General features: G+C 42.7%; 2 protein-coding genes across 6 annotated transcripts; one reads left to right on the top strand and one right to left on the bottom strand.

Annotated features, from left to right (window-relative positions):
- Positions 1-47,681: 47,681 nt before the first annotated feature.
- Positions 47,682-237,014, top strand: PPP3CA (protein phosphatase 3 catalytic subunit alpha). Of its 5 annotated transcripts, none has more exons than XM_081925074.1 (15): positions 47,682-48,059; positions 131,917-132,117; positions 168,001-168,125; positions 186,469-186,580; positions 188,488-188,633; positions 192,676-192,815; positions 201,563-201,640; positions 206,932-207,026; positions 212,716-212,841; positions 215,314-215,388; positions 220,738-220,761; positions 224,969-225,053; positions 227,117-227,214; positions 231,026-231,055; positions 235,281-237,014. In XM_081925074.1, the coding sequence occupies exons 1-15, from the start codon at positions 48,002-48,004 to the stop codon at positions 235,475-235,477; spliced, it is 1,590 nt and encodes a 529-aa protein (XP_081781200.1). In that variant the 5' UTR covers positions 47,682-48,001; the 3' UTR covers positions 235,478-237,014. The 5 variants fall into 5 exon arrangements, with proteins under 5 accessions (XP_081781200.1, XP_081781199.1, XP_081781201.1 ...); XM_081925073.1 differs by having other exon boundaries at positions 220,735-220,761; XM_081925075.1 differs by lacking the exon at positions 220,738-220,761.
- Positions 237,015-252,644: 15,630 nt separating this feature from the next.
- LOC309377256 (olfactory receptor 1L8-like) lies at positions 252,645-253,418 on the bottom strand (the record flags this gene model as incomplete). Its single annotated transcript, XM_081924245.1, has 1 exon — positions 252,645-253,418. The coding sequence occupies one exon, from the start codon at positions 253,416-253,418 to the stop codon at positions 252,645-252,647; it is 774 nt and encodes a 257-aa protein (XP_081780371.1).
- Between the last annotated feature and the right edge of the window lie 34,940 nt (positions 253,419-288,358).

The following is a 288,358-nucleotide window of genomic DNA, read 5'->3' as shown; positions in this document are numbered from 1 at the left end:
TGCATAAGAGGGTGAGTTGGGGGGGGGGGGAGGGAGGAGTCCAGAGTTCAAATTTCACTGCAGCCACAAACTCAGTTGGCACTTTTTATGGAAGTAATTCTTTTTCATCGTCTCAGAACCACACACTCTTATCTGAAGCGTTTTGAACACTAGGGCTGTGTGTACACCTTTCATTTAAAGGACATTTCCCCTCAAAAACAAACCCTGGAAGCTAGTTTCTAAAGAGATCTGGGGATTGTAGCTCCTGTGAGGGATAAACTATAGTTCACAGGATTCTTTGGGAGGTGCCTTTTAATTGTATGGTGTTTACACAGCCTCGGAACACACCCCTATTTTCCAGGGGCAGTCCCATATTTACAGAAGCCATCCCAATTTCTGATTTGAACCCAGAATATCGCACTTTTCCTTAGAATGTCCCTATTTTCATCGGATAAATGTTGGAGGGTATGGAGTTATCCAACCCCTGAACCAAGGAGATAGTAGCTATACAACCTTTAGAAGACATCTGAAGGCAGCCCAGTAGAGGGAAGTGTTTTCTTTAATGTTTGATGCTGAATTATGTTTTTATATACAGTGGTACCTCGAGTTAAGTACTTAATTCGTTCCGGAGGTCCATTCTTAACCTAAAACTGTTCTTAACCTGAAGCACCACTTTAGCTAATGGGGCTTCCCTCTGCCGCCGTAACCGCCAGAGCCTGATTTCTGTTCTCATCCTGAAGCAAAGTTCTTAACCTGTTGCACTATTTCTGGGTTAGCAGAGTCTGTAACCTGAAGCAACTCAGTCAGATGGGTGCGGTGTAAATAATAAAATTATTATGAAATAGGATATCCCTCTTTTCACTGAAGAAATGCTGGAGGATATGTAGGTATTTATTGCATATGTACTATTAAGTTCTCTGCCTTGCTTGGATTTAACTTGCGCGATTTCAATCAGATTGCCTTCAGTCACACACAAATTCTATGTGCGTAAAAAGTGGTCTAATGTATGGTGTGGATTTTAGTGAGCACAGCATAAGAAATGGAAAGTCTGCTTGCATAGCATGGACACTAAGGCAACAAACTGTTGATTCTGCAAACCGCCCTGAGATCTTACCGCGAGGAGTGGTATATACGGTAAATCTAAGAAATAAATAATAAGCTTAACTTACAAGTTCCATGTTTTTGCTACATGCATGAATTTGCAAGTACCAACTCATAACTTAAACTGAAAGGTGCTTTTTTCCACCCTATAATTATTTAAACCAGCTATTTTAATGACCTTGATTGAAACCACCCCCACCCCCACCCTACAATTCATTCAAGGATTTTCCCCCTTCTCTAACTCTCAAAAGCAAAAAAGGAACATTTAGCTTCCAGTTCTCTGTGCTTCTTGCACCGAGGTGGCTTTAAAGCTGAATCTTGAGCCTCGTCTTTAATATGCCCGTGTTTCCTCATTTGGTCCTGCTATCCTTATCTTCCTTTCTCTGGGCCTCCTCTCGGGCTTTTAAAGTCCCAGAGTGCACAGGATACTGCGAAGCACTGTATTTTGACATGTGAAGCAAGCAGCGTTCATTTAACTTTCACAGTCCCACTTCCATCTCCCATTTTGACCCCACTTGGGGACAACGGCAGCTGGCACACAAGGCCCGTTACAGTAACCTACCAGCATTTGTGCTGCACGGCACGTCCTCTTTGCTATGCACAAGTCACAGTTGTCCTGATTTTGTTACGGCTGGATGCTGCAGAAGCTGTTATTTAAATCTATAGGCAGTCTGGGCCTTATAGCTTGCTACTGTAACGTGGCCATTTATAGTAGGCAGATGCCCTCTGCTTGAGGGCATCCTCTGTCGGAAGGGCTGCCCGGATCAAGTCTGGTTCAAAGATAAAGAACCTTAGGAAGGGAGAGCAGGAACCTTGAAGATGTCAAGCCACAGGTAGCATCTATTCAGCAGAGCGAGCAGACGCATGGGCTTCCCACACTATGAGGAGGTGCATTGTATTGCCAACTATAGTAATTCTGTCTACATTTTCAGATCATGAATTAGCAAATGCAAATTTTATGCCAGTCTGTATTCTTCTGGGGTCAGGAATTAGTATTTTCATTTTTTCCATAACATTTTATTAGTTTTCCAACAATAACAAAAATAAAACAGTAATAACAAAAACAAAACAAATTGACTTCCCCCTATTCCCTTCCTTGGTTCCCTTGTATATCCATGTGCTAAATGTCCATTATAAAGTTTTAACCATTTAAATTACTTATTGTCCATTCATAATAAAATTAGAAGGAGTCTTAAAAACCCTGCCAGTGTATTAACCTGTGTACATTGCTTCTGTATATATACAATAAAGTCCTTCCATTCTTCCTTAATTCTTCGTTTTCATCTATTCCTCAATTTCATTGTCAATTTTGCCATTTCAGCATATTCCGTTAGTTTTACTTGCCGATCCTGAATTAGTACTTTCACCTTAGTGTGCTTTACCAAGGGATTTTAGTGCTCTTTATTTTGCCGCTGCTCTCTTCTAACATTGCTGCTGTTTTTACTGGTCTTTTGATGTTGGTGGAACATAATGTAGAAAAGCAACTGGTAACTAAAAGGATATGGGAAACCACCCTACTAGAAAACTTACCCAACAAACTTAAACTAGCACAGGGACAAGCAAAGGAGGATGGCTTCACCCCAGTGTGGTTCCCCTTTGTCACATACACAGCATAACTGGACAATGACTTATCCCTCATAACAGCATACAAATCAATATGGCCAGTGCTTTTTTTCCCTGAAAAAAAAATGTTTAGGGATACTCTAATTTTCCTACTCATATTGAAATACTGCCCCTCAATGAGGCCAAACTTAGATTCACAAAATGTTTAGGGGTATGCGTACCCCTACGTCCCTCTCCCCCAAAAAGCACTGAATATGGCTAACCAGATCCAACAGCCTACCCCAACATACACATACAAACAAGCCACACTGCAACCAACTAAGCTCTGGACTCCCTAACCTCTCACAATGTCAATAGGAAAAAACACCACACACCCCATCTCTCTCCTCTCTTTACCCCCAATTGTACTTTTCCCGCTTACTTGTCTGTTTTGCAGCAACAAAATCCCTAATAAAAACTATTTTTTCATTTTAAAAAATGTACAAAAGCAACTAGTTATGGTAATAAACAAATACAAATAAATGAAGCATGTCTGGAGCAAGCTAATGTTTCCAAAACTAGAATTGCAATAGGTCTAGCCTCACACTTTTCCTGGAAGGAGGATGGATACAGAGCAAATAAATCAGCTCATATAACTCAGCCAGAAGGCCAAAACAAGCAGCAAAGGAACAATAAGAACAAAGTAAGAGACTGAGAAGTTAGCTTACTAATTTGACCCAGGGTTGTGGACTTCCCAATTTCCCTGGGTACTCCTGCACGCCAAAATATACACAGTGGCAAGCTATGGGCCACCAGTGTGGTGTAGTGGTTAAGAGCAGTGGACTTGTAATCTGGTGAACCAGGTTCGCTTCCCCGCTCCTCCATGTGCAGCTGCAGGGTGACCTTGGGCTAGTCACACTTCTTTGAAGTCTCTCAGGCTCACTCACCTCACAGAGTGTTTGTTGTGGGGGAGGAAGGGAAAGGAGAATGTTAGCCGCTTTGAGACTCCTTCAGGTAGTGAGAAAGCAGGATATCAAATCCAAACTCTTCTTCTTCAACAAACCTTGTCTTCAAATTCAGCATTATTCCCCTTTTCAGCACTGTCTATGAGCACTGTGAAGGTAAGCTTAGCACCCAACATACTCAGGCATCTGCCAGGGTTCATGTGCCCTAGCAGCTACCACCATGACTGATATCTTTCTCCCCGCTGCCCACCATCCCCTAAGCATTGCCAGAGTCTTCAGTCACCACCTGTTCTGAACCCCTGGCCTACCTGGCAGCGAGTCAGTAGGTCAAGTTCAAAGCCACACAAGCAAAGTCCAGGAAATTCAGTCCAGGGCCAATCCAAATAGCCAAGTCTGAAGCCTAGCAGTCAGGATACAATCCAGAGTCAAACCTAAACCACAGTCCCATAAAGATCCAGGAGCATCCATGCCAAGGTCCACCAACATGGCCAGTTAAGCAGACACAGCACCTCTGGTTCCTTTTTGTATTTTGCATGCTGATTGCAGCCTCTGGGTTTCATGAGGCATGTGACCCTCACCTGCTCCAAGCCTACTCCAGCTGAGGAATCACACACCTAGCTAGCGAGCCCCACCTGGTCAGCGAAGGAGCTGGATACATCAGCACTAATGAATTGTTGGTGAATTTTCAAAAGGTGGAGAACAGAATATAACGAGAAACTGAAACAGAGATATTTAGCCATCGCTAGTCAGAACTGAAAGAGTCCAGGAAAATATTTAATTGATATTTTCTGTGAGTGAGATTTGCTTTAATGCTACTCAATATGCAATAGGAACATATTCACCCAGTGCTTTACCAGCTGCACTGGCTCCCAGTGGAGTACAGGATCAGGTTTAAGATTCTGGTTTTCATCTTTAAAGCCCTATGCGGCCTAGGACCCTCGTGCTTACGGGACCGCCTCTCCTGGTATGTCCTGCAGAGAACCCTAAGGTCCATGAATAATAATAGTTTAAAAGTCCCGGGCCCTAAGAAAGACAGACTATCCTCCACCAGGGCCAGGGCTTTTTCAGTGACGGCTCCGACCTGGTGGAATGCTCTGTCCCACAAGACATGGGCCCTGCAGGACTTGATCTCCTTCTGCAAGGCCTGTAAGACAGAGCTATTCCGCCTGGCCTTCAATTTGCATTAGCCTGATCCTCTATTCCCTTTTCCCTTTCCTCTTCTATGAAGAAACCCTTTGTGAGACCCTACATTTAAATTCTTCCTTGGTCTGCTTGCTGGCCCTAGTAGGACCAACTTGGCCAGTTAACCCTGGTGATCATTCAATGTCTACTGACTGGGTTTTTTGTTTTTCCAAAAATGACCCCTGAATTTTTTAATTTTATTGATATTGATGCTGCATTTTATGTATTCTATGCTGTTTTGAAGTCACATTTTAATCATTGTTTTATATTTGCTGTTAGCCACCCTGAGCCCGGTTTTTAAACCGGGAAGGGTGGGGTATAAATAAAAAAAATATTATTAATTTTTATTATTATTTTTTTAAAAGGAGGGTTTACACACACACATCGCTTGCCAATGAAAGGAATACGGCTGAGGAATGAGAAATTATTGGATTTGTTTTCTGAAGCAAACAAAATAATTCTGTCAATGCCGAAATATCTTAAAGGGATGAAGCCAAACATTGAGAAATCTTTAAAGTGGTGGGAGGACCATCCGATTTCATGGTGGGGAAAATCCCAAATCCCCTCTCCCCACTGGATCGTAGCTGTCAACTTTTCCCTTTTTTAAAGGGAAATTCCCTTATTCCGAATAGGATTCCTCGCAAGAAAAGGGAAAAGTTAACAGCTATGCTCTGGATAAGGGAGACAATGAGAGTCAGAAAGAAGCTATATGCATTTCCTATAGCCCACATCCAGACTCCTTTTCATCAAGGAAACTTCTGTATATATGAATAAGATTAGAGAGGATGAGTCATAAGATAACATTAAACCTCATTCCCTTTAACTAGATAATCCCTATCTAAAACGCTTGAGGCAAAAAAGAAGGAAATACACTGCACACTTTCACAATATGCCGTAAAAATCTGGAAAGTGATTTCTCAGATGAAGGACACCTCAAGGGGAAATGAACAACTTTTACAGGTTTCAAAGGCTCTGGTGGAAAATTGTGCATCAATTCTCAATAGATTTCTGCTGTTTGGTACTCTCCAAGAAGAAAAAGGATGCTGCAGAAATTGTGGTTTTCTAGCTTACAGACAACATTTTCCATAAGCTTGCACGAAAATAGACTCACATAGCCACAACCCAGAACTCAGGGGGCAAAGTTACAATCTCTGGTACTTTTGGATTACAGAATTTCAGTAAAAGCAGACTTGAAATATAGTCTTTCTATATATTGGCAGAGGAGCAGTGTCCCCAAATTTCAGCCATTTAACGCTTCCATTTTTCTGTCAGTACACAAAAAGTATTTTTTTAAAAAATCCCAAGAAAGTCAACTGAACATTTTTTGTTCCAGACAATGTAACCTGTTGGGGTAAGTTTTCTTTCTTTCTAACAAAACTGATATAATATTGCAGGCAAACATTTCTTTTTAAAAACCAAAAAGAGCATGGGACCCAAAAAAACAAACTCCAAATACAGTGGTACCTCGGGTTAAGAACTTAATTCGTTCTGGAGGTCCGTTCTTAACCTGAAACTGTTCTTAACCTGAGGTACCACTTTAGCTAATGGGGCCTCCTGCTGCCGCCACGCCACCGCCACATGATTTCTGTTCTCATCCTGAAGTAAAGTTCTTAACCCGAGTTACTATTACTGGGTTAGCGGAGTCTGTAACCTGAAGCGTCTGTAACCCAAGGTACCACTGTAATCCAAATTTGTTTTACAACTGTTGTTCCACCCAAAGTTAATGTATTGGGATGAAAAATGTCACATAGCCTTTTCTCAAACAACAACTGATCCAGAAACTTAAGCATCAGAGCTTTCTTTTGATACATGACTATGTTTGTGGTCATTTTACTACCCTAGGATATACTGACATTTAGTGTGGAGTGGAAAAAAGTTCACCCAACAGAATTTGTCTTATGTTTTTCAAGGCTCTGAGTTACTATTAGAGGAGTATTGAAGTGGGAAGGGCCTGTGGTTTAGTGGCAGAGCACTTCTCTTGCATGCAAAAGGTTCCTGGTTTAATCCCTGGCATCTCTAGGTACGGCTAAAGAAAGCTGGTCTGAAATCCTGGAGAGTCACTACCAACTAGTTCAGCCCTGGGGTTCACAACACACTCAATTGGTCCTGCTCCAATTCTCTTAATTAGTCCAAATGCCACAATTCCGATCTTAAGCCTTTGTTTTAGCAGCCACTGGTGTGATGACTTTTGTTCGTATTTAATAAATCTATATTCATTAACTTGCAGAGGGAATTCATATCCTGTGTTTATCTTTGTGAAATATTTGTTTACCTTCTTCTTTTCCTTCATGTTGTAATCAATCAATTCTCTTCAACATTGCCTCTCCTCCAAGAACTCATTACTTGGCACGCCACAACTTCTCTGTTTTGCCTCTCCAAAACCAAAAGCACTCCATCGTCTGGCCGTGACTCCTGGCTTACTTCCAGCATTTGTCTCCTTTGATCCTTTCCAGCCTTCTAACGAGCTGATGTCTCACCAAAACCACAGTAAATCAGAATTAGAGCCCTCTTTAGTAGGCAATGTTAGAGGTCCTCACAGTATTTCACACAGTCTATTCTTTCAAGTACTCCGTAAAGAAAGTTATACGTTCATGTTGAATCCCTCTTGCATTCCATATATAGTTGTAGATCCATCGCATCCTGGTCACTGTCTCTTCGAGCTCCTGCCGTCGGGACGGAGATACAGCACGATGAAGACAAGAACGAGCCGTCTTAAGAACAGCTTCTTCTCCAGAACGATCTCGGCCCTGAATGGGAAGCCTGGACTTTGAAAGTCATCTAATCTTCCTTGCTGTATTATACTGTATTGTTTTAATTAGTGTTTTTATAGTTGTTTTGATTTTGTGAGAAGTGCCCTACCTGGGTGGATGGAGCAGCCAAGTAATTTCGTTGTCCCTGAGAGGGGGCAATGACAATAAAGATATTATTATTATTATTATTAATCCATTCAATGAAGGCTTGCCTAATCATAGCACAGCAAATATAATGTAAAAAGAGAACAAAGGCTCCCCTTCACTTACGTAGCATTCCAATTATGACGAGAGTCCTCTCCAGATCAAAACCTTGGCACTCAGTGGCTGATACATTTAGTAGGTTATCTTTCTCCTTCATCAGGACACGTCTGTTTCTTAAGTCCAAATTCAGATCCATCTTAAAAGAAACAGAAGTACCTCTGCTCATGGCGACCACATTGGTGAGTTTCCAATATGTGCAGTGCTATACCCTTTGTGTCCCTGCCCCCACATTTCATCAAAGCGAGAGGCAGTTATTGGACGATCCGCGAGTGAAAGCTCTCCCCCCCAACCTGGGGGGGGGCTTGCAAGGATAATTACTCCCAGATTAACCTTAATTAGCTGCACAGCTGGCACCCGCTATTGTGGGATCCGCTGTTCGCCATGGCGGCAGTGCCGGAAGCAATCAATCAAATCTTTATTACGGTCATAGACCAACATAAGTAGCATGGGGTACAATCATTTAAAATCTGTAAAATTTAGAATCTGTAAAATCTGTATCCTCAAATTTTGTGTGTGTTTTATTTGGTTTTGGGAGGGATATACTGTATGTGTTTTTCCTCCTTGGTGGGGGGTTCTGAGTATCACCAGTAGAATCGTCTATGTAGAATCCAGAAATTTAGAATGTCGACATGTGTTTTAATTGTTTTTTTGTTCATCGTTATTTTTTAAATGTCTTAAAGACAACCATTTAACTAGGATGAGGTTACTGATCATGTTATATTTTTCTTCCTTTTGCAAACCACTTTGAGGTTTTGTATGCCACCCGTCTCCTGGCATGCCTGTTTTCCAAGCTGTTTGCCTTCGCAGACTTAAGTCCAGGCCTCTTATGCCTCCCTGTGGAGGAAGGGGGCTAGGTAAGTCAAAGATTCAGGGATCCCCCTTATGGTCCTGCCCCATGGGGTTTAGGGAAGGGAGGCTACCATTGTCACCTGTGTATTCACTGGGGCCTGCTTAAAAGGCAAGGTGCCACTTACGAACCATAGCACACTGGCTGCTTATAACAATGTCATGTTTGTACATGAAGAACATTAAATGTACATTGGCAAGCTGAAGGTATTTCCACATCAGCTTGAGTGTATCATGAGGAAGTGGACGAGACCTCTTTGTTTGATGTGATGACATCACAGCGTACCCATAACACTGCACCTTCAGCCAAAACGAACAGAATTTAATATCCTAAATCAGCAGGTAATAAGCAATGAAGGTTGATTCAATTTCACCACATAAGTTTAAAATTAACTGTGAAGAGAAGCAAATCATGGAGGTTAATTAAGGTGGTTTTTCATTTTATTGCATAATTTAGAAAGAGTGGTGGGCTCCCTTCCCCCCAAATTAAAGAGAGGGAGAAGAATGAGATGCAAACCACCTTGTTAAGATCATTAACGGAAGAGGAGGTTTTAAATCAAAACTACATATGCAACCACCATCAAAAAGAACGGGTTAGAGATGATGGGAGGACAATGTGGTGATACTGGAAAGCAAAGATGAGTTTTATCTTGGTCTCAGCATCTTCAAGTCTCAATTAAACCAAGTGTGCACAGCTCCATGAGGCTTTGCCTCCACACTGGGCTAGTCACATCTCACCTGGATTACTATGTATTCTGATAACTGCTGTCAGTGAACTGTTTTGAAGGCTATCTGCAGGTGTGATTTGAATTCAAACAGGCTTCAGAGGGCCTTAATGGTGGAGCCAATCTGCTCAATGACAGTTACTTTGACAGTTGCATCACCATCTGATCACCCTACTCTGGATGTGCTCTAGTTAATGCTCTGCTTAAAAATGTGGAACCCAGAACTGGAATTAAGCAGCATATAAATTAAACAATAACAGCAACACCCTACCCTGATGGTCTCACCTAGGTACCTTCAGCAGCAGCCTTTGTAGCTGGAGTCAATCATAGCCTTGTCTTCCCAGGCCATGTGAAATGAGCCAGATAGACAGCAAGGATCAGGTCTTGTAGGATTCAAGTGCCTCCCCAGCTCAATCCTGCCCCCACCCCATCCCTGGACCACCCATTTTTCAGGGTTTACACCAGCATAAAATCCTCTGGGCTCAGCTGAGTCTGCTGAGCTGGGATGAGGAGTTATGCCAGTGTGTCTCCCACTGAGCTGGGGTTGGGGACATACAGCTGCAGAGCCCACCTAAGCCAGAAATTCACTAGATCCTAACTTGCTCCTCCTGGCTGATCTAGGGTTAGAATTGCACCCTTAGAATTCTTTCTGATCTGCTGTTTCTCTTCCAGTTATGTCACTCAATATGTCTGCACACAAAATACCCAATTTACTAATGTGTACTGATTCCGCTCCCCCCCCCCCCACAACCCTAAACAAAAGAGACACAAGTTATTGTTTAGCATCCTTGGTTTACAGGCATTAATTATGCATTACATCATCTTAAATTTAACCAACTCCACTGGCTACCAATTAGTTTCTGGGCTCTGGTTTTGACCTATAAAGCCTTAAATGGCTCAGGACCCAAATACCACAAGGACTGCCTCTTTCCATATGGACCTACCTGAGATCATCTTCTGAGGCTCTTCTTCGTGTGCCTCCTCTTTGAGAGGTCTGGAGGGCAGCAGCACGAGAACGGGCCTTCTCTGCAGTGGCTCCCTGTCTGTGGAATGCTCTCCCCAGGGAAGTTCGCCTGGCACCTTCATTATACACCTTTAAGTACCAGGCAGAAATGTTCCTTTTTAACCAGGCTTTTGGTTTATTTGATTAACATACTGCGCCCTTTTAAAATTTGGTGTGTGTGTTTTGTGGTTTTATATTTTGATTTTATTCTGTAAACCGCCTTGAGACTTGCGGGTATAGGGCGGTATATAAATTCAATAAAACAACAACAACAGCCACCTTGTGCTTCTGATAGCAAGAAGGAAGGTGGCTCATTTATTTTATTGTATTTTTTGAAATGAGACACTCTCAATATCATTTTGGATTAATGCCAAAATAATCTGCTGGATAAAGTGGGCCAGATTTGGCCCCATAGGCTGAAGCTTGCCCATTCACGCCCTACTTCCTCTTTCTCAGTTGCTGTTACACATTGCTGAACTGATGCTATTAGCTGCAGACATGAAGTACTCTAGTAAAAAGTAAAGGTAAAAGGACCCCTGACCATTAGTTCCACTCGTGGCTGACTCTAGGGTTGCAGCGCTCATCACGCTTTGTTGGCCGAGGGAGCTGGCGTACAGCTTCCGGGTCATGTGGCCAGCATGACTAAGCCGTTTCTGGTGAACCAGAAACACCGTTTACCTTCCCGCCGGAGTGGTACCTATTTATCTACTTGCACTTTGTCGTGCTTTCGAACTGCTAGGTTGGCAGGAGCTGGGACCGAGGAACAGGAGCTCACCCCATCACAGGGATTCGAACCGTTGACCTTCTGATCGGCAAGTCCTAGGCTCTGTGGTTTAACCCACAGTGCCACCCGTGTCCCTTGAAATACTCTAGTACTGGTGCTTAAATCACAAGATGGGAAACAGAGAAGCCCTGACACCTTAACCTTTTGTGATAGCCCTAATAGCTGCTGTTTTTAGAAGCCTGGTGTGGGTGTGGGTGTGGGTGTGGGTGGGTGTGGGAGAGAGAGAGAGAGAGAGAGAGAGAGAGAGAGAGAGAGAGAGAGAGAGAGAGAGAGAGAGAGAGAGAGAGATCTGGCTAGAGTTGAGCATAGAGAAGTGTTCCAGGAGGACAATACTAATTTCTTCATATAGGCACATCACCATACCCTTTCATATTTGCTGTTGGTGACCACCACAATGTACAGCAGAGATGAATTGCCATAAATTAGTGCTCTGTGCCCCCTTGCTGGTTTGACAACATAAAAAATCATTGTCTCTGTGGGCTGGCTTCCTTAGCAGTCTGAGCAGGAAAAGCAGGAGGGGGTGGAATCCTTTTCTTGTTCAGGGTACCTTGTTGACAAGACAACAGGGCAGCCTTTATTGACGGAGACAACTCTGCTCTGAGGATAAACAGGGATTTTGTTTATACCCAAACATCTGTCCAACATCAAGAATTAAATGTATAACCGGCGGAAAATATACTCTCCCAAACAAACACCAAAAACTAGTTCCAAGGATACAGAAGGTGTTAGACTGAAAGTTCTATTTTAAAAACCACATTAGTACTCTCGGCACCAATGTGTGAAATATTCTAGTTCAATATTCTTATGTAACATCCCTGTGTGTGTTTTTAAGAGTACTTGAGAACCTTTCAGTTTTGAAGATCCAACTCTTTTCCCTTTATTAAAGCCAGGCCCATTTTTATTTTTGGAGCTCCCATTCCCATGTCTTATCTTATGCTGGGCAGCATAACAGTATTTATTTATGTAGTTATTTAATAGCACACTGGCAGAGCAACCTGTGTATGCATGGACCATTTGCAGCACATTTATAGCCTCTCCCAGAGCCATGGTTCTCAGGACCTTTATAGCACACTTTATAGCACACTCAGGACCTTTATAGCACACTGGACAGCCAGTGTGGTGTAGTGGTTAAGAGCGATAGACTTGTAATCTGGTGAACTGGGTTCGCTTCCCCGCTCCTCCACATGCAGCTGCTGGGTGACCTTGGGCTAGTCACACTTCTCTGAAGTCTCTCAGCCCCACTCACCTCACAGAGTGTTTGTTGTGGGGGAGGAAGGGAAAGGAGAATGTTAGCCGCTTTGAGACTCCTTCGGGTAGTGATAAAGCGGGATATCAAATCCAAACTCTTCTTCTTCTTTAACAAACTACAGTTGCCAGGATTCTTTTTTTCTTGGTGGAGGGAGTGATATTAATGTTCTTTAAGTGTATGGTGTGTATGTAGCCCAATAAGGATTTAGGGTGCTTAGCAACAACGGAATGCCGATTGGCTGTTGGAGAGGGGAAGAGGAATGGAAGGCAATATCCTGGAAGATATAGATGGATGGCAGGCTGGAACAGTGAGCAGAAGCATTACACACAGCAATGCTTCATTGTGGGTCTGGATTGTGTTTACTATCTCAACAGGCAATTAGAAACCCTTGTGGAAAATGTAAAAGGTATCTTGGTGGGACTATTGCTGGCAAATAAGGGCAACTGAAGAGTATAAAACCCTCACTTCTTTACTCTTTCCCATTAAGTCGGTGTCCATGGACTTGAGCAGCAAAAAGAGGTAAGAAATCTCTTGACTGCCTTCTCTGGAACACAGGAGATTTGCCCAACCACACACCTCCCCAGAAAGTGCAGGCAGCAGCTCACTTTCCAAAACATTTTTGCATTGCTGGGTCAAGTTCTCCTGGAATTTTGGCACCTTAGTTTAGTTGCCTAGTTTGCCACCATGGTGTTATGCAGGCAATTCTGACATGTAGGCAAATTCAGACATGCCTTGAATACCATGTGTTCATGCCTGTGGTTTTCCACCACAAGCATAAAATGGAATAAAACAGGTCTTGAACTCTTACCCCCCTCAAAAATCATATGCTTTTTTCTGTTTTTCACAAAATTTCCTTTACCATAGCCATATGGATTTTTTTCTTTCACCAAAAAACACACATACGCACACCCTCTCTTTCGGTCTGTGTATTTGCCATTTGTAGGGCATAGATTGTTGTTATTTTCAAGTGGGATTCAATCCATGTCTGTCTGCCTCAGTACATTGTGTACTCGATACATATTGCAGTTCATACCCTCAATCTGCTTTCTGCAACACAACAGGATGGATTGGCAGTGATCTACTGAACGGTGGGTGCCTTTTATCCCATTGTCATGAGCAGATCACTTCCCGGTGAACTTTGGAGTGCTGGTGATTAGAATGACCATTTTACAGAAACGTGTGGAATACGATGGATTTCTGAATGTTCATAGCATCTCAACTATGGAATAGCAAGATGCAGAGAGCTACTGGCAGATTTCTTCTAAGTGCCCTCTCAGGTATTGTGGAACCTAGAAAGCTCCATGATTCCATGTGGAGTTCCAAACTGGACAGGGGGTGGGACACAGATTATTATTAACATACAATCTATTCAGTTTAAATTCTTCTCTTCCCTCCAAATGAGTCCAGGGCAAAAAACACACATCAATAACAGTATCATTAAAAAGACCCACTCCAACAACAACACCTTTGATGCAAGTCTAGTACAGTCAACTATTAGAGGCATCTAAAACTATTCATCATGACCACTTTTCAAAATGTCCCTCTCTTTCCAGCCTCTCCTGCTCCATCCTTACTTTGTAAACCTTTCCAGCTGGCCATGTCACCTCTTAAAAAGCAAAACACCAATTTTCTCTATGCACCTAATGCTGTACCAGGGGAATGAAATGTTTTTGTTGGGTGCAAAGCCTTAGCCAAAACGAAACCTGTGACTTATTACCACAATTCGTGCTCTTTTACCCCACTTGTGCATCTGTGTGACTGGTGATCTTTTTAATGCTTTTAGAGCTGGATAGACACACTGTTATATTCTTCTATTCCTATATTCCCTTACCTAATGGAATAACGAGGTGATCTAATGTTATGCAAGCTGGATTTATTTCAGAGTTGAATAGAGTATCCTTTTTTCCCATTTACAGAGCTGGGCAAGCAAGGCCGGTAAATTAGACTGCAATCCTAACCCCATTTACCAGGGAGTAAACCCAGTTGAATTACTAGGACTTACTTCTGAGTAATCCTATTGTGCTGCACTTTGGGTTTTCTATTCCTCTGTTGTTGTTTTATTTGTACCACACCCATCTTACTGGGTTTCCCCAGCCACTCTGTGCAGCTTCCAGTATATACAGAAACATAGTAAAACATTAAGCATTAAAAACTTCCCTATACAGGGCTGCCTGTGTATAGCTATATGAAACTTTGATAAGATCTTCAAGAAAAACAGTGAGAAATATAGTCCCATGCAGGCAACAGTGTTCTGCTAAACTGAGCATGCCCAAAACACAAATAAAACATGTGTGGAGTGAAAGGGACATGGATAGAAGGAGGGTGAACTCTCTCACTATTTACCTCATTGTGACCTCATTGCTCCCTAGGTGCTTTTCTTCTTTCAAGGCTGACTCCTCATAATGGAAGCAGGAATGCATGTCCTGGCCCTGCCTCTGACAGAGGGTGCCCTGCTGCTCCCTCGGCACTTTAATCTTCAGTATGTCCATCTGCAAAGGCAAAGCCTACAGCTGAATGTGGGTGGGTGTCTTCACAATGAGGAACTTTGATTGCTGGTAGCTGGGAATCACAAGTGCTGAAGGCACCTTTGCACTCAGGTGCTGCTTGCAGGTTTGCCATAGGCATCTACTGTGACAAAAGGATGCTAGGCTAGATGGGCCTTTGGCCTGATTCACTAGAGCTCTTCCGATGTTCTCAACCCTGCATGATGGAGATGGCCAACTACATGGAAGCCCAATCACAGTCAGTTAGATGCTTCCCTTTGTAGATTTGGTGCTCGGTATGTAGTCTTCCAGAGACTGTGGGCATGGAATTGGGGGTTGGGCAACACAGTTCCACTCACCATGTAGCCATACGTGTTGTGGAAATACCTGATCTTCTATAGCTAGTATTTTAACAACGAAATAATCCAGCTAGACACATTGAATGGGACCACACCTTTCACATCCTGTGTAGTTTGGCCTGTGCTGCTTTGGAAGCACTTGTGCAAATAGCAGGCAGTCAACAAGTTGTGTGCCATTTAGTTTCAGCGGTGGTGACAGGCGAGTCTTTTGAGAATCCAGATGCTGCTTTGCTTAGAAAGTGATCACACCATCTACCTAACCTGCAAAGGAGCGCCAGAAGGAATCATATAAATAAAGGAAGAAGATCCAGATGAAGGGAATGAGCGGCTTTCAAATCCTGTAGGGAGTGTTGCCTCGCCGCTGCAAGGAAGCTGCTGTTGCTAAACAAGCTATTTTTCACAGAGCTCACCAAGGAAGGTTTAATCATCCAGTGCATGGTTGGAAGAGGGGTGGGAACTGGCAAAAATAAGAAAAACAAGGAGCTGCTCCTGGGGAACGTTGAGTTTGAAAATTAGATCTCCCTCCAAGACACCATAACCTATGCAAACAAAAAGCCACAGAGCTTCTGATTATGTATGTTGTGCCTTCTTGCTATGATGGATTTATTTTGATGAGTTTGCCCTGATGCCCACAAGGTGTCTGCTTGCAGCAGTTATAGGGATATTTCTGCGCAATATTAGCTATCGTTGTCCATCCTTTTCCTATGCATGTGTAATTGACAGCAAGTCCTCCTGACTCCACTGGGATTTATTTCTAAGTGAGTGTGTGCAGGATGTCAGCCTTAATTGTAGTAGCAGCTCGTGTGATACGGTGGTGCCAGGGAACCACTCTCCCATCACCTGTGATGCTGGGGCAGCTGAGGAGTAGCAGGGTGGTGGTGCAATCAAGCCTCATACTGAAACAGATCTCATGAAATCATAGACAATACAGCAATAGACACAGCAGCTGGAATTGTGACCATAACAGTGCCATCTGAATCCCTGCAGAGTCAAGTGACAAAATGATATGCCAGATGGTCACAGCAGGCCTTCGTTGCCTCCAGAAACCCATCCCCACCAGCAGGTGAGACCAGATTCCAAACAACTCAGAAAAGCTCATCTGGACAATTACTTGAGACCATGAAGGAGGACCTTCTTCACTATCCTCCTTGCCACATTGTAGGTGTAATTATGCATTCTAACCAATGTTCAGTACATCTTGGAGTGAGTTCTGTGCTCCAGTACTCTAGCCATCATCCGCCCACCCAGTGAAAGACCTGGTGTAGCACTGTCATTAAGAGGATGGGGTATGAACTGGAAAACCGCATTTTAAGTCGCATTAGCTCTGAACTTGATGGGTTCCTTTAGACTGACCATTGATAAAAATGCTGCCATGAGAGTTGCCATAATCATACTGTACTGTTTTGGAACAGTTTTACTTGTATTATAATTAAAATGGTTTTATCTTCTTTTATAATAGCATATTCCTTATGCTAAAGGAATAAAGAATCTTACAAACAAACAAATATTTCAGTCTTCCATTCAGGCAATTGGATTTTTGCATGACTGAACTGGACCGTAACGGAACAAAGCTGTCATACTGTCACTGAATGGTGAGTATCTGGAACCAAGGTTTCCATTCCCAGTTGAAATCCTTCTACAATACAGCTCCTCCTCACCCCTCCCTTTAAAAAACTGTCATGTGTCTTACTTATAAAAACCTTAAAATATCCCAATGCACTGGGGAGTTAATAACCAACACAAGAAAGCAGTAAAAACAAGATAAATAAAAACAGGGGATAAAGATGGTGGCATAATCTTGCAATATCTTTTGGAATATCACAATGTGTAAGAGACCAAATGCTGAAAGGTTGAGTCTGCATCTCCAGTGTGCTTAAAGCATGAGTGGTTTGATCACTGGCAACATACAGCACATAAGTAACAGCTTCAATGAACAAAGATCTGCATTTTTCTTGCCTGGTGAAAGGCACTAGGTCCAATGTGGAATAAATTGCTTTATCGTTTTATAAAAGGCCATGCAAGGTCAAGATTTACAAATAATGATCCCCCTCTATTATAGGTTGGAAAGGTATCTGGTTACCACAAAACAGGATGCTGGAATAGATGAGCCACTGGCCTGATCCAACAGGCCTCGGTCCAGTATACCTGAAGGAGCGTCTCCACCCCCATCATTCTGCCCGGACGCTGAGGTCCAGCGCCAAGGGCCTTCTGGCGGTTCCCTCATTGCGAGAAACAAAGCTATAGGGAACCAGGCAGAGGGCCTTCTCGGTAGTGGCGCCCACCCTGTGGAACGCCCTTCCAGCAGATGTCAAAGCAATAAACAACTACCTGACATTCAGAAGACATCTTAAGGCAGCCCTGTTCAGGGAAGTTTTTAACGTGTGGTATTTTACTGTATTTTTGGTTTTTATGGAAGCCGCCCAGAGTGGCTGGGGAGGCCCAGCCAGATGGGCGGGGTATAAATAATAAATTATTACTATTATTATTATTATTATTCTCAAGGGCATCCTCTCATCCTTATGTAAACTCAGCATTCACAAATGAAAATCCTGTTCTCCAGCTTCATTGATGCATAAGCATTTGTCCTCATGTATTGCAGAGACACTTATGGTCCTCTTTTTGCAGTGATATGAGCCAGTGATAAAAACTCACTGAGATGAACTCTACTCGTCCATTATTAAATAATACTGTAAATTAATTATAGTTTTGTTTTTTAAAAGTATGTAAAATATTTTGGTTTGTAAGTAATGCCGTGTGCAGAATTCCTTCCATGGAGCAGGATTTCTCCTTCATCTCATCTCCTTGCACTCACCCATTTAAAAAATCTGCTTCAGAGGGTCTCCCATACCTCTTGAGCAGAGGTATGCTCCACCTTTTTCTCCGATAGTGAATAACCCAAAGGGCTGAATTTAAGCTCACTAAAGCAAAATCTCCCTTCTGATTGGCCATGCATCTGATAAGATTCAGAGGGTCAGATAGGATTTTCACAAGGCACAGTCACAGAAGAACAGGAAAATTATTTGGGGAATTAATGGGTGCACAGTACAATCAAAATATGAACCAAGAGAAAGTGTGGGTGTCACTCACTAATTGATTGTTGCTAGATGCTTCAAAAGTAGAGACATCACCCTGCCAAAAAAGGTCCATATAGTAAAAGCTATGGTTTTCCCAGTAGTGATGTATGGAAGTGAGAGCTGGACCATAAAGAAGGCTGATCGCCAAAGAATTGATGCTTTTGAATTATGGTGCTGGAGGAGACTCTTGAGAGTCCCATGGACTGCAAGAAGATCAAACCTATCCATTCTGAAGGAAATCAGCCCTGAGTGCTCACTGGAAAGACAGATTGTGAAGCTGAGGCTCCAATACTTTGGCCACCTCATGAGAAGAGAAGACTCCCTGGAAAAGACCCTACTGCTGGGAAAGATGGAGGGCACAAGGAGAAGGGGACGACAGAGGACGAGATGGTTGGACAGTGTTCTCGAAGCTACCAGCATGAGTTTGACCAAACTGCGGGAAGCAGTGGAGGACAGAGGTGCCTGGCGTTCTCTGGTCCATGGGGTCATGAAGAGTCGGACATGACTAAACAACTAAACAACAACAACAAAGATGCTTCAAAAGTCCTGCCAAAGGTTGGGAAGGCCTGTTCCAAAGCTCTGATAAATAGTTTCTGATTCTAGCAGGCATATAAGTTACATAAAGGCTCGCCTACTCTCTCTTTTACCCACATTTGAGAGAGACAAGAGAATGGGCCTTTTCAGTGGCTGTGCCTAGAATTGTCCCCTCATGAAATTTGGTTGGCCCCAGGAGCTGCTCACTAGTGGGTAGAAGTCCCAGTTATAGCCTTCTGGTAGCAGCATCACTTATTGGAGGGAGAGCAGAGGAGAGGTGATGAAGTCAGCGCTGTGTGAGTGCATGGGCAGGAGGGCTGGATTGGCTCCGCTGGGGTGGCCATACATCTCTGACCTCACAGCTGCTCCCCTGCTCCCCCTGCTGGTAAGTGACAATGATGCCACTGCTGGGAGGCTATTGCTGTGGCTTCGCCCAAGCTGCCTTTCATTATTTATTATCAGGTGTTTGTTGCATGTTGCACAGAAAGGTTTTATGTTTTGGTTTTTTACTGCTGTTCCAGTTTTATATTGTTGTATTTATGGGATTGCAGTGAGCTGCCCTAAGTAGTGCTTCCGCACCAGAAGGTTGGAATATAAATGGTTTGACAAAATAAATAAATAAGCAGATTTGCATAGCTACGTACATAGCACTTATATTCAAAACAAATGCAGGAAACTTTTTTAAAAATTAAGAGGGGAAAATAAAACCACTCACCTTAGCATTCATTAAGGACATTTGGTTTCCCCCTTTGGAAAACACCAGAGGTGTTGAACAGAATGGCCTATTTGCTAACAGAGTGAGGCAGGTGAGTTGTTCTGTGCTGGATTTGTTCATCCCAGCATGAGAGTTACCTCAGTGGATGCCTTCAGGGTTATCACCCTGATATGCAAGCAGACATCAAGACGTGCACATGGACATGTGCAATTAAAGCTGGTGCTCATGAAAGTGTTTAAATTTAGAAACCTTGACATGCAAACAGATAACAATCAGTGTGTGATCCTTCATCTTTTTCTTCCTTTACACTGCTGCATGTCTATGCACACTTTCCTGGGAGCAAACCAAGTTTGGCAGGATTTACACAGGATTGGCCCCAAATATTTTGTTAGCTGAAGCAAAGGAAAATACCTACCACCACCTCTCCTCTGCCGCTCTTTCACATACAAAAAGCAGTCAGGTTAGTAGTGGAATGTTGGTGATGTAACATCACACCAGAGGGCAGCAGGCTAGATTTCGGGCATACCATCTCCAACATCCTGCTGTTCCCAGTCCCACAACTACCAGCCAAGGTGGACACAGCACTTTGCCCAATGGTAGGGCTGTTCTGGTATCTCTGAGGAAACTTCCACTGAATTGCACTGCATATCTTGTAGCTACAGCAGCTCTAACGAAACAGGGAATTGTGCCACGGTTTGGCAAAATAGTAAGCCGGGCTCCCGAGCGCTGTGCAGAGCTGCCTGCATTCAGGCTTCGCGCAGCTCTCCGCAAGCCTGGGGAGACCGGCGCGACTTCCGCCGGGCTCCCTAGGCTTGCGGATAGCAGGCTGTTCTCGGGGCTGGGGGCAGGGAAAGCTAGGGCTTCCCCCGCGTCAGCCCCGCACCTGGGGGGGGGTAATTTTTTCCCTTTATTTCCCCCCCCCAAAAAAAAAACTAGGTGCGTCCTATGGGGCGGTGCACCCTATGGGGCAAAAAATACGGTATATCCTTAATTATCCAAATTTCTGGTAATTGCGTTTAGTCGAAACCTGCTAATGTTTCAGCTTGTTTACAATATTTTTGCGCATATACAATAAATGTTTCCCACTCTTTTTTAAACTTCTCATTATCATGGTCTCTGAGCTTTGCTGTCAGTTTTGCCATCTCTGCATAGTCTATAAGTTTGATTTGCCATTCTTCTTTTGTTGATATCGTTTCTTCCTTCCATCTTTGAGCTAACAGGATCCAGGCGGCTGTTGTGGCGTACATGAATATCCTCTTCTGTTCTTTGGATATTTCGACTCCTATTAATCCTATTAAGAAAGCATCTGGTTTTTTAATAAAAGTCATTTTGAACATGTTTTTTCAATTCATTATAAATCATTTCCCAGACTATATCCAGTCTTTATTTAGCATTTGTTTTGATCTGTTTGTGGATTATATAAGGATGTACTGTAGGAGGAAGGGCCCTCATCCTGAATTCATTCTGTTTCACCTGTAGGATGTATACACATCTTCCCATTAATCATTTGTTCATCACGCGCTTTTCAGTGTCTCTCCCAGGCACTTTCCTAACCCTAAAAAGTCTTGTTTTTAAGTGGATATTTTTCCTGCCAAGGTGACAGAGCACTTTAATTCACTTCCATTGCACCAACCAAAAATCCATGTTATATGCTTGCCTTCCTCCTGTAAAATACTGATAGCCCGAAGGCAACCTAATATTTCCCACATCACTTACAACAGCTGATTCACAACAAATTCGTCTAAATATCCTTCACTGTGAGCAGAATCCTGTTTTCATTTTTTAAAAATAAAACTGCCTTACCTTCCTAGTGGTCTTTGCGAAGCACTCAGCTGCTGATACCACTGGACACTCTCAGTATCTCAACAATCGATAGCAGGTGCATTTTGCCAAATGCAAGAAGGCCATTGCAAGGATGCACTTGGCAAATATGTCCCCACCTTCAAAAAGAAAAAGGAAAACATTAGAAAGCCGTCTCCCAGCTGTGCTCCATGTCTTATAACCAGCTCAAAATAAGGAGTTGGCAGATTCAAGGCTTAGTCTGATGTCATAGTAAGTCAGAGCAACACACAAGAAAGAGCGTCTAGGAGCCTAGGAAGATCAGTGGTCCAGCTAGCTTAGTATTACCCATTCTGACAGGTGGTGGCTGTCCATGGTTTCATAGAAAAGATTTCTCCACCCTTACCTTGCAGACACAGAGCCTGGAGACCATCAGTAAGGTCATGTATCCACCGGAGGAATGACCACTGTGAGGAGTGTAGAAAGAAGAAATGCCATGTTAACCTGTATCAGCACAACTGAACACCTTCATCTCCCCCACCTGCACCAGAACACGTCTCTCCCATATCAGTCTCTACAGCCACAGAAGATGCTATAACTCCAACAGTTTGGCTTCAACTCTAATGGCACACTCCTCCATTATCTCCCAAGACAGATGAATGCCAACCAGTGATACATTGAAACAACTATGATTGAACCTGTGACTTTTGGTGTGTAAAGCAGCTGCTCTACTACTGAGATGGATAGTTACTTCCCCCGCTCCCCTCAACACACACACATGTCTTCCAAAAAACCCACCTCAGAGACTTTGGCTCCTTGCACATAATCTAAGCACCATTTTATCTATTCAGTCATTTAGAAAAAAATATTTATATACTGCTATTCATAAAGAATATCACTAAAGTTTACAAAAATTGTACATTAAAGCATGCAATAAAATCCATATTGAAATGTTAAAATTAGAAATCAGCTATTATGGAAAGATGTAGTCTTGATTGCCTGCATATGCCTGATGGAACAGAAACATTTTCAGCAGGCATTTACAAGTTGAAACAGAAGGCAATGCTGAATCTGTATTGGCAGCATATTCCATAGTACTGGGCCAATGACACTAAAGACTCAAGTTTCTCTATGTTGTCAAATGAGCTTTGGCAGCTCAGAGAATGACCAACACAGCTTCTGCAGATGATCTCAGTGATAGAGCTGGGATAGAGTGGCCCATGAGGTACTCCAAGTTGTTTGTGGCTTTGTAAATAAGGGCTTTTTGCAATATGGCATGTCTTAAAATCAGGCCCAGATACCTCTGACTTGAGCTAATGTAGGCAAGAATTCTATCACACATGATGGTTTGGATACAAAGCATTCATGTCGAGATGTGGTAGACAATTGGTGCCCTGCAAATGTTGGACTATAGTTCTCATCAGATTCAGATAGTATGGTCGATGGTCTGATATGATGGGAGCTGTAGTCTGACAGCATTTTCAGGGCACCACATTGACTATTCCTGATACTATTATTATTCATTCATTCATCTACCCTTCACCATAAGGTTCCAGGCTGGAGTACAACAATATAAAATACAACATTTAAATGAAGTTAAAACAAACTATACTAAGAAGAACAGAATGGATCTAAAATGTGTCTCAGTTGTCAGAGGCTAGGGTAAAAAGGTGAGTCTTCAGCATAGAATAGATTTTATATGTTGACTTTCAGCCTGAATACAATGCAAATCCAGTCTAGCTGGTGGAGTAACAATGTAAGGAATTAATGTTGTCAAGCCCATAAGTCAAAACGGTAAGCCTTACTGTTTAAACATAATAAATGTATAACTCAGTAAACCAGAATATCATGATGCAGCACAGAAACAATCAATTACATGTTCTGCTTGAAATTCTTGAGGTGCCCTGGCTGCTCTGTGAACAAACGAAGCAGTTTTCTTTGTGATGTTTTATATTTCCATTAGCATCCATGATCTTGCTCTTTGGCTAGGCTGACCAATGATCCTTTCATAAAAGAAAACTGTCTGTAAATTTAGAATTTATTTTGCAGTCTGGGGATTTTAGTTTTAGGTGATTCTTGTTGCAGCCCATCTTTGGGGGTGTTCAAGAGCGTGGAAATTGACAGTGAAGCCCAGTAGAACTATTCAGCACTCTATTGTGAACTAGGTATCTATTTGGGGCTAGGAGGGTGTGCCCTGCACATGGGGGGGGGGGAGAGAAAAGAGAGGAAAATTCTGTTACACAAGTGCAAATCCTTGCCCTAATGGAACAAGTGTATTCAACCAATAAATATTGAAAAATATAGGCCGAGTTTCCTGGGGGGTTGCCGCTGTGGCTTTTGCTGTCAATGTTAACCATGAGCTCTGGGGTACTGTACCAGCAAGATTTTCTGGACTAGCAAAGAAGGTTTAAAGATGCTTTTGAGGCAAATCTTTAAAAATAATTGGGAAACACTGGCCTGCAAGCACTCCAGCTGGAGAATAGCCTCTACCAAAGGTGTTGTAGTAGTGTGAAGCCAGGATAAAAGGGAGAAACGTGCTAAGAGGAAGGCACACTTGGCAAATCCACACCATGATCAACTCCCGCCCAGAAATCTATGTCCCCACTGTGGAAGGACATGTGGATCCAGAATTGGCCTCCACAGTTACTTACAGACACACCGTTAAGACCATATTCATGGAAGACAATCTTACTCAGCTACGAGTGATCACCAAAGAGAAAAGAGAAGAGCTTCCATTTCTTTTCCAGGGACATTATATGTAAAAGGTAACACCTGGGTCATTTTCTTTCCCATGGCCAGGTACTGAGGTTTCAGTTTGTATTGCACCTGCATGCCAGCAACAGCTCAGCTGCTCACCTGTCTTTAGGAAAATGAAAGATGAAAAAGAAAGAGTATTCACCCACCAGCTATCTCATCTCATTGTAAAACTCCACTCAAAAAGAATCATGATGCACATTCTATTTATTTTGAATTTATCTTGATCAGGGTAGGGGGCTTGTAGGGATAATTGAATTTGCATGGAGATAATTAATTGAAGGAAAATTGATTTTGAAGCAGGATCAGGATGATCTAGGTAAAAATAGTTAGCTGGAGTAAATTAATTGAAGAAGGACTGATTTGGTGATCTGGGGTTGAGTGAAAATTAATCTAATAATTTGGGGGGAGTGTTTTTGATTGAAAATAAATTGACTTGCCTTTTGTGAAATTTAAATTATAATCGTTGGGGTTTTTTTGTTTGCATGTATACACATATAAATTAGTGGATGCAAACTGATGCCCTCCTAAGATTCTATAAATTAAAAGATAGTGCCTTGAATTGTATCATGAAGGCAATGTTAATATAATATTTCAGGAATCCTTATTTATTGTATTTATAAATAGCTTTTCCACTTGATTTTTTTTTCTGGGATGATCTAGACTCTAGAGCAGAGATTTCCAACCTTTTTGAGTCCATGGCTCCATTGACCAACCACATTCTTTCTGCAGCTCCCCTGTAGCATAAAGGGGAATCCCCACTTATGCGGGAGTTCCATGTAAGTGGGGATTCCCCTGTTCCACTCCTGCCATTTTCAGCATATATGTAAGCGGGAGCATGCAGGCCAATTGTGTACAAGTGAGGATTCCCCTGTACCTGGTAGAAATTTGTGTTGTTTTTTTCATTTAGCAGTTTTGCCTATCATTATATTCTAAAAGATTAAAATTTCAGCTGCTCAGCTATGGAAAGACTTTTTAAAAATTGTGAGCCATTTATTGCCCTCCTCAATGTTGTTTTTGTAAGGTGGCACCCAATAAAATAAAATTGAGACAGGTTTCCTAAACAGTGACTCAGTGACTCAGGCTTGCCCTCAGCAGCCAGGATCATAGAGATGGACTAGAGAGGTGCACATTAGGGCAACACACTTTCAAAGGCAACCAGCATTGCATAGCACAGAGATACATGAAAACGTAGAGAAACACATCTCGTTTGTCTGTTTGAGCAGGGAGTTTCTGACTTTGCTTGGAAGCGGAGGTTTTTTTTTCCTTCATCAGAGAAGGGAAGGAAGGAAGGAGGGATGGGGGCCAGTGCTGCTCACGGCACCCCTAGCCATCATTCAAGTCACCCCAGGGTGCCATGGCGCACTGGTTGAAAACCACTGATCTAGAGGGAGAAGGGTGAGTGCTACTTCTTCCAGTGTTCCTCAGATCTCAAAAACATTTCTAGTTGCAATTTTTATAATTGCCAAAAAACGAAGGTGCTACAGACAAACCAAAAGAAAATAAAATCAAAGAAACGAGGAACACATATATTCCGTCATGAATAGAAAAATCTTTGTGTCTGAAGAACGTGCCAAATAAATTCACAGGATTAGTGTTTATTTTTCTCCAGATTAGTGCAACTATTTCACAGCATTCTTGTACTGCCATCACAGAAACACAAGAAGAAGAAGAAGAAGAAGAAGAAGAAGAAGAAGAAGAAGAAGAAGAAGAAGAAGAAGAAGAAAACAATTTTAAATGACAGACTTGTTGCTGGTATATCTGGTATATTCAAAAGCCAAGAAACCGTGAAGGCTGTTACAAAGCTTTTTGACTGACATTCACTCGGGGACATCCTACATAAATTACTTGTCAGTTTATGCCTATATGATGAACTGAGTTGTCCAAAACACTTGATAAGGCTGGCATACAACACAGGCCTATTCTTATCAGTATCCTAGTGTGATTACCACCTACACAGTACAGGAAACATCTTCCACATGGTCTGTCACTGTGACAGCCACATAACAGCAGACAGGCAGAAGGGCTGGCCCAGCCTCACAAGCAACCATGGATGATGGGAATTGTAGTCCAGCAACATTGGTGGGTGGCAGGGGGGTTCCCCCACACCTGATCTGGGGCAAAAATATTTCCAGGGTGCCAGTAGGAACTGATAAATCTGTCTGTTTTGTTTTCTCTCCATTTCTAATTTCTCCAGCTCAACGCATTTCCTCATCAGTTTGCAATTTTTAAAATTTTTAAAATGGTGTCTTCCACAAGACTCACTGAACATATGGCACTGAGTGGAGAAAAATATAAATAAATAAAAGGCAACCAGTTCCCTCCAGCACATAAATTTGCCAAGGAAATCTAACCTTGAAGGTTGTAGAAGGATATTTAATTCTCCATCTACCTGGATCCCACTGTAATTGGGAGCTCTCAGTCATGAAATGCTGTTGTTTTTTAACCAACACCACCAGCCCTTAAAATCAATTCCGTGTCTCTGTCTCATCTATTCTATATGATGCCACTGGCAAAAGTTGCTGTCTATTAAATTTCTGCCTTAAAAAAACATACTGTGAGATCATTGGTGACTGCTAGAACATGTTGCTTGCTTTCCCAAACTTTGTTTATTTCCCTTAAGATCTCTCCATCTGTTATGCTCAGCTGCTCAACAAAATTTTCCATGTTTTACAGTTTTAACTCTGGCAAACATTATATTTTCCCTTGGTCTTTCCAGTCTTAACGTCGTGGCTATAGTTCAGTCAGCATTTAGTACAAATAGAAGAGTCAGATCCTTTGGGGGCGTATCCATTTTTCTCTTCTGACGGAAGGCTCTTTGAGCCAGTCAAGCCGTTCCTCCTTCCCCATGCCACCCCACACCGCCTGCCATGCTGTTGGGGAATGCCTGGAGCTCAGTGGAAGTGCAGAAGGTCCCAGGTTCAGTCCCTAACATCTCATGGCACATCTGTGAGAAGAACCAGTCTGAAACCACGCCCAGTCAGTGTAGACATTGCCAAGCAAGGTAGACCAATGGTTTGACTCTGTATACAATGAGCCTCTGGTGTTTCCAACCATCCAGAGCAGATTTTGGGGGGAATGCAGGAGCCACAGGGAGAAGGGGTTGTCATGGAAGATCTCCTGGAGCCATTTGCAAACCAAGGATCACAGATTGCTTACTGAAACTTTGTCTTTCTTGAACTACACTAGTGGACTGTACTGCTGGAACTAAGGCTGCAATCCTAGTCCCATTTACCTGTAAAGGAGTTTCACTGAATTCAGTAGGATTTACTTGGGAGTAATTAGGAATGTGCTGCTGGTCAGTTTAGGTTCACTGCTTATGGTATTAATGGGACTTGTAAGTGCTGGGTTATCATTGTGCTCTTAGCCTGCCTCCATTTCTGGTTGGGTCTCCATGGACCAAACAATGAAATTAAAAACATACAATTAATTTTATAGCACAAATGAAGTTTATTATGCAAAATACTAGGATCATTTATTTAAGGCCCATTTGTTTTTCCTCCTTTTACCTTCTCTGTGCAAGTATAGCTTCATTCTCTAAATATACTACAAAAATTATGATCCATTTAAAGTTATGTTCTTTTTGTTATTATCCTCGAATGGGTGGTTTGAGGCTTGCCATTTTGGTTTTAATTTCATAACGGATGCTGTCAACAACTGAAACAACCATGCTGTTCACTGTATCACATTTGTTTAGGGTTACTGTATTCTATTTTAAGAGGTTGAAAAGGAGAATTATTGGGAGTGGTTGGCGTTTTGAAGAAGAAAAATGTTGAGATTGGAGTGGGTTTTTTTTTTTTTTTAAGCCAACAGGATATGCCTGCAGGATTAGCCTGCCTACGTAGCTGGTTTGGGCTGCTTCTCCACCCTGCAAAACTGCAAGATCATCTGGAGGGTGTTCTTGGGTGGTTTTGCTTAGTTACCCCATCGGAAAGTGGGTGACTCATCAAATTACAACCGCAGCTTGGCTGTGTGAAACTGCTTTGTTCCCTTTGACTTGGAAATGTGTATAAAACACACATTTTGTACAAGTGCTGCTTGAAATATACAAAGATGAACTGCTTGAAATGTGTAATCAAAATGTTATAAAAATAAACAGTATATGAAGTGCTATGAGACTTTCAAGGATGTATTCATCTATAACCCACAGCGTGCAGCCTCAAAGCTCCATATAAACAGGGCTTTTTTGTTGCGTTCTCTCACTCACTCACTCACTCACTCACTCACCTCATAACTAGGGATGGGGGTGAAATTCAATTTGCATTTAAAGATGAACCTTCCTCATTTCCCATCAGGGGAATTGAGATCTGACCACAACAGAGTGCCCACCTTTTCTGTGCTTCAGAAACCCGCTGCCACCAGTTAAAATAGGCCCTATCAGAATCTTCAAACAAAGGTTCTAGTCACTGTGGTGCAAATATAGGGCTTCTAAGAGTGTGTGCTATGTGATACTTAGTAAAATCTCAAAGCTGGGAACCACACAGGGCTTCTTAACATGGAAGGCATGTGTTTCTCCCTGCTATTACCAATACCTAACATGAGCAGAATAAATTTCAGAATAAAGTTAGCTGATGCATGCAAAGATCCTTAATTTTCAGGTTCTATTCTTTTGTTGCTGCAGAATTATGTGGGGAATTTTTCCCCCTAGCTCATACAGAGTTCCGATTAAGCACCTCTTAATTAGTGCTGTGCCCCAAAATTATCCCACATTCATTTTCAACCATTGTCCACCAATTAATGGGAAAAGAAATTGCACTTGGAAATTGTCAAAGGGGTGGGAGGAATTCAGTGAAATTCTCATGGGGGAGGTATGTAGGGGTTTTGTTGTGCTCATCTTACTTTTGAGGTGGCTGAGGGGTGTTTGTGACGATCTTTTCTTTTGTTCTACAAATCACTCGGCAGCCTTCCCAGCGTCAATGCTTCTGCTAAAGTCCAAGGGAAGACATTGTGCAGTAACTCCTCCTATGGGGCTTTTTCAGATCAGGAAATATGGACAAGTCAGGGAGGCTACAGAGTGCCATAGAAAAGTATACTAGAAAGAAAAATAAACACATCACTCCGAGCCACAGCACAGTGCTAAGGTAAGTTCAAAACCCCACATCTACAGGTACTACCCCACAATATTATTAAATATTGAAATATTTTATTTTGCAAACTACATCAGAAGAGAAAAGAGGTGAAAGATTAAAACATCACCATATGACATTAGCAATAAGAATATTCCATCAATCCTAACTTAAACATATAGATTAATATGTCCAAATATGAATCTAAACAAGATTGATGATTATTAGTCATGCATTCCAATGCCAAAAGGGTGCCATGAGATACTCAGTGAGGAGTGAATAAATTTCTAAAGAAATTTTAAGGTGCCCTGAGAAAAATGGAAGCCTCTTTTGCAGGTGAAGAAAACTGTTCAGAAACTGGAAGGCAGATTTCGACACAGCACTAGTCATGTCAGCGCAAGGTTTTCTGTTTGTGCAGTGGAACTTTCTGCCCCCTCCTCCTCCCTTGTGTGACCCGCAGTTTCCTCAAATCTGCTCCAAAGCTTTGAGGGAACCCAAATAACAGATTTAGGGGGCACACAGAGGAGGAAAGTGGGGACAGTTCCATTGTGCAAGTGGAAATCCTTGAGTTGTTGGGGATGCGGTAGTTGGAGACCACTCATCTTGCAAATCCATAAACTGAAAATAGGCATTCAAAAGATGGATGAAGGGACAAACCTTCTGCCCACTTCCACTCCCAACCTTCACATGATGAAAATGAAGGTCTGAAGATTTTACAGTCGTGCTTTGAATCCTCCTTGCCACTGAGATCCTTTTCCCTGTCCTCACATGCCCTCACCTGTTCTTCTGCACACCCAAACAGAACTAATGAATTCACCTTTGCTACCCGATCCAAATGTACTTCCTTTGCCTCATTAATCCAGAGAACTGGATCTGGACTTTGTTCCTCAGCTGAGAATTTGGTGCTGCAGTTGTGCTGCTCACTAGTTGCCAGCCTTCTACTGGAGGTCTGGCAACCTTTGACATTGTCAGCTTTGGGTAGTCTTAAGCGCTCTGTTAAAAGATGGGATCCTCATGCGCCATGTCAGTTTTGCTTGCTTAACATGATCTGTCTCTTTGTCCAACAAAGCACATGATTTCCTCCCCGCTGTTGCGTTAAACTTTTCTGAAATGTCTTCGTATCACATTATGTAGTGCAACCGAGTGTAAAACAACCCCTTGACACTTGCTTTCGTTTTGTCAAGTTCTGTTTGCAAATTCAAAAGGACCTGACATAAATAGCTGTCATCGCTTACTTATTACGGTGACACACTCCACCACTAGCATTTGGGTACATGCAGACACGGCTTATCTCCAAAGCTATTGCGGTTCCACACCACCAACACCAACACCCTCTCATTGAGCTCCAATTAGCTTCCAAGGGAAATCTAATCATGTCACTCAAGACACAATTGCTTGGTTGCCAGAACAAGACTGCTGAGAAATGATACCACCTGTCCACTTTATGACTCTGACCTCACAGAGTTGAAATACGTTATGGAATTGTTAGGGCCATTCCTGACTCCTTTTTAATGCAGTTCTGGTGTTTGGTGCTCTCCCAGAAAGTGTTGTTGTTTTTGTTGTTGAATACTAATGGGATTTTATGGTTATTGCTCCTAATGATGGTGGGTGGGTGATATAATGCTTTTAAATCAAGGCACATGATCCCCCGCCCTGGCAAAATAATTCTGGGTATTGTAGTTGAAGGATGTGGGGAATTGTAGCGCTCTCAGGTCCTAGAATTCATTGGCAGAATCCACATGCTGTAAATGTGCTTTAAATACAGTATATGCTGTGTACAAAGGCACAGATAGCTGATTCTAAGTTTGTTCCTAATACTTGTCCTAAAGAAACATTTCATAAATTGAAAAAAATATATATGTAAAACTGGGTGAGGGGGTGTATAATGGATGAGTTCAGTCTTATTTGTTTTCTACTTCCTTGTCATATTTTTGTACTATAAAAATAAATAAATAAATACAAAAGAGACATTTTATTAGGGTATACCACATGAAAGATTGAACATTTTCAGTATTATTATTAAATATGTAATGCTGTACTGTTTTTAACACTGATTGGGAGCCGCCCAGAGTGGCTGGGGAAACTCAGCCAGATGGGCGGGGTATAAATAATAAATTATTATTATTATTATTATTATTATTATTATTATTATTATTATTATTATTATTATAAATACAGAAGAAAAACAAAGATGTATAATTTAATCCAGTACCTTCCAAAATATCTGAAAGTTAACACCACCAGCCTGTTCTTTCCAGTGATTTTTAAAACTTCATTATCACAATCTGCATACTTAATTTTGATTGCTTGAGTACAAAACTCTGAAGGGCATAACAGATCAACAATAGTGCATATACTTACAGTTCCATGTGGTTATGTAACTATGTAGATATTAAGGCAAAACAAACTCGTAAAATTATTTAGTGGAACACAAGATGAATATTTTATCTATACATCTTTCCATTCTCTAATAACTTACATATGAAAAAACCCATATCCTTCAGAAGGCTATCCATGCCCTATTCCATGTGATACAGGCACATTGCATTCCCTTCTCTGTTAAATATTTATGCCTCAACTCCAGTTCACTGAACTAGCCTGACTTAATCTTTCATGCATAGCCCTTGTAATGTGAAAAAGAAAACGGTTATGTAATAATTCCATAGAAGTCGAAGGAGCAAATTGTGACTGTGAAGCGTCTCCAAGTGATCGCAGCTCACAGAACAATGAAAGCATAATTATTAATCATTCCTTGTGCAAGATACAATGTGAAGTTTGTGCTTCTCTTGGGACACATCACATTGTCCCAGAGCTCTGAATGCTTTTTTTTTTTTACCAGAAAAAAGTGAGATTCTGTCCCACACAAACAATATACAAAGGTTCCTTGGGTTACAGATGCTTCAGGTTACAGACGCTTCAGGTTACAGACTCCGCTAACCCAGAAATAGTACCTCGGGTTAAGAACCTTGGGTTCTGTTCAGGATGAGAACAGAAATTGAGTGGCGGCAGCGGGAGGCCCCATTAGCTAAAGTGGTACCTCAGGTTAAGAACAGTTTCAGGTTAATAACGGACCTCCGGAACGAATTAAGTTCTTAACCCGAGGTACCACTGTATTAAAACTGCTACATGCACTTTGTAATGTGCTTGAATATCACGATCCCAAACTGTGCTTTGGTTCTAGATTCAAAATCAGTCAAGTCTTGGCCATCAAAAGGGGAGGTGCTAGCCAGATCAGGAAGGCAAGGTGCAGCGATGCTGTAGCCAGGCCTGTCAGTCAAGAGCCTCAAGTCAGAGACCCCCAAAAGAGGATCCTTGGGGAGACCTCAAGTCAGAGACCCCAAAAAGAGGATCCCTGGGGATAGCATCCCTTGAAACAGATTCCACTGGAGAACCAGCTGCCTCCACAATAAGGGTTTTGTGCTCCCAAGTGCTGGTCACCAGTGCAGGTAATGAACTGGGTGAAGGAGCCTGTCAGATTCAGGAGGGATATAAGGGCTCAGCCGGGCTCCAGGTTGTCAGCTTGGAGCTGTCCAATGTCCTGGGCCTCCAGCTTAGCCCTACATTCTGTGCCGGCTGACTCAAGGTACTCATCCTTTTGATGCCATGTATCACAGGAGAGTTTACAGCATAAAAACACAAAAACACATAACAAAAAAAGCAACAAAGCCATAACGGCCCCCGCCCAAGTTTAAAAGACCATAGATTGTTTAATTAGCCAAAGGCTTGGGAGACAAGGAATGTTTTTGTTTGGCACTTAAGGATAAGTAATGAAGGTGCCAGGAGAGCTTCCCTGGGGAGAGCATTCCACAAGCGGGGAGCCACCACAGAGAAGGCCCATTCTTGTGTTTCTGCCTTCCAGACAGAGTTAGCTACTCTCCTCCAAATCTTATTTTTTGCTGGATCCTCCTTTTGCATTATGGGCAAGACATGGCAACCTTGTGAAGGGTTTTATTAGCCTTTAATTGTTTATTTTATTTATATGCTTTATTGGGGGGGGGGGGTATGCTTTAAAAAAAAGTGTCAGGGAAGTAGCTGTGCATTCCCTCCCAGGTATTTTACTTTACATTATTCGTTGCATCTATATCCCATCTTTTCTCCATGGAGATCAAGGATATGGTTTTCCACATCCTCATTTAATCCTCACAACAACCCTGTTAGGTAGGTTAGGCTGAAAGACAGTGACTGGCCCAAGGTCACCCAAGGAGCTTCATGACTGAGTGGGAACTTGAGCTCTGGTCTCCCAGGCCCTAGTCCAACACTCTGACCACTACACCACACCGACAGTGGAGATCACATCCATTAATAGAAAAGCCAGGAAAGTTGCATTTGGCACCAGGGTCTGAGTTATTGTACCTTTTTTCATTTTTAAGAATTAAAAACTTTTATACCACTTTTTAGAACTATCGCCTTACAAAGTAATGTACAATCCATAGCAGTGCATCAGAATGGTTAATACAGTAATAATGCAATAAAGGCTCATTACATTTACAACAAAGTTGACTAAAATCAGCCTCATTGTCCATTATCTCAATTTTAAACCCGAAGGCTTTAAAAAGATGGGGAACCCAGCCAGATGGGTGGGGTATAAATAATAATAATAATAATTTTTATTATTATTAAAGGCTTGTTTAAAGGAGATCAAAGAGGGTACCTGCCTCAATTTCTGAAGCCCTTTGAGAACAATGGATTGAGCATTGTTCAATCACATTGTAAATGTAAGAAAAGTTGGGGCAGGTAACTGAATGAAAAAGAACAGCAACCTTCAAAGAACTGAGGTAAGATTATATGAGTTTATTCAAAGATGGGGTTGGGAGAGAAGGAGGGTCTGGGCTATCAGTTGTTAGAAAGGGCAACTAAGGTGAGAGCCAGATTATCTTGCATTGTGAAGGAAAGCAGTCAGATAATTTATGTCCCATGAAATGGCAATGCAATGCTAATAGAATGAAGAAGGAAACCTGAAAGGACTTCAACATGGATGACAACAACTAAACTACTTGTTCAAGCTTTAGGCTGCAATCATAACCCCACTTGTTTGGGAGAAAGGGGAATTGAATTCAGTAGGACTTACTTCTGAGTAGACATGGTTAGGATTGTGCTGTTACGGTTGTTGCCACTTAAGTCCTACATCAACTTCGTTGGACTGGTCATGTTGTGCAGATGCCTGATGATCGTCTTCCAAAGCAACTACTCTATTCTGAACTTAAAAATGGAAAGTGTAATGCTGGTGGTCAACATAAGAGGTTTAAAGAGTGTCTCAAGGCAAATCTAAAAAAAAATGTAGTATAAGCACCGACAACTGGGAAACACTGGCCTGTGAGTGCTCCAGTTGGATAACAGCATTCACCAAAGGTGTCATGGACTTTGAAGACACTAGAACTTAGAACACAAGGGAGAAACGTGCTGAGAGGAAGGCACGCTTGGCAAATCCACACTGCGATCAACTCCCGCCCGGGAACCAAAGTCTCCACTGTGGAAGGACATGTGGGTCCAGAATTGGCCTCCACAGTCACTTACAGACTCATTGTTAAAACCGTGTTTATGGAAGACAATCTTACTCGGCTACGAGTGATCACCAAAGAAGGAGAAGACCCAAAGTAAACCCACTGAAATTAATGGGCTTCAATTAGTCATAGCCATTTCTGTGCATGTATGTATCTAATTGTGTGGAATGGATAGAATTCCTGATATCTGCAGAATGTCCTCTCCTGCAGAACACAGTGACTGGCAGAGTACACAGGAGAGGTGGTCACTGCACAAGCAGACCTCATTCCATTCATGCAACAACTTAGTTGAATCCTACCCTGAACTTTAAATTATGAGTTGTTATCTTACCAGCTCTTAACTATCCATAATTATTTATTTGTTTTTTCTTTAATTGTGTTGCATCTTGCTCTGGGATCATCACACAATGAAGGGTGAGTTCAAAAACACTTATTGAATAATATAATACACAATATATTTCCGTCATCCTTACCCAACCCCTTTCCCCCATGTCACTGCAGATCCTCTTCACCCTTATTATTGTAAGCAATTTCTAGAGTGATATTACTTTGCTTGCCTCTGATATCTCTGGGCACTGGGCAGATGGAAGCTGACTGCTTGTGGATTGCTGTTGGCAAGAGCTGCACACATGGAAATGCCTTCACAATTTGACATGAGGGGGGGGGTAAGATAGGTGATTACCATAGCTAAAAGTTCTATATTTGAAAACCATGTTAGAGACAGAGGAACCTAGGAAGCTATATTATACCTAGCAACACCATTGGTCTAACCAGCTTAGTATCATTAATGCTCCCTGGCTGTGGCTCTCTAGATTTCAGGCAAGTGCCTTTTTGCAACCCTACCCAGAGACACTAAGGACTGAACCTTTTGCATGAAAAAGCATTTGCCCTACCACTGAGCTAATGGCCCTATGCCTCATGTTGCCAAATCTCCTTGCATATTTATTTGGCTGGGCACTTTGCCATGCACCATGCCAGACTGAAGACAATTCAATTCAAACAAATTCTACTTGAGGTACAATGAAGTAATACAGTGGTACCTCGGGTTAAGAACTTAATTCTTTCTGGAGGTCCATTCTCAACCTGAAACTGTTCTTAACCTGAGGTACCACTTTAGCAAATGGGGCCTCCTGCTACCGCCGTGCCGCCGCCGCACAATTTCTGTTCTCATTCTGAAGCAAAGTTCTTAACCTGAGGTACTATTTAAAGCCCTTCACGGCCTAGGACCCTCGTACCTACGGGACCGCCTCTCCCGGTATGCCCCATGGAAAGCCTCAAGGTCAATAAATAGCAACACCCTAGTGGTCCCTAAGGAAGTTAGATTAGCTTCAACCAGAGCCAGGGCCTTTTCAACACTTGCTCCGGCCTGGAGGAACACTCTGCCTCATGAGACCAGGGCCCTGCAGGATCTGATTTCTTTCTGCAGGGCCTGTAAGACAGAGTTGTTCTGCCTGGCCTTTGGCTTGGAGCCAATTTGATTCCCTTCCCCTCTTTCTTTTTTCTTTTTCCTTTCTCCTCCTGTGATGAGGCTGCATTTTAATATTTTAATGTTTCAATATTTTAATTGTATTTTAATCTTGTTTTTAAACTGTATTCATTCAATTTGTTTTTATTATTGCTTGTTAGCCACCCTGAGCCTGGCCTTGGCTGGGGAGGGCGGGGGTATAAATAAAATTTTTTATTATTAATATTATTTCAGGACTAGTGAAGTCTGTAACCAGAAGCATCTGTAACATGAAGCATCTGTAACCCGAGGTACCACTGTATAAGATTAAGAGACTGCGGATTATTTTGGAAGTATTTCTGGACAGAAGCAGCTTGCTAGTTAGGAACGATTTTAATATAGCAAAAACCTTGCAGGGGAGACAAGTTTTTAGAAAAAACAAGTATGGATAATCCAGATGAATGTTTATTGATGGGTGAATGCTCCTCAGGCATGCAAGGTTCCCCCCGCCCCTGAATCCACATAAAGTTGTCATAAAAATGCTGCCACATCCTCCCTTTTAATCTGGATTTACCTTTCTGATAATAAATCCAACAAGTCTAAAACACAACCCATACCTGTTGCCCAACAACCTGTTTGTGCAACCTCAGTGGTCCATTGGCAATACCATATTAATCCCCTTTGGAAGCACCCTATAGTTTCTCATGCCAAGGCTACATTAGAAGATTTCCACGTTCTAAATGTGTTTGATAGTTTATATTTTTAGTTCCTTACTTAGACCTGCTGCGTGACTAAGATTAACTGGAAATCTCACATCATAAATTACACAGAGAATGCTGTAGAGGTAGTAGCCCTCCATTTATCAGAGGTGAGTGTTGAGAGAAGGTAAAAGAACAGCAATTTTCTGCAATACTCGCTACTTGGCCATGTTTACTGGAAATCAGACATAAATCAGCACATCATCTCCCAAAGAGAGGCCTTCAATGGCTTCCATCTTTACTTTGCCAAATCCTGAAGGAACAGGAATTCTGACTTTGAAGCATATTTGTTTAACAGGGGGGAGGCATGCTTGGGTGGAGCAAATTCATCCCAGTTGTTTAAACCATTCCATACTAATGGGACCTGGAGCAAAATGTGCCACTGTATTCTCTCTACTAAAAGGAGTTTTCCTATTCAAGGGTGCAGCCAACCAGTTCCTCTAAACAGTAGATTCCACTCCTCTCCCCACCCCCAGGTTCTGTTTCCTTTTCCAATTGTTAATTTAATCTACAATTGTTAGTGTTTACTAAGCATGCTCATTCCTGTGTGTGTGTGTGTGTGTTTAATTAAATTCATGCTTTTATAAATCTCAGGGTTTTCATAAGTAAGCTGGTATCTGATTCTTTGTCTCAGATGCCCCGTTTTGCTGAAAATTCTATCAGCACCCATCACAAGAGTTCATTATTAGAAGGAGTGATAGACGTTGCCACTTCAGCCCCAGCCTTCTCTTCCTTAACCACCACCCAAATTGTTTGTTTGTTTGTTTGTATTCCAAGCTTTATATACCCCTTGACTGTAATAAAACTTAAAAGTTGTTTCCAGAAAGAAGAAAACAACAAAGCTACTGGTAAAAAAAAACCCAAATACTTTAAACATTCAAAAAATAATTTGCATTGTTAGATTAAAATAATTTAAATTTAATCCCCATTATCGCTGCTGCTGCTGCTGCTGGCTTCAAAATGTTATTGTTCTCTTACATATTATGCATTGCCTGAAGACTGTGAATTAGAAAAAACAACAAATGAGCACCTGATTTTGTGCCATGTTTATTTTCTGCTATTTGGGGTTTTTTAAAAAAACGCTTTTGCTATCTTAGTATGTTTTTGCTAATTAGTATGCAATGCCAAATATTATTTTTAATCACATTTCTGCTGGGAACACGATTCTGTTGAAGGTGTGGAATATAAATAGTATGTATAGACAAACAAACGAAAGCACCCTGGAATCAAATTTGAATAATGGGGCTACACACGTTTAAAATAAATAAACCTTCCCAAATAAGGGAAAACTTGTGTGTTTGTGTTTGTGTGTGTGTGTGTGTGTGTGTGTGTGTGTGTGTTGTTTGTTTCACGTTGCTGGAGTCTGCATTGTTGTGGATGAAAATGATTATATTGGTAAGGCATCTGGGGAGGTGAGTTTTGCTTTTTTAGTATCAGTGATCTTAAAATAACATCAAATCCTAGTTAGGCTGTGTGTGTATGTTTTAAAAGTGCCCCTGACAAAAATGTTTTGGGCCTAATGTAAATATTTTGGTACACCTAAAGATCTCCTGCATTGCATGCAGAGCCCTTACTACCATTAGGCATAGTGAGGCACTCACCTCAGGTGCATGGTCTGTCTTGAACCCCACCCCCCCATTAACCTTCTGTATCTGATGCAGTGGAGCAGGCATAGGCAAACTCGGCCCTCCAGATGTTTTCAGACTACAATTCCCATTATCCCTGACCACTGGTCCTGTTAGCTAGGGATCATGGGAGTTGTAGTCCCAAAACATCTGAAGGGTCGAGTTTGCCTATGCCTGCAGTGGAGGATGCTATCCAGTAGCTAGCAATGAAGTAAAAATGGACTGCCAGCTTCTGTATGTGAAATGTCGTTTGCCTCAGACACATATCTGCCTACATATTTCACCCCAGAACCTATGGCTGCGGTAAGCAGTGTGGTGCCATCCAGATGTTGCTGGATGTTGAGAGATGGAGTCGCAACAAAACCTGGAATGCACCACGTTGCCTACTCTTGCACTACAGGTACAAACAATGGGAAATGTTTGCACCTAGCAATCCGAATGTGAGTTATGACGTTTGCTCCAGTGAACTTGTCCTGGCATTCCAAATCACAGCGCACCAAGTTGCACGTAGGGTTGAACAGGGGTGGGAAATTCCTATGCCTTTTTTGGGCTTGGATTTCAGGGAAGGGATACTTCCAATAGCAGCCAGAAGCTTCTTTTACTAGTATAAATATACACACAAGATGGTTTGAGCATTGTAATAGGCACGTTTCAAAGCAATTACGTTCATTTAAACCTTTTAGGCTTGACAATAACCTTCAAGGTTCAGTGTGCCGCTTTGTAAATATTTGACTTTTTATAGGGGCAGATTGAGAGCTAGCTGCTCCAGCATTTATTTTTCCATTACAAGGTAGTATGAAATGGCTGCCTGGGTTTGGGGATGGGGGCAGGGAGCCATTTACCAGAATGTGTACAACACTTTATATTCTAATGACCTGAATAATGCATCACAAAGTTTTTATTTTTGGATATCATGGCAGCTGAATTAACACTTTGGTGCATATTTCATATAAACTGAGACCCTTGTTGCTGTTCCTGCTATTAAGTGTGCATGTTTTAATATTTAGTGGGACACGTTACCTAATGAGAAGAAGTCACTGCAGAGGTGGGGGACCTCTGGTCCTCCAGATCTTACTGGGCTACTTTATCCCTGACCACTGACCATACTGACTGGTGCTGATGGGAGCTGGAGTTCAAACCCATCTAGAGCACTACCAGTTCTCTATCACTGGGCTGCTGTCCAACCTGCGCCAGCAAATCAGTTATCATCTTAGCAAAACCACAGGACTCGCTGCCCATGACAGCAACTGTAAGCATAATTTTGTTTCATTATCTAAGCTCGACACTGTTGGCTGAATGTTTTTGCCTCTCCCCTTGCCATATCCTTCCCACTGCTATGGGATTACGAAATTGGATCAAAACTGAACAAAATGTAACCTCCTGCTTCTCAGATAAATGAAAGATAACCTTCGTTGAGACAGGCACACGCCGACGCAGCCAGGCACTGATACGCCTATTTCCGTAGGCTAAACAAGTTCATCTGGCAGATAAAACTGATTCTCAAGGGCATTCCTATTACTGTTAATCGCGTTCCAAACAAATGGTGGCACCATCCAAACAAGTGTTTATATTTCAAGCCAAAACAGGGGTAGGGGGGAAGTCATAACAGTTTAGTGGTAGAGCACATGCTTTGTCTGAAGGTTCAATCGCCAGCATTTGCAGTTAGGGCTGGGAGAGGCCTCTTCAGAGAACCACTGACAGTCCGTGTTGTCAATATTGACCTAAAAAGACAGTACAGTCATACCTCGGGTTACAGACGCTTCAGGTTGCGGTTTTTTTGGGTTACAGACCAACCGAAACCTGGAAGTACCGGAATGGGTTACTTCCGGGTTTTCATGGTCGAGCATGCACAAAAGTGCTAAATCGCGCTTTGCACATGCACAGAAGCGCCAAATTGCAACCCACGTATGTGCAGACGCGCCGCTGCGGGTTGCGAACGTGCATCCCACATTGATCACGTTTACAACCCAAGCATCCACTGTATAAGGCATCTTCCAACACAGGCGGATTTAGAGTAGTGTGATCAGTTCTGCAGAACTGGGCGCCGAGCCTAGGGGGTGCCGCAGGGCATCACAACTAAGACATAGTGAATTAAGCAGAATGAAAGGCAAGACGTAGGAGGGTGCCAGATTTTGGCCTGGCTCAGGGTGCCCTTGAAATTTGAAAGAGCAAAGCCTGCCCCTGCTTCTAATGTTCTTAAAGACACTCATGTAAGGGAATGGCTACTTGTTTTCCCCAGAACCTAGAACCAGCCAGGAATCATGCAAATGGACATTTCTCTAATGCTTGTTAATGTCTCCGGTGCTGCTCCTTTCCCTCAGCCAACATGTAGGGGGGGGGCAATTCCTCCCAACAATTGCCCCAGGGGCAAAAAGATGCTTCACCTTTTCTTCCTCTCCAAAGTGAAAATGGAGGAAGAGCACCAACAACCACTCCCCCACCCACCCCCTTTTTTTTTTTGCGGATAGAATTTGTACACAGTAGATGCACCGGTGCATGCATCAACAGTGCAAGACTGAAAGTATAAAACTGTACTAAAAACTTTTTCTAATGCCTTGGAATTGGCTATATTTATTCAGTTTCAGAAGAAAGAAGTACAGTACAATCCAAACATTGTAAGACCTGAGCATGGAAATCAAACCTTAGAAATGAAGCCATAATGCAATTCTCGAGGTCCTCGCCCAGATGCTTCCTTTGAGAAGGAGAAATAAGCAAGTCAGCTTTATCGTGCTTAGATCTGACTTTATAGAATTGCTCAGGGAACAAAGGCAGGGCAGTGAAAAGGCTTCAGGGCACAATGGAAGCCTGAATTCTGAAAACCTCCATCCCAAGATTCAAAAGGTATAGGAGTATTGGGTGGAATACAGCATCAAGCTAATGCAATTGTTCTGCCGGTGCAAGCATTTCCGCTTGCCAGGTGGAAAAATCTCTGCTCTGCTCCCCTGCCCCATGATGCTCTGGAGGTTCTCCTGACCCTCCCAAGCAGATCTGGGGAAGAGGAAAGCCCCATACAGTGGTACCTCGGGTTACATACGCTTCAGGTCACAGACTCCGCTAACCCAGAAATAGTACCTCGGGTTAAGAACTTTGCTTCAGGATGAGAACAGAAATCATGCTCTGGCAGTGCGGCGGCAGCAGGAGACCCCATTAGCTAAAGTGCTTCTTCAGGGGAAATGCCCCATTGAACTCAATGTATAGGTTAAGAACGGACCTCTGGAACAAATTAAGTACTTAACCCGAGGTACCACTGTACTAGCAGAACTTGTTGCATTGGCTTTCACTAGTACAACGTAGCTGAATCCGGCCCCATAGACCAAGGTTTAGAATCCAGGCCTTGACAACAGTAGCACATTAAGATCAACAAATCTACTATAGCATAAAGTTTCAAAGTCTGGCGTTCTCTTCATGAGATGCATGAGATGTTATTCTCAGTTGGCATACAGACACAGTGACCTATAGAGGAAAAATGCAAACAGGGGTTCAAGTAGCAATGAAGCACAAAAGCAGAGTCTGCAAAAAAAATCAACTGAAGCTTAAACATATCCAAACAAGCATAGCAACTATTCACAACAGCAATAATTCATAACAAGCACCCTGTAATTGCCGTGGGGATTGCTGTGATTTTGCTTGTCCAAGATCTTTCACACTTCTCTAATGGTGTTTTTGCACTAGGCAACTTTTCAGCTGAACGCCCCATAGAAGTGCCCTTCCTATTGCAAGATTTGCATTTATTTTGTGTTAAGTTTTATTATTCAACTTGCAAAATTATTCTCGTCGCGATGCCTCACCCGTTAGTATGCATTTTTTCCTCTATTCATGGCTGCACTTCCAGGTCACAGCTGCATGGGTTGCTAAGGCACCATCGCTGCAGGTTGAGAGACGAGCACAGCTTGTCTGGAACTTGTACACACTGCACTTTCCTTGTAGTGGCAGCTTGATGACATGCTCTCCTCCCCTATCAATTTTCTTTGCACAGAGATGAATTGCCCAGACACCCCCCACTATGTCAACTTTTAAAAAAGAAATGGGTGTATAGCCTGCGGGAGAGTTGAGGGCCTGCGAGATAGGCATGGAGAACTGAACCTGGCTCCTGGGCGGCATACACCCCTGCTATATACAACGTCACAAACTGTTTTCCACATATATACTCCAGTTTAGCAATTGGTGTAAGAGCCAGCTGTTTTGTTCAGATAGTCAGGTGTAGGAATGACTTTGTCTGAAAATATTGCTGCTAAGCTTATCCACATTTCTTTTAGTAGAGTACAGGGTCAGATTTAAGGTGCTGCTTTTGACCCTTAAAGCCCTTCACGGCCTAGGACCCTCGTACCTATGGGACCGCCTCTCCTGGTATGCCCCATGGAGAGCCTCAAGGTCCATAAATAGAAAGACCTTAGTGGTCCCGGGCCCTAAGGAAGTTAGATTGGCTTCAACCAGAGCCAGTGCCTTTTCAACTCTGGCTCCGGCCTGGTGGAACGCTCTGCCTCATGAGACCAGGGCCCTGCAGGATCTGATTTCTTTCCGCAGGGCTTGTAAGACAAATTGTTCTGCCTGGCCTTTGGCTTGGAGCCAATTTGATTCCCTCCCTCTCTTTCTTTTTTCCTTTCCTTCTCCTCCTGTGATGAGGCTACATTTTAATATTTTAATGTTGTACAGTATTTTAATTTTGTTTTTAAGTTGTAATCATTCAACTTGTTTTTATTATTGCTCTGAGCCTGGCCTTGGAGGAGGGCAGGGTATAAATAATAATAATAATAATAATAATAATAATAATAATAATAATTGTACCTAAATCTCATGTTGTTCCTTGATCTTGGCAAGAAGTGACTTCTTCTCTCTCTTTTTGTGTGTGTGCTAAAAATACAATCAATTATCACACATTATATTGATTATTATATACACCTACACATACATATTTCAGGTTTCCTAAGTGACCAGTGTATAGATAGATATGTACAACAGTGCATAAAAATACAGTAAAATATCAAGCACTAATAATCCACAGTCCACTATGTTGGAGAAGCTGTGGAGAGTCAGGTGCCTATTTTCATATCAATTCAGGTCATGCTGGAATTCGGGGGCAGAGGAGGGGAGGGGGGAAGATTAAGAATAAGTCCAACTTCTTATCTGAATGGCACTAGCGAACTTGAACAACAATTGCATCAATGGAAAAACTGACATAAAAGCTGGAAGATGGGAAGAATGTTAAAAAAGCAACATAGTATCTCTTTATTGTATACGTAGCACAAAAGGAAAATACCAGACAACCACTGGCAGCAAACAAAAATGGAGAATTCCAGTTATGAGAACAAATGTTTAATTGTACAACAGAGATTGAATCACTGCTTTTAACTACATGGTATTTATATATCTATGAAATCATATGTTGTTTTGCTTTTACCAGAAAAGCAAATCAAAATTGTTTTGTCAAAAAACTGTAACAATACTTATATAGTAACACTTCAAAAATTATGTTGCAGGAATACTGCAAAGGACACAATTATTTATACATACAGTATATATTTGTGTATCATTTTATATACAAATAGTCCAGCTTTTTTTGAAGAAAACCACCACCAATGCATGAGCAGTTTGGATATAAGCAGGTGAGGCAAAGTCATCTGAGCAAAGCTGAATTGGATTGAGAACTTGCCACTTGAGAACTAACCTCTGACCCCTAGTCAGAGGTTAAAAATGGGTTCTTCCTGCCAAACATTTATATTTATATTTAAGCAGACGTACACCTGAGCTTTCTTACATTACATTGACATGTGCTTATTGGTGCAAGTCTATCAAATATGTGTGAGAGACTCTTTGTTAACCAAGATAGCTTTGAATTTGGGGTGGCTTTCGTCATGTCCGTTTAACTCTATTACACTTAATTCTGACTAAGCCAGCCTTAATCCAGCGCTTACATCACAGAAAAGATCTACCTAATGGATTAACCCAGATTAAATGGTTCAAAATAACTAACACTGCTTTAAATTATTTTGGAAAATGTGTGGGAAGCCAAGACATTAAATAAAAGCAGAACCAGAAGCTAGAACTTTTGTTTTTCCCCCAATACAAAACAACCCTTACTATACATTTTCTGGTGTATTTATAGACATATATTATGGGAGAGCTAAAGAAAATAGCAGTAAAACTGCAATCGTTTACCCACTTAGCTGGGGAAATGCCCCAGTGAACTCAATGTATAGGATTATACTCTGAAAAAATCAACTGCTATGACAGTTCAAACCAGAGATGGAGAACCTAACACCCAAGGGCCAAATGGTTATCCAAGCCTCTCTATGTTGCTCTTCAGATTCTCCCAAGGCCACACACCCCTTACATGCTGGAGGTGTTTTATCCTGGCTAAAACAGATCTGTGAACTGTGATAATGCTTCTTGCTTACATGTATGGAGGACAGAGAGAGGCGTGTATTGATTAAAGATGAAATTTATTTATTTGCTCTACCCACTTTTGCCCATGGAAGTTTCCTCGGAGCGGAACGTAGGGCAGAGTCTGAGTTGTTTCAGACTTTAAATGCTAAAAGCAAAAGCTTGAATGGTGTGTGGGAGAATAATGGAGCCATTGAAGCTCCTTCAGCAGAGGTTTATATAATTTTGACAAGGTGCCTCAGCTGCATTTGCACCAGCTGCAGTTTATGGGTTAAGCCCAAAGGAAGCCCCATATAGTGTGTGTTGCGGTAATCCAGTTTTGCGGTTACCCAAACCAAGATCACAGTGGGCTAGCTATCTCAGTCCAGGAATGGCCATAGCTGACTTACCAATTGAAGCTGGTAAAAGGAACTTCTCCATCACCAAGCCTACCAGCACCTTAAATGACAAAGATGGATCCACATACATGTTCCTTCAGAGGGAGTGTTACCCCACCCAACGCTAACTCCCAAATGTAAGAACCACTCACCCATAGGCCTCTGCCTTGCCAGGGTTGAAATGTAAGTTTATTGGTCCTCATCCAGCCCTCAGCTGAGGCTAGATACTGGTCCAGAGCATGCATGGCCACAAATTAAGATGTTTTTGGAGAAACAGAACTTTATGTCCCCAATGCTATGTAACAACTGTATGGAGCTGTTGAGAGCAGTCATTAGGAGGTTTGGAGCAAAGTGTCCTCAAATAGTGCCCTGCAGCACCACATAACATAAATGCCAAAGGGCTGATGAGAAGTCCCTCAGTTGATTCTGGAACAAATGGCGCAGGTAGGCTTGCTGCAGCTAGTAAAGCAGTGTCCCTGGCCCCAATCTCACAGAGCCCAGGAGAATACCTGGGGCCACATGCTGGAACAAGACAAGACTGGAGGCAAAAGTGGGCAGAGCAGCAATGTGACACTGAAACTAGGATGGCTACATTCCAGCCACATCAAGCCCGTCAAGCAATAAGCACTATCAAGAGCACAACAGTCAAGTGAGAGGTGGCGTGACTTGGGGAGTCATGGATGACCTCAGAAGAGCTTGAGTACCAGAAAGGGGAGTCGGAGGGGCTGCATTCAGGCCCCAGGGACCTAAAGGATCCCCATTTCCAGGCTTATTACTTCAAAATGCTCTGGTGCGTTTGGAGACTCTCCTGAGTGGACTTCTGCTCCAAACACCTGTCCTACCGCACCACCGATTGCATTGGGGACGTTTGGATTTATTTTTAAGTCCTAAGATGCATCATTCTTATGTTAAAGTTATGAGCGCCTCCGTTTCGATTTCAAAGCTGCCTCGTCTTATTTCCTCCGCAGAGTCCTCAAGCGCCACATTTCCAGACTGGCGTTTCCTCGCGAGCGCACGTGGCGCTCGGCGCTTTCAAAATGGTAGCTTTCCCGACAGAACACCCGTCGAGCACTCTTCGCGATTCAAGCAGCAAGGCAGAGAAAAGCCCTTTCCCTCCTCGAGCTAGGCAGTTCCTCCTCCTCCTCCTCCGCGGAAAAGCAAAGCCCGGGCTGGAGGCGGGCGAGAGGGAGGCCGAGCTCCTCTGCTCAGAGGCGCCTGGCGCGAAGAGGGAACCAACCTTCGGGACTCCAAGGCGGCCTGGCAGCTCCCCCCCCTCCTCCCCCCAGGTTGGCCGCAGCACCGCATGGAGAGACGTGCCTGGAACGGCTACAAGGGACACGCAGGCGCGATCCTCGCCCGGGAGCTTCCCCTCTCTCCGCCCCCTCCCCCGCTTCCTCCCCGTTCGCTCTGTTTGTAGCAAAGCGCGGATACAGTGACTGGCAAGCCGAGGCCGCCCCCGCTTGCTAATGATACACCCAGGCGCCCTCCTCGCGGCGGCCTCGGAGATGCTATGGGGGCCGGTGAGAAGCAGCCGCGGGCCTTGTCCCCTCAGAAAAGCGCCCGTCCAGGCAGCCGCAGCGGAGTCTCCTTCTTCCCCAGCCCTTCCTCCGCCTGAGGCGAATGAGCGCTCTCCTCGCCTTTCGCTCCTCCTGCTCAACCAAACCCTCGCAGGGCTCCAGTTCCCCGCCCCCCTCCTTTCGCTATTGCCGCAGTTCTAGTGTGTTTTCCCCCCCCACCCACCTCCTCCTTCTGGCAGGACACCCCCCCCTTGCCCTCCTCACCACCCCCTCCCGCTCATTCCCACGTCCTCGCGCCGTCAAAGCGGCGCGCGCTATTGCGCACGGTGAAAGCGGCGGCGGCGGCGAACACCTGAGAGAGGGGGGGTAGGGTGGGGGGGGAGAGAGGCGTTTCAAGAGGGGAGGAGGAGAGGAGGAGAGCCAAGCTACCTTGACAGTGATTGGCAGCCCGGCCCCAGCCAATGGGTGCTGAGCTAGCGTTTTGGCAACGGGGGAGGGAGAGGCGAGTGGGAGCCTTTAGGCGGCGAGGGTAGGTTGCGCCTCGGACTGAGCGGAGCTCTAGTGGCTGCGGCTGCGTGAGTGAAAGGAGAGACCCTGCGAAAGGGGTGGCGGCGCTGCGAGAAGGAGACGACGACGACGAGGAAGGCGACGCGGCGGTGGAGGCGGAGGGGAAGGCACGGCGCGGATCCCGTGCAGCAGCGGCAGCAGGAGGAGTCGGAGCAGCAGCGGCAGCAGCACTTCGTCTTCTCCGGCGGCGCCGTGTGGAGGGCTGCGTGGCTTTCTGCGTGTGTTTTCCTCCAGCCGCGCGCTTAATCTTCCGGCTTCGCTGCCCCCACCCCGCGCCTTTTAATTCCTCGCCGCCTTCGACTGCGTTTTCTCTCCTCGGCACCCACCCCCACCCTTCGGCTTCTTCCCTTCAGAGAGGCGTGATTGACATAAAGAGGGGGCAAGGAGAAAAACCCGGAGGAGGGAGGAGGAGCGGTGGAAGCAGCAGCAGCCCCGGGAAAAAGAGAAGGAGCGAGCGAGCCAGCGAGAGCAGCAGGCGGAGCGAGGCGTGAAGTTGAACCGCAGCTGAGGCGACCGCCAGCCGGAGGGACGTCGTTTGCGCGGCCGCCTTTGGTGCTGCTGCAGCCGCTGTCGCCGCCGCCGCCGCCGCCTTCAGCTTTGTGTCTGGTGAGGGAGAAGCGAGTCGAGCCTCGGCTGCCTTCCTCCTCCTCCTCCTCCTCCTCCAGGCGACGCTGGAAATGTCTGAACACAAGGCGCTGGATCCGAAGTTGTCGACGACGGAGAGGGTGGTGAAAGGTAAGCGGAGAGCCCGTGGCTTTTGGGCAGCCCCTCTGAAGGGGGAGAGGGGGTCGCGGGCGGGAGATTCTCCTATTGACACACACACACACACGTCTCTGCGCTTTCGTGAGGGGAAAGGGAAAGGGAGGCTGGCTTGGCGCGGGCTGCCTGTCTCTTTAGCGGGGCTGCGGGTGCCAAACGGGCAAGGCGGGGCGGGGGAGGAAGGAGTGCGCGCGCGGAGAGGGGGGCGGCGGCGGCGGCGGGAGAAATAGGAAGCGAGTGCCCGGCGATGGGGATGGTGGAAGGGGCTGCCTATGCGGCTCGGCACTATGGACTCGGAACGTAGGCGATTGCAGCGGGGGCGCAGCTTTTCTTTGCATTAATCCCCCCCCCCCCCACACACACACTGTAGATCTCGAGGTCTCAATTCTAATGGCACTCCTGCTCCTCCTCTCTCTCTTGCTATATTGCAGCAATTTCCCTCCCTCCTTTGGAGTGCTTGCACGGGGCTCGCGAGAGGCAAATCGTGGGGTGGGGGGTGGAGAGACGGTTGGGGTGTGGAAGGAAAACCCTCGGCTTCCTCCTCCTCCTCCTTTGCAGCTGGAAGAGCCGGAGAGGAGTGTGGGGATACACACACACACAGCAGGTCTCCCCTCACTTGCTCTCCGTCGCCCCCACCTCTATTCCTTGGGGGCATTTCCACCTTCCCTCCTCCCACCTTGGTGTGGGTGGCCCTCTTGGAAGCCTCTTCTGCTGGCTCCCAGCGAGATCCCTCCCTGAAACGTATTTCAGCTCCCCCGCCTGTAGAAATATGCCTCTCCCTCTCTCTGTGTGTATCTTCAGGTTTTGACAGCTGGGTTTGTCTTCTCTCTCTCTCTCCTCCCCCCCCCCAATCTCCCGCACCCACCCCCTTGACACAGCTGTTTTCCTTTCCTTCCATTAACATACTGCTTGATGCAGATAACCTAGAGATAGCAGTTGATTGGTTGGGGTAGGGGGAGAAGGAAGGAAGGAAGGAAATGGTGGTGGTGGGTTCTTCCCTTTCTATTGGCTGTCCCTTTTGGCCCTCTGCTCTGTCCTTCCCTTGCAAGCAGAGAATTCCACCTGTATGTGTACAGCCATTTCCTCCTCCCCTTTGTCTTTTTCTAAGCCAATGCTGGTATGGTAACAGGCAAGCTTACTGCAGCAGGAATCTTTGAGCGATGCTATCCTCGCACTCCTTTCATGGATGAGGATTGCAGATTGATTTGTCCAGAATCTTAACTATTGGGATTTAAGAAATGAGTGCAGATGAGCTGCCAGGGCAATCCCTCTAGCAAAGCATTACATTGTTTCCACCACCATTTTTGTTTCCCTTCCTGCACTCTACACAAACCCTGGTAAATTGGCTTGGCTAGATGTGAAGTTATCTTGCAGACGTATTTGGCTACTGTGTCCATATTTCTCTAGGAATGTATGCGTAACTTTATAGGTTTCAAAAACCTATGCATTTAATTTTTGAAATGCTATGTTCAAGATGCATGATTTTTTAAAACATATATGTCTTTTAAAAACGAGCCATTGAAGAGTGTGTGTGTGTTTTCTCTCTTGCACACATGCATTCACATGCACACGGTGGAAAAGGCTAAATATGGTTGTGCAAAAGATGCTAGTGTGTGTAATTTACCAATATTAGCCATGTTTATCCAGAAATCCACACTGATTTAGTTGCATTGACGGCCAATAAAATATGCATAGGATTCCTGCCTTACATTCTGAACCTAAACTTGGAATATCATGTCCTAGTAATTTCACTGGGCTTCTTTTGTTACAAGTTAAATTGTACAGGATTGTCACCAAGGGTCCAGTCCACTTCCCTCTAAGATCAATAGCAGCATCCCTGTTGGCATTAATGAGGCAGAATTACATCCTTGAAGGCTGCAGTTCCTAAACACACCCATTGAAACTGGTGGCACTCATCCAAGGAAACATACATGGTACTGGGTTGTAAGAGTATGTTTAAGTGTGTAAGCATGTTTTTATAGGACAATGGCTTAAAATACTCTATTAAAATGCAAACCCTTCAAGCCTTTTTTAAGGAAAGCAGGATCTATTTATTGCTGATTTTGGTGTAAAATCCAAGAGGCCTGGAAATAACATTGGTGAAATGATCCCTATTTCAACATGTACGTGTTTACTTGCGAATCAGTGGAAATATTACCTAAAAACATTGATGTACAGTTGTTTTGTATTTTCATACTAATACTGAACTAAGTTCGCCAAGGGCCTATCCTTACATATTGGTAGGCACCATACACACCCAAGGCAGAGGTTTCAGTAGGCTTGAGGGATCCCAAAGGTTTGTGGAAGTATTTTTTTCCCCTTAAGAAAAGTGACTGTGAGGGGAAACCCCAGTGGAGCTGTGGGCACAGAATGCTATCTGGTTGTGTGGGTGGGATGTGGAATGAAGTGTTCAGGGTGCCTAGAAGAGGTCTTGGCTGGCTGGCTGGAAACCTGAGTAGGAGCAGTTCACACTGCAATATTTTGTTACAGTTCCCACTTGTAATCTTCTATACATTATTATATTACAATTCGAGTGAAGGAGAACATTTTGTACTATGCCACCTTAGGCTGTAATCCTGTATGCATTTATGTGGGAGTTAACTTGGTTAAACTTTGGGGTACATACTTCTGAGCAAACATTCTTTGCCTTGTACCATGAGACTGTAGCCAGTGTGCATACTTGCCTGAGAGCAATCCCGTTGAACTTGATGGAACGTTTTGTGGTATCACAATAAGTAAATTTAACACCCTGTGCCTGTAACATGGTTGCAGCATTGCATATTAGTGCAGCAGATGCTGTATAAACCTTGGGAGTTGGAGGTGGAAACAGAGACTTCTGAAGGGTTGTGGAGGGTTCCCTGCAGCTCTAGAAGGAAATTTGAGTAGGAGTTATTGGTCAAAAAATTTGATTGAATTGATTTGTTATCTCTGAATATGGGCTGCACTCAGATTTGGCTTTCAGTCAATTTAAGTGCAAATGATAAAATACTAAGGGCTGCAGTTATAATACACACTTATCTGAAGCAATCTCTTCTTAATTAGGAAGGGCTTGCTTCTGAGTAAGTATATACAGGATTGGCCTACAATTGTAAATAAAGTAATATGGCAAGGCCTCTTGCATTTATTTTCCAGATTAGGAAAAGTGAACTCTGAACAAAAGAAGGGGGACATTTTACATAAAGGTTCTGGTTTCATTGACCTCCTTACATTCATGCCACATCAACAAACACAAGGCTTGCAATTCTGCCAATAATTTTTCCCTACAACAGAAATGCATTAAGTTTGCCATAATTCTTTAACCAGGCGAAGCTTACTATCTATTTGGGCCGTGTAGATCCTATATTCCTGTAAAAATAATTCATGAAAACTTAGCCTGCATACTTCCTTGAGAGTAACACCCACTGAATTTGATGGGATTTACTGCTGAGTAAATGTTAGGATTTGGCTGAGTAGCACGGGATATGACTTGGCATAGATTAAGTTGTATTTCACATACTGTATTTGTTCAGCTGCTCTGATGGAGGTCATGATGACACATGTCAACATTTTACCAATAAGATATGGAATGATTTAACCAATGTTTATTTTATTAAGTGTTTGAAAATAATTTAAGTTTTTTAATATGGAACCTGGAGGAAATGGATACTAAGGCTCAAAATGAATATGAAGCAGAACAGACCTCATTTTGTTAAATGGCGTTTTTCCTGCACTGATGCAAAAATGAAGATGCATTGTAGAAAGAATTTTTTTGCCCAGTTGTAATATATTAGTAGTTCAATGACCTCCAGATCTTGTTGGGCTGAAACTCCTCTAGGCTCCAGATGGCCAGCAGTCAGGGAAGATGGAAATGGTAGTCCAACAACAACTGGAGGGCACCACGTTGCTTACCTATGTAATATAGTAGCAATATATGTAACTGTTCAGTTAGAATCCTGAATTCTCTACTTGGAAAATATTTTGTACAGCTTAATCCCATGCACATTGACTTAAAAGTAAGTCCCATTTTGTTCAGTGGTACTTGCAGCAAGTTAGTGAACATTTGACCAATGCCTTTTCCCTCTCTTTGGAAATGTTGTGCATCTGGCTCTGAATACTTTAAAATATTTTAAAATTGCACAACTTCTTGGTTATTTTGGTTACCCTCAGGCAAGTTTCTTCTTGTTTGGTTTTGTGTTTCTTAGCTAAGAAATCTGGGCAAAAACCATATCTGGATTGAATATAAAATGGGCCAATGAAAAATTTTCGCAACACCTGGTTTTATATTAAGGACATTTATTTGGGAATAAAATTCAGTTGTGAGCAATACATATCTTAGCTTTGATTCATTCTCTATTAGCTATCTTAGGGGGGAAAAATCTGGCTAGGAATTTGCCTGACAGCAAAGAAAGAGAAGCAGGGAAGAGGTAACGTGTTAAGATATTGCTAATTTTGATAGGTCACAGTTACCTAGAAGAAGACTGGAGGCGTTTTGTTATAAGAAGAATGTAGTTTTCAATATAACTCATAGGTAGATGCTGTTATATAATTACATGTTGGGTTTGCAGTTCACTTCAGTGCCATGCAACATAGACAGTAGGCAGGCATGGTGAGCAGCTTGTATGGGGTTGACAGAGGCCCATCATCCCTGACCACTGGTCCTGTTAGCAAGGGTTGATGGGAGTTGTAGTCCCAAAACATCTGAGGGCCAAGTTTGCCTATGCCTGGGCTGGACCATATTGATGGGCAACAGCTCTCCAGTCTTTCCTGGCCTTCCCTAGAGATACCAGGAAATACACCTGGGTCCTTGTGCATGCAACACAAGTTACTGAGTGATATCTTAAACCTGGGGTGGGGAAACATGTGGTCTTCCAGCTGTTGCTGATCTTCCTTGGGTATATTCTGTGCTGCCTTGAACTGATGGGAGTTGGAGAGGGCCAAGGGTACTTAATTTCTTGAATGCAGTATATACGTTTTTCTTAGTTACATCCTGGGTTTGGGAATGGGGTTGCGGCAGGGAAAAGGATGGAACAAATGTTCTATTGGCTTTCAGAGCATTGTTGTTAAGCTTTGAGAAGCTCTGAACAGACAAGCTGATAGATGTTCATGATCTGAAAGGGTAGGGCCGTAGCTCTACTTTGCCTGCATGTCCGGGTAGGACTGGGATTGCCCCCTGCCTGAAACCCCAAAGAGCAGCTGCCACAAATGTAAACAGTACTGAACTAGATGAACCAGTGGTCTGATTCTGTATGAGGCAGCTTCCTATGCTCAGCAATCCCAAGTGAAATGGTGTCTCAGAAATGGCCGTTCTAGAATACACGCATTAAGCAGGAAGCCAAAGAAGGCTGGTCAAGGGACATGTTATTTCTTGTAAGGACATTTACATTACAACCAACACTTTATACAAGAACAAAGGTGGCTGAAGTAATTTTTGAGGGGGAAACAATATTTTTAAAAATGAAGAAGGCACCTTCAGAATCAGATTTGATGGAATGATTATTTTTCCGCTGCTTTTGAAATAATTCACCTTTCATTATGTGAGAGCCTTAAAACACACACACACACACACAGTCATAGCTGCAGTCACTCTTTCCCATAGAATTGGAAGGGGTGCCAAAGGTCATCTAGCCCAACCCCCTGCAATGGAGGAATCTCAACTAAAGCATCCCTGGCAGATGGCCTATCCAACCTCACCACTTCAAACAGCTCTTATTGTCAGAAAGTTCTTCCTGATGTTTAGTCTGAATCTCCTTTCTTGTAACTTGAAGCCATTGATTTACCCTCCAGAGATGGAGAAAACAAGTTTGTTCCATCCTCCATGTGAAAACCCATAAGATATTTGCATGCTTCTGTTCTTTACACTTCACACTCAAACTGCTCACAGTGCATTGCTCTGGTCACATTAATCTCCTTGGGATCTATCAGCAATTGGGATGAGGCAATAGAGGGCATTACAATAGAGAGCCAGTGTGGTGTAGTGGTTAAGAGTGATAGACTCGTAATCTGGGGAAGCGGGTTCGCGTCTCCGCTCCTCCACATGCAGCTGCCGGGTGACCTTGGGCTAGTCACACTTCTCTGAAGTCTCTCAGCCCCACTCACCTCACAGAGTGTTTGTTGTGGGGGAGGAAGGGAAAGGAGAATGTTAGCCGCTTTGAGACTCCTCTGGGTAGTGATAAAGCGGGATATCAAATCCAAACTCCTCCTCTTCTTCTTCTTCTTCTTCTTCTTCTTCTTCCTCCTCCTCCTCCTCCTCCTCCTCCTCCTCCTCCTCCTCAGTACTGCTCTGCTGTGAGCTTAGAATTGGTGTTGGGGTGGGGAAGCAAAGGTAAGACTCCTTAAAACCCTTGGGCACCCAATAGCTAGCAATTTAAGGGAGCTCAGTGGCATAGAGCACATGCTTTGTGGGGAAAAGGTCACATATTCAATCCCTGGTGTCTCCATGTAGAGCTGGGACAGACTCCCTGTCTGAAACTTAGTGAATCCTCTGTTGGTTGGTGTAGGCAATACAGAGGTGGATGGACATATTGTGTGACTTGGTAAAGAAAAACAACCTTCCTATGTTTTCAATCCTCCTCCAGAGCTTTCTGTGTATTTTGCCTTGGTCAGCCTTTCAAAACACTAATAGCTGTTCATAGGTTTGTGTGCCTGCATGAATTCGGATACTCTGGAAGCTGAAGGTTTTTGAGCTAATACGACTTTCCCCAAGGGTGTCTGTATTTGCATGTCATGGTAAGCCGCGATTTACCATGGAAATCATGCCTCATTGGCTCCTCCCAACTGGCACATGGAGGAATGCCCAGGCTTGGCATTGTGCCCAATTCAGGGATTATGGCTTGTTTCACTTCAAGCAAATCATGAAGGTAAGCCAAGAAAAACGTCTTACCTTATGGAGTGAAACAAACCTCAGCCCCTGGTTTGGATGTAATGGTGAGCCAAGGGAGTGTGGTTTGTTTCCCTTGCATGCTAGCAGATGATGAGCAAAGTGGATGCGATTTGATTGTATGCGGTTATCTGTGGTGAAGGTGATAAAGGTGATATTGTGGAAGTAGTCGTGCATGCCTAGGTGTAGTTGGTGGCAGTGGAGCTTTCCCATAAAGACCGATGGCTTCATAAAGCACACTGGAAGAATGAGAGGATGAAATAAAGAACTTCAGAGAACTGAGCTGTCCCTCCTGGGTTTCTGAGCACCACCATTCAAACTGCAAAGGTCTGTTGGGGTGCGTGACTCATATAGCTATCCAGATTGCACTAATGGAATGGGCCTGGGAAGCATGTCACTATTTCATACAACTTTGTTCCAACTCCTATGTAATGAGTAGTTGGCAGATTAATATGTGTCACCGGGTGACTCATTATTAGGAGCCAACGTATTATAGCAGTTGAAGCCCTTTATGAAGGAGATACCTGGCTTTCTGGGTGGTAGATCAAGAAGACCAGCTTATTCTGTACACTGCAAAGAGAGCTGCCTGGCCCCTCACCATCATAGTAAGATGCAAAGTTTATTTTAAGAAACTTTGTGCAGAACTGTATTCTTCTGCTACAATGTTTTGCATTCCCAAAGACGTAGAAATGATTGTTCAAAGAGCACAGAAGAGTCATTTTGGGGACAAGTTTTAAATAACTGCTGGGTGTTGGATTCTCACCCTCCAACCACATGCATGTTCACTTGGAACTTAATCCCAAAGATTTCAATGGGACTTCCTAATAAGTGTGCCTGTATTAATTGTCCGCTGCTGTTGGAATCCTGCGCAAGGAATTGTCAGGGTTAAAATGTTGCTCATTGTCTCAACAAAAGTGCAAGGAAGGACCAGTCAACAGAATGCATGGAACAGGGAGTTGAGGATTTAAATGTGTTCCTCCTTCGTCCTGAGAGACCTTTACAGTCACTGGTTCATCCGTGTGTGCAGTATCTTCTATAACTCCCACACTTATTTCTATTGGTATAATAACACACAAAGTTTTGACTAAATTGAAGTTACTGGGAAAACCAGGCTCCAGTGTATCCGAGTTCATTCCCCCCGCCCCATAATTAGCAGGTGAACTGCCTTTCTGTACTGAAAGTAGCATCTGTTCTAGAACCAAATATGCTCAATCCTTTCTTTCACCATATTTCTTAAATAAAACTGATGCGAGTAATTTGCAGTCAAAGGAAAATCTCAGATGGAATGCTTAGTTATAGGGGAGAAGAGGAGGAGGAGGAGGAGTTTGGACTTGCTATCCTGCCTTTCACTCCCCTTAAGGAGTCTCAAAGCGGTTAACAATCTCCCTTCCCTTTCTCCCCCACAACAAACACTCTGTGAGGTGAGTGGGGCTGAGAGACTTCAGAGAAGTGTGACTAGCCCAAGGTCACCCAGCAGCCTCATGTGGAGGAGCGGGGAAGTGAACCCGGTTCACCAGATAACGAGTCCACCTCTCTTAACCACTACGCCACGCTGGCAATGCATGTGCCCTAGAGCAAAGGTGGCTAACCAGTAATTTTTGTCTGTCATCACAAGACCCCACTGATTTTGGCAGTGGCGGCAGAAATAAATAAATTTGATAGAGTACTGAGTGAATTAAACTTCTCCAACACCGTGAAAAGGATAGAATCCCCTACCCCACCCCCACCCCGGTGAAAGGGGAGATAGTACAGATCAGCTGAGGAGGGGGTGCTGCATTTGTTGGTGGCATTAAAGTGTGTGGCCAGCCATGCCCACTGCTGCTATGTAGCCTCTGCAGGATTGTCCAAGGATGAATGTAGCCCTTGGGACAGTTTTTAACGTGTGATATTTTACTGTATTTTTTGTTTTTATGGAAGCCGCCCAGAGTGGCTGGGGAGGCCCAGCCAGATGGGCGGGGTATAAATAATAAATTATTATTATTATGACAAAAAAAAGTTAGCCACTCCTGCCCTAGGGCAGTGTTTCCTAAACTTGGGTCTCCAGCTGCTTTTGGATTACAACTCCCATCATCCCTAGCTAGCAAAACCCAGTGGTCAGGGATGATGGGAACTGTAGTCCAGAAAAGCAGCTGGAGAACCAAGTTTGGGAAACACCGTCCTAGATAATGCAAATAGAGTATTGCAGAGTTACTTTAAAAAAAACACACCACATAGTGAAACAGATGACCCCCTAAAAATGATGATAGTTGCTGTTATGAGCACTCACTAGGGCTGTGGCTTTCAGACCTTAAGCCCTCGGGGAGCCCTTTTTGTATTGAGGTCTGCTGAGGAATTGCTATGTGCTATAGCGTGCATGTCCTTGTGTGTCTTATCAGTGTGCACAAAGCACAGGCCAGTTGGGCGTCATTGTTGCCCTCTGAGACCTGATGTGGCAACCTAGCATTCACTTGTGGCTACAGGGGACTATTGCTAGTGTTGAGTAAGTTGTCTTCAAGGGAAGCTGGTATGTCGTTACTGGTTTTCTTATTGGGGAACTTCTGATAGACTTCCGAGGAACCCTCTTCCACTGTGCCTTCGTTGAGCAAGGGGTTAAGAGTGCAAATACTTCCTCTCAGGCTGTCTGTTGTAGTGAGCTATATGGTCTTCCTTCTATTAACCACTGGGCAGCAGTTATAATAAATGAGTGTAATTCAGCAGCAAGTTAAGCATGTTGAAATCCTTTAAACTTTGGCATCAAAGTTGAGTACTTGTTTTAATACCCACGTATAACCACATTTTAATACCCACAGTGGGAGCTTAACTGGCTTTTTTTTTTGCAGTTGTTAGTTGCTTTTTAATAAATATATATATATATATGTCTCAGCGTGACTTAACAAACAAAAATGCAAGTAGATAAATATTGGTTAAAAGCCAATTTATTTATTTTTTTAAAAAAACCATAGAACACAAAACTCTTAAAATGTTCATTCTGCAATAGAGACTAACTTAACCATAAAAATGCCTTAGCCTTAACTCTGCGTGGTTTTGCGGTTCATTTATCTTTAGCTGTTTGTATAGCACTTTTCAATGCATGCAGTGATTTACAACTCCCTCCATTGTTTTTGCCGCAGTCCTTGATGGTAGCAGGACTTGACTTGAGAGACCATGTCTGGCTATGTGTACCGGTACTTATGACAGAATAGGGATCTATACTTGGGATTCTCACAGTAGCAATAGGCGAGCAGTCACCTATGCCACTAATGGCCCTAGCGCTTGTTTCTGCTTTTTGCTAGAGCCTTTTGCAGAAAGTTGGTGCCCTGCATGCTCCCTTGTACTTAGCTGAAGTACAAGCAGATATAGCTTATTTATATTTGGAAACCATCCCATAACATGATTTTCTGGGAAAGGGCAAATGCTGTTTCTTCCAGTTGTACCAGGGAAGCCCAAATAGTTACTTACTTGCCTTTAAAGGCTAATCTAGCATTTCAGTATCCTCATGAGTGATGGCTTCATGCCCAGGGTGTAATGTCTAGCGTGGATTCCCCTTGTGTACATGGAGTGTTTGATACCAGTGAGAAATATTAGAGGCTTGTTTTTTTAAAAAAATTATCTGTTGTCCACAGGACTACAGCTGGTTCACCCCTTGACCATACAATTGCCAAGGCCAAGATGATGTCCAGAAAAAAGAGAGAAAAAGAATAATGCACTCAAAAAGGAAGGGTTTCTGCACTGTCACTGTCCTCCGTGTTAGCCAAATTACACAACTTATATTATCAAAGCAAAGGCCGCTACTCTGCATGGAGTTCAGTGGGCTGCCGTGAAGTTACGAAGCTTCGATGGGTTCCTGATAATACTGAAGCCACTGCAAATTTCAGTTCAGTTCAGTGCCATTTTTTTACAGTTCATTTTTGAAAACTGCAGTGCTTAATAGCAGCTTTGCTTAACTTTTTTTTTTAAAAAAAGAATGTTTATGCCATTTTGCACAAATGAACAATGGTAAGGGGGCACCATATTGGCTTAATGCCTGTTTTTGTGAGATGTTGGATTGAGGGAAGCTGAGTTTAGATCAACAAGCATCTGTGTGTTTGCCTCCTTTTAAAAAAGGCGTTTTTTTGTTTTGTTTTGTTCTTTTGCTTATTGCCAGTGAAGAAGTACAGACGTGCTGTGCATAATAGTCTAATGCTGGATGGTTCTCTTGCCACTGCCAAGAGTCACAAGACAGCTTCTTATCTGATGATAAATAATATGCTTGCTAGAGTAGTGCACGATGATTTGGAGCAAAGACTGGATGCTGTGAGGTAAGCTACAGTAACAAGGCTCTTAAACTCCTGTGTGAGTTGCTTAAGTGGTTTGTGCCCCTGTTTTAGTGACCATTAAACTGTAAAATTGAAGGTATTTCACTGTTCCTTTAAAGCAGGAAAGTAGGACTCTTGGCGAACAGTGTTTGTTGAACCAAAGTTGAGTGCAAAATTCACATTTTATCTGAACTGGTTCTGGGGATGGGAGTGGGGATTTTTGAAAAAATGTTAGTTGGCATCAGAAAGTGGCCCTTGTTGGTGATCATTTCAAAGGGAAGATTGATGCTCTTCCTATTGAGGAAAAATAGCCCACTTTCTGAATAGTCTTGACTTTTTGTGAATGATATCGTCCTTTAGCCAAACCTATGTTTGTATGTTGTATGGATGCTGTTTATTATCTGCCTTCTGGTGAAAGGCAGTATACAGATTTCTTAATAGAATAAATAAATTTGGCAATATGGTGTTGTGACAGTTGCTACATGGTTTCACACTGGCTAGGATCCTTCTAGAAAGGAGTTGGATGTCCTGGCTCTGTGGGGCAAGAGTGACTTGGAAGTATTTTTAAAAGATGTTTTAAAACTTTATTTAAAATTTAAGAAATGTTTTTTACTAACAGTTTTAAAAGTACCAGAAAAACCCCTCAGTATGTAACATATAAAGGTGAGAAATGGGATTTGCTTAGGCAGCCAGCCTTTTGATGATGATGATGATGATAATAATAAATTACATCTTTGTTTTTTTCCAAAAACTTAATTTTTCTTCCTGCTTTATGGTTTAGTGTAAAGTTTAGTTCTTCTTTGTTACTCAATTGTTCACTTGATATTACAAAATCTCAGTAGAAACATATATATTTTTATCCCCTCCTCATCTTGTAGAGGAGACAAGGGAAATCTGAGGTAAAATCAAAACAAACAAACAAACAAACCAAAAACACTAATCTGTTTGTACAACCCATCAGGGTGTGCCTGAGTTCAAGCCCATTATGTTCATAGCAGCCAGAAAGTTTTGCAAAATATCTGAAGGTATTTTAACTTTGGAACATGCTCTCTTTTTCTAATATGAAACATAGTCCACAAGTGCTCTGTTACATTTACCTGTTTTTCTCCCCCATCTGTCTCTTTTCTCCATCCCCTAAAATGCTGGATAGGCAGTTGGCCCATAGGTAGTCAGACATACCTGGAATGTGGACTCAGTGCCAGCTAACATATGAAGAGTCTGCTGGACTCATCCACTCAAAGAAAGGCTCACTCCAACATCCTGTTCTTGCATTGGCGAGCCACGTGCGTATGGGAGGCCCATAAGCAGAACTTGAGCACAACAGCACTATTCCAATTTCCAGCAACTGTTATTCAGAGACAAACCACTTCCGATAGTTGAGCAGATTTATTCTATAGCAAGGTTCTGCTGTGTTCCTAGCAAGGAAGTTTTGCAAATAATTCTTGAGGAAAACTTTGCCCAAATACTTAATGTGCAATTATCTCTATGACAGTTACCCTTGATTCATGGTGTTCTCTCCCCCCACTTTTTCTTTTTTACACCCTTTAATTAACACAGTGCTGGGACTGTAGGAAAGGCCAGTCACACAGCTCATGCCAAGCATTACAAATTTGAACAGCAATGAGCTTCCTAGCTTGTTCCTGGTGCAGAATGCTTTGTAAGGCAGTCGTGCTCTGTCTCTGCTTGCTTGCTTGCTTCCTGTCTGAAGGGTATTTCTACACGCCAACAACATGAACACAGCTTTTCCCACTTCCTTATTGCACGACACACACACGCGAAAACAGTGTTCAACTTGTACATCCAAACATGACATCTGGAAGTTTCATTGAAGACAGTTTATTTATAAAGTACACAGCATCAGAGCTGTTGGTAATTACAGCTTAAGGATCAATTGAGCTGGTGTCAGATAAAGCAGTGGATTAGACCTTGCACTGAACTGGTTGTTTCTGAATTCCTCAAACTACTCATCCTGAGCCAATCATATGTATACTTTGCTTGGAAGTTAAATCTCACTGTATTTAAGGGGGCTTGCTTCCTAGCAAGTCTGTTTAACTGCACTTAAAATGTGCAATCTTGATCAGGATTGGGATGATAAAACATTTCAGGTTCTTGACTTCCTCCCCCCAACACTCCCTCAGCTGCAGTACTTATAAGCGTGTTAGTAATGTTTCAATTCCTCTCTAGCAGTTTAATATTAGATTGTAAATTTGCTCTTAATAGTATTTTTATGTGAGTTCTAGACAGAGTTGCTCAAACATGGCAAAGTAAGCTTTGCAGCTGAAGGCGATGTTACTTATAAATCATGTTGAAGGGTATATTTATTGCTCTTTTGTATCCTTCAAGAAGCCTCATAAAGACAAATGAATGAAGCCACAGCTTGCAAAAGTGGTTGCCACTTCAAGGCAAAACTTAGCAGGCATGCTATTTTATGTGGTTGCATGAGTTCAGATTTCAAGAAGCGGCTTTGTTTTTTGTTTTTGTTTTACTTATGTCAGATGGCTCCTGCTTCTGAGACTGCCATTTGCTTCTTCTCCATAACGCAACCTGGGCTTTAGAAGCTGATAAAGGATCTCATACTTGGACTGTAAATGCGAGCAGGGGGTGGACCTGTGTGCAGTTGGAACCATTGGAACTGTGTGTTTAAAACCTACAAAGTAGGGGTTTAGAACCAGAGGCTCCCAACCACTACTTTAGAGGTCTAAAACACACTGTGGAAGAACTCGGTTTTATTCACCTTTCTGCCCAACATGTCTCCTTGACTCTGTGGAAGAAAGGGAGCTTGCAAACTCCATGGAGACTTCTGCTCATGGAAAGAAGTACTTATGCCTGGATAAAAGGTGAAATGTGTGGCATACCAACAATATTCTCGGGCTTCAGGTCCTTCATGATGACTACTTTCTTCTTGGAAAAAGTAGGCAAACCAGCCTTGTATAGCTTGTATTCTATAGTGGTTGCCCATGCTGGCTATATCCACAGAGGTTGGATTAGATGATCTCCGGGATCCCTTCCAACTCTACAGTTCTATGATTTTGGATTGTGCCTATGGCCTGGTGAAAGATGACACCATTAAGTATCAGTTAAGGGTTATTCTGGCTGGTTGCATTTTTTTGGTGGTGGTGGGGGGTTGCAGTGTTGTCTACAAAGAGCTAGTTGGGTGGTAACTGGTAATGATTTGTTTTGAAGCTATTTTGTTAATACTATCTCTCCTCCCCCCTTCCCCCCACAGTTTCGTTTTATCTAAAATTATTATAGTCTTTTGATCTATTGAAGCTGATTGCAAAATTTCATGGGAGCAAAGCCACCTCTTTTGAAGAATGATGCTCTTTAATTGCTTTTTTTATCACTTCTCTGAGCCATTTTGTTTACATTTGGGGCATGGCTGACTTTATCCCAGGGTAGGTCTGAAAATAGCCAGCTGGTATGACCTGAATTGAATAGCTAGCTAGGATCCGAGTGCACTGAGTTCACATGGTAAACTCGTTGTCTCCATGCGTTTTGTTTCTTGTAGGCTTCTCTTAATGATCTGCAGAGGTGTAACACGACAGCAAAAATAAACGCTATGACTGTGAATCTTGCTACTTCATATTGACACTTACGCTGCCACTTTTCACAGTCCTTGTTTACCCCAAAAGTTAATATTGCTGAAATAATAGCTTTAGTCAAACTCCTTCCACTTGCTATTTCGCATGTATTTTGAAACTGGCAGTGGAGCTTTGTAAACACCGAAGGCGTTGTTTCCTTGAACACTTCTCCACAAATTGGGAAACATTTAAATTGGGGATGGGACACCTGTGGCTCTCCAGATATACATGGACCCCCATCAATCCGAGCCAATGAGGTCAGGGACAGTGGTGCAAAAACATTTGGAGGGCGACAGGCCAGCTTAAGTGACCCAACCCTGTTTGTGCTGGATGCTGTGAGTCTTTGATGTGGAATTGATGATTTATGACTTATCCCTCAATCAGGAGGATGGCAGCTCCATTGGGAAAAAAACCCTTGTGCTAGGTTCATTTAAACTGGTGCTTCTCAAGCTATCTGATGTGGTGATCCGACAGTTCAATTCCCCCCCCCCCCAACTGTGTCAGGGACCAGAACCATTTTTGGTCTCAACCTGGGCTGAGGTGGCATCCCCTGGGGATGGGCAGCCAATGGCTTGTAGACTGGCATTGGTCCACAGACCACCACTTTAGGTAGCAATGATGGACAACTGAGCTCCCATGTATAGCCAGGGTAACATTCAAATATGTTCTAGCTTCTTTTTCAGGCAAGGCATGTTGCTGTTGGCATAGCAACACTGCTGTTTGGAAGTCAACATGGCTATCTTATTATTTTGTTAAAGATTTTACAAGACTGCCAACATCAAGTCCCAGCTAACTTGTTTATACAAAGACCTGGGGTTAAGATGCCAAAAGCCAGGCACACAAATTATTGTTCTGATTTATAGCCTGGTTTATGTGACTTAGGAGACTGAGATGCCAATGCCCACTTTCAGTGATCCCATATGTTATGTTGGGGCATAAAAACCACTGAGACCTCTGAAAAATAATAGGCAAACAGCCTCACTTTTAAAAAAAGAAGGTGATAAGTCCCAAAACATTGAACTCATTCTGCAAATATCTGTCTTGTATAATGAAGGTTAGGAATATCCCCTCTAATTCTTTTAACTTAATATTTGTTTTAATGCCACCCCCTTTCATCTCTGCTCTCTTCTTCTGTGGACTTGCAAGCATCTCCTCTAGAACCCAGCCAGATAAACACTTCTCTCCTCACTTGCATTTGCAGAATTAGTGGCCTAGAACAGAGAGCACCTGGGCTTTGGATGTTGCATGTTTCTGTCCAAATGTTACGTTATTTGAGCACTGTAAGGCTCAAATAGTGTGTTCCATGAGACTGAATCTGTGTCCCTTAGTGGCTGGATTTTGTTGTTGTTGTTGTTGTTTAGTCATTTAGTCGTGTCCAACTCTTTGTGACCCCATGGACCAGAGCACGCCAGGCACTCCTGTCTTCCACTGCCTCCCACAGCTTGGTCAAACTCATGTTCATAGCTTTGAGAATACTGTCCAACCATCTCGTCCTCTGTCGTCCCCTTCTCCTTGTGCCCTCCATCTTTCCCAACATCAGGGTCTTTTCCAGAGAGTCTTCTCTTCTCATGAGGTGGCCTTAGCTTCACAATCTGTCGTTCCAGTGAGCACTCAGGGCTGATTTCCTTAAGAGTGGAGAGGTTTGATCTTCTTGCAGTCCATGGGACTCTCAAAAGTCTTCTCCAGCACCATAATTGAAAAGCATCAATTCTTCGGCGATCAGCCTTCTTTATGGTCCAGCTCTACATCTACATCACTACTGGGAAAACCATGGCTGCATTAGTGAGGGTGCTTTTCGTTGAATTGATTTGTGTTCCAGACATTGGACAAATAAGTGAGCACCAGCAATTTTCCTTCCCAGTTTTGGTGGAATTCTCTGATAGCCTTAGTTAAAAGTTTTTGTATGCAAACACCATGGGGCCAGGGTGGATCTGCCTGGTTTTTGCATTTTCCAGCTGATTATTTAATGGTAAAGGGTTGTTGGAAGGCTGTGGTTTAGGGATAAGCTGCTTAAGGTAGCACAGTCTGCCAGGGTAAACAGTTTTTGAAAGACATATACAGGATAATGCACCATGCTTTTTGATCACTAGTGGTGCAGTATGACCTAGGGAAGATGAAGGCCTTGTAGGTGTGCGCCTCTGTCCCTCCCTCAAGTTTGTCTGTGTTTTTGTTTGCAAAATGCAGCCTTTGGGTGTTGGTTCTGATTTCTGTTGTACAACTGTTGTATTGGGATGAAAAAGGATTCTTGAATTGCTAACTGCACGTTTTGATAAGGTCATCTCTTGCAAGGTTATCAATATATGGTGTTTGTAAGATGGGAAGTCTGAAATGCACCAACTCAAAGATGGCAGGAATGATTCGATATCTTTCTTTCTTTTTCAGTTCATATGTATGGAAAGCTGGTTATACATCTGGATCTGGTGTTAATAACAAAAAATAGTTCTATGCTGTGCTGTCCGTGTTTGTTTATATGCAAATGGTATCCAAAAAAATGGGCATATAAAAGAAAAGTACTGAAGAAGCAAATAACCTTTTTCTGCCTCTGGTTAAAGTTGTCATCTTGCAAAGCTTACTTTTCTCTCTCCCCCACTCCCACCATGCTGTGCAGCATTTTAATATGACAGGGCAAAGGTATGCGGAAGAATTTGCAGGCTAAAATGCATCATTCTGTCCACACTGGCACAATTTTAATCTATAATGACTCTTACTAGCTTTAGCTTTCATCTTGTTTCCTTTGGTCTCCGCCACCTAAGGTTTTACTTAGTAATCCTGTGAGAATGTCTCTAAAGCTTGAGAATGACCTTTGAATTTGTTCCAATTACAGATAATTCTGAATCAAATATGGCTTGGCTGGATTAGCACATTGGCTACAAATACTGCAGCATGATGCTCAAGCCGGATGTAGGCTCTCACTATGATAAATGTAAACAATTTGTGAAAGCATTTCCACAATCATGAGTGTGCCCACCTTACTGCTAGGTTTAGAGGATTTAACTTTTCTGCAGATCACTCATATTTTTCTTCATTGGTAGATCCTTATTACTATTATCTTTGTTGCTCCTGTAGGGTGCTGCAGTGGGTCAGTTCATGCAACACTTATTATCAGTGCCTTTTCTAAAAAAATGTTTAGGGGTACTCTAATTTTCCTACTCATATTGAAATACTGCCCCTCAATGAGGCCAAACTTAGATTCACAAAATGTTTAGGGGTGTGTGTACCCCTGCGTCCCCCAGAAAAAAGAACTGCTTATTATCATTTGTCATTGACTATCTATTTGACCACAAGCAAATATCCCCCAAATGTCACTGTATATGGCAGCTTGCATTAATTTTTATTTTTGTGGCCTTTGTTCACAAAGGCAGCAATGTGGGCAATATTTAGCACTTCAGCAGTGGAGGGCAAAACTAGCAGCATAGCAAAGCTTCTCTTACTAGTCATTTGGTGTGATTGCAGGCATTAGCGGTCATCACATGGCAAAGGCCATTGACTAGTGAATAGAACAACCTTCTTCAACATGAGATGCTCCAGAAGCTTTTGACTACAGCTCCCATCAGCCCCAGTGGATAGGGATGATGGGTGATGTAGTCCAAAATATTTGCATTGCAGCAAGCTGAGAAAGAGTATCAGATTAGGACCAAGGAAGCTGGGTTCATAAAAACATAAGAAGAACCTGCTGCATCAGGTGAATGACCCATCTAAGTCAAACTTCCTGCTCTCAAAGTGCTTGACCAGCTGTCTACAGGGAAACAAGCAAGCAGGACTTGAGGACAATCCTTCTCAGTTATGAGAAGCTCATTAGATGATGTTAGGTCGTCCTTGCACTCTTGGCCCACCCAAGAGGAGTTTAAGTAAAGTGCATAAACTACACTGAGGTCCTGGGGGCCAGGGAAGGGGGGAATAAAAAAGTAAGAAGATAATTTATTGCACCTGTGTGTGTGAAGTTAATATTCCCTCTCAATAACAGCTAATTTGTTTTTTGAAGGTAGCTTAAGCATCAAGCCTGTTGATCATTTTTTCTCATAAAATCAATGATTTAGACACATTTGAACATTATTTCATATTCTTTGACCAATCACAACCCTACACTTCTTTTATTGTTGTATTTGAATTTTATTTGGTGTTTTTAATTATTGTAAACCAGCCTTCCCGCAACATGGTGCTCGCCAAATGTTTTGGACTACAACTCCCATCAGCCCCAGTCAGTGTGGCAAGCAGCTAGGGTTGATGGGAGTTGTAGTCCAGAGCATCTGAATGGTACTGGGTTGGGGAAGGCTGTTGTAAACCATCCTGGGATCAATAAGATGAAGGGTGGTACAAAACTACACTCTGCAGCTCTACTCCTGACCATTGGAGGACAAGTTGGCTGGGGATGATGGGAACTGAATAATATCTCAAGGGCCACATATTTCCCACCTCTTCCTTGGGGAGTTGCAAATGGTCCAGGATGGGGCTACAGTTGGTCCATAGCCTTACCCGGCTTGCAATAGGGAAGCACATCCTATAGTCCATGCACTGTTCTTCTGCATCTGCGCACTATGCAGGCAAACTGACAGTGCTGTCTTTCAGGGAAGCTTGTCTGCCATTATTAATAATAACTCTGTGTATGGCTATGCATAGGAAACATAAAATGATTAAGATACACTGATTAAATGCCAACCTTTTCTCTTCAGTATTTATAAGCTTCCAATAGTAAAGGTACTCAGGGTTATTTGGATCTCTGTCTTTAAAGGGTTGGGTTTGCATTGTCAATTTGTAATAATAAAGACATATTTTTTTGTAGTTCTTGTGGAATGGTGTGTTAAAAGCCTTACTCTTTCAGAGAGGCCAGTTTGGGTCTCGGCAATCCCCTGGATGCTTGTTTTAGGACTATTACGTGAGGTTTGAAATTGTGGATCATGTAAAAAAGAGGTGTCCCACATGACAAATCCTCTGACTCCTTAATGACCATGAACCACCATGAACCATAATTGCTGTAGTAGCCACATAAGCAGCTTTCTTAATTAATTGTCGTCATTTTCTTTTCTTTATCACTCTCTTTGGTTGGAGTTGCAAAGCAGGTATGTTGTTTTCATTTTGAAATGCAAAGGGACAAGCAAAGTTAATCTATCCCTGAAGAAAATTTGTACATTGGGGAATCCCTGAATCTAGCATTGTTATTTCCCTAAGGCTGTGAACCACAGGTGTAGCTGTCTCACTAGTAAACAGTATTTGCTGTTGATTGTATAGGGATTAGAAATAACATTTTCATTAGAGAGAACACAAGTTGCTCTGGCGTTAATTTCAGATTGGTTATATTATAGTACTTCATTGCTTTGACTGATCTCAGAAAAATGAATCACTTCAAATGAAGCAAACCAGTGTCAAAGCCTACGCAGTTTGTCAAATAGTTCCCATGGTTTGCTAGAAACTCTGGACCAATATCCAGTGTTGTTTTAGTGTTCATAGAAACTTTCACCAGCAATGTACATTCCTTCTCCAATTCTGTAAGATACTTCTAAGATATCCTTCTGCTATACTAATAATCACAACAAAAAGGAAAAGTTGGTAATTAAATACTGAGAAAATACTGAGACAGAAAGGTAACAATGTTGGTCTTTTGCACCAAAAGCAATAGAGTCTTGTGGTAACATAAAGATCAACAATTTTTTATTATGGTGTTAGCTTTCTTGGTCTAGAGTTGCATCTAATGATGTAGATGCTTGCCCACAACAACAAATTTGTTAGTCTTTTAAGTTGCAACAAGGTTCTTTGTTTTGTAGCATCTAGCGATGGCTTGGTATGAATCTTCTCTTTTTACCATAACATACCTGAATCACTCTTACATGCTGTACCTATGCCAACATTTTGGTAAGATCTTAAGGGTGAAAGGTGGCTGCTGTTTGCTCTTAAAACTAATCATTGATGAGTCTCAAAGGAAAATTAAACTGGTTGCTCTGGGAGAGACTTCAGAAGGGGTTGTAAATGAGTACTTTCGAGTGATGTTGGATAAGATGGAACATTATATTTGTGCAATCCAAGCAAGAGACAGAAACTAGAACACTTCCAGTTCCCCCCAACAATTGGCAAGTAGGTTTTATTTTGTTCAAATCCATAGCAAAAGCTACAGCCATCTTTGTGATTTATGCCACAGGATTGGTTTGTATCATCAGTTCGTGGTTTGTCTCAGCTTTCTCTCCACATCTGTTTGTGTTGCTTCAGTCATTATTCATACCAGACTACACTGCATGTGTGCAAAACCTGTCTCTGGATTCAGATAGTAAATGAAGTAAATCAAGAATGGGGGGACTTGCAGCCCTCCATAAATTGTGGGATTCCAACTCCCATTGGCAATTGGCTGTGCTGGCTGGGATTGATGCAAGTTGGAAGTCCAACATCATCAGGGGTGGGCTCCTCATCTTTAAAGTAAGCAATGCTTTGTCAACTCTGGTCGATGAATATAAATGGAACAAATGACCTTGTAAGAGCCTTATGCTTCGAAAGAGTAATCTCACATATGGAGCTGCTTTTACAGAATTGTGATTGCCACTCTCAAACTTTAGTGATTCAAAAGTTGGTCTTGCTCTACTATAGCTGAGATCAGGTATCTGGTACAGGTGGCTCATGTTACAAATTGTTTGGCTTTTTGCTTTGTAATTGTATTTCAGCTGCAGAATGTTTAATCTTACCCTAAGGCTGGTGGATAGAGTATGCATGTCTTGTGACAATTAGAGCAACATATAAACCTTATTGCACCAGCCTCATTCTTGTAATAGAGAGTTGGCAGCATCCATCTGGCACGAGGTAGTTGAGTTGAGCTACTTTAGGTGGCATTTCATTCTGAACAAAAAATTAAAAAAAATAGATCAGTTTTTGTTGCTTAATCAATGCCTTCTTTTTTTGATGCAGAGACTTAAACCCTCTGGAAATAAGTAATTTTCTGTGTAAAGGATGTATTGCTTCACCTAACTTATGGACTGCTCACTTGGCCAGCACCTGCAATGATAATCATGCCTCTTTGATACACATTAGTCTAATATGTACAAACACACACACACACACACAGGGAGAGCGAGAGTGCAAATTGAGTTAACCAAGAGCTTTCTTGTTCCCAACTAACTAGAGTACTCTCAGTTGCCTCTCTTCTGTTTGAATATGCGATCATGTAAACACCAGGCAGATTTTATGAGCATGCCATAAAAATGTAATGTGTAACGCAGCTTTGAAATACAGACTTAACTGAAGTTCACCATTTGCTCCAAGCGCAAAGAATGACATGGAAACTGAACAAAAGGATATGACTAATACTTGGGCTGTTTTAGGATTCCTTACTTGTGTGAACATGACAACTTGAATCAGGGTGATTTTCCTATAGAAATCTGCTGAATTCAGTTTATAATCATCTCATGGCTACTTAGCACCAGCTAGAAGACTTTATGTACAATCCTTTTCTACATTAACCATAATGTGGGAGGGGGGGACCCAGAAAGCCCAGCATTTGATATCACCCCTCCAGTAAACGTCAAGCCAGGACCTTGGAATACAGGAGATAACAGTGTATCATTGGAGATGTTTTCTTTACCCAGTGCATCCTGGGTGTGAGAAAATAGCTTTCCCACCCTCTTACTGGGTTCTCCATTTTCCCTTGTGTGGTTTTTTCAGTTTTTAAAAAGGCAGTTAGACAAATTACAGTTTGGGTTCTAACATTTTTGAGAATTTGTGTACAGCTTGCAACATTGAAATCCATGCAGTGCAGAGATGATTGTATATGGTTGAAACGTGTTCCTTTGCACAGAACTTACTGCTAGTGCCATCATGAATTAACCCTTTAAGATAAAGTTACCTTAGAGTTTCTCCTGAGCAACACGCTGCTAATTTTGGGTCATCTCTTGTGCCTTCCTTCCCATAGATAGCCTGCTTACAGTGGCCACTTTCAATCCTTTTTCAAACGTACATAATTTTGACAACCCGCGGTAGCTGAAAGCATGAACCATGCTGGGAATGCTTGGCCATGGTGCTGGTGCTGCCTCTGCACAGGCTGTTGCACTCTCACAAAAGCAGACTTGGTGGTAGTTCAAGTGTGATATTGTCAATCTGTCCTGCTTTTTTCCAATGTGATTGGTGTTCCTGCTTGCAAAGGGCGTGATAGGTCAGCCGTAAAATTATTCCCTCTGACTTGCTAGCTGCCTCTTATGCTTCCCAGAAATGGCACTGATCTACTTCCATCACTTAAATAGCCTTCTGTTGCCTTCTAGAATCGCATAGTTCTATGCTTTCCTTTGGTGAAGGCTTTTTTACATTCTCAAATGTTTCCCCCTGGCATTTCAGCAATCATATGTATTAGAACTAGATGCAAAGGTTGTTGTTGTTTTTTTAAAGTTACAGCAATACTGCATGGAGCTGAAAATTGTTTCTAACCTGGGATTTTTGCCATTACCACCACCTTCCTTACCCCCTATAACCAGTGCTATTTTTCTAGAAAGATAGATGCTAGAACTCACCATGCACAGCTCCCTTGTTCTCTTCTAATGGCAATGGCACCCACCTTAGAGGTGCTGGAACTGAGTTCCGGCTGGAAAAAAAAGCCCTGCTTATAACCAATGTTTGAATGCTCTGCACTGCTTTTCTGTATCTTGGCATTGCCTATCTGCTCATCTACCATTTTTTTTGCAACAGGGTTTGGCAAGTGGTTTTGGAAGGTCTGGGAGCTAATCTTCACCCCTTTCTGGTTCACCTCCCTATCATTCTTGTTGTTGTTCAGTGGTGATGTGGCATACAGTACTTGTCAAGAGACTTGACTGATGTTACTCTAAAGGTAAAGAACCCCTGGATAGTTAACTGCAGTCGAATTTGACTATGGGGTGCAGCGTTCATCTCCGCTTTCAGGCCAAGGGAACCAGCATTTGACTGCAGACAGCTTTTCTGGGTCATGTGGCCAGCATGCCTAAACCACTTCTGGTGCGTGGAACACTGTGACAATTGCCAGAACATACAGAAATGTCATTTAAGAGTAGCATTTGCCTTCACTTTCTGATTGTGTCTTTAGTTTACTGAGCTGGGTGCAGCTCAATTCAGGAGGGATGGGAAGAAATGCAACCTTGCATTTTTTTCCTATTGCAAGGCCCACAGTCCCTCCTGCTGCCGCCCAGTTGTTCTTCAACACTTCTTCAGCTTCTTGTGCTGGTTATGGCACCTGAACCACAGACTGGCTGCTTGAGGTTGATAGCTGGCTCCAAAGGTAATGCTATCTTTAAAAAAACACACAAGAAACTTTGGAATTGGGATTTCTTACTTTGAACTGAAGGGCTTGCCTTCTGCTTAGTCTTCAAAGGGATTTGTTATCTACACAATGTTTCTTCATTTATGTAAAGCTTTTTGGTAAGAAGCCAGGGACTTGACTCTACTAATACAATGCATCTACACATTTTGTCTTGGCTTAGTAGCCAGTCGTTTATTTGTTGTTCTGCTCACCGCTTCCACTGATTCCACTTCTCTTTCTTCTTCTGGCTCACTTGGAGTGCTTTGAAATGGGATGGATATTTACTTTTTTTGCCTTTTGCACTGCTGTAACAGGGCCTCTCCGCTCACCCTCAATCATAACCCCCAGAATCTTCTCCCTCATGTTTATCAAAAGTTGTCAGAGGGAAGAGTGTTGGCTTCTCATGGACTATGCAATAAAATTTAGCATTACATCTAACCTCATGAACAAAGAAAAAGGAAATTTTGGTTCAAAAGCCTCCACCTTCCTCTGCTCTAAAAAGCTTGATACTGCTATTTCCTAGGCCAGTGCGGATATTTGAAATATGGCAAATCTAAAAGTGGTAGGGTGCACCAGAAGTGAGTTGGATTTTGTGGATGTCTCTAATGGTGAAAATAGCATCCTACCACAAATAACAGCTCCAAGTGTAATAACTAAATGCCTTCTTGCAGCGTTTGGATGTTTTGAGGTTCATCTGTGAATGAAAACTGGGGCATCTTAAAAAGCACCAAATACCATAGGGAATGACCTGAAATCTGCCCAAGGACAAATGTACACTTTCACTCATTTGAGACACAGGACACTGCTTTCTTTTTCTTTTGCACTTCTTGAATCACAGAGGAATTGAACCTCTGATCATTACAGGGCTAGCTTTTTGCAACACTGCTTCTCAAATTTGTGTGCTTTAATTAGCCTTCTTGCCTGCTTCTGAACAGTATTTCATGCACAGAAAACAGAAACTATAGTCCCATCTACATTATACATTTAAAGCAGTATCTAAACAGTCATCTTGGGAAGTGCAGTTTGCTAAAGGTGCTGAGAGTTGTTGGGAGACCCCTATTCCCCTTTCAGAGCTACAGTTCCCAGAGTGGCTTAACATTTAGGCTCTTCTGAGAAAGCTTTAGGAATTGTAGCTCTGTGAGGGGAATAGGGTCTCCTAGCACAGGCTTCCTCAAACCTGGCCCTCCAGATGTTTTTGGCCTACAACTCCCATGATCCCTAGCTAGCAGGACCAGTGGTCAGGGATGATGGGAATTGTAGTCTCAAAACATCTCAAGGGCCGAGTTTGAGGAAGCCTGTCATAGCAACTCTCAGGGACTACAGCTCCCATCAACCGCAGTACCCTATGTACTTCCTATGATTCTTTGGGGGAAGCCATGGTTGTTTAAAGTGCTGTGATACTGCTGTGCATTTATAGTGCAGATGGGACCTAAGAAAGAGAGCGGCTTGTCTTTGATGACCCAAGAATCCATAGATGAACAGTGCCTCATTCACCTTACATGATAGGGCCCTTGATTTTTAAAAAAACCCAGAGCTTTTCATTCCAAACAAAACAAAGTGCCCTTTGTACTTTAAAAATAACTATAAGATGATACCCTAATTGTTCAATCAGCCTGAAGATCCATCTATTCCTGCATCCTACTTACCACTGTGGCCAACCAGATGCCTTCTGGAAGTCCCCAAGTAGAATATGAGGACAACAGACCTGTTGGATTTTGCTGTTCCTCAGGCAAAGTGTTTTCAGTACCACCCTGCCTCTGAATATGGTGGTTCCATACAGCTATCATGAATAATAGGTATTCCTTTATTTTCTTCCTCCATAATTTATACAGTACCCTTCTTGAAACCATCTGACACCACATTTTGTAGCAGTGGATTCCTTAAGTCCCATCTAGTCCAGCAATCTGTTCTTCAGTGGACAATCAGATCCTTGTGGGAAAGCCTGCCAGCAGGACATTGAGCCCAATGGCACTCTTCCCCCACCCTCCACTTGGACAACACATACACAGAGGCATAACCTCTCCAGTAACAGAGGTTGAACATGTCCATCCTGGCTGATAGCGTTGATAGCTTCATCCACAATGGATTTTTCTTATCCTCTTTTGAAGCTGTGGAGGTCATGGTTGTCACTGCAATTTGAGGTAGTGAAGAAGTACTTCCTTCTGTCTGTCCCAAATCTTCCAGTGCTCAGCTTCCTTGGATGATCCTGTGTTCCTGTATTATGACAGAGGAAGAGAAGCTTCCCAGGCTCAGGTTTTATGAGAGAGTGAGTGTAAAGTGCTTTCTTTCATATGGTTGGTGGCACTGAACTCTAGTATAATGAGAGTGGGAGAAATCAAACATTTTGTGACTATAATGATAGCTTCTTTAAACTGACTCTGTGAGCTTCTGTCAAACACAATGGTCTGGTTCGTATTTAATCGCAAACTATCGCTTAGCATTATGTGTAGAAGCCTCGGGGCATATGTGGCTGCTGCCCTCTCCTCCTCTGGTGCTACTGCAAGACAGAGATTGGAAGTTTCCGCTTCCATTTTCAGCTAACCATGGTTTGCCTGAATCCAAACAAACTGTGGTTAAGTGTTGATTATGCTTTTCCCTAAGCAATCTGACTTCAAACCACAGTTTATCTTCTTTTCCCTAAACCATGATGAGGAAATCTTGGCCCTCCAATTGTTGCTGAATTCCAACCTCCCATCAACCACCATGGCCAGTAATGTGGGATGGTGGGAACTGTAGTCAGAAACACCTGGAGGCCACAACTTTCCCACCTTCCCCTTAACCATTCCTAACAGTAGTCAGATTTCTCAGTTGGGATGAGATTAATGGTAGTAAAGGGGAGGAAGCAGGCTGACTTTCATAGCACAAAACTATGGTTTACTGTTCCGTGGGAATGTGGACAATGAGTAAGTTTTTGTTTTCTCTAGAAAGGAATGAACCAGGGTCCAAAAATATGTGAGCTGAGCTCTAAAAACATAAATGGGACATAATACTAAACAAACCACATTCTTGTTTTCAATATGTTGATTATAATATACAGATTCTGATTCTGTACATTGCCTGCCTGTGTAATAGAGTGCTGTAGGCATTTGAATGAAATATGAACTATCATCTTATAATGGAAATGCAGCTTTATCTTCACTCAGAATGACCTTCTCAGTGTCCTATTTTGTATGGGTTGTAGAGGATGAGCTAGGACTCCTGCGATTTCCTCCTGATTCGCTTTCCTCTGCTGCCAGCACTCCATTCCACTTGTGCCAAATCTGACACATTTTTTTTTCCTGGTCATGCTCATTGCTGCATATTAGAAAAAGCCTCAGTTCAGGTTTTAGGCTTGGCTAGTGCAGTTTATAAGCAAGGGAAATGAGGATGCAGTTAATAATGCATGCTGTGTTCCACAGCGGATCTTGTTCTTGATGGGAAAGTGGCATAATGCATCCCTGTGTGTTGGATAATTTATTGTGCTTTTTTGAGGTGGGGGTGGGGAAGGGATGTGATTGAGTAGAGAAAATCCTCTTACTGACCTAGAAAAGTCATTTGGAGTGTTCATTTTCAAAATAAATTGTTTACGTGATTCTCGGATTGTGATCTGCTAGGATGAAGTTGCTGCTTAATATGGGAATTATTTTTGAACGTCTGCCTGTCTGGTTTTGCTTTTGAACACTTCCCATTTGCTATTCTGATGGCAACCACGGCTGTTTCAAAAGCTGATTGAGGGAAGAATGTAAGAGTTATTTTAAAATTAGAAGTATATGGAGCATTTTGAACGAGACTTCTAGAGCCAAAGTATTATAGTCATTAGGGCAGAGTGAGGAGACTCAGCGCTGTAGAACTCCCAGCTCATTTCAGCCCCAACCAGCATGGCCAGTGATCAGGGATGAGAGGATTTGTAGTGTTGCAACAACTGGAGGAGTACGGGAGCCCATCACTTAGCTAGAGTGTGGAACTACAATTTGGGGGATTGAGGTTTGAATCCTCACATACCCATGAAGCTCACTGGGTGGCCTTGGTGTAAGGTTCAAGTGTCCAAGGTTCAAATCCCCACTTGGCCATGAAGCTCTCTGGGTGAGCATGGGCCAGTCACTTACTCTCAGCCTAAACTATCTCACAGGGTTGTCGTAAGGATAAAATGAGGGAGAAACCATGCACACTGACATAATCTCCTTTGAAGAAAGGTGAGATTTTTTATTCCATTTATGTTTGAAATGCGGAAGGTAGGACATGGAGACATAGGAGCTGCATTGTACAGAGTCGGACCATTGATCCATCTAGCTCTACACTATGTAGCAGGGTTTCAGACAGGAGCTTTCCCTAGCTCTCTCTGGGAATGCCTGGAGCTGCACCTTGGATTTTCTACATGCAAAGCAGCTCTCCTGCCACTTAGATATGGTCCTTCCTCAGTTTACAAATCCTTGTTGTTTGGTTTTTTAATTTTTAGTTTAAATTCACTTCCCAAAATGCCACTGGAAACTTAAGTCAGGAACAGTCATGGTGGAGCTTTCAGACTGTTGATGCAATGCAAAGGTCCCCTTCCTTTTCTGTTCTTTTCAGGCTCCTGCATTTTGTTATTTACAATATCCAAGCTTGGCTGGCTGTATCCCAAATTTCTTAGGCAGCAGGAAATGAACCTGAAAGGCACCTCGGGGCAAAAGTTGCCCATTCTCAACAGGAGAGAGGATCTGTTGTACATCCTGATAACATTTCCAAACAGGGTGTGTTATTATAAGGGGATGTCCTCGGGTCTCCTCAGCTTTATCTCTTTATTGATACACATTGCACATATTGCAGGGAGAACAAGAGTCACTGGGAACATTCTGTTATACTGAAGCCTAATTACAAAATGGAGCTGACTTCTAAGAAATTGGAAATCATATTCATGTCAGAACAGTCTCTCCGCAGGGTTCACAGTTCCTTAGGTCACTCTAATCTACAACTCTTACTCCTCAACTCTTTGTTTCCCTCCCCAAACCTCTAATATGCACTGAAATATAAATGGTGGCCCTGTCAGGGAGACCGCTCAATAATCTTTTTTAAAATTATTATTGAGTAATTGTGATTATCCATCAGGTACTGGTGTAATAAAGTACAAGAACATGCAGACCCATATGCACAATTAGGAACACAATGGGTGGATTAAAATGTATGTTCCAGTTGGATGTATGCAGAGATACATCTCATTTCTTTTTTTACTCTTTTATTTCTACTCATTGTTCTTGCTGTTGGTGATGGTTTTTTCTTCTCTTTTGATATAATCAACAAAATATATTAATGTATTTTATGGTATGTTAATACGCTTTGTTTTTCTTATTCGGTTAAATATATTGTCAATATAGTTCAATGCTTTATTTACTACTAGGGTGGCACTGTGGGTTAAACCACAGAGCCTAGGACTTGCCGATCAGAAGGTCGGCGGTTTGAATCCCTGTGACGGGGTGAGCTCCCGTTTCTCGGTCCCTGCTCCTGCCAACCGAGCAGTTCGAAAGCACGTCAAAGTGCAAGTAGATAAATAGGTACCGCTCCGGCGGAAAGGTAAATGGCATTTCTGTGCACTGCTCTGGTTCGCCAGAAGTGGCTTAGTCATGCTGGCCACATGACTCGGAAGCTGTACACCGGCTCCCTCGGCCAATAAAGCAAGATGAGCGCCGCAGCCCCAGAGTCAGTCATGACTGGACCTAATGGTCAGGGGTCCCTTTACCTTTACCTTTATATTTACTACTAGTACAAAGTAGTAGTAGACCTCTGTGCATGGAAGGGCTTCTGATCCAGACATCCACTGATGGGGTGGCCATTTTATGATTATTCATCCTATTCTGGAAAGTTCCTCAACTTTCTGGATCTGATTTTTGGGGTTGCAGGGTGTTTGAACTCCAGGACAGAGAAGGAATCAGCAAAATTTTTGCCTCCCTTCATCCTGTTAGAAGAGGCCTCTGCTAGGCCATGTTGGCTATGAGTCCTTGTTTGAACTGTGGAAAGGCAGCATACAAATAAAATTATCCATTTATGTAGATCAACACCTTTTCAACAACTGCAAGAGCACAGATTGGATTCTGCCCATAATATTGGAGCCCTATATATAGAATGTGCCTATGACTTCTTCCACGCTTTTCAATGTGTGATCTCACCTGAGCTTCTTGTGATCAGTTTTTGCACAAAATGATCCTTGGAAAGTGCAGAGCAGCTTCTTCTAAAGGTACACCTTAAAAAAAAAAAAAGCCACAAATGTTGGTACTTTCTCTTGGAAAGGTTTCAACATTTTTTTATTTTTATTTTTGCCCTTTCCTCGAACAATTTCCTCCAGAGCTTCTTAGTTTTGCTTGTAAGATGGGGTTGGAAGGATGGTTTTGTATTTGACGTCTTCCTGGTTGCCTCCAGCTCTGTTCTGCTAACTTCCTTTTGTTGTAGTCATGCAGATGCTGAACTTACCATGAAATGCAAACTTTGGTTAAAAAAGGGTACAGCCAGATGGCTGGGAGGTGTGATTGCTAAGGAGTTCCCAGTTTGCATCCTGGCTGAACTCAAGTCACCTTAGGCAAATTATTATTCTGTCAGACAGTAATATAGGAAGCTTAATACTTGCCTGCCTTTTATAGGGCTGTTGGGAAGAGAACTGAGAGTGCATGTGGAGCGATCTGAACACTCTTGAGTAAATGCTAAGTGGTATTATTAGAGCAGAGTAATATATATTATGTGGCACTGGACACATGAAGCTGCTTTCTTTCTTTTAATGTTCATATTTGGTCAGCTGTAAATGTAAGACTCAAAACAGATAATGTGGTCTGCATTTCTATGCCAACCATTTGTAATCTACAGCTTCGATCAGACTTCAGAGGGCATATGATTATTATTATTTTCTTGAAGTCTCATTGTATTTGACTCACTTTTAACAGTCTATAGTTGTGCCCTGTTAAAATTGGGAGTGATGGTTCAGACCCATGGGTACAAAAATTAACTACCCAGCTGCTTGCTTAAAGTCACTTTTAATTGGGCTGGGAGGGCATTGGGTATTGCTAGGGAGGAGTCTATTTAGTCCCTTATTTTCAGGAAGTCTCCTTTTCTTGACTGGTAGAGATGGTCCATTCTCCTCAAGAACCCTGTTGGAGCCACAGCTATGATGCATAATGGGAAACTGCTGGTTAGCACCAATACTTGGGGTTGCACCATTGGTACTGGTTGGGAATAGATCAATATATTTTCAGACTGTTTTGATTTTGCATATGTCCATTCAGTCCTGTTTCCACATTACTCTTTTTTTAAAATAATATTCTGAACCAGGAATCATCTAAGTATGCATTCTTACCACAAAATGCATATTTAAACATTATATTATCTTAGTCCTAAATGGTTTTTATCCTAAAATACACATTTTAAAAGACATTTGTGGGTTTAAAAATAAAGTAACTTAGTAAATTTCAGAGAAGTATGAAATCCCTGTTACATTCAAGTTTGCACATTTGTGCAAATGATGTACTTTTCACATAAAATTCAGAGAAATTGAATAATAATAATAATAATAATAATAATAATAATAATAATAATAATAATTTTATTATATTATTTCTATTAAGGGGCATGCGTCCAGCACAGACAAATGTTTTGGAAACTCTTGCCATTGTTCATGCCAATTTAGCTTTGTAAGTGGCAGTTCTTAGTGGTGGTCATTTAAAAAAAAATGAAAAATAGGAGTCTCAAATTTTAATGAACACTACGATTCTCATGTTTGTAGATATTTTAAAAAAAACTTTATGGAGGCACATATAGGCTGCAAATGGCTCAGTTCTCTTTATGGGCTATAGAGAAGTACAGAAGATCAGGCACACAAACACGCTCTGTCAAGGAAGGAAGATGATCGGCATGTGTTTCCTATGTTATAACAAGTTTGTTCCTTAGCTCAACTTGACAGATCAAAACTTTTTTAAAAAAGCAGATTTCCTACTTACTTGACTGTGCTTGAAGATTTTGCATTGTGAAATAATCTGCGTGATTACAGTTTGTGCCTGTAGTCCTAGCATATTTTCCACTGGGTTGAAAATGGTGTGGATAGGCAGCAGCACATGGAACAAAACCATAAATAATACAACAAATCACAGCAAACAGTTAACAAAAATTACAGCATAAAAACAAAATAGACCTTGACAGCCTGGGCAAATAAATAAGCAAAAGGCTTATTTATTACAAGGTTGGGCTTGTATGGACTCAGAGCAGGGTCACTTAGACTAGTATCAATGCCAGATTAGTTCATGTTGATATTGTGGTCCCTGTTAGGAATTTATACATTAGAAAAACCCCACACAACCCAGCACTTTGAATTTTGCTCAGAAACAAACTATTGTAGCTGTCCCAGATACTTATTTGCCCCATTCCTTTTTTGTCCTTCTATCCTAGCACAGGACTGACACAAAGGGTGTGCACATCTCTTATTTTGGGCATGCTAAGTTCTATAATAGACCGTATACCAAGATAATTATGTTTATTCCTTTTCACTTCTCCCCATAGTTACTGTGAAATGCTGATGTGCCTGTGTTGCTCGGCGTTGCACATTATTTGGCGCCATCCTTCTTTTGAAATGAATTGATCTGGGCAAAAATGTAGACTTTCAAGTCACTATTGAGCCCCTTCCTTCCTCCTTTCTGGTTTTGTATGCTACTTACCTTGAAATCTTAAAAGAAGATGCAAACTTCTATCATTGCTCAGATGATCCAAGGAGATACTCTTGCAGTCTGAATTGTTTAACGAAACTTTGTTTCCTCATGTTTCAAAAACCAAAAAACAAACAAACCCCAAACCCCTCTACTGTATGTATATGTATGCTTGCTTTCCTTTTGCTGGAAATTGCATCTAATACCTAAATAGGACTCTGGGGTCTCTGAGTGTGTTGATTTGTTTCAGGAGTGCTAACTTCAAATTCCGCGCATTGTGTTTCTCTGCACCAGGGGTAGCTAACCTTTGGCCTTCCAGGTGTTGGGCTACAGTTCCCATTAGCTCCAGCCATCATGGCCAATGGCCAGAGATGAGAGCTGTAGCCTAACAGCATGTGGAGAGCTATCTCTGTTCTACACATAGGTCCTTGACAATATTTTCCTGGGTCAACGCAATCATTTTCATACATTGCCAAGGTTTGAAATGACGTCGCCATTGACTGTGTTAATAGATAATGCTAAGTCACAATATTTGTCTTGTTTAACTATCTGAGCTATGTACTGGTGCATCACGGAGTGGTTATCTTAGTATTTTGTCTGAACCATCACTCTTTGTTCGTCTCTCCAAACAAACCACAATCTCAAGCCAAGCCTTGATCTTATAATCATAGACCTTTTGCCCAATGTGGGACTTGAACCCACAACCCTTAGATTAAGAGCCTCATCCTCTACCAACTGAGCTGTGCTTTTCTGATCACAGTTGGTTTGGAGGGAATGTACCCCAAGTGCTGGTTCAGACAGAATGCTAAGCCAACCAATTCATGGTTTGTTTCCCCTCTCAAGGGAGGAGCACAGCTGGAACACTTTGAACTGCATGCACCAGTACTTGGCCCCCAAGCACAGTATTGTTAAACAAACCATACTTTGTGGCTTAGCATTGCATCTGACCACAACCATTGTCAGAAATAGATGTTCAATATGGGAAGATGAATTGTGGGCCTCTCTATAAATCGTATTGGATAGTTGCCTGATTACATTTGCTTTTAAGCAAGGGAAAGGCAGTGAAACTGGCGAGTCACAGAGAGCATGCAGGGACATGAAGTGAAGGAGGGAAGAAAAGGCACCTCAGCTAAGCAGGTTGTTCCAAGTACAAGATTATACTACTAGTTCACTTACATGTATAATATTATATTGTAGCATGTAGTCAAAGCTATTATACCAGCTGTTGGAGGAAGAAAAAAATGGCCCTTTTCTTGTGCAACTTAGTACTTAACAGTCTTTTAGTTCTTTCTTGGATTGATCAAAGCTATCAGAAGGAAAGCAGCAAATGAGAAAAATGTTTCAAGTACAGCTATTGCAGACCAACCAGAGAAGGAGTTTTGGTGTGCTGTGTAGGTTTTGGAATATGCACCACATATTTTGAAGAGGAGCAGGTGGTAGTGACTGAATTGTTCTTGAGTGGAAAATGATGATTGTTGGATCTCAGAAATTAAACCACTCAGTATGAAATGAAATGTGTTACCTGGTCTTCTAAACAACGGCAGTTGATCTAAAGCAGGTATCCCCAACCTTTGGCCCTCCAGATGTTTTAGCCTACAACTCCCATGACCCCTTGCTAACAGGACTAGTTGTCAGGTATGATGGGAATTGTAGTCCAAAACATCTGGAGGGCCAAAGGTTAGGGATGCCTGATCTAAAGTACTGTTCCCTTACAAAGAGATTCACTGTTGTGGTCCAGAGAATATTGCTGGATTTGAGGGGCCTAGAGCAGGGTTGACGATGCTGATGCTGGACTCTGGCTTCCATTGGTTTGAGGCACCATCAGGGATGATGGAAGTGGCTGCAACAACATCTGGAAGACCCAAGCAGTAGCCAGCCCTATCCTAGAAAAGCCTTTGTCAAACAGGCACCAGTACAGTGGTGCCTCGGGTTAAGTACTTAATTCGTTCTGGCAGTCTGTTCTTAACCTGAAGCATCACTTTAGCTAATGGAGCCTCCTGTTCCTGCTGCACCACAGGAGCATGATTTCTGTTCTCATCCTGAAGCAAAGTTCTTAACCCGAGGTAATATTTCTGGGTTAGCATTGCATCTGACCACATACCTGAAGCATATGTAACCTGAAGCATATGTAACCGGAGGTACCACTGTACTTAGAAATATTTTCACATCTCCCTGAGTTAAAGGAAAAACCTATAATCCTTGAAGAAAATGGCCTTACTGTAGCCTGGTTTCAATTTTTTACATTTACAAGGAGATTGTTAGATGAGGGCACATTCAAACACCGTATACGTGCTGCTCTTCCCTCCCACTGTACACATACATTCTGCTGCAGTCTCATTTCAAAAGGCTGAACTATATGCCCTTGCCAGTGATGGCTGGTGGCATGGAAGGAAGGGGAAGCAACAGCAGGAGAAGCCAGAGCTAATGGAAAGTGCAGGAAGCTAATTCTAGTTTTGCCTCCCACCATTCTCCTCCCTGCTGAGTTTTGCAAGGGCAACACAAAGCCTAAAAAGGAAGAAATATGAGCTGGTTGTAAGCTGGCAAAAAGATGGGGAACTGACTTGAGTACAAATTGAGGTTGGTGGGGCAATGCCCCAGTCATTTCAGTAGACCAACATCCACTGTTAATGGGCTTTTGACAAGTCACTTATGCAAATAGTTCTGTTACTTGGATATTAAAATGATGCCACACTACGGAATTGATGAGATTATAAAGTACTTCTGTATGAAAATACTCTGTCTATGTTAGCATACACATTTAGATATCTCGATAGATATAACATATAACTTTTCTATATATTTTCTGTAGCTTAAATAGTTTGAGTCTTCTTAACAGTGAAAACAAAGCCATATAAACTTTGTCAGCCAGGAAAGTTTGGGCCTATTCAAAAGATGGCAATGGTCTCAAAATGGGGGGTGCTATGAGTTCCAGACATCTTTATTCTCTGTTAATCCAGGTCGTTGGGGAGAGAACTGCTGGCTTTCTGTCTGCTGTGCTGCATTCCACTACAGATGGAGAATGGTATTGTAGCTAGCAATGCAGCAGGCACCAGGTGTCACAGAAAGGACCAATACGGTGCCACCTGGTATGTTTTTTAAATAAAAATGAAGCTGTTGCATCTGGCCTGGTAAACTCATTACTCAGGTTACAGATTGAGCTGCTTTTGGACCGTCTACTCTGCTTGATTGCCCGCCTGCCTGCCTCCAACCCATTGTGACTGATTGACATAGTAAACAGTTATGCCAAGAATGCATAGTGTACATGCCTGCAATTTCAGGATTGAGAAACAACCACGAAGCATGAAATTTGAGCTTGCAGATACTGCAAAATGTACTGCAAGCCCTTAATTAGAATATGGGCAAATGAAAGGTGGTTTCATCTCCATTCAGTTTTGTAAGAATTCCAGAAGTTTCCAAAATGTTAAAGGATGGCTGAGTTTCCTCTCTAGTCCTTCTTAAATTGTGATAGGAAATAGTTAACAAGCAGGACTTGGGGGAAAAGTTGGCGTATAAAGTGCTCCTGTTCAGGATTCTCCATTCCCTTTGCCCCTTCCATTTCTCTCTCCCTCCCCCCTTAACTTTCCATGTCCACAGTGCATGCTTGGGCCTCATTGGACCATTTTGGTTCTCTTCCTCTCCCCTCTCCTCAGCATTTCCCCCCATAGGTTTCTTGGATTTGTACAAACCTTGGAGTTCTTCCAAGCCTGCTGATATCTTTCTCTTGTGCTTGGATGGCTACATAAGCAATGGCATTCAAAGCCTGAACATTAGAAACAGAGGATGTGGTGATAATGCATGTAGACAAAAACAAGAGCTTATTGCCTCTTATAAAGGAGAGGGTCATGACTTGGTGCAAGAGCCCGTTTGAGGTCATCAGCAAGCCTGTAAATAAAGACAATGGTGTGAATATAATCAACTTAAATGAAAGTCTTTCTTGGCAGTTCCTTATAAAAACTCTTATTACAGTGAAGCAAAAAAATAGAAAGCACTTCAATGGATTTGTAAGAAAAATATACCGTAATATCAAATTAATAGTGTGCTCTTGGACTGAAAAGAGGTTAAATGCCATGTTTTCATCCAAGACCTGCTGCTTGCACATGTACTGCCCAACAATAAAATGTTGAGAAGAAAAGCAGAGATCAACTTTCAGTGACATTTAGCAGATGATACACAATTATCCAAGATCGTTTCATCCAGAGCAGGCTGTGAAGAGTTGCAGGAGGATCCCATAAAAGCTGGAATACATAAAAGTCTGTGCCAAATGTGAAATGGTGCAGTGCAATGCACACTGAAGTAATCTGTTTTATATCTGCAAATGCTTGGGTTCTTCATTACCACAACTCTGCTTCACTTTTCTACAGGGGCACCTACTGATTTCAGCCTTGTAAAGCTGGCAATCTTCAGGCAGATGAAATCCCTAACCATGGATCTTAATTATCTGGGTTTGTTGCTAGCAGTTATGAATGTGATCCAAATAATTACTTTTGACGTGAGCAAACCTAGTGACCTGCCTGATTCCCACCCTCCACCCCTTTAAACAATACAACTCATTGTCCTCTCACAGATTGTTTTGCCATAGGAGATGAGTACTGCTTGAGCAACATAAGCTGCAGACATCCTTGAACATCTGAATTAGTTTAAGAGGTGCTTTGGATTCTCCTGGCCAATATCTAAGGTCTGCTGCCACAGACCATTGTGATGAGTGGTAAACAATGGCCTGCTTTGGACATTTAATTCCCAGTTTGCTAAACTATAGGAGGCAGGAACTAGCAACAGAAACATGCACTCACTTCTCATGCTTCCTCTCTTCCTTAGTGCCAACATCCCAGATAAATTAACCCATAGTTAGCTGTTACATTAAAACCAGGAACTCTAGCTTAATAGCATTTTGCTAACTAGGATATTAAACCTACTTCAATAAGTTTATCAAGCTGGGGTGTGAACATCTGAACTGGGTCACTAAGGCAAGGAACTATGGCTTAAACTGATTCTGTTTGGTGCCTCAGGTGCTGTGAGCAGAGAGATTTAGGAACAACCAAAATAGTTTGATTATGGACATGCTTAAAACTATTCATCACAAGACCATTGCTGTGTGATAGTATATTGAGAAGGAGTGGTGCTCAAGAAATGGATAAACCACTATTTCCTCACTCAGCCTTCCTCTGATCTTCCTTTTCCATGCCTGCTAAGGAAAAACAGCTGAGTGTTCCAGCATGGTCTTCTGTCCCTGTGGAAGTAGGTTGTGATTCCTTAAAACCATCTGCATTTGTTTTCTTCCCTCTCTTCTGAAATGGAATACACAATTACCAGCCAGAATGTTGCAGGCTTTTAGTAGTTTAATGTCCAGAAGATTAAAAAGATACTTTTAAAAGCATTGATTCATAATTCCCTTGGTATACAAACTCATTCCTTGCTCTCTTTGTCAGGGCGATTGTCCAATAATTTCATTGATGCAAAATTAAATAAAAAAGAATTTGCTGGGATAAATTGTGAGAAGCTCAGCTAATTATGGCACTACTAAGAGTGTCTCTCCTGATGATTGAAGTGACTGGGCAGGGGGAAATACAAGGCAAGATGTTCCCGAATGGATATAATGCTAGTAGAGCCACAGTGGTCTCATTGGCTGACCAGGCACTGCAGTATACATCTTAGCCATTATTAGGGTGGTGCTGTAGAGCAGCAAGCACCAGGCCAACAATTTCTTCTACCTGCAAGCTGTGGCAAAGAGGTGAGGTACATGAACCCTGCTGGTATACATCCATTTGAGCAGGACCTGAGCACAACAGCACATTCTCGACTATTTGTCAGTCTAGCAATTCGCTGTTTTGCAGTACCAGCTTTAAGCTTCTTTCTCATCGTACCTGTTATGTACTGAAGTTCTCACCCTGGGCCAGCAGGGGGATACTGTAGATAGTTATGCAAATGAAGGATCGAAAGTGACGTTCAGTGATTGGATAGTTTTAGAAAGTTGTTACAGTAACATTGTACTGGAGCTCTGTATAAGCAGGCTGACTGAGCCCTTCACTTCAGTTTTGTTCTGGCCTCTGAATAAACAAGAGCTGTTGGAAGAATCGCTGTGTCGTCTGCTATGTTCACCCACAACTTAACAGTACCTATCCTTATATGGCAAGGTTGATGTCATAATAAAAGTAATGTTTTTAAAATGTTTGTCTTTCCTCTTGGTTAAGGGCTGGGAAGATACTGGAATAAACCCCAACTCATGAATAAAATAAAATAATATCCAATGCAAAATCCTTCTTGGAAAAATGTTGGCTACTTTGAGACCAGTTTCCATGTTTGAAAAGATACAGTAGCATAGATGTCTTCAGGATTATACCTTAGCTATAACTGAATAGCACAGCCATTTGTTCAGGACCCAATGCAAATTTTGGGGCAAACCCATGAAACCTAATGAAAGCCCTTGTTTGACTTTTCACCTTATTGGATCCCCTGCTGTAAATGAGTACTTGGAAGAATTTGCATGAAATTCTGTGAAGCGAAGACATTGTTTTGCATGGTGCAGGTTTGAATGCCCAGCATTAAAGCTAAGCCTTAAAAAACAAACAAATTTTACAACCTTGTGTTGCTTTGAAAAGGTATTTGGGTAGATAATCACAATTTTGAATTTGGTATCTTGGGAGTCTAAAAAGTGCTAACTGGCCAAAGCAAATGCAGTTCAGTTAGGGACGCAGGTGGCACTGTGGATTAAACCACAGAGCCTAGGAGCCCCCATTGCTTGGTCTCAGCTCCTGCCAACCTAGCAGTTCGAAAGCATATCAAAGTGGAAGTAGATAAATAGGTACCGCTCCAGCGGGAAGGTAAACGGCATTTCCGTGCACTGCTCTGGTTTGCCAGAAGCGGCTTAGTCATGCTGGCCACATGACCCGGAAGCTGTACGCTGGCTCCCTCAGCCAATAAAGCGAGATGAGCGTCGCAGCCCCAGAGTCGGTCACGACTGGACCTAATGGTCAGGGGTCCCTTTACCTTTACTTACTTTCCTCACAGGGGCTATTAAGACAGAGATAAATACTCCAGACAGAATAAGATTTGTTTTGCATTCATACCTAATTTAGATCTTTTTTTGAAGAGGGCTTGTCCAAATGCTGCTGCTTATGCCTTCCCTCGTTCATTGCTCCACATAATGCAAACTGGCTCTTCGGATGCAGAGAACAACAGTTGTGGCCTTCAGACTGTTCTAGCCAATTCACAATGAGTTGCTTTTAAAGACCCATTTCTTACTAATGGACTTGAGACAAACCAAGACATGCATCTTTTAATCCCATTAGTTAAGTATCTATCAGATATATGCCCCTTCAGATGATAGCATCCAATGTTGCGTGCATGTTTCATCTGCTGCATTTGTGTGCATATTTCACCGGGGCAAAATGGTACAGCTAAATTGAATTCAGTTTGGATTCCTGCTTCACTTCATCCCAAGTTCCTTAACTTGTTCCTGAAGTGCCTATTTTTAGCTCAAGCCACTACTCAAGTGAAGTTGCTTTGCTGGCAGCGCTTGGGGGATTCCTGAAGGTGACATCATCTAATCAACAACAAACCTGTCTCCAGCTGTCATTACAGTGTTGAGTTGAGGGTTCAGAAAAGGGGAAAGCCACCTCCATCTCACACAGAAGCCTGTTTATTCATCAACAAAGACTAATTTGAAAATGTAGCTATCTTACCTTTCTGCTCAATTAATAATGTAGTCAGCACTTTAGCTATACATAAATTTGGGCAACAGATTTTTTTTTAAAAAAATACTTAGTTTCTTGGCTGATTTATACTGTTCCTTCTCCTTGTTCCCAAATCTGAGGAACCGTCTGCAAAATGGACTGCTGCTCTTAGAGAGCTGCAAAAAGCTGCTAGAATGCTTATTGATAGCCTAGTGAGACAATTGTATTTCATATACATCATTTAATTATTTTGGTTGGGTGCGTAAACGAAGGCATTTTGGGGCTCAGATTATCATCTTAATTGAAATTAAAGGGGAACAGGACTCAGTCCAGCTATGAGTAAATTCAGGATTCTCTTTTGACTGCGAAAGCACTAGGTACATTTTACTTTGGCAAATTGAGAAGGCAGCCAATTAAAAATCCAAATGACAGTCAATTTGTGTTTTGTTTTGTTAGTTTTTCTAAAGCCATGTTGTGAGATCAAGCATTTCTGCTGTCTGTCCTCACCTACACCCAGAAAAAGGTCTGAAGCCCTTAGCTGAAAAATATACCAGGAGATTCTGAAGGCGCAAAAGATTCCAAACTCAGCTGCTGAAAAACGATACTGGGATACCACAGATAATATGTTCCTCCAGTGAGTAGTTTGAACCCTGTCACAGGTGACAGCTGACCTACTTACTAAAACCTTGTTAAAAGGATCTAGGCAGCCCTGGTGCCTTAAAGTAATATGGACACGCATGGCTGCAGTTGTTCTGTTCCAGAGTCTGCTCCTGCTTGCTCCCAGAACAATGGCTTGCTGTACAGTCGTCTGTATCTTTTGTATAATTGGCACTGCAGCCGTGTCAAAACAGCATCTTGGCAGTGTTTCAGTGGCGTTTAATAAGGGGAAGAGCAAAGTTCATAAGGACACACATACCCCTCCCTTTTTACTGTCTTCAGGTCTGTAATGAGAGAAGGGTTCACTGGTAGCTTAGCGAGAAGGCAGCAGCATCTAATACCCAGAATGGAATTTTATTTATGTGACTATTACCATTTAAAAGACGCTTAATGGATGGCAACTAACGCTGACGACATTTTAGAACTGTCGGCTCACAAATGACACACATTACTCTTATGCCACCAGTTCTGTTTTAAAGATTTGTTTTAAAAGCAAGGGTGAGACACTTCGCCTTGAGCATTTTTAAAAAAAGTTTCAGACCCATGTCCTGATCTTTCCGAAGCGACTTTTATTAATGGCCTGAATTCATGTTTTTAATTGCTTTTAAAAGAAGTTGCAGTCTCCTTACTGAATGGATAGGGGCTGCAGCTGAAAGAAAAGTTTCCTCCGGGCTTTTAGTGTTTTGTGCTTGATCGTCCTTTGATCAGCTGCATCTAGAAGAGACAGTTCTCCTTTATTTCTTCCAGAAGGAAACACATTATGCGTCCTCATTAGTTAAGCAATATGACAAATGCCATTTTGTGTGGCATCAAAACAGAGGCATTGTGTAGAGAAGTCATGGCACATAATAGGATTGCTTTATTTACTTATGGAGTATGCTTTATGCACACATTTCAAAGGGGGAATTAGGAGGCCAGCAAACTCAAGAAGAGATGGAGGTAGCATGGGCTAAGGATAGCACTGTAGAGAACACATTGCATCATAGTTGTGCGACTGACAAAAGGAGAAAGCCCTGGGGAATTAGTTTATGCTTCATTTTCTATCAAATACTTGATGTGGGATTCACAGAAGAACCTTTTACATTCCTTTTTAATTTTTGAATCCAAAGTAGATTTAATTAAAAAGAAAGCCTCCATAGATTATGGCTTTGCTAATGAATTTTAACTGAAATTCTCCATTCAATAGGAGTGTGCATGGGCTTGGTAGTTCCAAGTGATATTAAGAACAACTGTGCCACTCTGTTGTGGATCATCTTGGTGAAACTTTAGAGAGGATCTATATCATTTAATTCCGAATGAATTTCAGGATTAGTTTCTGACAGCTGCCTAAAATTAAGGAAAGGACCATTAAAGGAACACTAATACAATTCTCTGTAATATCTATTATGAACAAAATAATTTTACTGATCAAGGACAAGCATAAAGAGGCCAGCAAACTTTATTCTTTCTGCTTCTAAGACTGCAATCCTGTATTCAGGGATGTATCTGTGAGTAAGCCCCATTGAATTCAGTGGGATTTACTTCTGAATAGACATGCATAGGATAGTGTTGTTAGTGCATATAAATCCTTCAAGAGCCATATAACACTGATATCTGTTGGGGATCTGGTGAAAGCGATGATGGCTCTTAATTTGCACAAAGCTTTTTTTTTTTAAAAAAAGAAACAACCTAACTGCCACTGCAGTTTTTATAATCACTTAATGTTAACATAATTTGCCTAATCAACTAATATGTTGTTTAAAGTTTGCCTTTCAGTGATTTAATCTAACCAGTTAATTGAGTTAAACATTACAGCCTAAATTATTAAGTGTTTTGCAGATTACAGTAATAATAGTTAAGCAGTCAGTTAGACACTTCACCCTTCACACACTCCCTGACAACAACAAAAAATCAACAAAAGGCTTTTGGATATAGAATAATCCCTGGGGTGATGCTTGGGAATGAATAAGGTAGGTGGGCCACAAGCCCATATCTGTCCTCCTCCTTTTGTCCCTGACCCACCCTTCCCTTTCCTGCATCTGTTTGTAACTATGCAACATTCCTCTATTGGCACATGCCCTTTGCTGCTGTGAAAGCAGAGGATTCCTCTTTGTCTGCAGTGAGAGGGTTGTCTGCTAATATCTTTAGCTGGGCAGAGGGGATTGGACTCTCCTCAGACAATTTGCTCATTGTGTTTTTCTGAGTAGGTAGCATAATGACACTGCTGGAAAGGAGCTCTGAGACCCTGTTGATCTTGGCCAGAGCAGTACCTGCCTCCCAGGCTGAATTAAGTTATCTCTCAAGGATAAATTCAGAGATGCTCACTGATGCAAACTGAGCTCACAGGTAAGGTGCAGGAGGAGGACTGATGGGCCAGATTCCATCTCATGGCTTCCTTCCCCACTGTCAGTCTTCTTAAAGGTAAAGGGTCCCTGACCATTAGGTCCAGTCGTGGCCGACTCTGGGGTTGCAGCGCTCATCTTGCTTTATTGGGCTTAAAGCGAGGGAGCCGGCATACAGCTTCTGGGTCATGTGGCCAGCATGACTAAGCTGCTTCTGGTGAACCAGAGCAGCACACGGAAACGCCGTTTACCTTCCCACCAGAGCGGTACCTATTTATCTACTTGCACTTTGATGTGCTTTTGAACTGCTAGGTTGGCAAGAGCAGGGACTGAGCAACCAGAGCTCACCCTGTCGCGGGGATTCGAACTGCCGACCTTCAGATCAGCAAGTCCTAGGCTCTGTGGTAGTCACTTAGGAATGTGGAGCAGGAGACTTCCAGCAGGATTGCCTCAATGCTCATGGCAAGCACTCCCAATTTGATAGTGGGTGGTTAGTCACCATGGCATAGCTGTTTTAGACAGCAGTTGCATAGTTGCATCCCTCCAATGTGGACTCTAGCACACATGGAAAGGGGCACGGCTAGCTTTTAGGGAAGCCCATTCCTGCACTTCCATGTGCTTCAACATTCTGTGGTATGTGAGTTTAAATGAAAGCAAGTTGAAGAAGAAGAGATTTTCTCCACCAACTGAGTGTTTGGAATTGTTGCTAAACCACTGGATTGCTACATTTTATCATTACTATTTTAAACCTTTTTGGCTGCCACTAAAAACCATCTGAATAGCTTCTTGTAAATATTTTAAAGTACGCAACTCAAAGACACTTGCTTTCAGAGGTTAATAAAACCAGCTTCACTTGTACTTACCCTTTTTAAATAGAATACTTAATACTGAGAAACAAAGGTTGGTTTTTTTTAAAAAAAATTGCATGTTCCTAACTTCATGGTGCATGCTTATAAGATCTGTAATCGCAGTATGAGCTCCTTTTGTTTATTTCCTGTAGCTATTATCTCCACCCACTTCTTTCTCTGGCCGCGCCCACCACTGGCAAGTAGCCAGTGTCTGGTTGTCTGGAAGCAAATGTGGTCCCCGGGTTACCAAAAGTTCCCCTCCCTGGTCTATGGGTACACATAACTCCAGCTTTGTCATTGGACAAAGTGGCTTCAGTGGTATAGAAATACTTGTCCCAGCCTCATCTGGCACTGAACAGGGAAAGAGTGGCCGCAGTAAGCTCCATATCATCCCTACTGCATTACATTGTACACAAAGATGCCATCTTAGTAACTATATTTCAAGAAGGGTGCTGGGATTCATAGGCCTATGAGGATGAAAATACAGTTCCCAGGGTTCTTTGGGAAAATAAATGCTGATAATGCATAGTGTGGATGTGATCTTTGATACCCTTTCAGGTGGCTGCCTTATTCTGCTGTCATTCTGGAATTGCTTTTTAAAAGGCTTTTTTTAAAACCTTATTGCTACTTCATATTGTATACTGCCTTGTAAATATTTAGTTTGAAGGGCAGGATATAGTTTATATAAAAAAAGTTTGCTACACTATTCACAAATATTTAAGCATGCATAAATTAGCAGTGTTTGTTTTCATGAAAATGTTGTCTGGGAACACAGAAGCTACAGGGTGTGGAACAGCGGAATAAATACTTGTAGCTTCAGTGTAAACACCAGGGGTTTAAGCAGAAGTAAAGGGCATTTACCAAATGGGAAAAGGCAGAGTCTGTAGAAAACGTATCGCCAATCTTGTTGAAAGAAGAGAGTCAGAGGTATGCTGTAATATTTTTATTTATTGGCTGCATGTTAGTTCTTTTTCCTTGTAAAGAGTTCAGGCTGGTGTGTTCTTCTCCCCCTCTCCTTATCCTCACACCAACCCTGTGAGGTAGGTTAGGGTGAAGAAGAAGAGAAGAGTTTGGATTTGATATCCCGCTTTATCACTACCCAAAGGAGTCTCAAAGCGGCTAACATTCTCCTTTCCCTTCCTCCCCCACAACAAACACTCTGTGAGGTGAGTGGGGGCTGAGAGACTTCAGAGAAGTGTGACTAGCCCAAGGTCACCCAGCAGCAGCATGTGGAGGAGCGGAGACGCGAACCCGGTTCCCCAGATTACGAGTCTATCACTCTTAACCACTACACCACACTGGCTCTCACCACACTGGTGAGAGATAATGGGTGGTGTTAGGTCTCCTAGCAAGCTGAGGATGTTATGCTTGGCTCATCCTGGTTTAAGGCCAACATAGCCAAGGTAATGTGCTCTGGATATTTTGGACTATAGTTCCCATCTTCTGTCATTGGCCATGCTGTCTCAGGCTGATGGAGGATGTAATCCAAGACATCTGGATCACATTTGCCACCCCTGATCTGTAGCAGGGATAGTTGCCTCCAGTTTTAATGGTAACAAAAAATAGATGCCAATTGCAAATGCAATAGTAGGCATGCTTTGCAGCTTCAAGGCGTTTACCTTTCGTACTAAATAAAAACAAAGTAAACAGATGAAATCAGATACTCTAGGGCAAGTATGAGATGCCTATGACCCACCAGATGTTGCTGAAGTAAAAGTCTCATCAGCCCTAGCTCCTCTCCCCTGCGAGGCTTGCCTGGCACCTTCTTTACGTATCTTTAAAGGTAAAGGTAAAGGGACCCCTGACCATTAGGTCCAGTCGTGGCCGACTCTGGGGTGGGGTTGCGGCGCTCATCTCACTTTATTGGCCGAGGGAGGTGGCGTACAGCTTCCGGGTCATGTGGCCAGCATGACTAAGCCACTTCTGGTGAACCAGAGCAGCACACGGAAACGCCGTTTACCTTCCCACTGGTGCGGTACCTATTTATCTACTTGCACTTTGATGTGCTTTCAAACTGCTAGGTTGGGAGGAGCAGGGACCAAGCCATGGGAGCTCACCCTGTCGTGGTGATTCAAACCAGCAAGTCCTAGGCTCTGTGGTTTAACCCATCGCACCACCCACGTCCCTACATATCTTTAGGTGCCAGGACAAAACCATTCTCTATAAGCAGGGTTAATTAACATTTTGTGGTCTTTTAAGTGTGTTTGTGGGAGGGGGGGTTATTGGTTTGTGTTCCTTTTACTATGTACAAATCACTTTGTATTTTTATGTTGTCAACTGCCCTTTGGATGAAGGGTGGTATACAAACTTAATAGAAACAAATAAATAGTTCAGTTCTAGAAGTGTAGCTCGCTAATTGAACTGGGCTGCATGCTTTAATAACTAGACATCAGCTTGAACATTTCAGTGTGACTCTAATGGTGCCAAAATAGCACAGTCTCAAGGGATGGGGAAAAGAAAATGCAGCCAGTGTTGCGAGCACCGTGCTTTGAGTGATGTAGCTGCTAGCGTATATGTCATAATGGGCTCTGTACGCTTATAAGTTGTAGTTTTCCATGCCATGCAACATTATTCATTTTTATGTTTCAGTGTTCACAAAGCAGCCCCAGGTGGCTGGTCCCTAGGCTTAGGTGTGTGGGGGTGTCACTTGTTCAGAAGTGAACCTGGCCAATTCAGCCTTTTGAAGCTGTACAGTTATCCCCGCTTTTCATTCTTGGGTGAATGACACGAATTAGTCATAGTGCATTTAGAATGCCTTAAAACATTTAACATGGCACAATATAAAGGGATCATCAGAGTTTTGGGGGAACTAAACGGCCTCTTCTCCCCTCTCTCTTGTATCCACATGTACAATTAGCTGTACTTCTAAAAGGGAAAACTGCATGTATTTGTACTGTGTCTTCGTAAAGCAATGGCATGCTCACGTCTTCTGATCCCCCATCCTAATTCACTATGCCTGGGGTCATTCCATGGTCAACTGACCTTTTGCCTGCCTTTGATTGCAGGAACCAATTTGGGAAAATTAGTTTGCCTATTTTTTATTTCACAGAATTGTAGAGAATTCTACATAGAATTCTGTCAGTGTTCTGTTGCTCAGAAGTGGTTTAGTCATGCTGGCCACATGACCCAGAAAACTGTCTGTGGGCAAACCCCAGCTCCCTCAGCCTGAAAAGTGAGATGAATGCCGCACCCTGTGGTCGCCTTTGACTGGACTTAACCACCCAGGGGTTCTTTACCTTTACCTAGTTAAGATCAACCACAGTTTAGGGTAATATTAAAATGTTGTTACTGGAAAATGGAGGTCAAAGCTGCAAAACCCTTTTGGCTGTGCCAGAGGAGGAGGAGGGGAGAAACTTCTGACCCTGAGGCTTGCTGTGGCTTGTTCATATCTCACTAAATCGGTGGTAGCCAATGTAGTGCCATCCAGATGTTTAAATACAGCTTCCATCAGTCCCAGCCATCACGGCAAATGGTTGAGGGTGATGGGAAGTTGTAATCCAACAGCAGATGAAGGGCATCACATTGGCTACTCCTGCACTGAATTATAATTATGGTTACTATGCTTAAAGATGACTGTGGCATCCAAACATGGCCATTTCGTATTCTTTTATCCTGTTATCAACTTCCCAATGAAGAAAGGATACTTATTTAAACTGAAATGACTGCATTTGATCCTCACAAATTCACACAATGTACTTTGCTCCTGGTAAAGGACCAAAGAGAGTGTTATTGATTAGGGCACACCTTCGTCAGTCAATACCTGAGCTATCTAGTAATGCCAAAGGGGGAGGGGATAAAAGCAAGGTGTGTTCTCTCTGCTTAATGCTGCAGTTGGCAAGAAGTTATTTTCTATCCTTCTTGATAAGCTAGAATTGGGGTGAATGCTGCTCTTTTAATAAATCAGTACTAAATAAAACATGTTCCATGTTGCTTAGTTCAGATTTGTTCCTGCATAGGATGTTAACGTAGTACAGAGTTTTTGTACGAAAATGTGATCGGAACAGTTGGTACACCTTGTGCAGAAACCTTTAAAGCTAGTAAGTGCTTTCTGTCCAGACATTTGGCTCATGATCTTTCTCCTCCCCCACTTCTTCTCTGTTCTAGAATCTTGAAGATTAAGTAGTAAGTATTTTACCATTGCTCCTGCCAACCTAGCAGTTCGAAAGCACGTCAAAGTGCAAGTAGATAAATAGGTACCGCTCTGGTGGGAAGGTAAATGGCATTTCCGTGAGATGCTCTGGTTTGCCAGAAGCGGCTTAGTCATGCTGGCCACATGACTTGGAAGCTGTACGCCGGCTCCCTTGGCCAATAAAGCGAGATGAGGGTCCCTTTACCTTTATTTTAGCATTATGCACTTCTATCTTGTTTTTCCCCCCTTAAAGCCATGTTTTTCATTGGAAAAATGACTCCCCATAAAAAAACCTTAACTGAATGAATATTATGTGGCATGCTTAAAATTGTCCTTTCAATCTCAGCAGAGGTGTGAGCATGCAGAAAAGCATTTTAAGCATCTCAACCTTGTCCAGTGGTGCAGTGGCTGCCTTGGTGCTGAGATCTTTAGCACAGTTTCACTTTGTTGCACCGAGGTCTTCTATGGGAGACAGAAACATCTAGGGGATAAGAGCAAGAGGGGCCAGTTAGAGCACTGCACACTCTCATTAATTTAAACAATGTGGCTGAATCATCATATGGTAGGATGCACATGTCCAAATAACCCCTAAATATATACCAAATGTTGTTTAGCATTTGCTCTCATGAATGCAATCTAGACCGAATCCTGTGCAGATGTACTTCCAACGTGGATTCCTCACAATTAAATGTGAGGTCCCATCTACTCTGATGGGCTGCCCATCTGTTTTGCCTGCATCTCTACAATATTGTAACGGGAAATGGTTTTACTTTTTCAAAACAAATGCATTTAAATCTAAGCTGTTTGTTTTGATGTTGTAAACAATACGAGAAGGGATTAGGAGTCCAGCTGCATGACAAGTTTACAGAATTTGCACGCCAGTCTGTCCTGCCCCTGTCGATGGAACCTTATTTTTTTCTAGCTAAAACTTTATAAAGTTCCATGTTACATGTGTTTGTAAGAAGCTCCTGGGCCACCCAGGGACAGATTATCCAAGGGAAACAGATTATCCAGGCGTGTTCTTCCATAATTTCCAGACAGCCCCATATCTCCTGATAAAGCTACTGGCTTGATTTAATAAAAGCTGTAACAGTGACAACAGCGACAGCAGCAACTGTTGTAGTATATAATAATGATAATGATATTTTAAGGTGATATCTGAATAAAAAATGCAATGGTGCCAAAATATGTGCTTTTGGGGGTGTGTGGGTGATTTGTAAGATACTGTGTTTGAGAGATAGAGAGCACACACTCCTGAGATATGCTTATGACCTCACTGGGCTCGATAAGCTATTTTGTTAGTATCCTGACTACATATGTTTGGCTAATGTAAGCCTGTTTTCTGTAAGCTTTGTTAAGTCCCCAAAATAATGGTTGGGTCTTGAACCTTTTGATATGTTCTAGAACCATCCTTGGAGCTCAAAACTTTTCCATTGCTGATCTTGCTCACGTCTTCTGCATCGTGCGCTACAGTGTCTCCTAGGTTTGCTACAACCAACACTTTGCTTTAATTTTTCACATGTGCACGGGCAGGTGCCGTAATAGATGCTACCCCCATGTTTTTCTACAGCTGGCAATGTGCACAGCAGCTCTGTTGTGCAAAATATTAATTATCAAAGACTGCTGCTTCTCTCTTAACTCATACATAGTTTCATCTTGTGCATGGTATCCTTACAACCAAATACAATGATCAAAGACTGGAAGCTAGTGTGCAATGCCATAGGTTGTTAGTTTGTATGTGTTCTTGAAAAGGAGGAGACAAAACCAAAGGACTTCCCAGAGGTTAAAAATGCCTGCGGGTGTGTCATATTTTAATGAGTGTTGTCTGTAGTATCTGTTCATAACTGCCGGTTTCTAATACAGTTGGAGAATTGGGAGCCTTTAAAAATTGCAGTTCATAAACAGCAGAAGGTAATGACATTCATATAGCAAATAAAATGGCTGAGACATTGACATATTGTGGCTGAGAAGTAGTGATTTATTTATTTGATATCAATACAAACAATTATTTGCCACCCCTTCTAGCACTCACATACCACTTGGGGTAGCTAACAATTAAAATCAACTATAAAATACAAATATGTTCTATAAATATAGTATAAAAATTGGAAATAATATAATAAAATCAGAGACAGGTGCAGCACATAAAACAAAGATGTGGGAATGGGGGGGGGGGAATTACCTATCTGAAGAAGTCAGCCTAAATACAAATGTTTTTGCATAACATGTTAGGAAATAGGTTTTGAGAGTCTGTAACTCAGCAGGTGGAGAACGTGTGACTCTGCAGATGTTGTTCAGTTACACCTCACACCATCTATAACCATTGGTCATGCTGGCTGGGACTGCAGTATCTGAGTCCAACAATATCTGGAGTGCCACAGGCTTCCTGCTCCTCCTCCAGTAATTATTTTTATTTTTAATTGAACTGGATAAAATTGGTGGAGATTTACAGGATTGTGTGGGGAAACTGTATGGAGCAAAGGCTTTTGTGGTAGATCCTGATAAAGAGGTGGTGGGGAATTCACCTGCCAGGACTTCAGAAACTATAACGTTCAGATATATGGATATTCTGCAGAAGCAGGGGAAGGTTCTGTGGATGACTCATTTTGGTGACTAATTAAATAAAGCTGTAATGTGTTTCTATGGGCTTGAACTCGAGTGCTCGAAAGGGGGTGGGGAATGAAATGTGCATAACGAGATGCAGAATGAGAGAAGAACAAAACCATTATTCATCAGGGGGCATTGCCTAGATTTTGCAGCCCATAAAGCTGTAGTAATCAGTTATAGAATCCATTAAGGAGTTATCTGCAGGATACTGTGAACTGATAGAGAAATGGCTGTGTATTCAACAGCTTAAAAAGCTCTTTGTTGTGCTGATGGTTTTCAGGCTTCCCTGTGAAAAATGGTTCAGAAGACAAAAGTATTTTCAATGTCACCTTTTCTAATTTGGAAGCCGTGGAAAGGATGCAGGAAACAACAAACGTTTCACCAGTGGGTTTTCCTTTTCCTTTTTGCAAATTAGTTTAAACACCACCACCACCCCTGTCCATGTCTCTACAATCTTCTAATTCTGTCAGGGGCTTTTAAAATCCTGGGCTCAACTAACTCAGGCAGATATCTGGACAGGTTGCACATCTCATGGAGTAACAGCATGTTTCCTCAAGGAGCTTTGGGAAGCTGCTCCTGACAAGGTAAGCATGACTTTCTATACGAAGGTAACACAGTCTTTCACTGTCAGGGTAGAAGAAGAGAAGAGTTTGGATTTGATATCCCGCTTTATCACTACCCAAAGGAATCTCAAAGCGGCTAACATTCTCCTTTCCCTTCCTCCCCCACAACAAACACTCTGTGAGGTGAGTGGGGCTGAGAGACTTCAAAGAAGTGTGACTAGCCCAAGGTAACTCAGCAGCTGCATGTGGAGGAGCGGGGACGCGAACCCAGTTCCCCAGATTACGAGTCTACCGCTCTTAACCACTACACCACACTGGCCCTCTGGGTAGACTATGGTTTGTGACAGATGGGGTTCCAGATCACAGGGAAGCCTTGTGCATACAGCATCCCTCTTGCAAACATGCCATTGGTACATGGGCAGCAGAGATGGGGTGTCAAGGTCAACAAGGGATCCAGTAGTGGAGGCAGGGCCAAGGGATACAACCTTGCTCTATCCCTGTTTGTGACTGCTGTCAAATGGAGGATAGAAACTGAAGAGGATCTCTATTTCTATTATGTCACTTGAAGGTTGTTCACAAGTTACACATGTACATGTAAACATGTGCAAGTGTTTGTGTGAAAGAGTGTACCATTCCAGATTTGTACATCTGAGCTATTATGTACACAAATGCTTCACATACTGTAGGTGCTCCTGTAAAAAAGTGAAGGAGAGTTGTGGTAATGAACACTTTATTCACCTGGTGAACATTACATGTGAATTAGAAATGAGCAGTTCAGCTTTGTGTGTACACAGATTGTACACTTGTTGGATGTAGAGTCCAACACCCCTCTGGTGAACTGCAATTGTGTAGATTAGGTAAATGGAGATTAAATAAATTGTCAATGCCATTTTCAGCACACGCTTTAGCATGGAATGATACTTGGTTGCTCTACCAAGTGTACAGATTTTCTTTTAGCTATCGTATTGAAATTATACTTGAAACTTTAATAAATGAGGGGTGTCATTTCAGCTGATGAGTGGCATGTGTTATACACAATATGAAAGGATTTGTAAACCCTGCCTTTAGGCTGGAGCTTTCAATATCTTCCTTAATAATAAGTTTGAATTGACAGAAAAATGAAACATTCCTTGACCGTATATTCAGATCATGACAAATAGTCTCTTAAAATGGCCAAGGGCTAAATAGAGAGATTGTGTATGGTAGTTGTATTTGGCAGTTTAAAGACATCATGTGGATGCTATGCTGAGATTCTGAACATTCACTGTTTTCAGGCAAACTTATGTACTCAACATACTAAAATATTTTTAATATTGGAATGGATCTAGCCAAAGTTAGCGTAGTCCCACACTGAAATCTATGAGACTTACCGGTAAGTCATTTCTAACTTGTCCCATTGACTTCAGTGCATCCTACCTGTAGCTAAGGTAATCTAGCACCAACCACCTGCTTTTCAACAAAGAAGTGTGTTTTACAAACATGTTTCAGTAAAGCTGTTTAGAGACTTAATAGGGGCAGGCTGCCATATGTAGATCTACCCTAGAAAAATAGGGGGGGCGGCAAACATAGGGGTTACTACAGTAAACACTGCAAATGTGGTTTCTGGCTCATTGGTTTCCCTACACTGACATGGCAGCCTGTGCTGGTGGCAGCTAGCCAGTCAATAATGATATGTTTGCACAGTGCTGATTTGGGTGCCCTCTGTCTCTACATCCTATCTGTTGATTTTTGGTAAGTATGGAAAATCCCTTGATTTTCTCCCTAGTGGCTTTGCATGTGTTTGAACATGTACTGTATACGCTCTGAATGATAGCGTCTACAAGGTAGAGACGAGTGTGTCATCTATGCAGCTGTCTCCTGCTTGGTTGAGGATATACATATTCATGCAGTCCACAGCTTAGATGGTGGTTTTCCTGTGTTCTCTGGTTACAGGCATTTGCATGATGCATATCTCCCCTTTCCTCCATCCTTGCTGCTGTCACTCTTTACTAGCCTTTGCAGCAAGGCCTGTTATATCTCTGCCCCCTTGCTCTCCACTTTGATTTCTTCCTGACACAAACAGTGCTAAGAGAGAGTAGTGTGGAGACATAGTTCTTCTCTTCCCACCGTTGATGCGCTGAAACACCTGTGAAAGGGAAAGGAAGGAAAACCAACCCGGAGATTAGAATTCCCCATTTCTGCCACTGATCTACAAATTAATGAGATCCATTGGGTTTCAGCCAATGAACGCTTGTTGAGTGTTGCATATAGGAGTGTCAATGGGCAGATACGATGCTTTGCAGAACAGCAAAAACAGCTGTGCCGACTGAAACTTGGGGAAGTTTGCCATAAACAAAACATATAAGTTGTTGCTCTGAAATGCTCATGAGCTCTGCATTACGAATGATTGGGTGTGGTAACAGCAGAGGTGGTGAAGATGCAGGCAAGGATAACGGAAGGAGGAGTATGGCTGAATTCAGCTGGTTTCTGTAGACACTTTTAGCCAAGAATCTGAGAACTAAGTTCGTTGTGAAAGATAATCATGTCTGATATTTGAAGGGGAAGCAGGCAGGAAGGAAGCTGTCAACGACCAACTGAATATTTTAGTTCCAAAAACTTCCAACTTTATGAATAAGTCCCTAAATCACAGCGATGCTGCGACAAAAATAGAGAAGGGTCTCATGATTGCTCCTGTTTGTGTTTTTTTAATATATAATAAAAAGACAGCTGTTTGCAGTTTTCAAAGCATTGTTTCTTTCTCAGCTTCTATTCTTCCATTATGTTTCCTAATGCAAGCGATATGCAAAGCAATCTGTTCCACCGTCGCATCCTCTCTTTGGATATCTCCGCAGTGCACCATGCTCCTAAATCGCTTCTAAACTTTGGCTGTTGCAGCCTCACTGTTCATTTGCTTTTGTTGATACAACACATTATTTACTTTTTCAGACATTCAGCATGCAAATGGCATACCTTGTAAGAAAGTAATGATATAAATCTAAGCGTCCTATCATAGTACAAAAAAATTGATGAATATTTACCGCTCAACCCGCTTTTGATTCCAAAGACTGATATAAGTTGCAGCATTAAAATTGTGACATAACACATATATGATTCAGATTCTACCCACAATATTCATAGCAGAATACAGCGGCAGCTGGTGATCAGAAACCTGTCTGGTGCTGCCATGCTACATGTCGTCCGGGGAAGCTGAATGTACAGGGCAGACAAAAGAAATGTTTCTCCATGGTTAATATGGTTATGGTGACCACGACCACACAGTGATGCCACCAATTTAGGCTGTTTAAAGGGTTGGGCAATTTATGTGTCACAAGGTTACCAAGAAAGACAAGGGTTCAGTATGGCTTGACCCTTGGGGATATTGGTACCCAAAGTCACCTTCATATTCCTAATCTCTTGGGTAGGCTGTGGTGTATAAAAAGTGGGTGTTGAGCAGAAACTGAAATTATGGTTTAACTGTGGCAGTTAAAATTATGGTTGAACTGATGCCAGCATATGTTACTCCTATTCCAAACTCAGTTCAGGAGGAATTTGGAGGGATGCTGCTTATGCGACCCTCCTTGCTGGCTAAATTCCACTAGGTTGCTTGGTCATGTGACCAAGATGAAAGGTGTTTGGAATAGGTCTAAGTTCTCATTGCCCTGCTCCCAGAATGCCTCTTTTGGGGACATGTGTCGGCTGGAGTTATGCCAGTTGAGTCTCAGTTGAGTTAGGGATTTACACTACGTAGCCCCAACTCAGCTGGGAAAGCCTGACAAATCCAATTCCCACATCCCAGTGGATCTGGGATTTTGATCGTGCTATTGCATGTCAAATCTAGGCCTGAGTTTATGTGGTGCTCCCTTCCTAGACATCTATGAGTCCAATTTGCTGAGTTAAAATGAATTACTGTGTTCCTGATGAAAGTTTCCACCAAAATGTACTGGGCAGCTTACTACTCCATCAAAATTCTCAGTATTTTCCTGCACTATTTTGAGACTTTCCTCAAGTCCCCTCCCTTTTCCTTTCGTATCTGGTCATGGCTTTTCTTTCCCCCTTCTCAAATGGAGACTCAGTAGAGTTAGCTCCTCAGTAAATCTAGTCATGTAAGTTAGTAAACACAAAGGTGTCATGAAAAATACATTGGATTCTATACTTCACAATATAATTATTTTAGCTTTCAGGTAGCTAAATAAACATGTCTGGAATCCTTTTGTATAAAGTGACATATAATATGGTGTGTGGGATAATGTGTAGCTTCTCTACAGAATTGTGCATCATATGAAACTAATTCAATTATTATGTAATCTCAAGAACAGTGTAGAGTTCGCAAGAGGCCATAGCAACTGCCATGTTGGAATTGTTAATGCTTATTATCTGTAGTTCCTTAATTATTCATTTGTTACTATCTATCTACCATATCTATCTATCTATCTATCCTCTATCATATGAATTTTTATTGAAAGTTTTCAACATAAAATACCGTAAAAACCAAACTATTCTAAATAAAAATAGAGAAGGAAAAAACAAAACGAAAAAGAAAGGAAGAAAATGCAGAGAGAAAATAGGAGGGGAAAGAAAGAGATTAAAGTAAAATAAAATAAAATACAGAGCCCTTTATCGATGCTTCACTGGGCTGAGCATTCAACTGGGCTGAGTGAGAGAAGCCATTAAAAGAAGATTCTTCTGTTTGCAAGGTGTACATGCGGCAAAATAGCCTTTTGTTTGCTACTGAATCTTGCAACATCAATGGTTTCTGAAATCCTAGAAGGAAAGTAATGCTAAATAAGTGATCTGCAAGAGGATGTTGCCGTCTGTAATGCTCCTATTGGGGATACTAGCCACTCCGCTATATGTCCCCTCCCTCCTTTTAATCTCTTCTAGTCAGTATTCCATGACCACTGAGGACACACAGTTCTCATTGGACTGTTCCGTTGTTGTTTTGAATATATCCCTTTTCTTACAGTTTATAAGAAGTGGCAGTTCCAATAAATATTAATAATATGCACAACAAACTGAGTACGCTGTGTTCCTTTGACCACATCATTACAATATAAGAGGGCAAGTAATAATTGCATACACAATTTAAGCTCATACCCTTGTTTGCAGTCATATATCTATCCGGAGTGACCTTTTCTAACTCAGGGGAGCAGTTTCGGAAGACTCATTATTCGCATACATAATAAAACATTAGCCATGAATCCACAAAATGGTCATGATCAGTAGCGTTGAGAAAACTTCTCAGATGGAGCAGCCTACTGTATTGACATCACGTGTGGTTTTGCACCTTTGGTACTCAAGATCCTTGTGATCAGCATTATTCTTTGATTCTGTAAATTGTGATGACGAGGAGGTATCTTAACTTCCTTCCTTGCAAACAGGGACTATCCTCTTTCAACCAGCTGCTGCATGTCTCCAGTCCTGCCGGGTTGGGCAAAATGCCTTTGTTTTGACAACTGTTTGGTTTTGCTGTAAACCAGATAAAGGGTTTTGTAATCCCCGGAGCTGGGATTTCCACTCTCTTGTTTGGCTTCAGGGTAGAATCTTAGAAAAATTTTCCTCTTGGGTTCAGTATAGAAGGCAAGTGCACACATCTTTCTCAATGGTTGATGTAACACAGTTGTGTCACAGATGCACAACCTTTGAGCATCAGGCCTGCGCAATGTTCCAAACATCTAGCTCTTTGTTGCCAGTAAACATAGGACACACATTGCTGTGTGTGCTACTTAACATAAGGCCCAAACAGAGTGTTCTTGTCTTGAACTGAAGTAATCAAACCTGGTTGCAAAACCATGTTTTACTGAACACAACATTGTGCTGGGTATTTTTGGCATTTAAATTGCTCATCTGTGTGCCTCTTCCTGTTTTGAGTAAACTTTGTGGATCCAAGTTTGTCTTGCCAACTTTACATTCACACCCCCCCCCAGCTCCCACACTTAGAAATCTAGCACATCATGGGGAAACGGTTTTTAGCATAACTCTTTTCCTGATTGGCTAGTTTTCTGCACATTCTGATCCTGTAAAAATAGCAATTACATTTAAAAGAAAATCAACCAACTGGGATGTCTCACGTGTCAGCTAGCTTGTTTGCTGAAAAGTGAAGCCTTATAAGAAGAGGAGTGACAGTAGCAAATTTCAGTGGTAGGAAGCATGTGACTCACTGATTAGTTGAGAGGCTTCCACAAAACAGAAGAAATTAGGGGGGGGGAGAAGAATTGCTGCCTAAGGACATTCTTATACTCTACATCAGTGGTTTTCAACCCTGGGGTGCCTTGAATGATGGTCAGGGGTGCCACGGGCAACACTGACAACACTGGACTTTGTCCCTCTTTCCTTCCCTCCACCCCCTGATGCCCTCTCGCATCTCTGCCTCCCAAAGGCTTGCATGGCTGTTTGTTGTAGCAGCCTGGCTACAAGCTCCACAGGTGAATGGTTCTTCTGGGGCTGGCCAGGGTGCAGCTCAGAGACCAGGGGCGGCAGCTGCAGCTGCCCAGAGGACTCCAAAGGAGAGGGGAGAGGAGGCTGAGGAAACACTCCACAAGGGAGTGTTCGAAAAAGGGTGAGAGGCTGCCAGCTCTGCAGGTGAGGGGTAACATAACTTGGCTCCTAAGCCCCACAGGGGGCCGCAGAAAGAATGCAGTTGCTCAAGGGAGCTGTGGACTCAAAAAGGTTGAAAACCTCTGCGCTACATGCTGTTTCTCTTGTGTGCTCAAGGTATGGCTGTTAGAGTTACAGCAGAAGTAATGTAGCTCTGGGGCTATGTACACACTATATCTTTAAAGCACATTCAAAACACATGCTTTCCCTTAGAGGATTCTGGGTACTGTAGTTTACCCCTCACAGTGTTTACAGTTCCCACCAACCCTTAACAAACTACTGTGACCAGAATTCTGGGGGCATGAACTTATTGTGTTTACACAGCTACACAAAACAATCCTAGTAGGCAATGTCATAGTACTGATTTGAAAGTTTAGACATACTTTGATTTTTCTCAGTTCTCAACTGCTCCTTAACTTTTAATGGTTCTTTTCTCCCTGGGGGATCAGATCAAAAGCCCACCTAGTTGGCATTCTCTTGGCCTTGACATTTCCTGATTCTTCCACAGGATCATAGAGGCATATAAGTATGCTATTTGTGGGCCAGTAAGCCTTTTTTTGTACTTGCAATGGTTAGCTCATCATTTCACCTTTCTCTTCACACATAAACAATACTTTTTATAAATATTTTTTGGGTTATTTTCTTTTTTAAAAAAAGAAATGATCAAAAGAGCATCCTAGTTTCAATACTAGCTAAGAAATGTAGAGACTTGTGTTGTGTTGTGTTGTTTTTGTTTTTTGAAGTGGTTCGCTGTCTTGAAATCAATAGTAACTTTCCTTGCGCTGTGGTCTGCCTGCTCTGCAGTTTTCTATCTCTAGGGAGACATTCTAATTGATTTTTTCCCGTGTACTTGCCAGACACAAAGTGATATTGTACAAACTCAAATTTTGCTAACCTGTTATCATGATTAATATGGTGTGCCTCATTTGGATTTGGAGTGAGATTTTTCTGATTTACAAACATATCTTTGGTATGCTGCTCTCTTTGAACAATCACAATGCTTGGAGTTAAATGAAATTCCAGAACTGTGTTGGTTCAGAGCCACTCTTCAGTTGTGGAAGGTGTGTCATATACAAAAAGTTGTCAGTCAAGATGGCAGGCTCACATTTCAACTTAGCCAAGACCATATTGGAAATTTTTCCAGGCCTTTGGGAGAGCTGGTTGGTCTGCTTTGGTGTCCAGCTCTTTTATTGTATTGATTAGATTTTAGCTATATATTTGTTTCAAAGTTGGTGTTGTTTTATTATGTTTGGAAACTGCTTTGGGATCTTACGGGGGGAAACAGTCAATAAAGTCTATAAATAATTCAGACCAATCATCTTATTTGTATTGGTTCCCTTATGTCATCATTTGTTCCATCGACATGGATACCTGTCGGCTACTTTGCAAATGATTCCCATGTTTTTAAAGTGTGTTATATTTATTTTATAGTCTGTCCCACAAAGAGCTCAGCTTTGTATTGCTGCTTTGAAAACACCCAGAGTTTGTGGGCTGATGGAAGATCACTTTCGTCTTGTCTCTTGCATCTCTCACTCTCACTCTTTAGTCTTAATTGCATGCCCAGACAGAGAGAAAAATCCCCCGGTATTTAAAAATATTGCCCTTCCCTCCATTTGAAAAAGAAAAAGTAACAGTAAGTTATAGAATCATAAAACTAACCCACCACAGAGTACTGCTAATTGCTTCTTGTGAAAAAGGATCACCCAACATAGTTACAAAAGCAGATTTGATACTTTGAGAGTAAGTTCATCCAAAAACCCTTGCCGCGAACCTTGCTTGAGGAATGGCCAGCTAGCAGAAAACCCAGGGGGTGACGAGAGGCTGACTGCTGGCTGAAACAAGGTGATGGTTGAAACCTGCTGTGGAGAAATTGGTCTGAAACCTGAGGAGCCTGTGTTGGAAAGCTGAGAAGGCTCTCCCTGAGCAGAGGGGAATTCAAGCCTTCAGAGCTGAGGAGGAGGTTGGTGGGGGGGGGGAGAGGCTGCGAGAAGGGCAGCAGCTACACAGACTGTTTCCTAAGGCAAAGGGCCACCAACCCAGCAGTGCAGCTTCGGTCTAGAGAGCCTCAAATGATCACCCAGAGGGCAGCATGAAACAGAGACAGGCCTGGTTTCAGCACCTAGAGTGGCTGGAGCATGTCCAAGCCCACCGGTGCCTGGTGCTTGATGCTGCGCCATCTTTTCTTAATTCTTTTTATAGTCTGGGGGAGGGCGGAAGCCAGCCAGCCAGGCATGCGTACAATTACAGTTTTCTTATTAAAGATACCATAGGTGGCCACTTAATGCCCATTCCGCATTTGTAAGAACTCGTTCATTTAGTGAGGCAGCACCTTCACTTTGGAACTCCCTACCTGTTGAGATTGGGATGTGGGTGGCGCTGTGGGTTAAACCACAGAGCCTAGGACTTGCCGATCAGAAGGTCAGCGGTTCGAATCCCTGTGACGGGGTGAGCTCCCATTGCTCAGTCCCCGCTCCTGCCAACCTAGCAGTTCGAAAGCATGTCAAAGTGCAAGTAGATAAATAGGTACTACTCCGACAGAAAGGTAAATGGCATTTCCGTGTGCTGCTCTGGTTCGCCAGAAGCAGCTTAGTCATGCTGGCCACATGACCCGGAAGCTGTACACCGGCTCCTTCGGCCAATAAAGCGAGATGAGCACTGCAACCCCAGAATCGGCCATGACTGGACCTAATGGTCAGGGGTCCCTTTACCTTTACCAGTTGAGATCAAGCAGGCACTTTCACTGTACTCTTTTCAGCGCCTTGAAAAAAACAAAAACAAAACAAATTTATTGTTCAGACAAGCCTACCCAGATGCTTAGAAAGTTGAGGTCATTTAAATCTGTTTTAGTATTTTAACTTTTGCATGTCTTAAAGTATGGTTGGGATTTTTTCTCGATTTAGTCTTATCATTTTGTAAACCGCTTTGAGGGTCGTTTTTTCTTTTTCTTTTTAACAATGAAGCGGCATGTAAATTTTATAAAGTAAATAAATAAGTGAAAATTAAGGAAACCACCCTTTTCTGCAACATCGTGGTGCTAATTCTCAATTAAATGGGTTGTGCATTGGGGCACCAGGCTCGCAGACTCCATTATTTCTGTTGCAGTGATGATGCTGAGTAAAACTCCACATGCTCAGAGTTATTTTGTATTTAAATCAGGGTCAGCGATACTACTTTTTAATAATTCATTTTCATTTCTTCCTCTAGCCCATTGTTTCCCAAACCTAGATCGCCAGGTGTTTCTGGACTTCAGTTCCCATCATCCCCGACCACAGGTCCTGCTAGCTAGAGATGATGGGAGTTGTAGTCCAAAAACAGCTGGAGACCCTAGTTTGGGAAATACTGCTCTAACCTGTCAAGAATCTGAGGCATCAAATATTGGTTGCAACTGTGTGCTTCATAGGAACCATTTGTTGGCGGTGAGCAGGTGTTTTGTACCCAAGTCAACATCACTAAAAGAGAAGCACTGTTGTGGTGGGGATGGGATTTTAAATCTAAGAGTGTTTCTTGCTTTTATGGAAATAGTTATGTTGTAAATTGGGGTAAGGTGGGGAAGTTCCAGAGCTGCCTAAAAGGGATTGTGGAACCTTATCTTTTGGGACTCCAATTCCCATCAGCTCCAGCCAGCAGGACCAATAGTCTGTTCGACTTCCAAAACGTTCAACTTCCAAGGCGTGGCTTCCCACTTGCTGCAGGAGCGTTCTGCAGCCAATCGGAAGCCACAGAAGTTGCACCGGATCTTCAGCTTCCAAAAATCATTTGTAAAGTGGAACAATCACTTCGAGTTTCCAATCTTTCAGGAGCTGAAACGTTCGAGTTTATAGGTGTTCGACTTCTGAGGTTTCACTGTAACACCTTCAGGGTCACAGATTCTCCGCTGACCAAGAATCATTTGTTTTCTCAGTCAAGAAATATTTTGCATCCAGCACTGCTCTCCTCCATATTCGATGCTATAATCAGGGTAGCAAAAAAGAAAAAGGAGAAGAAAAATGTTTGTCACCTTTCTTGCCTAAAGAGTCCCTTAGGAATTAATAATGCAATACCTTGCGGGTGATGGGTGGCTCTTGGGTGCTGAGTAAACACAAGCAGGCAGCTGTACGTGGAGTCTGTTTTCGTTGCATAAAATAAAAACAATTAAATTGGACCCACAATTTCCAGGATAGCTGATATTGTGTTTTGTGTTCTCCTTGTGAGGTAGAGGCATCCATTTCGGTTTTACTCAAAATGAGAACAGAGACACGTGTGTAGTTATGTTTCTACTTCAAAGGTGATGCTGTTTTGGTTAATGATCTCACATTGTGTGCTTTAGTTTAAAGCCCAATATAATCTTACACAAAATCTCTTTGCGGGACTGCCAAAATTCTTACACTAGCCCTTTAAATATCCTCATTTCGATGCAAGCATCATTTTTGTCACTATTCGTGTTTTGTTAGGATCCATTTAGTTCTAGGTGTACATTTATTTTAGGACTGGGAGTGTTAGTTGGCAGATGACAATTTTTTCTTGATTAATGAAGACTAATGTCAATCAGTGAATGAAAATGTTAAGGAGAGAGGATGAGACCTAAGGAAGCATTGAGTGTTTTTTTCTTTTTTAATGTTATCATGGTTCCGGTGTTGCAATGTGTTAGTGAATGAAAAAGAAAATATTAAAGATGGCCTGTTTAAAAGTTCTCTCATGCTGCCTTAGATAGTACTAAGGTTTTGATAATGTGAAAATTGATCTAAATTTAATCAAACACATGAAAAGCAGATTAATCAACTAATAATATTTTAAAAGGAGGGGGGAAAGCAAGGTCTGACTGGGGCTGATGGGAGTTATATTCCAAAACGTCTGGATGATTAGGAAATACTGTTCTAACACTACCCCTTTCTTATCCCCCCCATGGTAATTCCTTGTACAATTATGTCTTGGAAGCAGAGAAATTCAGGTATATCTGTCTTCTTTTCCTGACTCCCTTCTCTCCAATTTAAATGAAGTAACTTTACACTCCCACACTAAGTCCAAATCTATCCTCTGATTCACACATGCTTTCTCATCTTTCACCTGCCAGCCTTAACCCATCCCTTCCCTTGGTTGCAGTCATAAATTGTAGTTGAATGCCCATAGTGCCTATGTAGCCTCCTCCTTCTCCAGTGGTGAAGAACAATAACGGCCTGAAACAATTGGGGTCGTGGAAGCAGCAGCAACAGCAGGTCTAACTTCTTGACAAGTTGAGCCCAGCCTACATAGCCCAGCCCATCCTCCCTCATCTTCCTAACAACCCTGGGAGGTAGGTTAGAATGAGTATTAGTGACTGGCCCAGTAAGCTAGTGTGGCTGAGCAGGAATTTGAATCTTGTTCTCCTCACCACTAGACCAGTGTTCCAACATCTTACACCATTCTTGCTTTCAGAAATCATTAGGCACCCCCAGTGTAAACAGTTGTGTGTGGCTATTGAAGCTTGGACAAGACAGGTTGTTGCATCATATGCACATACATTACCTCACATCACTGTTTTATTTGATGCAATTGAATTTACTGATAGCCTTCTTTCACAGCTGATAGAATAAAGTATACCCCTTGTCCTCCCCCCACCCCCAAGACATGGGCATACAGTCTGTAAGCTACCTTAGGAGGCCATAGGCACTTTGGAGTTTTCGTCCAATAATTCAGCTCAAGAGCTACAGTAATCCTATTTGTTGCATGAGCGAATTTCCCCCAGCGCCAAGAAAATATGAACCCTTTCTGTTGCATTTCATATATCCCAAATATAAATGTTCTTAACTTTCTCGGTACAGCAATTAGCATTCATAGACCTTTCTTGTGTGTGGGCTTTTTCATGCATTTAAAATCTTCCAGTACACCCTTCTTTTTTTGCTGGAAGGAAAGCAGCCTAAGCTTAATTCAAAGGAGTATGTTCCCACAAATGCTAATATTACAGCTCCACCCACACACATACTGCAGAGGAATGTGTTACTAGAGGTGCATTATGGTCATGCCTTACTGGAAGGGACCCTCTTCTACAAAACAAATCAATAATATTGTATTTCTCCCCAAAAAGGATGATACAGAAGAGAGGGGCTCTTGGAGCTGTGGTTAGTAGAAGTCAAACCACAGGCTGTGAAAGCTGGCATCTAGCATTCACTGTAGTGATATGTACTGTATATTAAAAGGAGTAGCATTATTTTTTTAGGGAAAGCAGGCATAAGGAGGAAAGTACTGCCTCCCTAGCCCCCCTCAAGATAGGAATCTTCATTTGCAGAAGCTTGCTGTTGACTTACAAAACTTTTCATCTTGTGAGCAAAAACAAAGCATTGACATCATAGTCTTTTTAGGTGCCTTGGATATAGGTCACATGACTTGACTTTTCCCTGGACAGGGCTTTGTTTGCATGTCTGGTAAAATGGGTGCTGTGAAAGACTTTTCATGTGCAGGTGCATGAGGCATAAAAGGCAAAGGGACCCCTGACCATTAGGTTCAGTCGTGACCAACTCTGGGGTTGCGGCGCTCATCTTACTTTATTGGACGAGGGAGCCAGCGTACAGCTTCCAGGTCATGTGGCCAGCATGACTAAGCTGCTTCTGGCGAACCAGAGCAGTGCATGGAAATGCCGTTTACCTTCCCACCAGAGCGGTACCTATTTATCCACTTGCACTTTGACGCGCTTCTGAACTGCTAGGTTGGCAGGAGCAGGGACTGAGCAACGGGAGCTCACCCCGTCGTGGGGATTCGAACCGCCGACCTGATTGGCAAGTCCTAGGCTCTGTGGTTTAACCCACAGCGCCACCCGTGTCCCTTCAATAAGGTCTCTGAATGGTTTTTGGTCTTGCTTTTTTTAAAGCCAAGCCAAGGCCTGGCAGCCATGTGCCACTGAGCAGTTTTAAACTGGAGCCTCACGTGCCCTGGGAAGCATTGCTGTGTGAATCTGTAGACCAGGCTTCCTCAACCTCAGCCCTCAGACATTTTGAGACTACAATTCCCATAATCCCTCACCACTGGTCCTGCTAGCTGGGGATCATGGGAGTTGTAGACCAAAAACATCTGGAGGGCCGAGGTTGAGGAAGCTTGCTGTAGGGTCCTGCAAATCTGTAGGCATTTGTATGGGATGGGGCTTTGAAGCTGCCTATCAACAATTGCACCTGGATCGCAGACTTAGCAGGCACAGAGTTCACCTGGTTCAAGTCATTATGATGAGATATATTGTAACTATTTAAATTATAGTAATTATGTCTAAATTTGCACCTATACTAAATTAGCCTATACGTTTAAAAATGTGAAACTACCTCCACTGTCAAAGCCAGTGTGCCTCTGAGTACCAGTTGCAGGGAATTACAAGTGAGCAGAGTGCTGTTGCCATTGGCTCTTCTATTGCTTTTCAATTATCTCTCTTTTATGTGTTTCCTCATTTTTGATGATGCATAGTTGGCCATCCTACTAGCAGAATTCTTCTTTATTTTGCAAACTCGCCTCACCTTTTCTCCCATATTTTGAACCTGAGATGTCTGGGTGCTTGCTTCTTCTTTCAGTAGACTTCTAGACATGGTCTTAAATGTGAGGTGCCAAAAGAAAAGCCCACAAGAAGCCTGCAATCAGAATAGGTTGTGTACTAGAGGAAAACTGCTGGCCACTGTGATGTTTCCAAGCTTTCCTGTGCTGCTGTGAAACCCAAACCACAAATTGCAGTGAGAATTATGGATGATGCTTATCTATATTTCCAAATTTATGTGCAATTGAAAAATCATGGGACTAGAGTTTGACCTCATATTAGCCATCAGCCAAGAAGCAGAAAAGGGTAGGGACAATGCTGAAGTGATGCAACCCATGTGGCTTCTTGTATTGGACCTGAGAAATAGAAACTGACAGAGGTCTTCAAGAAGTTTAGCTCCATTCCAGATTGAATTTTTTATCATTGGACAGCTTCAACTTCCATCTTCATGCAAATATTTCTAATAAGATTTATTAGCACAAGTCATGAGGTAACAGTCATAACATGAGATAATCAGCTATAGGTGGCAAGGTGATACAAATTGAGATCCGCACCCACGACATTAGAGAGATACAGTTTTAGAAATCCATGCTATAGAGGTCATGCAGATCCTGGAAATAAAACAGGGTAGAAATAATTAACTTGAGCTGACAAACTGATCCGGAATATTGGCATAGGTGGAGCTTTGTTTTTAGCTTTGTTTCCTAAATACAAGTAAAATAAAGCATGCTAGATTAGATCACTCTTTAGGGCATCAATTTTTTCCAGTGCAAGTTAGCACATGCAAGTTAAGCACAGAAAGAAAAAAATCCCAGGATTTTTCCCTCATTACTGCTTTTTCTAGACTATGGCAGGCCAGTAGAGATTCAACAGTGAGTTTAGTAAGTGTCCATCAGCATTGGTTTTTCTCTGGCTCAATATTACTCTTGAGGAAGCTGATACACTTGTTTTGCAGAACTCTTCTGGTTTCATGCAGGCCACAGAGTTAAGGGCATCCCTGTCTGGATCATACTATATATTCAGACCCACCTAGAAGTGTCACTGTTGTTTATGAGCCTTTGAGGGAGGGGGATGACTTCCTCCTAGTTGGAATTGAATGTGGAATTTTGTTGTTGGCATCGGTCTGTCTCAAGAGACAATAGAGTGCACCTCTGAAGGTAAAGACACAGTGCCTGCTATGGCTGCTGACACCGGTAACTTGTAACTGTTGCCTCCTGTGTTGCTTTGCTGTGTTAGCAGCACAAAAGTGACCTCTCTGGGGTGCAGGCCTGAGCAGTGTGTATGGAAGTCCTGGGCTGCCCAGATGACAATACCGGGTTATAACCTACCCTGCATTTACTGGAATGAATGGGTTGTATTCAACTAAGTTTTACTCAGAGTAGAAATAAGTCAGGGGTCAGCAACCTTTTTCAGCCATGGGCCAGTTTGCCCATCCCTCAGACCATGTGGTGGGCTGGACTATATTTTGGTGCTGGGGAAATGAACGAATTCCTATGCCCCACAAATAACCCAGAGATGCATTTTAAATAAAAGCACACATTCTACTCATGTAAAAACACCAGGCAGGCCCCACAAATAACACAGCGATGCATTTTAAATAAAAGGACATATTCTATTCATGTAAAAACACTCTGATTCCTGGACCGTCCACAGGCCGGATTGAGAAGGCAATTGGGCTGCATCCAGCCCCTGGGCCTTAGGTTGCTTACCCCTGAAATAAATGAACACGACAAAGTTAGGTCCATTTATTTCAGTGGCTCTATGAGTGAAAGTTAGTTGAGTACCATCTTATGCATTTAACTTTATCCTTGCTGGAAAGTAATCACGTGACTTGAATCCCCACCTTTTTAGTAGAAGATTCAAGGTGCTGAAGAAAGAGCTAGCTAAAGGATTTCATAGGTTGAGACTGGGCATGAGAAAAAGGAGTAGAAGCCTACCAGGACAGTATGCTTGGGAAACCCAAGTTACGTTGTGCTGCTTATGTGTAACTGATCTGAAAATTGATAGGTTTAGCAGCTGCTTTAACAGCTGAGGTTTGCATTCTCTGAAGGCATGTCAAACCAGCAGTGCTACAGTGTGCTCCCTTCCAGTATATGTTGATTTCTAATGGACATCGAATCGTATAATTGTAGAGTTGGAATGGACCCTGTGGGTCATTGGGTCCAACCCCCTGCAATGTAGGAATTTCAACTAAAACATCCATAACAATGAAGGGGTCTTGGGAATCTACAGGTGGGGCTAACAAAGACCTCTGCCTGAGACCCTGAAAAGCCACTTTCAGGAATGTTGACAATACTGTGGTAGATGGACCTTTGGTCTGATTGGCAGAACAGGTCAGCCTATTATGTTCCTATGAAATATGGTTGCATTGCCCTAAAGCTAATGATTAAAGCACCTTGATAAAATAGTTGGGTTTAGATGCTGGGTAACAGTGACAGGAAGAATTTGCTTTTGATCATTTCAGCTCTTTGCCACAAAAGGAAAAACTTAAAATACATAGTTTTATTGTGAGTTGATACAGCTGGTTCCATTTTCTCCTCATGCTGTTTACATTATTAATCTTGTGTGATATTGGCTTCTTGTTATCCACAATACAGCTGTGAAATTAGGTGCAAGATAGAATTTATCTCATCCTTATTCTCATATTTTTCAGGTAGGGTATATCTTGGCTTTCTGTCCTTCAATAGTTTCTTCCTTGTGCCTCATTCCTGCACGTGGTCAAAACTTGTCCCAGTACCATGAAGTGGATTCAGATAAAACATGACTTTAAAGAGATTACCTTCTTCTTTCCCGTGTGCAAAAAAAGGGGAAGGGTGAGTTGATGAGACTTAGACCAAAATAATATTTTTCACAAATAGAAATGCAAGGAGTAAATCCTCTTTAGAAAAAGAGCTAGATTCCTGTGGTGCAATGCCTCCTTGTTTATATATGCTAAAGCAATCTATTATTATATTGTTTAAGATGCTAAGGTTATTACCTAGCATGATAGTTATTACATGTAGAAATTGACAGATAAATTATTGGAGTGCTGCTATTTTATGCATGTTTACTCAGAAAGGAACGGCATTGCATTCAACAAATCTTACTAATCAGTGATTTTGAAAATAACAAGCTTAGCAGGATGATTGAACTGATTATTGTTACATATAGAAATTGACAGACAAATTGATTGATTAGAATTGGAAGATGAAACCTAACTTGGAGGAAAGTCCCACTGAGAGGAAACATGCAATGAATGTGTTGAGATTTGGAACACGTTGGTTTAGAAGGAACTTCAGTGGAAGGAAAAGAGCTGAAAGTAATTTTGGTGACAAAAGCATAGGTACAAGCCCCCTGCCCCCTGCCCATGGTACACATAATCTCACCTCCTTTTTGCTTTGTAGGGATTTGACATGGGTTTGGATAGGTGATGGCATATTTTTCCTAGTTTCAGTCTTGGTTATTTACCTATATAAGATATTACCAGTAAATGATTCTGAACAGCTCTAATTGCTGAATCACGACCATTGGGAAGGAGTTGACTAAGCCTTTGCTCAAGTATTTCAAAGATTTGTGAGGGGGGCAGTATGTATGTATGTATGTATGTGTATGTATGTATGTATGTATACAATTCATTCCCACCCCCCATGGAAAGTAGAACAGTACTAAGTACTGAACATCTTAGAAGTTATTATTATGAATCTGCTGCAGGTTTTATTGGAGCTTACTCCTTAAACCTTTTGTCCCAATTTTCAGTTCAGGTTGCTATTCTAGTTGTTAAGTGTGTTAGCATCAATGGATTGAGGGTGGCCAGGGGGGGGGGGGAGGAGGATACAGAACTGGAACGAAAAGTCACTGAGATTTGCTTATTACAGCATTTTATGAGAATAGAGAAAATGGAGTGGTTGTCATTCCTCATACATAATATTCTGTAACCGTGGTTGCGGAATACTTTCCTTCTCTTACTAACATGGTAATTGGTTAGACCTTGTGGAATGAAGATCCTGTGAGGTTAGGCTATGGGATAATGTTCTCATTAGTGTCTCATGTTTCCCTCCTCCCCTAGAATGAATGGATATGAACTGGGCCAGAGTTGCAAAAATAATTTGTGAGCTTCCTCAGATTGGTGATGGATTCAGTCTAAATCAAAGGCAAATGTAGGGTATGATTCTAGCAAAAGCAGTGAACTAAGCCTGGCAGTTCCCTATTGTACACTGACTATTCCTTATGCTTATAGAAGCCATCATGCACATTGAGCTCTTGCTCTTCGTACTCGAGACATTGCTGACCCTGAGATGCCGAGCCTTTCAATAAATTTCACATTGTCTTAGAATAATAGAATCGTAGAGTTGGAAGGATCCAACCCCTTGCAATGCAGGAATCTCACTGAAGCATCCCTGGCAGATGGCAATACAACCTCTGCTTAAAACCTCCAAGGGAGGAGAGTCTACCACCTTCCAAAGGAGCCTGTTCCACTGCAGAAAAGTTCTTACAGTCAGAAATTTATCCCTGATGTTTAGTCAGAATCTCCTTTCTTGTACCTTGAATCAATGGGCCTTATCTGTGTTCTGATTGCAGGGGGCTAGGGGGGTGGCAGGAAGCAAGTGGTGACTTATTTTGCTTATTTGTAGAAATATGGAAGTTTGTGTGCAAGGTCTCCCCCAGTAGAATGTGTTGCCCATCATTACCAGCTGGACAGTCTTGGGCAGGGGTCAGCAACTTTTTCAGTAGGGGGCCGGTCCACTGTCCCTCAGACCTTGTGGGGGGACCAGACTATATTTTGAAAGGAAAAAATGATGCAAGAGCACCATGAGCCCCAGTGGCTGCTTACCTGTGTCTTGCGAGCAGCAGGGGCTGGCAGCAGCGACGGAGGGACGATGAGCGGCGCGCGAAAGGGCTCTGGAGAGGAGCTGCTTAAAATGGTGGCCACTCGAGCACTGCTGCTGCTGGCACCAACAAAGCCCAGCCCCCTTCCTCCTCTAGGCAGAGCGGGGAGAAGCCAGGAGGAGGGAGGGAGGAGGCACCGCCCCCACCGTGTAAGGGAGAGGGAAGGAAAGTGCCCATTGGCTATCCACGCAGTGATCCCCGGATCATCCATGGGCCGGATCCAGAAGGCAATTGGGCCTGATCCAGCCCGCGGCCCTTAGTTTGCCGACCCATGGGTTGGTGATGAGACACACTCTGTGTGCTGAGAAATGAATCTACGGATAGTCCTTGTACATGGAAAACAAGAATGGAAGCTGAAGTCATAGCAACCCGAAGACCTTGGTTGCCTTGTATCGGAGAGGAGGTGATCACAAGAATAATAGAGTAAGGAAATAAGACCCATGGAGGAAATTGCGAAGAAAGTTGCTGTGTTCACGTAGCTATGAAACGTGACTCAGAGGCAAAAATGTGCTTCTTTCATTTATTTTGTAAAGATGCTGTACAGGGGTAGGAGTTTTGTGTTCTTTTGTAGCCTGGAACCATTATTCTGTTGTCTTTCCAAGTTGTTTCCTCATTGCTGATTGAGATATTCAAATAAAATGGTTGAACAGCTAAGTCATAAGAAGGTTGCATAGCTCGTGCTGTGCCGTGGTGAAATCAGCAACAACTTTACTCCTACCTACACAGAACTGCCCACACACTCCTGGAACGCTCAGTGGGAGTTTAACTAGGTACAGTTGGACCTGTGTAATTAGCTTACATTTTCCCAAACCTTTTCTGAGCTGTAAAATGTCAAACATTTAGCTTTTAAATGGAGCCACCATGGTGCCTGAAACATCAGGAGCCAGGAAACTGTTTCTTTTCAAATACAAAGTAAATGTGCATAGAACACTTGTATTAAGCTACAGGTAACGATTGTAACATGGCTTGAATGTCACAGCACTGTGGTTATTCTGTACCAAAAAGGAAAAGAAAAGAAAGGGGGGCACGGCCCCCTGCATTTGGCAAATCACAAAAGAGCTGGGCTTCAGTGCTGTTAAGGAGGATTGTTTTGGGGACGTTTCAAAGTGCTTTAGGCTATTTTTTCTCGAAGAGGTTGAAAGAAATTCATTTGAAGTTGCAGAGTCCAGTACATATGGCTCTGTGGGATGAAGCTTTGATTCTACCCCCACCCCCACCCCTTCTTCTTCTGGCATGCCTGTGAGTAGGAGAAAGCAAGGGAATTTCTTTCCCAGCTTAACCAAAGAGGTTGGTGTGCTGTTCTGGAAGATGTGTGGTATTTAAATATGGATTGTTGCTGAAGAGGACAATTTCTCGTGGGAGAGCAATTTTGTTATCAAATCCTGCAATAACTCCTACTTAGGACACAAGCTTTTATAGGAAGGCTTTCCAGAGTCTTAAAGGGAGTGGGAGGGTGGGACAAAACCCTGCTGTGTGAACCTCTTCAAGTGCAGCCAGGATTTAATAAGGAGACAAATATTCTCTGCCCTGAGGCAGACCCCTTGAAGGAGATTCCCAGGATGTTATTAAATGACCCCAAAGGGAAAACCCTAGGAAATCTTTTATTTAATTTTAGAGTTCATATACTTCAAAAGGAGCCTAGAGCAATGTTGTTGTTGCTGTTGTTGTTTAGTCGTTTAGTTGTTTCCGACTCTTCGTGACCCCATGGACCAGATCATGCCAGGCACTCCTGTCTTCCACTGCCTCCCGCAGCTTGGTCAAACTCATGCTGGTAGCTTCGAGAACACTGTCCAACCATCTTGTCCTCTGTCATCCCCTTCTCCTTGTGCCCTCCATCTTTCCCAACATCAGGGTCTTTTCCAGGGTGACTGTAAAAGAAGATTTGACAAGTTTATGGAGGATAAGGCTATCATTGGCTATTGGCCAGGATGACCATGCTCTACCTTCACTATTGAAGGGAGTTGGCATCTGTGTCTCTGAAGAGACAATGGAGTGTGCCTCCGGGGGTGAAGTCAAACTTTAGCAGCACTGAAGTGACCTCCCCAGGGAGCAAGCCTTGGCAATGTGTATGGAAGTCCTGGGCTGCCCAGATGACAAGACCCGCCCCTCCTCGGCTTCACTGATGTGGTCCAAAGGAAAGCAGAGCAATACATTTGGCACCAGCTTGGCTGCAGGAGTTGACAGAAGGAAGCGTACAAGGTGCCATCCAACGGTATTAGGGACTCCATTCTGGATTTGTTTAGGGTTTACAGTTGTACCTCAGATTACAGACGCTTCAGGTTACAGACTCCGCTAACCCAGAAATAGTACCTCAGGTTAAGAACTTTACCTCAGGATAAGAACAGAAATCGTGCTCTGGTGGCGCGGTGGCGGTGGGAGGCCCCATTAGCTAACGTGGTACCTCAGGTTAAGAACAGTTTCAAGTTAAGAACAGACCTCCAGAATGAATTAAGTTCTTAATCCAAGGTACCACTGTTCTCCTTAGCCTTTTCTTCTTCTGAAGATGCCCCACAATGCAGCAGGTATGGATTTTTCCTCTGGGTTCACCTTTCTCACAAATGAGTACAGCTACAAAGCTTAGGATCAGAGTGCTTCTTCTCCTAGATGGGCTACCTTCCCAGATTGACGAGCCCCATCTGCCCCTCATTTCCCTCTACAACACTTGCAGTGACCTCATTCTTTACCATTGGACCCACTATTGGTCTCATTCTCTCAATCCACCAGAGCCTATCATCTCATGCAGGAGAAGATTGAAAGCAGTATGTCCCTGAATATCAATTGCTGGGAATCATAAATGGGGAGAGTGCCGTTGTGCTCAGGTCCTGCTTGCAGGCTTCCCATCTATCTATGGTTGGCTAGATGATGTTGCGCTAGATGGGCTATTGGCTTTATGCAGGAGGCTCCTATGTTCTTCTATTCAGTACTTGTATATTCACCTAAACCTTAACAGAACAGTGGCATTTTCCATTACAGCATGGTACTTTTGGGGAGGGATCTGTTGTTCAGTGTTTCCAGCGATGCTTTCTGCTGAATTAATTGTTCTTATAATGGCTTTTCAATGGAGTGTAGTTGTTCTTTGTTCAATATCTAATAAAAGCAAAATCTGTCAACACACTGCTTGGAAGCTTATGGAACAAACTTGGGTGGGACACTAAGTTCAAAAGCAAATTCCACTGATGGAGGTCAGGAAGTTGTAATCAGCTTTTCCAGATGTAATCCTGCATGTGCTAGTCTACACTTAAAGGGATTTTGGTTGAGCCTGGCTGTTTCCCTGGGTTTTTAAAAATGTTATTAATAACTGTAGTCAAAACAATTGATATGAAAAACAGGAGATAATGTGTGCATGTAAGGCTACGTAATCTACATTTGCTTGGCTCCAGTGGTGTCCTAGCACAAGCAGAAAGACGTTTCTGTGCACTAAAGGGGGTCGCTGATTTCAGCTTCTGTTCCACACTGAAGAACATTCAGGTGGGTCCCCTGACTCTGTGAATCAGCACTGGGGGAATCACAGGAGACTGCAGGGAATTTTACATTTCCTAAGCAGGATACTGTTTGCTCTTCTTTGGACCCAAGTTATTATTTCTTTATGCACATGTGCATGTAAACACTCTCTCTCTCTCTCTCTCTCTCTCTCTCTCTCACACACACACACACACACACACACACACTTTTATATCAATTTATTTACACTTGGTGTAAGAAGAAAGCATGCATTAAAATAACCACCAGAGCTTTAGGTATAGGCCTTAGTAAAGAACTGAGTGACTAGATCAGTCTTTGGCAGCCCAACCTGGTGCGTTCCAGATGTTGTTGATCTACAACTCCCACTACCTCTGGCCACCGGCTGTGCTTTCAGGGGCTGATTAATGTTGCAGTACAAAGCACTAGTAGGCTACCTGTTTGGGGAAGGGCGCACTTTTTATTAATACCAATTGCATCTTGCGGAAGGTCTTGTTCCATAATTTATTAGCGTAGCCGTCCCCCGCCCCCTTTGTTGGTCTGGATGAAACGCTTGCACTCCAAGGAACTTTAGTCTTGTGTATGTCAGGAATATAGGAGAGTGCCTTAATACTGAGTTAGACCACTGGCCTATCTGCTTTAATCCTGTTCACATGGACTGGCAAGGTTTAAGATCGGGAGCCTTTCCCAGCTACATCCGGAGATGCTGGGGACTTGGGTTCAGTCCTTTTGCAACAAGTATGTCAGCCAAGTATGGTGGTCAGAAGGATCTTCAGAGTCAAGTGTGTGCTTGTTGTGTTGGCCATAATTTTATTTCCATTCCTTAGAACATTCCTGTGCATGTTACCTGCCTATCTACAACTGTGCAGGTGGGTTTTTTTCCTTCAGCCTGAGCATGGTGCTAGAAAACCAATGGAAAACTTCCACAAGTTTTGGGTTCCATTGGTCTTGTTTTTGAAACTTCATGTCAAATAAAGTTTTTGCTTATTCATTTGTTTAATTGTATAGTATCATCAGACTGCATGGTGCATTTCAGTGTAGCCACAAGAAGACAGGTATTCCATCTATGCATCTTTGGGCAATTCTCTAGTGTAGCACTTTGTTTGGCAGACTTCTCTACTATAAGTGGGCTGTGACTATGCTGTTTCTTAGCAACCATGGACTGTAATGACTCACTTTCTACGTACTGTATGTCACCTGTAACAAGCAACTCTGCAAAATAAGTCTAAAATAGCTGTTACTTCACAGCAATTGTTCTCTGCAAATATGCCTTCATCTTTCTCTTTTGAGCAGGTGAAAAAAATCATGTTTTAATTATGCCTAGTTGGCAGCAGGTATGGCATTTTTATATTTTAAAAAACCCACTGCTTTGCCTTCTGTACACTGCTTTTCTCCATGTGCATCTCAAAAGTATTAGTCTGGAAAATAAGACAATGGGCTACTTCAGTAGTATTATACTTGAACCAAATGCCCAAGACATTTGTAGACATGTGATTATTATTATGATTATTATTATTTGTTAAGGGTATAAAATTTCAAAAGGTTATAAAATGCCAAATGGTTTAGTAGACATCATTTTGGAACAGAGAATTTGGGGGGAATTGTGCTATCAGTTAGGATTCCTGGTTTTCACGCAGGTGACCCAGGTTCAGTCTCTTGTATGGGGAAAAGTTGCTTTTTATCATCCTAGTGGTGCAGCAGTGAAACTGCTAGCACATTTTCAAAGCTAAGCAGGGTCCAGTATAGTTTCAGATGGGATGAGGGACCGAATGCTGTGGTTCCTACATTGCAGGGTGTTGGACTAGATGACCCTCGGGGTGCCTTCCAGCTCTACAATTCTTTGATTCTAAGAATAAAGCTGTAATCCTAACCCTGCTTACCTAGGAATAAGCCCCATTGGATTCAGTAGGACACGAGTAGACATAATCAGAATTGCCAAGCTCTTGGCTGCATTAACACTGCCTGCATTGTCTGTTGGAGATGAACCAAGATGTAACTAGAATAGCTCTTTAAATCTTCTCAGGTGCATCAGGGGTCCTGCGGGGCAGGAAAAAAAAAACCAAAATCATGCGTGCCTCTGGTAGTCCTGTCCTGTTCAGCTTGAGTCATTGAGCTGGTGCAGACCACTGTAGCATGTGATTCTCTGCCCTCCTACAAAAAGTTCTTAACCAAACCAAAGCCTTTTTCAAGTCTTCTGACTTGAGGCAGGGAGTGGGGTGCTCCTACTGCACATGTGTTTGTTTGCACATCTACAGCGTGCACATGTGCACGCACTTCTCCGTTTCAGGCATGCAAATGGTGGAGTAGAGTCTGGTGCCTTCACACATCCTGGGAGCACCAGTTTATGTGATGGAGAAGCTGGGACTCTTGAAAAGGACTCAAGGTTAATGCTAACAAGGGGTCCCAACCCAGGTTCAAATCCTGGTTAGTAGCAAGCCCTGATTAAGGAAACAGAAGCATTCTGCTTCTACCTAAACTTATTATGTCTGGGGGAAGCAGAACAACCATTGTCCTTTTGAAAATAGCCACTACCTAATAGCCACGGTAAGGGTGGCACTGTGGGTTAAACCACAGAGCCTAAGACTTGCCGATCAGAAGGTCGGCGGTTCGAAACCACGCGACAGGGTGAGCTCCCGTTGCTCGGTCCATTCTCCTGCCAACCTAGCAGTTCGAAAGCACGTCAAAGTGCAAGTAGATAAATAGGTACCACTCTGGCAGAAAGGTAAATGGTGTTTCCGTGCACTGCTCTGGTTCGCCAGAAGCAGCTTAGTCATGCTGGCCACATGACCCGGAAGCTGTACACCGGCTCCCTTGGCCAATAAAGTGAGGTGAGCGCCGCAACCCCAGAGTCGGTCACGACTGGACCTAATGGTCAGGGGTCCCTTTACCTTTTTAATAGCCACGGTACGTATTTGCTGCTTTCTGGAAAAAGTGAGCAAGCATTGCAAAGCTTGATTGGCTAGTTCTTTTTAGGTTACAAATGGCCAACAGGCCAGTAAAAAATGTTTGTTGAGTTGCTCACTTTGCTTGAAAGACTTGCTGTGTTTCTCTTTTAGCAAACATGCACAGAAGGAAGTATTTGTTCAGCTTCATTTCTGTTGACTTTATTAAACTGCTGTTGGGGCACTCATGGCTCAAGAGATGACGTATGGACAGGCACCCCAAGTCACAAATACTAATATGCTTTGTTGAATCTGTACAACCTGCTCATGGGAGGCTGGCTTCTTTGGCATGAACAAACTTAATTAAGCTTAAACAATCTGAAGAAGAAGAAAATGACACTTGCCTTTCACTCTCTTCTGGACATGCAACTAATCTCAGCTGTTATTGTAAATTCTGTTTGTTGTCTTTGGCTAGCTGCTGGGAAATTCAAGTGAGGAGCACATGGTGACACTTGGTTGTGTTTCTTACAAGAAGGATGAGGTGAAAAAATGTCTCTGTTTTCAACTTGTTGCAAAATTATCTGGGGAACCAGAAGCCCAAGGGGCAGAATCTACAGAGTTAAAAGGCAATCCCCAGGAGTTCCTCTTTGTTCTGATCCCTAAGGGGGATGCCACATGCAGGTTGAGTAGAAATGATTAGACCTTTTCTCTAGTTCAGGTGCTTTGCAATAGTGAAATAATATTTAAACAGCCCAATGAGCTGTTTTTCTTTTTTTACCCTAGGGCTGCTGCATATTTACAAAAAGAAGTTACAAGTAATTTTTGTAATATGGAATACTAAAACTTCCCCTAACTGGGATTTTCTTCACTGCAAAGGCTTTCAGAAGGTGGTTTGCTGTCCCACACGAGAGCCAGTGTGGTGTAGTGGTTAAGAGCAGTGGACTCGTAATCTGGGGAACCGGGTTTGTGTCTCCGCTCCTCCACATGCAGCTGCTGGGTGACCTTGGGCCAGTCACACTTCTTTGAAGTCTCTCAGCCCCACTCACCTCATACAGTGTTTGTTGTGGGGGAGGAAGGGAAAGGAGAACGTTAGCCACTTTGAGACTCCTTTGGGTAGTGATAAAGCGGGATATCAAATCCAAACTCTTCTTCTTCTTATAAAAGTTAGGAACATAGGAAGCCATCTGATGCTGAGTCAGACCTTCACCCAGATAGATTAGTACTGCCCGCATTAGCTGTCAGTGGTTCTCTAGGATTTCAGACAGAATTCTCTCCCAACCCTACAAGGAGATGCCAGCGGTTGAATCTGGGACCTTCTGCAAGCAAAGCAGCTGTTCTACCACTGAGGGTATGCCTTTACCCATAAGCCAAACACTGCTAAGAACCACTTCACATGTCAGCTTGGTTCATTTTCCTGCTCCTCCACTCAGTGTTCTGATAAATGGCCATTTTACAGTAGCTTTACTCCTTAAGCATTTTTAAAAATTCGTGTTGTGTAAGTTCTCTAAAATAATCAGCGTAGCAAAACTTTGATGGTTCTGTTATCATCAGTTACAGCTGTCATGAGTGATCTCTTTATTTTAATCTTTGCCAAGGATTATCAGATAGTGTTTTTGTTTTTTTTATTTCATTGCCATTTGGACCCCCCCTTTTTTTTTTTGCTTTAAACCCACACGAGTTCTAGCTAAGGATAACATCTCATTCTTCTGATAAAATGAAAGCTTATGCTGCAATACTTTGTTAGTCTTCAAAGTGTCACGGGATTCTTTGTTGTGTTTTCTGAAGCAAGCTAGCAGGCTTGCTCTGCAGGAAGTTGTGTTCTCCATATTTTTCCCGTTTTGAGAGTTTCCACCTGGAAGAATAGTTATTCCAGGTGACTAAACTCTGCATAGTGAAGGAATTAATACTGCCCTCTCTTGGTACTGGCATGAATTGCAGTTTAATGCCATTTGGTTTTATTATTTTAATGAGCTTTTTTGCTAATGCAATGTGTGGTGCAACATGCATATGTACTGATTCTATTAGCAACCAGGTTAATAGGAAGCAAGTGTTCAGCCACTCATGGCTTTGCCTTTTAAAACAACAACAACCACCTTTGTGGTAATAAATTTGTTAATCATTTGCAGCTGGAAAATATTTTTAATTGGCTAGCCTCATATGTTAGCAGTTTGTTTAGTGCTTTCAGTTTTGGAGCAACACTACTGTACTATGTTTTCAAACTCAGTTTTCTTTTTAAAAATACCAACAACAATGTTGCTGCTGCTCATCGACTCTTTAATGGCACAAATCGGCATGGCTTTCATAGACTCTGCATTCTTGAACCTTGACCTCAAGACTGGACTACTGCAACACACTCTACGTGGGGCTTCCCTTATGCCAGTGTTTCTCAAACTGGGGCCTCCAGCTGTTGCTTAACTACAACTCCCATCATCCCTAGCCTGCAGGACCAGTGCTCAGGGATGATGGTGGGAGTTATAGTCCAACAGAAGTTGGAGACTCAAGTTTGAGAAACAGTGCCATAGACTTAACCTAGAAGCTGCATCGGGAGCAGATTGTAGCAGCTACAGTGGTACCTCGGGTTACAGACGCTTCAGGTTACAGATGCTTCAGGTTGCAGACTCTGCTAACCCAGAAATAGTACCTCAGGTTAAGAACTTTGCTTCAGGATGAGAACAGAAATCGTGCACCAACGGCGTGGCAGCAGCGGGAGGCCCCATTAGCTAAAGTGGTGTTTCAGATTAAGAACAGTTTCAGGTTAAGAATGGACCTCCAGAACGAATTAAGTTCTTAACTCAAGGTACCACTGTACAATGTTGACTGGGATACCCCCATTGACACCATATAACACCTGTGCAGAAGAAGCTACACTGGTTGCCAGTATGCTACTGGGCACATTTCAATGCCCTGCTTCTAGCAATTAAAGCCCCGAAGAAACAACTTGAGACTAGAATATCTGAGGCGCTGCCTTTCCCACTGGATCCTGCCTGACAGCTCCTCAGATGGGGCTGTCCTGAGAGTACAATAGAAATTGTGCTAGAAACCAGGCTTTTAGAATTGCAGCTCCAGCCTTCTGGAATAAATGAGCAGCCAAAATCAGACAGGCACCTAACATGATGATGTTTACATTTTTGTTTAGAAAGCTTTAACCCAATCAACTGCGGAAGATCAATTTTATATTGGGTGAAATTGTTTCACTGTTTTCAGAATTTGTATGGATGGTTTTATTCCATTTTTTTCTGTTTTCATCACTTTGACGGCTTTATGACAGGAAGCAGCCTATAAATTTGCACAATAGTAACAATTATTATAATAAACATGTTAAAATGTATATGGCATAATGTCACAAACAAAATAATATTGTGGTTATTCCATTTGAAGTGCTAGCCTGCGGTTTTTCCTCTCCAGACATATGATTAAATGATAATGAAGCATAATTACTGGTCTGCTCTAAAAAAAAATTAAAAATGGTGACAACTATAAATAACCTTCGACTTCCAAAAACAAAACAACAGTTCTGACTGAAATAGTGGGATGAGAGGTTGTAGTCTTCCTGTTTTATAAATCAATGCCAAGGCAGCTTACAAATAAAATATAAATAGAAGTAGCTGTTGGAGTTGATAGGGTACCTTGCAGAAGTTTTAGTTCCTTTACTTGTAGTTTCCCTGCATTGTAAATTGGTCGACAGTTGCAGAAAGCTTTGAACAGATGTCAGAAGTCCATCCCTGCTAAAATGATTCCTTCTTTGCATTTAATCTCACTAGAAGCATCAATCAAATATGCCAGCCAGCTCAGTCTTATCCCTCCAATCCTTGAGGATGGCATTAGCTAAGCGGTGGGGTGAGCCAACCCTTTCTCCCCCATTTTGTTGTTGTGTTATGTTGTAGCATGTGTGGTCCTGCTATACATGCTGATTCCCATCCCAGGTCCAATATCCTATGATTATCACTAAATAGAGCAATAGCCAAGACTAAGGCAGAACCAGCCATTATGAACAACAGTGAAGAAGGAGGAGGAAAGACCAGTGATGACTGGAAAAGGTAGAAAGGACCTGAGAATCAGGCCTCATCTGCACTCTACATTTAAAGCAGTAGCATACCTCTTTAAACAGTCACGGCCTCCCCCCGAAGAATCCTGGGAACTGTAGATTGTTAAGAGTGCTGACAGTTGTGGAGACCCTATTCGTATCCCAGAGCTCCAATTCCCAGAGTAATTTAACTGTCAAGTCCCTCTTCACCTAGAACTTGGGGAATCGTAGCTCTGTGAGGGCTCCTAACAACTCTGAGCACGCATAACAAACTGCAGTTCACAGGATTCTTTGTGGGAAGCCACAGCTGATACAATGCTGCTTTAAATGTAGAGTGCAGATGAGGCCCGAGTCTCAGTGCGGATGGGGCCTCTACGTGCCTCATGTAGAATCATGCTGCTTTATGCGTAGTCATTCGTAGAATTTAATATTCAGCATGGTTGTTCGTAGTTGAGTTGTCAGGTCAGGCTGTGTATCTGAATTGGACCATGTATGTGTACATACATGCATATAGAAAAAGGCTTGAACTTGTGTGTAGCATAAGTTTAACTGGAAGTCAGGTTGTCTTGTTATAATGTTAGGAAGTGAAAGGAGAAAACAACAGTACATGCGGTGTGTGCCAATAATTGCAGTGTGTTCCCCTCTGCTGGCATCGCAGAGGGTGTTTAATTAAGAACCTTATTCCCATAGCTATGCTGAGAACATCAGCAGTGATGCTGACACAGGCAGCACTAAACAAAAATATTAACTGTTTCTGCAGCGTGTTGCTGCCTGGTGACTCTTGGTCAGTGACTGTTTGGGGGGGGGGGACAACCAGCGCTGAATTCTGAAGCGAGTCCGAATGCAGGCAGCTCAGCCACCTCCTTCTCAGCTTGATGATGGAGAAGCAAAAACTCAGTTCTGTCCTGTTAAGTCAGGTGGTCTGCCTTCCTTTCCTGATCCACTGCTCACTGAGGAGGCAGTTTGGTGTCATGGTCTGATCCCTAGCATGGTGAGGTGATGGTGTTCGGAGGAGGGGTTTAGATTTGTTTGACGCTGGGGAAATGTTTTAGGACAAGCTAGGCCTATGCAGAAAGAGGCTGGCTTCACTTGAACAGGGATGAACCAGACCTTTTGGCACTTAAAATAAAAATAAGATGGCAGAGCAGCTTTTAAACTGATTGTGGGCAGGAAAGCTGACAGGAGCTTAAAATGGATGAAAATTTGGATTGCGTAGAATTAGGCATTGTGAGTGTGGAGAGCAAGATAGCAATTCACAGAAGCCCAAAGGCTACATGTCAAAACACAAGTAAAGAGTGAGACTGCATACAGGTTTTTCTACAGTAATGCTGGAAGCCTCTGAGCCAAGATGGGTGAAGTGGAGTTCTTGGTCTTTGAGGGCATAGCAGTTACAGATACAGCGAGCAAAACAGAAACCTGGTGGGGTAGAAAGAACCAGTAGGATATTGTTATAGGAAGGACAGAGAAGGATGTACTGGGGGTGATATTCCTCTGTAAGTCAGAGAGGGCATTGAGTGCAGCAAGCTAGAAATCCCAAAAAGGCAGGCACACACCGTAAAAGACGATGCACCTCTGCATAAGCTCAGTACAAGCAAATCAGCACAAATGCTCAATAAACAGGAGCCAACAATTTCAAGGAGTTTCTGGCTCCCTCCTTGCATTCTTTACACCCATACGGGATGGAGGAAAGTGCCACCTGAAATGTCTCCTTAAGATGCACAAGCTTCAAGTGTTGTTGCTACATAGCTCTGGAAATTACAAATATATGTTTAGGGATGTACTCCATTTGGTGAGGCTGGCCTATACATATTGTAGATAGACTAGTTCTGAATCCTCCCCAGAGCTTTTCATTCACTTTTCTTTAATCTGACCCAACCACAGCAGCGGCAGCTTGGATGAGTATAATTACCCTGCAGCTGGCAAGGCAGGCAGCCTCTAATGCCACTCCAATTTAGCTGCTTGGGAAAGGGGGTTAAGCTGGGATAATGCCACATCTTGATCCTTGAAACTGAGAGCATCACCTCTCTTGCTTTTCCGCTGGGAGCAAGAAAGTGAAAGCAGCAGTATCACATGAGTTCTGCAAAGCCTATCACTGCTGTGCGACAATGGGAGGCTTTGCACTAAACCCTTGATGGGAGAACATCTTTAATGTTGGAGTCAGTGCCCAGAACATCAGAATTGTCATTCTCATAGAATTATAGCATTGGTAGGGCCCAGCTCTGCTCAGTGTAGGATCTACAGAGCAGGATGCAAACACAGCATTCCTGAGAGATGGTTGTCCATCCAGCGTCTATGTAAATACATTCAGAGAGGGCGCACCCACCACCTCCTAAGACAGTAGACCAGACCTTACTGCTTAGGGAGCTTCTCCTAGTGTTAAAGCAAAATCTGTTTCCCTGTTATTTCCATCCAGGGGCTCTAGCCCAGCTCTGTGGATCAACAGCAAACACATTGGCTATAACTTCTGCATGATAGCCCTTATTTGTTCTCATGCCTGCCTTCAGTCTTCTCTTCCCCTTGCAGGTCTATAATTGTTTATATAGTTTACAAGTCTTCTCAAGAGCGGTGTATTTGCACTTATTGGTTTTTTGCTAGCGTTGCCTTACATCCTGTAGAGTCTGTGACTTACCACCTTGGTTGCATTTTGTGTGGTTGCAGAAATATCCTTTGGTAGAGCCAAGCATTGCCAGGGGAGCATTGCCCAGGGGAAAGAGGAAAGTCCACAGTAGGAAAGTCCACAGTTACCTATCTTGAACTTGAGTGGTTTTTTATTAAGGTTTAGAACCTTTGCAAAGGATGCACCTTCTGTCTTTCCTGATCCTTTGCTAAGATGCATGGGCTAGCCATCGATGTCTTTTCAGCGTGAGAGCAGGGTGGGATGAGTGCAGCCGGCCAGAGTGGCTGGGGCAACCCAGTCAAGTGGGAGGGGTATAAGTAAGAAAATATTATTCTTATGGGATTTAGTTAAGATTTTAAACTAAAGTTAAATTGCTAGGGATTACAAAGTATACATAAGTGCTCAAGAAGCCTACTGACTACAAGAGGAAACAGTCTTATTGCCTGACAGTCTAATAAATATGGAAAGTTTATGAAAACCAAATTGGTTACCGGTAGTTAAAAAAAACTTTGTTTTTATTGGGACTAATGGGTTTGCTTGGTGTATTGAATCCATCTGTCTTTGTTCTTGCAGCTGTCCCATTTCCTCCAAGCCATCGGCTCACAGCAAAGGAAGTGTTTGACAATGATGGAAAGCCCCGTGTGGATATCCTAAAGGCACACCTTATGAAGGAAGGAAGGCTGGAAGAGAGTGTTGCTTTGAGAATAATAACAGAGGGTGCTTCAATTCTCCGCCAGGAAAAAAACTTGCTGGATATAGATGCCCCAGTTACTGGTAGGTACAAATAACAATGGCAAAATAACAGGAATTCTGATGCAATGTGATCATAAAACATTTATGGAATGTTTTAACAGGAATTCTGATGCAATGTGATCATAAAACATTTATTGTACATAACACAAAGGACATTAAAAAGGATTCTGATCCCTATTGTATTGGAATAGGGGTAGTTCAGTCCATTGTATATTTCTATTCTTTATGTTAGACTAGCCTTGAGTGGGACAGAAAGACATTTGCTCTATAGGTACGAAAGTGCACAGGAATTGTTTCATCAGGGCCCTATGTCAAGTCACAGAACTGCTCTTCTATGGGGCAACATAACCAGTTTCTTCAAAGGTGCTCCTTAGTTATTTTAGTTAATTAAATTTATATATCACTTCACAAACCCTAAAGGAGCTCCAGAGCAAGTTACAAGACAATAAAATACAGAAATGCAATATAAATAGAGCATCTGTTTGAACAAAACAGGTACAGCTATACTAAAAGTTTTCATCCAAAGATTCACTTAAGAATGTAAAATATCTATCCTCTTCCAGCATGTGCATGAACACCAGAAACAAGGACTCGAAGCCAAACCATTTGTGCTGTCCAAATGCTTGGGAGAATAAAAATGTCAGCTTAAAATAGCCTTCACAATCTTTTTTCTGACAATAGTGCACAAGACTGCTTAAGCAGTTCTTTGGGGTAAAAATGAAAAAACAAAACAAAAAAACTTGTCCATGAAGGAGGGCAGTGTTGTGACTTGAAATGCATTCCTCTGCAACTTTGATATCTTCCCTCTCCACTGCTTCCTGTACTATCACATGTCCTCACTTCCTCTGGCCTGCACCATCTGTAACCTAGTGTGCTGATCACAACCCACCATCCATGTAGAGTGGAATATTAAACCTTTTCTATGCGCTCTTTTGTGGGACGCGGGTGGCGCTGTGGGTTAAACCACAGAGCCTAGGACTTGCCGATCAGAAGGTCGGCGGTTTGAATCCCCACGACGGGGTGAGCTCCCGTTGCTTGGTCCCTGCTCCTGCCAACCTAGCAGTTCGAAAGCACATTAAAGTGCAAGTACCTTTCAGCAGGAAGGTAAAAGGCGTTTCTGTGTGCTGCTCTGGTTCTCCAGAAGCGGCTTAGTCATGCTGGCCACATGACCTGGAAGCTGTATGCCAGCTCTCTCGGCCAATAAAGTAAGATGAGCACTGCAACCCCAGAGTCGTGCGTGACTGGACCTAATGGTCAGGGGTCCCTTTGCCTTTACCTATGCACTCTTTTACTGGGACTGCAGAAATGGTGCAGGAGGGATTATTGAGTACCTGGTAAACTGAAATACATGATGGTGGGGTCATTGTTCATTGTGGTGAAAATTGTGTTCATCTTGCTGGGCAACAAGGTGTTCTGCATGACTTTTGAGAACCAGATGATTGGTGTGTGTGTGTGTGTGTCTTGAGTGCATGTGGCTGCGTGTATATATAGTAAACATCTTCTTGATGGTTTATGTGGACAAAGGTCACCTGTATCTGCCAAATAAGGATGTCCACTAAGCAAATGATATTATTTTCATCAAGTCATCAATGCACACAATGTTTTACAAAGTAAACAGAAGCTGCAAAGGTTGGTCCTTGCCCCAGCAAGTTTTCCATTCACAACTGAACCTGTGCATAGTAATGCCATTCCCCAAATCCAGCAGGCCAGCACACACACTTAAACATCAATCCAAACAGCTGTTGTCACTGAAGATGTATGGAGCCATGAGTGCATCCCCAGCTTGGTAGCTCAAAGAGGCAGCAGCACCAGAAAGGGCGGGGGGGGGGGCAGACAGGTGGTGGAGGGTGGGAGGCAGATCAGGCCAGGGCCAGCTTGAGAGAGTGGCCTTCCACTCATCCACCCATTCTGTGGGCAGAAGAAGAGGTCTGTGCTGATGGAGAGACCCAGAGGTGGCCTGAGCCTACAAAACCATGCACAGTCTAGCTTAAGAGGAGGAGAGGGAGGAGGCATTTGGGTTGCAGCTTTGGTGATTTGCTTCCATGGAAAAAGGAAAATGATGATTGTCATGAAAGAAGACATTTAATAACAAAAAAGAGAAAAATGTTAAAAGAAATAACAAATGAGGGGAAAGGAAGAAACAATCACAACAAAACGTTGCCAAGGGAATTAATGAATTGTGCTTGGTTAAAGAACCCGATTTTGCCCTAGGCAGAGAAAACTTTCCCACCCAGTCATTAATTTGCATGAAACGATTTGTGCCTTGATCTTTCTATCTTCATTGTCTTCTTCTTTTGGTTGTGTATCTGAATGGAAATGCATTTGCTTTGTCCACTGCATGCCTTTCAGAGAGCACCGTTCAGCAGATAGTTCTTCTGCAGAAACCCTGTTGAAATGAAGCAGTTTTGTAAAAGTTGCAGAGTGTAGCTTCCATTCATTCCAGTGGGATTTATGGGGTGAATTTCCTGGTGGGAAATTAAGTTTTTAAATCATGGCTCTGGAGTCTATATTTTCCTGTAGACAGATCATTTCTGAGGCTGTAATGAGATATGCATAAAACAATGAAGAAGAGGAGGAGGGGGAAATCCGCAGTAATTCCTAAATAAATAATCTGCCCTTACCTCGGATGGCTATATTGACCCTTCATATGTAAACACCAGCTGATGGAAGAAACCATGGGAAAGGATGTTGCCTTCAAACCCTGCCTCTCGACTTCGCATAGGCATCTGGTGGGTCACTGTAGGAATCAGCATACCCAGCTAGATGGGTCATTAGTCTCCATCAGTGCTCTTCTTATGCTCTTCACAGTTGATTCCTTTGTTTTCCTTTTAAAAGTGACTGATACCCTGCTAAAAGTGGCAGTAAAACCTTTTGTATGTTAGGAACTTCTACTGATTCAGTTGCAGGGCTGTTCTGTTGTGCCTCTCAGTTTCATGCTCCAACCTAACTGCTTACCTGTGTATAGTCAGTGTTTAGGATTGTGCTGATATTGGTTCTCCCCATTGTCCATAGAGTGGGTTGGGATGGTCCATAAGAAAGCAATGTTATCCAGTATCCTCTTAGCCATCTCTGTCCATTTCCCCACTGCCAATGCTCCTGTATTACAGTTTTGTAGATCTGCTGTGGATCACATTTGAATATGGTGGTGGTTTCTGGTTCTGTGCCAATGTGCCAGTAGACCAGCTTTTAGCAATGAGACAATGCAGAAGTGGGTGTACGTTGCATTGGTGCAGCCAACTTGGCATTGTCCATGTTTTTGTGGGCAAAGTGGCCCCCTGGTGAAGCCCTTTAGTGCAGGCACTTGGAACCAAGTTCTGCTGAAATTAGCAAGACTCGCTTCTTAGGAAATACTGAATTTAACAAAAGTCTTGTAAGGAGCTATAGTGGAGGAAGCTTGATTGGGGGTGAGAGACACTTTCAAGAACAGCTTTTAACACCTGCATGCCGTCTGTGTATATCAAGTTAAGCCAGAAGCTCAAAGAGACCTTCAGAAACTGCTTTACATTTTTTATATAAACTGAGCATGTACAAACCCTCCTTCTCTCAGTGCAGGATTTGTGTTGTGTTGGTTTCCCTCTCTCCTTCTCTGTGCATTCTAGTTTTAAATTACTTCATTGAATCTTCTGGGGCTCCCTTGGGAAATTATTGCAGTGGCTAATAGACCTTGGTTTCTAAATGTTTCCTGATGTTCAGCTTAAATTTTCCTCTGCTCAATTTCATCCAGTTGCCAGTATCAAAGCGAGCAGATTGCAACTGGCTGCTATTGCAGTATCGGCAGGGATTTTGCAAGTGATCAATAGCTGCTGTAATAAAGAAGTTTCACAAATGAGTTGTACAAAAGCCAATATGACTGCCAAATGAATTGAAATGTTAATATCAGATGTTCAAATGTTGTTGGTGAGGAGACAAAGCAGGCTGAACTCTGAGCTAATGTCCTGAGGGGGGAAAGTAGATTTATACTTCATTGGTTTGAAAACACATATTTGCTCCTTCTCAATTAATAAAGGACAGCCTCTTCAACTCTCCAATAGGCTCCAATAGATCAGCCTATCTGTATAACATTGTGTGATATAAATATATGAATTGTATTGGATCTCCTGGATATTACTGAGTGAGAGGAGCATGATGAAGTGGTATACAAATTGTTGAAATGAATAAATATAATGTGACTAAAGTGAAGGAGCTTGTGACCGTGTGTGTGTGTGTGTGTGTGTGACAGAAACATCCAGCAACTTATGTAATCGAGTCTAGCTGCTTCTTAGTGCCATTTTATTTTTTTATCTTCTAAATAGGACATTGCCTCCATTTTAAGAATATCTTCCACAGTGTATATAGGCTTGTGTGTTATCAGATATGGAAAACCACAGTATGCTATGCAAATTAAGTAGATTTGCTCCGCTGTCATTTGTGTAATTTTATTTTTTCATAAACATTTTTATACTTTCAGTTTATTTAAACACTTTTGGAGCTGGGCTTTAATGGCAATAATGAGGAACAGAAGTAAATGGAGTGTGAGAAATTCATAGAACAAGGATGGGGAACTAGTGGTCTTCCGGATGTTGTTGGACCACAACTCCCATCATCCCTTTGCATTGGTCATGCTGGCTGGGGCTGATGGGATGTGGAGTGAAACAGACTGAGGGAGCCACAGCTTTTGGCAATTTCCCCCCTTGGGATAGGAATATGGTGCTATCCAGGACACTGAACCCTACTCAAAAATTCTTATTCACGCCCATTTCAGCAATGCCCAAAGGGCAAGAAATCTGTTTCACTTTCAAGGAAAGGGAAAAGAAGGTTGGAGGGTGGGTAGTAGAAAGTGTGTGCTGTGCAGAGATATGCTGAATAGGCACAATGTCAAATGTTGCCACCGTGCTTCTCTGCAGCTCTTTTCTTTGGCACATCGTGATTGATGTGTGGCTTTTGCTGTTTTATTCTAAGCAGCCATCACTAAGCCTTTGAGCATGGTATCCAAGGTGGAGATGAAAATTTTGCATGTAATTCTTGGGCCCACGCAGGGATTCAAGAGATGAAACTGAGATGACTTGGCTGTCTGAGCTTCATTTCATCCAGGTATGGTACCAACTAGAACAACGGGAAAGTGAAGCAACAGAGTCCCATGAAACTAAGGGAGAGGCCTCAAGCTAGACATCTACACATAAGCAAGAAGGCATCTCGGTGATGTGTGTTGTACTAATTGAGAAAGTGGGTGATACAAATACTGCTCTTTTGCCAATGAAAGAAGTACTGGAGAGACAGGCACTCTCCTCTAATAATTACCGTATTTTTCGCTCTATAACATGCACCTGACCATAACACGCACATCGTTTTTAGAGGAGGAAAACAAGGGAAAAAACATTCTGAATGAAACAGTGGATGTATCATTTTTGGGCTTCATGCTGTGGCCACAGACATGTGATCTGATGGTGAATTTGGGATGACCCAATGCCAAAATCCTGAGAATTCCTGTGGATCCATGCTTTGTAACCATGTTTTTGCACCATTGCAGCCCCAGGCAACAGTGGGTGCGTGATTTTGGGGGGGCAGGCTGTAGCCATGGACATGCTATGTGATCTGATGGTGAATTTGGGGTGACCCAATGCAAAGATCCTGAGGATCCATGTGGATCCATGCTTTTTAACCACGTTTTTGCACCATTGCAGCCCCAGGCAACAGTGGGTGCGTGATTTTTTTTGGGGGGGCAGGCTGTAGCCATGGACATGCTATGTGATCTGATGGTGAATTTGGGGTGACCCAATGCAAAGATCCTGAGGATCCATGTGGATCTATGGTTTGTAACCACATTTTAAGTGGGGAGCGAAGGAAAAACAAAGAAGGGACATTAGAGGGGTGTGCAGAGAAGCAGCTGGCTAAGAATGCAGGAGAGGGATTTAACGGGTTGGAGGAAAGAAAGGCAAAAGTTTTCCCTCACCTACCCACCCAAGCCAGCCAGCCACCTCCCTCCCTCTCTCTCTCTCCCTCTCCCCCAGCAGTACCGGAGCACAGAGACGACACTTTCCCCTCTTCTTGCCTGGAGGGGAGGAATGCAGGAGAGGGATTTAACGGGTTGGAGGAAAGGAAGGCAAAAGTTTCCCCCCACCCAAGCCAGCCATCTCTCTCTCTCTCTCTCTCTCTCTCTCTCTCTCTCTCTCTCTCTCTCTCTCTCTCTCCCACTCCCCCCTCTCTCTCCCTCTCCCCCAGCAGTACCGGAGCACAGAGACGACACTTTCCCCTCTTCTTGCCTGGAGGGGAGGAATGCAGGAGAGGGATTTAACGGGTTGGAGGAAAGGAAGGCAAAAGTTTCCCCCCACCCAAGCCAGCCATCTCTCTCTCTCTCTCTCTCTCTCCCTCCCTCCCTCTCTCTCCCTCCCCCCCTCTCTCTCCCTTCCCCCCTCTCTCTCCCTCTCCCCCAGCAGCACCGGAGCTTGCCTGGAGGGGAGGGGCTTTCCCTGCTCTTTGTTCCGTTTCAGCAAACACAGCAACGAAACAGAGGAGGGTGGGCAGTAAGACCCTGAGGCAGAATGCAGGAAACCAGCCGCTTCCTCTTTTCAGGTTTTGCTTCTCCGTGCAGCGTGCAGCCCCGCAATTTGATTTTTGCATGATTTTTCGGCTCCAGGGACCACACATTCGCTCTATAACACGCACAGACATTTCCCCTTCCTTTTTAGGAGAAAAAATCTGCGTGTTATAGAAGGAAAAATACGGTAATTGTTTGTTGTTCCTAAATAAGCCAGTCCACTTTGAGAATCCTAGATTTCATACTTCCTCAGTGTCCCCACATCTTGATCTGGAGTCCTAGCAAAACAGAGCACTCGTGTCCCAGATTTCAGTAACAGTAAGCCTGCTTCTGACGCGGGCTGCTTTGGTATCAGAGATTCTGCCAAATGCTGATGTTTTCTAGTAACATCTGTTTAAAACCATCTCAAAGCCAAGAAAAGATTCAAATCTCTCTCTCTCTCTCTCTCTCTCTCTCTCTCTCTCTCTCTCTCTCTCTCTCTCTCTCAATCTCTCTCTCATTATAGTAAACAAACAAACAACACCCAAGCCTCACCAACAAATTGAAAGTAAATAAATGTTGTTAATATGATTTTACCAAGCCAGAGGGGAAATGTCTAAAGTTCAGAATCTCTGTTCAGAAATGACACTTAGCTGCAACTACGGTAATTCTTATCCGAAATAGCAGAGTAAACCTTTTGTTGATTGGTCTAGATGAGCACTCTGAAAAGTGAATTGCGTGCACACACACACACGCGCACACACACACACACACAAACACAAAGTCTTGCCAGAAGCCAACTCTGTTTTCTGTGCCTTTACTCAGGTCATTTTGCTTCTCATTTTTTAAAATTGCAGATGAGTTCTTTTAGGAATTAGCAGCTGGTTAATACTTTGCAAATCCTAGGATAGCACTGGCAGGTGTTGCCTAATCTCTTCTTCACAACTATTCCACCTCTGTAACATGGCCAGCGGGTCTTGATTCCCCTGAAATAGCAAGGAATTAGCAGGACAGATTCTGGCCCCAGATGGGACTGCATTAAATACACTAAAATTGAGGGATGAGAGCACTGCTACATCCATTACATTGTGTTTGTGTGTAATATATGCAATATACGCAATATAATCAACACAGTTAAAAACAGCTCAGAAAATAATGGCAAATGAATTGAAATGAAATAAATGGAGAAAAACATGTCAGAGATCTATTCACCCAGCTAGGAAAGCTTGTCGGAACAAAGATGTCTTCAGCTGTTTCCAGAAAGTGTAGATAGTGGGAATTTAATAATAAGAGTAATATGCAAACAAGCAGTGAGGTTTAACAGTGCAATGCCAACTGAGAATGGAACCTACAGTGTAGCCTATAATTTTCTGAAACATACGAGGGATTCTTGCAGTAGTGGAAAGTATCCCCTAAGATAGGACACTGCAAAGCACTTAATTGGGGTGGGGTGGGGGGTGCTGAAGGTGGCTTGCCTAAGGCTACCTCATGAGAGAGAAATAGAATCCAAGACCTCCTGCTTTGTTGTTCAAACTCTTACCACTATTTTATAGCAGCTTTGTAAAAGTCCATATGACTTCATTTTTTTATTTAGTCTTTGAGGCAAAACACAAGTTGTAAATGTGAGATATGGATGGTCATAGCCTTTTTACTCATTAAGCTGAGCTGGAAAAGTGTGTCTCACTTGCTGACCAAGCACTAGATATTCTACTTCAGCTTGGCTCAAGGAATTTCAGCCCTGTCAGCAGACTGCTTTGCGTTTGCAGGCAAAGGTTGGCACTTTCAATCTTAGTTTCTATCTCAGGTTAATATTCACTCTTTGGAATCCCCTCAATGTGGGACACATGCCAAAGTAACATTTTAATTAACTCAAAAGTGGCATCCAGCCATGAGGCAAGACATACTCGAATAAATAAGTAGAAACTCCAGTTCTTCTAACTCCTTATTACTTGGAAGCCCCCACTGAGCACTTCTATGATAGGAATGGAAGAGTGTTTTCTGGAATGTCAGTGCTGTATGTGCAAGTGTGTATGCTGTGATTGTAAAAATCAACAAATTAAAATGTCTGCTCCAAAGTTTAATGCACAAAATGAATTTGCCCAATTCTTTTATAAATGCAATAATGCAAGATAACTTTGATAAGAAAGAAAACAAAACTTAAGAGTATCTGATTAGGAGACACTGTATTTAGCCCCTCTGTAAGGGGAAGAGTTTTGCTAGAGTTGCCTCTGTAGTGCAGATCGTGGTATGGGATGTGACTGTGACAGCAGTGAGGAAGCAGCAGCCCCAATGGGGCTTGGCATTAGGGGAGAACAGGGACATTATCATGATGGCTAGGGTTTCCTTGCCAACGGGGTTGGGAGCTGGGGGCACTGTCATACAGTGGTTCCGCTCCTTCCTCCTGGGCCGTGTTCAGAAAGTTGTGGTGGGGGATGAGTGTTCAGACCCCTGGCCGCTCACTTGTGGGGTGCCTCAGGGTTCTGTCCTCTCCCCCATGCTTTTCAACATCTACATGCAGCCGCTGGGAGGGATCATCAGGAGGTTTGGGCTGGGTGTTCATCAGTATGCAGATGATACCCAGCTCTACCTCTCTTTTAAATCAGAACCAGTGAAGGCGGTAAAGGTCCTGTGTGAGTGTCTGGAAGCGGTTGGAGGATGGATGGCGGCTAACAGATTGAGGTTGAATCCTGACAAGACAGAAGTACTGTTTTTGGGGGACAGGAGGCGGGCAGGTGTGGAGGATTCCCTGGTCCTGAATGGGGTAACTGTGCCCCTGCAGGACCAGGTGCGCAGCCTGGGAGTCATTTTGGACTCACAGCTGTCCATGGAGGCACAGGTCAAATCTGTATCCAGGGCAGCTGTTTACCAGCTCCATCTGGTACGTAGGCTGAGACCCTATCTGCCTGCGGACTGTCTTGCCAGAGTGGTACATGCTCTGGTTATCTCCCGCTTGGACTACTGCAATGCACTCTACGTGGGGCTACCTTTGAAGGTGACCCGGAAACTACAACTAATCCAGAATGCGGCAGCTAGACTGGTGACTGGGAGCGGCCGCCGAGACCATATAACACCGGTCTTGAAAGACCTACATTGGCTCCCAGTACGTTTCCGAGCACAATTCAAAGTGTTGGTGCTGACCTTTAAAGCCCTAAATGGCCTCGGTCCAGTATATCTGAAGGAGCGTCTCCTCCCCCATCGTTCTGCCCGGACACTGAGGTCCAGCTCCGAGGGCCTTCTGGCGGTTCCCTCCCTGCGAGAGGCCTTCTCGGTGGTGGCGCCCGCCCTGTGGAATGCCCTCCCACCGGATGTCAAGGCGATGGACAACTACCTGACATTCAGAAGACATCTGAAGGCAGCCCTGTTCGGGGAAGTTTTTAATATGTGACATTTTAGTGTATTTTTCATTTCTGTTGGAAGCCGCCCAGAGTGGCTGGGGAAACCCAGCCAGATGGGCGGGGTACAAATAATAAATTATTATTATTATTATTATTATTATTATTATTATTATTATTATTATTATTATTATTATTATTAACGTGAGACCAAAGGGTGAGAAATAAGACAACAGGGATGTTAAAGAGCATTTCCCACCCTCAACAGTGCAGTTGGGAGTTGTTCAGGTAGCACATGGGTAGGCAAACTCCGGCCCGCAGACGGTCCGGGAATCAGCATGTTTTTACATGAGTTGAATGTGTCCTTTTATTTAAAATGCACCTCTGGGTTATTTGTGGGGCATAGGAATTTATTCATTCCCCCCCCCAAAAAAAATATATATATATAGTCTGGCCCCCCACAAGGTCTGAGGGACAGTGGACCGGCCCCCTGCTGAAAAAGTTTGCTGACCCCTGAGGTAGCACCTAACCCTCCCATGTACCCTTCCTTGATGATGAGCACATTGACCAGGTCACATTATTGAAGCCTAGCAATATGTTTGCAGTACCTAATTGACTGTGGCCAGGTGTGTTTTTGGTCTTCCCTAGGATGCCATTACAGGGGGCGGAGGGCAAGGAATTATATCAGTTTGGCTGACTGTTCAGTGGAGCTTCTCAAGAGATGAATCGTGGAGGAAGGTCTAGAATCAGTAGGCAAGAGATTCCATTATCCTTTTGGGGGCCACACCAGGGTGGCAGCAGTGTCTTGAGTGGCAGCTGTTTGGGAAACACCATGTTGCTTTTTACAGAGAGGGCAGATTTGTCCAGAAGGAAGCAGCTCAGAATTGAACTGGGCCACACTGGAAGGGAAGAGCGAGAAGGGGTGCAAGTGTTCTTGAACAGCCAAACCAACTTTCTTGATCATAGAATGAATTTAATCTCATTGCTTGCCTGCATGCAAGTTGCAAGTTATGTTAATGAGTGAATAAAAGCTACGGCTTATTTAATCCTAGCACAGTGTCTGCTTCATTCTTTCTGTCTGCAATAAGGTGGCAGCCGACTGTCCCAGCCGCATGCAATGATCCAGCTTGAAGAGTGGCTTTGGTGCCTTGGACAGTTGGCTGCAAGAACTTGGGAAAATCCCAGAGCAGCTGTGTTTGGTCTCCAGGGCAAAATGCCACCTGCACCAGTCTTTAGCTGGCAAGCAGTCCATGGAAAGCATTAATATATCAGCTCTAGGAAAGCAAGCATTTCCTGATTACTAGCCAGTATATTCTCTGATTATGTACTTCACCCAAATGTGTTTAAGTGTTCTTGAAGCATAATTGTAAAAACAGGGTTAATATAGTGCTTATTTCTAAACTGCAGTTGTCTTGTTTACAATCTGATCGAACAAAATTGTTATTACTATTACATGGGATCGTTAACATTGGACTTTTGAGTGACATATGCAACAAAGAAGTATGTTCCTGTTTTCTGGAGGTCAGTGCTTTGCAGGTGTCGTGATCATATACCAGCACATTTCCCCAAAATAAGTCCTAGTTGTATTTGTCTGTTTCGTTAAATGGTCTACTAGTTCCTTTCACATCCCTGCCAGAAATGTGGTCTGGAGGTACCACACACTATTTGGGGGAAATTACCACTCCATTGTAGTTTTGAACCCAGGTCCTGTATAGTGTCTCTTAGAAGGCATGCACACACTCCAAGAGGCTGCTGATGAGAAAAGTGGAGTTTCAAATAATTCAAGGGGAAATGGAAATAATAAATAAAGATGTACAGTTGTGAGAGAAAAAAGAACAATAAAAAGGGTACTTTATAGCATCCCCTCTAATGATGCTGTCAGGGTTTCTGGGAGAGAGGAGGAGATGACAGAGGAGACGGAGAGCGAGTGGGAGGAGGGGCAGAAGGATGAGGAAGAAGATGACGGAATTCTGAGGGAATCCACGAGTCTGAGCAGCGAGTCAGAGGATTCTCAAAAGGGGGTTACCTTAATCAAGCAAAGGGGAGGAGAAGGGAGAAGCGGAGAGGAGCCCAGTGGAAGACAGAGGAAGCAAGAGACGTCTCAGCCGGAACGGAGAAAAGGGGGTGGAGTCGTCAGCCTCTCGGAGGGAGCAGGATTAGGAGAGAACAGAGAGAGGGGGTTGGAGCAGGGTGTTCAGCCGGAAAGGGTGGAGAGCAGAGCAGGGGGTGGTGTAGCGGTCGAAAGAAAGGTCAGCAGCAACGTACGCGCGCCAAGTTCAAACGTAGAGGCGCGCGGAAGTGGAGAGAGCTCAGGGGAGGAGCCCGGCCCTAAAGCCAGAAAGAGGGGGGAAGAGGCGGCAGAGGATTCAGCCTCAGGCGAGTCACGGAGAGAGGGAACCCAGGGGGGCAGGAAGACCCTGCGGAAAAGAAAGGAGAGGAAGAGGTGGTCTAGAGCCAGGCTATTAAGTTGGTGCGGAAGAGGGGAGGAGTCAGAGGGGACTTCAGCGGTCTAACGTGGCAGACGTACGGCCACAATGCTGAACTGTATGAGAAGCAGAAATCTTCAATAAACTTTTCCTGTAAATAAGCTGCAACGGAGTGAGGTCTCTTGTGAGCTGGGACCAGACCTGGGTGGCCGTGACAGTAAGTCCCCTCTCTGAAAGCAAAAATTTTTTTTTGCGAAGCTCACGAACGGGAGCAGCCATGAGCGCTGAGGAGCAGCTGGTTGCATTGCGGAATCAGGTTACCGCTCTCACATCGGCAGTCATTGCTTCGCAGAAGAAGAATGACGACTTGGAGAAGACGTGCCAGGATTTGCAGGCAAGGTGGGAGCGCGCGGACAAGGCGGGGGCCCCAGGATCCAGAGCGGAGGGCATTGCGCTTGGAAAGAGGGGGGGTGCCCTAGTTCCGCATTTTAATGGCAACTTGCAAGACTATCCCAATTTCAGAGCGGACGTTGTATATGCACTGCACTTACTCCGTCACGATTTTAAAGATGAGGAGGAGAGAGTGGGGTTCATTGTTTCGCACCTGCATGGGGAGGCCAGGGCTTGGCTACGCAATTTGTGGCGCGAAGATGGACCGGCCCGTCGCGATTCAACTGCGTTCATCAAAGCGATGGATTCTTGTTTTCAATCCTCTGTGGATGTGGACATTGCGCGCCGTCAAATGCACGGGCTGAGGCAGGGGAAAGCGACTGTGCGCCAATACCACTCTAAATTTTTTGCATTGCTCACCGCCTTAGATTGGCCAAAGGACAGTAAGCCGGTCAGAGATCTTTTTTGGGAGGGATTGAGCCCCCCCATCAAGGATGAGATCGCTAGGGGGGACAGACCCCAGACCCTAGAAGACGTGGTGCAACGGGCTTTAGCTCTTGGAATTCGACATGAGGGGCGTCCGTGGCATGAGGAGGACGGGCCCCAAGCGCGTGCGCAAGCAAGGACTCTCCCTTTTGTGCACAGGGACTTCAGCCGTACGCACCCCTCGCCAATGGGGAAGGACAGAGAGGAGCCAATGGAGATTGGTGGTGCTAGGGCTCAGAAGCCATCCCAGAGCCCTGTCCCTGGTGCAGCCAAAGCGAAGCCTCCTAGAGGAACCAGGAAGTGTTACATCTGTGACAGTGCGCACCATATGGCGAAAGAGTGCCCCCAGAGGCTCCAGAAGCACACTGCAGCGCTGGCAACTGTAACAGCAGAGGTGCAACCAGGGGAGCAGCTTCAGGGAAACGACAGTGCCTGGCTGGAAGCAGAGCTACTGGGGCTCAGCCAGGCGGATCTGTAGACAAGCCCCCAGCATCACTGCAGAGCGTGGACCCTTTGCCTCCCAAACCGGCAGTTCTGCTCACAGCAACACTCCAGTTGCCTGATGGGAGACTCCTCGAGGTTCCAATAACGATCGATTCGGGAAGCAACGCCGACTTCATGGGACTGCAGTTCGTTAAGCAGCACAACATGGCGCTCCTGCCTGCAACGACGCCTCTGAACGTGGTCACGGTGGACGGCAGGAAGTTGCTGGGGGGGCAAGTGGTGCAGCAAACCCCTCCCATGATGATGCAGATTGGCAACCATCGAGAGCTTATTAGTTTCAATGTCACCCACTTATCGGACACGCCCATCGTGTTAGGCATGAGTTGGCTGGAGAGGCACAGTCCCGCGGTTGCGTGGTACCAGAGGCAGATCAACTTTTGTTCATCGTATTGTGCTCAGCATTGCTTTCAGACCGATCAGGGAGGAGAAGCTGAGCAGCCATTGCATCTGGGTATGGTGCAAACAGTGCCTCACAAGTACCAGGAATTCTTGGAGGTTTTCTGTGAGAAGGAAGCTGACAAGTTGCCGCCTCATAGACCTTACGACTGCGCGATTGATTTAGTGCCAGGGGCGCAATTGCCTGCTGCCAAGCTGTACTCCATGTCGGAGGACGAAATGCAAGAGCTTCGGGAGTTCATAGACCATAACCTCAAGCGCGGTTTCATCCAGGAATCTAAAGCAGCGGGAGGCAGCCCTGTTTTCTTTGTGAAGAAGAAGGACACGCCCCAAAAAAGGCTTATAGTGGATTACAGGTTCATCAACAGCTTGACTAAGCCCAAAGCTTTCCCCATGCCCAAGATTGACGACCTTTTAGCGACCGTCAGGAGGGGCAAGATTTTCACCAAGCTGGACCTACGTGGAGCTTACAATCTCATCCGCATCCGGAAAGGAGATGAGTGGAAGACCGCCATGTTCACCCCTCTGGGCACATACGAATACAGAGTCATGCCTTTCGGCCTCCAAAATGGCAGCCACGTTTTTCAAGCATTTATGCACCACGTGCTAGCAGGTCTCCTCTACAAAAAGTGTGTCTGCTTTCTCGACGATATCCTGATTTTCTCGGAATCGCCGGAGGATCACGATAAGGACGTGAGGGAGGTCCTGCAGAGGCTGAAGGAACACAGGCTGTACGCCAAGTTGGAAAAGTGCCAGTTTGATGTCAGAGAGGTTGATTTCCTTGGCTACAAGTTGTCCGACGAGGGACTGGCCATGGACAGGGCTAAGGTTCAAGCGCTGTTGGACTGGAAAAGCCCTCGAAATCGGAAAGAGGTCCAGAGGTTCATCGGCTTTGCCAATTTTTACCGCAAGTTTATTAAAGGTTTTGCGAACGCGACGGCGGCGATCACTGACACCCTCAGTTCCAAGAAGAAGAAGTTCGTCTGGACCGAACAAGCGGAGCGGTCTTTCCGGACGCTTAAGGGTCTTTTCGCCTCCGAAGAGCAGCTGCTCCACGTGAATCCCGGCAGACCCATGCGGGTAGAGACCGATGCGTCAGACAGAGCGGTTGGGGCCGTTCTTTTGCAAGAGGATTCACAAGGCAACTGGAGACCGGGTGCGTTCTACTCCCGGAAGCTCAGCAAGACGGAGCGCAATTATACCATATGGGACAGGGAGTTGTTGGCCATTCATGCAGCTTTCAAAGCGTGGCGACACTTCTTAATAGGAGCCAAGCACACGGTGCAGGTCCGCACGGATCACAAGAACTTAGAGTATTGGCGGACGGCTAAGTTGCAGACCCAGCGACACATGCGCTGGGCGGAGTTCTTTGCGGACTTCGACTTCAAAATAGAATACATCCCAGGAGACTCCAATGTTATTGCAGACGCGCTGTCCCGAAAGCCGCAATACTTGGAGGAAGCAGCTCCAATCGCAGCAAAGCACATTTTCGCACCGCAGGCGTGGACGTGCGCTACCATCGCAGTCGACCTGGACGCGGTGCGACGCGCGTTGCAAAGGGATCAGTTTGCACAGTCTAAGATGGAGGAGCTACGCGGAGGGTCGCGACACAACGATGAGTTTCAATTACAAGATGGACTTTTGACTCGTAAGGGTGCCCTTTACGTGCCCACCGACGATCTTCGAGCCAAGGTTCTGCAACAGTTGCATGACGCCCCTAGTGCAGGCCATTTCGGCAAAGAGAAGACGATGGAGTTGGTGGCTAGAGACTTTTGGTGGCCCCAGATGAGAGGAGAGGTGGCGGACTACGTCGCCAGGTGTGATATCTGCCAGAGGTCCAAACCAGTGCACCAGAAGCAGGCGGGATTGCTAGAACCGCTGGAGACACCGCAGCAACCATGGGAGAGGGTAGCGTTGGACTTTGTTACAGACCTGCCCAGCTCCAGAGGTAAGACGGCGGTGTTAGTGGTGGTGGACTTGTTCACCAAGATGGCGCACTTCATCCCTTGTGCCAAGGTGGCGACGGCAGAACAGACCGCAAAGCTCTTCATCGATCACGTCTTCAGAGTGCATGGACTTCCGCAGTCCGTCTTGTCCGACAGGGGGCGCCAGTTTGTTTCCACTTTCTGGCGAAAGCTTCTGGGCATCTTGCACGTCAAAATCAACCTGACATCGGCGAGGCATCCACAAACCAACGGTCAAGCGGAGAGGGTCAACGCGATCATGCAGCAGTACCTGCGGTGCTACGCCAACCAGCGACCTGCGGCGTGGGTGGACTATCTGCCGATGGCTGAATTCGCCTACAACAACACGAAACACGCTTCCACCGGGGTGACGCCTTTCTTCGCGAACAATGGCCGTCATCCCAGAACCTTCCCGAGATTTGCGGCACCAGGAGGGGGGGGGCCTCAAGATGCCGACCAGTTTGCAGCGGAGTTGCAAGAGGTGCACGAGGAGCTGCGGAGACATTTGGAGCTGGCAAAACAGGCGTATAAGGTGCAGGCCGATAAGCACAGGAGGGCGGGAGAGGACATCCAGGTTGGGGACTGGGTGTGGTTAGCAGCCCACGCGATGCCGGCCAGGTCATTGGCCAAGAAGAAGTTAGGACACAGGCAGCTAGGGCCATATCAAGTTGAGGCTAAGATCAATCCGGTGGCTTTTCGTCTAGCCCTTCCGGAAGGTTCCAGGGTGCACCCGGTCTTTCATAGGTCGGTGCTCACTCCCTACAAAACCCCACACAGGTTTCAAGAGTCAGGAGCACCCCCAGAGCCACGTAGGAGGGCGCCTGAGAGGGGGGAATCGCCAAGACCAGAACCTCTTAACGAGGTCACAGAGATACTGGACTCGAGATGGGGGGAGGAGGGAGTTGAATATTTTCTCGCCAGGGAGGGCACACCAGCCGCTGCTAATAGTTGGGTGCCAGGCTACGAGTTAGACGAACCCCTTTTGAAAGAAGAGTTCCATGCACTTTTCCCACATAGACCCATGCCAGCTGAGTACTTTGATGACTGGCTTTTCACACCCACATTGTCAGATAGCACGTTCAGGGGTTTCTCTTCCCCCGAGGAAAGAACACCAGAATCAAGCCCGCCCAGGGGATCGTGCTCGGGGGTGGACACGGAAACCCCTTATTGGTGGGAGGAGCAGCCAGAGGAGGAATGGCGTAAGAGGTGGCTGATAGGTCCTTGGCGGGCAGCACCGGAGGAAGTAGCGATGGAAGCAGAGACTGAGAAGCATTTGGGGGAAGAACCCGACTTCGAATACACTTACACAGAACTGCCAGCAGAGAACATTGACGTAGACGACCTGTATCCTGAGCCTACCCCCGAAGAGCCGCAGGTTCCACAACCGGTCCCCGGCGAGCGGGAGGGGGGAAGGGGGGGCTTCGAGGGGGGGATGGATGTCAGGGTTTCTGGGAGAGAGGAGGAGATGACAGAGGAGACGGAGAGCGAGTGGGAGGAGGGGCAGAAGGATGAGGAAGAAGATGACGGAATTCTGAGGGAATCCACGAGTCTGAGCAGCGAGTCAGAGGATTCTCAAAAGGGGGTTACCTTAATCAAGCAAAGGGGAGGAGAAGGGAGAAGCGGAGAGGAGCCCAGTGGAAGACAGAGGAAGCAAGAGACGTCTCAGCCGGAACGGAGAAAAGGGGGTGGAGTCGTCAGCCTCTCGGAGGGAGCAGGATTAGGAGAGAACAGAGAGAGGGGGTTGGAGCAGGGTGTTCAGCCGGAAAGGGTGGAGAGCAGAGCAGGGGGTGGTGTAGCGGTCGAAAGAAAGGTCAGCAGCAACGTACGCGCGCCAAGTTCAAACGTAGAGGCGCGCGGAAGTGGAGAGAGCTCAGGGGAGGAGCCCGGCCCTAAAGCCAGAAAGAGGGGGGAAGAGGCGGCAGAGGATTCAGCCTCAGGCGAGTCACGGAGAGAGGGAACCCAGGGGGGCAGGAAGACCCTGCGGAAAAGAAAGGAGAGGAAGAGGTGGTCTAGAGCCAGGCTATTAAGTTGGTGCGGAAGAGGGGAGGAGTCAGAGGGGACTTCAGCGGTCTAACGTGGCAGACGTACGGCCACAATGCTGAACTGTATGAGAAGCAGAAATCTTCAATAAACTTTTCCTGTAAATAAGCTGCAACGGAGTGAGGTCTCTTGTGAGCTGGGACCAGACCTGGGTGGCCGTGACAGATGCTAATGTTAATTTTACTGCTGTGGTGGAAATTGTATTTCCTCTGACTTTATCATATTAAGAAAAAACCTCTACAATAAATTGGTTGAGGATTTCTCATTAGGGTAATCTAAGTGTACCACCCCGTTGTATGTTTCTGGGGGCGCAGAGCAATGGAGCTATTCTAAGTCTCTCTCTCATTTCTGCAGCCAGAAATCCCAAAAGCATGTTGCTGTCCTTTTACCACCCCAAAAATTAATACAGTGGTACCTCGGGTTACATACACTTCAGGTTACAGACTCCGCTAACCCAGAAATAGTACCTCTGGTGAAGTACTTTGCTTCAGGATAAGAAGAGAAATTGTGCTCCGGCGGCGCGATAGCAGCAGGAGGCCCCATTAGCTAAAGTGGTGCTTCAGGTTAAGCACAGTTTCAGGTTAAGAAGTGACCTCCGGAACGAATTAAGTACTTAACCCGAGGTACCACTGTATTCTATTCAGCTGTTAAGGTTGTATCTTTTGGCCTAAGCCTACCTTTGTTGCCTGTAAGAAATAGGGGGCAGGTGGAACTGACAGCAGCAGTTTGCTTTGCGTCAGAGAGCGTAGCATCACATGAGGTGATGTCAGAACAGAGGGACTCATCATTTCCATTGCACATGCAGAGCTCATCATAGAGCCTTCTGGATCGATGTGCATTGCTCTGTCAACAAATTCTGTTTAATGTGACGAGGAGGAATTTACGCTGCTAAGGGAAACAGCTGGCTGAGTTACTTTGTTTGGATTTCTGCCTTTATTTTTGGCTTGCTGAGTAGAAGAGCAGGTATCTTGTATCACATCGGTTATGCCATTCCAATGTTTGTGTTAAGTGATTCAGAGAATTAATGGAAGCTAGACATGCATTTAGTATAAGAGACAAATGAGCTGTCAACATGGTCAGAAGGGTGTCTGTACAAGCTGTGAGATAACTCTTGATGGCTGTAAAGGAGCCCAAATTATTATTAATATTATTTTTTTTAAAAAATGCCTTAGCATTATGCAGTTCAGATGAAATTGGAAATTGTGGGTTCCTGCTACATGAACTAGGCCCAGAGACACAGTGATAATAGAAGCATCAGCTTGTGTTTGAAACTATTGTTTCCTCGTGATATTCAAACTTTGGAAACTGTGGTTAATTTAAACAATCCTTTCGGAAAAGGTTAAGTACAGCGGTGCCTTGGGTTACAAACGCTTCAGGTTACAAATGCTTCAGGTTACAAACTCCGCTAACCTGGAAGTAGTACCTCGGGTTCAGAAGTTTGCTCCAGGATGAGAACGGAAATCACACGCCGGTGGCGTGCCGGCAGCGGGAGGTCCCATTAGCAAAAGCGCGCCTCAGGTTAAGAACGGTTTCGGGTTAAGAACGGACCTTCAGAACGAATTAAGTTCGTAACCCGAGGTACCACTGTACTTGAAACCAGTTTGATCCTGGCTGTTTTAACTTTCATTTAAACCACAGTTCCCTGATTTCATGTCATAAGGAACTGTGGTTGTGGTTGTTTCAGAGGAAGCAAAACCTTTACATCTTATCATGGGTGCAAAAGAGGATGGATCTAGAGAACATACAACCCTAAGACTTGCCTTGGCTTGTTCACATACTGGAAAACCATGGTTTCCCATTACATCTCAATAGGTATTGCATATTGCTCAACTGTCCCAATTTAAGCGGGACATTCTAGAATTACAGAAGCCATCCCAACTTCTGATTGGATCACAGAATGTCTGATTTTTGGTCCAGTGCTCTGGTGCAAGTCAGCTGGCTCATGCAAGAACACTGGAACAAAAAACGCTAGTTTCTTGGTCTTGTGCTTTGCCATAAGTCAGCTGGCTCCTGCGAGAGCCCAGGACCAAAGAAACGAGTGTCCTGATTTGGATCACCTTGATGCTGGAGGGTATGGATTTGCTGTACTAAATGTAGCCTATGCAATGTTTTAGTTGAGCTAGCATTAACATTCTATTATGTTAGTAGTGAGCCCATACAGATAGTCAAATTTCCTGGTGATCTCTTTTACTCCAGGGAATCTTGAGGGTCTGATTCATTCTCTCATGTAGTAGGTAAAGTTTCACTATATATTAGGTGCAAATGTGTGTTAGAATGGTCATAAACTCAGTCAGTACTATGGTGTTGCACATGCAAGCGGTATGTTTGGAAAGATTTATTTTTGCCCAGTAAGAGATGGAACATATTGAACAAGCCTGGATGTTTTTTTTTTTAAAAAAATGGGATTTAGTTCTTGAGCACACATGGAGTAAATGACAGGCTTTAATTTGCCATTGCACCATTAACAGTATTATTTTGCTGTGTGACATCAATGATTCCGTCAGACAGTTCAGAAATCATCATTTGCCTTCTTACTGCAGCAAAAATCACCATTAGCTTTAATTGGAAAAAGAAGGCTGTCCTGTTAATCTCAAATTGCTTACTTCAGAAATGCAGTAAGATTAACAAACTTGATCAGTGTCAGAGAAAGTAGATAAAAAGATAATAGGCTTGGTGATAAATGGAGCATTTTCATAAGGTACAGAATTCTGTACAGAATTCAGAATATTTAATAACATTACAAAAATAATTGTTTTGATTATGTGTTCTAAAAGATTAACAGTTTGGACTAAACCTGGCTTTATATTCATTTGTGGAAATATAATTAATGAATGGGATGAATTCAGTATAATGAAATATAATGAATTTTGCCAAAAGGGAGGTTGCTAAAAGGGGCTCTTTTCTTTTTACAAATATATACTAGTAAAATAAATAAATCTAAAAAGTAGGCCATATAAACAGTGGCCACATTAATTATCAAATCCCAGTTTTGTCTGATGTGTTACAACTAGTCCATAAGTTTTCTTATTCTATATCATAAGCATCCTCCAGCAGTTCAGTGGTGAAACCCTTCTCAGAATTTGATCCTGAGAAGGAGACAGATCCTTGTACAAAAACTGTCTTTGAAGAAACCTCCATTTTATAATTGGGCTGCCAGGGGTTGAGAGGGACAACAACACTGCAGAATGTTATTAAACAGAATAATACCTTGTGTTGAATATATTCTTATTCCTAGGAGAGTTCAAAATGATAAGCTGGTTATAAAATTTACCTCTGTTCCTTCATAATTCTCTGCAGAAGAATCATAAAGCCAAGGGTAAATGCGAAGATACTTAGAATGCGTTTAGCAGTGGCATCAAGGCTCCTTTTGCAAAGTAAATGTTCTGGGTCACAACAGCCTCCATCTGAACAAAAAGTTGCCTGAAATGAAAGCAGGAGCCTAGAAAATGCAGTACTTAGCGTGGCAGTTGCCATATTGGTGAGCAAATACATGACTGAACCAGGATCTTCAGCTTTCACAGCTTGAGCTCTTCACAATACAGCTACAATATTCTAGTTCATGAAGTCAGCTGCTGAATGATTCCATCGCTAAGAGCAGATTTGGTTGATTTTTATTTATTGCATTCACATTCCACCTTTTCCTCCAAGGAGCTCAAGGTGGGCTACATGATTCTCCCACTCACTTAATCCCAACAACAATCCTGAGAGGCTCAAGGTCCTCATCCAACACTCTTAATCACTTCACCACCACTAGCTCTAGCACCAAAGGCGGCTTCTGAACAGTCACTGCAAGCTTGAAAGCAGAAACTGATCTGAATGCTTCAGCCACGTAACTGATATCATTATCACGAACACCATTAAGATCATAGCGCAGCAAATAAAACATAGCACAAATACTCATTGATGATCCTATTATATACTGAAATGATTCATTCCAAATCTGGAAAGCGGAGGAATTAAATTATATATGCTTTTAAATGTGTTTTCAAAAGCATGAGATGTGCAAATAACAAATATACCTGGACCTTTCTTTCCTTGACTAAAGGTTTCCCAACTTTTGCAATCCTTAGTAAGTGTATTTTCAACAACTTCAAAATCATGAAGGCTACAAACACAGGGTTAAGCCTAGTGTTTTTCATACTCGAGAGTAGACCCATGTGTTGTATCCAACGTTAGTCATACAGTAGACCCATTGAAATTAGTTGACATGACTAATGTAAGTGTAGTAATCTCATTGGGTCTTCTCAGAGTAGAACTTAATTCAATGTAGCCCATTGAAATAATGGACTTAAATTAATTTCAGCGGGTCTACTCTGATTCAGCTGGATATCACTTATAAAATATGAGGGGTTTCCCCCATGGATCTGACAAGAGTATGCTATCTGTAATGTATTCTCTTGAGAGATAATTTGCCTACTGCTATTTTAGAGGATTTGAAACAGTGGTTTATGGGAGATTCCACTCTCTCTCCTCCCCCTCCTTTTTTGTTTTTTCCTACAAGGATTGCTCTCCAGATACACACTGCTTGTACATTCAAAGCCTATTGCATGGTGTTTATGGAAGGAAATGTCAGATTCTTTAGTCAAAATAAAAGAAAGAGAATTCTTAAGACAGTCAGCACCATGGAGGTTGCTGTTTTCCTCTATTATATCTTCAGAATGACTGGGAATGGTTGTATTGACAAGAGATTGTCCTAGCAGGAGGCAAACTTGTGAAGTGGTTGGAAGAAAGAGATTAAAAAGTAAAGGATTAGTATCTCCTGGAAGACAAGTGTGTACATACCTTAAATGTAAAGTACATAAATGTACTTTAAAAAGGAGAATGTTGAGACTAAGGTTTTTTTCTGTGTACCATGTCCAACATGTGTAGACAGAGGTCCAGTTTACACAACATAGCAAGTCAATCTTCCGAGACCACACAAATATTTGGGCTGCCAGGGAAGAGCTTGTGGCCTCTTTGTCCTCCCCCCTTGTTGTTTTGACTGCCACACTGTTCTGAGTGTGTCATCTGAACTGGGACTCGTGTCTAAACTCTCTCCTTACTAACCACAAGCTGCAGACAAGGTGTATCCCTTGCTTATGATTAGCAGAGAAAGAGCTCAACCATGAGCCTGGGTTCAGACAGCACACTAAACCAAACTTAGCTCAGTGCAGCACCGTAGTAAAAAAGGCCAGGAGGAGCACAGCAGCTACAATCTCTTCTCCAGAAACCTGTACATTCAGTTCAGTTTACTGTAACATGTGATCTAGGTCAGATTGTTTCATAGAGGAAAGGAGAGCTCTGGGATGCCTTCATGAGTCTATGTTGATTTTTTTGTAAATTAAAAAGCCACCCCAGTACATAAATCAGGGTGTGAATAAAGTACTCTGCACTATTTGCTTTTGTTCAAGTAAATACCCTCCAGGATGTAGGGCTTGGAAGGTGTGATTTTTAAACTACTTCAGGATATTTTGCCTCCCTGCCCCCCTCCCTGCCCCCAACAATCCTTTATGTTGTAAGCTTCCATAAAACAGCCGTTCATTACGAAATCCCTCGCTCTGTGCTAGCCTTAACAATGTTTCCAGAGACACCATAGGCATTCCTGTGAACTGAATTGGAAACACTGACCAAAGAAGCTCTCCCTTCCCCCTTTCTCTGCTGTCTGTTTGTTGTGCAATCAGTGTGTAAGATCTCCGAGATGAGATTGCCATGTGTGCACTGTGGAAAGGTCAAATTACATTAGGAGGAGCAGGAGAAGTAGAGACATCTTGTCCCTTGCCAGCCATTTACTGTAATAGCTGTTCTATTAATTGAAAAAAAAACCTCTCCTGCTGTCCAGCAAACAAAACTCCAAATCCTCTGTCCATTCAGTACTTGAGAGCATTTGGAGCATTCAGATCGAGGGATTATCGTTGTAGCAAAGGGCTTCAGAGAAGCATATCTGAAATGTGCCAGTTTAGTTGCCCTGAAGTCCTGTCTTCCATGTGCTGCTGTACATGCAAGAAGGCATAAAATCATTGTCAGTGCCGCTTGCTAAATGTCTTTACATAAGAAGTATTCATAGATGTTCAGTTTCTGCTGCTTCAATATTTGTAAGCCTATGTGGACTCTACATGCAGGTGTCTTCATTTCCACACCCCCACACCCCATTCCTACTTCATAAATGTACTGTACAGTACTGTGTTCATTCTCTATTGACAACATGTAGGGCTGGTTAATGACAGTGGTACCTCGGGTTAAGTACTTAATTCATTCCGGAGGTCCGTACTTAACCTGAAACTGTTCTTAACCTGAAGCACCACTTTAGCTAATGGGGCCTCCTGCTGCCGCCGTGCCGCCGGAGCACAATTTCTGTTCTCATCCTGAAGCAAAGTTCTTAATCTGAAGGACTATTTCTGGGTTGGCGGAGTCTGTAACCTGAAGCATATATAACCTGAGGTACCACTGTATTTCTATCAGCTAATGGGTACAGGGTCAAGCGGTTACTTGCATGTGTGAATGAGCCCTAACAGTTGCAACACCACAATTGAAACTTTTACACAAGTTTTTACAAATCCATTCAATCTATACATTCAGCTAATCATTGATCAAATGGTGTATGTGTTTGAACCAAGCTATAGCGCCAAACTGTGGCAAAGTTTACTGCTTTCTGGCAAAGCCCCTGATCATATAAGCATTTGTCAACATGGCATGAGTGGTATGCAAGTTATTATCCTGTTCCCTTTTTTTGGTAACCTTCTCTCCCTAACAACAGTGTCATATGTGTATATGTGACAATGGCCTGTTTCACACATCACATTGAACCATCATTTAAAACAAATTATGGTTTAATGTGAATTCTGCTCAAAAGTCTCTGCAACGCTATTACACTGATCTTGCTGCCGCCATGCTGTTGATGAAGCAAACCAGAACCTGCTTATTGCATTGTTCAGACCCAGACCCGTGGTTTGTTTCCCCCAATCAAACCATGAGTGGTAAATGAAGACAAATTGCTCAAGGTTTGGAGAGGGAAAAAACCTTGGTTCACACAAAACAGCAAACCCAGACCCTGGCTTATTTTGTTCACAGTGTGGCTGGTGTGTTGCAGGAAAACCGAGGGAACTTTTGTATGATGTGCACCAGCACACTGCTTGTTCACATTAAATGATAGTTTGTGAAACAAATCATGACTCATGTTCATACAACACTCGCAGGGGCGGGAGGCATATTCACATTTCATCCATGGCTTAAAACCAGCTAAGACGTAGCATAATGTGTGGACCAGTTCATAGCGATGAGTTGCTCTGCTTGATGAGTCAGCTCTGCCAGGGGATTTACAGAGCCAGCTGAGCAGGGCTGACTGACATTTACAGCAGCCTTGATGGTATCCTTACACTTCAATGCTTAACCAGATTTGCAGCAGCAATGTAGTAGAGGAGGCAAGGTGAAAAGTCCTGACTGTGCAGGAAAGCAGGCAAGGTCCAACATTTGCCAAGCCCTTTCAGGCTGGCCTATTGGTAAAAGCTGATGCTTCTGGAAACAAAAGATTCGTGGTTCTGGATCTGACACCCATTCTGTTGATGTGTGGCTGTATCTGCCTACACTTGGTCACTTAACTGTTGCTGGCTCTCCTGTCTCTTTAGCACTGGCCCCTCCATCTTTCTCAAGCAGCAGAAATAGGCATGCATCATGGCATGACCAAAACAAAAGAAAAATAAAGTTCTTTTATCTACTGCTGCAGTTGAAGTACTTCTTCCTCCCTTTATCAGTGTCAAACCAGGGGGCTTTCTGGGATTGCATATAGAAATGATATAATTTTCTGCCTCTTGTACTTTGAATCAGGCTTTGTATATGTTACTATTAGCCTTCGTGGAATTCAAGTGGCGTGCCTTATGTATTTGACAACAGTACTAATGTTAATACTATGTTAACAATGGCTAAGGCAAAATAATGTTACTTGCATTGTGTCAGCCTTATCCTTGTGTTTTTGTTGTCCTGGAGAGTTGCATCCTTGATCTATCATTGCCTTAATGACCCATTTTGCTTTTTCACAAGCTCTAGTATATGTACAGAAGCAAAGCGGGCCAGTGATTACTTTTTAGCCCCTGTGACATAGCTGAACTCATAGACAGACCTTATGTACAGTAGAAACCCAGCACATGGAGCAGAGTGAACACTGCTTGGACACTACAGCACCATTTATGAATATCAAGTATGTTAGGGGACAGCACGATCCACAGTTGGGAATGTCCATCTGTTCTCTCTGCTGAAATTCTTTCAATTCCGTTACTGGTAAATAAAGGATCACATGTGAGCAACAAGAATCAGCACTTCATTATCAAGCAGACAAACCCTCTACAAGAAACTGATTGTACTACTTTTGCAAAGTTTACATATATTAATTTATTTTTTATTATATATTGCTCTTGATGGGGAAGAAAATTATTGATTGATAAGATATCCTAAAGTCCTGACTGTGCAGGAAAGCCCAGAAGCAGGCAATAAGCATGTTAGTTGGGAGTTGCATTGAGTTCTGTTTTAAAACAAGATTAAGTTACCCTCTCCTCACCACCCCCAGTGTAATGGAATTGGTTTGTCTCAAGTCAAGAACAGTCTTTGCTAATGTCCTGCAATACTAATATCACTCATGATAGTGTTCATGAATCTATGTAAGTTCCCACATCCATTGCAGTCAAGATGCTTCCATCTCTAGACACTCAGAAAAAGTGTTCACCAGTGACTCTAAGGTAAAGGTAAAGGGACCCCTGACCATTAGGTCCAGTCGTGACTGACTCTGGGGTTGCGGCGCTCATCACCAGTGACTCTAGGATGGTGCAAATTGTGTCCACAAATATCCCAGCATAGTGGCAACCAAACAACCCCACAATAACACAACAATCAATGATACAATCACAAACACAAAAACATCAGCTTCACCCACAGTTAAGCATTCTTACATTCAGTTTATTTCATTGGGATATATTAAAAAATACTGACATGTCTAACTGTTCGTCTGAAAGCATTTGAACATAGATAGTTGCCTCACCTTTTCTGGATTATGGCTAAAGTTGGTGCCATTTGTTATAATAAATCTCTGTTGTTGTGTTTGAATTCTACTGTCGGCTACCAACTATGTGCTTTTTCAAGCCCTCCTTATTGTGCATCATCTCACATTCCTAATTTACACACAGTCTTGACTGAATGAAGGATCTCAAAGAAGTTTATTATTTGAAGAGCAGGGAATCCATCAAAAACATGTAAAACCAAAGTTAAGCATTTTTTTTCAACTACACTAGTGTGTGTTTTAAGTAAATCTGTAGATTATGCTGGCTCACAAACCAGCAGTAGAATGAGACCATGTAAAATTAATTAACTGTCCACTTCTTAGCGGGTCAGAAATAGGCCATCCTTCAAAAAACCACAAGCAAGCAGGAATGACAGATTGTTCTGGAGAAATCATTTTACTGCTGAATAAACCTTGCTCCTAATAATTAGTAATCTCAATTCCAGTGGCTGGAATATCTAAACAGAGCCCTGTCTGATAACACATGAGAAGGATGAAAAGTATATTTTTGTTAACAAAGGGTTCAGTTGTGTTTGAGAGCTCTTCCATTTTAAAACGTCACGAAGTGAATACTGCAGAATATATTATATCCTTAATATGTTTTTATACTCTCTATAGATACTCTGTAAAGGATAGCAACAGACTGATAAAATGAATCCATTGATAGTCTTGTTCTGCTCCATGTATTAAGGAATTGCATAGAGTGCAGCACAACAATTGTCCTTTGGATTGTTTATACTTGATTCAGTATTATTGTTATTTATTAAATTTCTATACCAATCTTCATCCGAGCATCACAAGGTGGTTTATAATATACAAACACAAAATAACATAGTAACAGACAAAATCCATCACACACACACACAGAGAGAGAGAGAGAGAGAGAGAGAGAGAGAGAGAGAGAGAGAGAGAGAGAGTTTTGAAGACCATGGATTGTTTAATTAGCCAAAGGCCTGGGAGAAGAGGAATGTTTTTGCCTGGTGCTTAAATATATGTAACAAAGGCACCAGCCAAGCCTCCCTGGGGAGAGCATTCCACAAGCAAGGAGCCACCACAAAAAAGCCCTCTTTTGTGTTGCCACCCTCCAGACCTTTCATGGAGGAAGCATGTGAAGAACGGCCTCAGAGGGTGATTGCATGGTCTAGGTTGGTTAATATGGGGAGAGGTGGTCCTTAAAATATTGCAAACCTGAAGCATTCAATGCCTTATAGATAAAAACCAGAACTTTGAATTGGACCTGGAAACTAACTGGCAGCTCGTGTAGTTTGGCCAGAACTGGCATTATATGCTCAAACTGTCTTGTCCTGGTGAGCAACCTGGATGCTGAATTTTGCACCAGCTGAAGTTTCCAAACCATCTTCAGAGGCAGCTCCACGTATGCCGTGTTGCAGTAATCTAACCTAGATGTAAGGAAAGGGTTTCTGCACTATTCAGTGTTTTGAAGGATCTCAGTTAGAGATTGTGTCTTTCAGATACCTCACTGGTTATGTAGTCCCATACAAATAATATTCCATGGCATCTGTTCTAGTGGTGCAGCTCAGGTAATTTTGGACACAGGACTCAAGGGAGTCCCATTGTCCTGCTTCACTTCAATACAAAACATACAGTGGATGTTTCTCCCCCTTGACAACCTTGATAATTTGTTAGCTATACTGCTGTTGTTGCTGTTATCATCTTTATCATCGATCTGCTACCACTACCATGGACATATGTTTCTTAATGGGAAGCTTGTCTAGACATGTATAGGATTGTGCTGTGAATTATAGCTATACAGGACTTCTGGAGACACAGAAACACATATATGCTTAGAGACAGTCAGTTTTTTACTTCCACGTGATGAGAGACTGCTAGATGTAATCTGACACCCACATAACATCAAGTAGAATCTGATCTAGTCAAGTCTCCCATGCTCTCTCCTGCATTCCATTTTAGGTTTGATCTGAGATCCAGTCCATGTTTGAAAGGATGCATTCATCGCGAAGAGTAGTTTTCTTCAACAAATCAAAACAGAGGCACTTTAAATAAGTGTGTGAGTTCTATTCTTTCTCTATAGCCATGGTAGGAGCAAAAGAAGCACTTCAGAAGGCATTTGATCACAGGGAGGTCCCAGCAGAGAGTCACAGAGTAGAGTAAAGAATGCCAAGTAAGAAACATCACAGCCAGATTATGTGTGTTTCTCACAGATCCTTCTGATACCTCGAAGGGAGAAATGGTAGACAGAGGGGGTGTAATTATCTTTTTAAAGAAGAGCACCCGGTGTTTCAAAACATCCCAGATCTCTTTGAACGGACTGGATTCTCCCTTTCTGCCCATCCACTCTTGCACAGATGTGCTTCAGACATCAATAGCTCCAGTGTCTCTTACTTTGGAAACTTTTATCTGGCCAGCCTAATGCTACATCATCAGTCACACTGCCAGGTTGTTGTTGATGATGATGATGATGATGTTGCTGTTTTGGCTTCTTAACAAGAGGCAAATGCAGCTGGAAAGCGATCACTTTGCAAATTCCCTGCTGCACTTCTCCCAATCTTTTTTAGTAAGGGGGGGGGATAGAGTAAAGAGAGGTGCCATGGGTGAATTGTTCCCTCCACTAAACCTTGAGTGGAATCAGTGGGTGTGCCAGGGCAGGACTCCCTAACTTACTGCTCCTAGTTTGGGCTTTGACTCCAAGCACATTGTCTCGTCTACAAGCAGCTTGAGTTCTTCATCCTGTGAGAGGCTGTGTACACCACTCAGCTACGTTTGGCCAGCCATGGATCCATCCAAGGCTGAGGAGGGGGGTGTACACTAGCCAGGAGGGAAAAGGAGTACAATATGTCTCTGGGAGGGAACAAGAAGCTGTTGTGATGTTCCACAGCTGGAGGCACAGGAAAGTCCCAGGGAGCCATCAGCAACACTGGAGATGCTGGGGCTGGTTTTGATTTGAATTCTGAATGTGTCCCTTAGTTCAGAGCAGAGCTTGAAGTCTTCAAAGCACACCACTTGCAACATCCATGCAAAAAACTGGGAGGGCAAAGAGAATGAGAAATACCTGAAGTGAAGCATCAGCTGGCACAAAGTCTCAAGCTTCGGCAATTGTCATTTCCTCAGAATGTCACACATGGCCCAAAGGCATTCTGGGGAAATGAAGACGGCACGCAAATGTACCCTGTGCTGCCCCACCCTGTGAAAATATTTCTAAGAAGAAAAAGAGTCATTTAAATGCCAACCCCTTATGAGCCTGATAGTCTCACAAAGAATTTCTGCTGTGCTGTTTGTATTTATTCAAAGGTTTTATTGGCAAATTCATATAAGGAAATTCATATGATCATGGGAGGACATCTAACCATACACTTTTCCATTTTTCACCAATTCAGTTTATTAATCCCAGGATGCTCTGAGAGATTGCTTTATCAGAGGATGCATGCCAAATTCTTAACAGTTCTCTTCATAAATTCATTACTGATTTTTAGAAAATTGGACAATCAATTGGACTCAGGTTTCAAGCTTACATTGTATCAAAACCTTCCAGGGCAAAATTCTTTAGGTCTTTGGTAAACAAATAAATCTTTAGATAATTTATTTAGATAATCTCTCCCTCTTAATAATGTGCTTAATGTCATATTAATTCATCTGACACAAGCCTACCCCAAACAATTTTCATCAGAAAAAGAGTTATTGAATGCATGTTTTCTTGTTCTCTCCCTATTTATTGTTGACTGTGTACTGTTTGCAATGTACGTGATGTTGCAAATGTCCATAAATGTCCTTGATAAAGTTATTAGACATGCTTCATGGAACATAAAGATGCTATCTAAGCAGGCTAGGCTTTCTTTTATTTTTAGCAAATCTCTTGCAGGGAGGTGTAATACAAAAAGATGCACAGGGCTTAAACATCAGTTTTGACAACAAGATGCTACTTGTGAAATTTTAGTTTTGACAGCACATGGTCTTGTCAGCTGTGTGTATCTGTCAGTACTTGCTCAGCATTGGAAATCATACTGTATCTGAATGTTTTCTTTACCATTTTGGAGCATTCTCTCAGTTTCCTTCTGATTTGATGAAGGTCTATAGAACCCTTCCGTGGAGCAGACTGTCAAAAGCTGGGTGCAGTCGTATCTTTCCTGGGCAAGCTTATGTCCTGCCTGTGGGCTGAGACACAGCATCTGGTTAACCACACTAAAAAACAGGATGCTGGATTAGATATGCCTTTTGCTGGATCTTATGTTTGTAAACTGCTAACAAACAATGAGGTTATCTACCGATGGAATGTATGTGTCAAGCAAGTCCAGCTGTGGTGGCCTCTTTGAACATATAGGTTGTAACTGTTGCTTTCCTCTTGCCCATAGACAAAAATGAGAGTAAACTACGAGGTTTTAAATACCTCATAGTTATCTTTGTAATTGGCTGTAAGAGTAATAACAGCAAGTTGCTCTGAAATTCAGTGCCTCCTGAAGAAAGGATGCCATGAACTCAGCAACTGTTTCTAAACCTCCTTGTTTCATTTCCCATTCATGTTTCCCATTCTTTGTAGAACTGTCCCATTGAGATTTTATCTGGGGATGATGGATCCTCTTTTTATTTGTAGCTCACACTGCAGATTTTAGATTAGCCAGTGGAATTCAGCCAAAAATATAGAATGGACTCTTCCATATGTGACCCGGCCTCTTGTGTGCACATGTACAAAACAAACTCTGGCATGCTTGAAGCTGCTTTGATAAGACAGGAAGCAGGAGGAGGAAGTGGTAACTGTTAACACAGAATGTGGCACCAGAGCCAAATGCACCACCCCAGTCATTTATTTCAGCCAACCATCAAATATATGCTTGATGAAGAACCTATTTTTTTGCATCTAGATGGGATGGGTTGCAGCTTGTGCAATCTGTCAAGTTACCCCCTTAAAACAACTTTATGGAAGCAATTTCTGCTTTACAGCAATTTCTGCTTTACAGCATGAAACAAATATAAATATATTTTCACTGCTATATACTACAGCATTGCTGATGCACGTGACAACTCATTGTGGCAGAGAGTTTTGGAGATATGAAGAGAAAAGGGTGTGTGCAAGAAAAAGTTGCATTGTTTAAATGGCACCAGGATGCAAGATGGTCTGTAAATTGATGGGAGAGACATAGTGCAGCTGCAATGCAATTCAGTTAAGAGGGGGATTCTTTTAAGAATTTCACTGTGGGATATACTAGTTCTTATCCAGAAACAACCACAAGGAGCAGCTGTTAAAGGCTTAAATTCAACCACTTGGTGTGGGGTTTTTTCCTCATACAGATGTCGCACTATGATGCCATGTGACTGAAGACTGTCTGAGCATGTGTGTTTTCATGAAGGCAAAGGAGCCTATTTGGCCTGGCCTCACCCCAGAGTGGCAGGGCCAATAGCAGCTTGTAGCATAATAGCAAGAAGAGTGTTCCCTGTAAGTTAAACGGGAGAGCTCTCCTCTAAAAGCCCTTGGGCTCTGTTTTTGCAGCTTTCAAGATAAAATATTTAATAAGTATCTGTGGGCGGCAAAGCAAGCTTTCATCTCGAAACCCAATAAATAATATTGCATCCATTTGCAGCCATTGAAGAAATCAGATCATGAAAGGATAACTGCATTCAGATACTTTCCTACTGTGCTGATTTTTTCCTCCTCTTTCTCTCAAAATGTATTTTCTGTCATAATAAAGTTGTACTGTGTATACATTTTGATTGCATTAACTGAGAGGTAAGCTGGTAAAATGGATCTAATGGCTTTATTAAACTAAATTGTGCAGAGCAGAGAAATCGCAATGTTCTTAATAGGAGCTACAGAAATTGCTTTTGATAAAAAAAAATAGAATCTTAAGACATTTCATTAGATTTTAAATACTCGTTTTAATTAAGTTGTCTAATAATTATTTTTTATTGGAATGCAAGGGTTAGTTATTGGTTCTCTTTACTGGAGATGGGATAAAGTATGTAGGGGTTCTTTATTTGGAGTTCTATTTTTCACTATAAGCTAATTCTGCATTTGATGTCATTTATTTAATGTTGGATTTGATTATTTGAACAATTAGTTGTTTTATGAATGAGGATAGAAGCTTATTCTTGATTTAGTCATAAATCCTATCTATGCTTACCTGGGAGTAACCCTTGCTGAAAACAGTGTCTCTGGCTTCTGAATATAAGAAGGTTATATTGGTTATACAACAAATTTCCCTGTTTCCTATTGTCCTCTGAAATGTGTGGCTATGTTTCAGACCCGCTTCATCTCATGATGTTTACTATGTTCAGATTGGCTCTGCATATTTAAAGTTTGAAGGCCAACACCACTACCTTCTACTGCTTGCCTTGACTGCCTGATCTCTGTATATACCTGGCATTGCTTTTTATATAGTAAACTATGGATGCATTTTCATTCACTGACATTTTCTTCCTTATGCGGGCTTACCTGAGAACAATCCTGAGCCCCTTCTAAAAATCTAAAAGGCCCTGCTGGCTTCTGTTGAAAGACCTATCTAGTACAGGATTCTTCTCCTTGTGGCCAACCAGATACATCTGGGGAAGTCCACAAGCAAGGTATCTTTCGTTGGTCGCTAAAAGGTGGTGTTCAGTAGTATCCACTAGAGGCAGTTGATAGCTTTTTCCTCCAGAAATTTCTCTAATCCCCTTCCAAAACCATCCAAGTTGGTGACCACTATGATATCTGTTGGGAGAGAATTTCATAGTTTAACTATGTGCTGTAGGAAGAAGTCCTCTTTTTTTCTGTCCTGAATTTCCCACAGTTCAGTTTCATCAGATGACCCAGTACTATGAAACATGGAGAAAAACTACCGGTCTGCTTTCTCCACACCATGCAAAATTTTACGCACCTCTGTCATCCTCCTTGACTCACCTTTATCTAAATGAAAAAGTCCCAAGTGTTCTACCCTTATATCACACAGTGGTTACACCTACCCTCTCATACAGCAAAAACTGCTTTATTTCAACCGGCATTTTAAGAACTCTTGTTTTTAAATTTACATATGACTACTGCTGTTTTTCTTTTTGGATTGCTGTTTTTGAAGATGCAGTAACTTTCCCCCCTCAAATATTCATGACTTCTTCCTTCTCCTCATTTAGCTGTGTTTATTACATATTCTTTCAAAGGTGGGATATAACTATTGGAAATCTATGGCAGACCAATAACATGAAAATGGCCATCAATGAGCTCAGAGCAACAGAATTAGAATAAAGTTGACACACATAAGTTTTGTGTTTTGAAATCCTCAAGCCACTTACTAGATGTAGAAGAATAGGAGGAAAAACAAGGAATAATTTGCTTTAACAGTAGTAACATTGGTTTCATATATCAACCAATGCGAGTAAGGGCTCCAAGAACATCCCCATTGCTGTAGTTGCCACATTGATTTCTTGTAGCTGTCAGGCAAGGGCTGTCCTAATGATTAGAGAAGGGGAAAGAAGGTTAATTTGCAGTTTTCCTTTAGATAGTGAGTCAGGGTAGCATTTGCAATGCTGTGGGGGGGGGGGGAGACAATGAAATATGAGTAATGTTTGTATTGTATGGCATGGTAAATTTTAGTGCAACCTTGTTAAAAGCACTTGTACTACACCATAATTTTCTTTCCCTGTAAATAAATGGGTTTTTTTCTTCTAAGTCCTAATTTTGAGACATTTATCACTCAGTAGTGCATGATCTTCGTAAATAAAGAAGTGTGAACCAGTGAAGTGGCCAAGTTTGCTAATGATGCAAAACCGTTCAGGATTGTTAGAAGGGATTACAAAGAACTCTAGAAGGACCTCTCCAAACTGAGTGAAAAGGCAGTAAAATGGCAAATGCAATTCAATGTAAACAAGATGCATGTAGGGGGGGTTATTAATTTCACATATACACTGAGGGGGTCTGAACTGTCAGTGAGTGACTGACTAGGAGCGAGACCTTAGGGATGACGATAGCTCAATGAAGATTTAATCCCAGTGTGCATCAGCTGAGAGACAATCATTTGGTGCTGAGGCTCATTAGGAAAGGAATTGAAAATAAAACTGTTGATCTCATGATAATGCTATACAAGTCTATAGTGCAGTCGCTTTTTGAATACTATGTACAGTTCTGGTCATCTCACTCAAGAAGGACATTGTAGAGTTGGAAAAGGTTCAGAAACGGGCAACCCAAAATGATGAAGGAAGTGGAGCAACTCCCCTATAAGGAAAGGTTTTGCAATATTGGGACATTTTAGTTTGAGAAAGAGGTGGCGTGATAGAAAATCATGCATAACAAGAAGAATTATGTATAGAATTATGCATAACATGAAGAAAGTAGACAGATAAAAGTTTTCCCTCCTTCCTTCAGAACACTAGAACTTGTGCTTCGAGCCCCAAAACCCATCCCCCATGGAAAGTGGAGACAGAATTTAGTTTAGATGTTAATGGGCAAATTATGGCCACAACTTTATTAAAATACACAAATGTGACTGGTATTGATGTAGGCATTGGTATCAAAACTATATCTGGATCCGGGAAGGGTAAACAACCAGCAGGGGGAACTCCATCAATGTATATTGACTGGTGTTCACCCCTGGGGTTCTCGGGGGGTCCTGGCATGGCCCTAGCCCCTCTCTGGGCTTTGGACACGATCCAGACCCCCGGATTCCTTGACCATACAACACTAAGGTTATTGGGGGTTGTAGTCCAACATCTGCAGACTCAACCATAGGACGCCTAGTTTGGTGGATCATGCCAGTGCATCCATTGTAGGCAATACCACATTAGACACGTCTGATGCAAGTTGTTTAGGCCCTAAAACATTACAATAAGCCCTGGGTAAGGATTTAGAAGTATAGCTGTGTTCATAATGTTCTGTATAAATTGGTCTTTCCACTTGTGTCTCTCTATCTTCCAGTTTGCGGGGACATCCATGGACAATTCTTTGACTTGATGAAGCTCTTTGAAGTGGGAGGCTCTCCTGCCAACACACGATACCTTTTTCTAGGGGACTATGTTGACAGAGGGTACTTCAGTATTGAAGTAAGTTTTATTTCTCACTTTGGCTATGAAATTAATTTGTGTCCAGATTTATTTGCTTCACCCCCTCCCCCCCTTAAATGTTCTTTTCTAGTGAACACATGGTCGCATGTCTTACCGCTATATTACTGTAGCAAACATTGTGTAAAGAAATGTTTCACATGAAATGTACCATTGAATTATTGCAGGCAAAGTGTGTGCATGTTTTCTGGCCATAGTTACTTATCTAAATTTCATTTGACAAAATTTTGAATAATGAAAACATTACTTTTACCAAATTTTGAGCTAGTTCATCTTATTTTCTCAAAACTTGAAACTGCATTTCAATGTGTTAATGTCTAATCGTGGCACTGTAAAACAACGTTTGCATTTTGGCTGGAATTAGAGGAAGTATGCAACCATTTTGATCACCTTTGGTCATGGATTTCTCTAACAGCTACCCCTTCATGCAACTAGGTGGTTACTTTTGAAATTAAAGAGGACTTCTAAAAGTAACTTGTGGGCTTCCCTGTTATAAAATTCTAGTCCACGTCCTTTAGTAAGCACCTAAATTAGTTCTTAGGGTCGCCAGCACTGTGAGAGGAGTGGGGAAAACTAATACATGATGTTAGCCTTCTTGGGTGAGGAATTATTTGTTGGCCACAGCTAAGTTCAGCAGATGCAAGTATTGTAAATCTTCATAGTGTAGTGGTTAGTGGGAGAGACATATTTTATCATGGTCACAGAACAGTAAAAGTTGATAGACTTCGGATAATGAATTGACAAAGAAAACGTAAGATTAACAGGGGAGCCAACAGAAAATTTATTTTATCATCTGCTTTATAATTTGTATTGAAGACTTTAAAAAAATCTACCTCCTTAGTAGTGCAATAAGAGTCATCCCATAAACCACAAGATAACAGTATTTCAGTGTGCCTTATTGTTAGAGTTCTTAAGAAAGGAAGTGTTAGCCTCTCACTAATATGAAAGAAAATAGTCCACAGATATGTTTCTCTTGATTCCACAGGTACAAAGCTGTTCATTAAGTGAGCTTTACTAAATGGGCCACTTAGCAAAATGACAGAACATTAAGATAATCAAGCATAAATGCTCTCCTATTTTTTTGCTCATAACTAAAGCCTGCAAGTATTAAGTTTTGGTGATCCCATAATTTGGAGTACTATTTTAGCCTCATTATCAACTGCAGTTCTCGGGTGGTGTAAATCTAGGTGTATTAGTCTCTGATTAGCAAAGAATGGAACCTTTTTTAGACTATAGTTATCCAAAGAATCATTTTGCTCATGATCCACATCCAATGGCTAATATAAGAATCCAAGAGCAGTAAGTGGATGTAGCACATAAGTAGAAGAGGAAAAGTGCAAATGCTACCATGATTTCAGGACATTTGTCGAAGCTTTATGTTTAATCAGCGGCGTAGCGTGGGTAGTCAGCACCCGGGGCAAGGCGAGTAATTTGCGCCCCCTAACCCGGGGCAAGGCAAGTAATTTGCGCCCCTAACCCCTAACCATGGTCATTAATACTGACGTCTCTACTCTGGGGCAAACTTCGTAGTGACTACTGCCCTCCGTCGTGTTGTTTTTGCAATTAAAGGACCCCTGCCTCAAATAAAGCATCTTGGGGATTGGGCACTGGGATTTGCCAAGGGAGCTGGGAATTGCAGTTCAGTGGCGGGTCAGGGGGAGAGGGTCCCTTCCGCGTCTGGGTGCCGCGGGCCCCTTTGCGCCAAGACGCACGTCTTTGGCCGTCGCGATGCAGCCTTCTCGGTCTCCCTCCCCGGCCCGGCTAGCCCCGACGCGGCTTCTTTCTGGCGCGGGGAGGGGGCGCCTCTGGGGCCAGTGGGTTGGCCAGCCTCCGGCGCGGGTGGGCGGGCCCCGTCGGGGCGGGTGGGTGGCGTGGCGCTTGGTGCCGAAGCCTCCGCCCGCAGCACCCCATCGGGAGACCCAGCCGGAAGGAGCCTCGAGCCGGCTGTCGGACGCGGCTGAAGCAGCCAGGGCGGCATGGCAGGCGGCGGCTCCCCGGCAACTCCATGCGGCCAGCCCTGCGCGCTGGCCGAGCCCCGCAGGTGAACGCTGCCCGTCGGTGAGGAGGGGCTGCCTGGCGCGCCTTCCGCAGCGAGCGCTGAGAGCCGCTGCCATGGGGCTCTGGGCGACTCCGGAGGCAGCGAGCGCGCCCCCCCAGAAGTTGCGCCCGGTGCGGCCGGCCCCCCTTGCACCCCCCACGCTATGCCACTGTGTTTAATTTATTAAGTCTATATTCTTCCTTTCCTAAATGAAGGGTGCCCAGGGCAGCTAACAACATAAAGACTGAAAATACCTTATCCAAAACAACAATGAAAATGGCAAGTTTTTAAGACCTGTAGTGCCTGAATCTTCCAGTCTTCTGAAGAAATGAACAAATAAAAATTGTCTTTAAATTCTGTCTAAACATGGCCAGAGAAGGAGACTCCTCAGGGGGGAGTTTCAAAGATGGGGTGCTGCAGTAGAGAAAGATTTCTCTTGTGTTCTCATCCTCATTGCCACCCACAGCAGGAGTGCTGAGAGAAGGGTCTCGTCCCCCAGTCATAAACTATGGGTTGTGGCACATGGAGAAATGTGCTCCTTCAACTGAAAGTTGAAGTTTAATATACTGAAAGTTGAACATACTGAAAGTTTAACATACTGAAAGTATATTAAAGACAGATAACCATATTCCATACACAGGGTGATAAGCCCAACATCTTTCTGAGGAAATTGGATTAAACCTTTTTCCTGTTGAGTGGTTGGAGTATTGGATTAAGTCTGGAGAGACTGGGGTTCCAGTCGCCACTCAGCCATGAAGTTCGCTACATGACCATGGGCCATTCACTCTCTCCCAACCTTACCTGTCTCACAGGGATATTGTGAGTTTCAGGAGGAGAACTTTGAGCACTGCCTTGAGTCCTTTGGAGGAAAAGCAGGATAAAAATGTACAAAGCAAGATAGATAGATGATAGATAGATAGATGATAGATGATAGATTAGATTAGATAGATAGATGATAGATAGATAGATAGATAGATAGATATAGATAGATGATATAGATAGATGATAGATAACATTGCAAGATTCAGTCACTAGGGCATAACTAAAATAAGTCAGGGTAGTTCTATCACATCCATTGTTTGCAGGCCAGTGCTGAATTTGCCTGACATCACAAACTAGTGGTTACTGATTGTACTGACTGTGCCAGCCTAGTTCTAGAGTCCAGTCAAAAGAGATTTTGTCAAATTGGTCGGTGAACTCCTTTTCACCAGCCTCATGCTTTTCCTATGCACCCTCTTTTGCTTGAGTATGTTTTGCTTAAAAATAGCTAAAGCAAGCTAAGGATTTAAATCTGTGCTGGGTGATCTTGAGGAGATTCTCTTAAACAAGGATAGATCATTGTAGTACATAGGAATTGGAACAGTAATAGGAGGGAATGTGTTTGGGCAAACCCCTTAAACCAGGTTAAAAAGCCTCATATTCAAGCCCCTTGTCAAAACTTTGTTGTGGAGACATAGGATATGCTTAGCCAAGGGATCATGGCCAATATGGGCATACAGTGGTACCTCAGGTTACATACGCTTCAGGTTAAAAACTCTGCTAACCCAGAAATAGTGCTTCAGGTTAAGAACTTTGCTTCAGGATGAGAACAGAAATCGGGCTCCAGTGGCGCGGCAGCAGCAGGAGGCCCCATTAGCTAAAGTGGTGCTTCAGGTTAAGAACAGTTTCAGGTTAAGTACGGACCTCCGGAACAAAGTACTTAACCTGAGGTCCCACTGTAGTAGAAATATAATTATCTGAACATATGAAATAGTCCTGATAAAATATTAGTTTGTTTTTATGTGCCAAGCAGACTCCTTAGTTTAGGACAGGCTTATTTCTTATTGAGCAACTGGGTTGTTAGTGTATTTTCTGCATATTCAAATACGTAAAATTGAAGAGCACATCTTTATATGTGGAATCTTGAAATAAAAGAGCCAGAGATTTTACAAAAGCTGACAGTTTAGGAAAGAGTTTGAATGTCTCCCCACAACCCCAGCTGGCTCCTTGAGGGGCTTGTGAAATTCCCCTTGGGAAGGTTCAATAGCAGAATTAATCTTCTGGAGCAAGTATAATCTACTTTCATGATGAGATCCGCTAAGAAGAGAAATGGTAGATCTTATGGCTTGACATCCTTTAGGAAGAGATTAGCAGATGCTTTTCTTAAAAGATGTCCTTTCAACTTGGCAAGAAACAATGGGTTGTTTCCAACTAAGTTATCCTCCCTCAGAATAGCGTTGAATAGACCCCAATGCATTGTCTTTGAATGCACTAAGTCAAATTAAATTATTATAAACCGTCACTTTGCAGTAGCAGGGGAGAATTACAATTATTATTATGAAATTAAAAATATGTGATCTTTAATGTTGTCTGTAGCATAAATTGTTGCTATTGCTTTGGGTTAATTATATGTCTGGCTTCTTATCTGTACTGAAGGTGGAAAATTTTGACCACCAAAATAAAGGCAATGTCTACATTAGCCAAGATAATAAATTTAGTTATGGAATAGGGGAGGAATTAGTGTCTAATAAGTTATGTTTTAGACTTGTTAAAGACCTTTATATGAATAATTCCATCTGAAACTAATGCTGTCCGATTTCAGGCTTAGCCACCGTGGTACCCAGAGCTTGTATATTCCTTGTACAATCTGCACCTGTATCCAGTCCTGTTTAATGCTTTTGATAACGACTTTACCAAAGAAAAAGAGCTTGTGCATTTTAGGGAATTTGCAGTTGACATAAAAGGAGGATATACTGCAAATACCCTTGAGGATAGTATTAGGATTTGAAATTGTCTTGACAAAATGGAGAACTGAATGGAATGAAATTCAGCAGAGGTAAATGCAAAGAATACAAATTGGGGAGGAGCTAACACTATGGAGAATAGTTAGCTATTCAGTAGCATTGTTTAGAGTTTGATGGTATATATAGTAGATAACAAGCTTTACGATAAGACAGCAAGACAGCAAATGCCGTACCAGGGTATGATTTTCGTTAGTTTGTGGAGAATGTCTGTAAAGCAGGAGGCCACCCAAAGAAAGCAGATTTGGCTACAATCATACACATACTGGTTGCTTCCAGACTCTGTGTGTGGGCTGCCTCTGAAAACAGTCAAGAATCTTCAGCAGATACAGATTGCAGATTCCAGACATCTGGTGGGGATAAGCGATCTGTGCATGTAACACCCAACTTATAATACATACCTGTTTGCTCCTGAGCTAAATTCAAAGTACTCATCTTAACTTTTACAGGTCTTTTTGGTTTGGGTCCAGGCTATTTGAAGGACCACATATACCCTAATGAACCTATCTGGATATCATGCTATGCCATCAGGTCCACCATTATAACAATATGGTTAACAGGTACCAAGGACAGAACCTTCTCAGCAGTTGCTATGGATGGGTTCACCAGTCTAGTCCCATTCTGTTCCCCTTTCCAATGAGTGCACCATGAGTTTGCTCTGTCCCATTTCCACTTACAGGTTCAGGGTTTCTTAATAATAAACACACACACACACAAACATTTTTTTTTCCTCCTGTGACTTAACATTTCTGAGAAGGGGCCTTTTCCTACTTTTCCTCGTTTAAATTGAAAACACACACACACCAGTGTCCCTGTGACTGCTGGTGGCATGCCATAACACCTTGTTGCTCTCAGGGCTATTTATGGCCCTGGCTTTCAACAATCATTTATTTACAAGAAAAAGAAATCACTAAGAAAAATACCACACCAAAAAGTACAATTAAAAAAAATTAAAACACCATAAAAGCATAAATTTTGAACTGGCGCAGCAAGGTTGTGTTTCTTAGCTGTTCCAAGTGACTTAGTTGGACACACTGCTGGATTCCCACTTCCTAGCTCCCCATATTCTTTACATTTGTCATCAACAAAATAGTAGTTAATCTGGCCATAGCCTTTTATCTATAAGCAATGTTTGTGCTGAAGTCAAGCTGTGAAACTGGAAGGTGCCTCCTTTACAGGAAGGACATAAATGGTCTTTTTTTTCCTGACTGGCCCTGCCTTCTTCCTGAAGAGGAGTTAACCTTACTCCCTTCTGACCAGAAGAACATGGCAAGTCCCAACTTTCTACTCCATACCTTCCTGCCACCTTTTGTACTAAGCTACACTGTAAGTCAAATCTGAAATGCAATTTGATTTCTTTCCTTTCAACTTGCTAGCTCCTGTTCAAATTGTGATCCCCTTTGAATCCAGTTGGGTCTCCTCACGCATTGAAGTCATTCTTGCATACAGAATGGGAGAAAACAAGGCTTATATGGTCCACACTGGTTCTTCTTAGCCTTGTTGAATTTTACATTGTTTTAGCCTTCTGCCGTTTGAGGCTATGTTACGTAGACTCTATCCAAATTTTCTTTGAGGGCTTGAACTGAAAGTTCCTTCCAGCTCTTTTTTTTTCCATGGTGGGTGGAATTCTTGTATGTAGGCTGCAAGTAATTTCTTTCAGGTTGAGAGTGCATGAAGGAAATGTCCCTATTGTTAAGAGCAAGGCCTGGAAATTATGCAAGGTGGGTGGAAGAAATTTAATAATGCATTGGAAAGGAAAATAAAGCACTTCAAACTTCTATTAAATACACATGGCAGAAATAAATAAATGCTGCACAGCATAATAAAATCTTGAAGAAACACACACACACACATACACACACACACTTTTAAATGCCCTCCTTTCCCATGCATTAAGTGAAGATGTTAGTTTTTGTTTATTCTGGTTTGGCTTGCAAATCTTTGTTATTAGGACTTTTTCTGTTTTCTTTTTTACTCCCTCTTGTGGGCAGGTTGTGGGAAGGAAGCTAGATAATGACACATTTGATTAAAGCATACCGATTAGAAAGATGATGAAATGAAGGAAGCACTTCCTATTTGTGCTACTGCTGGCCTGCACAACCATAATATTTAACACAGTGCTTTTGGGCGGTCTTCATATATGCCTTATCAGTGTTGCTGTCATCCCTCAAACAGCCCTGAAAGGAGAGCATTATTTTTCTAATATTGTATGCCATGAGGCTAGGATGTGGTGCCCCCTTCACAAGATCACATGGTGAGTTTGTGGCAAGAACTCAAACAAGGACTTCTGATTTGTACTAATTAGCCATGTATTATAGCATGCCTGGTTCCTGACAATCCCAGGCAAGCAGCAAAACAAGGGGGATATATGAGTTATTTTTTCTTTTCTATAATTTTTTATTGAGTTTTTGATAATTTTATACATATAAAAATAACCATTTCAAACAAGGTTCTTTTGCACTTTCAGACCTCCTTCCCTCCCTCCATATTTAAATTTAAATTTGCTGCATCTTTTACCATTATCCATCTATTATATAAACATAATTACCATAAATAATTCCACATTACAAGTATCATTACACCCCTGCCAAAGGTTTTAACTGTTTACAGTGGTCTTTTAAATAAATTTACAAATTTACTCCAGTCTTTAGAAAATACTTGATCTTCCTGGTTTCAGATCTTCCTGGTCAGTTTCGCCATCTCCACATACTCCATCAGTTTCATCTGCCATGTTTCTTTTGTTGGTATTTCTCCTTCCTTCCATCTCTGGGCTAGTAGCATTCTTGCTGCTGTTGGGGATATATGGGTTCTTGGTAGATAGGTAGTTGTGTAGCTGAGGGGTCTACATTTTTCAGAAGTGGAGAACCTTTGCTTAGCCAACAGAACAATAATGCTCTGTCCACAGTGGCTTTTCCTCTGGTAAGCTCCCAGTTCAATTGTATGGGTTTTATATATATATAGTACTGCCCTTACAAACTGGCCTGTGCTCTTAGATCCTCTTCCATGGTCTTTCACTCTATGCCGTCTCCTTTCAGGGTATGCCATTCAGCTTCAAGGGAGAGGACATTTTCGACAATGGTGCCCTGGTTGTTGAATGCTCTTCCCAAATAAATCTTCCTGCCACCAAAACTTCCATCTTTTTGGCACCAGGTGGAATAATTAAATAAACTGTTATTTATTCATTGGGTTTATTCATTAGAATCATCCCAGGGCACATACAATAGCTACACAGGAAATGCCATGGCCGCATGCGAAATGCAGTCAAGTCGCATAATAAAGAACACAACATTTAAAATCACCAGAAGGCTGTACTCATAACAGGTTTCAAGCAGCAGTAACAGTCCATCAGAGCTTGACCAATTCAGTGACTTCTAATTTACTCAGTCACATTAACCTGTGCAAATGTCATGGTGGTTTTAAGGGTCTTGTCAGATGCTTTTATCGTTGCTGTATTTTATTGTACTGATTGTATGCTACACTCCACACTAAAATCCAAAAGGACAAAGCCCGGTATATAAATGTTTTATATCTTGTGTGTCAGGGAACTGACATCAGAGCCAGAAGTGGAGGCAGGGCTCCCAAGCGATGCCGGAGAAGGGCCAAGCAGGGAGAGAGGGAACTCATCAGCTGGGGAAGGAAATCAGCGTAACACCAGGGATAAAGGGGGGCAGATGGGGGAATTGGAGAGGAGGCTCCAGGACTCTTCGCCGGAGACCAGTGGGGAGAGCACAGGTCCTCCGCTACCCACACCCACCCTGCGCAGAAGACTTCCACGCAGGGAAAGTAGGCATAGACTTGGCATCAAAGAACTTCTTTGCTGGAAGAAGTTCAAGAAACGCCCACTGACGGATTCTGCTAGCGACTGAACAGCCACGAAGTGAAGGGCTGTCCAGCCAGGAAAGGTTTAACCAGGCCACCTAGCCAGGAGTGGCGGCAACTTACGCATGAGCAACCCCATATAACCATTACATTGTGCTTCTAGGGAGTTTTGAGGATCAAGTGTTTGTCTCTCACCCTGCCCCCATTTATCCCTGGTGTTACGTTGATTTGCCTTTTTGAGAGAAGTAGGGCTTAAACTTCAGATCAGACTATTATCATCCCCATCGGATTGCAACTTCTAAAATATTTGGCGATATCTTGTATCTTGCTTTCGTTGGTGCATGCGCGCACACACAGCTCTTTCATTTCCCTTTGTACCTGTTCATCCCACAATTACAAATAATGTCGGGATGTCTGAGTCTTTGAAGAAATGGCAAAGGATTTTAGAGCAATGTTTGGTAGGGGAGAAAGATACAAAGATGGGGCCAAACTTGAAGTTGTTTTGAAGTCCTCACATTTGCACAGCCCGACCTTATTCCTTAGTCATCCAAAACCTCAAGGCTTGAAATGCCAGCTGGTAGTGAGAGTGTTTTCATGCAGTTTCCCACCATAGATCCTCTACTGGAAGCCTTGCGAAAGCGGCTGATGTTCAGAAATTTCCAGGCTGACTTCCAGGCAGAAAACAGTTCAGAGAAGTCTCTTGAATTTCATATAGTGAGCTATACGGTGTAAGAACAGCTACTAGCAATTTGTCTGTGTACTGGCTAGTAAATACAGGCTGCATTGTACAAACACACACACACACACAAACACATACGCACATATATTACTTGCCACTGAAAACCCATTTCCATCAGTCTTCAAGTGTATTAAAGGGAAACAGAAATCCCACAGCCCAACATTCTGTTCCATTTGTGCTCTGGCACGATCTGAGTTGAAACACTGGCTATTATGAGTCAGATAATGTCCTGGGATTTATGGAAAAAAGGTAAAAATACAAATTTTCCTAATTGTTCTTGTAATTGGAAAGTGGAGTACTACATGTACTACTGCACATTCCTTAACCAATCTGATATGCTTGACAGTGAGTGACTGGTGCAATGCTTATTGGGACTGAGATAGCTCAGTTGGTAGAGCATGAGACTCTTAACATCCGGGTTGTGGGTCCAAGCTCCACGTTGGGCAACAGATTCCTGCATTGCAGGGGGTTGAAACAGATGACTCTCATGGTCCCTTCATACTCTACAATTCTATGATTCTATACTTCATACTGGGGTAATGGTGTAGCCTTATTGGGGTTTACCGATTGGGTCTGCGTTGCTCCCGGACAGGAGGAAGGAAGTCAAATGACACCGAGGGTTGGTTCAGAGAAAGAGTTCTTTATTTCTGCTCTCTGGAACAGCAGAAAGGCACCTGCGTGGTGTGTCCACAGCAAGTCCAAAGAAACGAGAAATTTCATACAGTATATATATCCTCCAGGCACCCTCTCCCTCCTTCCCCAGGAATCCAACCATGTCAGCCTAAACACGCAGGTTGACATCACATATGTTCCTGCTCTGGTATTCTTAACTATAAAAGGGTATTCCTTCCTGTAGTTCTGACCATAAAAGGGTATTCCTGTTCCTACTCTTATCTTGGAGCAAGAGGTCACCAACTCCAAGAACACACTCTGGTGCTGTTCCCGGACTAGGTCTGTGCGTCAGGACGTAAGATAAGACCTAGACATGTCATCCCTACTCCACTGAAACAGCCAAGGTCTAGGTCTGTGCGTCAGGACGTAAGATAAGACCTAGACATGTCATCCCTACTCCACTGAAACAGCCAAGGTCATCCTTGCCATCACGAACTGATAAAGGAGAGGGCTCTGAGCACTTGTTTATACAGCCGGGTTTTTGTTTATAAATTGACTCGGAGCTCAAGTTAATGGATTTTAGCTAAGGAAAAATAGGGATTTTGGTGCCCATTTCAAACTGCCTGCACAGTCAGTTTTGGGTTTGGGAAACCGATTCCTTCAATGGTAGTTTGTGTATGTCAGTGCTTTCCTGTATGAAAGACTTGCAGCGCATAGAAAACAAGTGTGCCACTTTAGGGATTAAATCTACCCGCTTATGTAACTGGAATGATAGTGGGTATGAAAATAACAAGTGAGAACCAGTGTATGTGGCCTTCCAGAAATTGTTGAAATGATTACAGCTCCCATCAGCCCCAGCCAGAATGGCCAGTGGTCAGAGGTTGTAGTCCTGCAATGTCAGGCATCCCATAGGTTTTGCATCCCTGAGCTACACCAGCACTATTCATGGTTCATTCTAACTAGCCTTTAACCAATTCAGATTCAATTCCATGCCATACACCAGATTTATCAGCCAGGATTAAGAGACTGGTCACATTACACTTCTACCAGGGTCCCAAGAAGTATTGGTCATGCTTCCTCTCAAATACACCATGACAGGTGGGGACTTTGTCAATCTCGGGAATTCTGGGTAAATATTTGAGCTAATCAGGCCCATGCAGAAATTTCCCGTCATTGAAAGACCCAAATGAATCCTAATTGCATGCCTAAGTTTCTCAAACAAGGTACGGTTAATGGACATTCCTTCAAAGACAAGGTGGGTGAGCCATTTGGAAGGAAAACATGGCAAGTGTGAATATTATCATATTGTCACGTTAAGAAATTGGTAGTATATGCTTTGGTAATGAAGCCTAGAGATGATGAATGAGCATGCAGATGACAAAACAAAACAGTAGTGTAATTGGGAAATATTCAGCAGATGGTAAAAAGAAACTTTCATGTTCTTCATGTGATTCTCTGATAACAAATTAGTATATATTAAAAAAAGCAGGCAGAAGCAGGCAGCTACTTTGTCTGTCCTTTTAACAGGACCATTTAACAGCAAAACCACAGTTCCCTTTTCTTTGAATCATAGAATCATAAAATTGTAGAGTTGGAAGGGACCACAAGGTTATCCAGTCTAAACCCATGCAATGCAGGAATCTTTTGCCCAAAATGGGGCTCAAACTCATGACCCTGAGATTAAGAGTCTCATGCTTTACCTACTGAGCTATCCCAGGCCTATTGAAATGTTCTGCTCCTTAACATTTTAGTAAGGGCTACAGTTCAGTGATGAAGCAAGTACTTTGCATGAAAGAGGTCCTGGGTTCTGTCTACAACATCTGGAATGTCTGGAGGTGGTTGGAAGATGGATGGCGGCTAACAGATTGAGATTGAATCCTGACAAGACAGAAGTACTGTTTTAGGGGGACAGGGGGCGCGGGGGTGTGGGAGACTCCCTGGTCCTGAATAGGGTAACTGCCCCTGAAGGACCAAGCTCGCAGCCAGGAAGTCATTCTGGAGGCACAGGTCAATTCTGTGTCCTGGGCAGCTGTCTACCAGCTCCATCTGGTACGCAGGCTGAGACCCTACCTGCCCGCAGACTGTCTCACCAAATTGGTGCATGCTCTGGTTATCTCCTGCTTAGACTACTACAGTGTTTTCTATGTGGGACTACCTTTGAAGGTGACTCAGAAACTACAACTAATCCAGAATGCGGAAGCTAGACTGGTGACTGGGAGTGGCTGTCGAGACCATATAACAGCAGTACTGAAAGACCTACATTGGCTCCTAGTACGTTTCTGAGCACAATTCAAAGTGTTGGTGCTGTCCTTTAAAGCCCTAAAGGACCTCGGCCCAGTATATCTGAAGGAGCATCTCCACCCCCATTGTCCACCCCGGACACTGAGGTCCAGCTCCAAGGGCCTTCTGGCAGTTCCCTCACTACGGGAAGTGAGGTTACAAGGAACCAGGCAGAGGGCCTTCTTGGTAGTGGCACCCTCCCTGTGGAAAATACTCCCATCAAATGTCTAGGAAATTAACAACTATCTGACTTTTAGAAGATGTGAAAGGAAATTTATCGGGAAATTTGTAATGTATGATGTTTTGCAATATTTAATGTGCTGTAAGTCACCCAAAGTGGCTGGGGAAACCCAGCCAGATGGATGGAGTAAAATTAATAAAATTATCATCATGATCATCATCATCTCTAGGTAGGGCAGAGAGACACCCCGTCTGAATCCTTGGAGAGAGTTGTTGCCAGTTAATGTAGATAATAGTGGCCTACAGGAGCCAGTGTCTGGCTTGGCAGCTTCCTGTAACTTACATGATCCCATTTGCTAAAGAAATAAATTGACAACATCTCTTGGAATACTACTCCATCTCCCCAAAACTAGTTGTGCCTGTACTTCACTTGAACCTCCCTGATGTCCACATATTGGACTCAGTTTCAGAATAGAGCCACTATTTCAACTAATTCAAAGATACTGTGTGTCAGTAGCCATGTGTGCTTATTCTAGATAGCTCAGGCAAGTTCTTATAGGGAGCGGGGGCACATAGTCAGTCTCTACACACACACCTGCTTAATTAACACTGACTGGGATAGCAACAAAGGGAACACTTCATTTCTTCATATTTACTATTTCCTTCCATTGCTTAAGAAACAGTTTCAGACAGTATGAAGAGAAGAATGGAAGGAAGGTTGCATTCTGGGAATTGGAGAATGCAATTCTCCAATGGGATTCATTGCCATCAGTTGTTGACTTGCTCTGATATAGAAGAGAAATGTAAATCTTAGCAATAGGTGGCTATGTCAAATTCTAAATAATTGCATTTAACAATGCTACAGTTGTTGCGGTCACAATTTAATGACCATTACCATGTGGAGCCTTCATCATAAAAGATATTGTGCATTTTCCAGAAGCCTTCAATTGAATCAACACAAAACACTTTAATTAAGCCTCATAGCATCTTTGAGTGGTAAATCAATATTATGATATGTAATCTGTCACATGGATAAATATGCTGAGATACTTGGAAAAATGGGATTCTTGCCTGAGGTCACTCAATTAGTCAGTGACAAAAAGGAAAAGAATGCTAGCCAGATGGAAGTCCTTTCACTGTTGTAGGCTATAACCACAAAAGAAATGAAAACACCCACTGAAGAATATGAAGGAAATGATTCAACACATTAATGAGAAGCCACGGTGAATGGGCACAAGAAATAACCAAGATATCTCTTGAACAAAAGACAAGGGCAGAACTGCATGTTGCAAAGAGCAGGGGCTGCTGCCAAAAATGTCAGATTCCCCACTCAGTTCCAGAACATCTAGTCCTGACTATACTATGCACTGGGTTTCTCCAGGCCCACCAGTGGCAGTCAGTGATAAAAAGTTGGGGCAAGGAATTGTATATATAGTGATAATGTTAAAGTATGGATAAAATGAGCTAGATATTACGGAGGGGGACGAGGTTGAGGGCAGCATCAGTGCCAAATGTCTGTCTGTCTGTCTGTCTGTCTGTCTGTCTGTCTGTCTCTCTTTTGCAAAGTAATATCACATTATTGTGTGTCACACCCATCTGAGCAAGTGAGAAAGTTATCTAAGCCTGCAAACAGCCATTGGATTTCTATGTTTAAACAACAACGACCAACTGGGATGTCTCACATGTCAGCTAGTTCGTTTATTGGAAAGTGAAGCCTTATAAGAAGAGGAGTGACAGTAGAAAAATTCAGTGGTAGGAAGTCTGTGACTCACTATGTAGTGACAGGCTTACACAAACCAGAAGAAATGAAGGGGGGAAATCACTGCTTTTCAGTTCAGGGAGACAGTTTATATGGTGCAACGAACACATTGTTACGTACTAAGGGCATCTTTAAGCTCTACGTGTTGTTTCGCTTGTATGCTTAAGGTACGGCTGTCCACTTGGAGAAATGTACTTGTGCTCCTACAGAAGTGATACAGCTCTGGCACTGTGCACACTCTACACCATTAAAGCACATTTGAAGACTATTCTCTCCCTCAAAGAATTCTGGGCATTGTAGTTTACCCCTCAGAGCGTTGCAATCCCCACCATCCCTTTACAAATTACAATGCCCATAATACTTTGAGGGGAGAAAATATGCTTTGAATGTGCTTTAAACGTATTGTGTGTACACAGCCTAGAGCTGTGAGCTAGAATTCTTTGCTGTGCATTTAGTAAAACAGAACAGCCTGTACTTACTTCCAGAAAGGGTGGATTACTGGGCAGTAATGAGTTAGAGGTTTGCTTGTGGCTGCTTGCATCTCCAGCAGTCATGTGATGCCCCTGGGCTTCAGGCATGTTGGTATCCAGTCTAAAAAAGCATTTTCTGTTGAATTAAACTCAGTTTAATGTTGTGAATGGCTAGTTTAGTACTATGTAAGGCTTCCCCCTCCCCATTGTGTGTGCTCCTCATTCTTTGTCCCACGTATGTCCTACTGGGTTTAGAACACAGCTTAGTCTGTTACACCTGATGAGTTTTCTCAAGAAGAAGCCACATGACTTTTGCAGGAGATATGGTGTGTCTGCTGCACTCAATGCATCTGGGCCAAATCTTGCTTCTGTACCATTGTTGTTTAGTGGTTTAGTCGTGTCCGACTCTTCATGACCCCATGGACCAGAGCATGCCAGGCACTCCTGTCTTCCACTGCCTCTCGCAGTTTGGTCAAACTCATGCTGGTAGCTTCGAGAACACTGTCCAACCATCTCGTCCTCTGTCGTCCCCTTCTCCTTGTGCCCTCAATCGTTCCCAACATCAGGGTCTTTTCCAGGGAGTCTTCTCTTCACATGAGGTGGCCAAAGTATTGGATCTGTCCTTCCAGTGAGCACTCAGGGCTGATTTCCTTAAGAATTCTGTACCATACTGAGTTTTAAGAGTTGCCAGGTAGATGCAGGGAGTAAATCAAATTTGTCCTGAAGTGTGGTGCTTTAAAAAAGAGTGATGGCCTCAGTAGAGGGAGCCCGAGAAGGTGCTTGCCCGTCTGCCTGCCTGCGCCCAAGTAAGCAGGCTGCATCTTTCATCCCAAGCAAGCAGGCTGCCTCCTTCCTCCCTTCTTTCTGGCCTCACCTCCTGCCCACTCCCTCCCTCCACAGCCCAGCCACCCCTTCTTATTTCAGACATCATGATGTATCACTGTATTACAATGGTTTGCTGGTGATATATCACAACGTTGAAAACCGGATATCGCCAGCCCTACCTTGCACAGATTGTCATGATTGTGCCTCCTAAGAAGCCGTCCTGAAATTAAGCCTCCTCCCCATTTCAAAAGTTAGAAGGTTTTCCCACACGATTACGGTCTTCTCCCCTGCTAGCATTTTTGTTTTTTCTCTAAATTGTTTGTTATATGCTGTGTTTCTGGATGTTTCTATTACCTATGGAAATGTCCATTCCCTCTTCTGAATTTTAAAAAAGTACTGGAAGGAGTGCTGTAGGTTAATGTGCTAGCTTTTGTTAATCAGCATCTCATGCATGAAATAAAGCCTCTGGGAAGCTTTTGTCCTCATTTTTTCCAAGTATCTAAAGAAGAGATGACTTGGCAATAAGAGTAGCTATAGGGCTGCTTAAAAGAGAGCAACTTCAAAAGTTACATTTTTCTTTCTCTGTTCTCGAGTTCACGTTTGCCTCTCTTTTCTCTGCTCAAGTCTCATTTAATTTTGTGAGGTTTATATGTGGTGAATATGATCTACCACCCTCCCTTCTCTTCACCGCCTCTCCCCCCCCCCCCCGGCACACATGCACTACTTAAGGAGATAAAGTAGTCTTTGACAAGCATGAAATCATTTTTTTATTCTCTCCAACATCAGTGAGATAAAACAAAAGAGAGCCTACCAATAACATCACAAATTCTTTTTAAAGGCCCAACTTGGTCAGCAGTTAAAAGGGATAATTTGTCAGATTCTGAGATGACAGAAACATTTAAAAAATAAATGATGGTTCGTGTTTTTTGTGTATTTGTTACATTTATATCCCACCTTTGCATAAAAAGTGTCCAAAGCATTGTCTGAACTTACACTAGTTTACAAACCATAGTTTTGAAGGAGAACAGTTTGTGCTAACTAGTGTTGTGCCAAACTTTCGCACACCATTCAAAGGGCTGCTGGAATGAAGCAAAGATTGCTTTGAAAAGAGCAGCTGGTAGGTGAAATTTCTCAACAGAAAAATTATATTTTTTCATTTCCTGCTTATAGTGTGCATGCTGAGGTGGTTTTGTTCAATCCCAAAAGCATTTAGAGAAAGTCTTTCACTCACTCAGAGCAGTACAGCTCATTGCAATGACTCCTGGTGAGGCATCTCTTCTTCAAATGGGGAAGACACCAAAGGTTTGGCACAGCACTATTGCAAAGTTTGCTGTTGTCTGAAATCACAAATCCTTGGAAAACCACAGTTAAGGTCATTGCTTCACCTCAAAAGGCTGCTGCATCATGGATATAGAAGTAAATTATGAAAACAGATCAAATGAAAAATGAAAGCAGCCAAGCAACTCTTCAACTGTGTTTTGCCTGCTGTACATCTCAAGAATTGAATCATGTTGTTGGGTTCTTTGCTTCCATGCTGAAAAAACAGAATTTCCTCTTCCTCTTCTGTGTCCATCCAAGCCCCTGGAGGAGACCTTCTATTTTTAAAAAAATATATTTATTAACAGTTTTATTATAATTACAATGCCAATAAACAAAACAATATCACATCTCTTAACTTAGTTTTCTTAGCTTCTTTGGACTCCCTCACATCTCCTGCTCCTGCGTTCTTGTCTATAAAACTTTGTCCAGCAAGTTTATCCCCTTGTTTCTATTCTTATTGTCTAATTTTCCAATGTTATATCTCTAATTTTAAATATCTTTTTGCTCAAATCTCAAAGCATTAAATATAACTTAGAGCTTCCAAATATTAATCTTTTCCTAAATTTAGCTTATCTTCATAATTCACGTCCTCTAGCTTAATGGTGCCAAGTTGTTTATACTCTAGCATCCTTCTTAACATTCATACAGTTTACAATATTTTTGTAGATAGGCCTTGAATTTCTTCCAGTCTTCTTCTATCGTCTCTTCTCCCAGGTCTCAGATTCTGCCAGTCATCTCCGCCAGTTCCATATAGTCTATCAGTTGCGTCTGCCATTCTTCCAATGTGGGTAGATCTTGGGTTTTCCAGTGCTTAGCTACAAGTATCCTTGCTGCCGTTGTTGCGTACATAAAGAAGGTTCGGTCCTTCTTTAGCACCTTCTGGTCAACAATGCCCAGCAGGAAGGCCTCTGGTTTCTTAGGGAAGGTATACTTAAATACCTTTTTCAGCTCATTATATATCATTTCCCAGAAAGCCTTCACTCTAGGGCAAGTTGGAGGAGACCTTCTAGAGCAGATTCTAGGGTTGCATGCAGAGCGGAGAGGAGATGGAAGTCCTGTTGTAGTGCATCATTGGACACAATCCTGAGATTTTAGTAGAGTTTAGTAGATCACTTACAGATTTTATATCATACAAAATTGTTTTATTTCTCCACATAGCTTTGCAGATGAATTTCCTTTCATAAAATGCTAATCAAATGCTCTGTTTAAACAGCTATTAGGCAGTGCTGATAATTGTACGATATGCTTTCCTAGCTATTTAGTGTTGTGCTAAGAAATATTAAAACATCATGATCACTAGTTAAGCCAAGCTTGCTGTAGAACGTACACAACACACAGCTATTAAAAATGTTTGATAGTTTTGGTTAAGCTTCTGAATGAGCGGGCATTGTAATTAGAAAATGTTTTAATATTTTAAAAAAAGTCATATATGTTGTCTTTTGTAAAACAGAATGCACTCTTCATTCTTAATCAGCATCATTCCTTTCTTCTTCTTCTTCACAGTGTGTGCTGTATTTGTGGGCCTTGAAAATTCTTTATCCAAAAACACTGTTTTTACTGCGTGGGAATCATGAATGTAGACATTTAACAGAGTATTTCACATTTAAACAAGAATGTAAGTATGAGTCAAAATTACTTCTTTTTCTAATATTCTTTTTGGAGATGGTAAACGTCTATTCAGGACTAAGACAAGTAAACAAAAGCCATCTTTAAAAGTGCATTCAATTTAAAGGGAATCATGCTCATGAATAGCTGCAATATAATAGACAACTTAGTCCTCATAACCTTGGTGTACGATCCTTGCCCATATAAGCATGCCTTGCCCAGACACTTTACCTTGTTGCTCTGGATACAGGACTGCAACAGAGAGTTCTACTGTCCTGTGTTTGTTCCTCGCTGCGGTCTTTCAGCAGAGTGATCATGATCCAAACAGGGTAGCACATGGGCCCTGTTTCGCTGGAGGGTTAGTCTGATGGCAAGAAGGAATTGACAGACATTGGGAGTTTAGAGAATGTGACAGGGCAGTAAGTCACACCTAGAAATTGGAGGTAGAAACTTAGGACCATATCATCATCACCATTTCAGTGATGGGTCATGGTGGGTTACAACCATTTAAAATTCAATATTAAGAACAGTTTAAAACAAATTACACTAACAGGAAAGAGGTGCACTTAAATAGGGCAGCTACACATATAGTTGGCCCTTGGGTCCAGAGTAGGGGCAGGGTTACCAGCAGTTGGTCTTCCCTCACCTGGGTACCAACCTCTTTTTTTCATGTTGTCTACTCCACCACCACATGCACCTTTTGCCTTCAGAGCTGCATTAAAATCCACAGTGGCCACATTTGGGGAAACATGACCTACAGAACAATGTACAATGACATTTCCTTTACAGAGTGGAGGATAAAAAGGTTGTTAATTGACTTGAACGATTTGTAATTTACTGAGTTTTTAATATGCATATTTATAAATTAACATTTCAAATTAATTGAACAATCTCATTTATTTCATAATGATGTTTCTGCAAATCATTAAGAAGATGTGTGGTGGCGGTTTCTATACTGACCTACCCTTTCAAAGGGCAGGAGAATATATAATAGAATCTAAAATGAAATTATAGCTCTTTGGAGAAGCCTTCTAGGATGACTAGAGAACTGTTGATATGGTGGGTTTTTTTATATATATAATGTGACTTTAAATGTTCACTAGTCTCCATGACATTTAGCATTCATGATTTCATCATTTAAGATTTGCTTAATATTTATTCATTTAAAGGATTTGTATGCAGCGCTTTTGCCTAATGGTGTTCGAGGAAGCTTAATAAAATCTTTTAAAACTAGAAAATATCATAAAACAAAATGGCAAACAGAATGAAAAGCCCAATTACTCTAAAATGATAGACGAAAGCAGGAAACAACTAATTCAAAAGCCTTTCAGTTGAAACTGGACAGACAATCCTTGTGAACTATAATAAATTAAATTAAGCCACCAAAGTTAACTGCCAAAAACTCAAATTTGATGTTGCCTAAAGGAAGGTGGCAAGTTCATTCACCCTTGCACACCAGCCTAAATTCTGCAGGCATGGTCAACTGGGAAAGGTTAGCTAATGGCTGTCTTAGCTGCCCAACAGGTTCTGACTGAACATCTTTACCTAAAAGGTGAATCAGTAGCACTGAATATTAAGCAAGTCACAATCAAAGCAGAGGATTTGAATGTATGCTAGACACCCTAGTCCAATGATGTATTGGTGGTGGTGGTGGTGGTTGGAAAGAAGTGGCAATGTTTGTGTCCCTGTTTTCATAGAAACTGCATCATCTCTCCAACGGAAAACCATAAATTTTTTACTTGCAAAGGTGTGCAGAAAATATATGGGAAGAGATTAATATGTCAATATTAATAATTTTGTTTTTGAGACTAAAAGCTGGTTCTCACAGGCCCACAGAATTTAGGTCTGAATTCTTTAATACAGTATTCTCCCCTCTTTTCAAGTACTTTTTTCTGATACTATCTTATTATCCAAAAGGTAAAATAAAGTATTCAGAACGTGTGTATGATGCCTGCATGGATGCCTTTGACTGCCTTCCCTTGGCTGCTCTGATGAACCAACAGTTCCTGTGTGTTCATGGTGGCCTGTCTCCAGAGATCAACACTTTAGATGACATCAGAAAAGTAAGTTTGGATAGCACAACTCCAAAATGCCACTAAGCAAACTTTGCTTTGCTCCAAATACCATCTCTCATTTTTTTCCACTGTTGTCATATGGGAGAATAAAAGTGATGGGGTGGATCCAATGTTAAACATCCTCAGGAGTGGATTTATTGAAATTAATGGACATGGCTAGTTTTTGGAAGAGGAAAACAAGAAAAAAAATATTCTGAATGCCCGAAGCCAGGACAGCAAGCGGGATCACTGCACAGCTTATGGGGTAGCCCTGTCTTATGGGATAGCCACAAGCAAGCCTCTCCCGGGCAAGGGGAGCCTTCATCCCCTGCCCAGGAGAGGCTGCGCACGGCTAAGGCTCCCCCAAGAGCCGCGCTCCCTTTAAGGAGCGTGCAGAGTGTGCTCCCCCAAGAGCCGCACACACGCTCCACGCGGCTCTTTAAAGGGAGTGCTGAGCAGAGCCTCCTGCCTGCATTCGCTCCATAAGACGCACACACATTTCCCCTTACTTTTTAGGAGGGGAAAAGTGTGTCTTATAGAGCAAAAAATACGGTAGCTACCACCAGTAGTCCTTATGACAGAGGTAGCCATGAAAACGGAGTGTTTGAAGCAGGGGTACAAGAGGCTTGGGATCCACTGGATCCTGAGCTCTGCACATTCCCCAAGGTACCCAATCCTTGGTACCCTCAGCTGCACCAGCCTGGAGCTGGTATAGCAAACGAGCACACTTCCAACCTTCTGTCCAGCAGGGCTTTGATTGCAGCAGAGGATCTGTTGCTCTGCATTTCCCCAGCCCCTAGAGAGGATTGCTGTGTCAATGTGGTTTACATTTCTTTTCAATCAAACAGAAAAGCTTTGCTTAGAAATTATTTTCTTTCAAATACTTGTGAATGGTTTCAAGATACAGCGATTCAAGAGCATAGTTTACATATAAAGAAAAATGTAGGCATGGAAAACTGTGAACATAGTAAATTTTATCATACTCCAAAGAAGTCTATGCATTGATACTAATATTAAATATGCATGCATGCTTCCTAGTAAGGGTCACCTGAAGAAAATCTTTGATTTGATTAGCATTGTAACCATTCATTGTGTTATGAATTATTCCCCCCCCCCCCCGGAAGGGGCGAGTTTTTAGAAATGGGGAAAATGCATTGCATAACATTTTCCACACCACATCAATGTGGCATCCATTACCCATAATCTAGAGATGACTTTTTGGAAACTATGTTACTTTTCAAAAGCAATAATTCACTGCAATTTTGGTGGAGCTTGGAGCTGATGGTCAAAGCCATGAATAAAAACTGATTTGCAAGCTGAAGCAAGAGCTGTTGCAAGAGATATCCCACAGATGCCTGCTTCTTCTACTTCCGTGAGATCTCAGTAGCCTTATTAAGCTATTCAAGACACACCCCACAGTGATAATTGTGCGAGGCAAGAGGGTAGAGCCTCACACAATTATCACAATGTGTGCCTGCCCTCATGCCCCACATTGACCTCCTCCCAACGTACATTTGGGAACTTGCCTGCAACGGGACAGCATACCAAATGTGAGTTAACTGTGATAATGCAGTGACCCTGAGCTAAAATCTTGAGAGGGTGCAACCTACACAAATTAGCAGACTGTTTTGCTGCAGACTTGATCTGCAACATGTGGACAGTATTAAGGAGGACATTATGTGGGGTGTGGCAGTGAGGGCGAGGCAAGTGTGGCCCCACTCTTCTGCCTCACAGTGTTATTACCCTGTATTTTGAATGCCCAGATAAGGTCCTAGGTCCTTCTGCATTGGAATGCTGAGTATATGTTCCTTTTAAGTAAACCTTTATGTTGGTGTGCATGTGTTATATGACATCTCATTCATGGGGACAGTCCAGAGATCTGTGAGATGCAGATTACCTACTGCAAAACTGGCAAAGTGCAATTGATTTAAAATGGAAGCAATTGCGTATAGTCTCCTCCTCATAGCCAGCCTGGAGGAAGCGAGGAATCTTTAGGAACTCAGCTCCAATCTGCATAGCCCCACATCTGCGTGTCTCATCAAGATTTCAGGTTCCTCATGCAGCAACAGAAACATGTCTGCTTATAATGAGAGGTGTGTTTACTTTCTTGTTCCTCTTAAGCCCCTGGTTGTACCGTCTTTTGGAGGGCAGAACTGTGTATGCAGCACAGCTTGCCTTGGAACCCCTAAACTAGCCTGCTGCCTAAAGAGCAGTAGGAGATGCTATCACATCACCCATGTTTAAATAAGATTCAGTGCTCAGACCAGTTCAGTTCTGATTTGGAACGGAGTGGGATGGTGTTGTCCTTTGCCTCGGGCAACAAAATGTCTTAGGCCAGTCCTGTTTATGCATGCTCACAAAAGCATGCATAAAGCCACAAAACTCAAGAAAAATTCCAAATAATTGGTATAATTACAGACTGTATGCTGCTCCCAAGAACTCTTTCCAGATGAATTCCATTGACCTTGTTTGGATGCAGTACCAAACCATAGCGCATGAATAGTTATGTGCATGAACATGCACCCTATTCCATCTCTAAATCTCAAGTAGACTGTCATCTGTCAGTCCAGTTATGATCCCGAAGCAAGATGTGTGTGTGGCAGGGAGAGAAATGAAGTTGAGAGGCATAACACTTCTTCCTCTGTAATGAATGAATTCATCCTGTCTCAAGATGAATTCCAAAGGGTGAGGGTTGCAGTGCTTTTCTGTGCACAGTAAACCTGCAGTAAACATCCAGCTAAGGGCAGGTTGGTGGTGATTTCCTGTTCAGCAACAGATTTGTTTGTTCACTGTGTTACTTAAGTCAGGCAGACAATGGTTTATTTACAGCAGGGATGTCAGCATTTAAATAATGTGTACAACTCTGATTTTAAAAGTATTAAATAGCTCTATTATTAAAATGCATCTAGGGAGTTTTTCAGTTGATGGAATTGATTTCCTTTGCTATTCCTCCCCTCTAATCAATGAGATAATTGAATTTACTATGTTTATATATATGCTGGAAGCTGCCCAGAGTAGCTAGGGCAATCCAGTAAGATGGGTGGGGTACAAATAAATTGTTGTTGTTGTTGTTATGTTTTGAGGGATTGCATTCAGCTATTGATGGCTGAGCACACTGGATCACTTAATTAATTAATTAATTAATTAATTATCCAAACAGAGAGAACCTAATTTCTGTTGTCTATGCTCTCATAATCTCTAGGTTAGATTACTGCAGTATGTTTTATGTGGGGCTGCCTCCAAACATGGTTCAGAAATGTCAGCTGGTGCAGAATTCAGTGGCCAGATTGCTTACTGGGGCAAGACTGTTTGAGCATATAATGCCAGTCGTGGCCAAACAACACTGACTGCCAATTAGTTTCTGGGCCCAATTCAAAGTGTTACTTTTGACCTATAAAGCCTTAAAATGGCTCAGGACCACAATACCTCAAGGACTGCTTCTCCCCATATGAATTGGCCCAGACCCTGCAGTCATCACTTGAGGTTCTTTTTCATGGACCTCCTCCTATGCAGTGGCTCTTTCCACTTACGTTGGGAAAGTAAGTCAGAGTTTCCCAAACTTGAGTCTCCAGCTGTTTCTGGAGTACAACTCCTATCATCCCTAGCTAGCAGCTCCAGTGGTCAGGGATGATGGGAATTGGTTCCCTGTAATCTCAATTCTCACAATGAGGGAACCACCAGAAGGCCCTTGGAGCTGGATCTCAGTGTCCGGGCTGAAAGATAGAGGTGGAGACATTTCTTCAGGTATACAGGGCCAAAACCAGAATTCATTTTGCTGTAATGACGAGGTTTAATCCCCTTTTATAAACTGCCATAACTATATTCTGTGGTTGCACATCAGTTTGGGGCCAGCATTCACTCTTGGTGCATTATGGTTGTACCAGGGGAACCACACTCTGTTATGGCTCTGAGTTGAACTGCGGGAGGGGTGGGAGTCTCAAGACCAAAGCACGGTAATGCTTGTGTGGTTACACTGTTGTTCCTAAATGTCAGTGCCAGATCTTTCCCTCTAGCACCCTTAGCCTTTCTCTTCGTCTTCTCTTTTTCTTAGTTAGATCGATTCAAGGAACCACCTGCGTATGGACCTATGTGCGACATCCTGTGGTCAGATCCTCTAGAGGACTTTGGAAATGAGAAGACTCAGGAACATTTCACTCACAACACAGTCAGGGGGTGTTCATACTTCTACAGGTGAGGATGCTTTCTTGTTTCATGTGGCCTCTGCAGATGGTTGTGGCTGCTTCATAAACCATCGTAATTGTGCCTTGAGTTGCATAGATCTTGAGTTCTGCCTTTTAAAAGAATTGAATCTCTGCCTAAAAACCAATATTTCTTCCATTGTGTTTAAGCAACGTGTGTACCTATTGAGGTTCTGTTTCAACTAAAATACATAAGGAATCGCACATGAATATTCAGTCAACAAGAATGATTATCACTCAATGTGATAGTGGCAGGATCCAACATGGGCACTGCTAGTTCCATATAAATCAAGGAGGACTGGAAGGAAATGCATTTAAAATGAAGCAGAGGGAAAAGAGGGACCTGCATAGTTTACCCCCATATTTACATTTTGCTCTGAAATTCACTGTCCTTGCAGTGGGGCTCCATGCCTACTCAAGAAGTAATTTCCCCCTTCCCAGCCCTTGCATAAGGAATTAGCAGTTCCTCACTCACTCTGCCGTCAAGCCCTAAGTCAGGGATGGGGAACCTGTGATCCTCCAGATGTTGCTGAACTTAAAAAGTCCCCTCATGCCTGACCATTGACCATGGTGGTTAAATTTGAGTCTAACAACATCTGGACAGCTACAAGTTCCCAGTCCCTGCTCTAAGTCCTAACAATGTGATATCTTTTGAAAGATTTTGAATGTTGCTATGGTGAGCAAGTTCATAAAATTGTTTATCACTAAAGCATTTTCACAGGGTAAAAGTCACTAACATTACTTGTGTGTTGACAGATAAAGTTTCTTGTTACAGTACATATATAGTCCTTTCGCAAAGATTGCTACATTCTATTGTAGAGAGAGTTGAGACTTATACAACCAAGACACTTTCTTCAGTTAGCTAATTGGCTGACTACAGATCCTGCCATTCCCTTTTGGAAGTTCCTTTGCGGGCAAAACATGCTTTACTAAATGCCTGAATTCTTTATCGTAGCATTGAGATTTTAGTTTTAGGGAAAATCTGCATTTTCAGAAAACTGGAATAATGGCAATTACATATGTTTCAGCAAAAAGGGCCTTAGGTTACAAATAAATACTTAATTACCTGTTTAATTGGAAACAATTTCACTGATCTGTATTAGGATTGTTCATGTGTTTATGGGTATTGTGGTTACAGCAACTGCTTTAAGTGATATTCCTGAAGATGGTGACCCATTGGGGGGCAAGGAGGAGGTTGTATCTTTTAGGAAACACTCTAGAATCTGCAGTTTTCCTCAGCATAAATTTCCTCAGCACATTACACCGAGTAGGTCAGAATATGACAAGAATCACAAGTAAACTTCTAGTGAGTTCCTGAAGGGGCAATATATTATTGGTAAGTCTGTTGAAAAGCTTCCTATGATGAGTGTTGGCTATGCTGTCTAGGGCTGATGAAGTTGTAGTCCCAAGAACAGCTGGAGGCTATCCCTGCCTTATCGCATACAAAATGAACCTACTGCTAGTTAAAATACATTGAAATGTTAAGACTGTGATCAGTTGTGTGTGCAAAATTCTACAGCCAATCTTTCTGTACTCACAAGAACACAAAGTTAAGCTAGGACAACCTCTGTTTGCTAGCACTCAGAATCTTGAAATATATATTCATTAATATCCACCCAAATTACATTTTTCCTGGCACACTAATACCATAATGCAATGTACTGCAGTGCATAATGTGGTTATTCCACTTCTTCAGTCATCTGAAACAAAGGAATAATATGCTATGACGTGCGTAAAACACTTCATTATTTCCTCTAGAATAAAGGCTTTCAAGCATTGTTTCTTCAGGGACCCTTTCTACATTCATTTGTCTGCTGAGAAGCAACTACATGTAAGCCGCAGAAATCCTTCACATTACCTCCAGAAAGTTCTGGGGAGTTATTCTGGCATGAACAGTCAGCTTGTGAAGGGGATGCTAGCGAGGCCTGTTGGACCTCACAATCGCCCACATGAACTGAAAAGGTATCGTAGAACACAGTCAAGACTGGTAGCGGTACATTGCAGGGAGAAATTTCAAATGATGGGGAAAGCTGCCTTTTAGGGAACGGTTCACCTTTCTGATCTTCTCATTGAGCAACCTCTGATAAGATTGTGAAGAAGTGCTGCACATGATCACAATCTGCAGTTCACGGTACATGCAGCCCTTACTGCTAAACAGATTATGCACTCCTGAGTTTAAAACAACTCATCTAGCACCATGAGCCTAACAGAAAGGACTCAGTTCTTCTTGTATTTAGCAAAACCTCTAAACAGAAGCTTAATCTATATTATTCTTTATATACTTATATGTGTTATTTGCTTGATTGGGCCTTCCTTGATCAGAGGTAAAACCCCAAACCAGCCGTCTTCTGAAAACTTAAAGCACTAACAGATTTTCTGTGGCATAAAGCTCAAAATAAATATGTGATGTTCCACCAGGTTGTAATAGAACTGGGTAATTCAACTACCCTCCCAGAAAGACACTCCTCCCTGGAAGAGAGGGGAGTGGTTGTGGGTGGGAGCCCGAGCTCCTCCTCTCACCTGGCTGGCACCCACGCCCCTCAGCAGGCACCCAACCAGGTGCCTCCGAGGGGGCGTTTACAGCAGCCTTTTGCTGCGGCGCCAGCTCCTCCTCGGCCTCATTCTTCTCTCCGTCGTCTCGTCGTGAGTCACCCACCCTCCACTCCCTTTGAGCTCAGGGTCTTAGTTCATTGGCCTTGCTATGGACCTTAGGTTGGTCGCCCTGGTTGTCCGGGGGGCCTGGTAGGAGTTTTTCCATTTTGCATTAGGCTTTTTGTTTTTTTCGCCTACCTCGTAGCAATCGTCACAACTTTTGTGGTATTGGTGGGTAGGTTAGGCATTGGAATAATGTGTTGTGGTGTGTCGAATGGCTAGGTGTGGCCATCGCCTATGCCTTCAATTTTTGGGTATTCCATTAAAGGAATCTGGCGGTTGTGTACTCTGTCCGATGCCTGCTTGGCGGGAGGCCATGGCACGGCCCTCGGTGACATCAGGGGAGAGCCTATAGTTGGATTAGCATCAACAGGCTCCACCTACTGGTGAATAAACCCCCTTGTTTTAGACATCCAATGCCTAAGCCAATACCTTTTCACTGCTGTTATCAATAAAGTTGTGGCCTTTTCTTGCCCATTAACCTTATATCACGTGTCCTTGCGTATTCATTCCACATTGCGGGGGTCAGGTCCTCGAACCACAAGTAAAATCCAATAAATTTGATGTAAACTTCAGGCCAGCAGACAGGGTGCCTAGAAAGGAAGGTGAAGGCCACAAAGCAAAAACTTGTATCAAAGGCCAGGATTTTATTTTGCCACACCCCTTTTGCTTCTGACTCTATCTATTTAACCATGAGAAGTGGAATGACACTGTGCCTTCTGTTGAAAAGGGTTCCCCACCTCTAGCCTAAAACAAGAGCAATAACTTCTACTTAGGAATTCAAGAAACATCCAACTGGTTTACATTTTGATGCAGATTTATCTAATTTGCAATGCCTGAACCAATATATGAATCGAAACTCATCTGTCCTTAAAAATTTGCACTTCTCTGAATTTTGCAATGCAATTCTTTTTTTAAAAAAAAAGTGTACAAAAGTATATATTAGGGGAAAGTGCACAAAAATGTGTATTATGGTGAAAATCACTTGCAAACATCTATATATTGGGAGAAATTCATGCGGGAAATGTGTACAAATTTTCCTGGTGCCAAAAGGTCAAACTGATGTAGAAATGGAGATAACTGAATTTAAGACTGGAAAAGATGAGAAACTGAGAGGAATTAGAACTGAAAAATTCACCCATCCCTACCTCTACTTGAGTAAATATACAGATTCTCTCGGTTTTCATGAAATATTTGGTTTACTGACAAATTGCATTTTAGTGAAATGCATCCAGTTTCCTTTATTAAAAAAACCTCTTGCTCTGTTCATTCTGATCTTTCATATCTAACTGCAAGCTGGTTCCAAAAGTACATCTTTCTCTGCTTTGTGAGTTTTGTTAATTTTTTAGTAGTGCTAACTGATATATAAGTAGCAAAATATTTTCACAGGACCTCTAGAGTACTTGGCATGATATTTACTTGTTATACCAAGTTTGTAGCCTCACTTGTTATACCACCACCTTGTGGCTTAAATAATTTGGACTACAAATGATTTAGTTTGATCATAAAAGAACAAAAGCAAAACAACTAAATTTAGTAAGTGGAATATATGCATTTTTGCCTTTGTGAATTATGTATTTACAGTGGTGCCCCGCAAGACGAACGCCTCGCAAGGCGGAAAACCCGCTAAACGAAAGGGTTTTCCGTTTTGGAGGCGCTTCGCAAAACGAATTTCCCTATGGGCTTGCTTCGCAAGACGAAAATGTCTTGCGAGTTCCTGCGGGTTTTTTTCCCTCCCCCCCTTTTCCTAAGCCGCTTATCAGCTGATCCGCTGATAAGCCGCTTTACAGCTGATCGCTAAAAGCCGCTAAGCCGCTAATAGCGCCAATCCGCTAAGCTGTCAATGGGCTTGCTTCGCGAGACGAAAAAACCGCTATACGAAGAGCCTCATGGAACGGATTAATTTCGTCTTGCAAGGCACCACTGTAAATGGTATTGGACTCCCTGTTTGAACATACTGTATCAAATGTAGTGAGGTATATATGTATGTAAAGCTGTAGCTGCACAAATTCAGCAATATGTTAAAGAGGGAACATCAAGCCTTTAGTTTTAGGAGAAGGGTAGAAAGAGTATGTTTGTGCAAGCATGCATGCAAATCCTAGGGAGCTGCCTTGTACGATTGGCCCACCTGGTTCACTATTCTTTACACTGACTTGGCAGTAGAAGCTTCAAGCAGGCTGCCAACCTTTTCAAAGAACAAACAGAATACGCATATTATATGTCAGACTCAGTTTTTATTACGTTATTTTTGAAAAAGCTGCTTTAGGTTCTTGATTTCACAGTTTCTAACCAATCACTGCTATGCACAGTCATCTGCTGTAAAGTCTCACAGCCAGTTTTTCTTGAGCACCATCCAGAAGGAAGATTATTTGTTTTGGAAATGTAGTACAGGAACTTAAAATGTGAGCTCACATTTTTCAAATTATGCGCAACTGCATGTGACCAGTGTCTGAGAGGGATATGTAATATACCAGCTTACCACACGAGGGAGCTGCTGAAATTTTGTACTTGGGCATTTCTGTTCTTTTTGGGCAAACAGTGGAGCCTCAGGTTACAGAGGCTTCAGGTTACAGACTCCGCTAACCCAGAAATATTACCTCAGGTTAAGAACTTTTCTTCAGGATGAGAACAGAAATCGTGCCGCGGCGGCACAGTGGCAATGGGAGGCCCCATTAGCTAAAGTGGTGCTTCAGGTTAAGAACAGTTTCAGGTTAAGAACGGACCTCCAGAACGAATTAAGTACTTAACCCGAGGTACCACTGTATTGCATATGGTGGTAGAAGCTCAACAGGACTCAGATGAAACAGTGGTCCTATGAAGTTTGACCAGGCCCTACTAAACCCCTTGACTGTGGTCTGATTGCTCAGTCGGAACAGCTCTTCTTTTAAGTCAAGACAAAACTTTCTTCGTTTTATTTATACAAGTATTCACATACTGCCCACTCATGTACAATATCAAAGTGGTGTACGATAATCTACGCAAATGCAATAAAATATATAATAACATAAAACAATACGGAATAATTGCAAGAATGGTTGACTCATCTGAAAATTGAAATGAAGCCACTGATGAGACCTAACCGCAGAAAAAGTTCTTTAGGAGACACCTGAAAGTTAGGAGCAAGGATGCTGGAAGAGCACTCCACAGCTTGGGGCTGGCAACACTCAATGCCAGACTTCTAGCTGAGGCCAGCCAAGCTTCTGAGACATGGGCAACAACTAACAACACTCAAATGAAGCCTTCACTTGACAACTCCAAACTGCTTCACTCTTCACTGCTTTCTATTTGGCTTGCCTGCCTGCCATGCTCAGCATTCTGCCTCATTTTTCAACCTCCTCTGGACTGGAGGTATCCTAGAGTCTTCTGCATGCTGACCTGGAAGTAAGCCGTACTGAACTCAAATGGGATTTACTTCAGAGTAAGCGTGCAAAGGCTTGAGCTGTAACTGGGCACAGACCTGTAGCCACAAGTGGAGTCCTTGTCAACTAATTTGCATAGCAGACCAAATGAATTTGATTATATTAAGGCTGTTTGTTTGTTTATGAAATAGTATGAAGAGGAAAGGAGGCTTTCCGTTTGTGTTATACACTTTATAATATTGACATGGTTTTATTAATACACACAACAGTTCTTTTGATAACTTTTTTCAACAACAAAAATGTTAGGTCCACTACACAAGTTGCATATCAGTTGTACCACAATGAGAGGAAAGTGTTTATTTGAAATTGCAAATTAATATACTTTTTTTTTTCAATTACCAGTAGAACTGTATCTAAAATCTCCCTCTTTATTTTATATTACCAGCAGCTCTCTTGGTTATATAACTAAAAGCCAGTTGCCATAGCAACCTCAAATATAATGTTAGTGTCGTGGGATAGATTCATAGAAAGCATTTAACCCAGTGTGGTTAAGTGAAGTAAGGACTGTTGCAAACAGGGCAATAGATGGCTGGGCTTTTTTTTCTGATCCCTGTACCTCTTCTATATGAGGGGAAAGTAACAGTAGTCTTATCTTGCTCATTCTCTCCTGCCCCTTTGAGGTTTGGGGTGCTGAACAGAAGCAGCAGCTCTTAAACTCAGTACACTTTGCAGTGCATTACAAAAAGAACATCTGGAACTTGAAGAAGCTGCAACAAACAGAACAACCAAGGGGACAGAGCATCTTCTCTTCAAAGAAAGTGAAGGTGTTTGTGGCTATTTAGCTTAGGAAAAAGAGATAACATAGAGAGGAGATGATGGAACAGGAACAGCCAACACAGTGCTCTCCATCTGTTGTTAAACTACAAATCCCATTATCCCTGACCATTGGCTGTGCCAGCTGGGATCTATGGGAGTTCAGCAACATATAGAGGCCATCATTTTTTGCCACCCCTGTGAAAAGAGGCTTATGGTAATAGAGGTTTGTGACAGAGGTCTGTGGAGAAGAATTTACTGCCTCTCTCTCATAATACTCAGTGTCATCCAGTGAAATGGATTGGCAGTAGATTCAGGACGGGACTCCCCCCCCCCCAAAAAAAAAGTACTTCTTAACACTATACATGATTCATTTATGGAATTTGCTGTCACAAGGTATGGTGATGGCTCTAGATGTAGCTGGTTTTAAAATGGCATTAGACAGATTTATGGAGGATAGGACTGACAGAGACTATTAGCCATGATTCAGCATGGGGATTCCATTTTGCTCAGAATTATATCATTTGCTGAACAGGGGGAGGCTGCTGTTTTCATGTGGTGGAGTGGATTTCCTCGAAGCATTTGGTGAGCCAGTGTTGAGGACAGTCTACTGGAACAGATGAAAACCTGGTTTGATCCATTCATGGAAAAGTGCAATAATACAGCTGTACTGGGTTGGCCACTCACCAGTCTGTTCATTAAGTAAAAACCCAGCCCTTGGAAGTCAGGATTGTCTGTGCCATTTTACGTGTGCTGGAAAATGTGTCTGAAATCAGACAGAAGCTTCATATCACAGAAGTACTCTAGATCTAGACAAAAGAGCTTTGCTGTATTTGTATGGACATGCCCACAGCTCCACTAAATCCATTAAATGGTAGTGCAGGCGATCAACACAACACCAGAATTCATACTCGGCTAATCCTCAGCATGTTGAAATTTGTGTATATTTCAGTGAAATGAAGAATATCCTTTTATTACTCAACTTCTCTCCCTCTTTCCCACCACCCCTCTCTCTCCAGAGAACTGCAGTTTATAAAGTTTCCTAAATCCTATACTTGGTACTAAATGTGTGGCTTTTTGTGGGTTAGCATGAGGTACCCACAGAGAATTAAGTAGCTGCTAAGTGCATTCACATTGGTATTGAGACAGAAATAGAAGGCTGATCCTCCTTTTCCTAACTTTCTCTCTAAAGGCACCAGCATCTTTGTAGAGAGAATAAAGTTGGGAAACAGCTACAGCAAACCTCAAATCATTTAAACTGAATTGAAATGCAGCTACTTGGAATCTAATTTCTGAATCTGTTGGAGGGAGGATGGGGCTTCTGAATCCATGGAATCCACGTTTGACGATAGCAAACGTCCTGTTCTGGGCTTCATTCAGTGACCAACCATATTCCCCAATGTCAGGGGCAGGGAAGGAAGATCCAAAGCAATCTACTCCCAGTTCTAAGCACAGTGTCCTTTCAACTTGGAAAACTTGTTTGTTTAAACCACAGTTTAAGCAGCCTTAGCCTTGTTTGAGCCATGATTTTCACAAACTACAGTTCTCCGAGTTGGGGCACACCAGAGAAGTATGGGGAATTTAAAGCCAATCTCCTCTTTTTAAGATGCAAAACAATCAAACAAATGGTAGAGATTGAGTATGCAAGAATGTGGCCCATTCATACAACAGGAAACCCTGGCCTTCCATTGTGTCTAAAACTGGCCAGTGACTTTCTGGAGTTAACTTGCAGCTTATGTTTTTGACTAGTAGGGGATACAGTGATAGGCTTTCCCCCCAGTGCTGCTTTCCATTGAACTCAGTAACATTTACGTTTATGTATATATTTATGTATTTGTGAGTGTCTGAGGCTAAGGCACCTTCTCTGTTTTTGTTTTTGTTTTATTAAAACATGCTTCTTTTCCTGCCCCAACAGTTACCCTGCTGTTTGTGACTTCCTACAGCACAATAACTTATTATCTATACTCCGAGCCCATGAAGCCCAGGATGCCGGGTGAGTGGCTTTCCTTGTTTTTTGAATAAATTATTTTCCGGCATGTTGCCATCTGTACATTTCTTACATTGCTAAGGTGAAGTGCTTGTTCGGTATCTTTCAGAATGTAAAAGGGAAAGGACTGGTGTTTAAAAACAGTTGAATATTGACTTTTCAGGATATGTTGCTTTTACTTTTGATGTGGTTTTAGGGAATCTTGACCGCATCCTGAAACCCTGGCTCTCTAGCGGAGAAACAAGTGGGAGACGTTTAGCCTCTTTAAAATGGTGTAATGTCCAAACCCCTATATCTTACCTACAATTCTTCTTCCCAAATTCTAACTAGGGTTTCCTGCTGGTGCAGGAAGTGCCCCCTACAAGGGTTCAGATACAGTTCTAATTTTTAAAATATACCAGGGTGCACAGTTTTGGCACTCAAAGCAGTTTGGGTGGTCCTCTGCTCAAATTAAAGTATACTGTGATGATATAATTAGAACAAGGGCTTTCCCTTGCTCAGCTGATAAACAGCAGGAGCATATATATCAGCTCTTTACAGCTTGTTAACTTTCCGAACCTGCAGGGCTCTTTGGAGAGGCACAGTTTGAAACAGGAATATATTTTCTAGGTCACTGAAAGGAAGTGCCACTCTGTGCTTCCACTTTGCTCATCCTAATGGCTAAAGTACCAATACTTTTTACACAAGCACAGATGGAAGGAATATAAATTATTGACACTCAGATAGAAGAGCCATAATTTATGAATGTATTACAAGGTCTTCCACATTTAAGTAGCATGGTATCCTCATTTCATCTAGTTATGTGTGCCATATAGTATACTCTGTTTTCATAAATTTGTACTCTGTCTTTTCTTCCAAGGGTGCTCAAAGCAGCTAACAATACTGTATAAAAAAAATTTTAAAGCACCCATCAGCCAAAAAAGTTCCAGAAGTATAAAAGACCAAATTGGTAAAATATAGAGCAGCATTTTATTTTATTTGAAAAAAGTATTAGTGAGATCATTTTAAAAATATCTACTGAAGAAAACGAGCTTGTGGCATGAAAACAAAACAAAATCATAAACAGGGTGCTAACTAGATCTCCTGTAAGAGCCAATGTGGTGTAGTGGTTAAGAGCAGTAGACTCGTAATCTGGTGAACCGGGTTCATGTCTCCGCTCCTCCACATGCAACTGCTGGGTGACCTTGGGCTAGTCACACTTCTCTGAAGTCTCTCAGCCCCACTCACCTCACAGAGTGTTTGTTGTGGGGGGAGGAAGGGAAAGGAGAATGTTAGCCGCTTTGAGACTCCTTCGGGTAGTGATAAAGCGGGATATCAAATCCAAACTCTTCTTCTTCTTCTTGTATAATAATAATAATAATAATAATAATAATAATAATAATAATAGTTGTTGTTGTTGTTGTTATTATTATTATTATTATTATTATTTATTTATTTATTTATACCCCATCCATCTGGCTGAGTTTCCCCAGCCACTCTGGGCACTTCCAATCAAGTGTTAAAAACCAAACAGCATCAAATATTAAAAACTTCCCTAAGCAGGGCTGCCTTCAGGTGTCTTTTAAAGTGAAGATAGCTGCTTATTTCCTTCACATCGGTCGCCACTACCGAGAAGGCCCTCTGTCTGGTTCCCTGTAACCTCACTTCTCACAATGAGGCAACCACCAGAAGGCCCTCGGTGCTGGATCTCAGTGTCTGGGCTGAACGATGGGGATGGAGAATGGAGAAGAGATTTCATTCGGTCCACATCTTAATGCAATGTGATTCTCCAAGCAAACAAACAGTATATACATAAATGTGTATATCAGGGTTAAGTGTGCATGAAGAAAATAGCATACGACATGCATTTTATTAGGGGAAATGGCATACAAAAATGTGTATATTTGGCAAAATTGAATATGGAAATGTGAGGGATCTACACTAAAATGATGACATATTTTTGTAAAGATTTATTTTGACAAAATACAAACTAGTGCACAGATGTGGAGAACTCGACTTCAGATTGGTAAAATGAGAAACTAGGAGAAACCCAAACTGGCGGATCAGTTCATCCCTACCTCCAGGGCAGATGGTTCTAGGAGAAAAAGCCTTCTCTTGTTTTTTGCACTAAATATACCTAGATATGGAGACCCTCCACATCTGATCTCTGTGGTGTTTTTGTGACATTTGGGGGTAATTTCCGGGTTCAGGGCAATCAATTGATTGTTTCCTATACATCCTGAAATTCACCCAGCATTCTATTCAAACTGCAATTTTAAAGGAAGTTGGTCAGCCATTATTTCCCATCAAGAAACCCAAAAAAATTCCAGAACACTATTCTTTCCTTCTTTCCTTCCTTCCAGAGCCAGTGTGGTGTAGTGGTTAAGAGCGGTAGACTCATAATCTGGTGAACCGGGTTCGTGTCTCCGCTCCTCCACATGCAGCTGCTGGGTGACCTTGGGCTAGTCACACTTCTCTGAAGTCTCTCAGCCTCACTCACCTCACAGAGTGTTTGTTGTGGGGGAGGAAGGGAAAGGACAATGTTAGCCGCTTTGAGACTTCTTCAGGTAGTGATAAAGCAGGATATCAAATCCAAACTACTACTACTACTACTACTACTACTCTTCTTCTTCTTCTTCTTCTTCTTCTTCTTCTTCTTCTTCTTCTTCTTCTTCTTCTTTTCCTTCCTTCCTTCCTTCCTTCCTTCCTGCCTTCCTGCCTTCCTGCCTTCCTCCCTTCTTTCTTACATTCATATGCAACCTGTCCTCCCAGGAGCTCAAACCAGCGTACATGTGATGTCTGACCCCATTTTGTCCTCACAACAGCTCTATGAGGTGGGTCAGACTGAGAGTGCTTGACTGATCCAACATCACCCAGAGACCTATTCATCTATCTGGGAAAGCTTGTTATAACTAAAATTTTATCCAGAAATCACAGAGAGTAGGGGCCTGTTATATCTCTGTGGAATACTGTTCCACAGAACAGGAGCAATCACACTAAAAGCCTTGCTCCAAATTACTGTGGAATGGACTCCTAAGATCCTTAGAACTTGCAAGAGAAGTTCTCTTGCAGATCACGGTCACCTGCTGGGTATATAAATGATATGGTGGTCTCTCAAGTAACCTGCTCTCGAGCTGTATAGGGCCTTATATGTTGGTGCCAATACCTTGAATGTAGCCTGGTACAGCTAGACTGGTGACTGGGAGCAGCCGCCGAGACCATATAACACCAGCCTTGAAAGACCTACATTGGCTCCCAGTACGTTTCCGAGCACAATTCAAAATGTTGGTGCTGACCTTTAAAGCCCTAAACGGCCTCGGTCCAGTATATCTTAAGGAGCGTCTCCTCCCCCATCGTTCTGCCCGGACACTGAGGTCCAGCTCCGAGGGCCTTCTGGCGGTTCCCTCACTGCGAGAGGCCAAGTTGCAGGGAACCAGGCAGAGGGCCTTCTCAGTAGTGGCGCCCGCCCTGTGGAACGCCCTCCCATCAGATGTCAAAGCAATAAACATCTACCTGACATTCAGAAGACATCTGAAGGCAGCCCTGTTCAGGGAAGTTTTTAATATGTGACATTTTAGTATATCTTTCATCTTTGTTGGAAGCCGCCCAGAGTGGCTGAGGAGACCCAGCCAGATGGGCGGGGTACAAATAATAAATTATTATTATTATTATTATTATTATTATTATTATTATTATTGGTAGGTTGGGATCCATATAACTGAACCTCTTTTGAAGGCTATTAATAAGTTGCAATGATGATAGTGGTACAGCTCACACAAGCTGATTACTACTCTTTCCAGGATGGTCAGAGCAACCATTGATGCTGGGTAATTTCCTTGGTTGAAGAATTTCCTTGGGTGAAGAGCTAACAAATTTGAACTGTGCAAAAGGACACCCTGAACAAAATATTATTGCTACTATATGACAAAATAACAAGGATATTTATACCAGAGATCTTCGTGACCCTAGGAATTCCCTCCCCTCTTTAAGCAGCTCCCAAGATTGCCAGCTGCCTTTGAAATTTTCCTGTATTCCAAAATTGGTTTGCCACAGGGTGCATCAGGCTGCTGTTATAAACAAAGAGACAACCTGGGAGATCCACCTGGACTATTGCAGATGGCTGTAGTACACATACCTGTAAAATACTCTCAGTATCCTTATTGATGTACCCCAAATTCCTCAAGTTTTGTTTTTGCTCTTGGTGTACCGAAAGCCAAATATTGCTACAGAACCTCGATATGCAATTAGAGTAGAAGTGGTAGCATACTGTTCTTTTCCTTTTTTCTTTTTCTTCATTTTGTTGCCAAGAGTTATAGAGATTTTATATAAGTCAGGGAACTAAAATGCTATTGCTGATCCTTGCTTTGCCTCTTGCTAGGGAGAAAATATCATTTTTGTTGGTTTGATTCCAAAATTCTGGGGTTTTTCATTTTCATTGCTGACTGACTAAATATAGGCCCGCTGAGACAGTAACATTTTTTGTCACCACAAGCAAGTGTAAATGTGCCGAGAGAAAAACTGAGCGTATATCAGAATATTTTGTGTCCCACATCCCCACACACTATTTTTTAAGGTTTGAGCACTTTGATGTCGGTAGCAGAACCTTATATATTTTGTGCACAAAATACCAGGGTGGGGTGTGTGTGTTTTGTTTTTTGTAAGTCCAGAAACACATTGGCTTGGATCAGGGTTTCAAAATGCCAAGATTCCTCTGCACAGTTTGGGGTAATTCCTACCTCCTAGTACAGCAACACGTGTCCTGGCCTAGGATGTATTAAATAATTTAGGAATGTTGTCCAGCCCTTCTGAGAGGCTTTAGGACATGCAGGGAATTCTTGTGCAAGCAGCCTTCCAATCATAGTCTTTGGATACACCACATTGTTTCTTTTTATTTGGAGAGCTGGCTATTTTAAAGCATCCTTCACTCCCCTAGTCCATAGTGTGCCACAGATTGCTTTTCAGAGGTGGAGAGAAGGACCCGAAAGCAACTTATTGTGCCCAAGCAGACTCATAAAGCTGCACATGCTTCGTTCTAACTCATTTTCCTGGAGGAAGACCTATGAGGAAGACCTATGCCTGTCCAAAACACAAATGAACCCAACAAAAGTTGTCCACAAACTTTTCCCATTGACTCCTTAATTACCTGTAAGTCTGTGGTCTATCCAGTACGTACTCGTCTTCTCTAAAATAGTTGCAATGATGCACATACAAGTCTCTGTGAAATACGCGCAACGTGTATTTATGTGACTGTATCTGTGACAAGATATAAATCAGAGAATTTTATGGTATTAATAAGGTTACTTTGCCATTTGTTACAGGTATCGTATGTACAGGAAAAGCCAGACAACAGGTTTCCCTTCATTAATTACAATTTTCTCAGCACCAAACTATCTAGATGTATACAATAACAAAGGTAAGAGAACTTCTTGCCCCTGCAAACTTAGCTTTGCTTTAACTTAATGATTTCCTCTTCCATTGTTCTACCTCGATTGTGTGTTTTTTAAACTTCCCTTTAGTTCAAGGTCGATTCTTATTACACAGTTTTTGTATTAAGTGAATGGATTTGTGGATTAACTGCCTCTGGGGGGGTCTTTTCCTATCTGCAAATTGTAAATTTTCAGATGTATGAAGACAGATTTCAAAAAGTAAAGTCATATTATTATTATTATTATTATTATTATTATTATCATGGTCATTATTAATTACCTGCCCTTCACCATACGGTCCCAGGGTGGGTCATTAAACATTAAAACTCAATATTAATAACAGTTTATAACAACTTAAAATCACAAATATTCAAATATTTTCCCACTGTGTCCTGCAGTGCTCTTTAGATTACTTTAAAGCAAGGGCAGGAACCTTTTGCAGCCTAGGGGCCGCATTGCCGCAGTGCAACTTTCCAGGGGCCACATATCAGTGGTGGGCAGGACCAGCGGTAAAAGTGAACAGAGCAATGAATGTAAATTTAACCTTTGTACTGTAGTCCAGTTTCTATACACACTTCTACCTCCAATCAGGCAACAGAGAGTCATTATCAGTTTTCAAGGATACAGCCCATGCAGGCAGATACACTCAGGGAGGGCACAGACAAGGGTCAGTGAAAGACGTGGTCTGGGGAGAGCTGGTATGGTTGAGGAGGTTTAACCTGCAGGTCAAACAGATCTGGGTGGCCACATTTGCTCGAGGTCTGAAGTCCCCCACCCCCTATTTTAAACCTGGAAGAACATTGAATTTCAAAAAGCCATTGAAATTCTGGCTTGTTTCACACGTGTCTGTGCATCATTCATTATGTGATAATTTATAGCTCAAAGAATTGACCTCACTGAAAAGCATTGTGTTTTTCAGTGTTGTTTGTGGGAGTTACAAAAGATCTACTGAGGGCTGCATATACATTTAAGTTACATTTATAGCACTCCCCCCACCCCAAAGAAATCCCCTGAATCCTGGAAACTATAGCTTGTAAAGGATGCTGTGAATTATATTTATGAAAAGCAAATCAACAGTTTCCAGGATTCTTTTTGGCAGTGGGTGGGGGGGGAGGTGCTTTAAATGCCTGGTTTGTATGCACCCACAGGTATGTAATCTCTGATTGCTGGTTTGCAGATACAAGTCACTAATTCATACTTGGGCCCTCAAGTGTTGAAAATGCAAGTGCAAAGCACAGATGCCCTGAACAGTCAACCTGAATTGCTTAATGCATGCACACAAAGTCAGATGTTCAGTCCAGCCCATTTCATGTTAACTTAGAAGCGTTACTGAGCCTAATGAAAGTTATCCGCAAGAAACAATGCACAGGGTTGCTACCTCAGTTGCATGAGGAATGCAGTACTGCATCAGCTAACAGAATCCTGACCATAGCTGTCAACGTTTCCCTTTTTTAAAGGGAAATTCCCTTATTCCAAATAGGATTCCTCACAAGAAAAGGGAAAAGTTGACAGCTATGATCCTGACAGGGTCCCAAGAGGACAGTAACCTGAGATTCTCCAGTCCCACAAGGATAAGTCTCACGATTTAGAAGCACTAAACTGTGTGTGCCAACAACTGCTATTTAGAGATATCCATAGTCAATTTTCAGGCCATCAGTCAGTCAGTGCCGGGAGATCCCCGTTGCAGATGATTAGGGTTTCCAAGAGCAGGTGAACAGTGCTAGAATGATTATCAGTTTCTGCCTACAGCTAGAGCTTCACTCCCACTACAGAATACAGAAAGCAATCAGCTCATGCAGTTGCATTTGATAATAGTAAAAAGTAATTCTAGGAAGCGCTGATATATTTTTCTCTGAAAGCTTAATGGGCAGCATAATTATCTTTTGTACAATATTTGAAAATTGGCAATCCTTAAACAAAATAGATATGGCAGCACAAGGCTGCTGAAAGAACATGCAGAACCAAACTCTCCCATTTAATCTGTGCTTTGGTTTCAGTTAATTTTTTTGGAGTTTCTTTTAACATCGATCGGTTATAAAGCATGTTTTCCTTTTGCTTTTTTGAATAATGGCTAGGGTACTTTCCCCCTGCCCTGCTCCTAGCCTTTAAAATAAAGAAAGCTTTTTTGAAAAGCAGTTTGAATAGTTGTTTTAAAGTTACTTATATTTGAGAGCAATATCAACAGCATAAATTATTGATGTGATGTAAGTTAAAGTAGCTTTTAGATTCTCTGGATGAATTATTCATTTTATCACTTAAAAAAAATATCCTAAAAACATTTATGTTTTAGCCAACTGCTCTTTCGGTGGTGGTGGGGATTTTTTAGAACCTTCTTTCTAGAACTGCTTTTTTTCAAATGTATCATATTAGGTTTCATAAATTATAAGTATTCATTTTAATGTTTCAGCCATATGAGGGAACTTGACCAGTAGAAGGATTTTAGGGCCCCCTATAAATATTTCATAAAATAGCTGGGTTTTTCATTTTGGCATCAGTGATAGCAGTAATTCATTTTACTTACCCTTCCATACTAAGCCAAATCACGTGTTCACATGAACAGCCAAGCTGTGTTTTGCCCAGTTGTTTTCCTGCTATACTACACTGAGCTAAGTCATGGTTTGGCTTAGCATGTTGTCGAAATCCGAGATCATGCCCAAGCAAGCCTCAAGCTGAATGAACCTCGCTTGTGCCTCTTGTTTCGTCTGTAGATATCTAAACTACACACCCCAGCTTTGGACAACACATGGCTTAGCACAGCAGCAGAATGATAGGGGACTCTCAAAGCATCCACAACCTCGTCTCCCAGAGTGCACTTTGGCACTAAGACATGGTTTGATTTAGTGTGACAGGTGAACAAGGCCCCTGGTTCGTGCTGAGAAATATCTTCATTTTGAGTATTATATATGCTAGAAAAGAAAAGTGACCAGAAGTAAATAAGAGAGGTCACATTGAAATTACTGGCTCGCTTACACTTTGCATATAAGAGAACGACAAAGCATTTTTGCCTTTTCTAGAAATCAGAGCCTATGTATCTGTACTAAAATAACATAATGTTAAAGGGAAGGTCAAAAAACAGCATATGCTCCATTCTTTTTATATCTCCTTCACAAGCACAGCAGAGATCTTGGTGGTTCACGCTGTGAGTAGGGGGATGTAAGTGCGAAGATGTGGTTGGAATCTAAGATTACAACAAAATCCTTAGCTGCACAGAACTTTGGAGCTGGTGAGAGATACATGATCAGATCATTTCCCTGATCTCAAATACTTTTGGCTCTAAGGGGTACATGGCGACATCTAGCAGGAGTGGAATTTGAGGGGTGGGGCAGGGGGACTACCTAGCTGTTCTGATCTTGGGGTCCCAATATTTAACCCTTTACAGTGGTACCTTGGTTTTCAAACTTAATCCGTTCTGGAAGTCTGTTCCAAAACCAAAGCATTCCAAAACCAAGGCGCGCTTTCCCATAGAAAGTAATGCAAAATGGATGAATCTGTTCCAGACTTTTAAAAAGAACCCCTAAAACACCAATTTAACATGAATTTTACTATCTAATGAGACCCTTGATCAAAAATGAAAGCAATAATCAATGTACTATACAATAAATTAAATAGGGCAGTATTCCAGATTATAAAAATAAATTTATTTTTTCCCCTCATCTGCATTGATGATAGTCATTGTTTGGATGGGGGGCTTTTATCCATTTCCGCAGTCACACAATCAATCAGTAGCTGAACTGGGTTCCACACTGTCACAAAAACAAATTAACTGAAAAAGCCTCAAAAACAAAAACGCAAAATAAGTAGCAAAAACAAAAGTGCCAAACTTAATCCATTCTGGAAGTCCGTTTGACTTCTGAAATGTTCAAAAACCAAGGCGCAGATTCTGGTTGGTTCAGGCGCCCAGGAAACAATAGCCAACAGCTGCACCACACGTTTGACTTCCAAAAAACATTCGAAAACCGAAACACTTCCGAGTTTTCAGCATTTGGGAACCAAGGCGTTTGAGAACCAAGGTACCACTGTACTTGTGTTAGGTTAAGAGAAAACAATAGAAATATTTAGAAAAGTAACTTTTTTATATAAATACACACACACTGTAATATAAACACACACACACACATGCACGTTAATAGTAGTTCCATAACTAATGGAGGATGCTTTGGCCATATATTTGTTTTGCTTCTTGACCTGGGTACTTAACACAAGATGATGGCCAGCAACAACCTACAATTTGACATAATGTCAAATTGTGTGTCTCCTATCATCTGTGAGGGCCTACCTTCTTCGTTAGAGGTTGGAATTCCACTTGACAGGTACCCATATGTCACTGGCATGGGTTAATAGCAGCTTTGAATGATGATTTACACTGGAGAAACAGTATAGGGGAAATGTTGTACATCTCCTCCTGCAGCTCTTAGAGCAACCCAGTTAAGTCTCTCCTGAGGCCACTTTTTACAAAAAATGATTGAGAATGTATAATGAATCGCCCACCACCTCAGTCGTGAATTCTCTTTTCTCTTGAAATTATATTAGCTGGTACAAGGCATAAATTCAATCTGGAAGCTGTTCATTAATTAAGTTAAATTGGTTAAGTTAAATTGGTTGGTGAACTGAGTTCATGCATGTCCACTGTACAATCCCCCAATTTTCAGTAAATGAGCTTCTGGTGAAGTAGCCTACACAATTACAAAATGACATTCCACCTTTATAAATAAGTAGCTGTGCAATGGCCCACAGCAAGGAAGCAATACGGATTCTCAAGGATTTCATCCAGGCTGCATTTTTAAATGAACCAACCTAATTTGCTTCCCATACTAACATGCAGAACAGAATGTAGTTATCATTCAATTTTCACATTTCTCTTCCTTTTATTATATTTTTGGATAAAGTGCATGCAAAAGTTTTGAATGTGCAACGTTCAAAATATTGCACATTTTTGTGTAGGTTTTTTTTTGTTTTTTTTAAACCCATTCAGATTGATGTGGAAAAAGTTAGAGCAGACATTTCAGTGAACATATACAAAGTGGACACGGACCAGAAGTAGGTGGATTTGTTCCTCCCTAAGAAGTATCTGCTAGAACAAAAGAACTAAGTAGTTTACAAGACAGTCTGAAATATTCATTTAAAATACCAATAAAAAACAATTATTAAACGCAAGTTACATAACTTATAAGCAACCATCAGCTTTAAAACACTTATATCTATTAAAATTGTGTGTCAAAGTTACCAGGTTTTCTGGAACAATTGCTTTTTAGCAGCCACTGAAAACAAAACAGTGAAAGTTCTTGTCCAGTATCAATTGTCAGGGAGTTTGAAAGGGTAGGTGCTGTTAAGCCTAAAATACTAATTTCTTACAAGTGCAAAAAATAATATGTGACACACGTAAAAATGCCAGTTCCACATATCTCAGTGGACAGATATGAAATGAAGTGATCCTTCAAAGAAACTGATCCCAAGCTGATGAGGGCTTTATATACTAATAGCAACACTCTGAATGTGGCCCAGTCAATAACAAATGGGCAACTATTTGTTACATATTTCTGAGCATGATATATGCTCTGTTGTGTTATATGCTGACAGGGTCTCACCCCTCACTTTTGTCAAAAGTTTACCATCCATGATGGAGGATCAGGGCCCAGGCATATGATAGTAATGAATGACTTCTCCTTTCTTTTATAGCTGCAGTATTGAAATATGAGAACAACGTTATGAATATCAGACAGTTTAATTGTTCTCCACATCCCTACTGGCTTCCAAATTTCATGGATGTTTTTACATGGTCTTTGCCATTTGTTGGAGAGAAAGGTAAGTAACTTCCTTTCTTCACGAAAACAGTTTCTCTATGGACTAGGATGAGGGAAATGGGCTGTTCACTAAAAGGGACCTGTCACACCTTGATGCACAAGATATTCTGAGGCCTAAGAAATGCGCCTTAAGGGAGAAAACCTTCTTTATGATGCGCTGAGGTCTGCAGTATGATCAGCAGAAGTTCTTTTTGTTCCCAACCTTTTCTTAACAGCAAAAGTGATTTTTATTTATTGTGGTGGTGTACACTGTTAGGATATTTCCGTTCCACCTTCCTTTGAAATTCATTCAATTTTCTGAGCGGATGAGTTATCAGATATAACTGGGGGAAAAGTTTAGCATCGTTATTTTTCTGGCCTCTTTACAGCAGGCCTTTATGTCAGTGTTTCTCAAATTGAGGCTCTTGCTCTCTTTCATCGCTTCTCCTATACAACTTCCCTCAATGCAAGTATCTAAGTTGTAAGAAATCTGCATAGCTTGGGAGAATCTGTTTTTACTTAGAGCTTCTATAGTACAGTCATTTTTGGTTTCAATGTAAATAGAGATGGAGCAGGTAATTATAGGAGGTGTCATACATAAATTAGACATTATTTAAATTTTTTAAATAAGATATCAGATCTCAAACTTTCTCAAAAACTAAAAGAATGACTCACGGCTTTTGGTTTGGAATTCCTGCTTCCTAACCCCACGGCTTGAAGAGACCCACTCTCCAAATCTCACATATGCACAAATTAAAACAATTAGTGAATGGTTCAAGGATGTTCCTGTCGTGGTTCCACACCTTTGAAATTCATTTCCCAGCAAAACCTACTGGACTATCTCACTTTGTAGGTTTCAGCTCCAGTTTCCCACTTTTCCCCACCTCTATTCATGGTTTGGGTTGCCATAGTTCAAAAAGTCAAAAGTATGGTCCTCTTGTGGATCAGGAACTGGTTATGTGGAGGAAGCAAAAAGTAGAAATAAATGGGGTCTATGGAGGGGTCTATGAATGGAGGGGTCTAGAGAATGAAGTCTTCAAGGATCAATATTTGGTATCTGTGCTTATTAACTTATTCATAAGCATTCTAGAGTTAGGTGAGCAGTGAGATGGCCAACATTGCTGTTGATACTAAATAGTTCAGGGTGGTTAAAGCAAAAACAAAAAAACCCTTACATAAAAATGTCATTCATAATTTAATCTGCATAATGTCCACCATTATTAGTAGGCCCCCTTTTTTGCAATATTTCAGTTATAACCCAATTTGCTGTTTAGATTCTATTTTTTAAAAATAGAAGCTAAAATCCAGTCCTTCCTCAGAATTTTTCAAGTTGGTTCTGGCAGCTGTTTTAATTATGTTTTCTTTGTAGAGTGGCTATTCAATTTTCCCTTACCATTCCGCCTGTCATAGCATATTTGCTATAAACATGTTTATTTTAGGTATACATCTAATTGTGCACCTAAAAATGTGATTTGTCAATATGGCAGATAATTGAAAATGGTTGTGTCATGCTGACCCACTGATCAGGGAAATGGAACAAGCAGCAATTTCCTGTTGAATGTACACTGCAGGTTGTATACAGCTGAAGTTTACTCATAGAAGACACATTGAAATTAATGGACATAAGTTGTTCATGGTCAGTAATATCAGTGGGCCTACTCTGAGTACAACCATTGGTAGCAAAGCCAAGTTTGTTGCTGCATAGTATGTGAAACAGCCCTAAGAGGATGGGAAGCTTTGGCAAACCGACATTACCGTGTGCTTCAAATACATTACAATTTGGTAAATGTATTTTAGGCTAACCTCCAAGTTCAACAAAATAGCTTAAACAGAACTGCTTTTTCAGCAAAATCCAGGGTGTGCTGGTGCAGAAGTCTCCTGACCTTAGAAAGATGCTATCAGCTTGCATTAACAACCACCTAGTGCTAGGTTTTGCTTTTTTCTTTGAAGCATTCATTTAGACAGAAATGCCTTCTTTCCCTGTTTAAGCATTGCTGGGTACTTAGCTAAAATATCTTATTTTTTGTCACTAGCAGCACCCAATAACCTCAGCCTTGTGCCTAGTACATGAGAGAAAGTGAGAGGAATGAGTAACAAACCTTCAGTGGGGACTGTAGAAAGCCTGACCCAAACTGTTCACATTGAGCCAACAAACCAAACTTCTGAGGAAAATACACTAGGCTTTCCGTTTGTAGTTCAGGCACCAAAAGGGAGGGATGAACATCTGTATATTTCAAAACAGGAACTTTACTTGTGCAGTGATCCTTCAGTTTTGGCAGTGGACAGTACCAATTATCCCTTAGTAACCACATGAAATCTTGGACCTCACTCTGCATATTCACACAAATAGCATCAAAAGTCCAATGCTATTGGCATATGCAAAGTGTTATTTTGTGCTCTGACTGTTATTAACTCCACTACACTGGCAGCTTTTGTGTCGGACACATCAGGTATCTCCGTCTCTCACACATCTTCCATGTGGTTTTCTTTGTAGTGACAGAGATGCTGGTCAACGTGCTGAACATTTGCTCAGATGATGAACTCGGAACAGAGGAAGATGGCTTTGATGGTAAGCGCCTTGTGTCTTCTGCTCAAGTGGTGTGTTCCAATTAATGTTTGTGCCTGAAAACCGTCTTTATTAATCTCAAGGCAAGTCATAGGGTGGGCTATGGGAGGAACTCTCTGGACTACAGTTAAGTTCTTCCAAGCTGCCCAAGACAGTGTTCCTGCTAGACAACGGTATGTTTGCTTTTATGCATGGTTTGTTGGAAAAGAATGAAAAATATATCCTTCTCTTTTTTTGCTCCTCTTCAAATCAAAAAGGCACACAGTTCCAAAAAATACCTTCTCTATGCCCAGAAGCCTGTGCAGAATGGGCCCAGTCATTTATATGAACAGAATGTGAAAGTTGGTTTTCCCTTTGCCTGATAATAGAAGGATATTTGTCTTGTTAGTTATTACAAAGTTCTTACGTTAGAGGCCAGCCATAGGGTGGCAGTTGAAGTTTAAGTTAAGGTCCTCTCTGCTTCAGAAACAACAGGTCCCTGATGAGACCATTGTTCTTCCATGTCCAAAACAAATAGATCATTGTGAATCTATTCCACACACCCCAGCAAAATACCATTTTAGACAATCCAAAAATCTTGGCTTGGCTCCTTAGCCAACCATCATCTGTGACCACTGTGAATGCCCTCTGTGATAAATGTGAGTGTCTCTTAAAGAAGCTTATTACAACTTGCTCCTCCCTGTGTCCTCTGTCATGTACAGAGAATCTGGGGAATAGGGGTGGTTTTTCGCATTTGTGCTACAATATGAAGAAGGTAAGAAATTAGCAGGAGCATCTAACGAACAGTGTGAAGAGCTCCAGCTGTTTCTTGCCTTATTTTAAAGTTGCTGAGAACTCTGGAAAGGGGATCCACATGGTGCTGGACATCTCCTAGCAAGCTGGTGTGAAAAAACTTGTGTTTAGAGATTTAACTCTTCTCCCAGTAAACTGAGAGTTTGATCATGGTTTTTCCAAGGAAGATAGACACCATGGAGTGTGTGTATTTAACATGCATAGCTGCTAGATTTTGTTTCGGCATGGCATTCCCAACCTTGAGAGTAACAACCTTCAGCATATTGCACTAACTGGAGCTTTGGGATTGTTTTATGGGCTAGCACTTTATAAGTCTTTCAAGATCACTCAGTAGTTATGGAAGACTGTATTGTTCTAATGACTGATTCCCCTCTCCCACCAAACTCCATTGTTTGAACATATAGATCAGTTCAGCTGTTTGAGAGAATAGTGGCTTTGCCAACATAAAGAGGCCAATTTGGGGTCTTCTGTGTCTTCAATCAATATGTCTCTTATTAATGAAATCTTCAAATGTGATCAGAGTAAATAAACTCGGGGCAGTTCCTAGTCTTTCTGCCTACATATTAATTTTATTTCTGAGGCAAGAGGGAACCTACAACACACTGAGGTAAAATAAAATACGGAGAGGAAGTATAGATAAGAATGGGTGGTCATTGGGTTCTTGTACATTTTGGAATGCTGATTGTTAATTTATAGTATTGATATAGAAGCTCAGTCCTATCCCCACTGTCTGTTTACTGTGGTTGGCAACAACATTCATCTAAAGCAGGGATAGAGAAATGGTGGTCCTCCCAGATGTTTTTGGACTCCAACTCCCATCAGCCCCAGTCAGCATGGCCAGTGGCCAGGGATGGTGGGCATTGTAGTTCAGTGACATCTGAAGGGTCATGGGTACCCCATCACTGATGTAGAGCCAAGGCCATAGGGTTCTTCATCCTAAAAAGGTCTAACAAACACAAAACCAGTCTTAGAACTGATTTCATAGGGAGAGAAGAAAACCTGCAAGGTAGCCTTTATCTTATGCATACCACGTGTATATATTATGATGGGGGATAATGCATTTTATTTCAAAAGTGCCTTGGTATCAGCTAGTAATTTTACATCATTGTGCAGGCAGAGTATTGCTGTCTATTATTTCTATGGCCTTATAGTGTACCAAATGCTTTATAAACCATATCATGTTAAATTCTACCTTATTGTGAATAAGTTAATACCCGTACTTTAATGGAATAATTTTCATATAATGTCTTCTGCTTTCCCTAATTGCTGTACTTAGACTATATTTTCATCTCAAATGCATGAGACAGATTTTGTTCCTGCCTTGAAGACTTGTTAAAAGTTTTCTAAAACTTTTTTGTTAGGACTCGTTCTTATTTTTAGCAGTGGCTTAAGCTGAAGTCATAAATACATATGGTGTAGAGTAGCTTCTTTCTCTTTAGTGACCATGCTGAAAAACTACTGTCACAGAATCTAAGGATTCAATTTGAAGTATACATATTAGGGACTTAGCCTTCATTCCTAAATTCCACTTACCTCAGGGTAAGCCCCACTGAATTTAGCAGAATTTATTTATGAGTAGACAGGGTGAGGGTTGCTCTGTTGGTCCCTGTGAACTAAGATTCTCCTTTAAAACAAACTGGTCAGTTTTTAAACATGACAACTTCAAATGATAGGTTGACTTGCTGAGGATGACTTGCTGAACAATTTGACTGGTTGAATACCCCCTTGTTTGTTTTAAACCACAGTCCCTAGTTCATATGTAATACTAAACTGAGATACTTTAGAAGCGGAACTGAAGTTTCCTGTGTATAAGGAGGAGGGGAGAGTGTGTGATCCCAATACTTTGGTGAGATTTTGCACAAGAAATAATGTTGGAAGAATGGTAATATTTATAGGCAAAGGTTCCATCAAAATTCTCAGCAACTGGTATTCAGAGACATACTTCCTCTGTCAGTGGAGGCAAAGCATAATCATCATGGGTAGCAGCCACTCCTATTGTCCGTGAGTCTGTCGAATCAGTACTAAATCATGCAGGTCTCACACAACCACAGCAGACTCCCTGCTCTGTCCTCATGGCATGAGCCTTTGGACACCCAAATAGGGTGAGGCAAGCAGCACATTCAAGAGCTTCGGTTCCTCCAAAATGGGACACTGGAAACTTTTGCAAAAATAATGTTTGTCACATCAAGCTGGCCTAACTTTAACCAGAGTACAAGGCTTGCTAGTTTCACCATCTGCCAGTGCGGAGACAAGGATTGAGTATAATTGGGAATGAGGGAATATTCCTTCTAACAATGGTTGCGTACACGTGTAACGTTAAACCATTCCTGCTTTCCCCCTCCCTGCCTTCTTTGAGGCTAGGAATACTTCTTAAGTTTAGTTTCATTCTCAAAATGCCAGCTTTTATAAGGGAGGGGACTGTCCCTGAATACTTCAAGCGTGCCTCTTCTTTCAAAGAGATACAAATTTCTCAAACAATCCAAATTGGTTTTTTCATCAGCAGCCTTGCTTGGCTCCTAGTCATGCCTGTTGATAAGAATCTACATTTTCCCCATTCCAGTATCTGCTAAATAGCATATTTGCCACAACCAAACTAATTACTTAAAAAAGAGCCCACCTTATATGCTGTTGTGATAATATTCCTCATTCTTTGCTCCCTGACTGCTGATTCAGCTCAGTGACATTTTTCTTCTTCATTGCCTTCCTTATCCCCAACCCTCATTGCTTTTTAACCTGATTGCCTGGGGCATCCCACATGATAACCATCTATGATCACATCACACCAGATGCATGCTGTTGTCAACAAAATCACATGTGTTGCCACAGCCAGGTTAAATAGCAGCGAGGGCAAATGGTCCGAGAAGAGATGAAAATAGTATAGAGAAGCAATGGCAGTAGGTGGTGGAAAAGGACAACAGAGAGCTGGGGAAAGAAGCACTTTTCATTTTAAAAAGTGAGAATAATGTGAAACTAGGTTTTGGATTAGATCTAAGATCCCATCCAAGTACTGAAGCAGAGACTGCATTAGATAGATTAGATTAGATAGATAGATAAGATTAGATAGAATTTTCTTGATGGAACTCTCATAAACAAATAGCTTGTTGTAGCTACCATTTATTTTAGAAGAATCTCTGCTGATTCTAATTAATATGTTTAGATGAGGGACTGGTGTCTAGCAGCAATAAAAATAGGCTTTCTGAGACAGTATGCCCTGTGATTATTTGTTCTGGCCTGTTGATTTGCCTGCTTTAAGGGAAGGGGGAAAACTTAAATTCTTATATAAATGCAATGTATCTAAATTTATTTTGGTTTAATCTTGTATTTGTCATCAAATATTCTTAAGGAGGGAAAACAAAGCAATATGCTGGTTGGGTTTTTTTGAAAAAACACACACACAACTTTGCCTATTGCCTAGCAACCTGAACTAGTCTCTACAACTAGCTCACACTTTATGTGTTATTTTCCTAATTAATGGCATTCCTGGCTTACTGAATTTGACTTAGATGATTAAAAACCTTAGGAGGCACTAATTAAAATTATGCACTTACGATAGACGGCTTGACAGCGGACGACTTGATTTGTCCTTTGCACTGTCATCAACAGGACAAACACTTCTTCTTAATTAAACCTGGTCTAATTTTTTCTTGCTTAGTATAATTTCAGTGAAATATAACTGTAGCACTTGGCACGTATTTAGTGGACAGGACCTCCTAGGGATTTAGAGTTGGTGCATAGCACATTGGCTAGAAAGTGAGCAGTGTGTTTTCCATCTTGAGGAGTTTGTTGATTGCATTGTGAGCGAAAGATGGTTATCAAAATCCCCTGTGGATTGTTGCATGTGTGCTAATTAGAGTCTAAAGTGTTTTTTACTTGGGGAAGTCCATCCCACATCTCAACGAGGCATTCATTATGTCTTGGGCCCATACAGTCAATCCCCTTCTGTTAGTCCATGCACGTGCTCTACTCTGCATTTTATTTTTACAGCAACCCTGTGAGGTAGGTTAGGCTGAGAGATAGTGACATTCCCAAGGGCATCCAGTGAGCTTCATGGCTCAGTGGAGTTTCGAATGAACCTCCCCCGTGCTAGTCCCCCCCCCCCGCTTTGACCACTGCTCCATGCTGGTCGTCATTTACATGGCAGAAATGCCATGATGAGTACAAATCCATACATAGACATGCCCCTCTCCTCCTTCCCTGGTTAACATGTAATGGTTGATCCCCTTTAAAAAGAAGTTGCATGCCCCAAGCACCATGGCCAATAATAGACCAGCCTTGTGGTTGTCTTTCTGCATTTTAGTTCATTGCACAAGTTACTAACAAGGCTTTGAGCTGCAGAGTGCTTTTCTTCTCATCATTGTTTTTTTCCCATTCCTTCTTGATGTTCCCTGCCTAATTTTGTTTCTTTTCTATTTTTCAGAATTACTTAAGCATTGCTTTCCCATTGATGTTGTCGTGTTTTATACTTTCCTCCTCTGCCTCCCCTCCCCCCCTTTTTTTAAAAAAAAATCTGCAATCTTCACTGATCTGTTTCTTTTTCCCCCTTTGGAATATCATAAGAAGATCCTATTTATGCGCAGAAGAAAGGTATTATTAAATGGGCAAGAAAGGCTTACATTTAATTTGCTTTTGTGTGACTTTTCCCAAGTGCTAACTTTCAGGAATTTCCTTCTTCATATCGGCCACCGTGATCCCTCCCATTTAGCACCAATTCTTGATTCTGCCACAGTCTCTGCTCTGGACTGAACACTAGTACCCACTTACCTTAAATGCTTGAAAGTGAGCACATTCCCTACATAGAGTCAGGAAAATCACTGCATTTATTTTGGTAAGGATTAAGCTACATGTGATCGTCCATGACATAGCTATGTCTTTGAAGGCATGTTTGCCCCATTCACATTTAAATCAGGATAGGCAATTGAAAGGGCCATATGGCATGGAGATCTCTAGCCCTTCACCACCAACTGCTATAATTTGAGCAGACCCTCCTCCCTGCATGGAGGGACATATTAGGAGTGGAGGGATGGGGTGGAATCAGCACCTCCTGCCTGAGCACAGCTTTAAATTGCACTGTACATTTCATTCATGAATGGGACAAAGCTGCAGTTTGGGCCTTCGACTTGCGTGCTGAGGTCCCCAAGACACCCCAACCCAATAACTCACACATCACACATTATTTTTGTTTAAGGTTTTTGGCATAATTTTGGCCACTACTTTATTATCATACAAATTGTGAGTGGTTGCTTAGGCATTGGTTAGACTAGCTGTCCCCCCCGCCTTGGGGGACAGCACTGACTCCGTAGCCAGTGCAGAGGAACAAGATCAGGGTCAACTGGAGCTGCGACACAGACCCTCAGCTACTCCCAGCATGCTCCTTGGAACTTACGCGGCCCGCACCCTGCACCAAGGGTTTGGACGAAGGGGATGGTAAGCTCCAGAATTCCTTTAACGGAATACCCGTGCAGCAGCAGCATTGGAGGGGCAGGCACAGCCAATCCATACCCCTCCACCAACCAATTTTAACCAATTTTAACCAATGCCTAACCACCAACCTTACAAGTTGTGACGATTTGCTACGCAGTAGGCAAAACCCAATTGGCACACACTAATCAGCCAAAAGGAAAAATTCCTACCAGGCCCCTGCACCAATGCGAACGACCCCATGACAGGCATAGCAAGGTCAAGCGAAGCCCAAGCAAGGGAGGGCGGGCGGGAGATCCGGTGTCCACAGCGAAAGAGAAAGGACAAGCTGTGTACCTTGCTTAAATAACCTCTGATCCCACCCCTAAAATTGGCAACATCAATTTTACCCCAGTAACAACATCCACCAATCTGATCCAAGCCCTTGATCCTAACTTGCCTGATAACCATGAGGGTGTCTTGTTTGGCCCCATCCGCAACCCGTGCTCTCCTTTAATGAGAACACGCTTTGCTGTGAACCTCCCTGGGAACCTGATGAAGGGTGCTATACAAATTTAATAATAAATAAATAAGCAAATTACCTTTTTTTCTAAAGTGTTGCCAGTGTGTCATATTTCTCTTCTAAGCATCTGGTAACATCAGAATGCCTGAGGGACCAGGTCCAGCTCTTTCTTATGAACTGAGCCCATTGCCTCGGGCATCTTCCTTGTCAGTTTGCACTGTTCCATGTTGCATAGGAAGATGGTGTTGAAACTAAATGAGTGCAATGGCTTTTAATGCTGAATGAATGTCATGGAGACTATATAGAATTGGAATTTGCTCATAAAATTTGTTAACTATTTCTAAATGGTAATTCCAAAATTAGTCAATCTCTGAGCTGACCCACTGAAATTAATAGGCATTAACTTAGGTGCATTTCAATACAAGCAGCAGACATTTGTTTTGGAAACTCAAAAGATATGATAATACCTATGGAGGGAAGAAGCTTGCTTGAGCTGACAAAATTATGTAAATCTAAGGGCTATATAACATTCTTTACTTATACTGATTTAATTTTCTGCAACATTTCTTGTCTCCTTTTTCCTACAAGTATTTATGTTCTTTTCTTGTTTTTCCCTTTCCCCCACTATATACCTTTCAGAGACAGTCTCTTGTCTTTATCATTTTCTTGCCTTGTGGTCTTGTGGTACCACTCAATATGTTCCACTTTTCCTATACAGTGGTACCTCGGGTTAAGTACTTAATTCGTTCCGGAGGTCCGTTCTTAACCTGAAACTGTTCTTAACCTGAAGCACCACTTTAGCTAATGGGGCCTCCTGCTACCGCCATGCCGCCGGAGCACAATTTCTGTTCTCATCCTGAAGCAAAGGTCTTAACCCAAGGTACTATTTCTGGGTTAGCGGAGTCTGTAACCTGAAGCGTATGTAACCCGAGGTACCACTGTATAGTATTTCCCCATATTCTAGTTTTCTGATTGAACAATTACAGGGTTTGCTTCCTTGAATCTGTGTTTCACCTGCCAATTAAAAATTAACATGTGCTAATAAATCCTGTTCCCCAATCCTGTCCTTTGTACCTCTGACAAATGATATTTTCTGATTATTTAGCTACTTTGAAATTATTATTGTTATTTTGTAGAATCATTTATGTGTTTATTATTCAACACTTATTAGTTTCTATGTTACACCTAAGGGCCCAAATTATCAGCCTGCAGATCATTAAAAGAAAACAAGACTATAAAATCTGATTGTTAAATTGAACAGTAACACAAAATAGATTGTTTGATTAATATCTGATACACGTGATATCGCTGTCAGGCCTCTCTTAATCATTTTTAATTACTAGCCACTTTTAATTGCATTTTTGCCATTCCTATTTAAAGTCGGTGCACTCTTATTTAAAACACACACATAATCTCCCCTCCTCACTGCTACACCTGAGATATCGCATCACGTTGCATTTTCTGGTACAACTGAGAGAGAAAAACCTCATTTCCCTTTCTGACCGAGATTCTGAAACTCTCCAAAATAACCCCACCACTTAAAATAACAATGTATAGGAATTTTAAATACTTCAAATGTAAAATTCTTTATGTTTGCTGCTTCTCAGATATGCCAAACAAATTTTTGAATTTGTTTCAAAGTTGAGACATGCAAACTTCTAGAAACCAATTGTAGGATTATTTTGTGATGCATTTATTTCCTCTCCCATTCTGTTGTAAACTTTATGGCATAAGATGCAGTGAAACCTTTCATTATGTCCTTGAAATCAAAATCTGCAGACACAGGACAGTTAGAAGTTAGATTTGCTAGCTATCTCAGTCCCCCTAGTATGCAGGGTTGGCCTTAGCATTAGGCAAAGTGAGGCAGCAACCTCAGGCGGCAGATGTTGAGAGTGGCTGCAGACCCTTCTGTGCCTCTTGAGCTCTGGGCCCCAGTAATAGCAGAGCTTTCTTATTGCTGGCTTTAATGTCTACCCTGAGGCCCTTAAACTAGCCTGTTTTCCTCAGGTGTGATGGAGAACACTGTCCTACCACCTGTGTAAGATTCAGCTGCCAGTCAGGAGGGGTGTTCTGCAGCTGGAATGGGGAGTCAACAAAACGTCCTGAGTCAGCCCCAGTGGTATGCAGTCGCAGGCACTCCCTGTCAAATTGCAGTGGATGGTGAAGGCTTGAGTGTATTTATTTCTGTAGTTAGGATTGCTGCTTCCTAAGCCTGAGCTGGTGCTCAGTATTCCTCACTCAGAACAGTAAAAATAAGAAGTCACTATTTCAAGTTTGCGCTTTGAAAATATTTTAACTGCTGGGTCAAGATAAAGGCAATTAGGAGATGAGTTAAGCCCCAAGGATAAAAAATTTTACTCCTAGACTTCTACAGGCTCCCTGCAGTGGTTTGTAGCGGTTTTGTTGTTGGTTTTTGTATACACAGGAAGGTATTGGGGGGCAGGGGCAGAAATTGCTAAGATGTTTTCTACCCTAGCTTCGATATTTTGGTAGGAATAGAATGGGCCCCAAACTTTCCCGTTTCTCTTTCCCATTTATTTCAATAGGGATAAATTGGGATTGCTTAGTAAGTTAAATTTTCATTTTTAGGAAGGAAGGAGACAACTAACCCTATAATTGTTGGGATATTTGGAGTATAAGGGAGTTTTGGTTTGCTGAAAGGGTTTTTCCAATATTACAAACAACTGCTGTGGTCCCGAACAACGACATTGGCATGGGAGGCTTAAATGGTCTAATTCTATGGTGTTGAGATATCTTTCTCAACTGGGAAGCCAGGCTGCCAAAGCATTAGAAAAAGCACTCAAAATTTATCATTACTAGCTACTAAACATTATAATTCTTCATGTTTATTATTATTTTTTCCCCTTATAGGTGCCACAGCCGCAGCTCGGAAAGAAGTTATAAGGAACAAGATCCGGGCAATAGGCAAAATGGCTCGAGTATTCTCTGTGCTGAGGTATGTCTTCTCTGCTACTGTTTATTACACGGATGACAAGGTGCTTTAAAATGCTGCTTCTCTGTTGATGCTCCCGCCATTTGAAAGCTTTGTTTTTAATTCCCTCAAACTGGTTATGTTTCATCCAGAATGTAGCCTGGATCATCACCATCATCATCATCATCACTTTTAATGTGTATACCGTCTTTCTATCTTACAATACCCAAGGCAGTTTACAAGCTGATGAAACAAAGAATGTACACCTTATAACAATCTAATGCAATACAAAAATGTGATAATAAAACATAACTTTAAAATACGCAACCTACATCAAATAAAGTAACATTCAACATCCAGAGAGAACTGCTAGATGGACCAATGATCTGAATTGGTATAAGGCAAATTTCAATGTTCCTGTGTCTCTAAATTTGGCCTTCCTCCCTACTGCTTTGCAGCCATTCAGGAGCAACCAGGATTTCCAAGTTCATGCCAAACCACCAAACATCTAATGCTGTCATAAATCACAAAGAAGATGAAATCATTGGGTTCCAAGCCGCAGAACATAATGGAAATTCTAAATGGTTATAATCCTCATAGCCGTGTGAGCTCACACGAAGGATGCATACCTGGCAAATTCATTAAAATGCAAATACATCAGGCTGTTGATATCTCGACAAGATAAGCCTGCATGGCTACCAAAGATGTGCCAACAAGGTGTTAAATAAGAATAAATTGGAATTTTAATCTTAATAGCAGGCCTCTGCCAAGGAAGTTTGCATTAAAATGATGCAGTCAGGAATGTGTTTCTCATGTCTTTGCTACTCCTTATCCCAGTATAGTCATACCTTGGTTGTCGAACGGAATCCGTTCCAGAAGTCAGTTCGACTTCCAAAAACGTTGGACAACCAAGGTGCGGCTTCCAATTGGCTTCCTGCATGCAATCAGAAGCCACATCGGATATTCGGCTTCCAAAGAACGTTCGCAAACCGGAATACTCACTTCTGGGTTTGTGGCGTTCAGGAGCCAAAACATTCAAGTCGCAAGGTGATCCAAGGTACGACTGTATTAGAATTAGAAGGCAGAGGACCAGTTGTTTTATTTATTATATATGTATCCTGCTTTTTAGGCCTAAATTTGCATCTAAAGTGGCTTACAGCAGTACAAAAAAATCCAATACATAACAACATAAGTGGCATCCAACTAAATAATTGCACACACTGGACAACCTCCACTTGCACAACATAACTTTTTGCCCTCTGTGCTTGCTGCACCATCCTCACATCTGCTCCAGGGAGTTAGGGAACAGCCATAACAGATTTAGTGGGCACATGGAGGGGAAGGAAGGCCTATTCCACAAGTGGATGTTGTTCTGGTCATGCAAGGATTTAAGAAGATAAGAAGATCCAGGTGCAACAGGTGGAACAGGGAAGTCCCACCTAGTCCAGCATCCTCTTCTCACAGTGGTCAACCGGATGCCTATAGGAAACCAGCAATCAAAACAGGAACACAAGAGCCCTCTCTCCTCCTGTGGTTTCCAACAGTTGGTATTCAGAGGCATTGCTGTTTGCAGCTGTGGAAGCAGAGCCTAGACATCGTTGCTAGTAGCCACCAGAAGCCCTCTTCTCCATGAAGTTGTCTCATCCTCTTTTAAAGCCATCTAGGTTGGTGGCCATCAGTGCCTCCTGTGAGAGTTGGTTCCATACTTTAACTATGTGCTGTTGTGAAAAGTACTTCCTTTTATCTGTCCTTAGTGCTACTTTGGATACAACTCATGTATTATAAAAATGTAACGAGGGTATGGTCTGTGGCCATATGAGCTTTAGATTTGCTAAAGGAAAGCGGTTCTGGGTCTGGTCAGTGCCTGGATGGGTGACTGCCTGGGAACCACATGCACTCCACCTTAGGTTCCATGACAAAATAGGATATAAATGAATAAAGATGTTACCAGAGGGAAGGGAAGGGTGTCCCTCAGCTGGAGCTGGATCTAGAAACAATGAGGAAGTGCTTAGCTCTTCCCTTCTCTTCTTTCTGACCACATAAGTTACTGGCTGCAATTGACAATTGCTTCATCCTGTTTCTACCAGGGAAGAGAGTGAGAGTGTGCTGACACTGAAAGGGTTGACCCCAACAGGAATGCTGCCCAGTGGGGTGCTCTCTGGAGGGAAACAAACTCTGCAAAGCGGTAAGCATGTTTGTGAATGTGTGCTATGGTGTACATAAATTCAGCTGCTAAAGCACAGAATTCCTTTCTGCTATGTAAATGCAGTCTCTTCAAGAAGAGAGAGAGAGAGACCACAGAGTGACTAGAAGCTGGCGCACAAAATTCGGCTGAAAAACCAAACTAAATAAATGCACGCAACCCCTGTTTGCAATACTTGGCAATATTTAAAGGGAGGGGGGTGACTCTGGATATATAGGGAAGAGTTACACATGTGAAGGGCAAAATCATCTCTGATATTTCTCTGGGATACTGCTGCCTCATATGTAGGTCAAGACTCATCTAAATGACTGGGGTTTATGTTTTTGTTTTTTATATATATAAAAACGGGGAGCACACACATACACAGCCAAGCTGCTCCCTGACCCCACTCATTTAGGATGGGTTGAGACATCCAGAAACCACATTTAGTGGAGATCCATGCATAAGCCTTTGGCATATCAGCATGAGGAACTTAATTGAGGCTTGCACCAGCTTACTGTGATAGCTTAAAAACATATCTATCTTGGTTCTGGCAGCTTAACTTTACAAAAGCCGGGGCATATACACTGCATGTGAATAGGTTTTCCTTCTTGCCTAGTTCTCAAACCTCTTCCCTTAGAAGTAGTCCCCATCCACAACATAGGTGGTACCAGTGACATTTGTATTTCCCAGTTTGCCCCCACCCCTTCTTCTTCTTCTTCCTTTTCCTCTTCTTCTTCTTCTTCTTCTTCTTCTTCTTCTTCTTCTTCTTCTTCTTCTTCTTCTTCTTCTTCAATGATGGAGGGAGGGAGGGCCTGGCATGGATAGAAATGTAGTGCCCCATGTTTGCCAGTGCATCCACCATTTTAACTTATCACCAATGCAACTCCCAAAGAGTCTTTCACAGGAACTACATTATGGGGTGATTTAAATGGCAGAAATGTGGACAAGTCAACTGCAGGGCCGGTCCTGTGCTGAATTCATGCATCTGGACCCACCAGTGCAGCAACCGCTTTCGGTTCCTCATAATGCAGTGATCCCAGTGCTTTATTCAGGTTTCCTCTACTGCCGTTGGGCCTCCCACCTTAGCCTGTAGTCAGGTAAGCCAGGCATCATTGTAGGGAGGGGCCTGCTGCTGGTACATCATTAATTATACTGTATCACATGCAGAATACTGGAGCAAGCCAGGGAACACAGTGCCAAAGGCTTTGGCAGGCAGTAGCTAAAGCTCCAAGTAAGTGACCTGAGCTTCCCCTCCCAAGACATGTCTGCCTCCCCACCTGCTCCAGAGACCGAAGTAACCTGAATCCAAATACAGTGGACCAGGCTTGGAGTGAAACTCATCTGCCCTATCTAACTTCTTAGTTGACAGCTTCTAAAGGCCACGGATAAAGAGGGTGGGAAGAAAGTCCTCTGCTTGAGAATCCCATCTTTCAAAGCTTGAGAAGGCTTTCTTTCCCATCCATTGTGCTTGCAAGTATGCAAGTTTGCTTTTCAGTGTATGGTATTCATAAGCAACTTCCTGAGCATGACCTCTCTCTCTTTACAAAAATGGCAGACGCCACGTATGTGGAAAAACTGCAAATTATTGGCCAACGTGCCAATCCTCCCTTAGGCCAGCTGATAACTACCAAATTGCATTCTTCATTTTCTCTTCTTCATGTAGAACTGCAGTATTGGAATTCTGTAACTGGAATTCAGTTTCTGAGGGCCAGTGAATAACTAATGGCTTGTGAATAACTAATGCCACATACGGCAGACTCACAATTTACTTGAATAAAGGGAAGAACGTTTTAATGGTGGTTTTGCTCTATATGCAAGCACTGAGGCACTTTCTCTCACTTACTGTTTCAAGTCATATTTTGTATGAGTTATGCAGCAGCGCTATAGCTAGTAGAATTTTCCTCTTGAAGTAAGGAGCCACAGTCAAATATTTTAATGTATTAACTGTTTTCTGTTTTTACTATTGTGTAACATGCACCCATGAGTGTCCAACCATAATTATGATGTAGCTTTTAACTGTGAGACATGGAGATTCGCCTTTTCAATAACTCAGTCTCAGCCTCTAACTTTCCCATTTCTTTCCTGGAGTTTCTTTCCTGTATTTTTCCCCCTTTCTGTCTCTTTTTCTCTTTATCTAGAAGATTCAGGTATTCTGTGGTAAACTCTCTTTTTGGTGGCTTGTGTGTTACACATATGGTAACGTTCTGCTTTGTAAATGCTGCAATATGATGACCAAAGTGTGTTTGTCACACTAATGGAATTATTGAGGCACATAAGGGATTTGCTTCATATTATTAGTCCCTTGACATTCATAGAATTTTATCACCCACCCATCCTGGGGGGGGGGGGACAAAAAACTGTTGTCTTGATACAATTGCTTCTGTCAGATTGTCCAAAAGCCTGGCTATTGGGAAATTCCCTCATACTGCAGTATTATAGCTTAGTGAAACATTACTATACACAACCCATTAGTTAACACCTTGCACCATTCACCAAATATACTGAAATCTACATAGTTTCTGTTAAGCACATTTTGCTGACTGTGCTATGTATTAACAGAAAATATGAGCAATATATTGTGTGAAATGTGTACATTCTTAGTGACCATTCTTTTAGTGTATTGTGCTGGTTTGATCCTTTTTCTCATCTTAAGTTTTATTGTCTCTTTCCTCTTTCTTATTTATTATGCATATTTATTTTGGTTATTGAGTTACCTTATTTGCTGCACCCGAGGGCTATAGATTCCATGGGGGAACTTGTCCTTGATGCAAGATGACACTTGATGAGATTCCACTGATCTCAGTCCATATTAATCTTTGCAACTACAAAAAATGCAACATTCTAAACCAGACCCAGGCCAGTATGTTTCTCTATGGGCAGATAGGCTTCCCTGCTGCCATACTTAATACCAATGTGGATTTAGGTGCATCTGGCTGTCAAAAAGACATTCAAGCTATAATGTAACAATGCATTTCTAATATTAACTTCTTTGTTCATTTCTGTTTGCAAATGCTTCTTAAGCCCTATTTAAAAGGCCATGGTGGTTTGAAATCTATGCTATACTACCAGCAATTTTGAAATGATCAGTTGTTCTGCCAGTAGTTCAGATCTAAATAAAATTAAAACATAGTTTTTTAATTAAAAAATTAACAACATGGGGCACTTGAAAAGATGGTGTTCTGTGCCACTCTAAACAAGGAAACCCACAAACAAAATATTGAACACTGAAAGCTCTTTTCAGTATTTCTTTAGTGTGTGTGTGTGTTTTTTTAAAAAAAAAGGCATCCAAGAGAAAAGGAAAATATTTCCCCAAATTATCAGAAACCATCTTTTCCCTTAGTCCCTCTGCTGACCAAAGGGTGCTTCAGTATTTTGCCGATCTGCATTGCTGGTACTTTCGTCCACTGGCTTAATGCCACGATATGTCTTACTGGACACTCTGCAATCTAAACTGCCCCATTCAGTGTTGCAGCCACCCTTTTATACCGTCAACTTTGTATATTTTATGAACAATACGGTATAGCATTTCAATTAAATCCATGTGGCTATTTTATTTTATTAGATATTTAAGAACAAATGAGTAACTTTCACTCCCCCCACATTAAAAAAGAAAAAGAAATCTATTGCCTGCAAATTACGATACCTGTGTCTGTTTTGTGTGTAGCATTCTATGTTGTCTTCTGTGTCAAAATCCAGCACTTACAGTAACCTTCAAGTGTACTAGCTCCTTTGCTATTCACTGACTTGTTCTTAGAGTTAAATCCTCTGCTCATTTTTCTCATTCGTTTTGCTACCCCTTTCTTCTCTTCAGCTACTGTTGAGGCTATTGAGGCTGATGAAGGTAAATTGGCCAGACCCCTTTCTGTTGTTGTTACAACAGAGAAGGGCTCTGCTGGGTGTATTCATTTTTGCTGTAGCTTGTATAGAGTGTGTGGGTGTTGAGCTAACAATTGTGGCTCAGTATTAACCTAAGTTTACTTGCTTTAAAGGGGAAAGTGTTCCTTTTGTTGTTGGTGTTGTTTCTTAAAGTTGCAGCGATGTTCTGATCTGTGTCCATTAAGCTTAAAGTGCTGAATCAGTATTGCACAAGGATAAGAAAGCTTGCAACTCAAAGGGGGCATGGCAGCACTTTAGTAAAAGCCATTTGACAAACAGTTTCCCTTAAGGGGGATCAATCAGTTCCCCATGTCACCTTAAGATATATCTGAAAATTGAGAGAACGCTAAAGTTGAATGGGGTTCTCCCTTTGCTGAGGTCTCTAGTGAAAGTGATTTTTGAATGAGTCTTCACTGTAATTTAGTATATTTTAAAATGCCCCTTTAGGGGGAAAATATTAAAACAATGGGAGATGTTAGGAGGTTTTTTTCCCCTGCAAGTTTTGGGAATTTTCTCTAATGTAGCTATTAAAACCAACACCATTTCAAATGACTACCAGCACAAATGAATTACTGTCGAAGATATTGAATGCAAAACTTCAAGCTGCCTTTCTCAGGGATCCTTTTGTTTCAGCTCTTAAAACAATTTTGTTAGTTGTACAGTTAATAGATCTCCAGATGCATACTGAAATATTTCTATACACGATGATTAAATTAGTAATTCAAATTGTTTTGCAAGAAGACTCTCAAAAGTTCCCCTTTAAAACAAAACCAAAAAATTACTCAGTTGTATTTTGTTCTTGCCCCCCTAAAACATGAGTTTTTTTCCAAAAAAAGAAGAAAAAAATCATTAGTCATTAGTTCTGTTGGCATGGAGTAAGACTGCCATTTTGGCCCTCCTATCTGTTTTTTGATCTTTTTGTTACAGGAGTGAACAAAATTCTTAGCAATAAGTAAGAGAAAATACAACTGCTTTCTAAATAGCAGTAGTGAGCTGCTATTTATGTTGGAATTCTCTATTCCTGTTGGCAAATTCTACTCTGCAATGTGCATTCTTGTTGACAGTTTGGCTGTTTTTTTTCCTGTGATTTCTGTGACTGTGTTGTGTTTTTAGTATTACTTCTCAATGTAAACTGCTAATAATCATTGTCTGACCAGCAACTGCAGCAGAGCACATTCTTCAGCACAAAGGTGTATAAATATGTCTGCTTGACACCAAGATGTGCGTCCCATTTTGGGAATACGCGTTGTTCAAGTTAAACTTCTTATTGATCATTGCATTGCACTGTAACCAAAGATTGATTGATTGATTGATCTGAAAAGCTATCGCCTTTGGGAAATCTAATAACGATTCTGTTTACATAAACAAGTGTTTACTAGGGGCCTGTGCAGGCCTTTGACGGAGTCTAGGTGTTCATACATCCAATCACAGCTGAACATCCTGCAAAATTAAACTGCCGTACACTTCACATTGCCATTCATTATACACCTACGTCAAAGGACTGGATCAAAATTGAGAGCACTGTGGTGAATTTTTAAGAGGGCCGGGATTGAATGTTCTGCTATGAGTCTTTGTTCAAGTTATCTCTAGTATGAAACCTATATGAAATTTGTGGGGAATAGGTGGGAACATGTGGGTTACAAGTGATGAAGGGAAGTTTCCAGACAACCAAGGGTGGTAGATTCCACAGCAAACTATGTTGTCTGAAGTGGTCCAACATGCAAAGATTAAGCATTTTGGAGTGGATCCAAAGATGTCCTTCCACATGCGGGAGGCATCTTCAACTCACGGAAGGGCCATTTCCCCTCAGGAAGGGCCATTTTACACTAGGGTCTCTTGCTTGAGAAAAGTGTGCAAGCGTTCTTCTCTACAAGTGTTCCACTATTATTCTACTTGCACAGGCTCTTGTTCCAGCTGAAGAATAAGGCCCTATCTGTTCTAGCATTGTGTGGAAATCTTGCACACATTTTATGGAACTGCTCACAGCTCTTTGGATCCAGTCCACTGACTTAAATTGTTGATTTTTTTTTCCAGAAGCCATGATAGCCTCAAAGCCATCTTTATGTTCCACCCCTTCAGATGGCCCAGTATGCAGTGGTTTCCACCTAGCAAAAAAAGTGCAGGGAAAAAGGAAATCACCACATGGGGGGGAAGGGGAATTGGTCCTCTGTATCTGTCTGCAGTCCATATTTCCACAGCGGTGGTTGGCAAAATGTCAGCATGAGAGGATTTGTCCTTGCCACAAAATTCAACACAAGTGGTTTAATAGTACCAGGGACTTTGCCTTCAAGGAGAAATGTGAGGGGCGGGGGGAAGTCATCTCAAAATTCAGAAAGGATTATGCTTTCTCCCTGATGGAGAACAAAATTGATTATACCTCTTGACAGATAAACCAAAGAGCAAATTCAGTTTCCAACTCCCTCCTTTTCGCTCATGCCCTCCCAGTATTCTCTCCCCATGTTGCTGGTACTAACTGACCATCTTGGCTATCTTGCATGTTAAGAAACCCAGCAGAAAGAAACATAACCAACATTCTTGAAATATATATTTGTTCAATTTATATATATATATTTACTAAAATAAGAGGTGGGAAACACACCAGGGGTTAACAGCAACCAATAAGTTAAGCCTTTTTCTTGGATTGCTGCCCAGAGCCCTTCCCCTTTTTTGTTTTAAACACTCTAAAGTAAGTCCCTGAAATGATGGAATTGCATCAGGCCCCTTGAATTTTTCCCCCCTTTCATTGAATGTATGAAATACCTAGTGAGATCAATGTGGAACTCCTAATGTCATTGCTGAAGGGCAAGTTCATTGACTTTTAAATTCACTTACTGGCTCCTATGTTCCTACACTTTCAAAGTTAAGAAGGACAATTATGCCAAAAAGAATGATATTCAGCATCCATGTCACACTCAATTAACTGCAGTTTAACCAGATTATCCTGTAGTGCTCTAGGGCTGACAGAGAAGGTTATTGTTCCTGAGTAGTGTATGATCATTTCTTCTGTAGTGAAGACACTGAGGACCTTCTGTCTAATGCACTATAAGGGTATCCTCGTATGATAAATTTCATAAACACTCAGTCCAGGTTCCTATATAATGGGAACAATCTGTTTACCAGGATTAAGGGAGTGGACCATTACATAGCTTGCTACTGCTCTCCATCCCCCTTCCAAATAATAACATCAACCATGATGTTGATGGGGTGAAGATTAACCAGAGTCCTAGTTTTTAGGCAGGAATCTTAATCAAGGTTTGAAGCTGGCTAGCAAAGCTTGTTAAAAGGAGAACCTAAGTCCTCATTTGGCATCATACAGCCTCTGCAATGAGGTTGGCACACTTGGAAATATGGCTATTGAAAGGCCACAAACAAGAGTTCTTGGGCAACCTATAGTTTTGAATGTTTCATCATTTCTGTGAAGCCTCTTAACAGCTGCTCTGCTGTTAAATTCATCCTGCATTGCCTATTCCAAAGAAAACAACAACAACAAATCTCCCTTGGAAATCAACAAGAATTCTATCTCAAATGAGACTATGAGGACATCGCAACCATTTATCACTCAAGACCAGTTCAGACATTTTCTTTTAATACCCCAAAGTCATTGCAAGATTATTTTGCATTCCCAGTTTCAAGCCAGTGCTTTCATTCGTACAGACACATGTGGGCGCTGCCGTTTACAACAGCAAACCAGCTCCCTTGTGTAATTTAGTTGCTACCACAAGGAGGCATACATTCACTACATGCAGTTGACAGGGCAGAAAATATTGTGATGGCTTCACTGCACCAATATGTGTGAAACTGGACCCTACACTTTTACGACAGGAGATTTTAGTTTGTTATTTTTCTATGAGCACTACTTGTTCCTGGAAAAAAAAGTTCATTCCACACCGAACCACCAAATAAAATGTCAGAATTGAATTTTCTTGGGAGCATCTTAAACTTTCAAGATACATTGGCTATCTACTTTCTAGCTGTTTCCAAATCCATCCAGAAGCTTTAATCGCATTGTCATTTTATTTTCTTCACCGTGAAGGAATTTCTCAACTCAGTTGACTGTTCAGTAAGCTGATAAAATGCCAACACTTTGTCGCCATTGACTTTCCTTTCCTCTCTGTTTGTTTTGTTTTTGTTTGTTTGTTTCTGTTTTTGTTTTTGTTTTTGTTTTTCCTCCCCCCCAATTCTCTGTGTAGCTATCAAAGGATTCTCGCCGCAGCATAAGATCACGAGCTTTGAAGAAGCCAAAGGCTTGGACCGGATTAACGAACGGATGCCCCCTCGCAGAGATGCCATGCCATCCGATGCCAACCTTAACTCCATCAACAAGGCAATCTCCTCAGAGACTAATGGCACTGACAGTAATGGCAGTAATAGCAGCAATATTCAGTGACCGTTTCCAACTTGTGATTTTTTTGTTTTTGAGCTGCAGGGCATGATGGGATTGCTGCATATCAGCAGTGGGATGTTCTTGCCTCTGATGATAGCTTACTTGCTCTGGGGGCCAGGTGTTGGATTCAGTTTACAATATCATCTAAGAAGAGATAGTAGACTTTATTTTGGTGGGTGGGGGGTGGAGGTTCAACGCCTCCTTGGATATGCCTTTAAAATGCTTGTAGAAAACTAAATGAAAGCTAATGCTGGTATATATTGCAAAGTTAGGGGAATGAACATGTTTTCCTACTGCATTGGAAACTTCTCGATATGTTAACTGAAAGGCCTTTTATTATGTTACTGGACATGACAATTTTGTCTGATTTCTTACTAACTATTGTACGTTTACAGTTGCAGCACTAAACATGGACAACATCAAAAACATTTTTAACAAAGTGATGTACAAACTAAATAAGGAGACTATTTATTGATAATGTTTTGCTACTCTTGTCAGACGATGGCTATCTTAAAAAAAATAAATTAGGCAATCTTAAAAAAAAAAAGTTGCAAATTTGTTAAAAATGCCAAAAAGGACAGTTTAATTTTGTACAGATTATGCTTACCTCAGGTTTCTTTAGTGTGCTTGAATGCCCTTCTTTAAATATAACATTTACCTTAACTAATTTGGCAGTGAGAAATCTTTTCTTTTAAGTTTTTAAGGAAAATAAAACTGGAATAATGATACTCCTTTTTTCTTTTCTTTTTGCTGTTTATATTTAGGAATCCTTTCTTTATTCTTTTTCTTTTTGGTAAATCAAGTCTTGGTTGTGGCTTGCTGAATTTAAATATTTATGAGTGGTGCATTTTTAAGTATAGTGAACAAGACACCATATTAAGTGCAGTGAAAGCATCTATATTCTGTAAAAATCTGCCTATGCATGTTTTTTAAGAAAAAAAAATTGGCTGTATAGGCCTGTATGGGACTGTAATGCGCTTAGTGGTCTGACTTATACTGGAAATGTATGTACTGGCGTACTTTATATTCTCTAAAAAGAAAATGCTAATGCCTTTGAAATTTTGTAATCAAAAAAAAAAAGCTTTGAAAAATCTAAGGGGGAGAGTATTCTTAAAAGTTTTTAATATAAGCTTGTCAGTGCACATATCGATGGTTAGCATGTTTAGCAAACCTTGTGAAATTTAAACTAAGTTTGTAGTTACATGTGAAACTAAATGCATGATAACTGTTAATGTCATGATGGTTTAGTCATTTTGTTACGTTCTGTCATGTGCCACAAACCGTGTAATTTTTTCACTTTTTTCCCTTTGTATATCAGTTACGGGTTACAACCGGTTCATTCTTAAAGGAAGATGAAAAACCAACAAAAGCAGTCCACTGATATTTTTTAACAATTGTATAAGTGCCCAAGTAATTCACTACAGCCTACAGCCTTGCCTTTGTAATTTGACTTATGAAATGTTGGCAATCAAAGCATGCACTTGTAACAATGAAAAACAAAAAGCATTTTATATTACTACTCAATAAAAATGTGCATGAACCTATGGCTCCTCACACTAAATCTCTGGAGCATGCTATTATGTGTTTAATCCTCACCATGGGGGTAGGAGCCTCTCACCCCGTTGCCTTGTCTGTTGCATATACTAGGTAGCAATCCCTGCATTCAGGTATGCATGACTTAAGTGAGGCTAAAGGAACAGAAGAAGCTGCCCTGTACCATGTCAGAACATTGATGCATCTAGCTGAGTACAGTCATACCTCAGGTTACAGATGCTTCAGGTTGCTCATTTTCGGGATACGGACGCGCCGAAACCCGGAAGTACCAGAACGGGTTACTTCCGGGTTTTGGTGCATGCGCAAAAGCGCTGAATCGCAATCCACACATGCACGGACGTGGCGCTGCGGGTTGCGGAAGCTGCAAGTTGCAGACGTGCCTCCCACACAGATCACGTTCGCAGCCCGAGTGTCCACTGTACTGCTGACACTGGTGGCAGCTCTTCAGGGGCCGATCCAGCCAGGAGTCTTCCTCATCCTTATCTGGAGATGACAGGGATTGAACCTGAGGCTTTCAGAATGCAAAGCACAAAGTCTACCGCCACAGCCCTTCCCCTCTGCTTATGCACATTCTGGTAGCCCTACTTGCAAAATCACAGAGAACACCTTGGGATAAAAAGGAGATTCTCAAGTTGTTTCACACTTCCATTGTAGCAAAAGAAAGGTGCCTTTCACTATGGGGGTTTTGCTCCAGAGGTGGTTTCTTCCACATGGTTAAGCTGCTTGTCCTTTGCAGATCAGCTTTTGGCAAAGGAGGGTGGAATGTCTGGGCCATTTCTTTCAAACACGTCCCAGCGGATCGTTCAACCTATACTGCGTCCTAGATGCAAGATCTCTTTTGCCCATTCCTGCAACACCCACCTACCTGCACCAGTCATAATTACGAACAACGCGGAAAATTCATATGTTGATTCCCTTTGCTTGAATGGTAGCAGTTTAATTTTGCCACACAGACTATTTGTGCTGCTACTTCCACAAGTTGCCACCCCCCCCCCATTTCTTTTATTATTTATATATCACATTTATAGCCCACCTTTCTTCCAAAAGCACAGTGTGCGTGGTTATCTCCCTTCCACTTCAGCCTCACAACAACCCTGTGAGGTGGGTTAGGCTAAGAGACAATGACCAGCCTAAGGTCACCCAGTGGACTTCATGGCTGAGCAGGAGTTTGCCATATTTTGCCATATGCCAGCTGAATTTTACCCAGATTCTAGCCATGCCTCCCAGTGCCGCTTTAGATGATAAGCTGACTTGAATTCTCAGCTCTTATAAGAAAATAAAATCAAAGGTTTGAGGCAAAAATGTGGAAGCACTGTGTGTGAAGGAGAAAAGGCAACTTGAGAGAAAGAGCAAGGGAAGTATGTTCATTTTATTTATTTATTATCCCAGGCTTACTCCAAGGATTTCAAGCATAGTGTGCATCATTCTCACCTCTCCCTCTAGTTTATCCTCACAATCTTTCCATGGGTTAGGCCAGGGGTCAGCAAACCTTTTCCGGAAGGGACCGGTCCACTGTCCCTCAGACCTTGGGCGGGGGCGGACTAGTTGGGGGGGAGGGGGATGAACGAATTCCTATGCCCCACAAATAACCCAGAGATGCATTTTAAATAAAAGCACACATTCTACTCATGTAAAAACACCAGGCAGGCCCCACAAATAACCCAGAGATGTCTTTTAAATAAAAGGACACATTCTACTTATGTAAAAACACACTGATTCCCAGACCACCCACAGGCCAGATTTAGAAGGTGATTGGGCTGGATCCAGCCCCTGGGCCTTAGTTTACCTACCCATGGGTTAGGCTGAGCAACAGTGACTGGCCAAAGGACACGCAGTGAGCTTCATGGTTGAGTGTGGAGCCCCAAGTATGGATGCATGAGCAAAAAGGGATATTTTGCATATAAATACTTAACTACATTTCCCCAGGATTCCTTGTGAGAAGCCATGACTGTGGTATAATACTGCCTTCAATGTATGCTGCAGATGTGGCCTGAATTTCCCTGGATCTGAAGTATTTAATTTCCGGTGTACAACAGTGTCTTTTGTGTAAAGTAGGGATTTTTAGGACCCGTTTCAGGAATTTCATTTCTGTTTTGTTTTCTCCACTTACTGATAATGAACTGTCACTGAAAAATTCATGATGGAAAGTGAGACACTGTGATATCACCAACACATGTTACAGTCACTGCGTCCCAAGCAGGCCACATTTCCTCCTGCTGTATTTTTGGAATAAATATATTTTGCAGTCACATTTTTGCACAGGAGCATCTGTCCACCATGAGGTACGGAATGTGCCGTTCCTCCATAATTCACACTTTGAATCTGGCAAAAGGAGCACTATGGAGATTTGTACGATATGAAGAATGAACAATAGCAGGAGATCAGGTTTTGCCTCAGTCTACAAACGGCCAAGGAATATCTCTGGTACAAAAACTTCTCGGCAACATTGGGTGGGTTAGACTATTTTCTCTTTCTGTTTAAGAAGCCAATTGTGATTTTAAAAAATAATAATGGATTTTTTAACAAATTCTAAGATTCCATAACTTACTCTTTTCTTTCTTTTTTTTTTTTGTATGTTTCTTTAGTCTATCAATAACTATCATTCTGTGGGCAACAGTTGCTTCTAGAAACACAGAAATCAGTAAACTAATTTTTGTGTGGCAACTACTGGAGCAAGCTGTGACCCAAACATTATCATACCCTCCAAGATTTCTCTGTTGAAAATAGAGATGTCCCCTCCAACATTTCTCCAGTGAAAATAGGGACATCCTACTACACTATGGGCCACTCCAGGCATACTGTTTCTAGTGCTAGAGCTGCTCTTTTTTCAAAAAAATAAATTCCATGCTTCCACATTATTTTTGTGTTGAAAGTGTTTTGTACCATTTCCCCACATTTCATGTGATGCTCAGTGTGTGCTTTGAACAACTTCATATTGTGCGTTTCCCTACCCATTGGTTATTCTCTTTTCACAGAAAGCCAGCCATATCACAGATTAAAAGAGGGACCTGAAGTTGTTTCTGCTGTCTAATCTCTCTCAAGAGCATTAGGTATCCCTCAACTCAACCCCCCAACCCCACAAAGGCTATAAATACCTGGGACAGGTGCTCATAACTCCCAACTTTTACTGCTTGGGAGTAAAGGAGGGGCATGACTGCAGCTACAGAACTTTTCTCCATCTGAATAAGCCCCAGTATTGGTGTGGACAGGAAAAAGGGCAATCACTAGCCAACTACAGTTTCACTCCAAAAAAACACTGAAACAAACAACTATAGCACTGTAACTGGTACACCTGGAAAGGATTCATGGTATGCACATGGTAAGAAGTTCTGCTGCAGTTTTATAGAACACCGAATATTCCTACCCACAAGCTGGAAAGGGTGTCCAGCATAGACTTCTCCTTTGCCATCCCTATGTACCTGGGAAGAAAGGAGTCATCAGTTGCCCTTGGCTGAGACACTTCTTCTTAGAGGGAGCACCAGAGGTACTGGATCCTGATGTAGAGCTTTCAAAACCCCTTTGTATTTTCATGCAAGTAAATGTCATGAACTGGCAGGACAATGGGGAGGAGGAAGAGGATCCTGGCGAGGGGTGAAGCCAGGACTGGGATACACAAATGCAAGCTGGGGATGGGGAAGGAGAGGTTGGTGTAGGAAGTACTCACGTGGTGACTGAGAATGACAAAGGGATGGGATGTCAGTGCACCACAGCAGCAGGGCCCATCACCAGAACAAGAGGGGTCCCTGTCTCTCCAAACACAGAGGGCTCTGAGGGGTAGGGAGCAGCAGGTGGGGTGCTTCAGGAGGCTGAGGCAGGCAAGTGTCAGCATCGCCCTTGAGCCAGTGCCACCAACTGGACTCATCCACTCAGCCCCGACTGGGCTAGGCGAGCTGGGTAGCACTTCCAGAGACCACCTTCTGCACAGGAACTGGTCAAAGTGCTGTGGACTCACAGCTTAGAGTTGTGAGCACCGGATTCACTCCAACAACAAGACAGTCGTCGCACAGCAGAGTATAGCAGAGTATAGCAGTGTATAAACGACTTGGAGAGCAGCTCTGTAGAATATCTTCTTTATTCTGTCTACAACTATTATACAACTATATACAGAGCTTAATGAGGTCTAAGCATAAATGAATGCTGCACTACACTGAGTGTCTACAGCTGCTCTTAGCAGCAACCTTATCTATACACATGATCTCTAACACTCAGTCTCTCTCCGACACACTGACTGACTGACTGACTCTTTGATGTGGTGCTGGAGCAGAATAAGTAGAGAGCAGAACACTGCTCCTCCTCTCTGGAGAATCAGCAGACTCATCAGGAGATTCTTGGATATGGGAGGGGTGAAATCTCCTCAGCAAGGGCCCACAGCCCAGCTCCCCAGCTGGTCAGGTGGGGCTCCCTAGCTCTGGGACAAGAGGTGTGATTCCTTAGCTGGAGTGGGCTCAGAACAGGTGAGGGCTACATGCTTCATCAAGCCCAGATGCTGCGATCAGCATGCAAAGTATGAAAGGGCAGCAGAGCTGAGGTGCTGTGTCTGCTCAACTGCCCACGTTGATGGATCTCAGCTTTGGTGTTCCAGGATCTCTGCAGGACTGCTTTCCTTTGGACATGTGGATTGACCCTGGACTGGGGACTTGACATACTGACTTGCAGGTGGGCCCGGGGTTCAGGGTAGTAAAACAGTTGGTTCATGGTGGTTCACATCCACAGTTGATTAGAGCCTGATTGAGGTCATATCAGTGTGTAATTGAGTTGTTCTCTTGTGTCATCTCCTGCTTTGTTGGATAGTGTGGCTTGGCCAGCACCATCTGGTCTTTGCTACTGGCAACCATCAAAAAACTGTTTGGATGAGATGTCCTCCAGGTGTTGCCATGAGGCCCAGCCAGGGTGGACAGGGATGATGGGGACTGTAGTCCAGCCACATCTGGAAGGCCACAAATTCACCATCCATGCCCTAGGGGGGAAATGAGACTATGGGGGAAATGACCACAGATGGATATTTTGCACGGGGAGGTTATTTCTTTCAGAGAAGCAAAGCCAAATATTCCAAGCTGTCACTTGTGGTTTTAAATATGTATTCACAGCAAAGTAAATATTTGCACCAGCATCAGGCTTAGCAGTGCAAGTAGATGCACACTTTTCATTTTTTTACAGAGATTATCTCAGGGGGGAGGGGGGGAACCGCCTCTGTACAGCAGACTGGTCCTAGAGGGAATGTGAAGAACACAGTTTTAATACAAGTTTGAAATCATTTTTTTTCCAAAGCTGTCTTCCAATTTTCCTTGGTATTGCCAAGATTAATTAAGGATGAAATCCCTGAAATATGGATCGTTTGAAAGAAATCAGATGGGAATGAAGCTTTAATAAAATTGTCAAATGCCTAAATACATAATTTATCTCCACACTGCAGATCCAGAATGATGAAAAATATACTCTGCAGAAAGTTAAAAATTAAATTACAGTATGCCCATGTGAGCCCATTTTATGTTATTGTAGTAAAGCCCAAGGTCTCTCAGGTTGGCATAGATGTTTTAACTCTTTATGAGAATTAGGAGTACGACAGCCTAAGGAAGATGTCCAACAGAGTCCAGACCTCAGACCTCATCCTCCTTTCCCCTCAGAAGAGAGACACCACACTCTCAAGACTTTTGCATCCTCTCTTCATCATCCCTTGCCTGGTTGCTGAGGTTACAGGCTAGTCATTGCCGCTTGCTATCCTCTTCTTTGTGCTATTGTGTTAGAGAAGGACCTGTTGAGGCTACATTGGTTAGATTCTGACAGTTGTGAGGACTAAGCATGCCCAAGTGCTGCCTGTTGACTCCAGAGTTTAGCCATGGCACCCTCAAGCCTTCATCAATGGATTAGAGAACATTTCCCCTCCATTTGTTCTGATGCACTCTCAGGGATTAATCCCCACTTGTCTGGGCCTGAGCTGGGCAGAGAAGAGTTTGAGAGTGGAAGTTAAAAAAGTTAAAGCATTATGCCACACGTAGACAATATCACCGTTCAAAGATCCATACAGTGGTACCTCTGGTTGCTAATGGGATCTGTTCCGGAGCCCCATTCACAACCTGAAAGGAACGCAACCCACGTCTGTGCATGCACAGGTCGCAATTCACCACTTCTGTGCATTCACGTGATGTCATTTTTCATTTCTGTGCATGTGCGAGTGGCAAAACCTGGAAGTAACCCTTTCCGGTACGTACTTCTGGGTCGCTACGGGACGCAACCTGAAAAAATGTATCATGAAGCAAACATAACAAGAGGTATGACTGTACTTTGAACATTCCTGAAATGGTCAATTATCCAAAGCCTTTAACAACTCAGAAACCAAGCCTAATGAGGAACGCTTGAAGGAGCTGGGTATGTTTAGCCTGGCAAAGAGGAGACTGAGAGGAGATATGATGGCCATCAGATATCTCAAGGGCTATCACATGCAAGAGGGAACAAGCTTGTTTTCTTCTGTTCTGAATGGTAGGACTCAAACCAATGGTTTCAAGTTACAAAAAACGAGATTCCAATTAAACATCAGGAACAACTTTTGAAAGTAAGAGCTGTTCAACAGTGGAATTGTCTCCAGTGTGGAGTAGTGGTTAAGAGCAGTAGACTCATAATCTGGTGAACCGGGTTCACTTCCCCGCTCCTCCACATGCAGCTGCTGGGTGACCTTGGGCTAGTCACACTTCACTGAAGTCTCTCAGCCTCACTCACCTCACAGAGTGTTTGTTGTGGGGGAGGAAGGGAAAGGAGATTGTTAGCTGCTTTGAGACTCCTTAGGATAGTGATAAAGCGGGATATCAAATTCAAACTACTATACTACTACTACTATTCTTCTTCTTCTTCTTCTTCTTCTTCTTCTTCTTCTTCTTCTTCTTCTTCTTCTTCTTCTTCTTCTTCTTCTTCTTCTTCTTCTTCTTCTGGAAGATGTGGACTTTCCTTCCTTGAAGGTTTTTAAGCAGACGTTGGATGGTCATCTGTCATGTATGATCTAGTTGATCTGCATTACAGGGCATTGGACTAGATGAGCCTCAGGGTGCTTTCCAGCGCTACAATTTTATGATTCTGTGAACTCGTTCTATTAAAGCAACGTCCAGCATTTAGGCCAGGAGTGGGAGCCTATGGCACTACAGATGTGGCTGAACCTCCGTTCCTATCATGCCCAGGCACTATGGCCAATGGTCAATCATGGCTGGAGCTGTTGTCCTCCGGTTTCCTGGCCTGGATTTAAGCTATATGTCTATAACCAATGGAGGAGTGGGGGGAATTCTCAAACGCACAAAGCAACCCTTGTACATAGCCGACCTGCTGGTGTAAGCAGCAAAGGAACCCCGCACCCCGCAAAGCCTTATAGGTATGCGCACAGATAGGAAATCTCCATTATCTGAACCATTGTAATGCTGCTTAAAGGTTTTTCTTTTTGTCACTTAATAGAGATCATACTTCCCGTGCACAGCTATGTTTAAGCAAAGCTGGTTGCCATGGTGACACTAGAGCATTCTAAAAGTGTCAGCTCATATCCAAAACTGAATTTTTGAATTAACTGTTTAGGTGAAGAATTAGAAGGTGGGAACTTTTCTGTTCATGCACCAAACTTAATGTTTATTCCAAACGTTAAATTGTTAGTGTTAGTAGTAATAATAGTATTTAATCCTTAGCATACAGGGCTTCATGGGCTTCCGTACTTAGCATATAGACCTTTTAGATTATTCAGAACATACCATGTCCATGATTTTATATAATCCTTTCTGTTAACTCTATATAGTGAACAGAGTGATGAAGCTCAGAGCAAGTGATTTGCCTAAGGCTACCACTCTTGTAGGAAAGAAACCTCCTGGTTTATAGTTCGGTACTACAGCTTGTGATTCTGAAAATCCTGGACCCTTTGCTGGCCAGCAATCAGGATAAAATATGGAGGAATGTAGCTGATCAAGTTGGTGGTCATAACTGGAGCAAAAGCAGGATAAGATTCTGGTGTATTCGGAGAGAAGGCAGTGCAGAATCTGGGAGAGTCCAGATAGAACTTAGGACATCATAAGCAGAACATGGCAGAATCAAAAGTTTCCTTATTTTCCAGTTCTGTTGCTTGATGGAACACAATTCTGCCGTTTGGACTAGAATACCACAGTATGGCTGTGGTATTATGTTGCATATTTCTTCATTTACGCACCAGTATTTAGGTGGTTGGATATCTGTGTGGTCCGTTTCCAAGGCTTTAAACCAGGTAACAGCAGTCAAGGAAAAACTGAGACACCCATAATATCCACATAAAGTAAAGTTCTATCACCTGTGCTTAAACCGGGCCATTGAAAACCAGATCAAAGTTGTTTGACTGTTAACTCCCATCATCCTCAGCCAGCATGGCCAAAGAGAGAGGTTTCATAGCTTTTGCAGAAGTACACAAGCTCATTCTTTTATCTCCTGCCAGAGGAAGGGAGTGCCACAGTTGTAGACCAGCCACTGTGAATGCGATCTACGTATACATGTTGTTTGAACTTGACACATTCTATCTCTAAGGAAAGTGCTGTTACATTAAAGAAAGCAGCGATCGCTGGCATTTTGTTCTTTCATTCTCATGCAAATAAGTTTGCTTATTTGCATTATCGATCATCTTTCTGCCAAGGCACTCAAAGCAGTTTTCAGTCTTAAAAGAATGACATAAAATATTTTAGAAAAGAAGAAAAATACCAGATTCCAATTCTGAAATACGACTTGGGCTATGCACACACCATACTTTTAAGCACACACACACACCCTGGAATCCCATGGAATGTAGTTTTCAGAGTGCTGGGAACTGTAGTTCTGAGGGCAAACTACAGCTTCCAGTGATTTCTCAGGAGTGCTTTAAATGTACAGTGTTTATGCAGTGTTAGTTTAGGAGACCTTATCCAATATAAAAATAAATAAATCAGATGTATGTGAAATATTTGTTTGTATATTAGCAGATTGAGAAGAAAGTTTATTAGAAACTAGTCAACGGAGGCAGCACCAGCCTAAACACAGAATTTGCCCAGGTTCCAATATTTGCCATGATCAGACTCCCCATCTTATTCTTGCAAGGATTGGCTCTAGGTTACAGGGGGTACCTGGCAAAGTGACTTGGGATAAGTGGGTTCCCCTGGTCACATGGTCACTTGCTCTCTGGAACTTGGCCTTTTCTGGCAGCAGCGGTTCCATCTGGCAAGACACTTGCCATTTTAGCATTCCTGCAATGTGGACATTTTAAGGTCCCTGCAATGGGGCATTGTGGGAAAATCAAGATGGCAGGTGACTTCCCGGGCTCAGTTCCTGCAGTCATGACCCTCAAATGGCAAATCTTTGAGAAACAACTCCTTCCTGGCAGGAAGAAATGTTAGCGAAATCAAGGAATGGTTGGTACCTTGTAAAGCAGCAGTGGCTGTCCAAGGTGGGGGCTGAGGTCCACATTCACCCTTTGCCATGCCTTCAGGGGAGAGCAAAGGCTTTAGTCACCCACCTACTCTCCCTCCCTCCCTCCCTCTCTCTCACACACACAAACATATCTACAACACCAGTGCAGAAGAAATGTGTCTTACCTCCCCTACCTGCTCATCAAATGACTGATCTGATGACCAAGTAGGGTCATTTGTCTCCCGATCAGGTTGCTGGAGTTTAAAGCTCTCTGCTGACCCTTGTGCTGTGTCTAATATATATGCCGTGGCTGCTACCAAATCCTGTGGAGTACTGGAAGACCAGTAAATTTGCTTAGAGGCAGGTGGTTTACTTCCCCTACTGTCAAGACTTAGGCTCAAACCGCAGAGGGCATCCATGATAGGATCTCCCAGCTTTTTTCTTTAACCTGGCCTCTGGGGCAAGAGGCCTTCAGAGTAACTAGTCCGGAGGGATTTGCTTGACTCATCCCTGGCAGCATACATGCCTCTTCCCAGATCTGCTGCTTGCTCCTTAGGAAGCAAGGTGGGAACTGGGAATATGAGTACAGGTGTTTAATCTGGAAGTGGACAAATCAAAACTTAAGAAAATTAAGACCACAAATTAGCAGCGATATCATGCCAAGATTCCCCCAGGCCAATATCCAGGTCTAGAATAGGTGGAGTGCTCTGGAGTGTGTGTATGCACAATTTTATTTCTGGGAAATGACAGCTAGAGCCGTAGTCATTTTAGGATTAAGGAGGGTTTCCAAGACGGTAGATGTGACTTAGGGCTGTGTAAACACTGTGAAATGCAAGTGTGCATCTTTGTTGTTGTTTTTCTCCTGGAACTGATGAGGGTTAGGGGAAAGTACTGCACAGCAACATGACGGAAAAGGGAAATGCCTTTTGTGTGTGTGTGTGTGTGTGTGTGTGTGTGTGTGTGTGTGTGTGTATACCATGCAGACAAGTGGAGGAAAAGCCGTGCTCCTTGGAGACACACAGAAGCCAGATTGCAATGAGTCAGAACCTCCAGGTTTCCTGGAGACTCTTGGCTCTCTCTATCCCTATACCTTGTGTTTGAGGAATGATGTCTGGAACAAAAAGAGCAGGGGTTGGGGAGAGAATGCAGCTCCATGAAACATTCATAAAATGTTACAGTTCATAAATCCTGGTATAAAAATTCAGGAAAATAAGAGAAACAAAGACGCCTGGGGGATTGAGCAGCAGCAGCAGCAGCATTAGAAATGATGCTGAATAACCTTAGAGAAGGAAAGAAGGGGGAAAGCCTAAGAGATGCTGGTGAAAAAATGATAGAAGCCCATTGGGGGGAAAGCCTTGCTGACTGCGTCTTCCATGCCATATGCCAGAATCAACACTGGGTTTTATGTCGGAACACAGGCAAAGTGTGGCAAGAGCCTGTGAGCTGCAGAGGTCATGCTCTTTCAGAGAATGCAAGATATACAGTAGAGGAAAGTTGGTGAGGGTGCCTTGTACGTTGCTCAGAAAGTAAGAACAGACTTGGTGAGCTGCTATGGCTTAAACTTTTATTATTCTTATTGACAGAAGATACAATGAATTGTTTAATGCAGGGGTAGCCATCATGGTACCTTCCAAATGCTGATGGACTACAACTCCCATCAACCCCTGCAAGCATGGTCAGTGGTCAAGTACAAAATAGGAGCTGTAGTCCAACATATGGAGGACTCCAAACTGGCTTGCCTTGGTTTAATGTGTTTATTCTAGCTCTTTAGAAACCAAGTGACAGAATGATCTGCCTATGGAAATGTGGTGCTATCTAGGATGAGTGCTTCCACTTCACCAAAACAGATGAATTGCCTTCCCTAAAAGACCAAAGAGGACACAGTTTTTCAGAGAAGTCTTGTATGCTAATTTACAAGCGTAGCAGAAAATTTAGAATTCATAACTGTAATTTTCAGTATGAATTCAGTGCATCTCTCCACAGCGAGGAAGGCTGTGTGTCTGCTCAGTCTGCTGTCCTGGTGTTGTTACCTGTTGAAGGGCAACTTCAAGCCTCCTCCTCCTCTCCCTTCTTAGGGATCTTTAGCTGTAAACTGGACCAAAAAGCCGTTCAGACAGAGGACCATTCCTGAAAAATAGCCTACCCAGAGCCCACCCCGCTCCCTCCACATATGTTTTGGAAAAGAAAAAGAGAAACTCCTGGGTGGAGCTGGGGAAAGGAAAACATAAATGGAGAAATGGTAGGGTCTAGACTTGGAATGGGTACAAATTTAAAAGGTTTAATTTTTGAATGTCTAATGAAGACTTGCTGATTAAATTGTTTAATCCCAGCCCATTCCGAATTAGGTCAGGGGGTGTTGTCACATCAGTTGAGAGAGAGAGAGAGATTCTATTTTAAATGTATTATGCAAAGCGTGTTCTCCTTCATGGAGAGCACGTGTTGCAGTGGGGTCTGCTGAGCCACCCCTCTGTTACCAGGCAGGGTCTCTAAAGATGGCCTGGGGCAGTGATTGGTTCACTGGGTTGCTGGGGTAAAAGTTATGTTGCAATTTTGGTGGGAGGGGTAAAATGTTTAAATACTCTGCAGGCAGCCAGGAGCTTTCTCTTTGCTGCGTGCAACGGATCACCCGCCCACCCGCCCTTGAGTAAGGGGTTGTTGCATTGACCTTGCTATGCCTGTCATGGGGTCGTCTGCCATTGGGGCAGGGGCTTGGTAGGAATTTTGTCCATCTGGCTGATTGGCTGGTCCATTTGGTTTTTGCCTACTGCGTAGCAAATCGTCACAACTTGTAAAGTTGCGGTTAGGCATTGGTTATAAATTGGTGTAGGGGGGGTTGGGATAGGCTGGGCCTGCCCCTCCATGGTTGCTGCGGAAAGGGAATTCCATTAAAGGAATCCTGGGGCTTGCCATCTTTTCGTCCAATCCCTGGAATGGGACTAGGGCCGGCAAGCCTTCGGGGAGCATGCGGATGAGAATTGAGGGTCTGTGACTCAGCTCCATTTCTCCCCGACTTGCTTTCCCCCGCACTGTCTTTCAGTGGTGCCCGGAAGTTCTGTCCCCAGGCGGGGGGACAGATAGTCTTAACCAATGCCTAAACAACCACTCACGGTTTTGTATTTAAATAAAGTTGTGGCCAAAATTATGCCAAAAACCTTAAACAAAAATTAAGTGTGCGTTGTGAGTTATTTGGGGGGTGGCTTGGGGACCTCGACACGCAAACATGTGTTCTTTGGTTTCCTCTCTTTGGCAGTGTTTAAATGGCCATCCTATTACATAGTAGAGCTTTTATTTGTCCTAGATATGTGTCCTATGACCATGTGTGGCCATCAGGAACCATGATAAATGTGAGCGTTAATGTTTCCTGATACCACTGACTAAACTTGGGACAAGGAGGTGAGGGCAGTGGCCTGGCAACAGATCAGGGCATTGTAGGTCAGACTCAGATTCCAGGGAAATTGAATTATGGTGCTGGAGGAGACTCTTGAGAGTCCCATGGACTACAAGAAGATCAAACCTATCCATTCTGAAGGAAATCAGCCCTGAGTGCTCACTGGAAGGACAGATCCTGAAGCTGAGGCTCCAATATTTTGGCCACCTCATGAGAAGTGAAGACTCCCTGGAAAAGACCCTGATGCTGGGAAAGATGGAGGGCACAAGGAGAAGGGGACAACAGAGGACGAGATGTTTGGACAGTGTTCTCGAAGCTACCACCATGAGTTTGACCAAACTGCGGGAGGCAGTGGAAGACAGGAGTGCCTGGCATGCTCTGGTACATGGGGTCATGAAGAGTCAGACACGACTAAATGACTAAACAACAACCACAGTGATATGAAAGAGACGTCCCAATTTATAGTTCAACAACATATGGGAGGCCACAGTGGCGTAGCATGGGGGGAGGCACAGAGGGGGTTGCCCTGGGTGCAAAATTGTTAGGGGTGCAAAATTTCAACACATGATGCTGCCTCAATACAGAATGACTCTTATTTCTCTGGCTGCGATTTCCTGGGTGACACAGAAACCATTAGGCTGTTGAATGTGCATGTTCTGTCCATTTCTGTCTGTTCCTTCCCTCCCACTTGTTTCATTCTGCATGCTGGAATAAAATTTCCAAGGTCACTTGAACTGGATGAACTTGAATTAAAATTATAAACGTCTTCATTTTCTTGAATGCACAACTCTTTGGGATATATTGAACTTGAACTACTGTAGTCCCTCTTTAAAATGAACTTTCCAAGCTGTGCTTTTAATAGTTGTTTGATTTGGCAGCACAGAGGAGGAACTAGTTCGAGTTCAATATATCCAAAAAGCAGTGCATTCAAGAAAATGGTTACAATTTTGAGAAATATGGGATCCTGTGTATGAAACCCGAGTTTTATATATGTGAATTTATCCAGCTTTACTTAAAGCAAAAAGATGGAATTTAGCTAAACACAGCATTAATGGCCAAGGTAATAATTCTGTACTGGAAAACTCTTACTCATTTTGCTCCTAGCACATTGGGCCAACAATTTAAGTGAATGAGCTGGCCTCAGAAGACCATCAATAATAAACTGAAATAGTTTTCAAGCTGCACAAACAGCTTTCTTGGAAATTCATACCTAGGAAGCCAAAATGCATTATTCATATAAGTTGCATCAGAGTTGCAATTTTTATGCTGGACTGTGATCTGAAATATTTATTGCTGTTTGATCAGTACTTTCCAGACCCTTTCGTGTGCCTAGGATTCAGAGGCTTTTGCATAGCCAGCTATGTTCAAAATCTTACCTTAAGCTTGGTAACGATCCTCACATCCATTGTTCTGCAGTTCATCACATCCTAGTGGACTGTTTGGTGGTGACACAGAATAGCACGTTCCCAGTGGCACCCTGCCCCACAACCCATTTGAGGAATGCCCTTTCCCTGCAGAATCTCACACCAGAGGTGATGGACCCTCCCTCCTTGGAAGTTTTGATGTAGAGGTTGGATGGTTATCGGCCATGTATGATCTAGTTGAAGGGACGCAGGTGGCACTGTGGGTTAAACCACAGAGCCTAGGACTTCCCGATCAGAAGGTCGGTGGTTCAAATCCCCGCGACGGGGTGAGCTCCTGTTGTTCGGTCCCTGCTCCTGCCAACCTAGCAGTTCGAAAGCACGTCAAGTGCAAGTAGATAAATAGGTACTGCTCTGGCGGGAAGGTAAACGGCATTTCCGTGTGCTGCTCTGGTTCGCCAGAAGCAGCTTAGTCATGCTGCTCAAGTGAGATGAGCGCTGCAACCCCAGAGTTGTCTGTGACTGGACCTAATGGTCAGGGGTCCCTTTACCTTTACCTATGATCTAGTTGAGATTCCAGCACTGTAGGGGGTTGGACTAGATGACGTTTGGGGTCTCTCCCAATTCTATGTTTCCACAGGTACATCAGATCCCACGGCAGCCATTTTGTGATATGCCTGCCTTCACGGCAGCCATTTTGTGACTGTCGCCCATGGAACTTTCTCAGAATTCCAAATGTGCCCACCAGCCTCAAAAAGTCAGGAACCCTTTGTGTTCATCCCAAAGTCTTTCCATTTGCTCCTGTACCAGTGTTTGGGCTTTAGGATTCAGCAGAGCCTGTCGCAGATAAGGAAGGCACATGTCTGATAGTTAACTCTTTATTAGCAAGAGAAACATTTGCAGCGGCTTCCCTGGTTCTTCAGATACACAAGTGCACATGTTTCTACCTTCTAGGGAGTCCCTCCATAGGTCTGGGCCCTATGGAGCAGGTGCAGCAACAGTGAGACCCCACCCCTCTGCCAGCTTATATATCCTCCCCTGACAGGTTATGAACTTGCAATCTGAGACTTCTCCTGCATGGAAGGTACCACTGCTCTTCCCACTTCAAGCCCCTCCAGGTTCTAGGAAACAGTGGAACAGGCGAAGGTTAGGGAATCTACTGACCCATCTGTCAGCTGAACAGCCTCTCCTTCTTCCAGCACATCTGGCACACCCTCCTCCATCTCTGTCCGCCCTGACTCCCCCTTCTCCCCTGGCTCCTGTTTTGTGGGTGGTGTCACACTCCATAAATCTCTGGTCCCCTGCCACTCTTCAGAGCCCTGCCAATCTCTGACAGGAACATAGGAAATACCTTATATTGAGTCAGACCATGGGTCAAAAAAGTTCAGTATTGTATGCAGTTTCTGGCAGTGTTCATCCTCAGCCCTATCTGGGAAATTTTGCATGCAGAGTTGATGTTCTACTGTGCTACAGTCCTTCTGTCTGCTTTAACAAGACGTTAGACACCCAGTATGTGTTGTAGCCTCAGCAACTTAATCACTCCTGCCCTTATATCTCTGTTTCTCAAACCGTAGATTATGGGGTTGAAAATGGAAGGCACATTGAAATAAACAAGGTCAGAAATGGCCCTTAGTGTGGACAAGAGGTTCTCTTTAAGGGGATCTTTGACTTCTAGACTTCCTGTCACTATAAAAAACACCAATGACGCATAGAAAATGGCTAGCACTATTCCGTGAGTGGCGGCTGTGGTGAGAGATTCTCTGGAGCAGTTACAGTGGTTCATGGTCCTTGACACTTTCAGAATCCTGTTGTAGGAAAAACCAACCAGAGAAAAGGACCCTAGAAGGTGAAGAGCCATTATGGTGAGCCGGTAGAGTTTGGCGTACACAGACAAATCCTTGGAACACAAAATGTCTTCCAAAGAAGAAGGAGTGCAAAAGAAGCTGCAGGAATGGGCAAGCTGGCAAGACTTTTGCCCAACAAATGTAAGCACATAAATCATGGGATAAACAGCTGCAAAAAACCAGGAAATGCTCAGGATTCTGATTGTCAGCCTATTTGTGATTTTTCTTTCGTAATGAAATGGCTGGCAGATGTAACAGTACCTGTCAATTGCCATGGCGGTGACTGTACAGATGAGGAGGTTGCTGTGAGCATTCAAGGCATAATACTGGATTAAGCATATTGGCAAAGTAATGGGGCGGAAGGTGTCTTGGGCAAACATCGCAAACAGGTAGGAGTTAGTAGCCACAAGTCCACCAAGATCCACCATTGACAGTTGGCAGATGAGAATGTTTTTGGGGGTTCGCAGAGCTTTTTGTGAGCAGATGCTGAGGGTGAGGAGCAGGTTGGACAGAAGCCCAAGAACAAAAAGAGGAACCAGGAAAATCAATATGATATGGGTTCTACTCCTTGCGTGAATGAAACCCCACAAAAGTACACCGGTGAAGGAGGTAGCATTGGGGGTGTTGAATTGGCTTGATGAATTGTTAGAGCTTCTTTCCATTCCTGCTTCTGAAGTGTCACTCTGGGATCCTTCTGGGTTTCTTTTTAATGTTCACATTAGCTGGAGAAACAAGATATAATGATGGTGAGGATGATAACTTTGCTTAGTAGCATATGTACCGGCATCTTTATTAGCATGGAGGGCTGCTGCACGTTATGTTAGTGCACACATTTTATTTCTGTAATGAATGAATCTGCATAAAATCTGCACTTAAGAATTGTTATTGATGAAAGTGCCTAAAAGCGTTAACCTTGACCATCTTTGCTGATTTCAGACTATTGGCGGATGTGTGTAATTTTTTATGTGATGCCCTTTGGAACGACAAAATACAACCACCAGTAGCTAGGCAAACAACTGCAGCAAGAGTATTGGAAGTGGGCTTGGAGTGATAGTGGTTAGGATTCCAGCTGCCTTCAACTGCTGGTCCATCTTACTCATTGTCTACAGTAACTGGCAAGGGATCTCCAGGGTCTCAGACAGAGGCATTTTCCACCCCTACTTGGAGATACCCATGATTAAACCTGGGATCTTCTGCATGCAAAGTGTACCACTGTGCTATGGATGGACAGGTACTGATGTCATTGTGCTTCCTCCCCAGTCTGATCCTACTAATGCATTTGTATTGCCTGGTCTATTAGAATGTGATAGGCATTGCACTTGATCTGTTTGGTGGATCCCATCATTCCATGCTCCTGTCATTCATACTGGGTAAATCAGCAATACTAGAACACTCACAAAAGTTGAAATGGTACAGACATCCAAAAAGAGATGATGATGATGACGATCGTGATGATGATATATTTCTTATATAAGAAATAAGATATTTCTTAAAACACAGTCACTATGGGCAGCTTTTGATCATGGGGCATTTAAGATTCAATGAACATGCCCACACACACTTGTAGCCTTTTTGTGAGGATTGCTTTTTCCAGTGTGGAAGGTGCAATTTCAGGGATGTTAAGCTATTTACCAAACGACATATAAGCCTCAAAAATAAATGTGACATGGTTGTAAGGAACCTTGGGAAGCAGATGTTGGCTAAACATTAAGAGACACTTCCCAACACTATGACCTGTTCCATAGAGGAGCAGACTGCCTCGGGAGGTGGTGGGTTCTCTGATGGAGGTACTTAAGCAGAGACTAGATGGATAATGCATCCTTCCTGCATTGAGACTGTATGGCTTCCAAAATACCTCCCAGTTTTATTACCTTCTTTGCAAAATGCCACAACCACAGTCACTTCAGTGTCCATGCAATGTTTTCTGCAACTTCTTGGGATCAGTCTCACTTAATCTGGCCTGGTGTTGTGGGCAAAACTTTTGCAATAATACAGACAGTGACACATCTCTTCAACCCTTGCCCCTCTTGAAACATTAAATCCTCCCAAGGGGAGTATGACTTCAGAGGTCCGGGGTATATGGTCACCACATATTTGTGGGTGGGTGGCCTTTATTGGGAGACAGACATGAGACAATGACCCTCTTATTTTTACTTGATCTCTCAATGGCTTGTGAGACCATTGTCTATAGTATCCCCCTGAGCAGACTTAGTGGGCCGGGCATTGGAAACCCTGTTTTACAGTGGCTCTGATCAGATTTCCAGGATCAGTTTCTGAGAATAGCGTTGAGTCTTTAGACCCCCTGGCAATTGAGCAATGGGGTGCTTCAGGGCACCATCTTGTCCCCAACAAGATGGGCAATCTATCCGGAAGATAAATTGTATTTCGAGGAGTTAGTGAGCTGACATGGTTAACCTTCCTGCCTCTGTTCCTTAAGTTCCTTGATGGCATGAAGAACAGTCTTTAATTCCCTAATCAGTTGGAAGGAAATGATAGTAATAGGTACCTTCTTTGATGTTGGACATTGTTTTGAGAAAGTGAGGCATTGGGAAGGGGTAGCTAATGAATAATCTGCACATAGCCAATAACCAGTCTGGCAAGCCACACAGGCTAGCTAGCTATAAATCGGATGGCTTTGGGCAGAATTTTTGAGAAGCTCGTGTGCAGACTGATGGCCATGGAGCCGTGCAAACTAAGACTACCTGGGAGAGTCACTTCACCTCTTCTTGAGGGCTTCCTAGTGGCAGATTGAAGTGCTTGCTGGGTAAGTATATATTGCTTGTTGTTTAGAATAAAAGCTTTAATCTTCTCACTCACTTGTGTTTTGTATTACTTCTGAATTTCATTTTAAGAAACCACCTTGCATTTGGCAAGACAACATCCATATAAAACTATTAGGAACAATCATTAGGAGATTTAGAGGAAAGCGTCTACAGTACATTGATGAAACCCAGCTCTATTTATCTGAACCAGGAGAGGCCATGCAAGCTCTGGAGAGGTGAATGGACTCAGGGGTGGGCTGGATGAGGGCCAATAAGCTGACTCTGAATCCTAGCAAAATGGAGGCCCTGTGGGTGGGTGGGTGGGTGGTTCCCAAGTCCATATACCTGGTCAATTGTTTGCTTTGGATGAGGTTGTACTGCCACTGAAAGAGCAGATTCATAGCAAGTCAGGTGTTCTTGGATCCATCTTCATCACTAAAGGTCCAGATGACCTTTCAGTGGCTAGGAGTGCATTTTACCAGCTTGGGCTCGTAAGACAGCTGTTTCTGGATCAGGATATCCTGACCACTGAGTATAGAAACCCATGATAAATTTCCACATTTATGTTCAAAGTTAACATAACCAAACATGAATGAATATTTTCAAATTAGGGACAAAAGAGAAGCTGGGGTTTTTTTTTTGTTCTCTTTGTTTGTTTGTGTGTTTTGGAATAGAAAACAGAAGCAAAACAATGATCCCTACCTAGAACAGCACAGCCTTGCCTTAGCATGTCGGCCGCTTGGATGTTTTTTCATTTGCGGTGTTTATTCAAGCTCTTTTATCAACAATGCAATCGTGCATCAATATTTTTATTGTTGTTTTATGCTTTTATTGTGATTGTTTCATGATGATATTTTAGTAACTTATTAAGTTGCCTTGAATGCTATTTCTGGTAGAAAGGCAGTTTACACGTATTCTTTTTAATAATGGGGTCCATGATAATGATGTTACCATCAAGGTAGGGGGAATGAAAATTATAGGAGCCGGAAGAGACACATTGTGCGCACCATCAGACTTGGAAAGGGCAGACTGTGAAAAGTAAGACTGCAGCTCATTACCACACCCTGGGAAACATATTGAGTCAATGGGCAGTAGAAAGCTCATATCATTAAGCCTTTTCTCTTTCTTTTTTCATGTACTGGAATAGGAGTGGGTGTGGGGCAAACTTATTAGAAACTGCTTTCCTGACTCATTGAAGGTTCTGTCAGTAGTGGACAGTGTGGAGGGGCAAAGCTGCTCTCCCTGGTCTTTTGCTTCTCTGCTGCTTACCAGCAGTTGAAGGGGAGTAGCAAGACTGCAAAGAGGTTGGTGTTGTGCAAACACCCTGGCAGGAGTGCTGGAGATGCTCCATCCATGCCATACTCACCTTGCTTTCTTAACACTTGACACAGGCCTCTGACTTGAAGAGTTTACTCAGTAAGAAATCTGAGCTGGCAAGATCTTAACTGGGCTGAACCTTGCTGGAAGTAAACAAGACTACAGTGGTACCTCAGTTTTTGAATGTAATCCATTCCGGAAGTCCGTCCGAGTTCTGAAATGTTTGGAAAACTGAAAGTGGAAGCCTCAGTACAGAAAACTCAAAATGGAAGGCACATTTCCTGTATGACTTCTGAGGCACATTCAAAAACTGAGGCATTTACTTCTGGGTTTTCGGCGTTCGAATTCCAAAACGTTCAACTACGGAGGCGTTTGAAAACCGAGGTACCACTGTATTTTGTTTGCAGGGCGGTTAAGACTTGGTATGGGTCTTCTGAATCTTACACTATGAAATTCCTAAAGCTGAAGCTGCCTCGATACTTTTGGTAACATATTTCCCAATGACAGAGCGTTTATCTCTGAACTACGCTCTGACACAAGGAAAGATTTTTCAAATGGTGTTGAATGTTTACTAAATCCCGGCACATCTGGAAAACCCGAATGTCACAAAGCTTGTTCTATTTCAGGAGCAGTAGGAACTTGTGGCCTCTGGACAACAATTCCCCTCATCCTTGACCCTGACCATTGGCCATGCTGGCTGGGGCTGATGGGAGTTGGATTCTAACACCTGATTGGCCACATGGTCCTTATTACTGCTCTAAGTTGGGTTGCCATTTTTAGCCATTCTCAGTTAGTTCTGAACAAGGATGGGCCTTGTTTAAAAGCTTAGTGTTCCCTCCCCCCTGCCCCACAGGTCTATCCAGTTCGCACAGGTGATTAGAAGGTTCCCCAATTCATCATTTGTGTGTGTGTGTGTGTGTGTGTGTGTGTGCTATACACATAGGTGTGCCTGTGTACACACACATATGTGCTATATATAAATGCATACATGCACCAACTTTTTTTTTTAAGGGAATGCCTCCTTGTCTCTCACACTGGAGGGTATGCGTCTTCTGATATATTCGTGCATAATAAAAAAAACCAAGGGAAGAATTGTTTTCTGTTGGAACGCATGGCTTTTACTCACTTTGCCAGTTTAAACAGTTCATTAATCAGTTGTCTACAACAGAGATAATTAATTGGCTAAGATGCCTTCAACTGCACGATAGTCCTATTCAAATCATGTTTCAGATAACAATGCTTCTTACCTGGTAGGAGTTTGCTGTTTCCCAAAGTGCAATTTACGATGAGATGCTCTGTCGCATTTTGCATAAACTTTTATCAACCGGCAAAGCTTGTTTTTCCAAATGCTTCATTTTGGTGAACTTTATAAATGAGGCACTCTTTTATCGCTGGTACAATTCACCCTGAAAAAACCTCCTGAAATACCCTCGGAGGAATAAGCAATTAGCACAAGATCTTTCAGTGGGACACCCCCCTGCCCCCAGCAACAACTGGTGCATGGACACAGGTGTTAATGTCAAGTTCAGAAGCTAGACTTAAGGGACTTTCAGTAGAATAGTTTACAGACAAAGCAGAAGAAGTACTTTGGGGAGTGGGGAGAAAAAGAGAGTTTAGATCTGTATTAGAGATGTTTGTTTTTGTCTGTTACGTCTTGTTACTATAGAACAAACCAGATCTCAAAATCAAACATGGGTAGCAAAATTCATTGCCTTGAATCTAGTTTTCTAAGCACTGAATCTATAATTTTAAAATATACAGCAGTCCCAATAATGATAAAGTTTCAATTTATTGGCACTCCCTTAGTGCTAAGGACTTGGCAGTTTGAGGACTTGCCCTGAGTCACATGACTAGCTCAGTTGGTAGAGCATGAGGCTCTCAGGGTCGTGGGTTCGAGCCCACGTTGTGCAAAAGATTCCTGCATTGCAGGGGGTTGGACTAGATGACCCTTGTGGTGCCTTTCAACTCTATAGTTCTACGGGCAGTTCCTTAGGCCTGTAGTGTTCAGTTCTTGCAGAGGGTCTGAGAGGCTTCCCTTGTTATGTACTGAAGTTCTCACCCTGGGCCAGCAGGGGGATACTGTAGATAGTTTTCACTCAGGTCCACATATGCAAATAAGGGATTGAAAGTGACGTTCAGTGATTGGATAGTTACAGAAAGTGGTTACTGTTGCGTTGTAGTGGAACTCTATATAAGCAGGCTGGCTGAACCCTTCAGCTCAGTTCTGTTCTGGCCTGTGAATAAACAAGAGCTGTTTGAAGAATTGCTGTGTCGTCTGATATGTTCACCCACAACTTAACACCCCTGAATAAATCTCTTTTTATTAGACTGTTCCTCATTCTTGGTGCCTGCTATTGGACCCAGAAGCAATACAGTCCCCACCTACAGGCTCGCAATCTAATAGACACAGCACAAAGAGAAAAATAACACAGAGGGAAGCAAGCAATGGCTCATATGCTCCTTTGCTAGCTAATGTCATTCTATTTAGATTCCTCCCCAAAGTGGCAAATGAAAGTAAGCAATCAGCATAAATGTTTCTAGATTCAGGTAGGTAGCCATGTTGGTCTGACACAGTCAATATATATATATATATATATATATATATATATATGTATGTATGTATGTATGTCCAGTAGCACCTTAGAGACCAACTAAGTTTGTTCTGGGTATACGCTTTTGTGTGCATGCACACTTCTTCAGATATCTGTTATATTTTGAATTCCTTGACATGCATTTCTATACAGAATAAAGCCACTGCTTTCAAGTTACTGGTTCCAGAGCTCAAATGGGCTGAGGATCAAAGGGCAAAGAACGGCAACGTTTCTATTTACATCCAACTGTGGGTCTCACTAGCTGGTGATTTAACTCAAACTTACTGTGGTCATTTCCAGTCATTCAGACCTTTTTGTAGGATTTCATAGCTGCTCCAATTGCCTTTGTCCATGCAGCTGTTTCACGATAATCAGAATCAGGTGCTCTAAGTGCTGTGTGAGGTTCAATAATGAGAGAGAAGCAGAGAGTCACTGCAGAATGGTACCAAGAAGAATCTCAATATCTCTCTCTCTCTCTCTCTCTCTCTCTCTCTCTCTCTCTCTCTCTCTCTCACACACACACACACACACACACACACACACACCTGCTTTAACTCCTAGTCTCTGCAGAGGGACACCATTTTCTATTTCTCTCTCCCTCCCTCCCTCTTGCTTTCTTGCAAATGACAGCCCTGTTTTTCTTCATTTTTTTTTGGTTTTGAAACGGACAGACCCAGGAGACTACAACAAAGAAAAAGTTTGTCAGACTCCAACGTGCAGAAATGGCACTGAGCTAAATTGGTCCTTTGAGAGGCCTACTCTCCTCTCCTGTGTAGACAGGAGGTGTTGTGGCAACTAAGAGACCAGGAGACATGGTGTGGGAGTCTGGCAGCACCTCTGAAAGTTTAATATTCTCCTGAGTTTTGTCTCGTGTCAAAAGAAAATGCAAAGCTTGGGCAACTAATATTTCCCATATGGCTGGTCAAATGAAGGAGGCTGCGATGCCCAGTGCTGGGAGTTGACTCTATCGGGTGATGGATGAAACAGCTTGTGGTTGAATGCAGCTGGGATAACATTATCATTAGTAATTTGCCATTTGGCTTATCCGAAATCTGATGCCCTCAACCAGTTTTATAAAAGTGGGATAATGCTTTCATTCTTACTGAGAATAAGGAGCATGCAGATACACACCACAGAAACCCCAACCACATAATTCTACTCATATTTACACAATAGTGGATTTGTGCATATTGAATGGGACTTCTTCGCAGGTAGTTGTGCACAGGATTGCAGCAGTAGCTATTTCAAGTTGTGCCCATGCACAGGTATTGTGGCTATTTGTTCCATTTCCCTCTATTCAAGGAAAGAACCAAGTGAAGATTGGCTAGCTACACTTTGTTAAAGGTGGTAAGGTAAAGGTAAAGGGACCCCTGACCATTAGGTCCAGTCATTGCCAACTCTGGGGTTGCGGCGCTCATCTCACTTTATTTGCTGAGGGAGCCGGGATACAGCTTCTGGGTCATGTGGCCAGCATGAATATGCCACTTCTGGCGAAACAGAGCAGCACACGGAAAGCAGTTTACCTTCCTGCCGGATCGGTACCTATTTATCTACTTGCACTTTGATGTGCTTTCGAACTGCTAGGTTGGCAGGAGCAGGGACCGAGCAACGGGAGCTCACCCCGTCGTGGGGATTCAACCACCGACCTTCTGATCGGCAAGTCCTAGGCTCTGTGGTTTAACCCACAGTGCCACCCGCATCCCTGTTAAAGGTGGTAACAGGGCTTAATTAGAAAATGGCATGGATTTCAAACGTCAAAGCCAATCCCATTGTAAAAACTGAAGCATTCCTGAGCTCCCTGGAGAAAAGGTAGTCCGCAATATAAACAATGTATTTCAGGGGAGGTGTTTTTCAGTTCAAGGGCTGAATTGCCTTCTGGGCAACTTTCCAGGGGCCACATGCAAGTGATGGATGAGGCCAGAGGCAAATGTGGGCAGATCAACAAGTATAAATGTTACCTTTATACAGTAGGCAAGTTCCTATACACCTTCACATACTATCCTCCACCCAGGCAAGTGACAGGCATTGTCAGAGTTCAATGACACATTCCAGCCAGCCAAAAACCAGTTACCTTACTATCTGAGATCCTTATAATTAGAAATGGCAGTGATTGTCCCTGGAAATGTTTGTATACAAAGCATGTGTTTGACCAACACTCCCTTTAAAATATTCCTGGCCCAGAAAACCAGTCATTTTGGCATTAGAAAAAATGAACCTGAAGGACAAAGGAAGATTATGCACATTTAAAAAGGAGTAATTGGCAGCGAGAAAGAATCTGCTTTTGTGAGTCGTGTTCCATCTCAGAATATTGCAGAGCTCTGCTTTCTTGGTTGTATGGAATCCTCTACCTTCCACCGCAAAATGTCAAGTTTCGGTATCCGCACAATTCCTCCTTGTTTGTTTTCCATGACAGCCTGGCTCTCCAAAGTGCCACTAATAATCCAGCATCCAATTAGCTGCGCAAGTTTGTAGCTTTTCTGACACTTCTCTCAAAGCATCCCTGGGATGCTGCAGCCTACAAGCCACTTCTTCTGTGTGAGGCTCGAAAGGCAGAGGCTGAGACAAGGCAAAAGCGACGCGTTTATTATTCCATGCTAGCGGGATAACGGAATATGTTTCTTTCAGTGCTAAACTGTGTTGTTCGAGGGGTGTGTGTGGAGGAAATCCCACGGCCTGATCAAGCCCTCCATTACCTAGGCCTGCAAGGGGTTCCTCGAATCGACAAGCTGGGCCCGCAGTGTTGCTGTGTATTCATTCCCAGGAAATACTGCAGAGTGCTTGAAAGAACAGCAATTTAAAAGAGGTGGGTGGTTTGTGGGTGTAATAAAGAGATGACAGCAGAGCCTTTCTTGAGGCTGCTGCTTACATTCTGCGTTGCCATATTAACAGATTTTGCAACCTTTGTTCCCATGGAAGTACAAGCTTGTGCATGGGGGCCTGGGTCTTTATGGGAAATATTTGAGATGGTAACCATGGGACTTTAGCTCGGCCTTTTTCTTTAAGCTGAGAAACTAGAAAACGCTCCCCATTAAGCAGAATGATCCCCAATAAGCTTAGCAGAATCATCGAGGATCACTTTGTCATTAACTGCAGGTGCCAAACGCCCACTGGCACCCCTTTCCTTGGGCTGCTATTCTAAGGGCTGCCATACATCTGGGATTTCAAAGGTAGAATTGACATCTGGGGGGAATTTCCAAAATGTGGTGCTTTGTCCTGGATCTTAGACAAGTCAATCAAAAAAAATCACATGGGGAGGAAATCATGTTTTTGTAAAAATGCTCGACAACTTTTGGGGTGTCCTGCTTTTTATTTTTTGAAACATGGCAACCCTAGCTATATCTGAAGGAGCGTCTCCACCCCCATCGTTCTACCCGGACACTGAGGTCCAGCACCGAGGGCCTTCTGGCAGTTCCCTCACTGCGAGAAGCCAAGTTACAGGGAACCAGGCAGAGGGCCTTCTCGGTAGTGGTGCCTTCCCTGTGGAACGCCCTCCCACCAGATGTCAAAGAACAACAACTACCAGACTTTGAGAAGACATCTGAAGGCAGCCCTGTTTAGGGAAACTTTTAATGTTTGATGTATTACAGTATTTTATTATTATTTTTGAAGCCACCCAGAGTGGCTGGGGAAGCCCAGCCAGATGGGCAGGGTATAAATAAATTATTATTATTATTATTATTATTATTATTATTATTATTATTATTATTATTATTATTATTATTATTATCCAAGGCAAAGATCAGAATTTTGGTCATCAAATTGAGTTACTGGCAAGGAAAGATTAATGCCAAGGTCATCAACCCAACCCAACCCAACCAAGAGCAACATCGTAGGGAATGTTCCAATAACTGTGTGTGTGTTTTCATTCACAGTGGCCAGTAGTGGTTAGGACCCATTGGGACCAGTGGGGTGGAAATACCTTCAATTCGTATCTGAAGCACATTTCCCCCTTCAAAGAATTCTGGGCACTGTAACTTGTGAAGGGTTGCTGGGAATTGTAACTCTGTGGGGCATAAGCTACATTACCCAGAATTCTTTGAGGGAACGAATGTGCTTTAAAGGTATAATGGGTACACAGCTTAAAGCACAGTCGCAGCATGCTGTGTTTCAGATCAGAGCACTCATGGGGAGAAGGGTGCTTAACAAACAAGTCCCAGGACTGGTCCCCCCCCCCCAATTAGTATCCTCCCTTACTGCTTTCTCATTCATAGGGGGAAAGTGCTGGGTCCGTCTAACATTCCCTCTTGTGAAAAAAGAGAGAGTTAGTTAGTTGTCAGCATCTAATTTTGGTTGGGTGGAGAGGAAGTCCCAAGGGAGAAAGAGTTAAGCATCTCCTCCTCCTCTATAGCCACATGCCAGCCTTCCAGTTTTAGAAACAAGCTACTAAAAGACTTCTTTGTTTTCTCTCGGTCTCTCATCTTCTTCAGCTCTCTCTGTCTCCCAATTCAATGGCACCATTGCTCTGCCCTCTCAGGAGCTGAAGGGTGACCCTTCCCCAAAAGCAGGAGAGAGACACCCAGTCATTAGCATCCATTCATGGAGCTTAGCAACCAATCAGCTCAACAAAGGATGGCCAGCCAGCAGCCTGACAATATTCTGTCTGTGACTCAGAGTTGTCCCCGGTAAATTGAGGGAGATGGCAAAATATAATAGGAGAAGATTTGGAGGGCTGCTTCTGAGGAGGCTGGCAGCTGGCATGGGAAATGAGTTTTTGAAGTATGCATGCTACAGGCACACACACAAGCCAGCTTGGTGTGTCTTCTTGCCCCCTCAAATCTCTATATAAATGGCCTGTTAGCTGGGATAGCTCAGTCAGTAGAGCATGGGACTCTTAATCTCAGAGTTGTGGGTTAAAAGCCCACACTGAGCAAAATATTCCTTCATTGCAGAGGGCTGGACTAGATGATCCCCATGCTCCCTTCCAACTCTACAATTCTATGGTTCTATGGCAGTTTTCTGCTCGGCATATTTCATAGCTTCTCTGAGTTATTCAAGCCCCTTCGCCACGGCAAGGCAGTGATCCATGAAGGGTCTTTTGACCAAACTGTGGGAGGCAGTGGAAGACAGGAGTGCCTGGCGTGCTCTGGTCCATGGGGTCACAAAGAGTCGGACACGACTAAACGACTAAACAACAACATGGTAGTTTTCTATGTTCTTACTGTATGTAAGATTTGCAAATCTCACTTGCTGGACTGTGAGTCAATATGAGATGTCAGTAAAGCAGTCTCTCTGCACCTGGTGCTCTCCAGATGTTTAGGACGACAACTGCCGTCATCCCTGACCATTGGCCATGCTGGTTTGGGGCGGAAGGGAGTTGGATTCCAACAACATTGGGAAGGTGTTGTCAGGAGTTCAGCCTACACTCGAGTAGGACCCTGGCAGAGACACATACCCGACTGACATGTTCTCTCCCTCCGGGTTTTTCGTTCGGGAACTTCATGAGCTTTCTTCTGCCCAAACATCACAGCGACCAATGCCAACCGACACCGACACACTTAGGGATCCGCAGAGTTTGCGCACATTGCGTGACAAACCTCAGCAACTCAGCATTTTGGCTAATCTACCATTTTTTGCTCTATAACACGCACCAGACCATAACATGCACGTAGTTTTTAGAGGAAAATAAGAAAAAAATATTCTAAACGAAATAGTGGATATATGATTTTTGTGGTTCATGCTGTGGCCACAGACATGTGATCTGACAGTGAGTTTGGAGTAGCCCAATGCAAAAATCCTGAGGATCCATGTGGATCCATGCTTTAGAACCACGGAGGAGGGAAGGAAGGGGAACCATGGATCCTCTGCTCACGACTGCAGCAGATCCCCACCACCACCCACAGGCATTCGCTCCGTAACCCGCACAGACATTTCCCCTTACTTTCTTGGAGGAAAAAAAGTGAGTGTTATGGTGCAAAAAATACGGTACTTTATTTACATATAAACACACACGGAGCACTGCAACATGGCTCCCTCTCTCTCTAGCATCAGACAGCAAAGAGAGAAAGAACAGAGGACAATAGTCCCACTTCACGGAACACAGTAACACAAACATCCTGTCTCCATCACTTCCTACTCTGTGGAGTCAAAACATATACCATCATGTGATAGACAACAATCCTATGACTGCAATCATGGAGCAGGAATTCTAACAGGTACCACATCAGGGGAGGCTGCGGTAAAAAGACCAGAGTGAGGAGAATTAAACATTGCATCTACAAAGCAGAATTGCAGACCCCTCATTGGCAGAGGTAATGCAGATGTAGGGGGCACTGGGATAGGGGGGAGGACCAGTGAGCAACCTCCAGCCTGCAGGTCACATGAGGCCCATCCCTCCTTGCCATTTGGCCCACCTGGCAGTGCCCCCTACCCTATATGACATCAGGTGTTGAGAATAAAAAGCAGCAGCGGCCAGGCTGAAAGGGGTTTTGCAGGCGCTGCCCGCGTGAGCTGAGTCAACTCCAGACGATTGTGCCCTCGACTGAAATGAATAGGGTTGCCAGACTGCAATCCAGAGATTCGCTTTGCTCCTTTCAAAAGGCATCATTTGCCGCTTACTCATCCCAGCTCCCCCAGTGCTTTGGGATCCTTCGTGATGGGTTGTTCTTCCCTGGGATTTTCCTTGCCTCCCTCCTACCTGCCGTCTGTAGCTAAGTTTCCTTCAAGAAAGAAAATGCTTACAGTGGTTGCAGATAGGGTTGCCTCTCTACACACACACACACACACACCACAGCAGCAGCAGTTCTGGGATGCAGGAAGCTTGCCAGGGTAAATTCCCCACTTGTCATGTTGTTAAAGGCCCAGCAGCCCTGCCTTGCGGTGTGGAGAAGGGAGGGCGACATTCACCAGGAGGCTCTGCACTTGAGAGCACCTACCTTTAACTTAATGTGCACTGACATCCGGATTATGCAACTTTGCTCAGGGCTGTTCTTTTTCTCTCGCAGCTTGCCAGTTCTGAGATCCAGGTGAGACGTTTACAACATCTGAGCTCAGCTTGGCCCAGGCCTTTATAATCGCACCTCTAACAAAACCTACAGAATCTTTTAGTGTTTCGTTTTACTTTTAAACCCCCCCCCCATTTCTTCACCTTCTTTTATTTTTTTCAGATGGTTTGCAAATGTGACGAATATTTGTTGCGCAGATCTCTGGCACTTGTCAGAAAATCCCTACAAAGTAATTGCTTTTGACTTCTTGCTGGGTAGAATGTCCCAGCTGCCTTGTCATATTTCTTAGCATCTTCATTTTCCTCATACCCAATCCTGTTTCAGCCTCAGCTTGCTGCCCCCTCTCCAGCATGCTAGGAATGACCACTTCCTCTCTAGAAAGCACAGAGCTAGCACCAGTGCAGAGATAAAAGGCAGCACTCCAAAACCACTTCCCTCAGAGTGAGCTCCTTTGAATCCTATAGGGCAGCGACGTCCAACAGGTGGATCACGTCCGACTGGTCGATCCCCAAGATTTTTTTTAGATCACGGCTGATCACGGGTTCCTGTATCCATCCCTGAAGGGAAGATGGAGTTTTCGCTGCGATGCCGACTGTTTTATTAGCGATCTATTGGTGAATGTCTTTCTTCCTTTTTTCCTTTGGCCTGATCCTGTCAAAAAAGGGCATATTATTCTCTCAAAAAAGCACAAGAACTTTGACCTGAACACCCCCCCCCCAAAAAAAAACAGGGTAGATCACTGCCAGTTTTTTTTTATTCTGAGAGTAGCTCACAGTTGGACGCCCCTGCCATAGAGTATATTTCTGAAGTGACACAGGCCACATTCACACTGTGCATTTAAGGCACATTTAGAACATCCGAAAACATGGCAAATCAATCACAGTCATTAATTTCATGATGGCCATGATCAGTGCCTATCAGCCACCAAATGCCCCAGTAAACAGGAACCTTTTAAATTAAGTCAATAAGGAGGGAGGCAGATGCACCGCACAAGGGAGGGCATTCTACAAAAAGAGAACCAACACAGAGAAGGCCCTGCCACACAGTGAGTCAACACCAACCGGGCAGTAGTCAGAGGTGGCGGCAGCCGGGCCTGAGATGGTTTCTACTGAGACGGATATGGATATAGTTACAGGACAAACAGCCACAGTGATGCAATTTAGTGCTGAGGATATGACTTCCCACACACCTTTTTAATTCCCCACCCCCTTTTGGTCTGTCCGCCTGGCCTTGAAGGAAAACTGCTGCGACCTTTGCAAAGTGTAGTGTATGCACTAATGGCTGATTAATTCTGAGCAGGCAGGAGGAAATGGTGGAATGAGAGAGAGAGAGAGAGAGAGAGAGAGAGAGAGAGAGAGAGAGAGAGAGAGAGAGAGAGAGGGAAGCAGCAACAGCAGGAGGGTAGAATCCTCATAACTGTGTGCGCACTAGATAGCTCTGCCCTTGATTCATCCAGGAATTGCAAATGTAAGCTGATAATGCTGGCAGCCTATCCTAATCCACAGCTAAGTGCATGAAAACTGATTAATAAAACAAAACTACAAGCTCTAGCAGTTCCCACCGTTCAGCAGTTGACCCGCTTTTAAAATAAATAAATAAACGAATGAACACACAGATGTGGCTTCTTTCCTGAGACAAGGTTCACGTTTGGGGAAGCAGCAATGGCAGGGACCGAGAGCATCTCTCGGTGCTGCAACCAACCCTTTCAAATGCCTCTCTCCCCACCTAGGGGCTGGAAAATATTCCCCCGACACATGTTTTCTACCAGGTCTTCCATTTAAGGTTCTATTAAATGCTTCCTGGTGGTTTCTGCTAATGTTCTCATTATTTAGAAGTGACAAAGGGATACATTTTTGTTTCCAGGAGAGCTAAAGGTCTTAATTTTCTTAACGTGTTTATCTCACTTGGGAGCTATTCTTGTGGCAGTGCTATTAGAACAGCATACATTTAGAGCAGGCTCAGCAAGCTGCATGCTTAAAACCTGTGATCTGTATTTGTTCATCTGAGCGAATGTGGGTGTTCCACTGATATTTAGCAATCCTGGTATAAACAACACTGGCTGGTGCATAGATGGCAACTGGCCTCTGCTGGGCAGAAATGGAACTGCGATTTGTATGGTTTGCTGTGTTGTTGTACCTTAGCCCCGCTGGAATGCAAGCCTGATTTTGTAGGGAAACATTGGTCTACGATTCACACAACCCGTTCTGCTTGGCCTGACTTTCAGCTCTCTCAGCCTGTGACAAGGCAGTTATGCGCAAAAGCAGCTGTTATGTGGGGTGATTACCTCGTCTCCAATGCTGTTTACCATTGATATGAAGCCTTTGGTTGTGAGCTGTCAGGAGTTGTCATTAGGAGATCAGTATGCTGTTGCTAACCCTCTCAGCAAAAAGAGATTTAAACATATTATTATTATTATTATTATTATTATTATTATTATTATTATACCACCCTAAAAGACGCCTGCTACTTGGAAGAAAAGCAATGACAAACCTAGACAGCATCTTAAAAAGCAGAGACATCACCTTGCCAACAAAGGTCCGTATAGTTAAAGCTATGGTTTTCCCAGTAGAGATGTATGGAAGTGAGAGCTGGACCATAAGGAAGGCTGATCGCCGAAGAATTGATGCTTTTGAATGATGGTGCTGGAGGAGACTCTTGAGAGTCCCATGGACTTCAAGAAGATCAAACCTATCCATTCTTAAGGAAATCAGCCCTGAGTGCTCACTGGAAGGACAGATCCTGAAGCTGAGGCTCCAATACTTTGGCCACCTCATGAGAAGAGAAGACTCCCTGGAAAAGACCCTGGTGTTGGGAAAGATGGAGGGCACAAGGAGAAGGGGACGACAGAGGATGAGATGGTTGGACAGTGTTCTCGAAGCTACCAGCATGAGTTTGACCAAACTGCGGGAGGCAGTGGAAGACAGAAGTGCCTGCCGTGCTCTGGTCCATGGGGTCATGAAGAGTCGGACACGACTAAATGACTAAACAACATACCTGCAGATCTCAGGACAGTTCACAACATAAATTCACAATATAAAAAAACAACAACCATAAAATACATAATAAAAATGAGAACAAAAACAAACCAATCTACAACGAATTTAAAAGGATGTCAATCAGCCAAAGGCCAGGTTGAAGAGGAGCGTTTTCATGTGGGCCTAAAGATATATTAAGGAAGGCACTAGCTGGGGAGAGCATTCCACAAATGGGGAGCCACTGCAGAAAAGGCCCATTTTCATGTTGACACCCTCTGGACCTTTCGTGGAGGAGGCACATGAAGATGGGCCTCAGGGGATGATCTCAGGGTCCAGGTAGGTTCAAATGAGGGAGGGAGATCATGACAGAATTGCTTTAAATCAGCACATAACTCAGGCTAGGAGGTGAGTTCTATCACTGCAGTGGGAGAAGCTACGTTGTTTAAAGGGGTCTAGTCTTTTCAGCAGATGTGGACCTCTGCAGAACAGGGAAGATGGTGCTTCTGTTGGAACTGGAGTTCTCAGAGTGAGGGCGTGGCAAGGAAACCACCTCAGGCTGGAATGGTATTGACCGATTGGCTTTCTCCTGTGCTGGAGTTTCTGTGACAACGAGGACAATTGTGGACAGGTCATTCTCAATTTCTGATTCTGCATCCAAGTCCATGAGCTCATTCTCCCAAAAGCAGATGTTGGACCTTGAAGCCATGACAGGCAACTGCTATTAGGATTGTCCTGTATTGGTGGAGAAGAACATGCAAGCTTGCTTCCTTGACTATGGAACAATGGTCCTAAGAACTGAAGATGAATCCTGCTTGATTGGGCCAATGGTCCATTTAGGCCAGCATCTTCTTCTTGCAGAGGTCAACTAGATGCCTGTGGGATCTTTGTCATAATCAATTCTAATCTTTTAGGAGCTATGTTTTTGAAGATTGTAGAAGTCGTCCTTTTTTTCCTGAATGTGCAAATTGCTTTGGATGCCAAGGGGCTGTCTGTCAGTCTCAGCCAGTTTATACATCACATGTACCTAATGTATACAGGTGTGTAATGATTTTAGTGCTTGCAAAACCCTAATGTGCAAACTTGCCATTACTATGGAACAATCCAGGAGAGCACAGAACAATTTCAATAGATTTCAAATAGTTTGTTCTAAGGCAGCCAAGCAATTAAAACAATTTAGCCAATTAATGTCATTTTAAGTGGCTAACTGAGCCATTTATCCCCAATATACCACAGAAAATAAATGCACACTCTCACAGGCCAATTCTTTCAGAGATCCTGGTGGCTTTAAAAAAAAAAAGTTCATTCCTCTGCTTGTTTGTTTTATTATGCTTCCATTGCTGCCTAGTAATGTTTGTTCTCTGGGAACCTCGCAGAAATGCAAAAAAGCAAGGTATAATAATTGGAATGCAGTAACAAAACAGAAGAAAGCAACATAAAAATTGGCTATTTCTGGTAGAAGAAAGGGGGTGGGAGGAAACCCCATTAATAAAACTAAATATAAAATAAAACACAAATGATAGATTAAGAATCCCAGACGGTAAAACACCAGGCCTGGTTGAATAAAAAGATCTTAACATTATGCTGATGACACAATCGCTATTCCATAGCCAAGAGGCTATTCCATAGCCAGGGTGCGACAATGAAAAAAGCCCGTCTCACATGGGGAGTAGGACCTCTGAAGAGGGTTTTAAGGGCTGGTCAGGAATATATGGAAGAAGCTGAGGTCACCTGCTCCTAAGCTGATAAAGGCTTTTCAAAACCAACAGTCACCTCCTGTGCTCTTAAATCCTAAGAAACTTCATATGTGCAAAAGGGAATTGAGAGGTGTATCTGAACATCAGCCCTTCCTGGTCTTCTCACACTTTGAATTCTCCACAAAATATTTTTAAAACAGACCTGTTTTCGTCAAGGCCCAGAAGTCCACCGATTTCCATTTTCCACTTTCAACACTTCTTGTAAAATGTGAAACCACCTGGAGACGTGTGCAGAAACTGGCATCTAGATCAAAAGTGGGGGACCCTTTTTTGGCCTTAGAGCTGCATTCCCTTCTGAACAATCTCCTAGGGGCCACATGGCAGTGGCAGGTGAGGCCAGAGGCACAAAAGAGTGTTTGTGCTGCCTTTGTACTGCAGGCTGTTTTCTGCACATGCTCAGATACTCCTCTCTATCCAGGAAATAACGAGGTGCTATTAGGAGACTCCCATGGACTGCAAGAAGATCAAACCTATCCATTCTTAAGGAAATTAGCCCTGAGTGCTCACTGGAAGGACAGATCCTGAAGCTGAGGCTCCAGTACTTTGGCCACCTCATGAGAAGAGAAGACTCCCTGGAAAAGGCCCTGAAGTTAGGAAAGATGGAGGGCACAAGGAGAAGTGGACGACAGAGGACAAGATGGTTGGATAGTGTTCTCGAAGCTACCAGCATGAGTTTGACCAAACTGCGGGAGGCAGTGGAAGACAGGAGTGCCTGGCGTGCTCTGGTCCATGAGGTCACGAAGAGTCGGACACGACTAAACGACTAAACAACAACAACATTAGGTGTCAAGGAAATGTCCCAGATTTTTAACCAGGGCTGTGACTGAGGAAGGGTGTAGCCTGGTAAGTGTTTGGAGGACCAGATAGAGAGTCTTGGAGGGCCACATTTGGCCCCAGGCCTGAGGCTGCCCACCCCTGATCTAGATGTACATTTAAGAGATTATTCTGTGTTTAATTCCATGAAGTTCTGACAATGTAGCTCATAAGAATCCTTTTGCTTTGTTCCATCCTATGGGAAATCAGTTGCTATGCCAAACATGGTGATGATCTCTTCACTTCTCCCTCCCTCTCTCTCTCTCTCTCTCTCTCTCTCTCTCTCTCTCTCTCTCTCTCTCTCTCATTCTTTCGTTCTTCAGTGGCTGAGCCCCACAGCCAGCAGGCTGGGCCATGCACACTTTGGCAGATCCCTCTAGCAGCAGGAAAGGATGGTGAAGGGGTCTGCAGAAAGAGGAAGAGGCCACAGCTGTCCAAGCAATGGAAAAGACCATGTGCTTGTTGGTGCTGGCTGATAAGCGCTTTTGTTTTCGGATCTACGAGTGAAACATAAAGAAACCTGAAATATTTACAGCTCTAAGGTCGGATTCTGACATAACCATTTCCAGTTTTCATGCTAGTGGTGGGAATGGAGTGTGAGAACCGTTGTATTCAGAAGAACAGTCTTGTATCAGCACATTTCAATATTAAATGTTAGGAGCTGTTTTGGTGTTCTTTGCAGGTCCCCATACCTGGGAAAGTAGAATCATAGAAATGTAGGGTTGGAAGGGACCCCAAGGGGCATCTAGTCCAACCCCCAGCAATGCAGGAATCTCAGCTAAAGCATCAATGACAGAAAGCCATCCAACCTCTGGTTAAAAACCTCCAAGGAAGGAGGAGAGTCCACAACCTCCTGAGGGAGTCCGTTTCACTCTCAAACAGCTCTTACTGTCAGATGGTTTTCCCTGATGTTTAGACGGAATCTGGAAGTGTGAACATTGTGTCTGCGTCATTTTCCTGGATAATGTCAGGCAAACGTGTAGCTTTGTTTGTAACCCCGTTTCTCCCGTGCTCTGTCCTGTCTGAACTCCAACTCCTGTCACAACCCGGGGTTTGAAACTAGTTCAAAATAGACTGCAAAATTTCACATCTGCCTTGATTACATCTCCCATACCTAGTTAAGACTGCTGGTTCCTGTATTGTTTCCTGATACCATAAACTTCAGCGCTCAGAATATAAATTGTTAATGCTTTCAGGGATGTCCATTTGTAAATAAGTCACGGACTAATTTGGTTTTCTAAGAGGTCTTTTGAAAGAACTTATGGTGTGTCTGAGAGGCAGACATTTCTTGGGGTTACGCCACTTCAAAGAGCATCCAGGTCATGGCTTGATAGCAAGACAAATAACATAAGTTTCAGTGGAAGCTGAACTGTAGCAGTACAGAAACAGCACTGATTATGACGAACCCAGGATGGGATAGAAATCATTGCCTCCTTACATCCCTAATGGAGACTGGGTGGTGTATTTAATGGTTAAGGTAAAGTACTTTTCATATGCTCAGGAGAAAATTCAATTATTATTGATGAATGAATTCTCAAATTTGAGATGTGGTAATGAAGCTAAACCTTGGCATGAATCAACTCCTGTTGTGTCATAATAAGCTTGGAGGTGGTTCTTACTGTGGAGCAAGGTAAAGTGCAAGAGAAGCAGGAACCCTTGAGGGAAAATTGGATTTAACTGAAGTATGAGACGTCCAAAGCAGTCAGGCCTTCTGACTCGCTTGAAAAACAAGGCTCTCACAGCACTGAGATAAATAGCCTTCTCTGTCACTTCTTTGGAATGAGAATCAGTGGAAACAGCAAGTTCTGCTGCAGCATCGTTTTCATGAGGTGGCAACAAATTATTATGGCGCACGTTATATTTCATCAGCATGTTTGGCTCCCCCCCCCCATTCAAAGACCGCTCTCCCCCCCCCTCACTTTCTAAGCAAAGAAGAAGTTTGTTTCAAAAAGTCATACTTAACCTGATGATTTTGCTTGTTCTGAAGAGGCTCCTTGAGCTTTGAAACGTCCGCTTAACCTGCGAAGCAAGTGTAGAGATACCAGTGAACAAACTCTTAGTGGTAGAGAAACACACGTTGTGTATTAGAAGATTTCAGTTATTGGTCATTCTCTACAAGTTCAGTGGGCCATAAATTGGTGGCAATGGACATGCTTTGTGTGTTAGAAAGTTCCATGGTCAACCTCCTAAAGAATTCTAGGTCATAAGGATGGAAATATGCCTGCCTCACACAAGACCCTGTTTCGTACAACAAAACAACTTCCATCCTGACCTCCAGTAATTGGTCTGGCCTGCTACACCATGTGACATACATTGGAAGGCCTAGTGGACACACCCACCAATGAACAAGAACATTATCACCTGCCCCAAACAAGAACAGAACAGGAAACGCCTGAATGGGGGTGGAGTTAAAATTCATACCTTCTGAAACAATATGAGAACCAAAACACAATGTTTATCCCAAGCTTGCAATGCAGTTCGCCAACCCAATGTGTTTAAAAAATAAAATGAATATATTCTAAAAAAATACTGTAAACAGGTTGATACATTGGCAGGATTTTAAATAAACGCTTGCAATTAGTAGAAAATTAGAAAAAAAATATTGGAAATAATAGTTGGAAAAGTATAAGTATCGAAATGCAGAAGAACTTGGTTTATATAAGGAACCAGAAGAGGGTATGGAGGGAAGTCTAGAGATTCAAAGAATCTCAAAGAGAAGGTTCATGAAAATGTATTTGTATAAATCTAGATCTGGTAGAAATGTGAGTTAATTTTTGTTGTGAAAACGTAACTGTGGAAAATTAATAAAAACTTATTTACAAAGGTAAAAAATAATAATGAATATATTAGTAAAAAAATATAATGCATTGGATTATGAAAAATTGCTTGCAAAACTGTGTACAACAGTGTATTTTGCCTCATTTTTTGCTTCACATGCGTCTTCACGTTAGCACCAAGGAGAGCTACTGATGAATGGTGTTGAGTGCATTTGAATTGGTTCAGATGCAACCACTGTGCCTCTTGGAGAAAATTGTATCTCATGCTGCTAACACCGAAGGAGATATAAGCAATTTCACAAAGGATCTTTCTCAGTTAATGGTGGGTTCCTTATTCCCAGGAGGGCTGTCAACAGGCGATTCTGCAGTCTGGCTTTTTGAGCAAAATGTACCTGCAAGAGAGAAACGAAACCTCGGGGGAGAGTTTGGCATTAATTTTAAGTGCATTTTTAATTTTAAGAAATGCTCATCTCTGACTTGTCACGTTCACACATTCAATATACTACCAGTTTTACTAGCTGTGGTGTATTTTAAAAAATAATAATGCCAGTACAGTATTCATGCTGCTATAAAAATATTAATTGTAAATATAAAGCTTGGGGAAGTGTGAAACAATAAGACATGTTATTAGGTCTTTTAAACATTTCGCTCTCATTTTGACTGTTGATGGCTACCTAAGTCAACATGCACAATGGTCCCTACCACACCCCAAACCAATTGTCTTCTGCCCATCTTGCCTGCATAGCCACCTTCATTTTCAGACAATGGGACATATTCATTCCCAACAAAGTTGCTTAGAATTCCCAAGGTAGTTTTCTTTTCCACAACAGTAGCAAGCAATGGAGTCTGTTTTGTGTGTGCTCCTTACCTGTATGACAGACTAGGCATGGGGAGCCTTTGGCCCTCCAGACATTGCAGAACCACATCTCACACCACCCCTGGCTGGGGCTGATGGGAGTTGTAGTCCAGCAATATCTGGAGAGCTGAGGGTTCTCCACACCTGCTATCAACTATTCTTGATAGTCCCTTGCAGAGAAGCTGTAGCTAAGCAATGAAACACATGCTGGTCATTGTAGACAGTAAGCTAGCTGGACCAATGATCTTACTCAGTATGAGGGAGCTTTCTATGTTTGATGTGGAAATGGCGAATGATAAATATAGAGGGCTGTCTCCAACAACGTCATCCTCTAAGTATGGAAAGTTAGTCAGGTCCACTTGATTTCAGCAGGCCTTGTCTTAGTAGCTTTGTTGGATGCAACTCGGTATTTTGTACACAAAGGCTGCCATCCTCTGCACACTTCCTTTGGAGTAAGCCTCATTGAGCCCAGCGGCTCTTACGTATAGGATTTGTGCCACAAATGTGTGACGTTAGTGACATATCGTGAGATTTGCTTCATGCGGCGATGAGGCATGTGGCTCTTGAGGCTGGTGAGCTATATGAAAGGTGGAGTGGCAGTTTGCCTTTCGCAAGAAATACTAGATCGCTGCATATTTTGTCACACTTCTTTGATCCTGCAAGGATAAAAGAGTAAGTGACCAATTGCAAGTGCTATGCTCAATTAAAGGTGTGAGAGAGGCTCACTGGGAGCTAATAGCACCTTTATCACTCTTATTAGGCTAGTCAGAGTACACAAACACAGGCATACATAAACATCTCCCTAGGAGACAGGCCAGATTGACAGCTACTTCTGAAAATCAGTGATGATGCGTTACTAAAGGAGAGCGAACCTTCGGTTCTGGAAGAGTTAGCATTGCCCAGAGATGATGCCTAATGAGAACAGTGGGAAAGCCTTGGTGATAATGAACAGACAGCGATGTGCAGGGCTCCCCTGGAGCCTTAGAAATCCCACTGGTTGCTTTTTATTGCGTTGGAAAGGCAACCCGTGCCTTTGCTTATTAATTCATCTTGATGATGACTCGATGTTTGTCCAAAATTGCATCTGGCTTCATCGCAAATGGCCCAAGAAGATTAGACACTTCATGCTGTCGGCAATTTGTTTGTCAAGTTGGTTTCAGGGGTTGCATGGTGGGGAGCTGCGTCCATGTTAAATGTCAAAACAGGAAAAGCCCTTTTCTTTGCAATAGCTTCATCTGTCTTTTAAATTACTAGTGGGGGTATATTGGAGAAAATTAAAAGAAATTAAAAGACGCCTGCTTCTTGGGAGAAAAGCAATGACAAACCTAGACAGCATCTTAAAAAGCATCACCTTGCCAACAAAGGTCCATATAGTTAAAGCTATGGTTTTCCCAGTAGTGATGTATGGATGTGGGAGCTGGACCATAAGGAAGGCTGATCGCCAAAGAATTGATGCTTTTGAATTATGGTGCTGGAAGAGACTCTTGAGAGTCCCATGGACTTCAAGAAGATCAAACCTATCCATTCTTAAGGAAATCAGCCCTGAGTGCTCACTGGAAGGACAGATCCTGAAGCTGAGGCTCCAATACTTTGGCCACCTCATGAGAAGAGAAGACTCCCTGGAAAAGACCTTGATGTTGGGAAAGGTGGAGGGCACAAGGAGAAGGGGACGACAGAGATGGTTGGATAGTGCTCTCGAAGCTACAAACATGAGTCTGACCAAACTGCAGGAGACAGTTGAAGACAGGAGTGCCTGGCGTGCTCTGGTCCATGGGGTCACGAAGAGTCGGACACAACTAAACGACCAAACAACAACAACATTGGAGAAAAACAGGAGTTGAAGATTTGGGTAGTAGCCTGAGGAGGCTCATCATTGCAGGGTGAAGTTACAAGGACCTCATCTGTATGTGGTTGTTGCAAGCTTTGGGAAAGCTGCCCTCAAACAAGGGGTCTCTTAGGGTCCGCGACAGGTAGGCTTAGGCCACAATCACACCATACATTGAAAGCACTATGATACCACTTTAAACAATCATGGCTTCCCTCAAATAATTCTGGGAGTTGTACTTTGTTAAGGGTGCTGAGAGCTGTTAACCCACTCTGGTTTCCTAACCATCAATTGCTCTTCACAGGGAAGTCTGAGAATTGTAGCTCTGGGAGGGGAATAGAGGCATCCGTCCTTTGCCGACAGAAGCTACAGATTCATTCCGGCCTTTTTCTTCTGCCTGCATCTGTCTCTGTCTTGTGGTTCTGACTCAGTCCAAACTCCACTGACCACCTTTAGTGGAGCAAGTTGTGTGGGGTGAGGAACATTCTTTTGTGGCCCTTAAGCAAGGAGGAGGTGGAGCCATCCTGTCCTCAGCCCTGCCTATGGTCAGCTTGGCACAGGACTTTTTACCTGCAGGAAAAATCTCCTGTTTTAGTTTCTTGCAGAGGCAACTTTTCCAAATGTGGTGGCACCATAAATTTGTATAATGGCATTGTGATATTTTCCTTATGTATGCCCCTTAGTGCACATGTTTCCCTCATATTATTCTGTTCGCATGATTTGTTTGGGGAACTGCATTGCAAAATTTGGAGAATTCAAAGGAGAGCTGCATTTCAGGTATTGTTTTGGTAGAGCCAGTTAGATAAGTTCATATTAAAATGTGAATGGAATCAAATTCCTTCCCTATTCCTAGCATATTAGTGCTGGAAAGCTGCAAGCAATAGAATGTTCTGTTTAGATTAGACCTGTTGCTGATACACACAAGTTATTTTGTACCAATGGTTCTGATTTAGGGGCACAGAACAGGAAAGAATGCAACTATAGCTTTCAGGTCACCACCTTTTAGAGAATTCCAGTGTATTTTACAGCACAGCAAAGGCAATGTATATTTAAGGCCAGGCTGCTATCATTTCTATCCTAGAACGCAGAACTGCCAAACATCTGAGAGCTGTATATTATGAAGTCCACAAAACTGAATGTCAACACATTTTTCTGGAAATGTATATAAATAAGGATTGGCGATATTTTTGCTAACTGTGCTGACACCGAGAGGGTGAACAAGAGCAATATATCACAAATCAAGGACAATTCTCTGTAAGCAGCTGGGAGTTTGGAAGGGACGGCAAGAGTATCTGTCTGGGTTTTTCGTTTTGAGGAAGTACGTTTCCTTTCCTATATTTTTATGGGCCTCGTCATTTGTGTTTAACAGCTGCCTGTCATGGAGGAATCCAGCAGGCAAACCTTTTCCTGAAATCATTTTAGAAAATGATAGGCAAAGCTGTACCTGCTACAGTTTTGAATGTCAGGCTGCTGTTAAAATCGCAGGAGCTGGTCAGTAAAAGAAAAGCTGGCCATCAGGCAGAAATCTTGCACATGGCAGAAAGGTTATGTAGTGCATCCGGTAAAAGTGAGCAGGTGAGTGGGTGATGGCATGGTGGTAAAATCTGAAAGGCAAGGCCTTGCACTTTTTCTTTTTCCTGAAGTGGTTTTAATGAACATAATGCAAAAAAATTCAATAAAGATAAAGGTAGAGGGACCCCTGACCATTAGGTCCATTTGTGACTGATTCTGGGGTTGTGGCGCTCATCTCGCTTTATTGGCTGAGGGAGCCGGCGTACAGCTTCCGGGTCATGTGGCCAGAATGACTAAGCCGCTTCTGGTGAACCGGAGCGGAGCCCGGAAATGGTGTTTACCTTCCTACCGGAGCGGTACCTATTTATCTACTTGCACTTTGACATGCTTTTGAACTGCTAGGTTGGCAGGAGCAGGGACCGAGCAACGGGAGCTCACCCCATTGCAGGGATTCGAACCACCGACCTTCTGATCAGCAAGTCCTAGGCTCTGTGGTTTAACCCACAGCGCCACCCGCATCCCTAAACAATTCAATACAGTGAACCAAATCCTTATGGGGTGAGGGAGGGAGGGGAAATTCCTTCTGCATTCCTTCTCCAATATACCACTGCCGTTGGGTGGGAAAGTGACGTATTTGTGATTTAAAATTAAGTAATGGAGGAGGAAGAAAAAGATTGTGGAGGGGAAAGCTATCACTGGGGATGGCTCAGCTGGCAGAGAATGAGACTCTTAAACTCAGGGCTGTGGGTTTGAGCCCCACAGTGGGCAAAAGATTCCTGCATTGCCCCTCATGGCCCCTTCCAACTCTCTGATTCTCTTTTCATGTTCTCCCTCCACTGTTGAAAGCAGTATGCCTTTGAATAGCAGCTGCTCGGGATTTCAAGTAGGAGAGTGCTGTCACACTCGCGTCCTGCTTTGTGAGTTTCCCATAGGCATCTCTTGGCTACTGTGAGAATATTATTTATTTATTCATTCATTCATTCATTCATTCATTCCCCGCCCATCTGGCTGAGCTTCCCCAGCCACTCTGGGCGGCTTCCAACTGAATATTAAAAACAATACAGCGTCAGACATTAAAAACTTCCCTAAACAGGGCTGCCTTCAGTTGTCTTTTAAAAGTAAAATAGTTATTTATTGCATTGACATCTGCTGGGAGGGCATTCCACAGGGTGGGTGCCACTACCGAGAAGGCCCTCCGCCTGGTTCCCTGTAACCTCACTTCTTGCAGTGAGGGAACCGCCAGAAGGCCCTTGGCGCTGGACCTCAGTGTCTGGGCTGGATGATGCGGGTGGAGTCCCTCCTTCAGGTAAACAGGACCGAGGCCGTCTAGGGCTTTAAAGGTCAGCACCAACACTTTGAATTGTGCTCGGAAACATACTGGGAGCCAATGAAGATCTCTCAGGACATGTGTTATACGGTCTCGGTGGCCGCTCCCAGTCATCAGTCTAGCTGCCTCATTCTGGATTAATTGCACACAAAATTGAACACAAAGCTGGGCAGATGGCCTCATGACCTGCTCCATCAGGGCTCATCGTACTCTCTTAAGAGCACGGTATTTCAGTGCGACACAGATTGCTAACTATGGAGCAGCACAAGATCTATAAGCCATCTCTGTGGTGTGACCTTCACGAAGACGGGATGCACAATACAGGTTTTCAGAGAGCGACGTTGGTCCCTTTGGCAAATGTTTGCCAGTCCCGTGTGCCGTGTTATGGCAGAATGAATTAAAGCAGGCCCTCTGCCACCACACAGACGCACAAGAGTTGCACTAATCCATAGCAGCAATGTGTGGGAGTGACCAGGCACCGAGGGCACGGATTTGCAGTCATGTTACCTGCCGCATCGCCTACTCACCGCAGCGTAATTGCTTCCTCCAATGCTTCAGTCCTAGAGGCAACCCGACACGAAACGAAATCCGATTATGCCAATCAATACGCAAATCAATACACTTAATTTTCTTTTACCGTTTGTTAATGGGGGAATGAAAACAAGTAATTGGATGCCATCGTCATCTGCCTGAGCTCTGCGCTGAACCCGTCTCCCACTCTTTTCTGGCAGACAGCAATAATTAAGCCCTCCTGCTTTCATTTTGGATTTGCCTCAGATGCTGATCGAATAGCTTCAGTGCAAAAGCACAGGCACAAAAGAGCACAGTTAATGTGTGTGTTGGGGGAGGGGGGATGGATGAACAAATCTACAAACACCAGAACATACAGCACATTTCCCATCACTCGGTTTCTCAACATTTGCAAAGGAACGTATGAAACGATGGCGCTGAAAATTGATTACTGTAACACTAGCTACATGGGGCTGCCCTTGAGATGGTTCCAGGACCTTCAAATGGTGCAACATGTTGCTGGCTGGTGCTCATCTGTCAGAGAACATCACTCCAATCTTGGTTGAACTAACTACACCAGTGACCTGCTTATTTCTGTGCTCAAATCAAGCTGCTAGTTTTAACACTCAAGCCACGGAAAATATTTTATTTGCTTTTCTTGTTAGCTGCCTTAGGCACCATTTGTGTGCAAAGGTGGGATCAGGATAGATAGATGATAGACAGATAGATAGATAGATAGATAGATAGATAGATGATAGATAGATAGATGATAGATAGATAGATGATAGATAGATAGATGATAGATAGATAGATGATAGATAGATAGATAGATGATAGATAGATGATAGATAGATAGATTAGATAGATGATAGAGATAGATAGATAGATAGATAGATAGATAGATAGATAGATGATAGATAGATAGATAGATAGATAGATAGATAGATAGATAGATAGATAGATAGATAGAGATAGATAGATGATAGATAGATAGATAGATAGATGATAGATAGATAGATAGATAGATAGATAGATAGATAGATAGATAGATAGATAGAGATAGATAGATAGATAGATAGATAGATAATAGATAGACAGACAGACAGACAGACAGACAGATAGATAGATAGATGATAGATAGATAGATGATAGATAGATGATAGATAGATAGATAGATAGATAGATAGATAGATAGATAGATAGATAGATAGATGATAGATAGATGATAGATGATAGATGATAGATGATAGATGATAGATGATAGATGATAGATGATGATAGATAGATAGATAGATAGATAGATAGATGATAGATAGATAGATTGATTGATTGATAGATAGATGATAGATAGATAGATTGATTGATAGATAGATGATAGATAGATGATAGATAGAAATAGATAGATGATAGATCACCTTCTCCCATGTGTACCAGCCCAAACACTTCATTTAACATCAGAAGCCCTTCTCTGGATGAATCTCAGCAAACATCTACTAGGAGCAGAGCCTTTTCACTCGCACAACTGCTAACCACACCGTAATCACATAAGGGGGTGAGTGGGACCATGCGTGCTTATTCCCTATCACTCCACACATTTAGAGGGACATCTTGAATAGAGGAGCCTGGACTGCGTGCGTAGATAACCTCCATGACTGAGAACCTAACACAGAGGAACCTAAGGCACGTTGAAGAGCACAGATATATTTCAGCTGGCCAGGTCTGTGACACCATTCGTGACGCCTGACATACAAAGTAGACTGTCAAACCAGCCAGCGATGCTCCCTTGCCCCATTCCATTGCAAGAGGGCAGCAGTAGTTTGCGAGAGAGTTCTCCTGCCATTGCATGGAGGAACCTGGAATAAGTGTCCAAAGATCCCAGAGTTCTCTAGGCAAGCCCCCATAATAAGTTGTTTGGTCCTCATGCTGACTACAAGAGGGGGGAGGGACATGATTCAAATCACCACTGTCTGACTTTTCTAAAGCACAGCTACTTATTACATTGCATTTTCTGAGTAGCTGACATTGTGGTGGGGCTGTGCTGCTCACCTGACCTTCCAGCAGCTGAGTCGTTGCTACATATCAGTATGGAGAGGGAGAGAGGTGAGACAGCAGCCAGGTGGCGCACTGCAAAAACACCAGCGAAGCAGTGCTTGCAACATGCTAGCCTCACCACTGCCCTCCATCCCAGTTTGCAGCAATGACTCAGCCAGTGAGAGGTCAGGTAAATGGCACATCCTCACCATGGCATTCGCTGCTGCATTTGGTCCTTTTTCTGAAAAGTGTGTGTGCATGTGTGCGTACACACACTCACTCACACTCACACACGTATGAAGAATCCATTGATTAAAGGGTACATTAGCAGTAATACTACAGTTGGTGTCTGTGGGATTCTTGGAGCACCGAACACCCTCAGCTCTGCTTTCAGCTACTAATTACCCAACCAGTCATTAACTGCTGCTAACAATTGATTTGCAGGGAATTATTGCTTAAATAGCGGGAGGTATTTAAGAACAAAATAAATTAAAACAAAGAGCCTCTAGATCCCAGGCAGGAAAAGGGGATTGTTCGTAACAAAAAGAGGAGCTGCTACCGCATTGCAATTACACACTGATAAACAATCATTGAGAAGTGAATTTCTTTTCAGTGCCAATGACATTTTGCATCATGGTCCCAGCATCTGTGCTAATTAAAAAATGATTGGGAAAGAGTCATCATGATGTTATCAGAAACCTAATGGAGGCTGCTAGTTTTGAACTGATAGGCTTATTAAAAAATATATTTAATTGCAAGCTGCAATTATTCTAAGATGTGCCACGTACTACTTACTCTGTAGCAGAGATGGGGAACCTGCAGATATTGGACTCAACTCCCATCAGCCGCCAGTCTGAACAGAGCAGGGTTGATGGGAATTGTAGTGCAGAAATGTCTTAGAAAAAAAAGAAGAAGAGTTTGGATTTGATATCCTGCCTTTCACTCCCCTTCAGGAGTCTCAAAGCGACTAACAATCTCCTTTCCCTTCCTCTCCCACAACAAACACTCTGTGAGGTGAGTGGAGCTGAGAGAAGTACATAACAGACTTCAAAGAAGTGTGACTGGCCCAAGGTCACCCAGCAGCTGCATGTGGAGGAGCGGAGACGTGAACCTGGTTCCCCAGATTACGTGACTACTGCTCTTAACCAGTACACCAAACTGGCTCTTTTAGAAGGCCATTGATTCTTCAGGGAGGAGCCAGGGAGGAGGGAGGCTCCAACTGTGTTGCTCACCCAATAAGGAGTCTAAGGACGACTGGGGGGTGGAGCTTGCATGCCTTGTGCCGATCAACTCGGCTGCATTGCCTGGGTACTCGCCTTTGCTCAGCGCTTCCCAGTGGAGAGGTGACGGTGATTTTCCTTGCTGCATCCCCTTTGCCGGGTTGCTGCGCTATGGGAACCACCACTTGAGGCTTTGTTTAGCTGCTGGTTGACTAAAATCCCTTATTTTGGCTGCTGACCCCTTATTTTCGAGGCTGCTGGTCCCTTATTTTCAAATCTGTAAGTCGGCAGCTATGGTTACAGGGGTGGCTAACCTTTTCTTGCCCAAAGGCCATGTTCACCTTTGGCCAACCCCCCAAGGCCCACATGACAGCGGTGGTTGTTATTGTTGTTGTTGTATTTTTATTTAAATTTAGTAATAATAATAATTTTATTATTTATACCCCACCCATCTGGCTGTATTTCCCCAGTCACTTATTACCCACAAGTCTCCAAGCCACATACAATAGATTTAAAAACATAAGAAAAAGCACAAAGGAAACTTTGGTGGCACACTAACAGGGATGGGGGGAATTTGATTCAGTTTGCATTTAAAGTTGAATTCGTCATTTTTTTCTTTTTAAAAGCAATATTAGAACCAATACACAGCCACCCTTCGAAATTCACACTTCTCTGAATTTTGCAATGCAGTTACAAATCTGAGCAATGTTTACAAAAATGTATGCATTAGGGTGGAATGTGTATAAAAAATGAATACATCGGTGAGAAGGACATTAAAATGCAATGTATTACTCAAAACCCCATACAAAAATGTAACTCCCTACCAAAATGTGTTTCTTAGGAGAAGTTTACACTAAAATGCTGAAGAATTTTCATGCCATTTTTTGTAAATATGCAAATTGCTGCAGAAATATGGAAAACTGAATTTAAGGTAGGAAATATGAGAGATGTGAAATCGATAGCTCCTTCCATCCCTACACACTAGTAACCAAACAACACAATCTCAGTCTATCAAAAGCCTGAGAAAAAAGATAAGTCCTTACTTGGGCCAACAATATATCAACCAAGGTGCAAGGTAGACCTCACGAGGGAGAGCATTCCATAGATGGGGAGCCACAGCTGAAAAGGCCTTGCACCTTGGCACCACCGCCCACACGGCACTCTCACATGTGCAAGCACACACACCTTTCCATTTATTTATTATTTATTTATTGAATTTATACACCACCCTATATCCAGAAGTTTCCATCCACCCCAACTCTGTGTTCTCCTTTTGGGGGTTTTTCAGGGAGTTGGAAAGAAATGCTTGATGAGTGTGACGTTTACATATGAGAGTGCTGGAGGTGAAATAGTTAAATAGGTTACCCAATCAGAACCCAGGAGGGTGGAGTCAGAGGCACTATAAAACCAGCTCTGGGAGGGGTGGAAAAGGGAAGTTCGTTGGGAGTTGGGTGGTTGGTTGTAGTGGGAGTGAATTGGGGTAGAGTCTGTGGGTAGGTTAGTGTTAGTGTAACGAAATAAGCTGAGTCAGGAACAGTTAGGAGCTAGGAAGACAAGTAAATATCTGAGAGGTGGTTTAGTGAGTGAGAGCAGATAGCGGAAGTTGTAGGTCTGGATAGGCACCCCATGATTGTAACTGATACCGTTTATGAAACCACACACTTGTTAAAATGCAATAAATAAACAGAAGTATATGTTCCAATTTAACCCTGACTGGACTCAGTATTGTACCAGGGATCAATAGACGGTGAAATGTCCGGGGGCCCTGTGTGATCGCCACAAGGAGTTGGACCCAGACAGGCATACTGTTAAAAAGGCCACTTTGTTTACATTGAATGTGATCAGTAGAACCAGGCATTTCTCTCCTGAAGCTTCTGGTCTCAGAAGGACAACAGGAGTGGAGAAATGGAAGTGGACAAATGGAAGAGGAAAGATAGGCAGGGTCTGTTCGTTTGCAAAAAACTGAACTAACATTGAAGGGCAAATAAGGGCAAGCACTGGACTGGGGGACAGGATATAATCATATTGTGGAGCCACTCCACAGCATTTATATAATTTGAGGCAAAAATCACCTACACTAATGACATGACAGCACAGGATTCCAACATTACCCACTGACCATGCCGTTGTTTGCACAGAATAATATCTCATTTAGACGGATTAAGAACAGTGAAGTGCAAATTAATATTGATTAGAAATCTGGAAGGGTGTCATCCGAATTAAAAGTCATGTCAATTTTTATTTCTATTTTTGCTGCTCAGAAGAAGAAGCACATCTTATGACATGCCTGGAGGAAGCGTTTGGCTTTTAACAGAGGGTGGGAAGTGAATCTCCCCCCCCCCACTCCGAAGGCAAGTTCTGCTATTTTCAAGAGGGGCGTCTTTAAGAACTGAAGGGCAATGATGGATGCAGAGCTATGAAGAGGGGGAGTGACATGAGGTCTGAGTGTGGGCAGAGAGCAGCTCCGACTTTCTAGTCTCCAACCTCCACCTTTGGTGGCATGTTGCCACCAAACTCTGCATTCATTGTCCGAGAGAGAGGTGGGGGGGAATCACTAAAATCTACAGCTATTTCCATTGCCATGGCAACAGTTGCAAGAAAAGCTTGCGATACAGTCAGATGCAGACCCAGCCTATCAAGCAAACACAATTTATGTTTTTTCTTTGCTTCTTCCCCCCCCCCCCTTACCCTCCTACAGACATTTTTATACAGTTGACTCTGGATTTGGATTCTGTGAGGTGCTGGGGTTAGGGATGGAGGAGAAATTGGATTCATTTAAAGCCAAATCTATCAAATTTGCCATTCCCTAAACAATATGCGAACTGAATCACAGCTATCCTTTGAAATTCATGCTTATCTGAATTTAGCAATGGAGTTCTCCAACCAAATGATGTTTACAAAGATGCATGTATACCTAAAAATGAATATATTAGAGAAAATAACATACAAAGATATATTATATGAAGAAAAAAAATTGATGCTGTCAGAGCTGCCTCCAGGTCCCAGCTCACAGAGGACCAACGCTAGCCGGTGGTAATGTACAAAAGTCTTTATTGAAGTTCAGTTTCCATTTACAAGCCGCAGCGTGCAGCTCTACGTCTTAGAACCTAGACCGGCGAAGCTCCGTCTGAGTCTCTGCCCCCTGTACACCAGTTTAAGACTCTAGCCTTACTCCACCTCTTCCGTTGCTCTTTCCTCCTCTGGGTCCTTCTGCCCCCCTGGGTCTCCTCCTTTCTGGACTCTTCTGACGCTGACCCCCCTGACTCTTGTCCCTCCTTTCGGCGGGCTTTAGGACCTGGTTCCCTATCCGGGCTACCTGCTGTGCCGCTCGCCTGTACATTTGAACTTGGCATGCGCGCCCAGCCGCCAACCTTCCTCTTACCGTTTCCGCGCTCTCCGATGGAGGCGTGGTCCATCCTGACTCATCTCCTCTCGCTGGTGGTGAACACCCTGGTCCCGATACCTGGGACTCCTCCCCCCCACTGCGCTCTGGTGGGGAAGCTGGTCCTGATTTCCAACTGCTGCTCTCTGAGCTCCCTCTGGCCCCTTCCTTCTGGGGTGTCCCCCTTGGCACCCCCCTTGCCCTGGCCATGGGCGCCCCCTTCTGCGAATCTTCCGATTCACTGGAGAGACTCAGGGAATTCCTCGGATCACTGTCATCGCCTACGCTCCCCTCGGATTCCTCCCCCTCGCTCTCCATTGCCTCCCTCTCCTGTGCCTCTGCTCCTGAGCCCCTGACAGATGCCTTTTTCAAAAAAGAAAGAAAAAGAGAGTGCATATCTGAAAGTTAAGAAAACTAAACTGCATTTATACACAACAGGCATGTGCAATGAGAATATATTTAAACAAATTAATACATGCAAAAGGATTTCTAGGGGAGAAGTGGCAAGTATACTTCGTTAAAAATATATGATCTCCTTCATCTGTATGGAACACCGTCTTCTTTTTGGTAAAGAAAAGGCAAGTTGTCACTTGAGATCAGTATTCATTTTTCTCCAGTTCTAGCTATTAGTTAATGTCTGGCCAGAACTGTCACCCTGATGTTCTCTGTGATGTTTTTAATTTCATAAAGTTGACAGGTTTGCAGGGTGGTGATGCTAGCAGTTTTAATCAGAAGTGGGCATGCTGGAATAGTTTAGGAAAGGGAGGTTACATCT

The sequence above is a fragment of the Podarcis melisellensis genome, assembly GCF_964234715.1.
Source record: "Podarcis melisellensis genome assembly, chromosome: 9".
In the NCBI taxonomy this organism is placed as follows: Eukaryota; Metazoa; Chordata; class Lepidosauria; order Squamata; family Lacertidae; genus Podarcis; species Podarcis melisellensis.
Note: the sequence above shows the minus strand (reverse complement) of the source record. Positions and strands in the feature narration are given on the sequence as shown.

Coding starts and splice junctions, on each gene's coding strand:
- PPP3CA (XM_081925073.1), top strand. CDS start 48,002: ATGTCTGAACACAAGGCGCTGGATCCGAAGTTGTCGACGACGGAGAGG. Junction 132,118..168,000: donor TATAGATGCCCCAGTTACTG/GTAGGTACAAAT, acceptor TCTATCTTCCAG/TTTGCGGGGACATCCATGGA. Junction 231,056..235,280: donor GGCTATTGAGGCTGATGAAG/GTAAATTGGCCA, acceptor TTCTCTGTGTAG/CTATCAAAGGATTCTCGCCG.